The 244,532-nt window shown below is 37.6% G+C and overlaps 8 protein-coding genes across 16 annotated transcripts; 1 reads left to right on the top strand and 7 right to left on the bottom strand.

The window, feature by feature from the left end:
* Nucleotides 1–1,991: 1,991 nt before the first annotated feature.
* Nucleotides 1,992–10,370, bottom strand: tnfaip6 (tumor necrosis factor, alpha-induced protein 6). The gene is made up of 6 exons (XM_066641159.1): nucleotides 10,199–10,370; nucleotides 8,582–8,719; nucleotides 7,863–8,024; nucleotides 5,644–5,872; nucleotides 5,013–5,053; nucleotides 1,992–2,471 (listed from the first exon to the last, which is right to left on the bottom strand). The coding sequence occupies exons 1-6, from the start codon at nucleotides 10,305–10,307 to the stop codon at nucleotides 2,374–2,376; spliced, it is 777 nt and encodes a 258-aa protein (XP_066497256.1). The 5' UTR covers nucleotides 10,308–10,370; the 3' UTR covers nucleotides 1,992–2,373.
* Nucleotides 10,371–19,582: 9,212 nt separating this feature from the next.
* On the bottom strand, nucleotides 19,583–55,566 carry itgb5 (integrin, beta 5). The gene is made up of 15 exons (XM_066686496.1): nucleotides 55,067–55,566; nucleotides 54,507–54,592; nucleotides 54,056–54,263; nucleotides 53,705–53,954; nucleotides 52,447–52,615; nucleotides 51,468–51,629; nucleotides 50,291–50,386; nucleotides 49,918–50,007; nucleotides 47,900–48,034; nucleotides 43,420–43,849; nucleotides 25,505–25,727; nucleotides 24,715–24,815; nucleotides 22,633–22,752; nucleotides 22,008–22,174; nucleotides 19,583–21,742 (listed from the first exon to the last, which is right to left on the bottom strand). The coding sequence occupies exons 1-15, from the start codon at nucleotides 55,137–55,139 to the stop codon at nucleotides 21,647–21,649; spliced, it is 2,406 nt and encodes an 801-aa protein (XP_066542593.1). The 5' UTR covers nucleotides 55,140–55,566; the 3' UTR covers nucleotides 19,583–21,646.
* Nucleotides 55,567–61,279: 5,713 nt separating this feature from the next.
* rbm44 (RNA binding motif protein 44) lies at nucleotides 61,280–73,774 on the bottom strand. 6 transcript variants are annotated; one of them, XM_066641234.1, is made up of 18 exons: nucleotides 73,475–73,774; nucleotides 71,871–71,925; nucleotides 71,624–71,730; nucleotides 69,644–69,718; nucleotides 69,471–69,531; nucleotides 69,259–69,383; nucleotides 68,025–69,160; nucleotides 67,878–67,939; nucleotides 66,724–66,906; nucleotides 66,422–66,587; nucleotides 66,268–66,314; nucleotides 66,049–66,136; nucleotides 65,538–65,625; nucleotides 65,130–65,255; nucleotides 64,960–65,030; nucleotides 64,119–64,192; nucleotides 63,226–63,448; nucleotides 61,281–62,065 (listed from the first exon to the last, which is right to left on the bottom strand). In XM_066641234.1, the coding sequence occupies exons 1-18, from the start codon at nucleotides 73,611–73,613 to the stop codon at nucleotides 61,793–61,795; spliced, it is 3,099 nt and encodes a 1,032-aa protein (XP_066497331.1). In that variant the 5' UTR covers nucleotides 73,614–73,774; the 3' UTR covers nucleotides 61,281–61,792. The 6 variants fall into 6 exon arrangements, with proteins under 6 accessions (XP_066497332.1, XP_066497331.1, XP_066497333.1 ...); XM_066641236.1 differs by having other exon boundaries at nucleotides 61,282–62,065; nucleotides 71,624–71,683; nucleotides 71,811–71,925; nucleotides 73,475–73,568; XM_066641237.1 differs by lacking the exon at nucleotides 73,475–73,774 and adding an exon at nucleotides 72,829–72,920 and having other exon boundaries at nucleotides 61,282–62,065; nucleotides 71,624–71,683; nucleotides 71,811–71,925.
* Nucleotides 73,775–84,601: 10,827 nt separating this feature from the next.
* Nucleotides 84,602–94,173, bottom strand: etv5a (ETS variant transcription factor 5a). 2 transcript variants are annotated; one of them, XM_066641038.1, is made up of 13 exons: nucleotides 94,053–94,173; nucleotides 92,398–92,522; nucleotides 92,207–92,300; nucleotides 91,989–92,036; nucleotides 91,461–91,511; nucleotides 89,490–89,613; nucleotides 89,105–89,389; nucleotides 88,233–88,519; nucleotides 87,295–87,354; nucleotides 87,074–87,142; nucleotides 86,743–86,912; nucleotides 86,539–86,640; nucleotides 84,602–86,431 (listed from the first exon to the last, which is right to left on the bottom strand). In XM_066641038.1, the coding sequence occupies exons 2-13, from the start codon at nucleotides 92,443–92,445 to the stop codon at nucleotides 86,201–86,203; spliced, it is 1,569 nt and encodes a 522-aa protein (XP_066497135.1). In that variant the 5' UTR covers nucleotides 92,446–92,522; nucleotides 94,053–94,173; the 3' UTR covers nucleotides 84,602–86,200. The 2 variants fall into 2 exon arrangements, with proteins under 2 accessions (XP_066497135.1, XP_066497136.1); XM_066641039.1 differs by having other exon boundaries at nucleotides 92,207–92,297.
* A 3,271-nt stretch (nucleotides 94,174–97,444) lies between these two features.
* On the bottom strand, nucleotides 97,445–204,672 carry LOC136710617 (diacylglycerol kinase beta). Of its 3 annotated transcripts, XM_066686316.1 has the most exons (27): nucleotides 204,324–204,672; nucleotides 185,959–186,328; nucleotides 177,369–177,445; nucleotides 174,022–174,042; nucleotides 172,881–173,034; nucleotides 170,086–170,148; nucleotides 169,190–169,444; nucleotides 167,723–167,875; nucleotides 164,542–164,591; nucleotides 163,130–163,204; nucleotides 161,991–162,110; nucleotides 161,648–161,765; nucleotides 160,476–160,564; nucleotides 158,817–158,933; nucleotides 157,133–157,231; nucleotides 156,544–156,651; nucleotides 155,840–155,913; nucleotides 154,198–154,272; nucleotides 150,529–150,614; nucleotides 147,893–147,982; nucleotides 146,240–146,400; nucleotides 129,429–129,493; nucleotides 118,090–118,180; nucleotides 114,853–115,054; nucleotides 104,240–104,360; nucleotides 103,393–103,453; nucleotides 97,445–102,205 (listed from the first exon to the last, which is right to left on the bottom strand). In XM_066686316.1, the coding sequence occupies exons 2-27, from the start codon at nucleotides 186,023–186,025 to the stop codon at nucleotides 102,107–102,109; spliced, it is 2,691 nt and encodes an 896-aa protein (XP_066542413.1). In that variant the 5' UTR covers nucleotides 186,026–186,328; nucleotides 204,324–204,672; the 3' UTR covers nucleotides 97,445–102,106. The 3 variants fall into 3 exon arrangements, with proteins under 3 accessions (XP_066542413.1, XP_066542411.1, XP_066542412.1); XM_066686314.1 differs by lacking the exon at nucleotides 170,086–170,148; XM_066686315.1 differs by lacking the exons at nucleotides 170,086–170,148; nucleotides 174,022–174,042.
* Nucleotides 204,673–231,950: 27,278 nt separating this feature from the next.
* Nucleotides 231,951–233,128, bottom strand: crygs3 (crystallin, gamma S3). The gene is given in 5 exon segments (XM_066686735.1): nucleotides 231,951–232,169; nucleotides 232,171–232,224; nucleotides 232,777–232,919; nucleotides 232,922–233,018; nucleotides 233,111–233,128. Coding segments are annotated over 5 exon segments (531 nt in total).
* A 1,874-nt stretch (nucleotides 233,129–235,002) lies between these two features.
* crygs4 (crystallin, gamma S4) lies at nucleotides 235,003–236,184 on the bottom strand. The gene is made up of 3 exons (XM_066686847.1): nucleotides 236,170–236,184; nucleotides 235,827–236,069; nucleotides 235,003–235,278 (listed from the first exon to the last, which is right to left on the bottom strand). Exons 1-3 carry the CDS (start codon nucleotides 236,182–236,184, stop codon nucleotides 235,003–235,005), a joined length of 534 nt encoding a protein of 177 aa, XP_066542944.1.
* Nucleotides 236,185–241,623: 5,439 nt separating this feature from the next.
* Nucleotides 241,624–242,568, top strand: LOC136710531 (gamma-crystallin M3-like). The gene is made up of 3 exons (XM_066686117.1): nucleotides 241,624–241,632; nucleotides 241,860–242,099; nucleotides 242,293–242,568. The coding sequence occupies exons 1-3, from the start codon at nucleotides 241,624–241,626 to the stop codon at nucleotides 242,566–242,568; spliced, it is 525 nt and encodes a 174-aa protein (XP_066542214.1).
* Nucleotides 242,569–244,532: the final 1,964 nt, after the last annotated feature.

The raw sequence follows: 244,532 nt of genomic DNA, 5'->3' as shown, positions 1-244,532 counted from the left end.
ATATAAATCTGAGGTTATCTCATTTACAAAAAAAATTATAGTATTCTCCAGAAAAGCCATCTAAACCTGGGAATTTGTTATTTTTAAGTGTGTCAATGGCTTCTTTAGTTTCTTCTTCCGTAATAGGTACTGTAAACTTATTGGCTCCATCTATTGTTAATCTGGTAAGTTGAAATGATTTAAATTTTGTTAATTTTTTCCAGTTAAAACAGACAGATTTGTTAAGGAGGATAGCAACTCTTCTTTTCCTCCCATTTTTAACCCTCCTGTTGCGTTTCGGTCAAATCTGACAGATTTACAAATTTGCTAATTAAAAAGTGTAGTAAATTTCATGTTTGTCATGAGGTTTCATAACTTTGTTCACACATGGTATCTAAATTAAATCTGAAATATATTTGTAAAAGGCGGCACGGTGGTGTAGCAGGTAGTGTCGCAGTCACACAGCTCCAGGGACCTGGAGGTTGTGGGTTTGATTCCCGCTCCAGGTGACTGTCTGTGAGGAGTTGGTGTGTTCTCCCTGTGTCCGTGTGGGTTTCCTCCGGGTGCTCCGGTTTCCTCCCACAGTCCAAAAACACACGTTGGTAGGTGGATTGACGACTCAAAAGTGTCCGTGTGAGTGTGTGTGTGTGTCTGTCTGTGTTGCCCTGTGAAGGACTGGTGATTCCAGGTAGGCTCTGGACCCACCGCAACCCTGAACTGACTGAATGAATGAATGATATATTTATAAAAAAAAAAAATTGTGTTTTATGGAACGACCCACAGTGTTCCTGGTCAAAAATGATGGTTATTGGAAATTAATTGCCAAGACTTCAATCAGTGTAAAACATATCTACGCTCCTTTTTCACACACATGTGCGCGTGCAAACAGACACACGCATCACTCACTGGATCCATTTGTCTCTTTCACCTCCTCCTGTTTACTTGAACCCTTGCTTTGACCCAACGATGCCATTGTAGACTATGATGTTATACCCAGTTTTTTTGGTCATTTTGTTAGGAGATTGTTCGTTAACAGGATGGAGCTGTTTTAAGCTGTTGCCTTCAACATGCCATCACTGGAAGTCCCAGCACCATGCTTTGAGGGTTTTTTCTGTGGCTGCTACAAGGATCAGGGTCAGAGTTGAGGCAAAACAGAATGGAGCAAAGTCCAGAGATTTTTAATGAAAACTTTATCCAGAGCACTGGGCCAAAGCTTCTCTGTCCAACAAAACCATGATCCTAAGCAAACAACCAGGACAATCCAGGAGTGGCTTAGGCACAACTCTGTGAATGTCTATGAGTCTGTGAATGTCCGGCCTTGCCGGAACCCAATCAAACATCTCTGGAGAGACCTGAAACTATATGTCCACACATAACAAAATTGAAAGGGTTTGAAGACATTCTGAATGCTTTGTATATTTTACAATCACATCTTAGGGACGATCCTCTGGCATAAAATCCTATGTTTGAGAGATTTCAAACCCAGTTTAATAAATTACATAATGCATTCCTTCGAACTATTAAGTGCCCTGACACAATATTCAACATTCCATATTCTGCAAATACAGAGAGGCCAGATATAAAACAATGTCATGTTTTCTAGCCAAAAAATGTTTAATATTTTAAGAATTCAGGTAAAAATATAATCCAAGTAGTCCATATAATCCTGTTTACTTACTCTTTTGCCCTGAAAAAGAAAATTAGGTACCACAGTATATATCTACTCAATAAGGGAATGATTCATTAAATTAATAAACAAATTGCATTTTCTTACTTTACGTGAACTGAAAAGCAACACACAATATTATGAGCTAATTCTCTAACAAGATTTTTCTTCCCCTTTTAAAAAGGAATAAAACATAAACATATTTGAAACACCAACTTTGTAAAACAAAAATTACACAATTATGACAATGACTTAAAACAATAAATTAAAATGCAGGTCAACACAAATTTTTATAATAAACATTTATTGTAAATATTGTATAAAGCAATACATTTTTAGACTGGTAGACTGGACATTTTTAGAATTTCAAGTATTGCATTCCTTCTGCATTTTTCATTTTTGAAAGCTTGGTGAACATATAAATTCAGTTCAGTAAATTAGGTACAAGAAACAATTAACACATGGTTAAATAGCCTACATATATAATACAAGCATATAAGCAATGCAAACCTTTGACAAATTGTGAATAGGATATTTTCATCAAACAGATACATTTCATTCTAATGTGTCATTGTAGTTACATTTTACATAAAGCTGAATTGAAAGTCATATAGGTAACAAAGGTAAATGTGAAAATGAATATGCTGCACACAGGGTGGATTACAATAGTTAAAAAAGCACAAGTACATAAATAACCCATGTTTATTCTGTGTTTAATGACTAGTATACTAGGAGAGTTCTGATGAATTTACAGCAATGTACTGCAGCTGGAATCCTCCAGCAGATACAGAGGAGTCAGACAGAAACTTCAGTGTCATAACATTACCTGCAGAAATAACAAAATAAGTGGTTCAAAACAATTTCCTGAAGAGAATTAATAGATCTGGGCAAATGTCTGACATGCATTACATCATCTAAAGACTCCTAATCTGAGAGGAAGGTATAAAAAAAAACTCTCCACTTTTGAGTAGGGTGTCTTTGTCAGGACTGCAGTGGCACTGACATGATAGTTATGTGTGTTGCACTGATACACGTGGATCAGACACAGCGATTATTCTAGGTTTTTTTTTTTCTAAAAAATGGTGCCCTTTTGCTTGCCCATCTATTAGACACAACTACCTTGTTGGCCCAGCTTTTACATGTACATCTGTTGAGGCAGTAGCTCATCTGCTGCTGCACAGTTTGTGTTCATAATTCTCTAATACTTCATCACACAACATTATGCTGAGCAACAAACTGCTATGGGACATCATTCTGTTAATGTGGAACTACCAGTGGTGCAGTGTTTCTTTTGGTGTCTACTGGTAGCTGCCCACAATTATTGCAGATCCAGAAATCATGCAAAGAATATCTCCATTAATCTATCACAGCCTGGCCAACACCTGTTCCTGCACCTTCCCTTGGGCTGGCATTTAGCCAAATGAAGATCAGGACAACCAGTCTATAGAGAAATGTCTTCCTGCTTGCTATCACACTCCTGAACAGTTAGATATTACTAATGTACATAATACTCTATCTTGTGGATGTCTGTACTGCACTTCATATTTATATTGGTATATAGAACATGACAAAACAATCTGTACATAATATCTCAGATTAGTGCCTCTTCTAACACTTATCTTCATTATTTTGACCACGACATCCTTTAAAGCTTACATTAAAATAAAATACATAACCCTGCACAATGTAAGTTTTAAAGGTATATTTGTGTGTGTGTGTGTGTGTGTGAAAAATTGTCAGTTGCTGTGCACTTTCCTATGAAGCTTGATTCAAATTCTGAAACAAATAGCATCTACAGTCCCCTTCACAACTATCAGATGTGTACAAGATGAGTACAAAGGCTCATAACCCAATTAACTTTATGTACCTTAGCTTCATCTCACACTAAAAAAGTGGAACAATCCAAGATTTATTTGAAACACATGTATTCTAAGAAAAACTCAAAAAAAATTCTTTTTTTTATCAAAACATGTGCCACAATATTTGGCACCCTTCCATGCATTTAATATTTTGTACAACCTCCCTTAGCAGCCCTGAGTGTTTTCATATGACATCTTATTAGTTTAGAGACCACAGAGCAGAGAATTTGAGAGCATTCTTCTTTACGCAACCTCTCCAAATCATTCAGGAATCTAAGCTCTCTTTGTGGACCCTCATCTTAACTCACCCCTCATGTTTAGATTAGGGGACTGACTATAGAAGCTCAATTTTGGTTTCAGTAATATTTTTGTTGTTTCTGACCCACACATATGACTTGAATCAGTGTGCTGTTGGAAGATATAGTGATAAGCCACTTTTATTTTTATGGCAGAGGCAGACAGATTTTGATTTAACACATTTGATTAAAGGTGATACCATGTAGCCACATGAGGTTCACAATACCTTTAGAGGAACAAAGAGCTCCACAATTGTACAGACCATTGGCCATATTAAACAATGAGCATCAGGTTTTTTTCAGTGTAGTCATCCTTGTTAAGCCAAACCCACCCTGATCGCTTGCTGCCAAACTTTCAATTTTCATATCATCTGACTACAGAACCAGTCAAAATTCTAGTAGCCTCAAGTTTCTGGTTAGGTGGCACAGCTTTTTCCTCAGATTTCTTCAAAAAGATCTGTTTGTACCGAGGTGGAACTGGATGATAGTTTTAGAGATATTTTTGACACCAATATCCACCATGTCTCTTTAACAACATGACAGCGATTTTGGATCTTTTTGGATCATCATCCTCACTCTCGGTGGGGGCAATTAAAATTGGGTCCCTATCCAGAAAAGTCTGTCACAATTTGTTTTTTATGAGTACATATTCTATAGGCATTCACTGACATATGAATGTCAACACATTATACTCTTATACTGTTGAACTGTGTTCTAATGTCTTTCCCACCTCATATATAAATCCCACTGAAACAGAAAGACATGGATTAATGCTTGAATGTGCCTAGACATTCTGATCAACTTTTTTAATAGTTTTTTAAATAATTATTTCTTCATGTCCTTGTTTTTTTTTTTAATTCTTAATCATTCTTATAACCCTTTTTACTAATTTGTATCAGGAGTGGCATAAATTGTAAAAGGGACTGTATATGGTAAGTTCGGCTGATAAAGTTAACAATGAGTGCAAAATGTGGCTTTAAAGTTTTGGCTGATTGTGTTTACTATTTTGAAATGATTTTGATGGAAATTCAATGCAAGTGGAAAATTAATGCTTAATGCTTGCGCAATTAATGATGAATTAGCATTTTTACATTGTGGTTCCAGCACCCTGAAGTTTAAATTTACTACATATTTAAGTCAGAACAGAGGAAGGTTTATCAAATGACATGAGATCAAAATATAATTTTGCTGATTGTTATTAATAAATCTTACCTGTGCTAATAAAGTCATCAGGCAGTTCATCCCCACAGTACCTACAGAGAACAAAACAGAGAATACTTCAATAAGAAATTTGTGATATATAAACTATTTATCTAAATGTTTCCAAACATATCTTCTAATTAATTATTTCAGCTACTTTACTGTGATTCCATTGCAGACTCAACTGTGAGCATTCACCTTGTCTCCATAGAAACGCTATGGCAAAAGAAAGGTTGCTATGAACAATGCCAAGAGCAGGAGAGAAAGGTACAAAGCTCCTCTGCATTGTGCTGTTAAGTAAGTGAAGTCTTTTCTTAAAAATGGTTTCGCGTGGCATTTTTAATATAGAACTCATCAATCAAAAATAATACCTGACCTTACTGAAGTTCTTGTGGATTAATGCAGTCAAATCTTTACAGCATGTAATGTGAAGCCTTCTCAGAAGCAGTATTGGCTAGTATAAGCCATTAATGAAACAAATAGGGGGAACAAACTCATTATTATAACCACCATTGGATTCTACAAACCATTGCGGATATCATTTAGATTGTGAAAACAAGGAAGTTTATGAAAAGGTTCAATTCCTGTAAATGAAGCAAGAGTTAGAGTTATTGAGCTGTTGAGAGATTCATTGATTCCATACCTTCCAACAAAACCTGAGACATCATCATAGCTATCATAGATTTCCAGATAATCGCTGAGGCAATCTGTGTCATCCTCTACATCAAAGTCAAGGAAGTGCAATTGGACCTTCTGGCCGTAGCGCAGGCGGATGTGCCAATAGCAGATCTGTTCATCAGGATACTCTTCTGGATAACTAGGTGACTGCAAAACCTTCTCTTGGTCTGTATGCACACCCCCACACTCTTTTGCTGTATTGAAAGAGGTAATATGTAAGTAAAAAAAAAAATCATATTCCAGACTGACATAAAAACAGGGAAAAGTACATTTCATTCATGCTACATTTGAGGTACTGTGTATTACTGTGCACATCATTGATAAAACATATTTTATCAAATTGCAATGTAAGTGAATCATAATATTAGGAGCTATCATTTATGCATGTTAAGACACATCATGAAAAAGAGTGTCTATTTCCTGTTACTTTTTTTTCAGTAAGCTCATTATTATTGGCTCAGTGAGGGGGGAATACAGTAAAGATAAACTAAATCCTGAAGTAATTTCACTTTATAATGAAGTGGCACATTGCTGTTGGCTGATTTATTTAAACTAAGTTCATTCATTATCTGTAAGCACTTATCCAGTTCAGGGTGGCGGTCGGGGTCGGGGGCCCTTGCGTTCTGATCCTCGGTTACTGAAACTGGCTTTTGGAACATGGAACGTAACCTCTCTGGTGGGAAATGAGCCTGAGCTGGTGCGGGAGGTTGAGAGGTACCGGCTAGATATAGTTGGAACCAATCTCCTTGAGGGCTCGGGGAGGGCCCCGGGGGTGGATGAGGTTCACCCCGGGTTCCTCAAGGCACTGGATGTTGTGGGGCTGTCCTGGTTGACACGTCTTTGCAACATCGCGTGGACATCGGGAGCAGTGCCTCTGGACTGGCAGACTGGGGTGGTGGTTCCCCTTTTTAAAAAGGGGGATCGGAGGGTGTGTTCCAACTATAGGGGGATCACACTCCTCAGCCTCCCCGGTAAGGTCTATGCGGGGGGTACTGGAGAAGAGAGTCCGACTGATAGTTGAACCTCGGATCCAGGAGGAACAATGCGGATTCCGCCCCGGTCGTGGAACACAGGACCAGCTCTTTACCCTCGCTAGGATCCTGGAGGGTGCATGGGAGTTTGCTCAACCAGTCTACATGTGTTTTGTGGATCTGGAGAAGTCATTTGACCGTGTCCCTCGGGGTATTCTGTGGGGGGTGCTCAGGGAGTATGGGGTACTGGGCTCTTTGTTACGAGCTATCCAGTCCCTGTACAAACAGAGCAGGAGTCTGGTTCGTATGGCTGGCAGTAAGTCCGACTGGTTTCCAGTAGTGCACCGACACTTGAATGCAGTCCCACTAAGCCTTGAAAGAGCCATTCAATTTTTTTTGAATGCAGGATGTTTATTTTTTTATTGATTCCAAGACTCATAGTACAAATATACAAATAAGTGTAGAATTTTCCAAAAGATTGCATTGCATTGTATATTGTTGTGCTTATTGGGGTTTAACTGGTAAATCATCTGTTGCACTGAATTTCATTGTTCAGTCATGGTATGATTTAACGGTTATAGTTTTTTCATGTGTTCTTAGTCTCAGCTGTAGGAGTCTTAGTGTAAACTTCAAATTAACTTGCCCTCATTGTTGGCAAATGTATCAATTTTATGGCGCTGTGAAAACAGAGAATCATCTGTATGATTCAATATATCAAGCAAACTTCCCAGAGCCTACAATCTCTGCAAATGGAGAGTTTTGCTAATATTAAGTCCAATAACTCTATGGAAAAAGCATATTCTGGGGAATTTGAGTGCTGTGAGATTTCATTGGCAAACAGATTGTACTTTACCCCTAAACTATCCATGAACAAATGAAATTAAATGTGAAATGTGCAATTATTTGTCAATGAAATGTGTCTTCCACATTTAACTTGCAGTAGGGGCATTGATCAAACACCCAGAGCAGTGGGGAGCCATCCCCATTGTGGAGCAGTTGTGGGTTCAGTACCTAGTTCAAGGACCCCTCAGCCATGAATTGAGGGAGGAGGACAGTGCTGTTCCTTCACTCCTACCACCACCAATTTTCCTGCCAGTCATGGGAATCTAACCAACAACATTCCAGTCCTAAGCCCTCTTCTCTATTAGGCCCCATTAGGCCACGGCTGCCCGAACAATTAGCATTAGGAACTTCCTAATATAGTCTTACTCACAGTGAGGGTTGTAGCAGTACACGTCCCATCTCTCACTTTTATTTAGCCGATAGCCATAATCAACAATCCCAATCTTGCCAAAGCCGCAGTTGGTCCCAGGTTTGACAATGGGGTATCCCACACGGCCTTTGTCAAACCATCCAGCTGCACACACATGGAATCCTTTGGGAAATAGAGAAATGTTATTTTCTTGTGTCACAAAGAATTATTTTTTAAATAATATTAGAACAGTCCTGTAATTAATCCTTGTCCTTTAATTTGTAAATAACTTAATTACTGGATAAACCTAATTTTTCAACGTCATCTGTTCCTAATACACTTTGTAGTCTGCCAGAAAATAACTTGCTGCTTGAGGAAATTGGTAATTATGGGAAATCCGCAGTGTGATTGTTTCAGGGCTATGAGGAATAAAGACCTACAGTGTTCTAGAGCATGTTGGTACAATTTTAGGTTTAAAACAGGAAAGAAGGGAGGCAGACCTCCCTGGATGTGTATAAACCACTTCTAATCACAAACAATCAGCAGCCCAAAGGCTGAGCCTGTGTACAATCAAAGTAAACCAGAAAAGGGAAAAGATCAAATTTCCATGCTTTATCTTCATGCTACACCAACACAGAATCAAACGTTATTTTTATCAAGTATACAAAGCAAAAGTTTGTGTTGGAACATAATCTTATATCTGAACAATATCTGAGCAAAGCCAAATTGGCAACAGATACCTATTTGTCTGGCAGCCTCCAGCTGGTCATAAGTGGCCAGTGATCCCCCCTCAAACTTGCAAACGGCCTTGGCTTCCTTATATGTCAGCTGATATCTCCCTTTGCGAGATTCCCGATGGTAAACTCCAGCCGCCTGCTCTGTAAAACAGAAACATAGGACAATCAGCTTAAAGTACAAGTCACATAAGGTCCACAAGTGGACCTCTCAGGGTCTGATCAGAGTCTCCAATATTAGAAGCTTAATAATCTATATATAAAATCTATACTTCCATAAAAATCTATTAAAATTAACTAAACTAGATAGTGCAGCTATTTAGTCTATCTTAACCCAGATGGTTATTTAACTAACAAACGTAACTTCTTAGGAAGAGGAAATAATTTTATATTTAACATGTTATCTCCATTGTTGTTGCTGGCTGAAAGAACAACACCAAAACCAGAAAAATGAATCTACAGAGGTTTAACAAGCTCTGGTAGAATAGTTAATACCTGTCCAGTGGCATGCATGAAAAGCCAAAAACACTGCATGGGAGAGCTGTCCCGAATGCTTAATAAACAACAGCTTGTGAACCTGATAGATAAACCAACTGAGTGGAATGTTCCACATGTCCAAGTTGGCATCTGTCAAAGTAACTATGGCTTTTGGAACAGGGAGCTGATTTTTGACTTATTTTAACAGCACGCATGCATGAACTTCTAGAAGCTTATTGCTAATAAGCTTTAATTGCTGCTCTCATCAAGGTGCCTGAGGACAAAAAAAAACAACCTCAAGTGCTCCCACCTTAGTTACCACAAATCAGGTCCTGTGAAGAGGCGCTTATTTGTTTATGCGTTCTGAGTGTACTGTAGTGGGAAAGATTAAGACAACATCTTTTTTTTCAGCTCATTGTTAAAATACATATCCATTCCATCTTCAAATGACTTCAAATGACCATGGCTTTATACAAAGAAACAGCTGCATGAATTTAACAGGATAAGGATCACTAAAGATTTTGTATAGTGTTGCATCATCAGATTTCTTGCCAAAAGAAGCAAATAAAAAGATAGCATTCATTTATCATGTTTTTTCCCTTAGAACATACAGATTTACTCACATCATGACGTAGAACAGTAATGAATGATTCAGTTATTCTGTGGTAAAGAAAACACTGAATCTCTGTAATGTGAATAAAACATTGTGGTGTCTTGCGACATACTGAAGTAATTGCGACATACCAAAATGTACCAGGCAAGATGGACTGTCAAGCATTAAGAGAGTCATAAATGCCTATCCTCTAGAATGAGCAAGTGACCAATGTGCATACCTACACACACACACACATATACCACAAATGGTGTTTTTTTTTTTTTTTTACTTTTTTACTTTTTTGGATAATACATGTGAATATTTGGGTCTTATGAGGCAAGGCATGAAGCCCTATGGACTTAGTAACCTTAATAACATCCTTTTGAAGATTCAGATTCTCCTGTTTAGACATTATTTTAAAATATGGTTTATTACCAACTTTTCAACTCTAATCCATAATATTAATCTATAATCTTAGTTTGAATCATCAATACTCAAATCCTTCAACATTTCATGTGCTGTTTAAAAAGTTAAGAAAAGATTAACATTACCAAGCCAAATAGAGTTGTGAAGTATTCCATTCTTGTATCCCCAAGCTTGAGTCTGCTTCAGGACTACTCCTAATGCAAAGACAGTGGCTAGAATGTGCAATGCTATCATCCCCAGTCGAGTACAAGAGCATCAGTGACAGCAGATTCCTTCTAGGTCTTGCAAAGGACTACTCAGAACATGTGTAGGCTAGCTTTAAGTAGTAGCTACAGTGGTTACAGACGCCTACTCTGGCCAAGAAACTCTGGTGGGAGGAGACTTCTCTTTTCCTAAAATTCTCCAGGCCCCCTGCCCACTTCAAACTGACAAGTCCTTTAATCTTTCTGTCTTTGTAGAAATTTAAAACACTTCACCCAAACTCACTGTTCCTATGATTTTGGTAATGACACAAAGAACCCAGTTGGAAACAGGGCTTTTCTTGCTTAGGTTTCATTAATCCATTAATGTTCATATATACTTAATTACAAACTCAAAAAAAAAAAAAAAAAAAAAAAAAAAAAACACTTACTCAACCAACATTGTACATGTACCACTTTTAATTGTAGATTTTATTTTATTTGATTAACCCTATAAACACTGTTTTTACTCCAGGAGTATATTAGATATTTCTACTTTAAAAAGTTGTAATTACATTATTTACAGTGTGTAATTATGCATGTTCTACCAGAAAAAAATGGATAGAGTGCAACTTAAAATATGTAATTAGACCTTAAAATAGTACTAGATAACATTTTTTTACCTCCACCTATTGTAATTAATTTTTGAAGCACTATGTTCAAATCAATGGGGAGTGTGAGGTGTTTTCCTACACTCACACAAAAGTTGCATAGTACAGTTTCTGCAGTGCTGGGCCTGGAGTAGCAAAAAACAGAGGCTCTATTCTCCCTATTACAGGTCAGTGGAACATCACAATGATGTCAAAGCTTTAATTTTAAGGTAAAAATATTATGTACTGTTCCTTTAAGACCACAGTTGCTCCTGGTAGGGTGCATTTTCACTGGAATTTTAACTTTGGAAAACAAACAGATACTGTAGTGTCTGATCGATGTAAAAAGAGTATTTTACTGATCAATTAAAGGTCCTTTAAATAATTAAATTGTTCATTTGAACACGTTATATTTCACTCAATCACAATTTTAGTATAATTTATTTATTGTACTGATTTTTAACAAAATTTAAAAAATTTTTAATTCAATCTATCTACCAAAATTTTGCCTAAAACCTGATGTCACCATTTGTCAACTTTATTCAGTTTATCATAAATCCAAGATTTTTAAGTAGTTTTAACATATTCTTTGCATATATATTCATTTTATCAGAGAATTTTTTTTGATACTTTTGATACTATTTATTTATTTTTGGTCATTATATTGAATTGTGGCCATGTATTAAGGCCAGGAATGAAACAGCTGTACAGATATTAAACATGCTATTACCATTACAAAGTCCAGACACTCCAGGCTAATTGCTTGCAGCTTTCACCAAATGTTCTAAACATCTAATTGAACCTGAATAAATGTAATGCTGAGATGTTCCTTAAAAGCCCTTAAACCACATTACGTACAATTTACACTCTGTTTCCATTACAATTTCCTGAGGAAATTCATCACTGCATATTACAAACTGGTCTATGATTCATTAGGCGATGCATGTGTCATTTGTGGTTTTTATGTACCTCTTTTTATGTACCTCTTTGCTCATAGTGTCTGGACAGGACCATCCCTCTTCTAGAGAGAGGGAAAGACACTCTAGAGATGAGTCAGAATTTTAAAGCTAATATTTAAAAACAAATTATACTCTGAACAAGCATATATTTTGTAGATTTGACTTAAACTAAATCCCCCCTTTGATGTGCCCTATAAACAATTGATGATAGTTTAATAGCCTTGGAGAGGTACGAACTGGATGTTTATATTCATACAGTGTGTGACATAAATCTAAAAGTTAATTCTGTGCAAAAGCTATTATATAAATGTTATAGTCAGTTAAACTGAATTTGGACGAGAAGGTAGACTGTATTTTTTACACTGTGAGCATTCACAGAAGACAGCTGGAAAGTGACCAAAATTATGATCAAATAGAATGAGTCTACAAAAATCTGCTATAAATCTACTAAAAAATAAATAAATATATATCTGCCTGTTTAATCTCATCCATATGAGTCTTTGCATGGATGCATAAGGACCCCTTTGTTCTCTGTGGTTTTTATAGTGTTGTCACACTATGACTTAACATCCTGCTATACTGTGTGCCAAACTGATGGTGGTGCTCTGTAAACACTGATCAAGCACAACATTAATACCATTGGGGAACATTGTGTAGGTCCCCCTTCTACCTGCAAAATAGCTCTGATTGTTAAAACATTGACTCCACAAGACCTCTGAAGGTGTCCTTTGCCATCTGACACAAAGACATTAGCAGTACTACCTTTAATCCTGTAAACGGTAAGATGGGGCCTCCCTGTATTTCTGACTTTTTTTTCCAGCACATCCCACACATGATTAAATAGACTGAGATCTGGAGAATTTGGAGGCAAAGTCAACACCTTGAACCTTTCGTTTCTTTACTTACTAAAGCTTAGTCTGAGAATAGTGGTTATGAACGAGAATAAAGAAATGAGGATGTGATGAGGCTGTGTCAATTTTAAAAATCATTTCAAAAGTCAATGTCAAAAATTATTATTCATCCACTGAATGTGCAACAAGTCCTGCTCCGAGTGACAGTCTGTGAGGAGTTTGTTGTGTTCTACCCACGTCCGCATGGGTGTCCTCCCATGGTCCAAAAACACACGTGGGTAGGTGGATTGGCGACTAAAATGTGTCTGTAGGTGTGAGTGTGAGAGTAAATATGTGAGTGTGTGTCGCCCTGTGAAGGATTGGCACCCCCTCCAGGGTGTGATTCTGCGTAGGCTCTGGACCCACCGTGACCCTGAACTGGATAAGCGGTTACGGATAATGAATGGATGGAAGGTACAACAGAACATTTATTGAAAAATACAGGATTAAATATAGTACCACATCAATCCAAAGTAACTAGTGTTGCTAAGTTATTAGTTTAGATATTTTTTAATCTTTATTTATTTTAACTGACAATATTTTAGCTATTTAATTTGGTCATATGTAACAGATTACTTAAATAATATAGCACATAGTTCATAGGTAGTAAAATAATACAGAACTCATAAAGGACTATCTTTTTAATAAAGGAATTTTTAAAGGCAATTTTAAGCTATACATTCTCTTACAAGCATGTAACTTTGAATACAATGCTATTTATAAGCTAGGCTCAAATTAAAAAGTCAAACAATTAGCAATGCAAAATATATTATTAACCTGTGGTTGGGATTTTTTTTTCCATTTTATTGCCTATGACAGGGTCATAGTGGGTCTAGAGCCTACCCGGAAACGCTGCATGCAAGGCAGGAAGACGCCATGGAGTGGGCACCTGTCACACAAAAGAAACCCATGCAGACACAGGGAGAACACACACAACTCCTCACCAAACAGTGACCCTGAGCAGGGCTCGAACCCACAACCCCAGTATTTGCCTTAAGTGAAGCATGCTAATACAAATAATTGCTAGTAAAAAAAAAAAATACCTATCTTAACTTTAATGTATGTTTTGTTCGTAATTGTCTTTTCTGTCACATGCAGTTAACTTGTTAACAATTAGTTAAGAATGTTGTATAAACCATAATGCAAATGAATGAAAGCTGCTAATTTAACAAGTTTTAAAGCTTCTGTATTTAAGGGACGTGTGTACTGAGTTGCTAAGATGAAATAGTTGTCTTATTTATTTAACTGTTAAATATATTAGCATTTTGGATTTATTTTGGTGCGCGCATTCTTGTTTTCTAACCTAGAGAATCATGTGATGTGACACTCCAGCCCGATATCCACCTACCAACAGGGATGTGAACCATACAGTAGACTCTTTGGACTCCTCTCCTGGCTCCGGGATAAGTATAGCAAAATTGTTGTGTACTATGTTGAACACAGAGTTTTTGGGAATGTCTTGTCCTCTCTTTAAGAGATGGACTTGTCCCAAGCTGCCTAGGTCTCTCTGGGAACATAGAGTGTGTCCTGTTCAAGAACTGGTTGATTTTACCCAGTCAGGGAGGTAGAATAAACAGCAAACAGGTAAATATAAGGTTACTTTGAAGGACCCATTCTTTTTTTGCTTGTATTAAAGTGAAAGATATAACTTTTAAAAAAAGAAAATATATAAAATAAACAAAACAACAAATAAAATAAGACTTTTTACTCTGAAATTTAGGGCTGCTTGAGTCTTCTCTTGGAAAGAATAAAAAAAGCATAGGGAAGGCCAAATTTATCACAGGGCAGAACTAACATGTTTGTGTCTTGTGTAATTTATTTCCCCTTTCTTCTTTCTTCATGCATTGTGCACATTTAGATACTTTTTCCTAAATGTGCATTCATACAAATAAATATATGCATCTATGTATCTACCTACCTACATGGGGTTGCCCTATCTATGAAAACATGGGACTGAGTACAACACAACATAGCAGGTGTGTGGCTTAATTCACTGCTCCCAATTGTCCTACTAAGGCTGTAGATAGAAATAAGTGGTTTGTTATATTGTTTAAAATGTCTTGTGTTCCAGACAGGGAATCTGTGAATACACACACACACACCTTAGCCTATATAAGTTCTGCAATCACTTTTGGAATTTGCCTCTCGCATTTAGAGGGTTTAGATGTTTTTACTTTTATAAAAAAGAAAGTATTTGTGTCCAGCAGGGGGCGTCTTATAACCACGTTTCTTTTGGTGATAAAAATAAATATGGCTCCTAAAATATTTTCTGTTCTATAAAAATCTCCAAGTACAGCTCAGATTTTCCTAACCCCTTACAATCTAAGACTAAACGTAGCTGGTTGGTTCTACCTTTATATTTTTAAATATACATTTGTGATATAATCAGGACATAAGCATAGCATGATTAATTAATGATTAAATTTAGCAAACATTTCAGCTGTTGAATAATACCAATTAATAATTAATATGGCTTTGTTTAAGATGAAAATAATCAACCAAAATCTGAAACAGAAATTGTTTTATCCATATTTATACTTAAAACAGTAAAAAAAATGAATGAAAACAGCAAACAAGCTAAAATTAAATGATTAAGTTGGACATTTCTTTATAAGGCAGCAATTGTAGCATTAAGTCTGTTTTCTGCCCAATCACTGCTCATAACATTACTCTGCCCATGTTAAATGAAAAAGAAGAAGGCACTGCTGCAGATAATGGCACATAAACAATACACAGAGATTCCAACACTGAGGCCTAGTGCTGGGCACATATGCAAAAACTCCCATGTGTTTGCCCATCCAGGCAGAGAAACTAGGTCATAGTCTTTTTCACAAAGCATTTCCATGATAAAGAAGCCTATAATCTCCACACAGTCGCCAGGCTCTGCCCTTTTGTAAAAAAAAAACAAAAAGGGCCAGAGAATACAGCAAGGTGCTCAGCATTTCCAGCTGTAACCCTCAGTTTTATTTAAATAAAAAGAGTAAAATATATATATATAAAAAAAATCATATCAGAGATGTTAGGAGAGGGGAAGAGGGGAGAGAGAAAGTGAAGTGTGTCCAGGAGGGTTCACAAAAATACACCCCATTACAGCACAGAGGCAATGAAAGCTCTCTCTCTCACACACACACAGTATATTATATATATATATATATATATATATATATATATATATATATATATATAAACTAAGAAATATTTAATTTAGAAATTAAAAATGCAGAAATCTTAAAGATATAAAAATGCTAACAATCTTTAGGCGAATGTGGTCTGGCAAGTGATACATTTCATAAAAGACCCATTAGAGAATAGATCAAAAGCACAAGTACAACACATGACTGAAACGAGAGGATCTGGAAACAGCAAGAGATTCGCTCATGGGTTTAGTCAGGAGAGTAGGGGAATGCGCTTTAATGGCATGTAATGTTGAGGGGTGTAAACCGCACTGATTGTTGAAAGATTCTCAGCAACCTAGTCACTAATAGCTTTTATTACCTGAGCCTGTAAAACTAATTCAGTCTGTAGGCAAATCCAAGCATAGCCCTGTGGAACATGTGGAGAGTGAATTTATCTTACCTTCATGTAACTATCACTATATATTAACTAATTGTTTCCTCAAGGCTTGGAAATAAAATCTGGAGTTTACACTATTCTCTGGTTCTGTAAGTGAAAAACAAATTGGTTTGGATCGAGAAACACTAATATTCCAGCCGAACAGAAAGCATCTGTGCTTGTAACGGAGCTCTTGTCCGTTCCATGCCGAGAGCATTTGTAAGAGGTTAACCAGGAGCAAGTACGGACAATCGACATGGTTTTAAAGATTCTTTTTATTCAACTCCGTGACAGCGGCGGCGCGGGTCAATCACGCGATTCAGAACTCTGAAAAATAAACTGCCATAATTGTCTCGCACCACTCAGGGTGGCCAACAGATGTTATAGATGATTTCTACATTTTATAATCATTATTTATTTATATTTTACTGAAATAACTGTTTCAAAGTGTGTGAAATAAATTTTGACGCTATTCCTTCCAGCGTACCAGCCTGCTGTAAACCAAAGGGCCTGAACACAGCGGGTTGAAGGGTCATGTAGTCCAGAGTTCGCGCCAATGCTCGGATGGTACCATTTTCCACAATAAGGGGGGGGGGGGGGGTGTCTTGGTTTCCTGTTTGTATGTTCTAGCATGAATGTTTTAATAAGAGTTTATATGTTAAATTGTTAATGGATTAAATAATAGAAATGGTTCAAATTAATTAAAATGCAAGGTTATGTTTAGACCGCACAACTTTCAAACTTACCTGTATTTCTGCTAACAAACCCTCCTGATTTGCCCGGACTGACAGCACTTTGAGGCACAGAGTATCATTATCCTACATTTAAGCAAAACAAAATACTGAAAGTTTTGCAACACTTTTAATACACTTCAAAACTGAGTAGTATATTGCACATTTACTTCTTCCACAGTCATTTCTGGCATTGAGAGCAGGCAAACTACAAGGGTTTAGTGGTTTATGGCATGGTATTGGAAAATCTCCACCCAATCCGTTTTAACCAATCCCTTTCATCCCCACCTGTTGGCTGGAAACTAGTTATGTTCCTTCGGCCTCAATAGCAGCGCTGCCTCCAGAACCATTTTAGTGATAGTGCATATAGTGATCTTGGCCTGTGTTGTTCCTGTGTTTGCCTGGGTTTCCTCAGATTTTTTCTACTATACAAACATATGTTTGTAAGTGTATTGTCTGTGTGAAATTGTAAATGTATATGCGTGTGTGTGTGTAATGCCCGGTGATGGACTGGTGCCCTATTAAATGTGTTCCTACCTTCCATGCAGTGTATCTAAACAGGCTCTGGACACAATATGACCCTGATAGGGATGAAGAGGTTATGTAAGATAATGAAGATTCAAGATATTTAGAAATAAGTAATTAATTTAAAATAGCTTTTTATGCCCAAAGTCAAATAAAAACTGCAGATTAATTTTGGCCTTCATATGTTTTCTGAATTCAAAATACTTGTATGCAACATTATGAACCTTGGTAGTTATAAGTAGTACTATTAAGTTCTTAAAGTATCTTTCTGCGTGAGCTACTAATGCTTTAACCTGCTTTAAGATTCCCTGTCTGGAACACAAGCCTATTCCTAAGCCAACAACGTCACTCCTGTCTGAGTGATCTGGCTGTGGAAGCTAACTTTGGGCTCTCAAGCAGAAGACGTCCAACTACCCACTTCTGAGTTAACAGCAACAATGGAATACACCCAGGCTAACGAGAGCTTCATTAAGTGTTTCATTAATTTGATTCTTCCCATTGTCTATGACCATGTGCTGTGGTATAAAATAATAGAAAAAAATAGATTTTAGTGACTGCCCCGTGTGTGTTTTAGGGTCTAAAATCAATTTTTAAATAAATATATATACATACTTCCATTTTCCACATTATAAAATACCAAAGGGTGCTTATGATGTTAATATGCAAACATTCCTCTTCTTAATTTAAGGTAAAAGGACCCAAGTTGGGAAGTGGGGGATTAAAAAGAACACACCCAGTGTTTGTTAAGTTAGTCACTGAATAAGAACCTTGATGAAGTGGGCTAGCGGACGGCCTGTGGGTGGACAGAAGAAAGAATGTTTTTCTTACAATCTGTTACACAGCGGCCTGCCTCTCTGTGGAAACTGGACTAACTAGTCCAGCCAGCTCCAGCCAGATGTTAAATAAAACCCCAAAATCTGACCCCAACTCTAATGGGTTCAATGAACATTACAGAAATGTACTGTTCTCTGTAAATGTTCTACAGAGTAAACAAATATTTTCCCCATATCAAAATACATGCTTCACAGTTTTCACACTTGCATAACATTTAACCCACATGTTTTATATACATTATTTCTCTCTAAAATTATTCTTTCATTTTAGCATGGGTGAATGTACAATGCATTCACTCAGTAAATGAATAATTATAGATCACACTTTATTCCGAAACACACGTATAGATTTTCAGAAGATGCTAAAATGATCATGTGTTCTAGTGAAACTCTGATTCTAAGCTCTAGGATGGGCAGGGTTAGGATGAGTATAACCAATTGCGATTACAGTTATGATTAGGACCAGTGTAAGACTTAAGATAATAAGTGTAATATATTTTATGCATGTTTATGTAATAAAATGTAAGCATGCATGCACAGTGGGATAAACAGAGTGGTACCTAAATAAACAAAGGCTTTGTTTGAGAGGACTCCTCATCTCCTGATGACAGTTTGGTGGTTACTACTCTTAAGACTAGCCACTATGTAAGTTGATCCATTTTTTTTCCACAGTTGTTAGTCATATAATAATATGCTTATTTCCAGGCTTAAATTTTAAAACATGAGGTAAGGGAATGCAGAGAGTGGGGTGATCCAGCAAGTGCATATGAAGTGTAAAGGATCCAGAACTTACTGTTCTATAAAAATTCAAATTCAAAGTTTTTTTCATGAACATCTGACCTTAATGTTGTAGCAGTACAAAAAAACAAAAAATCTGTATCAGTTCTCACACTGGGAGAACAACCACTGCTTGGAGAAGTCCTGCCCCTACCTGAAAAGTAAAGACTCCCTGTTGTCCCACCCCTAGCTGAATTAGAGATTGTGATCAAGGGTCTGCTGCTGAGTTTGACTCTCCAGTTCACATGGTGTAGGGAAAGTGGATTAATTTTAAAAAGCGGCTCAACTCAATTATTCAGATGCCATTGAGAACAGTGCTGGATCCAGGTAAATAGGTTCAAATTAAGCATTGCTTAATTAAGAAACAGCATGAGATTTTGGTGAATCATCACTATTTTGAGGCCAATGCATGTAAATAGTAGAAAGCTCAAAACACATTTATTAATACACATCATGAATTTTATGTAACTATTTTTAAAATTTGCACAGAAGGCAGCAGTAAGTAATGTTTAAATTAATCTTTTAAAATCACAATGCTACCTGGCCTCACTACTGAAAGGAGTGGATATAAAATCATGCTGCTGACCTGAACGATGAAAATATTCACAAATGATGATGAATAAAATGTTAGCTAATTTATAAAAAAAAATCATATGAAAAACTGTATAAACACAATTTCACAAGCTCCCTTTGAAAGCATACCACCCTGCCCACAGACACTATTAAAGACACATCACACCATTAAAACTGTTACATCATTTTATATCTTGCTGTCACACACCCTGAATCATTTCCCGCTATTTATTTCCGACGCCTACACACAATAGGGTCCAAACATTTACTAACTCCACACGCTCTATAAACTTCCCAGTCACTGCAAGCCTAAAGCTCCTTACATTGCAGACATTAAGACAGCCTAAATAAGGTGGATGTGCTTTCACTGTGTAGGAATAAACCCAAAACAATCAGCTCGTTATTAATATGCCATTATATATATGCCCCACACAAACACACACACACACACACACACACACACACACACAACTGTGCAGAAGTCTTAGGCACCTAAGATAATTATATATATTTAAACTAATGCCTTCTCAGTAAGCCTGGTGCTTGTAAAAGTTACTTATATAATCACAGTAAACACAAAATATATATATATATATAGTTTGAGGAACAATGTTTTGTTCAGATTCTCCTTGATTTGCATGAATTTATTAAATCAACAGCACACATTATTTAAAATCATTATTTATTAACTGGTAAAACTAAGTACTAGATGATAACCTCAAATAATATTGACCACGAGGTGAGATTTGGAAAAAGTTAAACCAACACATTCACACACAGAGTATCACACTCACTGGAATAATGTTATTTGGTTTTATTCTAATGTTGGGTGTTATTTGTTGTTTGTTTTTAGAAAATAAACACTTGCTGCTCAGATAAATAGCTTTTTAAATCTCAATCTCTGGTGCTTAAAACTTTTGCACAGTACTGTATATGCGCGCACGCACACACGCACACTAAAAAACCTACAGTATAAACTCAGAATCAATTCTTTGCATATTTGGTCTTCAGTGGGATGGCTGTGGGAAATGGACCTACCGACCTAAAGTGGCTCTGATTTAAGCCTTCCCAATGTAATAAAATACTCTCTGGTGATAATCACGGTGATATTAAATCCACTTGGAAACATACACTTGGAGTCCTACAAATGTAAAAATATTCAAATGAGAGACAGGTAAAAGCTCAAAATATTGAACAGTCTTTTTTTTCCACTTTATGAATCTGTATCTAATATACATTGTGCAAAAAAATTGGTAAGATAATTATTGCTCTGTTAGTACCAAATATATCACCAAAATACAGAATATTCTTGTATAAATTTGTACACTTTGAGACTGACTGCTATACAGGTGGTAAAATGATTTCCTTCAGTTTAAGATGCAAATTTAGAACATTGTGAAAGGCACTCCTGTTTTAACAAAATACACATAATCAGTACCTCATTTGCTATACAGTGTAATATATGCTGCATTCATTTTAACATTGAAATTGTTAGTATTGTAAAAAAAATGTTGAATTGGCAAATTCAGTCAAGTTGTCCACTCAAGACAGGGTCAGGTCCATTACTTGTCATTTGCCACATAGACCGTTTTTAAAGGAACTATTTGACCTCATTAAGCAAGCCCTCCTTAACAAAAAAAATTAAATGAGCAGAGGTGGTCCAGCACAATATAAAACTATAGTTCATTCCTTAGTCCTCATGAAAGTTCTCAAAAGTTCATGTCCTAATTGTGAAACAGAGAGAGGAAAAAAAAAGGAACAGTCTCTAACGGCAATAAAACTGTATGTTGAAGTCTATCACCAAGTTATAAGAACAGGTTACGTCTGTTCTTCACCACAAAGTTGTAAACATTGCCTACTGGACCGGTCCTGCCGTGTCCCTGACCCCAAGCAGCAGGAAGGGATCAGTGGAATCCTCCATTGTATGACTTGCTGTGCATTTGGAAAACCGTCTCCACTGGGTGAGTGGAGATGGGCTGCTTGTAGAGAGGGTTGGAGGCCTGGGAGGAAGAGAGGAAAGGGCAGAGAAAAAAGAAAGAGGGGGGGAACTAGGTCAGATGGGTTCATTGAAATGCACATGGCTGTACAGACCAACCAGAGGCTTTGAACCAAAGCCTTGAAATGACTACCATAACCGATTTGTTCTCCCAGCTGACTGCAGTGATCCAAAGAAAGCCTATAGTTGCAGACTGTAGTGTTTTGCCCATTCTGGTCTTTAGTTTACAACTTCTGACAGATACAAATATTGGTAACATGTGCCCTTACCATCTCATAGCGTGCACGTGACCGTGCACTTTGGAAGCGGGCAAATTCCCGCCGGTCATGGATGGTGATGACTAGCTTCCAGATGGCCAGCAACACGATGCCCACCAGCAAGATACTGCCCACCACTGCCAGCAGCACTGTCATGGCATCAGGGGCAGTAGCACACTCTGAAAAAATGTGTTTATATGTAAGTTAAACATTAATTTATATATTCTTTTTAATATTTTTTTGACCCCTAAACTGTGTCTGCTTACAAATTCAGCTATGGTTTTCATGATGAAAAGCAGCTCTGTACTGTGTTGTTTTGTATTTTCCCGTATTTCTTAGTCATTTCATTGGCTAATTATCATTCCTGTCTTGATCTGAATCAGGTGTAGCCCTAGGGACTATGAAATGGGAATAGCTACAAGGGAAAACATAACACGGTGCAGTGCAAAGGATTCATGAGACTGGAGGGAAACAAAATGTTTTAAAGACTGCATAGTAAAAGCTCAAAATGTGTATAAACTAAAATGTTAAATCCAGATAGTTTTTGGATCATCTGTCCTTTTTTTCACAACACTTGCCATAATGGGATTATTACCATTGTTTATATATATATAAAGACTGCAAAGGGCACACTGACCTGGCTCCTGCAGGGCTGTAAGGACAGATTGACCACTGGCATGTTCTGAATAGGTGAACTTCATCACACAATCGTTCTCTGTCTTATAGAGGCATAACACAGTGCTGGGGTCATCTGTGTCTGAGAGAGAGAAGGAAGCAGGGGTGTTAGCGTACAAGAGGGAAAGAGAGAGGGCAGTCTTCTCCTATAAAAGAGCAGGCCAAACCTGCTTGAGCCACAAGAATAACTCACAGTCCAATCAAATCCTATTATATAAAAAACTAATTCAGTGAAATCATCTTTGGACAACAGCTTGCATTCCATTCTGAAGAGACTGATGTATCACAGTTAGAAGTAAACATGTTATTTTCCCTGAATATTGAATATTAAGAAAAGTCTTAAGGACTGAGAGGTCACTGTCACTACCATCCATTGTGCTTGAATTTTCTGGAAAGTGTAAACTGCATGTGGAGTCCATTAGAGAAGAAATGTCTGAAAGAGCACCAAAATGTTGTGAAACAGCGGCTCCCCAATGCATTCCTGTAAGACTACAGACCAAGAAGACACGAAGAGTTTAAAAACAGATTCAAGAGTGCCTTGAATCTTTAACTACAGGGTCACAATCCTGCATAAAAGCATCAGAGTGCCCCAGAGGAATGACTTATTCATGCATTCCTAGACTTGATGTAAAATATTTCCATCTAATAAAGCCTGGAGAAAAAAGAGGAAAAAAAACATCTGCTCAAACATCCTGTCCTCAATTATAATCAATAAATGATTCTAAAAGAAATGAATTAAAAGAATGAGAGAGAAAAAAAAATACACACACACACATACATTATTACATTATATATATATATATATATTTGTTTTTTAATTTTTTTTCCTACTCTTTAAATTTTGGGAAACGTCCAGTATAAGTAAAATAGACCAATAGAAATATATTTCTTCTTAGACGCTTCTTTCATTAAGATTAAAAGTTAAGAGGGTTGGAAAGTAAAAATGACCCCTTTGTAAATACATTTTCTGAAAAGCACAACATGGTAAGTTATGAATTGTTAAAAGTTACCATTTCAAGTCCTCACAGTAGCTGTACTTGCTTATTATGGGATTAAGAATAATATCAGGTGTCTGTGTAGATACAGCCAGAAAACTGTATTCAGATGGGCTGATCTGAGTGAAAAAGTGGTGGTTTTACAGGTTTAGTGTATTATTACAGGCTGCCAGAAAATAACAGACAGAGCCAATGAAGACGTTCTAAACATTACATTTCTCTCTGCTGTAATAGATATGTAGAACAAGTGAAGCTTTGCTACAAATACATTGTTTTGAAGAGTGAATTGGAAATGAATCTGAGGACCTTTGACTCCTTCCTGCCTCCTGAACTGGAAATCAGCTATATCCATAAAATAACACAACAGAACAAAAAAACTACACAGGCTCAAAGCTATAAAGATGTAAATTCTGAAGCTATTGAAACTTGATCAATGGCTACAATCAATCAGTGAAGCACAGTGGCAGCAGTGCATGAGAGTTCATTCTTGCCTTAGGAAATAGTAATAATAAGTGGTAAGATTAAAGATGAATGACACATTCATTTTATTCAATATAATAAGTACTTTGGGAAGAGCAAAATCTGATTTTATTAATAATTATCTGAAAAATATGTTGCTGTATTTTCCTAGTGAATGTATTTATTTTATTTTTTTGCTGTGGCCTAGCTTCAAATTTTAAACACGTCTGCTTGCTATGCCAGCAACATTTTATTAAAACTAAACAGAACATTTTCATAGCATCAGTATGATCATAGACTGCAAATATCCAGTAATAAACAAGCTTCATCCCTAAAGTTTGCTTGCTGGAAACACCAAAGTCAAGTAGATAACAGTAACCAAAATTTGCATCAGCTCACTAGGACTTGCCCTGGGACATGATCCCAAATGTTCATGTGTCTCTGTCAGCATTTTTCCATTCTTTGATTTCCAAGGACTCAAATTTGCAGGGTAGCAACTTGAGGTTAAAAGAAAGACTTGACATTTACTCATAATAATAACCTTCAGCAGAACAGTGTATACAAAGGCTCTATCCTCTGTATATACTCACTGAGTGTTTCCGTGACAATGATCTCATCCTTGCACATGCGTTGACAAGTGTGGTTATCTGCAAATTTCCCAGTGCTGAAGAGACGGCACTCGATACACTCCCTGCAAAAAGATGTTCATCATCATAATCATCTACATGGCCTGCATGAGGAGCAGAGATTAAAACCAAGCCCTTAAAAGAGACTGATGACTCCAGTCAGTGTCCCTGAACACTGAGAAGAAGCAAAATGGAGCCAGTGACGTTGCAAAATGCCGACTGTAAATTTAGGCTCAGTTTACTCATTGTATATTCACGTGTTGTTGTTGTTTTTTGGACTGAACACGACTCCAGCTTTCGCTGGAAATTTTTTCGCCTACCATCGGCCCAAGGAGCATTAAAACCTCTTCAAAACACCTCAGGGTAAAGTTACGAGCTGCTGTGAGTCTGATAAAAATAAATGTGAAAGCTGATGTTACAAGCTGCAGGTTTGTGCTGGATTTGTATGAGATCTGCATTTTGTAGTGAATAACATGACTCTCTGGCCAATCAGCCTTCTGTAGGGTTTACACGTCACCATTTAGTACCTACTCAGTATGGTTGGAACATAGCTGAGCAGAGTCATGTAAGTTCCATGCAGTGGAAAACCACCATAACTGTACTGAAAAGGGACATGGCTTTTCAGACAGGGTAAGAAAAGTGTTGTGGTGTTTGATCCTTGTGGTATTTTGACCAAAGCATGTCACATATTTCATTTACATGCAAGAGAACTGTATTAACTTGCATAAAAGTTATATTATAGAAAGCACTGTACCTCTTTGTACCACAGGCGTCAGGGCAGGTGGGGCACTTTTCACAAGTGTCCCCAAAAGCCCCAGGCTCAGTGCACTGACAATGGCCACACACACAGCTGCCACGTCCACTGCAAATCCGCCCGTCCTCTGACACACATGGAGCCGTCTCTGTGGAGCAGTTACAGTTATCTCCAATGTATCCAGCATGACATTTACACTCTCCACAGTGGCAATCACCATGACCTAGAGAGAGAGAGAGAGAGAGAGAGAGAGAGAGAGAGATTTCAAGTTAAATAGTCATACGGCACTTTTACGGAACTTTTACAATGCCGTTCATCATATGGTGGTGACTTAGAGGTAGTCCCTATATTATCTACATATTCTCAATTACTTGTACTCTAGTTCCGGACACTTCTTTTGAACTTCCTTTTCAAAGTGGATTATCTTTGCTCTAATACTCAGAAAAACCTCCAAAAATTGTTAACTTCATTTTGGTAATTGTAAATTGAAAAGAATAAAGGATGGTCTCTAATTTTACACAGTACTCTACATATGACTAAAAGTTACAGACAGTGAAGTCAGTGTATTTGCCACAACAAAAGCTTGTGTTTGTACATTTGAACACTGTCATAAAAGACACCATCTACTTGTTCTACAATCTTTAGGCAGAAAAAAGGCTCTGTTCAAAGAAAATCGACCTGTCCAGATTCCAGAAGTGGACAGAACTGGAGAAATTACACTTGGAAATCAGTTAATTCAGAAATGTTGTTCACTCTCTCTCTCTTTCTCCGAGTGTGTGTGTATAACTAAGCATGTCCACACGGAGCAGGGTGCTGATGAATGAAGCATATTGACACAAACTTGATGGATGCCCAAGGTCATTAAAAGCAGATGAGATGGCCAATAGTACAGCGTTGATAATCACTATTCAAACACACATTAGTCCTGAGGCTTCTACAGACAAATCCAATAGTGCTAAGCTGTTCTGAAACAAGAACTGCTTTCATGGTCCAGCTGACAGCTGCAATTCAAAAGAAAAAAAAAAAAAAAAAGCACAGGAGCATAGACCCATAAGCTCTACATAGCTGCAATGCAACAGCAAAAAGCAACTAAATACAAATCTCTACTCTAACACGTTTTTTTTCCTGTAGCTATCAATGGCCAAAAATATAGTCACTTGTTAAATGGAGATAAGCAGTTAAAGCACCCCACTCTAAACAATATCTAATGCAGATCACACATTAATAAAAATAAGCACCCTATGCTTGTTTCCCAATTACCACAATTAACCCCCTGCTGGACAAACCATCCCAATGTATATTCTATCAACAGTATTCAGAATACCTTTATACTGTATATGATATCTCCCTGTGGGAAAGCCAAATCAACAAATGGTTTTTGGACTTCAGATTGCTGGGTACACTTTGGATTATGTGGTTATAACAATGACAGTGGACTACAAACACTGGGCCTCATTCATGAAACATTCGTAAAAAAAACTTGTGCAAACTGTGTGCAATTGCGAGGAAATGGATATTCCCGAAAACTTTCCAGCAGATTCATGAATGATGTGTAAACACCAGATTTATTTAGAAGAACCTGTGTGTTAGTGAATGTTAGCACGTTTCTTTGCAATTAAGATATCATTACCATAATCACTACCCATGAATTTCAAATGACCGCCTTTTAAGGAAGTGCTCAGACTCAGAAACTGCAGCAAAAAACCTTAAAAATCTCAACAGAAAAGCAAAAGAAAACAGTGGAAATCAAAGTGCATTCAAATCGGAACTTTTTATATTTTCATTCTATGTATATTATTTGATCACTTATGTGAAAGTTTATTGAGGTATTAGATGGAAATTGCCATCAAAAAGCTGAGTTAAACAGTACTGTGCAAGAATTTTCAGCACCTGAGAAAATTAGATTTAAGAAGCTGTTATCTGAGCAGTACAAGATTATGTGCTCAAATAAAAATAAAAACAAATAACATTATTACAGTAAGTAGTCATATTCTATGTGTAAATGTATTGGTTTGACCTTCAACATCTCTCCTTGTGGCAGTGCAGTTTTATTAAGTTGTCATAATTCTTCAAGGTAAACAAGTGGACTGTTGATTTCCCAAATCCATACGACCAAGAATAACATCAAGAAACAAAATTTTTCCAGCACATTTGCCCATAACACATACTTTTAGAAAAGAATATCCTACTTTGTATATTTAATTATATATAACCGTATACAAGCACCACACTTATTTAGAAGGTACATTATTGTAAATAATGATATATTAGGGGCCTAAAACATTGCCAAAATTCTGCTAAAGTTGGGCGAAGCTACATGGAAGCTAAAAGCATTTATACTTGATAGAAGCTCCTATGACTCTCTCTGGTCTCTCACAGAAGGATAAATTGTGGATTTGTCCTTGATTTGTAAGAGATCCTTTAAAACGTGTTTGTATTTTATGAAGCAAGGAGGTGCCCGGCCACAAACAGAGACGGCGCAGAGAAAACACATGAGACTCAAATGAGACTCAGAGTGTATCATTTGGGTGAGCACATCTTCACACCAGTTATAGTGCTTCAAGTATAACATAGCTTAAAATTCCTGGGATGATTCTTGGATGATTGTGGGCTTAAAATTCACGTTTTAAACGCTCCAGTGTACAACGGGCCAAGCAGACAGCTCCTGCACAGGTTCGGGTAGAGCATGGGGTTCTAAACTACAAAAGCACAAATACAAAAAGTATGGATCTTGATAATCAACTAACAACCGAGACATCACTTGGCTAATAAACCATAAACACATATCATCTCCAAATACGTTAAAGTTCTCTGCAGCAAGGCATCATCAACTATTAACACAGATTACAGGCACTAAACTCTTTTATATTGCAATGATCATGTTTGATTATTAATTAATTTATCATTTATTTATTTAGTTGTGCATTTATATTTTTTAAAATAACTTTTATTTAAAGTCAGATCATACTTTTCAGAAGCAGGTGTAATTTTTGCATTTTGAGACTACAAAGATTTTCATGAATCTGGATATTTACCAAAAAATTATTCACAAATGATTTGCGTGCAAATTTGTTCTGCTTGTGTTTCATAAATGAGTCTTATATGGGTGGAGGAATGTGTCATGATGGGGCATGACAGGTTAACAGAACACTTTTCATTGCTCTGAATTACATGTGTTAGAAACCCACAGAAAAAACTAAATTGATAGATCATGTTGTGGCATGTACACTTTACACTTGTTTCCTTATATTTGTGTGTGTGTGTGTGTGTGTGTGTGTGTGTGTGTGTGTGTGTAAGAGAGAGAGAAATAAATAAAGGGTACCAAATCTGTTCTGCTTGTGGTTCTTGAACGAGTCTAATGTGGGTGGAGGAATGTGTCACAGGGCATGAGAGGTTAACAGAACACATCTCATTGCACTGAATTACACGTGGTGGAAACCCACCGAAAAATTTGATAGATCGTGTTGTGGCATGTACACTTCACACCTGTTTCCTTATTTTTGAGAGAGAGAGAGAGAGAGAGAGAGAGAGAGAGAGATGAAGAGCGCAATATATTCAGGGTACAAAAGGTTGCAGATTTTAAAATCCTTGTTACTGAGAGAATTTACTCTGACCTTTTGAACTTTAAGTCAAATGACAAAAACACATAACACTTAACCACTGTAGCTGGAACATAAAAATGATACTAATGTAACTCTGTCGAAAGGGAAAGTCACACCATTTCTCCCAGCATTCTGTACTGAACACTGCTCGATTTAGGTCACTGAGTAATTGTGCATCATTTGCTGCTGCTGTGCCAGAAAAAAATACCAATGCAGCCAAGCCTCTGGGAAAAAGACTTGTCTAGTTTCACCACATACACAGTCTGAGCCACTGCATTCACAGCACCACTGAGCTATGGAAATTACAGCTGAGTTTAAATAATGGCTTGATTTGAGGGTGTAAAATTTCACAGTAAAAAGATGGAGTGCTGATTGCTGGTTGATTTTTAGTGGTACCTTCTCTTAGATTTAAGACACAGCTCCCTATATGTAATGTAATACAAGCAAAGTAAAATATCACCACAGCTTGGAAATATGCCCATGTTCCTTGGCAACTTTAGAAGCCAGTTTACCTAAATTATAACAAACAGTAATTATGACATACCTTCTTATTGTGTTTTTTCTACAAAGTGAATTTCATACGATAAACAATTAAACTGCTTTCTAGTCCCTGTAAGAACCAATTTACGTTTTCAAAAACGAGTTCCTCTCATGGGGACAGCCATGTTTAAAATAAGTTTAGTGCAGAGTCTTCAGTCTGCTAGGTTTCAGTATAACAGCTGTTTCATAGCATGAAGGAACAGTACTTGTAACAGAATTTGCTCCTTTAACACTGGCCAGAAAAGCTTAAAATTACAAACAAAAAACCCAAAACATGCATTGTTTTTGCTTTGTTTTTTGACTATTAAAAAGACTATGTTTGAGTATTATAGTTATGATTAGTTTTAAAATCCCAAAATGCTGAGTTATTTATTCCAGAAAGTGCTGAGTAAAAACAGACTGCAAGAAAGCAGGGCCACATTCCTTAACATTTGGCAATAAATTTAACAACCATTCAGTTTAAAGACCATGCTCAGTGTGGGCTGAAGGAAGGAAGGGCAACCATGAAAAACGTATGTCCCTTTAGGCAGGAGCTCTGGGTACCTTCAGCTGATGTGACTTTAATCTGCATAACTGCCCCCAACCCTTGACTAGCCAAGTTCGAGCATGAATTGGAAGAGGAGGATGAGCTGGGTTGGTGGTGGGGTGAGAATTCCTTTCTTGAGAATATGAGGGGAGAGGGGTGGCTTTATATCCTACATAATGAAGGAAAGGATGTGTTTTTAAGTGTGGTCCTTCTCACAATGTTTGGTTATTTCATAACACTGCTTAGGACGCTCATTCATCCATGGGAAAGGTAAACAAAGGCAAACAGCATCTAAGAGGACTGCTGTGTCATAAAATAAACCCAAACTTTGCTCTGAGAGTTATTTCTGAGGTCTGGAATGCCTACAAGGCTTTCAGATGTTTCCAGTAAGAAGTCTAAGCCTATTCCAGTTTCTGCTTTCAGTAAGAGAGATACTCTTGAGTATGCAGTTTCAGACAAGTCTCTAAAAGACAAAAGCAGTGACTTCTTGAACACCAGTTCTGTGGAATTTCACAAGAGAAGGTAATAAACAGCAGGTGGGCTTGACTTAGACTTCCACACATGAGAATTTTTTAAAATAAATACCAGCTCTTAATGAAAATTTTCTTCAAAGCAAAAAAAAAAACAAAAAAAAAAACAATCAGTACGAGGAGTATCAATATGTCCTCTGGTGGTTTTGTCATTTCCACCACTTTAATCATGTCTTTTGCTGACACAGGTCTTTAATTGTGCATACAAATTTGTACAATCTTCATAGAAAAATATTTTTGTTATTCTGGTCTGGTAAGGGGATCTTAATTAGAATTAATTAAAACAGTAACAATTCAGATTCTTTAGATTGGCTGTAGTCAAATATATAAATACAATAATGTTTAGTAGAGGCTCTAAAGGATTAACTGCCTGACCTTTTGACCAGTATAATCATTTCTGCTACAGTGATCTTCTGGCCCCTCACAGGAAGTAGATAAAGATGAAGAATGGAGCAGGAAGGGTCTGTACGCACTGCAAAGAACCATGAGCTGTGCTTCTCTGTGCTCAGACATGCTGCCTCTGGGAACAGCCAGAATGCCTGAAATGAGAAGCTTGGGATATTTTACTGCAGCACCACAGTCTCGCTCATTTTCCCCAGCCCACACTTGATAAACTGAACCCTGAGTGGTTTGCCAAACCTAAAGGGGCTGCAATTACACTAAAGCAGTGATGAGAGGTATGTGGCTGAGAACCACAACAACCATGTACTGTGTCAGGGAGTTCACCACGCACTTTCTTCTTTCATTTGTAACTTCTGCTGATGAGCAGAGTAAAAGTGCAAAGAAACTAAATACAGATCACACTTCTTCAAATCACAATGCCTTTCTTGACACTGAACTTCCACATTTGGCCAGTTTTGTCCAGACAAACAGAAAATATGTAATGGAAGGAAAAAAAAACTGAATGATTAATATATGAATCACATGAAGATATGAGTGCACAATAAATAATTTTCTTACACCTCTAAAATGACTTCTTTGGACAGCAAGTACAGTTTTAATACATCAATACTATTTTCCACAATCAAATCAACTCATGTGTAGTTCCACATTCCCTTTTATTTTAACCATATCAAGTGATTAGTTGTTTTAGGTCTCTCTCTCTCTCTCTTTATTTTTGATGGTTCAGTGCATATTTCTTTTAAAATCACTGAAAAGCAATAAAAATATTAAATAAAATATCAAAGGTTGTGTAAAAGATTGTCTGAAATTGTCTGAAAAGATTTTAAAAAAAGCCTTCAGTGTTTGCCTTCCAGGCTGACTTCAGATCTGAGCTTTTACCCTGCTGAGGCTTTGTGGCTTATCTGTTGCCCTTCTGGGGACAACATCAAATAGACTCTGTCGTGGACACACCATCAATTTACTTGTGTACAAACCCTGTCATTTCAGAGTCAAGGAATCTTGGAAGCGAACTGTGGCTGTGAAATCTCTGCCATGTCCAATGTTCCACCCATTAAGAACTTCATGGTTAGTGTCTGTTCAAGGGGCATCTTCAGTCCCCCACCACAAACACTCTAGCCATAACAGACTAAGGGACAGACTTCTTGGTGAAGCATTGTGGTTTTTCATTTTGCAATTATAAAAGATCAGTCAGCAACTTCTAAATAGAATCCGGCATCAGACACATGGATGTGTTCTTCTTTCCATCAACTCCCTACCCCAATTATTTTCGTTTCTTCAAACAGCAGTTCCTTCCTTTCCTATTCTTCTTCTTTCCATCAAACAGCAGTTCCTTCAAAATGAAGAAATTCACACTCCACTTCGTCCTCTAACTATTTAATATACATAAACACTCAAAAATTCACAAACACATAAATGGTACTTATTATTCATAAGCACAGACTAAATAGATTCAAGCTTGCAACAAATTTCACCTACACCAAGACAACAACCAGTACAAAATGTAATGTTAGGTAACATATTGATCTTCATATTTGAAACAACAAAATTAAAAGCTTTGGTTTTTGTCAAATCAGATACAAGTGCTCTAAGTGACTGTTTAGTGTCTGAGTAAATTTTTACATCTTATTGCTGCTGTATCAACACCTCATATCTATTTACTGATTTACTGTCAGTAAATTTCCATTTCGTTTACAAACTGAAAATTATTTATTATAACTAGCCAACAAACAAACAAGCAAATACACACAGCCAAAAGCACATGTAAAGAGAACTAGGGGAAAACTGTTTTTTTCTGTTCCTATTCTCCAGCTGTGTAGGTGTAAATAAACATCAGCACAGAAACTCCTGACACCTCCTACATGCATTTTCTGGAGCAGAGGGCAGGTTACAGAGCTAACACCAAGCTCCTTTTTTGTTGCTTCCTAAATCTGCAAGGTCAAACACAGCCATATTTTGATGTGACTAGAGTGAGAAATATAATTTACAAAAATACTCACCCAAGCTCGGTTATTTAGAATTCTCACCCTGCATTGATCCTATGGGGAAAGGAACTCAGTTCCACGGCAAGTTTATATAAATGATTATTTTGTAGTTTAGATTTTATATGAAATTTACATGTTGTATTCACACATTTGGTAGATGATTTTATCTTGAGCTACCTACACTTCAGTCATGTTATAGAGGTAGGCAAATTAAAAGGAACATAATATTATGTAGTTTACTTGTAAGAGTGAGCATTTAAAAATCTGAGAGGGCTATTAAATCCTAGGCTGCCAAGGGGAAGGCAGTAATGTTACTGACCCTGCAATATCAACCTGATGATTTCACAGTGTTCATCAATATTCTTTCAAATTAAAAACATTAAACCATTTTTGAAATAAAGATTCAACCAATGTATTACATTTGCTGCCTCTCTACTCATCTGTATAAAGTTAACCCAGCTTGAGGAAACACAGCATATGCATAAGCAATGTTGAATATCAATTATATGTTTATATTTCTTTTTCTGTCCCAATGCCTGATGTACCCCCCCTCAAGCACTTCCAACTCAAAACAGGTTCCCACAACTAAGTATGGACATATACAAAACTACCATAAATCTGGATTTAGAGTTGTACATTTCATCTCATTTATATTTTTGGCAGGTTACCCAAATTACCCAAATGATTCTCACATGCTTTTGTATTGGTAGCTTACTGTTATCACAAAAGCTACAAGCTAAAAATCACATGAATTGAAATTACATTTAAGGTACAGTCAATGGCACTGTGTTTCCAAAATGACTGTGTCGGATGTTATTAGCTTCATATGTGAGAAGATCAGGCTGAGAGTTATGAAAAAAAGAAATTTAATTTCCAGCCACTTTAATGCAGTTAAAATTGTACAGTTTCTTTCACCAGTTTTTAATGACACAGTATTTTATATAACAGCATATAAAAGACAATGAGTTTGATGATTATAACTCAATTTAGCACACAGCAAAAAACAAAACTGTAGATTTAGAATGCACAGGCAATCATATGAAAGCTTCATGCAAGCCTACGTCTAAATGGGTCAGCTCACCCCACCACATCCAACGAATGTTGAGAGTTTCCTGTTTTTCCAAAGCCTGGTTGAGGAAGTGCTTATGATTTCAGAATTTAGGTGCATAGAGGTCATGTTTTTGTGTATATCTGCATTAGATGTATTAGATTAGTTTGTTGAATGTAGCTGTTTCTTTGTGAAACAACAGCACAAGGAAAATTTGAGTCTCCATTTTGACTAAATTAACACACAATGTAGATTTAAGCTTAAATCAACAAATAAAAAAAATATATATAAATAAATTAAATTAAATAATAGATTTTAAAAGAAATCTCTAATGGTCCACTGAAAAGCAAAGTGTTTTAAAATAAAAATCTGACACATAGACTGAACAGAGCTTCATTTTAGTGTTTTATTAACTTTGCCAGTTGCAACAACAACTGCTTTAGGTTCAGCGCTAAAACCATTACCTCACCACATCTGTTGACCAGAGCAACCACATAAATTAAAGTAATCTAAATATAACACTGGAGCAGTGTGGAGATATTTAAAAGGGTATAAAAACTACAATCCAACGATTTGTCATTTGATCACCATCACTTGAGCAGCAGAAAATATTTTTGGCTAAACGATGTAAAAACTCTGCAAACATGCAATACCCATCTCTGTCTCCCTTAGACGAGATGATGGATGAAACATCATCTCCAAATGTTTAGATGTGAAAAAGTTTTTTTTTTTCCAAAAAATTTATAGCATGTGTTTTCTGTGGACATACGCATTATACCTTAGTTATAATAACACTGTTGAAAAACTATCAGGTGAAGTGACTGCCTAAGGTCTTCACTGCTTTAGTCCTACTTCATTCACATATAAATGTACATATATTAACTTAAAATGTAACCATATTTGAACTGAACAAATCCATATTTCAACAGTATATTCTTTTTTTCCCTTTCTTAATGTAAACCTGGAGGTCTAGAATATTTTGAGGGTAATGAGTAGTGTACTGTCAGAGAAGGGATCATGGTGCAATGTACTATTTCCTCAGTAGCTCCTAAAATGCCTGGGGCTTCCTGTAGGTCTCCCTCCAACTGTGCTGGGTTTATACAGCTGGACTTTTTATTCTGATGGAGGCAAAGAACTTGCAGTTAAGAGTTCCAGGGATCATACCAGTAACTAGAAAGATGGAACAAGTAGAAGCATTCTTGTGACAATTTAAACCTTACAAATATTACAAAGACGTAAGATGTTGATCACTAGTCAGAACACAAAAGAAAGATAGTAGACAATTAAGAACTGATTGTGTGCCAAATTCAACATGTTTTCTTAGTGTGCAACCATGGAAGGATAATTTGCTAAAATAACCCAAAATATGTGTGGGGGTGGGAATTATGTTCAGTACATTATTCAGTTAAAATCACTTCTAATTAAAAGAGGGAAAATATCCCCTTGGACATACACAGGAGAAGCATAAAACAATAAAGATTGTTAAACATAAAACATCTTTTTTCAAAAGTGTATAACAGTCAAGTCCTTAAACAGTCATTTCTGAAATGTGTGTTTAATTGTATCTAATGTAATAATACAAAAATTTCATCCAAGGAAGAACTATTAAATGCCATGGTGTCTGCAGCTGCTTGGCTTTTTACAGTTTAGCTTAACTGATTTTGTTTGGTATAAAACCACAAATAAGAGCCAAGACAGAGCAGTGTTTTTCCAAAATGTCCAAGGGGACTTTTCAGAAGTTGGGAAAATGATCCTGTGTGTAACATTTTACACCACACAGTGCACAGGCCTGCACTGCAGCTCTAAGCACATGCATAGAAGTAAACTGTCCAGTTCAATAGCCACTTTTCAACAGCAATCTATATTAAATATAGGGAAAGGGATATTAATGTAAGGCTTCCCATCTCGTTTGTCTAGTTTATCACTTGCTACTGTGAGAAATCACAGGTTTAAAAGGGAAAAATTTAATATATTTAAATGTCCTAAATTCATTACAGATGGGAACTTGCAAGCTTATTTTCACTGTAGCCTAGGAGACCAATGATCCAGTACACAGTTCACCACTACAGGCCTTGTCTGTGTTTTCTTTATCCCTAAAAGCAATGGATTACCAGCTGCTGAGGTCATGCCCAGGCTGAGGTGGATGTGGAGATGAATATAAATACCCAAAACATCACTGAAGGGCACATGGTCATTGTGTAATTTCAGAAATCGTTTAAACGCATTTCAGGCCCATTGCCAAACAATAAACGGAAACAGATTCTGGACTAATTACAGGACACACTAGGCATTCTACATACATGCTTCTCTGCCTAGTGCACCCTAGCCAGTGAGCCACCTCTTGGAGTCAACTTTGACTCCAAAAATAACTTGCCAAAGAAAACAGCTTTGAAGAGCCACCAGTCTACTGCAGGTTGTCTACAGCAGGGGACAAACTATTGAACACAACTCAAATTTCATTTTACATATGTGACTGTAATAAACACCAGTAAACAGTGCACAGAAAAATATAAGAATAAAAAAATATAAAAGTCGCTTTCTTAAGACTAGGTTAGACAGAGGAAAAACTTTTCCAGGTGCCCAAATGCCTGTGTCTTAAACCAAGCTAATATGTCTGGCAGATAAGTTTAGTATCTGATCTAAACTGATGCCTGCACAAAATTACTGAGATGTCAAAACAAAGGCACACTGAAGATTTACATGAAGATTTTGAATTTATGAGTTTGGAAAGAAAGTCACACTGATTTGTTTTCCCTGTATTATTGAGCAGTTGGGGCATTAAACTGAAAGTTGGCTATGTAAGAAGTACAGTTCAGGATTTACAGGAAGCCTCATAAAAACGCATTTGTTTAGCATACTCAAACACTAGCGCATGTAAACATATGCAGGATTACTGAATAAAGACGGGGTATCTAAAGCACGCAGGCACATGCTTGTAGGTGTTTTTTTTTCCCCAGGTGTGCATGAAATTACAACCTTCTGATGTTAGGCTGCAATTATGGTTTAAGACAAAAATTTTGCTAGTTCTGTGCACTTCACACTTGCCTACCAAACAAGCAGCCCTGCACATAATGTACAGAGAAGTATTTAAAAGTTTTATTCTGCTTATTCAAAACAGACAATCCATAATGAAATTAAAGAAGTGGTCCTTTAAAAAAAACAAAAAAAAAAAAACCCTGTCCATTTAAGTATAGATATATTTTCTGTTTCAGGTTGGGAAACAATTACCTTGAATACATTTTACAACCCCACTTCCAAAAAAAGGTGGGACGTTGGACAAAAACAAAGGCTATATTTAATTTATTTGCTGGGGTTTTTGGCTCACCCTGTATTTTGGATGAGGTGGGGGCCTATCTTTTACGCTATGCCTGGAACATGGCCGCCATATTGGATCATGGGCAAGTTTGTCCAAATGGGAATGTGGTCATGTAGCATATCAAAGAAATAAAAAGGTGTCCTGCAACTTTTGACTCACCCTGTAGTATAATGGGGAAATTAAGAAAGTTTGTTTTTAGAAATGTATCTGCCCATTTTGAATCTAATACTAGCAATATGTTGGACAAAAAAAAAAAAGTCGGGACTGGGAGTTGACTACTGTGTTGCACCACCTCTTATACAACACCTCCCGGTAAATTTTTGGGAACTGAGGGGGCCAATTGCCATAGTTCTCAAAGCAAAGTGTTTTCCCGTCCTTGCTATACGATTTAAGCTGCTCAACAGCTTGAAGTCTCTGTTATACTGTTTTTAGTTCCATAAAACACCAGTTGTGTTCAGTGGATGGCAGGTCTGGACTAGTTTAGCTCCTGGTGCTTTTTTACTAAAGGAGCCATGCTGTTGTAATCCATGCAATATGTGGATTATCCTTGTCTTATTTTGAAATAAACAAAATATTTCCCAAAACAATACATGCTCTGGGTAGCAGCATGGATGCTTCAAAACTAAACCAACTAATCTTTCAGAATTAACTATGCCTTCACAGATGTGTAAGTCACAAATGCTATGTGCATTAATGCCCCTCATGCTATCATAGATGTTGACTTTTGAACTGTCCCAGTGTAACAAGTCCCTTAGCCAGGGGGACGCAGAATCCATGATTTCCAAAATTTTCAACTGTGAATTGTCAGACCCCAGGACACTTTGTCACTTCATCTCAGTACATATTAAATGTGCTTGGGCTCAGAGAAGACTGCATTCCTGAATCCTGTTTATACATGGTTTCTTCTTTGCATTTCTGGGTTTTACCTTGGAAAGTGGTTTTGGGAAGTGTTTCTGAGCCCATGTAGTAAGTTCCACAACTGAAATGTGTCTGTTTTTAATTTAGTGCTGTCTGAGGGCCTGAAGAGCATTGCTAACTTATATTGAATTTGGGCCTTGTTACTTGTATATAGAGATTTTTCTGGAATCTCTTTAACTTTTAAATGGTATAAAATGTGCCATACATTAAAAAATCTTGTTTTTTCTACAAAGTTGAGAAATGTTAACCTTGAATTAGTGTGCATTCATCCGCATCTATATTTCTGGAAGACACAGCCTCTGTGAGATGATCTTTTTAAAACCAATCCTGTCACTGACCTATTGCCAATTACATTCTTTTCTAGAATTATGTGCTCTTTTGTTCCCTGTCCCAACTTTTTTGAATGTGTTACTGGCATCAAATTCAAAATGTATTTTTCACAAAACAATAATATTTCTCATTTTCAACACTTGAAATAGTGTCTTTGTTTTATTTTCAACTAAATAGAGTTTATATGACATGCACATTGCATTCTGTTTTTATTTACATTTTACTTAGCATCTCTACTTTTCTGGACCTGGGTTTGTATAAACAACCATTAAATCTCTCTTTCCTGTTGTTTGTTTTTCTTGTATCATTTTATAGACTTGTAGTAATCAGGTAAGAAAACAGAAGTATTTATTCAGGACACACAGTGTTAGGTTGAGGATAGATATATCACAGTGTGAGGTGGGTATGTAGATTCAGGGTCAGAAAATGATTGTCTGAATATCAGCATTGGGCAACAAATATGATTAACTAGTAAATTTAAATTAACTAGAACACAAACACAGCAGGCCTTATACTCTTATTCTCTTAGTATACAAAATGACACACTGAAGTGAGTTAAGTCCACCTGGAAAACATCAAGCCAGCTGATCCTGCTGATTCTCCAGACCATTCCTGCTGTGGCCCCTTTAAGAGCACACTGACACCCAACTTCTATCTGTGCTGCCAAACAGCCTTGGAAATGTCTGCCAGTTTGACCTCCTGACTGCTATCAACTCCTGCAGTGCAAGGCCATGCTGTTAAACAAAAACAGATCTGTTTCTGCTCAGAGGAAGTGCACAGTCTGCAGGACCCATTACAACACTAACTAAGAGAGGGAAGCAGTTCTACCAAATATTCCAAAATCCATTCATTTATATTCTATTATTACTTTATCATATTCTGGGTGACAGTGAGTCCTAAGCTACACACAGTCACTCACTCACACACAATTCTGAATAGCCAATTGATTTACCAATATGTGTTTTTGGACTATGGGGGGAAACCCACAGAGATGCAGGCAGAACACATTAACCACTGCACAGACAGTGACCAGAGGTTGAGACTGAACCAACACACCCCCGAACCCTGGAGCTATGTGATGGTGACACTACTTGTTGCACCATGGGTTCTACCTTATTATATAACAGCCAAAAACAAAACAAACATTCATCATTCAAATATGAAGCAATGTGTTCTGAACAGATGGTAAGGTAAACATTTACTGGTGCTTTGGAGTGGTTCTGGAGGCTCTGGTGAATTGGTAACAGCCAGTGGTATCATGACTAGTATAAATGGGTACAAACGTCCACCAAAAGCTCACTCTTTGCAAGATTGGCCACACTTTGTGAAATTATTGTCAAACAGTTTAAAAAATGTGAATTGTTCAACACAAGATTTCACCATCTACTGTATGCATGCATTTTACATAAAAAAGACAACTCCCATTTAAAAAGAAAGAGGCACTGATAAAATCAAATACGCAAAAAAGGGCAAAAAGCAAAAACACAAATTACAAATAATTACGGGTGTTCGCTTGGAAAGCGACAAACAAACATGGCTGCCATTATGGAATTTATGCTGCATTCTGGTGCTCATGGGATAGTTGTATACACCAGGTGGTAAACTTCACTGGTTTCGGGTGCTTGGTTAAAAATCCACTCACTGCATACAACATGTCCCCAAAAAGTGACTTATCATTAAATAACAACTAAACGCTTTTTGGGTAAAAAAAAATATGATCATAATATTTGACTTCTACCTACAGAAAACATACATAATGAGACAATTCAAATGCACATTTGACATTTGCTCCAGGAGAACAGGTAAAAGGTTGCAATATACATCACATTCCTTAAAATCGTATATTATCTAGAATCACAAGTTTACCAGTGAAAAATAAACATTTTCCTTTCCCTTACTAGTCATCTTTAATACTTTTTTAATTCCACATAAATCCTGTACAGGATGTTGCCACATTATTTAAACTGCAATTTTAAATAAATAAATAAATAAATAACAATGGGGATTTCTGGCATTATATAATGTAGCATAGATAGAATTCCTCAGGTGTGTGAAAATAGTATATGTGTCATGGTGGTCATGATTGTTGTGGCTTTCCATACCCTATCTCCCAAAATTCCAAAAAGGCCAAAATCTTGCAGAGAGTATGGCCATGTCTGATTGACAAACACTGATTGGTGAAACACCACAGAATGATTAACTTGTACAGGAGTGAACATTAGCCTGCAGCTCAGAGGCTTGGCTTTGCTTTTTATTTTGCTGCCACAAACCCAACCCTGACATGAGCAATGGTAGGGTGTGGAGTATGCTGTAACTAAAGCAAGCAAACTAGGACACAGCTGTGAAAGTCAATTAAAATCCAACCACTAACGCTAAAGATTAAAATGTACTTTGTATGTATACATAAATGTACATGGAGATATACAATGTCTAAAATCTTTTCTGTATTTTCTATAAAAAATGTTATTAGGTAAGAGTAAACAAAGCAATAAGGAAAACAGTAATTTGTTTAAAAGGCACATTCATTTAAAAGATTGTGCAAAGGAAATAAAAGTAACATTTACTCTAGAAGTTCAGCAACTTTATACTTTGGAATGCCATAAAGAATTTCTCACAGGATTACTATAAAGTCTACTAAAAACAGCCCACTGCGACACAGCTGTGTTTTACAGAGCAAACACTAGCCAATCATTTTGCAGAGAATCAGGCTTACTTGTTCTGGCCTATTGACCCACTAAGCAAATCACACAGACATATGCAGAGGAGATCCATCCACAAGAAGCAACTTTTGCAAGGAATGTCCACAGCATTCACAAAACTCCTAAAAATCCTTAAATAAAACATCAGTTCTTTTGATGGATATACTTTCAACAACTTCTCCAGTAAACACCATCCCCCCTCCACAGCTTATAAAAAAAACTTCATACACTTGCAAACAACATATTCATAATCATATTCATTCGCTAATTCATATTCTCTAACCCGTTCATCATCTTCAGGGTCACAGTGGGTCTGGAGTCTACATGGAATCATGGGGCACAAGGCAGGAAAACACAGAGTGTCAGTCCATCACATGGCATCACCATCATTTTTGCACAGCCAAATCAGATACCAACATTTGTAATAGAATCGTGGGCGGAAGCCGGATTGCCTGGAGGAACCCACACAGACACTCCTCAGACAGTGTCCCATGGTCGGGTTTGAACACACAATCCCAGAACCCTGGAGCTGTGTGACAATGACACTACTTTTGGCTCCACCACAATTTACCAAATGATTGAAATAATTCTATTTTCACTCTAAGAATTCTAAAGTTACCTCACATTGTGTAAACACTAAAATAACCCACATTAACCAGCCTCAATGGTATTAAAATGGTTGTAAAATGACTTCCAGTAATTACAACTGGAAAGCACCATAAAACTGGTTTTGCTCCTTTGTTAAAACCATGGACCATTTCATGGGTATCGTAAAGGAGGAGGATTTGTCCCTAAACTGTTTATGCCTTTCACACCACTAAGCTGGATTCACCAGAGAAAACCAAACAACAAAGCCAAAATGCACATTTAACAAGAGAGCATGGAGAACTTTCCCAGCAACAGTAGCTTTTTTTTATTTTTATTAAGTAGTTTACAGCATTTATCCTAATTAATTCCCTTTGGCAAAGAGGTGAGAATGAGCTCATTACTGTAGGAAAGTAGAATATTGCCATGGGTGAGCTGTCAGAAAAGGGATTACTTATACTGGACCTTTACTGCTTAATTAATGTTCTCTCAGTGATCAGCACTCAAAGGCCTGCCGGTAGCCCACTCACAAACAAATGCCCAGTTTGTGCTGGCCTGGCAATCCTCCTCTCTAAAGGAAAACAGAGGGCTTTATTGGTTATAGAGCAGCGATTGTGTGCGGCGCTAAACAGAATGCAACTCATTACAAAGCTCCCACTGTGGCACGGCAGGGACGGATGCTTTGGACTGGAAGGTCACACCATGCCCGCGTTTGGCATTATGGAATTCTAATAGCCAAGTTTTGTTTGCTATGGATAGAACAGCTGCCATTTGCAAAGACATAGATGAACCTTATGTCCATGTTTTCAGTCAGAAATTTAATATATTAATACACCTTTTCCCCCCAGCACTTTTTCGATGGATGGTGTAGTGGACAGCTGAAATGAGAAGAAACCAACATTTCTTCTTGTGCTAACAGGAAGTAATAATTTGGAAACTCCTTGATTTTGGCTTTAGTCTGGCTACTCAGATTACTGTGCACATTTATCTTTTGCTCCAACTGTGTGTTTTAGACATAAGCCAAGTCTGAGCATTTAAGAGAGTGCAGGCACACCTTGCTGAAACACTCAGGCTATTTGTGGTAATACAAAAGCAGCACAAGATCAATCACACGCAATAAAACTTAGTGAGTCAACTTTCATCACATTTCCCATTAAACTAATCTGAATGAATGTTTGTACTTCACAGATTTAAATACACAGAGCCTTTTTAAAATGTACGAATTCTATAAAATGCAAGTCAAATAGGCCTTGTTCAGACAGGCAGTTCAAACTGAATTTTTCAGCATAACTAATTTAATCACAACAATGTTTTTCAGATTTCTAGGTGGCTTCAACCTTAATTCAAATCAAACTAATGTCAGTTTATGTGTGTACAAAGAAAAACATTATATTTGGGTTGAATGTGCACACATTTTTGATGCATTGTTCCACTCACCTGAACACAGAATACCCTTGTGTCTGGCGCAGGAGAAGTCATCACATTCACAGAACGTGCCATAAATCTTGCCAAACTCAGACTCATAGCACCAACACTGGTTACAGCTGCACTCTCCTCGTCCACTGCACACCTGCTTTCCATCTGCCTCCCTGCAGGTACTGAGGTTCAGGCTTCCCGAATCTCCCTCCTCACACTCGCAGTGAGCTCCATGGTATCCCGCCTCACACTGACATGTTCCACAGCTGTATGTACCGCTGGAGCTGCATCTGCTACTGTTAGGCTGAGTAAAGCGAGTGCAGTTGCAGCCACAGCTGTACTTCACAGACACCTCCAGGCGGTCCTTAAAGCCCACCGGTTTTATGGAGAAACTCTTCTGCGTCCCTAAGGGAGGACAGCTACGAGCATCCACACTTATGTTGAAAGAGACCTGAAAGAGAGAGCAGTTTTATGTTTTAAATTGGAGTTGGGATGTGTCTGCAATGTTTACATATTAGTTGTTTATTTATTTATTTATTTTTATTAATTAATACACACATGCACATCTACAAGAGGCTCATGCTTCAGGGGAAATATGCAAAGCTTTTATGAGGCAAGATATAATAAATACAAACAGACACTTTTGAGACATTGAGAGTAGTGACTTACGTGAGCTGATAAAAATCCAGAAAAGCTGACTTGAAATACACTGATTACGGTACTAGATACAGGGAAGTTACTATATAGGTGCTTTTCGGAGGAAAGCTGACTGTAGCTCGTCTTATAGAAGTGGTTCTGATACCACTTCTTACCACATGCACCTAGAAGGTAGCTATACAGTACCTGATAAATGTTTGTTGAGTGTAGCTACAAAAATGTAGGCCTTAAAAATTAGTATACAGCAACATCCTTAGGCCAAGCTAAATGTTAAATTGTAAGGAGATGAACTGTGTGTAACTCAAGTTGTGTTTGTATGCATGTCCTGATCTGCCCTCACTGAGAGACATCAAGGGCAACTCACTAATTTAGAACATGCTCCAAATATAAATCACACATAAATACAGCAGGTGACAGAAACTCCACCCCGCCCTCCTGATTGGTCTGAGGATGTTTGAAAAAGAGAGCTAAGAATACTTTTGCATGTTTGGACATGACCTGCACAAAGGTCAGTACTTTAACAAAGCACATTTGAGAAGATACATTTTCAGCTTTTTAACATGATAACTGAAACTTTGTACAGAATTATGTTCAAAGAAACAAGTATAATGCAGGGGCAGTTTTGATGTCAAGCAACACTGGTGGTCTGTGCTAGAGGCTTGACAGAAATATGGTTGGTTCCACAGATTCCATTATACTACTACAGAACCTCACCTTATGAGTGAGTCAATATGGCTACTTTGAGAACAAACCACATGGGGTAAAAACCCAGAACATTAGGTCTAGCTGCCCTTTCACAGCCAGGGTCATAGGAAGAAAGAACAAGCTAAATATGCTGGTTTTTGAAGCTTTGATGCACACTTGTGATTTCTAAATCCAAAAACTTTACACAGTGGCCCAAGCAAAACACTCGGCCACGGTGGTTGTATTGGTGTTGGCTGACTTTATACCAGTCATTAAGAGTTTAAACTCTATGAACCACAGAGAACTTTCTTTGAGAATAGTCTGGTAGAGACCATACAGAGTACATAGCGATTAGCTTTAGTGAACAGACTGATATAACACAGTGTGGGACATACCATGCTAGCCCTTTAAGTTTCACTTGCATTTTCAGATGCAATGTGAAGTAAGAACAGGTATGAAATAGACTAGTTATTCTGCTAAATCTGCATAAGGGCATCCAGAATGTGTCACATTTCTCTCTTGGCATTTTGCATTAGCTGCATAATACCCATGTGCACTAAGGCCATAGCCAACATTTTATTTTTGGGAGTGGCAACTAGGAAGTATTACATCCCAGAGACATAGCTGGAGTCAGACTGACAAACACAGTCAAGTCTACTTCACTGTATATAACAAGAGAAAACCCAAATAATTTTTTTAAACAACATATTGCACTCTCATTTTATTGCCTAGTTAAGCACAGAGCTCAACTAATCATTTTCATATCTGCAGAATAATACAATACTGCTTCCAAGAGTGGGGTCTGGTCTCTCCCAGATCCCACTGGTAGCAATGCACTGGCACAGTCACACACAAACTCAACACAAGGCAGGGCTGAGTTTGTAAAATTCTGCTTACAACCTATACTAAAAATAATAACCATTCACCAAGACTTGCAATAAGCTTACAGAAGAGCGGGAAAGGAAAAGTGACTCAAGATGCAAACTAGACAGAAGGGAAGTCAGCAATGTTCCCTTAACAACTAAATGAGCTGCAGAATTGGATTAACAAGGCATGTGAATCACGAGGACACAACATGGGTAAATTGGCAACACTGTTTTGATGATCAGGGAGGGAAAAAAATGGATGGTTAGGACGAAAGTGGGTTAGGCAGAAAGTTTAGAAAGGAGTGGACAATCAATTACATGTCGTCAGAGCTAGGATCTGTGGTATTTTGTTGTAGTGTGTACTGGGACTACATCCTTCATACTCAAAGAAATCAGAATGGTCAAAATTTAATTCCAGCCTTTCCAGTCAAGTAAAAGTTCTTTATTTCAATAAGCCTTGCACTCTGAGACAAGGTATTTGATAAGGCAATAAACTGGACATCACCGGGCGAGTTTAGAACGAGAGGAACAACCACCTCTTAATCACACCAGCTAAAAATCACATAAAAGTCATTATCTAACAAATTATTCAGCCATTAACATAATTCGAGAATAAGCAAATGCATCTTGAGAGACATTCCAGACCAATACAGAATTTGTTCAATGGGTTGTGTGTGGGACACTTTAGTATTCTCAGAGGGCTTTAATCGTGCTGTGGTGAAAAGGGCTAGTGAATATAGGCTAGTGCTTCTGTTACCAAGGCTATTGCTTTTTTCCACAGCTTCTCTGCCCAGAAAGAAATCTCCACTATTGTGCAAGGCCATTGAGATGCAGCGTCAGGCTCCTCAGAAAGTCGGCTGGAGGCCTGCAAGTGACACACAGGCTTCTGCCTATGTTGTATTCCTCTTTACAGAAAAGAGATTGGCAGAAGGGTGCAATGTGGCAAATTCCTCCAAGGAAAAGACAACAAGAGCCAAGCTTATTACACTGGCTAGACTAAATTAGGCTGCAGCATTCACTGGGCCCATTCATTCTTCTAGTTGCCTAGCCAAGCTATCTATATATTCATTCAGGTTAAATAATCCAGGGAGGGACACAGAGAACTTCACGAATTAAAGCTTTAGAATTCAGCTCCCTGCAAGGTGGCATGTACCAAGTGTTAGCTTTATTAAAGGTCCAGAAGAAGAAATGTATGTCAGATGTTTAGTTTGTAGAGGTGACTACTCAAGTCTATTTGTGGAGCTTTAGAATATTTTTTGCAAAAAATATTCCAATGTTCCACACCTAAACTCCTATGGTATTACTTGGCAGACACATGACAAAAATATAGCTCAACACTTTACAGTTTTTAACATGTTCCATTTACAGGGTGAGACAAAAAAAACATCACAGGACACATTTCTTTGATATGCTACATGACCACGTTCCCATTGGAAAATCTTGCCCTTGATGCAAAATAGCAGCTTTCAAGATGGAGACCACGTTCCAGACAAAGCCTAAAGGATAGGCCCCTCACCCATTGCTTGCTGGGATATTCAAATAAAAGGGTGTCTGTTTAATCTTTTGCTATTGTTTTCAATTCAAACTAATGGAATTCCTGGACAGAATTATACAGCACTGGCTGAGAATACAGAAAGGATGGCTCCAGCCCCAGACAGTTGATCAGGGTCATATATGTTATCTTAACTGAAAGCACAGTTCCAGAACAGATAGTACTGCTCAAAATGACCACATGGTGTGAGCCTATGGGCTAAAGGGAAAGAATATTCCTCTGCCTGAGCTGTGTGGAAAACCACAACATTGCTGGCTTCTGCTTTTTTTTTTGTACATTCTCAGGTTTTGTGTAGACATCCTGTTTGGGCTTTGTTTGGTCCTCATGGTGTATAGTTTCAAGGAAAGCAACATGTGCTTTATAACTTGAAAAGATTTTTTTTTCATATTCTGTTTTATTGAGTTCACAAATGCAGCCATATTGAAAGCTTAAATGCATCCTAAAACAACCCAAGTTTAACAAAGTGCTCCTAAGTTAACTCTTTCTCAGCAACTCAATTCCTAGCACTGTATCAGGTGTTTTCAAATGCTTATTTGGACTGATATAATCTGAGAGTAACTGCATTCTCTTTCATTTGTGATACTCTTCCACTACTGTGGCTTCTGTGTTCCACCCTACTGGTGAAACAACTTGGTTCAGAAATAAATTATAATGCTATCCTTATTACAGTGGTTCACTCGTCCTCAAAAAAGGCAAATTATAAGCCAATACTTGACAAGCATACGATATATACAAAACTCACTGTGTCTCCTATCTTTAGGTCAGCACACTTGCGGAGGCCTGAAAGGGAGTGTCCATCTTGACAAGTGGCGGTAAAAGCCAGATTTAGGTCTTCAGGGTGATCCCACACACTCAGCTCCACCTTAGACCGAATGTTCTACACACAACAACAAAACAATACAAAGATTTTAAATGGGTGCTATAAAAACATGACAGAGTTCTCATTACCATTGTATTAGCTCATGAACTAAGCTCAAATAAACTATTAGGCTGCATGATTTGGACAAAACACAATACTGCTGTATGATTTATATATTCTGGGCATGCAACACCGTCCTAATTAACTTGTGATACCAACATAATGACAGAAAATTATCAATGAGAAAACAAAAAATATAATTAAAGAAATACTGTAATATGGTTTAAAATTGACCAGGGTTCTAATTCATTCATTCGTCTGCAACCGCTTAACAAGTTCAAGGTCACAGTGGGTCTGGAGCCTACCTGAAATCACTGGCCATAAGTTAGGAACACACCCTGGATGGGACCTAGGGCTTTAATCATTTATACAATGTTCCCTCCAGATGCTCTGATTTTCTCCCACAGCCCTAAAAATATACTGTGGTTGTCCTGAGGAACAACATGTATCTCCAAAATAGTAACTTCATAGGACAAGGGAAAAACGTTCAATGGAAGTCATTGTTAAAAGTATTCTAAGCATTTCTGGAGCATTTCTATTGGTCCATTCAGCATGACAATTTAATACAATGTGCTGCTGCTGTGTTGAAATGTAGCCAACAAAAATTTTTTTAACAAAAATGGAGATACATGTTTTTGTTTAGACAGCAACAATATGTCAGTAGGTGGATCGGCTATGTGGAATTGCACACAAGTGTGAGTGATTATATGGTCATTTAATTTTCTCTGGATAAAATCAGGAGGATTTTCTATGGTGATTCAATGCAGTTTCTCACAGCTCTAAAAGCATTCCAATTACCTTCCAGTAGTAAGGATAATTCCTTACTTTCTAAATAACACATAATGGAATGTTGCACTGACCATCATAAAAACGGGATCATCGTGTCATAGCCTGACAGACTAAAGTATGATGCAGAAACACATGTAAATACACAATCCAAACTGTGAAATATTCTCTACTCAAAGTGTTAAAAATAAAATGGTAAGCCCACACCATCATATGTAATTAGACCAGCACAATCTAGCATTTTTCCAAGTTACTCTCCATTAAGCTCAGAACTTCAGTATCTCTAACCTCAGATATTCATATATTAAGCATGAAGTTTCTAGTTCACAAGGTAGCAAAAAACAAACAAACAAACAAACAAACAAACAGCTGACACATCTGGAGAGTATGAAGAGGATTCCGGATTCCACAACACTGTGATGTTCTCACCAATAAGTTTTTAAGTAACAGTGAAGTGTGACAGTGTAAAAGCACACAAATACCCCTGCCCACTTCTGTGTTCAGTAAAAAGGGCCTCATATATTGTTTATACCAAGACTTGTGTTGTCTACAAGTTAGAGCTGGATGATATGGCTGAAATGTATATCACAATATATTTCTTCATTTTGATCAATATGATATAATTCCGATATCGATATGAACCCCATAACAAGCCACATAAAATATCTGCCAAGAGCATGACATCACCATCAAACAACAACCTAATATTTTTAGAATTATGTAAAATAAACTGATGGCAGCAACCTGTAATGACCATCAGTCAGTGATAGATGCTGTAAATAATGTATATTGTATTGAAAATGTGTATATAAAAATCACATCATTGTTATTGAAACATTTATATTGCAATATACATTGATATTAAATTATTGTCCAGGCCCAATACAACATGAAAGATCACAACAGCACATGCAACCATTTTGCCCCTGTGCATCTCTCAGTAAAAAAGATGAGTTGGGGAGAGGAGGGGGGAGAGAAAAAAAAACCACCCTGAATCATGAGGTGTATTTAAAAGTTAAAAACATATTTGCAAACACTGATTCATTAACACTTACATTGTAGGCAGTGACAATCAGCTGGATAATATTTTTGGAGCTTTGATCCAATATCTCCACTGTAGTACCTGGGATCAATGCAGTGAAGTTCTAGCCAAAAAAGAAGACATTCAGAGTATTACTACTAATAATAACTAAGACTTGGATACCATGCCAAGAAAAAAAATTGCTATTTTTTAAACTGACTGTGTATCCACATGGACAGAGTCTATCTGAGGGAAAAAAAATAAGTAAATAAAAATAGAAACCACTAACAAATCTACCTTTATGCTGTTTAAAATCTTTTCTGCAATAAACTGACATGCCAGAACCTTCTGCAAAACTCAACTAATCTGTTATTTCTAGCCTCTGTGAGCTAATTAATTTAAGATACCTTGTAAAGGACATAGTGTCTTTTGGTCACGGCAAAGATCAGGAAGATGTTGTTTTCAGCCAGCTTCTCTCCCAGGAGGGCCAGTGAAGGGTAGTCCTATGCAGAGAGATATATACAAAGCCATATGTGAGTGTGTTAAAACAATTCCCTCCTCCACTTCCAAGCTCTCCACACTTCCTGTGCACTCTTCATGTCCTCCGAAATGTCTTCCTTGTTTATATTACCCATCGTAATCACTTACATTCCAAATAGTTTGAGGGACTGATTATAACAAGAGATATGATGCTGAGTTTGTTTGTAGCTGTTAGGAAGTTGAAATTGTCACAAATATAAAACATTTCTATTTTTACATTAACCTACTTAAACAAAATCAGTCATATCCAATTTTTTCCCACCCTGAAAATTATAATAAATCATTTACCATAATATTGAAATGTTTATTGCTATAAAAATCAAGCAGTGAAATCTTGTCACCAAGTTTTCTTTTACCAGTTCTTGACCAATCATATTGTAACACACTGTAACAGCGTTCCAACTGCATAAGACTGGCATCTAAAGTAATTTTAATTCAGCATTTACCATAAAGGGTTTTGATCCATTCTCTGTAGTAAGTAGCACAATGACTGCCCACTATTTATTGATGCTCATCACCAATAAATGACTTCAAACCTTCTGTAGGACCCAACAAAATAATCCAAAATAGCAGCAAGGGTAAATTAACTTCAGAACAAAACAGCTCCATGTCCTGTAGCCTAATTTTCTTTTAATTGCTGAACAAAAGATACTAATTAATTTTTACTGACTCAACACCACACCCTTTTGTGTTGTGTAGACCATCAATAGTTACAGTCTTTTAAAGTGGAGGCCTCTGGCCTTTGAAATTTCTTATGTTGTTCTTTTGCACTCTTTGTTAGGAAATAGACCTCATATTCATTTAAGGGAACTTTTCACACAAACTAATAATGATAATTTATAGCTGACGTTAACACATTAACTCCACCAAATGAAGTCACTTAGCTGAGGAATGAGTAAGAGCCAATCTAAGTCAAAAGAATCAATAAATAAATGTCATCTTGTGGGCTTCGTTTTGCTCTTATAAACTTGTATAGAACATGACGTATTAGCTTCAACAGGTCTGAATGTTTAACTGGGTATTCCAAAATGAGTCTTGTCTTACCATTTTGGTTGAGGCACTGTACTCATTATTGTTATTCAGGTGGCACTGGCCATCATGAGGCTGAACAAGTCCTGCAAGTTTTCCATCCAAAGCCAAGTGAGGCACATCATCTGTAGCAAATACCAGCAGGTGATACGCCTCCTTCCTCCAACCAATTCTGTCCTGCCAAGAGTGAGAGGAAATATTTTACTAAAAACATTTATAGAAGAAAAAATTTTCTCCAATAATTAATCTTCATGTTTTGACACAGTAACTTATACTGGCACCTAGGATATATATCAGATTCTACGCTAAACATATTTTAAAGATAACTATACCCAGTATTATAGAACATAAATGGTTCACTCAGAGACAAAAAAGCAATTTAAAAAATGTGTCTTTATAAAAAGGTATGCACAGTAGTATAAAACAATCCTTTGCTGCAGGAGATGCAAAGAAAAAGAGATAATACTCATTTATTTGCCCATCTAATTTCCACACAAAACATTTTTAAAAGTCGTCAAGACACAGACTCATGACAGAAACAAACAAGCAAATGAAATGTACTTTAGACAAAAGTGAACAAGCAAAAGAAATTAAATAAAAAAAGGCAAATGTTTCAATGTTGTTCAATTGTTCAAATGCCTATTAAAATGTAAAATAGGCAAGTGTAAAAAAAAAATATAATTTTGAAAAATTATAAAATAAAAATAAAAAAAAAAACATGCAAGTAACTAGAGAATTATCTGTGCACTAAAGAATGTATCGAAAAAGCTTTGCGCTGTTTAAATAAGACATTTCACCGATTTGAGATAAAAATGCATATTTTTAGACCACGTTTTGTCTACATACAATTGATGAACTGCCGTGTTAGAGGACAGTTTGTTTGTTCAGCTGGAGACACAAAGACTTACATTTTGGTGTTTGACTAATCCAAACATTAAAGGGAAGGACATCAAAGGCAAATCAAACAGAATGTACATTACAACTCTCAGCTGACCTTGCAAACAGCAGCCTGGAGTATAGCATCAAACCCGCCCTCAGGTGCATCCCTGTTGCGAGAGACCTGCTGCTTTTGCACTTCTTCATTAAATCTGTCAACTTTGTCAGTCAGAGACAAGACGTTACGGAACCCAAAGGAGGGGACACAGTTGGAGAAAAGCTTGTACCTGTAAAGATATTAAGAAAAAAGTTTTTAAAAAAATAGTGCGAAAACACATTTCTACCAAGAATACTAAGAGTCAATTTAGTTTTCAATTTCTCAAATTTAAAAAGACCAATCAGGTTTGTCCTCAAAAAGTTATTCTGTGTTATAAAGCAGCCATTATTACTGACACATTTTAATCCTTGCTACCCCCCAATTTAATGGCCTTCTCTACTGAGCATAAACTTGTTCATTCAGGTATAACAAAAAAATCGGTTTTATACTATTAAATGACTAATAGATTTAAAATTAAATGTGTTGTCAACACAAAACAAAATTAAAATGCATCACTGTGCTTCTAATTTCAGTGCCCACCACAACCACCTCCAAGGTGCCAAGGTTTAGCTAAACACTCAGCTTTACATTTTGAGTCAGTCCTGTGGTGGCTATATCCAGCAAGAGGCTTATTTTTGTTTACTTTTAGAAACTACCAGGGAAGGGACAGCAGAGGTGTGTTTTGGGTAAAAACACAAAGGGCAGCCCCTGTCAGCTGTCCACAATGTGCTGCTGCAAATGCATGATCCACAACACAGAAGGACAGGGGCATAACCTACATGGGCAATGACGCAGCCTGTCAGGTCTCCTGCTCTCATCTCATATGTGAAATGCTTCAAAACCCATCCATCAACATCCACTGACATAATAAATGGACAGAAGATTACAGTCAGAAGCCCCTTTTGGGTCAAGGTTAGACCAGCATAACTATGATTTAGTGCCAGATGCCAAGGTCAACATTAAAACTAAGAATAGACAGAAGTGAATTTTCAATGTTAACCACAGGCACTGTTAACTAGTCCAGAACTAGTCTCAAACAACATTTTTAAATTTGGTCTTCATTAAATGTCAGAAGCTATGCTTGGTTTTACTGGTCATTTGGGAGGTCTAACAGCTGTTGGTACATTAGAGACACTGCAAGACAATCTTTTTTTCACAGTATAACAAAACCTTAACTAGACCTGCTGTATGAATGTAAATTAAATATCACTGCAAAAACAGCCTAAATTCATAGAAAATATGTTTATTGCACTTGTCCATCTGAGTGTCCTTCCCTTACCCATTACAAGGATTCTGCTGATACTTGGGAGCTGTATAGGAAAACGGGGACATGTTCTTATCCACGAATGTGCCAAATCCAAGACGGAAGTTACTGGTTAACTTCTTCATTTCTTCTGCCAGCTTTGTGCCCAAGTTGCGAATAGTGTCCAAGTCATCCTTCATGGACAGTGAGAGGTCCATCAGATAGTAAAGGTCAACAGGGTAGTCTTCAACTGGGCGCACTTGCACCTCAAACGAGGTTTGATCACCTGAGAAAAATTAAAGGAAATGATTGTTTTTACATTACAGACAAATCCCTATTGAATTATAGCAATACAGAGAAGACAGTACTTCCATAGTCAGTCCATACCAGGTCGTAGGCTAAGAGAGATCTTCTGTGGCTGTATCTGGATTACATCATACTGCAAAGGTACAGAACCTTTGGAGCTTAAGGGTTTGTTCTTTAGGACAGAGCTGACACTCCTTGGATTTTCAATAAAACGAGCTCCACAGCCCCTCTTCAGCAAATTCTGGCTCAAATCACATCTTGAAGTGAGAGTGCTTGCCCTTCCAAAGTCCTAAAAAAGAACATAGATTATTTGATTTTTGAATAAAGGAAAAAGTGGCAGAACAGTTTGCTATTAATTACTGTATGCTGTAAAATAAAGCATTTTTGCTTTGTGTAGAGCCAGCAGAAACTCATGAGATGAGTTAATTTAGTCCTGTTAGTTCAGCATGCATTTCTGCTTCCTACCAAGGCTCTTAAACACATGGTTTGGCAGTAAAACATTATAAACTGCACTTGAGAAACAGGTGCCTACCTCCTGGGCACACCAGGCACAACTTGGGTGGATGAGAAGACATTCTTCACAAGATGTGACACTTCCACTCATGCAGATATTAAGACCTGATTGCAAGAAACAGTGTCATAATCGTGTCATAATCACACAAATTCATGGATGCAAATATATCCATGAATATCCTTCAGTCACTGGTATGCTGAGATTCATACCATTCATAGTTTTTCATAGCATTCATATGCAAAACATTAAACAATGGTAATTTTTAAAACACTTTGTAAATCATTACGTTCCACTGTCGTGTAGCCTTCCCTCACTGGAATGAAAATGTTCTCCTGCTCTAGCACAGATTGATATTAAATATGACTTTTATCTTTTGCTACAAGGAATCTATTCAGTGCAAATAAGGGGAAAGTCACCGGAAATGCTGCTTTATACATTTAAAAGGTTATTCATTAAAATAGATTACAGCTTAATCTCAAGCCCTTAATTCTAAGGAATTGTTACATGCATGAAAGTCAGAGTCACAAGAAGGGTTAAGAAACAGCTCTCTGTCGGTGAAAAGGAATTCTATCACTTACCTCTGACGCTGGAAGTAAAGGAGTAAATTATAAAATGAACGAGGAGTGTACAACTCCACAGACTCCTCATCATGTAGGGAAAGGAGAAATACGATGGGTTTTTAAAGCAAATGGCTGCGGAATTTAATTACGGAGTGTAAACACAGAGCTGAAGAAATCTCCATCCATCCCAATGTCAGAGAAGTAAGTAAAATCCGTAAACAGGACTGATAAACAGTCCGCGGCATTGCATTAAACGAAGTCCTCGGTGGAAGATAAACACTGCTACTCTTTGTTGTGAAGCGGCGGTTTTAATCCAAAGTATTTCAGGATCATCACCAGTCTGTACGCCACATTCCCGCAGTAAACTCCTATTGAATTTGAACTGGGATCCAGAAACGCAAACTCATGGTTAAACAGAAATGGAGTCTGTGTTGAATGTGGAAAGTTCCTCAGGTTTTGGTTCACAGTCCTCCAGGGTCTGTGGTTGTTTTCCCTGTGTAAATTTGGCCGCTCGACTCTCGTCTTTCTTTAAACTCCGCCCAGCAGAGATGGCGCTGAGGTGGACTCATTCTGTCCTCTGTAAACCACCTCTTCATAGGCTTAGCGCATACTTAAATAAGGTTTAATGCCTTTCACCCCTCGCTGCACAGCTGTAAAAAAAAAAAAAAAAAAAAAAAAAAATTATATATATATATATAATGTATTTAACCACAAAAAATGGTCAAACTAAAATGTAAACAATAACGTCTAAATACATACATACATAAATAAATTTTCTTTTCCGCTTTTCCATTTCAGGGTCGCGGTAAAGTCTAAATAAATACATGAAATAAAAATAACGCAGTAACAAATTGTTCTCTTTCTCACATGATGAAAATCATTTTTCCACTTGATTTACTCAAATGACTGTAGAAGTAATTGATTTTACCCTCGGACTATGTAAACATATAAAATATATTACCTAAAATGTAGGATGACCAGACCTCCTCTTTTACCCGGACATCTCCTCTTCTTTAGACTGTCCGGGCGGAATTTCACAAACGTCCGGATTTTGTTTTTCTAGAGTTTACATAGAATTTCGAGAAGCGTTTCGTTCACAAACTAGTCCCGCCCTCCCCTACTCCGATTGGTTCGCTTGAGTGAGAAGGGGCGTGGTTAATGAGCCTAAAATGTTCGGATTGGACGGTCTGGCTCTAGAGCTACTGTTATTGGTCGTTGTCATGCATGATACCGTTATTACCGTTATCATGCAACAATTGTCAAAATGATAATTAAATTATTAGCCTAATATGCATTTACACACTAACAGTTCGTTTGAAATGTAACGTTCCAACTCAACACAGGGCAACAGCGCCTCTTTTGCAATGACATCTCTACTGCGCTCAGCTCGTGTCAAAACGCTTGTGAAAATGTAAACCAAGCTCATTGTCTTCCCTACTTGTAAATAATATCTTCAGTGCAGGGTGATTAGCACCACTGGTGAAGGAGGCTTTAACTTAAAACATGGTGGCAACTATTAGCGACTCTTACTTTACCAGACTGATTGTCTTTATAAAAGACTCCATGAGAGAGCTTGGACTACGGTGCCATATTTTTACTAGTTAATCAATCTGCTTGATGCGTTTCAATGCCACCTTAAACAAGCCGCGCATTTTAAGGTGGAACAGGCAAAACTGTCTTTTTCACATTTTTTTGTTATACCTTAAACCAGTGGCGGATGCTGGTCTTTCAAGGAGGGGAAGCTCGGTTTCAGCCTACATCATAAAATGTGTCGGTTTATTTATACGTAAATTCTACAAGAAAATGATCTGTGACCCTGTCGTACCAACAAGGCGTCTTTTCCAGGGACTTGACTAGTGTCCTCTCAATGTCCAGCAGAGCTAGGCTGCTTAAACGGCCTTGGCCCATGTGAAGTGTGTCCGCCTGTGAGTGCTTTGTGACGGTGGAGGGGCTCAGCAGCACCCGCTGGACAGAAACTGCGATAGAAGTCAGAAAGAGTGATAGAAGTCAGTCTCCAAACACAAGCAGCTACAAAAAACCCACCAGAAATAGAAGCTCGATTTGTCGCTAGTCGTTTTTAACAAAGAAAATGCCGCTAAGAGGTTTAAGAAAGTCTGGTTCAACTCAAAACAGAATGAAAATGTAATGCTCCCACGGATCTTTACACCAAAGGATCGCTGATTCGCTCATTTCGCTGTCAATCAAAAAGGGATTCAGCCTCAGACAGATTCTCCAATCATCATGCAGAAGCTGAGCGTCCGGGCCAGCCGAGGCCAGCCCACTGCCCCATAGACCCCCAGAGACGCTGAGCGTCCGATGGGCGGGACAAAGCCCAGCATTTATCCAACGACTCGTCTCGCTTCGCTATTGAACTCTGTGGACGCTCAGCGTCCTCACTGTTTAAAGCACTGTGAGAATGATTGAGAGGAAAGCCGCATCTTTACCAGTGATAAGAAGCTGATTCTGAACAAAAGTTGAGCGCGTTGTAGTGCATGTTTATTCAATGACATGTACACACAACAGAATATATTTGATCACTTATTTTTTGACATTTTAGGGGAAGCTGAGCTTCCCTTGCAGTCTTAGAGCAATCGCCTCTGCCTTAAACATTCCTGCTGTAACACTCTGGCGCAGCTGGTAGCGTCGCAGTCTCACAGCTACAGAGACCTGAAGGTTGTGGGTTCAATTCCTGCTCTGGGTGACTATCTGCATGATGTCCGCGTGGGTTTCCTCCCACGGTCCAAATACACACACTGGTAGGTGGATTGGTGAAACATTAAATTCAACCCTCTTGGTGTACAGCACACTGTGTTTTAACATTCCAAGACCAAGCATGCTTATGCCATTAGACAGTGGCTGTATTAGGGGGAGGGGGTATGTGCTTTTGCACAATGTGGTACCAGTGGTAAAAGAACTGACTCAATTTTTCACTTTTATAATTTAAATTTTTACTAGTAAATATGAAAATCACAGATACAGTAATACCTTGACTTAGGAGTTTAATTCGTTCTGCGACCAAGCTCGTAACTCAGTTTGCTCGTAAATAAAATAAAATAAATATTCACCATTAATTAATGATGGACAGATAACTCTGGCTGCTGATTGGCTAAATAAAGGTGACAACCAATGAAAATCGTGTTCTGTTTAGGAGCCGTGCATAAATGTGAAACAACACCAGCAGATGACATGGCTCCCCAAAACATCACTGACTGTGGAAACTTCACACTTAACTCAAGCAGCTTGCATTGCGTCTCTCTCCACTCTTCCGCCAAACTCTGGAACCTTGATTTACAAATGAAATGCAAAATTTACTTTAATCTGAAAACAAGACTTTGGACACTGAGCAACAGTCCAGTGCTTTTTCTCCTTGGCCCAGGTAAGACTCTTCTGGTGTTGTCTCTGGGTCATGGGTGGCTTGACACAAGGAGTGCGACAGTTGTGGCCCATGTCCTGGATATGTCATTATCTCAGACATTATCTGTCTGTTTGTCGTGACTCTTGAAGCACTGACATCAGCAGCAGTCCACTCCTTGTGAATCTCCCCCAAATTTGTTGAATGGCCACAATTCTTTCAAGACTGGTTTTCCCTGTTGCTTGTGCACCTTCTTTTTCCTTTCACTCAACTACCCATTAATCTGCTTATATACAGCAGGAGTGTGTCAATTACTGCCTTCTGGACATCTGTCAAGTCAGCAGTCTTCCCCATGATTGTGTAGCCTACTGGAGCAGACTAAGGGACCATTTTAGAGGCTTAGGAAAACATTTCAGGTGTTTTGTGTCGATTATTCTAATTTGATGATAATGACTTTTGGGTTTTCATTGGCTGTAAGCCATAATCACCTAATTGAAACCATGCAAACCCACGTCATAGCTGCATTGAACAAACTTGCTCCCACCTCCACCCTGCTCATGTATTTATCTATCCAACAGGGGGTACGCCTTCTTAAGCCACCCTGAACTCCTCTACGAAAGTTGACCTCCCTGTTTCAGCTTATATTTTGCTAGTACAGGTCACGCTCATTACACTTGAAATAGATCACTCTGTTTGTAATGCATCTATGAGTTTCAGTTTTTGAATTTAATTATTGAAATAAACTTTGATATTCTAATTTACTTAGATACACATGTAGTAAAGGAAAGCCATTTGCACATTATATTCAACATGTAAAATCCGAGTGAAAAACCAGAGAGAATGGCTTGTTTGTATTATTAGGTGTAAAAATCAGTTATAAATTGTAATAAAATTACAAACGTACAACTGTAATTGGTGGTTGGGAGTTTTTGGGGGTTGGGAGCCTGGCGCAAAACACGGTGCCTAACCCTAAACAGGTGCTACGTTCAGTGAATGTAATCCCTGCTTTTATATCCAAATATCCCTCCAACACATGCATGCTTAGAACTCTTCATCCCACAAGTTGGCCAGATTTATTACATCAATTTTTTAAATATATAAACACTGCATTTTTGATACAAAAATGCTCAGCCATTGTGATGACGGATTTTCACTAATTTTTCAAGAATATTAAAAACCCACATCGGCAAGCTAACTTAATTTTAAATGTTTATTTATTTTTTAAATGGCTAAATTTTCATGCACACCACAGCACAATTTATCCTTGATATAGAGCCTGCATTTTCATTTTATACCATTTCATGCATAAATTCCAGACATACAGGGAAAAAACCCGAAACACCCTACGTGAACCCAAAAAAAAAAAAAAAAAAAAAAAAAAAAAAGTGAATATAGTTAAGTCACAATGAAAATGACTACCCTCAACTCAGTTACAAACTGGAGAATATTCCTCCCATGCACAGTCAGCAGTCATGTGATCCACTTTAACAACACTGCCACGCGTTCAGAACCAAAACACAGCATTAGTGCATATCACTGGAAACACAAAGTTGATGTTCGCTATAGGCTGTGTGTAAATGTTTCTAGACACCTGCTGGTCCTACTGCGTGTTGGTCTTCCTTTAATGCAGAGACAGCATCTACTAACCTGAGGATTCCTACTCAGCTCTGGAACTTTGCTGTTAAGATTTGACTGAATTTGGCTGAGTGTGCATTAGTAAAACTGGGTTCTTAACACAAAGCTTTGCACCACCTCACTCTGTAAATATTGGAGAGATATGAGCACCATCCAGAGAATGAAATTGCTCAGCTCTGTATTGCCATACTCGCCTCACATTCTTCAGTTCTCCTTTGTAATCAATCAGTCTTCATCTGTTGTGCTTTTAGTGCCCCCTACTGAATTTAACAGGTGGTACCACATTAGAACATAAACCTAGGAGGGGCTGTGAAATTGTTTGGTTAGTAATAAGCAGCTCATCAGGACATGAACATCATTTTGTTCAAAATCTTGCTTAAAAAAAAAAAAAAAAAAAAAAAAAAAAAAAAAAAAAAGCCTGACCCCTTTTCTGTACATAGTAACAGCAAAATAAATAACTAAGGGGAGCTGCCCCTATAAAACAAATGGACGTACAAGAGCTCTACAATGTGCAATGCACAATCCATGATCTAGGACCATTTATTTACAAACACGGGTAAAGTGGAATATAAAAAATTTCCCCCTCAATTTTGTCACTTTTAAAATGCTTTAGGCCCTGTGGACTTCCATATGTGATCTAATCAACTGTGAACACAAATTAACATCAGTGAAGTCAAGACTAGTGTCCAAGTGACACATGTACAAAATCTTAGTTGTTCAACAGTGCACTTAAAGCACATCAAAACTACATGAACTAAGCATGTGAACATTTTGGCTGTGCCACGCTTTAAAAGAATTAGCATAAAATCAACCAGACTTGGCAATAAACTGACTTTATATTAATATAAATAGCATATTTCAAAATGCACACTATGCCTTGACACTCAAACTGGCCATGCCAATAAAACATAATAAGGTGTCTCAATTCTGTAAAATTACACATGCCATCTTAAAAGGTGCTACAAAAAATTGAGTGAGGCTACAGAAGGTCACTTTTGGCTCTTATAAAGAACCATTTTTGCCAATATGTTTAAATGGATTAAGATCGAGTGATTTTTTTCAGCCTTTCACATTCACACATCTCAATCATGGTCCTTTATGGAACAAAAATGGATTCTTTCTTTGGCATTGCTCAAAGAAACCTTCAGTAGCACCTATTTTATTTATTTTCATTATCATTTATTTTTAATTTACATCATTTTAAATATTTTTCAAACATTGAAAGGTATCATTTAAGACAAAACAGTAAAGTTCACAAACACAAAACCTTAGCAAAAAACTCGACATGTAACTGCACCTCCTTATGGTCAAATGGTAGCATAACCACTCCTTCCACCAGTCTTTGAATTAAATTCTCTCACATTTCACCATTACAACAAAATGGTTTTATTGATAATTCTCAGAAATGTAAATATTAAATATTTAACCACAAAAATCATGACATCAGTTTTACTTCAACACAAACTTGTTACAATCTTCAGATTCTTGTGGCTGTTCAACTTTATACAGTAATGGAGACTGAAACATCAAATACAGCTGAAAGTTAACTTTCTAACTTTAAATGGCATTTTAAACAAAAAGATTTCACCACTGAATTAAACTTAATTATACAAAAGGGACTTTTAATAAAATAGCATCAAACAAAATGCTTAGACTGCACAAACAAATAAGGTTAATAATAAGGCTATTGGCCATAAGAACAAAAACAACCAAAAAAAAAGAATTTTAAGGCAAAGTGTACATGACCTTTGCTCCAATCACTTTATGGACTGTTGTGCAAGAATGTCAGAAGTCATGTCTGCTATAGCTCTAAGGGGCAGGCCACTGAGGAAGCCCTGGTGTTTATCTCGCAGCTCCAGCAAAGCCTTAACAATTCTCATTCTGTTTACCTCTGGGTGACGTGCAGACAACTGAGCCATTAACGTGTCAAAACTGCCCATAGTGGCATAGTGCTGTGGCACACAGGTACCTGATGCAGTGGGCTTGTCATATATGTTGATCAGCCTGTCCAAACTACTTTGAAGTGGCTCCTAAAGAAAAAAAAAAGTAAATTTCTTTATCACCATTAAGATGATAATAACAATGCAAACAAATATGAAATGACACTATTGCAGATTTGGTTTAATCACACTGTAGTTTGTAGAGAATTCAAAATTGGGGTTAAATGCTTAAGGGTAGCTGGTGGAATGTGCCTTTAAAAAAGCCCCAGTGTGGCAAAAAGTGGCTTAAATGAGCTAGGGTAGCTCCCAAAGCAGGTGCTGCAAAGCTTAATGACATGAAGTTCATTAGCAAAATGTTGGTAATACTCGCTGATGTTTTGAGTATATTAACAACAATTTCACGCAAGGCAGAGTGAAGTATTTAGACTAGTGCTATCACAATTGATTTTAAAAACCTTACTAATTGCACAATTTAAAAAAATTAATCAAGATTAATATCACATTGTCCCTTAAGAATGAAGCTTATATATGTATGCCGAGTAAAATTTTAGACAGAGCTAATTTAGCATTGGACACAGAAGCTTTAATGGAAAATTAACCAAACAGTGCATCTTGTGACTCAAGGTAAGGGACAGAGTGAGAGTTTATCAATTCATTCATTGTCTGTAACGGCTTATCCAGTTCAGGGTCGTGGTGGGACCAGAGCCTGGACCACTAGGCGCAAGGACGTCACACATTCACTCACACCTATGGACACGAGTCGCCAATGCAGGAAACTCCCGCGGACACAGGAAGAGCACACCAAACTCAGACAAAAAGAGTCACCTGGATTGGGACTTGAACCCACAACCTCCAGGTCCCTGGAGCTGTGACACCACCTGCTGCATCACCGTGATGCCCCAGAGTGAGAGTTATGATATTTAATACACATTTCAGTATACATAAAGTGTAACATGCATTCTAAACTCAACAGTATAAACGCTGTGTTTACATTGCTAGATAGAAATTGCTAAACTTCACTAGACCATAAAAAGCATGAATTATGGGGGGATGTTGTGACCAAATTTGGTAAAATGATTAGTGTTTTAAAAACAACTCTGAGAACACATTCATTTGGACATCTGTAAAAAGAATGTTTTTTTTTGACATTGAGGCATACACAAAATTAATTTGTGTCCTCTAGCTATTGTAACACCAGGCAAACAAACTTTACACAAAAAATGATCAAACCTGGCCTGAATAATACTTACTCTAGAAGACTTGATGGTGCTTGAGACTCTTTCCCCTGCAGGCCCTGCTTTACAGGCAGCTTGGAAGAGCTCAGCAGAAGATGCTTTGAAGGGGTGCTGATCACCTGTTGGAGGCCTGTGGATGTGTTCCACATGGAGAACATGGTCCTGAATGGACTGTCCATTCACGTCCCTAACTGCAGCTTCTGCATCACTGGGACTTTTAACAATCACTATCGCAGCTCTAAAGCAAGAAATACAGAGATTTAAAATTACATCTACAGCAAATGCACCCCACCCCCACTTTGATTTCATATCAGTCGGGTTGGGACAACATATTGACAGATGATATATTGTATTACATTCACATATCACACTATTTTTGATACATTCATTCATTGTCTGTAACCACTTGTACAGGTGGGAACACACACACTGGAGTTGGTGATAGTCCTTTGCAGGGCAACACACTCACAGCTATGGACACTTTTGAGTATCCAATCCACCTACCAATGTGTGTTTTTGGACGCATGGGAGGAAACCTAAGCATCTGGAGTATCCCCACATGGACACTGGGAGAACACACCTAACTCCTCACAGAACCCTGGAGCTTTGTCAGTGACACTACCTGCTGCGCCACCATACAGCCTTTTTTTGATAAACACTGTCACCAAACAATTATTTTTTACTGGTGCTAATTCTATGAATATAGTAAACCTGTGTTGAGGGGAAAAATAATGTTGGTTGTCAGATTCAGTGATCTGCAATATATAAATACAACAGAATCACAGTATCATATCGTCATTATTTTGGGCATTTTATTGAGATCCCCTCCCCTAGAGAACAGTTTGGAAACGGGCTACTTGCTGTGTTTGAATGCGTCTCCAAAATTAAAATGGAAATTCAACTTTTACCTGTTGCCTTTGCCGAAAGTGGTGATGCTTACTTGACTGGCGTGATAGCGCTCAAACCAAAGCAGCAAATCACACTACAAAGAGAGAAAGAATCTGAGGATTGCTGCCCTCTGGAGGCCATGATGATCAACTACACTGAATTGCATAACTTCCAAACTGATATTAAGTTGATAACCTTTTCAAATGTATCCAGACAGGCATGCTTATTTCTCACTCAATTGTCCAGTTGTGCAGATAATGCTTGAAAAAAATCACTGCCAAAATATAGAACCTCTTCAGTAGAAACACAAGCCTAAGGTCAACAGGCTCCATTCAAAGTGTCTCTTAGAATGTTATAAAGCTCCTAGCACAAGACCATCAAGCAGTAGAACTGTGTCACTCTCTTAAGTGAGAGCACCATCAAATACCTATGAAGAGAGGTATTTTGGGTACCTTAACTGAATCACAGTGGTTCATCAGCATTACATTAGCAAGCTTCAAGTGATAAGCAAGCCCCCCCCCCCCATTGCTGAGTTTTCTCTTCTTAGTACAGATCAATTTTGAAGACAGAAGAATTGACAGAATTGTGATGACAAAGGTGACATAAATTGTTTTGCAAACTCTGGGATTGGATTGTAATAAACAAAATGGAAATTATTTAAAAGTCAGACAAACTACAAAGAGAATTTAGTTGCTGGTTGATTGAGTACCAAGTTATAATTATATTTTGTATTAAAGGCTTTTACTAAACTTCATCCAGTGTTGGTACCCGACTTGGGTAATACAAACTTGGAAACATTGTGTATTTCTGAAAAATGAAAAAAAATTTTTTTAAAAATGTTTACTATTAACAATTCCACACCTCAGTAACATTACTTGGTAGGTCAGTTACATACAACAAGGAACTCTGATCTGGGTTTCCATTTCTGTCCCCTAGAACAAAAAAAAATGTTTTTATTAATGTGTATATATATATAAAAAATACTTTTAAACAAATGTAAAGCATAAACTCCAGTTGTTTAAAAACCAAACCTTTATGTTCCATTTCTGAAACCCCTCTTTCTGTTTGTTTCTCCTCTTTACCACCTGGGCTATCTGATCCAAGTTCCTCCTCTGCATCAAACCAGGCCTCACTGCAGTTGATGTCCTTAAGGGCACCTTTAGAAATGTATACACAAATTTAATAAAGCAATAAAGTTTCCTATATTCATCAAAACACATTTGTAGGCATTAAAATTATTGCAATAACATTAGCTTTTGTTTGAATTCTTTTAAAGGTAATTGATTCAAGGGGCAGTATATTTTCCCTCAAATTTAAAAACCAGTATGTGAATCTGGGAACCTGAACAATGTGAGCAGTTACAGTCATCAATACTGTACATCTATTATGTAAAAAGGAAAGTGTACATTTTCAAACACAAATTATAAAATGTCTCTTACCAGAGACAACTGTCTGCTTGTTAAATGCAAAAACCGCTCTGGATCTCTTACTGCAAACTCCTTTAGATTCAGCTAAATCAGCCTTATACTGTTGTCCAAGAATGGAAAATAGATGGGATAAAACGTTAGACAAGCACAGTAAGTAATAAAAACCTAATATTAATCTATTTGGCTAAGTTTAAAACTCAACTGAATTAGAAAACCCATGTTGTAATGCTGACACTAATTTTAGTAATATGTGGTTCTGAAGTAATCCATGTGATAATCTTTGTAGTTATTTAATATATATATATATATATATATAATTAATATTTTAAAATAATTTAATAAGGTAAGACACTCAGTGTCAAATATAATTAAATATAAGTCTGACAGGGCTAGTTGTGCTATACAACTCAATGTCCCACATGGTGAGCAAAAACATCCAGAATGTAATCAGATTTTTTATTTATTTTTACTTACTTGTACTTATTTGTACATATACTTGTGTGCGTGTTTATATAAGTGAAACCTGGGATTTAGGCTGGCTGAGAAATCCATCTATGGTTTCCATCTTCATAACTGGACTAGCTTGGTCAAGCAGGGCCTCATCAAGATTACTGGAGACAAGTGTATGAAATATTAAATTTTGTAATTTTAAGTATAAACTTCGTACATAAATCTAAACTAAACCAATAGGAACCCGGAAAGCATAATAGTTTTTCCAAACACACAGCAGTTACAAACTTACCTGAACGTCTCCTCAAGTAGAACTCCTTTCAAACAGGACTCATATACCTGAAACATCAAAATTAGACAAGTGTAGGTCATGCTTTTCCCTGTATAATTTTCTCAAATGTAAAATTTTTTTAATAAAAAAAAACGGCATATTTTGAACTACACACCAAAGCAGGAGTGTATTGTGTTTCTGTGGATATCCCAGAGGTGTCCACAGACAAGGGCCTGAGGTCATCTAGATGAATTCCTGACAAGATTTTGCTCTTCATCTTTAGGTAATCATCCTTCAAGGTCTTTAGAGTCTGCAATAATATATCTGGCAGAGCTTCACTCCTGGGGAAAGTTAGGCACATTTATTTTATAATAACAAATTATAAAAACTTGACAGCTCATTTGTGATTCCGAGTACTACATTATATCTAAATCTGCTAAGCATCTCGAGATATTTCTTTAAACATTATTGGTTTACCTCTGAAATGCAGTCTCCCCTAGTGGTGAAGTATAAAAGCATCTCCAGCAGTACTGCTGGCACATGGAAAACTGCAGAGCCAGCAGACGCAGTTCAGCCCTTATTGCACGATGGACAGCATCACAACCACAGTTGCCATTTTGCTCCTTGCTGCCAGGCCCTTGAGCACAGCCTGAACTGGATCTGGATTACACCATGAGTTAACTGTCATTGTCCATTTAAGGAAGACTGGATTGTTAGATTGAGTTCTGTCACATTTTTGATCCATGTATTTTAAAATGTGTTTTGGCAAAATAAAAAATTTTCATATTTATAGCATGTCATTGAGTTCCACACCCCTGCACATTTTCTTGCTTTTCCTGCTTTAAACACACTCACTTTTGCTCAAAAAAGGACTTGTAACAAGGTGATTAATTGGATCAGGTGTGTTGGAAACAGGGAAAACACAAAGTGAAGGGCAGTGGCTCTCCACTGCCCTTATATAAATATTTATGTAAATCACAATCTATATTAAATTAGTGATACATAAATATACACGTTATTGCCAATACTGCCAAAACTCGTCTGCCTTTGCACGCATATGGACTTGTGTGACATCCCATAAATTTTTAATATGTTGTCAGTCCGCTCTAACTCATCCCAAAAGTGTTTAATCAGGTTGAGGCACTCTTGTGCAGGATAGTCATGTCCTTCCACACCAAACTCCCTCATCCATGCCTTTATGGACCTTGCTTTGTGCACAATCATGTTGTAACAGGGAGGGGGCATCCCCAAACCTCGCTTGGTAATGCAAGGCTTGGATGCAGCTGCTCTGCCATGGAAACCCATTCCATGAAGCTCTCTTTACACACTGTTCCTGAGCTAATCTGAAGGCCACAAAGTTTGGAGTTCTGTAGCAATTGACTCTGCAGAAAGTTTGCAACCTCTGCGCATTCGCTGACCCTGCTGTGTCATTTATACGTGGCCTATCACAGCTGACTGCGATTCATGATTGGACTTATTGCACAGGTGGCATCCTATCATGGTACCACAGTGGAATTCACTGAGCTCCTAAAAGCAACCTATTCTTTCACAAGTGTTTGTAGAAGCAGTCTTCTTTCCAATGGAAATTACAGTTCTACAACGCTAATGTCAAAAACAATTGAAAACATCACCTTGCCATTTTATCTTTTATGCATTTAAGTTCCTCTTCAGTTCTTTTCAGGTATTCAAATTCCTACAAAGAATTAGATTTTAGTTAGTTAAGAACTATATTTCTCAGTTGAAAATTCCATAAGTGTTATGTAATTAATTCATACTACCTCAGAAAGTACATCCAGGTCAGACATGCGGACTTCAGTAACAATGCTTGTCTCTGTAGTGGATATTTGAAGTGTCTGTATGTTCTGCTCACAGTTAATAGTAAATGAATCAGTACCAACAGCGATGTCTCGGCACAGCTTCTCAAAGGTGTTCTGGCTTATTTCTGTTGCTTGAGTAGAAGTAAAACAAGCTCTAAAGTCGCTAGTAGCATCAACTCCCTGGCTCACACCAAGTTGGGCAGGAGTTGCCTCACTTCTCTTGCATGATACATTAGGCTTGAAGTTAGGCTCATTCTGGCTTACAGACAAAGACATCTTAGAAGCAGACACCCTGTCTGGAGTAGACCGTTTAGAACAAGAATCTGAACAACTGGGATTGCTTGCAAGTCTTTCTAAACTTGAAACGCCTTCATTTACCACACTATGATATTCATCTGATTTGGGCTCACATCCCAAGTCATCATCACTGCTGAGGTCTTGGTACTCTTCTGTGTAATCAGTCCACTCAGAAGAGTTACAAGATAGAGAATCAGAACAAACACAATTCTCTGTGCCAGAAGCAACAAGATTCTCTACAAGCTCTTCAACACTGGACATCTCAGTGCTCCCTTTAGTGGCCATTTGGGAATTATTGCACCCCAATTCATGAGACTCTGGGGCATCGCTCCATTGTGCAGATGTGTGTTCCAGCCCAGTGGTATTTAAACTGTAGTACTCTGGTGATGTCTCCTGGTTTAAATTAGATAATTCTCCACTAGTGTCTACAAGTTCCTGTACTTGAACTTGGGGACTCCTTCTGGTGTAGCCCTGCATGTCAAGCTCCTCGTCCAATGACAAGTTTGCTTGTGGTGTCCCATCATGCCAAATTCCTTCCTTCCACAGCTGAGACAGATACTGGGCCTCAGTTAAGTGCATTTGCTTCTGTTCTTGACAGATCTGTGCTGGGTGAGTGCCATCAAAATTTTGCTGGCAACTGTTTAAAGTAACTTGAGGAATAGGCAAATTATGAGAAGTGCTTTTTATGCAGGATAATTGGTCAAGGTTCCTTCGCATAGATGGTTCATGTCTTTTAGGTTTCATGAGATTCAACTCCTCTTTTACACTGTTCGGTAGCAAGCAAAGTGATTTTTCTTCTTCTAAATGAGGAAATGTATTTGTTAGAAATATTTAGCAGCCAATTTGACTAAAGGGGACACTATAAATGATTGTGGTATTACCATCTACCAATTCTTACCTGTTACATGAACATTATCTTCTAGGTTTAAGATGTTACAACGGTTGCATTTCTTTGCTCCAGGTGGACAACTTGTACCACAGTTTAGACAATGTGATGTACCATAGATTGCGGGGTGTCTTGACCTAAAGAAATATAATGTGTATCTCATACATTGGCATAGCAATTACAGTAAATGTCCAATATTTTAAGCAAGAGAAAACAAAACATACTTGTTGAGTTTTGATGACATATCTGTCACTGGAAGTGTAAATAAGTCTCTTAAAACCTGCTCTAAAAGAATTTAAAAGAACACAATGCTTGTCACCTTGTTATTTTTTATATGACATTTTTGATAATCTATCAACTCTGGAACAGACCTGTGCACTTGGCCAGATTAACTTACGTTTCAAGCAAACAAAATCTGTAGTTACTTCAAGAGCAGGATGTCTTTGCAGAAAATGAAAGAATCCTCCTTCTTCTGCAAGCAATAGAGAGCCATACAACTGAGTATATATTACATGACAAAACAGAGATTATAAACTATACTAACAGTTTATTAGATTCCAGCTGAAAGGTATTGTATTTGTAAACTGTGATTGGAAACTTATGCAAGTGTAAAGTGCAACTAAAAAACGTGAATTACATACATAATTTAGTGATCTTGGTTAATTCAGTTCTATTTTTAGATCTGCAAATTGACACTGTGCATACATTTTGTACTTTATTGAATCAGATCAGATTATGCAAATTTGTGGTTTAGTTTATTATCTGCGCAAACATTTGGTAGTTTTGTTGCACTGCTCCCAGAAACACAATCATACAGCATACCATGAAATCTGTATCTTCCTCGTAAACTGTTACCCTGAAAATAAACAAGGCAGGTTTAAATTTTACCCATAATTATGTGAGAATTGCATTCATATTAACTAGAATTTTTGAAACATTTCCTTAAATATGGAGTTCTGACAACATTGCTGTCCCTCTTCCTGGATCATAAACCTTGTTTGACATTAACTGTGCCTTTCCTCTGTGGTCAGCGAGAGTAGACGGTTGCAGTTGAGAGGGTAGAAAAGAGCCGTTAAGACAGAGTAGTCACCTGCACCCAACGTGAGATTTCACAGCATTTCATGACAAGAAATGCATCATAATAAAGATACTACTACTATTACTACTATACATACAGGATGTTTAAGAAAGGCGACAGAGATTTACATTTTAAAAGGGGGGAAAAAAATAAATAAAAAAATAAAAGTTAAAGTTGTCAGCAGAACTTCTAACCAATAAGGATTAAGCTCTGTCGCCATTACGAAGTCTCTGGCCCTGCACAGCCTCCTCAAACTCGTGAGATTATAACGCTGTATGTCACTGTAACGTGCCAATAGCACCAACACAAGTCGAACAATACTCGCAATTGTACTCTTGCTCCCCTTATTTGTGCATGTATGCAAGGTTTAGGGTGTCCCAATTCTTTTATTTTCCCCAACAAGTGTGCTCACTTTTACCCCTTGTAATCAGCATTAAAACTTGAGTCATGTTTCAAAAATGCTGAAGGGAAAAGTCTTGTTTAGCTGTAGTTATGTAAATGTATATAAACAGCAGGCAGTTCAGGTAGGTGCATGATTAAAGAAAGCCTTTTTGTTACACAAGAAAACTGATCTGAATGAGCACAGACATTTATTCATTATCTGTAACCGCTTATCCAGCTCAAGGTCGCGGTGGGTCTGGAGCCTACCTGTAATCACTGGGCGCAAGGTGGGAACACACAATAGAGGGGGTGCCAGTCCTTCCCAGGGCAAGACACACACACACTTTTGGACCATGGGAGGAAACCCATGCGCACACACAGGGAGAACACACCAAACTGCTCACAGACAGTCACCCGGAGCGGGACTTGAACCCACAGCCTCAAAGTCCCTGGAGCTGTGTGACTGCTACACTACCTGCTTTTAAAAAATTTTTTTTTATAAATGCCCAGTTTGGCATTAAGCTGTGGTGTTTCGTGTTTAATCTGTAGTTATGTAAACACCTGAAGGGCATGAGTGCTTTTCTATTCTGCTTTACAAATAACATACACATTTCGAGGCACACTGTGCAATTGTGTTTCTGAGAGTAAGGCAACAAAACTGCCTTAAGTCTGGATGTAGCAAACTGCTCCACAAATAAGCTGATCTGAATGAGTGGAAAATACAAAATGTATGTAAAATGCACATTTGAAAACGGAACTGACTTTATATTTGCTTGTTAATAAAATTAAATAAAAAAAAAATAATCACAATTTACAAATATTATACCTTTTGGCTTAACTCTATGGTTGCAATTTTGTTATGGAGTTAAACAGTCATGCCAAAAAAGCCTAGCTGAAAGCTGAATTATTCAGGCCTACCTTGTATCAGTTTACGATCTCCTGCTGGAAGGGACAAATACCAGCCAAGCAACCTTGGATCTGTTAACACCAGAAAATGATTGATCTTTACAAGATCAAACACAGACCTACAAGAAGCACAATAAGTCATATTAGAACAGTCAAGCTTACTCCCTATATTGCCCAAATATTCTGCCATCAGGTTCACCTGGTCCAAAACAAGATGACATCTGTTTACATCTGAGTTTTGAAATTGTGGAAGACCTACTGGTTCAAAAGGAATATTCTTCCATCTTCAACAGAGCGGGGAACATCATGACAACCTTGGAATAAATGCAAAACACCAGTTGGGTTTGTATTCAGCATTTTAGTCTGGTCATGTTTTAAATATACATTTAATCAATGTCTGCATAAATTGTTGACTTTAACTTAGAAATACAGAGAGGCTTCATATTTCCATTTAAAAAGAACCCAGCAATCCAAATCTTTCACAAGTATTAGCCAGAAACCAAAAGAGTTTAATTCCTCCAAAAGCTCAACCTGAGGAACATGCCAGAGGCACTGTTTTGCAATGCTTTTAAAACAAGACATATAAGAAACACATTATTCTTAATCTATTCTGGACAATAACAAAATGGCTCTGTTTACATAAATGTTTATCATACAAAATGAAAAATACTGAATAAACAGAAATGCAGATTTTTATTTCTGAATTAATCTCCAAACTGACTTCATTTAGAGTGTGTTTAATTCTGTAATTCAGAAAATATAACAATCATACAGAGCAAATATTTATTAATTTAATAAAGTGGATTCAACAATACTAGATTTGGAATTTCTTTTTGGGAACAATCTAGAATTGGTCTCTAATGCAACTTGAAACACAGCCTTCAAGAAACTAACACACTTTATGCACGCATATTGCGGGAGAAATTATCCAATTTTACGTAGAAGAAAATTGAAACACTGCACAAAAACAGAACAACGTTAACGATCTTATCGGCTGTGTACATATCCAATAACACTGAACTATATTTAAGCAAAGAGCTCAATGCTAAAAGCCGTTACAAAACGAACGCTATGGAAAGGGCGCCATTTTATGTCGCCCTCTCTGTCACGTAGTGAAAGCAAACGAACCAAAAGATAAAATGTGTTCAAGTGAAGAAAGATAGCACATGCTGTTACAGAAATGATCAAATGATGAAATCAGCAGGATATACAGTTACATTTAGTAAACGCCTAAAGAGCAATGATATTTCACAGATTCCTTTAGAAGCGTGAGCTTCTTTTAGAAGGTTTAACGCTGGCGGGTCCTGTTACTGTGACAACAACAGAGCTCACCCTCTATGGAGAGAGATTAGTCTCAAAATACTTTACAAACGCGTAAATGTTAATCCACAAATAAAAAACAAGTCACAAATATGTTTCACTATTCACAAATGAACACATCACACTCTGTCTCACGGTCTGCAATTTGTATAAATACAATTGGTACAGACCTACCGTTATTGGTCGATAACATTCTCTGTAAACATTTAATTGGTCAGTCTGCACGTCAGCAGTAGTGCTAGTTTACTCAAAATTTGTTAGGGTGTTTCTCAAATTTAACGTACAAAAATTATGAAAATAATTTTAAAGAAAATCTTGATATTGATATCTCTTTAAGATAAACGTTATACCATTTACCAACCAGGACTGTTCGAAAAACAAGCTAGTTTTGAATCAAGATGACAGTAACCGTTGATATCTGTTTATTTTGGATAAGAGTTCAAACTCGTTTACTGACAGCTGAATAATTGCAGTGATATTTAATCTATAAAGGCATTGACATACAGCAGGCGGATCCAACGACACGCTTAGAGTCACACTCACCGATCCTCTCGTTCACTGCGAAGAGCAAATGTTGGTCAAACGGAATCATGTGCCACATTATCGTGTTAACGCTAGACGGGTTTCTGAGAGAGTCGGGCTCCATATAACATGGCACCATGACCGGAGGAGGGAACCACATGTTTGGAACGTACTAGAGACAACACAATTTTATATCAGTAACCACTAAACCAGCTCTCTGCAATCCGGGAATGTCGTTAGCCGAATCAAGAAAATACACAAAAGTGTGAACTAAAAAAAAAATCCGTTAATACCCTCCTCGCGCTCTGAAACACTGAACACGTGCACATGGCATGGGCCTCACTGACCAATGAGAAGCCCTTAAATTATTAGGCAGGTAATCCACGTGGTAAAAAACGTATCAGGTGTTTCCCAGGCTAATGCTTTGTTCGTGAATACCGGGAGTTCGGAATATTCCAGAAAATGTTACTCCCCATTTAAAAGCATTCGTGAAAGTCTATCTTTTGACAATGGAAATGGAGTCTCTGTAATTTAGTGCTGGTATAGCACCTTACAAAATTACCTTAAGTTGTCTTAAAAGCAACTGAACAAAGCATTGTTTTCAATGCTTTTATAATGCAAAACTCTACAACGTTTTCAGGTAAATAGCCTTAGGCCTAGAATTAGATTTCCCTTGTGTAGCAGACATTGTTATATTCATTATCATTACCAAGCCTTTACATCCTGATAACAATTTGTAAATCAAATAATATAATAACTAACAAGATTACATTTCTATGTAGGTCACAGGACTATTAAAACCTAGTTCAATCACTACATGTAGACCACTCAAGATAATTGGAAGTCTTACTTACTTGTCTATATAACTGACCCATTCATACACAGCACTGAAGGCCAAAGGTGGAGAGGATTGCAACATTGATAACATAAGTCGGTAAAAAAGGCTTTCAGCGGAAAAGAAGCTTGGTGAAACAAGGGCAAACCAGACTGAACGCTTCTGCAGCCATCAGGGGTTTCTTACATGTGAACAAGAGGTAGAAGGATGGTGTTTAATGTGAGGTGTTGCACACCCCTCTTTCTGCACACTAAAATCGCTGTGTTTTTTGCACATAGCTTTGGAAAGAGAACTGAATGTAGGGGTAAAAACCTTTGCAGTAAGTTTTTTTTCCAGAAACTGGCTTAACTGGTCAGTTAGTTTTTAAATTGGTTTCTGAAAAATCAATTACTCCAGCTTTAACAGGGAACCATTGAGTGACACTGCATATATAATTCAGACAGTACTTACACCAGAAATATATAGCGCTGTGAGATTGTCACATAAAAAAATCTGAAACATCAGATATTAAAGGCAACATACACAATTTTTAATGTTAAAAATACAACACAATTTTCACATCATTTGCTATCTTTCATGTCACTCTGCATGTTGGAAACTGTCCTAATGTGTTTATGAAGACCCAGTGTCGGTAAAATGCTGAAAAAAAAACAAAACAAAAAAACCAAAGGGTCTCAGTGCAGAATGCTAGGGCTTCTCTCTCTATTTCTGCTCATAGCAGAGCAAAGGCATCTGGATTTGTTTGGACAACAAAGACGTTGAACAGCATGAACCAAGACGAGGATATTGCTCTATTCCTGCTCCAGAGACATGGGTGATATTGACTTATTTTTGCATCTTCTAATTACTTAAGGTGGAAATTACACCAAATTTTGAAAACAGCTAACTTTATGAAAGTAAACAAAGAGCAAAAGAGCTACAAAATGAAACAACTCAAGAAACAAATGAGTTTATGTGGTAATTCAAAAAGTAAATACTTAAAATTAAACCTCAGACATGTCCTCAAAAATAGTTCTTAAAGAAGTGGAGCTTCTGAATGTGAACAAACCAGAGAGAACTGCAGTTGCCCAGAATCTTTGATTTTGCCCTAAAATTAGTTATTTATGCCCCCAAATTGTGATTTTTTTTCCCACTTTATCTTAAAACCTAATAATAAATGGCAACAGAACTCTTGTGCACAAAAAGGTACAGTAGAGGTACGTTATTGTCACTAAAGTTACAAACAGTGTAAATGTATCTTTAAAAGTGCATCAGTGGGTTCATAGTCCAGTTGTGTTCCCTAAACGTACATTACATTCTCTTTTTCAGAAAGAGAGGTGAATGTTTGTAAGATTTCATTATAGAATGGTGTAAAATTAAACAACATAATTTAAGTCCTGGAGATAAAATGGGAAATATGAAATATTTATTAACAATACTTTGTTTTGTTTTGTAGGATGCCCTGTATACTGGCAGTCCTTAGTTTGGAGATTTTTGAACCGAGACAGTGATTGTGGTATGTTCTGTCAAGGAACCTGGGGCCAGATTGTATGAGTTGAATCAGATATCCAGTTCACTTAAACAGCTAAAAAGAATTTATTCAGAAATATGTTGCAAACAAATGAATCTTCTCTATTATTATTATAATCATTCACAGGATAAGATGTAAAATATAATCCATTAGAGCTTCACATAGGGCCCACCACATTCTCTTGCTACCTGCAGCCACAAAATTTCTGTTGTTGAATCCTACACCTCAACACTAACTTTGCTTTGGTCGTTTATGATCTGATCAGCAACCTGCTACATCTAGCAACATTTAATATCCTATACCTATCCACTAGGGTTTCTGTGGGCGTTTATGATCCAATCAGCAACCAGCTATCCTTAACAACTAAGGTTACTCATTGAGCCCAGCACATGAGTACCCAAACCACACAGTGCATCACTATCTCTGCACGGGGTAATTAGGTAGGCACCTCCCCTCATCTGTGTTTCACTGAATTAAGCCCACGAAACCTCCAGAAGGCTCAACGGTGAATTCTGCATCCCATGTATCCATTTTTTCCGACATACTTTACTACTTACTATACTACAGTTAATTCCAACCCCACAATGTGATTGGCTGAGAGACCTTCTAGGAGTGCCAATATTTCACAATAAAGACCCTCTGACTGAAATTTTTATAGTATTTCTCCATCACATGCACACATAACCAAGCAATGACACCAGTACTTACAAGACTGCAGGGGGATTGCCAAGCCTTTTTCCACCAGTGTGGAAATGGTTCAGTTCCCATTTGCGCATGTAATTTTGAAAGCATTTCAACCAAATTGAAAAAAGGTTAGAAAACGTGAAAGGTTTGTTCCCAGCTGGAACAAAAATAGTTGATTCTTCCACACAGTCTGTGACAACATCAGTGACTAGTCAATTAACACACTGCCCACTGAGCAGCCAATCAGGGAGCAAAATGTTCCAGCACCTTCTGTTTACCTGAGCTGCAGGATCCAGCGTTGGGTTCTTTATTTAAGCCAGTAAAGGGAGACCTTCCTTTCCTGTTTATGTCCGGAAACACCTATAAAGATCTGTCTTACGTTCCTTGACATTACAAAGTTTTTTACCTGTGCTTTTTTTTTGTTCAATTGTTTTCTTTTACATTATATGGTGCCAGATTGTTACTGCTGCAGTGTAAGGTGTAACAGAAAATTTTAATAAGAAGCTGACAAGGTCTTCCCACCTTTTGGGCTTTCTTTATTCAATAACCTTAAGAGAGTTCTTCCCATTTTAAGTCATATTAAATTCTGCCAGGAACCCTTTTTGTTTTGTGCATGCTTGCCCTATGGTTCTGTTTTGGTTTTCTATCCTTCATGTGTCCTTTAGGCATGCCCTGCTTCCGTGAGCCCTAAGTTTGCCATGTGACAGGGTTCACAGGTGGTTGTAATGTGTTTCCCATTTATAAGTTCTCTTTCTGCATTCCCTTATGGTTATTTGTTTTGTGTGTTCACTTCTTTTTGAGTGTGCATTCCTTGTTTTGCTATATGCATATTAAATCCCCACCCCCATTGCTTTCATCTCCTCATCTAGTGCCATCATTCATTGATTCATTATCTGTAAGCGCTTATCCAGTTCAGGGTCGCTGTGGGTCCAGAGTCTACCTGGTGCCTGGAGCTGTGTGACTACGACACTGCCACCCCATCTAGTGTCATATGTGACAAAAACTTGTTTGCTTTTCACTATTCCACTTTAAATGATGCTACGTTTGTGAGCCTGTATCATGTAAGATGGATGGGACAATTTAAAGAAAACCTGACCTGGTCTTACTCGGTCCTCTTAAATTTAGGCTTTCTTTAAATATCTTAAATGAGACCTTTTCCATTATTACCCAGCTTCTTATTCAGAAATGTTCAAATTCCTTAAAGGATGCAGCCATTACTTCATGGTGCCTGCACTATTTATGGTGGAAAGGTAGAATTCAAACATATTACAGTGGAATAAGAAGCTGAGAAGCTTTGTAATGTTAAGGATCATAAGGCAGACCTTTAGAGATGCTTTTCTTACATAATACTGCTGGGACTTAATAACCCAAAGATAAAACCATGTTTTTATTGACCCAGAGAAACTGAAGACGATAGAATATTTTGCTCCCTGATTAAAAAATTAAATCCTAAACCTTGATCAATATTACTGGACTGGTTTTCATATAACAATGTCTAGATTTATCTTTATGATTATTGTTATATTTAATTAGCTCATAATAATAATAGTAGTAATAATCATTTAAAAAGTTAATCCCATGACTTAGTGAAAAAGAGGAGAGGATCAGATTTTCTCTCTCATGGGCTCACCCCTTGTCGAAGAAGGTAGTCATCAGGATCCAGCGCAGTGTAGATCGGGTAGCAGCTGAGGCTTGGCCTGCTGCCACTGCAACCCGGACCCAGATAAGCGGTAGAAAATGGATGGATCAGTTTTGTTTTGATTACATTTGATTTGAGTTGTGTTCTCCCCGTGTCCGCGTGGGTTTCCTCCAGGTGCTCCGGTTTCCTACCACGGTCCAAAAACACACGTTGGTAGGTGGATTGGTGACTCAAAAGTGTGAGTGTGTGTGTGTGTTGCCCTGTGAAGGTCTGGCGCCCCCTCCAGGGTGTATTCCCGCCTTGCAGCCAATGATCCCAGGTAGGCTCTGGACCTACTGCAACCCTGAACTGGAAAAGCAGTTGTGGTGTAATGGTTTTGTTGTACATCTAGAAGAAATAGCCTTCACCTTTTAAAATGGACTATAAAGGGAGTATGGGCTTCAACAATGTGCCCTTTGTAGACAATTGTATCAAAAATTTGGGTGCCCCGTCAAATGACATTTGTTGACAGAAAAAAGTAGGCTCTACACATTTTCTGCAGAGTAAACACTTATTCTGTGGCTTGGATACATGTGCATAATGCTGTAAAGCTCTTTTGTCAGCAGGGATACTCATACACAATGCAAATGTACTGCAATTACTCTAAATATCAAATAAATTAGAGACGAGTACATTAATTTGTCTTTTAATAAGTGCTGATTAGTACCCTTAAAAGAAAGAGGTCTTCAGTTGGCTTTTGAATATAGCAATCTGCTGTTTAGTCACTGAGGGTAAGTTATTTCTGCCACTTAGGGGCCAAGACACACAAAATCTGAATGCTTCCATGCATCTTGTTGGTCAAGCTAATCTGTACTTGAATATCACCAGTGGTGGACAAAGTACACAAACCATGTACTTGAGTAAAAGTACAGATACCCATGGTTAAATATTACTTCAGTAAAAGTAGAAGTCTTCCTTGTAGATCTCTGTCTGAGTAAAAGTACAAAATTATTTACCTTAAAATGTACTTAAGTATCGAAAGTAAAAGTACTACGACATATTATGGCACTAATGTCCTATTATAATTTTTGTAACAAGACTCATGCTTAACACATTGTAGGTGAAAAGACTCTAGTGTCACTCTTCCCCAGTGTTTGTGGTGCCCCTCCAAACCAACAGAGGTTGCTCTCTCCACAGTATTTAAACTCAATTTATGCTTCTGTGTTGGGCCCATGCCACAGGAAATGCGGCCTGATGCACACCTCTCCAGAACTTATCGCGTCTACGCAGAGCACAACATCTGTGACTGGTCTGTAGTCGAATTAACATGGTTCAAAAGTCCAGAAATATTAACTCTTAATATTAAGGCTAAATATCATCAAAGAAGTAGTTTGAAATTCAGCCCTAGTGGTGTTGCTGTGTAATTGCAGAACAACGAGGTGTCAACTCACAAGTATAAAGAGATTTGGGGGACTTTTTCTGCTCCTGGGGCTCCCCCTAGTGCAATTAACTTTTACAGCACTTTTACAGTACTTGGTAGTGAGGGGGAGGGAGGGGGTGGTTTCCTAACCTCCTCCAAAAGTTTCATAGTGCAGTTTCTGGAGTGCTGAGCTGAGAGCAACAACGGATGCTCTTTTCTCCCTGTTATTTTAAGGTAAAAATATTACACAGTGTTCCTTTAAGCTCTCTGTTTTGAATACATAGTTGCAGAGTATAGTTTGAGCTATTTCTGCAGTTCTGAGACACGTGTTTCTTAAACAGGCTATGGTTTTGTTTTTCTGATTTTTGCCTGACACTCGTTTTTGTCTTTTGGACTTATTTCTCTGTACTGGTTTTTGGGTTTTGGAATATTTCTTCTGGTTTTGACCTCGCTTCACGTTTTGTGTTTAATAAATCTCCAACTGACTCTCACCCCCAGCGAGTGATTTGTGACATCTACAGGTCTGTAAACCATGAATGAATAGTACTTACTGATGACTCAAATACTAAATGGTATAAAATAATTTTGTTTATTCATAAGGGTTCTAAGAACCGAAAGTGATTACTTACAATCTTAAATTCACACAACATTTGATAAAAATAAAGTCTGCCTTTGATATTATTGGTTTTAGGCAGAGAAACATTTTTACTTGTTTTAACATGGAGACTTTTTGTTTGTCTCCTAGCAATGGACGATTTGTTCAGACACGTTACGGTGTTATTCACACATAAACCAAAAAGAACGGCAGATTTTCATAATGTAATGGAGTCAAAAGTCAGAAATCTGACTTTGAAATGTAGGGAGTAAAAGTAAAAATTAGCCCAACATGGAAACACTTCAGTAAAGTACAAATACACAAAAAAGTACTTAAGTACAGTAGTCCACCATTGAAGATTACAGAGAAGATCCGTTTTTTTCTATTGTCAGACATGTTTACAGTTTTTTCGGCAACTATTTCCATCTGCAGGTGGCTGAAATGGCTTTATGGTGATTTGTTGTTTTGTTTTTTTAATTCTTTATTTTGAGAGACGATCACATCATCACTTGTAAGTCTTCAGGATCCAGTTTGTCTCTTAATACAATGTTTACATATATAAAATGAACAAACAACTACAATGAGGACAGTCAACTGTGTACATTCTGGTAGGGAGCAATTTACAAAACATATCAGAAGAGGGGAAAATACATAAACATATATATATACAAAAGTCTGAAGTAGATACCTAGGCATAAAATTGTATATCAACTTTCAAAATATATCTGTCAATTTGATATGAAAATATAATATCACACACAATGATTCTTATTCATTGGATATTTCCGTGAAATGTGGTCATAAGGGTTTTACATAAGTAACCCATTTTGACCAAGACTTAACAAATTTATTTATTTGTAAACGGATTAACAAAGTAATTTTTCCCATCACTAGATCTATCCAGCTCTCTATTAAAGGAGGCTCGGGGGTACACCAACACCTTGTTATTTTTTTTTTTACTAGCAGATATCAAAATATCAAAAAATCCCAAAACAAGTATTTATCTGGCCCTTCCTATTGCCAATTACCTAGGTACAAAACTTTAAATTGAAGGGGTAGTTTTACACAGAATATTTCCATTAATGCATTATGAACCTCCAACCAGAAACTATATAACTGGACACTCCCAGAATATATGCCAATGATTGGCTGTTTGATTCCCGCATAGCCTCCAACATTCTGCTACATTACCTGTCAAGTGTACTTTTTGTATCAGGCACGTTTGATTGCTTTTTAATGGTAAAACAAATGAATTGTTTAGTTCTTAGATGTGCTTAAATTAGATACTTTTGAGACTATGTCTGGCTGCTAAAATATGATATTTGCACATTTACTGGTAGGAACATTCCAATGCTCTTTATTTTGCTGCCCTTTACACTGTATTTGTATCAGTTGCACAGAATGCAAGATAAAAATGGGAGTGAATTCAATGCTTTCTGTTGGCCCTGAACATTATTGTCTGGGGACAGGGAGGATTTAAAGTCTAAGTGGCTTTTATGAGCAGTTGGAGCATTAAAGATAGAGGGCTGTCACAGCCTGTCTATATTCTCATTTTACTTAGGGGTGGGCAATATATTTAATATATTTAATGTATAGTGCTTTGTTCTATGCAGGATGTAGTAATTCACACTATTATGAACACTGAGTACAGATTGTCACTTTAAATGTTTTTAATCTGTTGGAATGAGACTTGTTTTGGCATTTAATATCTCTCACTCTGTCTTATGGTTTCCTCCCTCTCACAGACAAAATAAAGAGAAAAAAAACTCATACACATGTCACAAACACTCTCTTGCTCATCCAGAACACACTTATGTGAGTGTGCAAGACGAGGGAAATATTGCCAACTTTGAGACTTTGTTGCTAGATTTTATTTTTGCTTTTGTGAAACTGTAAGTGACTTTAAAAAAAAATCTAGTCACATTTTTGGCAATTTCCATAAAATAGAGATGCCAGTACTGCCCAGTGAGATGACAATCCAAATGTGTAACAGACAACCTGACATTCTGAGTAAAAAGGAGAAATGACTAAATACATTTGCTTTTTGGTACCTGGTTTGTTTTCTAGTACTACTTCTCCCTCACAAAATATAGATGGTAACTTCACAAACAGTCTTTAACAGGTACAGCAGGCTATGGAAACCACAACAACAGCAGTAACCTTAAACAGTGCTTACTCACTGTATGTTGTTGTGATGTTTTTCTGTTTTGGGCCTGAACGCAGCTTTGCCAGGCATCAGTTCAGACAGATCAGTGTAGTTTTTTTCATTCCTTATTGCATTATACAGCTCTCATAGGATTCAGCAATCCAAGGTACGTTTGTACCTTTTCCAAAGAGCATAGTGTAATTTTATGTGTTGCCATTTGTTGTCAGCTGTCAGATGTCTGCATTGCATTGTGTAGAGGTTCAATTCTCTCTGGTCAATCAACATTCTGAAAGGTTTACATGTCATGGGTTAGGAGTGAGAAAAGTGAAGCACCAACATGAGTTTAAACGGGTTCTACTGTGTATACACTGGTCAACCATAACATTATGGCCACCTCCTTATTTCTATACTCACTGTCCATTCTCTCAGCTCCACTGACCATAGAGGAGCACTTTGTGGTTTTACCGTTACAAAGTGTAGTCCATTTGTTTCTTTGTATACCTTGTTTGCATCCTTTTACCCTGTTCTTCAATGGTCAGGACCCACACAAAACTGCCACAAGCAAGGTATATTTTTGGCTGGTGGATCGTTCTCAGCGCAGCAGTGACACTGACTTGATGATGGTTCGTTAGTGTGTATTGTGCTGGTACGACTGAATCAGACACCACAGTGCTGCTGGAATTTTTAAATGCCTCAGTGTCACTGCTAAACGGAGAATAATCAACCAAGCAGAAATTTCCAGAAAACAGCGTCCTATGGGCAGCGTCCTGTGACGACTGATGAAGCAAACTGTGCAAAAGTCACAAAAAATCAGACCTACCGTCTGTCTTTACGTCTACAAGGTGGACCAATAAGGCAGGTGTGAGTGGACAGACAGTGAGTGGGCATAGGGTTTAAAACCGCAGCAGCACTGCTGTGTCTGAACTATTTGCACTAAAGCAGCACACACTAACACACCAGTAACAACAAATCAGTGTCACTGCAGTACTGATAATAGCCCACCACTCAAATTATACCATCTCTGTGGTTGTTCTGATCATTGAAAATCAGGGCAAGGAACAGGAACTCGTAGACAGTGAAAGTAGAAATAAGGAGGTGGTCAGTATGTTATGGTTGAATTTTGTAAATGTGTCGACATGGTTTTAAGTCGGTATTTATCAATTTTTGTAAGTCAAGCTAAAAAGATTGACAGCTGGAGCAGACTTTATTAATCACCTGCTCCTTTTTAAATTCTTCATTCCACATTAAATTTGAAACAGTATCATTTTCACCTATAAACCCTGTTAGCAAATTGTGCCAGCCTTGTGTTGTCTGCCTGAACCAGAAGTTGCTGGCAACAGAGAAAAAATATATATTTTCTTTAATACTCCCACCCATTGGGACGTTGATAGCCTTGGGAAGAGTGGCAGAGAGGTCCATCCAGTTCCACATTGCTGGAAAGGGGTCTCAGGTACCCACTAACTATCTAGTAAACACTGGTGTCTTTACTAGGTTACTTTTTTTTTTTTTGCAGAGTAATAGTTGAGGAGTTTCGGTCAGCAATTATCATGCAATATTGGCACTCCTGCAATGTCTTATTGCAAGGTCAGAACTAACTGTGTTATAACTAAAGATAAGATAGAATTTCTGTTATTAGACTGTTAGTAATTAGACATCTACTGTTTCAACAGCAAACACATTCACAATTAACTGTTTCCATTACAATAATGGTACATTTTCTTACATCTGAATGAGACGTGAATAAGATTTGTTCCTCACCGTTTGCTCGGGCTGACAGACTAATCAAGCAATGCCCTTTGTTTTAGGGAACTGGCTTTAGAAAGAGGGCTGAAAGTAGGGTTTCATTAAGTTTTTAAAATATATGATTAACATATCACCTTGGTCAATGTAAATTTAAGCTCATAGCGTGCATATGAAAACATGGAGGGTTGTACTCTTACCCCAAGGGCAGACATGCATTAGCCACCATGGATGTAAAGATGAAAAAAGAATTTCTGGGAGAGGGAGAACCTGCTGAAGTTGAGCATTTTCTGATACAGTGATCGAAACATTACAAATGCAGAGAAGAAATTTCAGGTCTTTTTCTCAGCAATATACCTGAAATTCATTGGCCTTTTAGCTGACTTATTACCACGTTGTAATAAAAGCTAGTTTCTGACACAGCCATGGCTTTAACAGAAAACATTTTCCTTTCATGGGAAAAGGTAACCTTTAGCTGAACAAGTATGAACTTTACCAAGCTAGTCAGTAATTTGCAGAATTTAGTGTGGTAGGCCAACATGTGCCCTGAGGTTTCAGGGTGTGAGATAAATGGAGGAAACCAGTGAATGTGAAGCAGAAAGGACAGTTTATTGTACCCAGTACAGATTATAAATGCAGCAGTGTAAAAGGTACACATTGTGAAGGAAGAAAGTGAAGCCTATACAAGTGCAGACTACCCTTTCAATGAGAAAACTTAATATATAAGGGCAGTTCTCATTACAAGGTGCTGCCCTCTAAACCCAGTTGAAAAGAGATCCAGTAAGAACTCACTGGTTCTGCAAGGACTGCACCACAGCCATATTTTAAAACATACATGTTTTAGCCAGTACTATACAGCTGATACAGTAAAATCAAACCAATGCAGACTTTGCAAAAATATATATTTATATAAGTTCATCTTTTCAAATAAAAATGCAGAGAACATAATTTCTTTCTTGTCCAGCATTAAGCGATATGTTAGTGGACAGTTGCCAGTTGTGTACACCATGCAAAGGAAGCAGTGGTCTTTTGTCAACTTTAAATTGGCAGTGAAGTGATGTCCAGGAAAAGGTGTTTTCACCTTATTGCATGCAAGGCCCTGGCTATCCTGCCATCTTGGTGCATTTTAAAACTTGTACAGTGCTTAAGAAATGTAAGCCAAAAATAATACAAAAATCAGACTAAACTTTGACCCTTAAATACATTTTTTAATGCAGTCAGAGGATAACCCTCTTGAAATGTTTATTTTTATTTTCTAGTGCATCCCTTTTGAATACTGTTTGTGAGAAGTAGCTTAACACCTCACTGTACCAATTTCAGCTTCTCAGGGAGTGACAAGGCAAATAGAATTAGCAATGGATTAACAGTCCCTGTTATCTTATAGTGTCCTTAAGAGTGTCGCTGGTTTAGCTTCATTACAGATGGAACAAATTGAGTTTTTTGAGAGAGAGAGAGAGAGAGAGAGAGAGAAAGAAAATGATACAAAAAAACCCACATCACTTAAAGTTTTAATGACTGTTGTTATATTTAAAAAAAAAAAAAAAAAAAAAAAAAAAAAAAAAGTAGGAATTCGGCATGTTTGAAGCAGTCCTGGTTTCAGCTGAACAAAAGTGTTGTATAAAAGCCAGGTTTCTAAATAAATAAGTAACCAACCCTAAAGAAAGAATTGGGTCTTATTTTCCTTTTAAAACAAAGCCCTTTCAAATACTTAGATGTTGAACATGATCTAGAGGTAACACAATACTATAAGGGCCAAAAGGCAGCTATTGAAATAGTGCTGTGTTGGGAACTCCCCGCCCCTCCCCCGGACACCTCTTTGTCACTTAAAAAAAATAAAATAAAAAAAATCCAGATTGTCAATAACAGAATTGCTACAATTCTTTCATACTGCACAGAAAGACCAGTAGGGTCTTCGGCACTATTTCACTCCTGACTCCACATTCTGTAACGGATAGCCATCTACCACAGGTCAAGCCACAGGAGTTCAGGCACCCCTCACTTCCCCAACACCTTCTCATGGGTTAAAACCAGAGAACAGGTGAATTGCAGATTTCTCCTCATTATCTGTAATTTTATCAAGTGTTATTTTTGTGGGAGGGATAATCTGTAAATGGACAGCAGGGCAGGAGAACTCGAGGCAGTGGGGACAGACATGTTCCAGTCTGCTCAGCAGTTCAGGTTCTGTATTGGGGATGACAGTCAGTACACATAGCCATCAGGAAAAGGCATTCCAGTTACACTTTGCTCTCCTGAATCGACCAAGTAAGGGGCTCCTTCATCATAGTGAGTCAGGGGTAGTGTTTCATCGTCCACCACAGGCAGGCCATCAGGATCAGTCTTCAGGTTTGGCCTCTGGTTGTCTGGGAAAGCCATGGAGAAGAGGGCCTCAGGATCGCATACAAACTTGTAAACATACCTTTCTCCTGCAACCTAGAAAACAAATCAGAAGTAAGAAAATGATTTGGAACATTAAAAATAATTAAAACGTATGACTTGAACCGAGGATGAAGGAAATGTAAACATGAACATGCCTTTACCTTCTGCATGATTCCCTTCTCATAGTAGTAACGCAGGGAACGACTCAGCTTGTCGTAATTCATGGCTGGTCTGTTTTTCTGAATGCCCCAACGTCTTGCAACCTGAAATACATTTTAAAGTTGCACGTAATTATAACGAAACACCAAATTAATGAGATGCTGAAATGGAACATGTACTTTAGCTTATGCATTATTGAGACAGACCTCTTCTGGTTCAATAAGTTTGAACTCCATTCCCCGTCCTGTCCAAGCAATGAAATGACCATTGGCAGGATCATCAAGCAGTGTAACCAAAAACTGCCAGAGCTGGAGAGAGCCACGGCGTTGGTAAGGTGGGCCGTCCCGATAAACAGAAGGCTCCTGCTTTACTTTCCCTGTTTGAATAAACATAATAAACGAGAAAGGACACATGAGAAATCCTAGCTGCTTTAATGTCCTGAGAGACAAATAATTCACCAGCTAACCACACCGAGCAATATTAAACAGCAAAAATTGTCTGAGGTATTTGCATAAACAACCCATTAGGGAGTCTTACCTTCAAGTCGCTCTGGTACCACGCATGTGTCATCATAATATAGGTGCTGATCTCTCTCAAATGTAAAATCTGCAAGAAAAAGAAAAATGCAAAATGAATACTGGGTTTAGCATAAAATGCAGTCATGGACTGAAAACAAAAAGGGAAAGGACTAATGCCAAAAGAAACAGAAATAAATCATTGCTTTGAAACAAATCAATTAAAAGGAAATGCAAACTTACTTTCATGGTTTTGGTAAAAGCTAGCTGCCCTGCCATATGAAGTCTGACAGTTAGGCACTTCTGAAAAGTAAATACACCATTATTAATAATAATAATAATAATAAAACAACAGGCTAAAGTTGTATAAATCAATACAACAGCTCTGTGTAACTGAAAATGTGTCAAACAAATAAACAAATATCCTATTTACTTTAACTATGCTTATCAAAACAGATCCAATCATAGATAAATGCATCAAAACATCACATTTAAAAACTGGCTTCACATCTACTGAGACACCAAAACACGTTTACTGACCATGCCCCTGAAACTTGAGTTTTATTTTGTTTAAAGTGCTGCTTAGTCTCATCTATGAAACATGGCATTATGCTGCAAGTGTGCACAGGTGTTACTGCACCCACTTCTGTCTGATTCTGAAAATGAGATGCAAGTGCCTTTCGTGTTAATGACTTAGATCTTCATCTGGAAAGCTGCTGCCAGACATGAAAAAGCAGTGCCTGTGTTCCAACTAACCACAAGCGATGGTTGTGCATGAATATTTGTAGGTAATACGAGGATTTTGAATTACATAGCTATACTGCAAATATACAGGGCTAAAGTAACAGTAGGACTTCACGAAAAAAGTTCAAATGATTAAACGAGTGGATGACAATGAGGACAGCTGTGTGTGGGTGTTCAAATGAGAAGTCCAAAAAGTCTCAGATTAACTGAAATAATTTTCAATTCAGTGCTTGTTAAAAAAGATTAATTGGTTTTCAGTCTAACATCTAGGTTTTGGCCTTAAAATTATTAGGGGAAAATGTTCTAAAGGCCAATTTATATCCATGCCCTCAGCCTTGTCACTTAGTACAAATGCTATAAAATTACATATCTAGACCAAGTCTGGACATGGTCACTCTTCCGCACTTTTTACAAAGAAGTTATTTATAATTGCTCACCAGAGTCAAAGCAGAAGTCTCGTGGCTCTTGTTTGATGGCCATGGGGTGGAAGGCTGCCTGGGGCAGGCCTATGTTGGGGACCCCTTGCTCAACATAGCGAGGATCCAAAAGCTCCTGTTTAAAGCCCTGAGGGTGGACAGGAACCAGTGGCTCTGACATCTGCCGGTGATAAGGTGGCCGTCCGTCTCTGGGTGAAGTGCCTGGTGCCTGGGGAATGAAGTTTTGTCTTCCCTGGGTCTCAGAGGGCGGGAATGGCAAACAAGGTTCTGAAAGCTGTCGCTGAAACCTTTATAAACAAACCAAAAATAAATAAATAAATAAAAAAATAAATAATAATTTTTATTATTGTGTGTATATATATACACACACACACACACACACACACACAATTAAAACTTTAGTAACCAACAATTCAGAATAACATGCAAGAAAGCTCAAAAATCAAATCACCTCTGGCCAAGTTCAAAGTATCAATTTACCACTGTACAAGTTCATGAAAATATATTCAAGCTGTACATTGAGAGGTCAGTGTCAAGTGTCAAAAGGCATGTTAAAGGACAGCTCAGCAGACATTCTAGAGTAGCTTTAGCAGAGGCTGGAGTTGCTGGCTCCATGTTACTAACTGCCAGTTACATGCCACGCATTCTCTGGCATTCTCCCAAAAATCTTACTGCAGGTGGAAGGGTGGGCTGCCAATTACTCTGTTCCCACAAGGGTCAGATTAATGAACTAAAGCTACAACTGCACATACATGAGATCAGTTTAAAAAATAAATAAGTTTAAAAAAAAAAAAAAAAAAAAAAAAGCCTGAACATTTATAACAGAGCTCAATTACAGATTGCATACTGTAATTTCTTTAATAAACACTCACCTATGCTCACTGTTAAAGGGGGCATCATGGTTTAGAGGTGGACATGGCACTGCAAATGGTGGGGTCTGACTGTGTAGAGGAATTGCCCTCTGATTGTGGGGTGAGTTGCTCACAGCAGATTGTCCATGGAGGGGCCTCTGTCCTAATGAAGGGTTAGGGACAGGAGAAGAAGTCTGTTCATGCATTGGGTGTATCCTGGAAGTGCTGGTAGAGCTGCATGGTGAGACAGGCGTTGAAGGAGGGGTCAATGGCTTGAACCCAGCTGAGGGTTTCCTTTCATAGGCACTTCAAGGACAGAAATGTGAGGGAAACAATATGTCACAAAACTGAGCTTTAATAACACAGAACACAGTGCAAAGAGAAATTGAATTTACTAGGGACTTACCTGTAGTTATAAAGGCACTTCTCTCCATATGGCATGGGACTTCGTTCCTGGCTACAGGGGGATAGCTCTTTGGAAGGACTCAGTTCCCGTTTTATCTTGGCTGGTGGGGAGCCATGAAACATCACTAGAGGAAAAAAAAGACAATGGAAGCATATAATCAACCAGAGCATCTAATCGAACACATCAACAGAAGTGTACTCAAGTGGAGTGTCTTACTCTACATCATTAATCGGCTTACTCTGAAGTATAAAAGCTACATCCTTCGCCCATCACTACCATGGCGCAGCACAACACATGCAATCAAAGCACTCCCTTTTGATTTCCATCAAGGCCAAGTCAATACTCATGAATCAGAGCTGATGTAATTCAATGATTGTGAATGATTTTCCTCCCCATACTGTAACCATTAGACGTTGGATCTCTTCACCAGCTCCCATATCTGGCGCCACATAATGGCCAACGAAACTGGATCCCCGGGCACTATGCAACACTGGCCAAATAAATCAACTTCAGCGTGCTGTGCTTAGGAAAGCACCTAAAAAAGGGCACGTGAAAGCTCAATGTGTTTGCTGAAAGCCAAGGCAAGTGCACAACTATTAACATTAGAAAAGCCTCCTCAAATCAAATCCAAGTGTAGATGGATGTACCACCCCAGATGATGCTCGCCATGTGACATACAGACAGCCAGAGGCACTAACAGCTCAGCTGAATAGAGGACTGTAGAAAGAGCCAGGCTTTTGTTAAGAGCCCACAGCTAGGATATCCACCAGAAACAAAAAAAATCTCACACTGCTTCAAACTACCACAGCAGGATGCATGTGCACAGTTCAGACACACAAGTGTCTCACTGAATAAACAATGTGAATATGAAACATTGCAACATTTTTTTTTTTTAGGAGGCACTACACTGATAAGCAAAGCATGACCAAAATGAAGCCTAATACACAGTTCATCAAAACAAATGAATCTAATATAAATCTAAAGAAGGGAATTCATAATAAGCACCACTGAATATTACTACTAACTATTCCCCTTGGCTTCTGTACAACAGTAGCATGGCCAAGCCCTAACAAATACCTCAACTAGAGTACTGCTAAGAGTCTGCGGTTTGAGCAGTTGTGGTTACTGCAGGTTTAGGTAGCACAGTGCTGAAATCTCCACCCACTGGAATCCTGTTCATTCTAGAGGAAGCTGAGTGCATGAAAGTGTGAAATCAGATTATGTGCTTGCCTCATGTGATGGCCAATGGGTGTTTTTTATATATATATATATTTAAGTGGTGAGCATTCTCAGAGTTCAGGTCAGAATTTGACCAATGTGAAAATGTTGTGATTTATACTGATACCAATTTTATATTTAATAACCATTACAGGTTGATAAGAAATCTTAAATTAACTTTTCCTATTATACTCCACAAAATTGGTCACAGTCTGTTACTGACTTATACAAACATTGGTTAAACAAAACTCTCAGATATGCCAGTTCAACACATTAGTAGTATTAGGCATTTTCCATCACATAGAGCTACCAAACTGGCTAACACAGGCTAACCCAGATTCACATAAAGCGACACCACATTTTTTCAAATTGCTGCTGGCACATCACTGGAAGACTCAATACAACTGAAGAATGCCTACTGCAAATGAATCATGCTGTCTGAACTTTGGTGTTGGCGATCCGATATGTAGGCAAAGTTGTGTCTTAGAACGAAAGGGAGTGTTACCAGCAGCGTCCATCACTGAAAATTGCAACAGCAACCAAACCAAATCAGCAAGATTGTCTGTGCACTTGACACCCTTCTTGGTTTATGGTGTCCTTTGTCCTCTCGAAAGAATTGACTAGAAATGGAACAAGACTTGAATAATGAATGGCTGCCTGAGTTTAGGCTAAGCTGTTTTTCCCCGTGCCCTTCCTGGACACAATCCAAAGTACATCACCAAGGAGAATAAATAATAAATTTCAGGTACTCACAGCTATCCGACTGGAAATCTGGGACAAACTGTTCATCATCGGGCACCTGGGCTGTAAACAAAGACCAGAGAATATGACATATAATATGAATACATTGGCGGAATAGTGAATTAACAATTAACAAAACAAAAAACACACACATTGCTGTCAGGAGACAAATGTTGGCCTAGCTTTGGACTCCACTGTGAGTCTGGCATAATGGACAAATATAATGACTGGCCTGTCAATTAAACTAAAACCAAATGACAAGATGGAATAAATATGCATTATGCTCTCATGGAATGCAGAGAGCAAATCTGAAAGTGAAATGTATCCGCTGCACACTGGGATACGAAAAAAAACCGGAAATATGAAAAATCTTTGATACAGAAATATTTTGTGACTTTGAGAAATACTGCAGATGAAGTTATGATCGCATACACATGTTATAATTAAGTAATGTTTTGTATATTTATACACAATTTCAACAAAACAATTAGTAGTTTTCCCTGTTAAAAAAGATCTGCGATATAAGAAAGAAACCCTCACCCTCTGCAATCCAGATTTCTTGCAGCTGACTGAGGTCCTGGAAGAGTTCTGCAGTAGACAAGAGATAGACAAATTTAGCACAAGAAAATGCTGGAATCCAACTTCTCTTAAAAAAAAAAGCATTGTAAAGGGAAAATAAGGCAATCTTCTTAATGAAAACTAAAATGAATGTAGGTACAACTTTATTCTAAAAGACAACAGCTGAATACGTGCATTACCCTCTGTGTCCTGAGCAAGTTCGGAGTCTACAAGTTTTCTTTTCCTGTCATTGACTGCTCTGTTGCATGGTTCTTCCACTCGAGGCGATTTCTGCTGTGGAGGAACAGACCAATTATTCCACCTCAAAAGTTCCGTCTCAGTCCTGTTTAACTAGCGTTCGACTAGTCGTGAAATATTAAAGCACACTTACGTTAGGTGGGACCATGAATGGTACTTGCTGGTCATAAAATCCGTCCATGTTACCTGGGTCTTCAAAAGTTCCCAGAACAGGATCTTCACTTAAAAGTAATAACTGCTCTCTAGAATCTCTTTTCTCTGAAAGAGATAAAAAAATATATATATATATACACATATCTACATAAGGAAGACCTGTTTGGTAGATACTCTCAGTACACTGTGCTGCACAGGCAGACAATCTTCAGATGTATCGCCTCAGGCTTCAGTCACCCCTCCTTCTTCTGTTGTTCATAACAGCCCTGGAGACTGGACGTATGGGACTGTGCTCTAATGTGCAAACAGCCTTAGAACCAGTGACAAACGTAAACCTCACATAAGCAAAGCTAACCATCTGTGCCTGTGATCATGAAGAAGAAAGCAGTGGCATGCAGCTAAGCTTGGGTTTAAAGAATGGATCTTGTGGATTATTAAATGAAAGCGTATAGGTTACATTTAAACATGTGCGTGGGGAGAAGAGTCGTATCCTTTGAAACGTTAAGTTCAGTCATATCACTGAGTTACAGACACAGAGCAAAACAGAAACCTGCGTGGAGACATCTGATCTGGGCAGTGTGTTTCTACAGCGACAAGAAACCAACAAAATAATAGGGAGCATATTTTGGATGATCGGAGAGGTCAAACTACATACAGAGAACTAAGCAGCAGATAAGTGTAACTGATGGACTTTGTGCACTACAAACGTGTGTAGTACTTTTATACTTGCAGAGAGTGTCTGTGTGCGTGTGTGTGTGTGTGAGTGTGTGAGTGAGAGAGTGTGTGCAAGTTTTCAGTCTGCATAAATGGAGAAATTTAATAACGAAAGAGCACGTATTAAGTATAAGGCAGCTAGCAGATAATCACCAACTCATGCCTTAGATACAAAAGACCTGATTTATGTACTCATTCTTAACCATGACCAAGTTCAAGGCGACACGACTTCCACTTAACAGCTCATGCCTTACCAAACTCTGTTCACTGTGTTGTTATACATAATACAAAAACGCAGGTCAGTAAAATCAGAAGATAAATATATTTTTAATATTGTTTTAGGAGTTACAATTCACATTTGGTTAATAGGAACTATTATTCCTGTACACTAATAATTTACCTGGGTTTAATATAAATAACAGGACAAACTAGGCTAATAAAAATAACTAATAATGATAATAAAAACAGCAGCAGCAGCAACAACTGGGGTAATACTGAAAGTGCCCCCCTCCTTCACCCCCTTGTTCCTTGTTTTTCTCAATGAAGTGAAACCTGATCCTCCAGGAGAAAAAAGCCCGAGTCCTCCATTCACAAAACCACAAACACCCACCATCTCTCCTCTCCTCGCTTCTTCTATCCTCTTACAAACACCGAGCTAAACACCAGCCTCTACGTTATTAATTCTTGTTTTCATAGAACTATAACAATAACAACACCACAGAAACTTATCGCAGTAAAATGGTCGCCGAAGTGCGCTCGGGCTGAGATAAAATGGCGTTCGCGTTCTCCTAAAGCCACATAGCGGGCTTTACAGTTTCCACACGGAGATAAACTTAAACCCCGCAGAGAATCGACTTCTCCAAACACAAGGTCCTTCCAGTTAATTCGATGAAAAGGCGAGTGAAAAGACCGCGGTCTCACCTGCAGGACAGCCGTGCACTCAGACCGAGAAACGGTGAAGAGTGTATATCCACAAGAAAAACAGCTCCGCGTCTCCGCTCCTCACTGAGCCACAGATGTGCTCCGCTCCACTCACTAAAGTTGAATGAGATTTAGTAAATGGACTGCTTGGGTTTTCCCTTGGGCTCCACTGACAACGGTCTCTCTACTCCCATTGGCTACGGGCTCCTGTCACTCACATCCAACATCCAATAGTCAGAGAAAATCTTATGAATTATGCATAAGCACTGATTTGACCAATCGGAGTGTGCTTCTGTCCTATTTTTATGAATGACTGGGTTTCATTCACATTCGCGTTCAGCATATCCACCCCACCCCCTTTCCCCCAGGCTCTTAAAGGGGCAGGCTCAGATAATTACACATTACAAATGGTGTTCTCGATTTTATCAACAGTCACGATTATGTGAACGGTGATCGATATTCAGAAAAGTTCGATAGAAAATGTCAGTCGTAATTTCCTACAGTGGGGACAAAAACAGAGAATATGTAAAGAAAATATGTAGGTTGCAAATAATGTTTAAAATAAATTAGCTGTTTTTGCTTTTTTGCTAGGCTTAATCTGCGGACCATAGACAACACTTTAGGAAACCCACTACTAATGTGTAGCACTATAAATTCATTCATTTTCTTTTCCGCTTCTCCATTTCAGGTTCGCGGTAGCACTATAAATAACAGACTAAATTACACAACATTCCATTCAGCATCACTATATATTTGGGGGTGGGGGGTGGGGGGTGGGGTTATGATCACCATACCCAAATGCCAAGAGAAGGCTAGAGGTATATAACACTGACCAGTGTTGGGTTATCAGAAGAGCAGAAGAGGGACTGTGTTCTCCTGAGTGGTGGAGCACCATCCACGCTAATTTTAGGATGAGATTTTATAAAAATAACAATAATTGTTATTATTGTAATAATATATGAAAATTTGGAAATGTAAAAATCAATTATGTCTTTTTTGTTGTATAATCCCCCACAGATGTTATAAATGGACCTCAGGGCAACAAATATAACATGAAAAATATAAGATACAAGCTTTCCAAATGCATTACTGCATAAAAAGAAGAGTTATCTGTTAACGTGTGATGTTTGAAAGAATTTGATACGCAAGATGGGGGATTAAATAAATAGAAACCCGTGTAATTCTTTCAGACGTCCTATGGTCTATATTTAACAAGGCAACTTCTCTGAACAGGAGTGAGAGGAATCCTTCATCCAGCAGGATGAGAATAATCTGCAGAATGCAGCAAGCTTTGGAGCAGAGCTTATATTGTTTGGGGAGGACAATGATAGCACAAAAGAGATAGGTGTACAGTTACTCCTGCCTTTGTTGCTGTCGGATACCCATGAAGAACGCTCTGTCAATTACAATTACTGTGGAGGTCTCCTTTTTATAGTCCACTTCACTTAGTCTGTGCGGATGTGGTGGGACGTGAGAGGGGGCGGGCGAGAGCATATTGTGTTTCCATTCTGATTCTTTCCTTAAATAAATTCAAAGAGGTGACATCGCTTGTGGAATGAAGGTTGCCTCTTTTACAGTCACAATTCAATAGGGGCTCCATGAAAGACCACTCAGAAACTGGCCCAAGAATATTGTTCTGCTTTCTTAGCACAGACATTTGTGTAATAGGTCAGAGTCACAGCTATGAACATTGAGAATTTCAGATATTGCCTAACACCTTGATACTGGACCTAATGAAATGATTGAGAATAGCCATAAACCTGAATCTAGCCTTTTAGGGGACATGAGCAGGACTTTTTAGGTGTCCTGCCTTCAAGCCCCAGTGTAGTGTATACAATTTAAAATGGGCAGGCCAAAACAAGGTAGCTAAAATCAAAAACACAAAACAAATTTCATTTTGCAGGCTTTGTCAAACTATTTTATCCAAAGCACATTGTTATGTTACAGATATAGATAACTGTAGCATTAGGAGTATCAATCAAGGACTGGTATAATAAAATGGGAAGGGAACTGAATCCTAAACTGCTGAAAAGTCATTTGTGTGGTCCACTACAGTACAAAACCCAACCCCAATTTTTAACCCCCAAGTTATTAAGTATTATCTTGCTAGCTGATACAGTAGTAAACTAGTCAAAATGTTTACATTGTGCTAACCTCAGCTAAAAGGCTAATTTTCATAGTAGTGATGATGGAAGCTATTTGAGGTAACAACATATTTACTGATAGTTGACTCAGTGTGAATGGGAATTGTCTCACAAAGCAGGGTGGTTATAACAACATAACTGCACAAAATAAAAAAGAAATAAGCTAAGTTCCTATATTTTAAGCCTTTTCTCCCTACCATTTATTTCTGTTATTTATTTGTTTGTTTGTTTTCTGGCTGCAAACTTTAAACCTTAGTATTTTTCACTCAGACTGAGGTCCTAGATAACATGATTTAGATAACAGAAGATGCTAGGAGGTTATGGGGCACTAAAGCAGCTGCTTATGCCGCTTGTGAGGTAGAGTCTGTACCGAATAGTCATAACATGTTATAAAGCCCAAAAGCCATTACAGTTCATACTTTAATATGCTAGCCTCCTCCACAGACCAGATTGATCTTATATAAGAAGCATAACTGACAGACATCTCTGAAAACCTCTAAGAAATGTATGTCATCTGCAGCCAGGGGATGAATGTGAAATAAGGGAAGTCACAGCTTCAGGCCACTGGTCGTCTCCCAAGGAGAGACGAGATGTGACTTGCAGACTATTAATAGAAGCATAGAAAGATAATTCCTCCCTCATTATCTCTGCATGCCCAAGATGCCCAGCCTTCACCCTGTGTGCACCCTCAGTGCTTAAAGGGCTGTTTTGGCAAGAACATGGAACAAAAGGCACTGTGACAAAAAACAATAGCAAGGTAGAAGGACATCTGCCTCAGAAATGCTGGTTGTAGTAAAATGCTTTGTATTTTGGAAAGTTCTAGAAGTGATACTCTATAATCATGTTATGAAGACAGATTTATGCTTGCGAGCATTCATTTTAATATGTGAGGTCTCTCTGTAACATCAGTATGTTGCCTAGGTCATGTCACATTACACAAAAAATAAAGCTGTAGGTCATAAATTCTGGGGTCAGATGAGACAAAAAATGAGTTTTGTAAAAGAAAGGAAAACATTTAACCCAAGGAACACCCCCATAGGACCCATAGGATTTTTATGGCAAAAATCACCTACCTATTGTTCTATTATTTATCAATGGGATATACACAATTTAGTAAAAAAAAGAAAGAAAGAAAGAAAGAAAGAAAGAAAGAAAGAAAGAAAGTCCAACAGTAAAGGTTTCTGTAAACACATTCCATATAATATATATTTAAACAAACAAACAAAAAGACTACAGATGATTTGGCAGAGTTGTATTTATAGAGTTCAAAGTTTCCACAAGAATCTGGGAGTTTGAGTATAATATTATGACAATCTTTATTAAAATGAACATTATGCCTAGTGGTTACAATCAGAAAGAGAAAATCAGTTACTAGTATTTCCAAAATAATTTCTTAAGAAAGACCAACTTCTTGTTTTTAGTATGAGACATGAATTAAAAATACCCAGTTCAAGTTGGTGGATTGAACCATGTCATTTAAAAAGAACATTGTGGTCATTGGGTCATTTGTTTTATTATGGCTTTAATGTCGCCCTTTTTTTTTTCATCGGGTTAATGAATATTCTAAATGTAGCTTCCAACTGTTTACTTCATAATTATCCGACCACATAAAAAAGAGTGGATTACACTCTGTAAGTGTTTTTGAGATTCTAGGAAGTAACTGCAGTGTACTGTAGCTGTAGATGTAATACATAAGGGACATTTTGTTGATGAAGGGCCTCGTTTGAAAGTATACTATACTTTATTCTCTCTATATATCACTTGCTCACACATACAGACACACAGGCTATCTCTTTTTATCTTGTTAAAATGGCTGACAATTGCCATTATGCCCATATGCTCAGTATGTCTTATTTCATATTTTAAATAACAGTAAATCTGCATGAATTAAAACGTTACATGCAAGGTACATACCTTTACCTGAATGGGGTGTCTGTATCAACACAATTACAGGTCTGTGTGACCTGTTAGTTCAACACTAGCCAACACTGAAACTAAAAAGTATTCCCTCACTGTGGCACACATAATCTGCATTAAAACACCGACCTGTGTGATTAAACAGAAATTCAATCAGGTTAAATACAGGATGGGATTTATAGTGGGATGGTGCCATTATAGGATAAATGCATTTCAGCTGACCCCCTCTTAATCAACACCAGTCAGTTCCCAGCCTCTCCTTTTATTCAATGAATCTTTTCCCCATCGACTTGTATTTCTACAACTAACGCTAGTGATGGGGAGGACAGAGGATAAGAGGGTCATGAAAAGGGGCAATCAATCCTTCCTTTTTAGTCAGAGCTCAGTCCACTGGGTTTTACACTGTGCCCTTGACACTTGCTGACACACAGATGGAACGCTACAAAGCACACTTTCTCAACATGGGCTCATACATATATGGGGAATATCACACGGAGGGATGATACAGGCTCTGCTGCGTCTGTGTCATTTAATACTGTTTATCTGGTCCTGCTAAGAATAGGGCTAAACCATGCCACCTCTGTCAGATTCTCAGGCAAGGTCAAAACTAGAGCAATGCAGAAAAGAAGCTATTTATTGGAATGGATATGTCACTGTCCCTGTTAAACACTACATGTTGTTCAGAGATTCTGTTTCCTCAGTGTCTTAAGATATGAGCAAGGTCTTATGACAGGATGTAGCATATGTCGTTTAGATCATATCACATCATTTTCATATAAGGAGAGACAGCAGTATTTAACACTGATAGTCAATAATTAGGAAGAGAAATATTTGCACATTTAAAACTGATAGTCAATTTCTGATGATGTATATCATTGCTGTCACAAAAAATGCATAACTTAATTTTATAGATTTTTAGTTTACTACATCATTTGAACACAGCAGCTTCCCTTCACATTGTGTGAAAATGTTGTGATGAATGAACCAACAGAAATGCTCCAGAATTAAATGTAGCTTTTTATATTCATTTCCATTGAAAGAAAAGAAGCTTTTTTCTCCTCCTGTAAAGTTCCTATTTTTGAGATACATGTTTTTCTCTGGACAGCAAAGATATAATAATTATCATCCCCAGCACAGTGGGTGATAATGGGATCCCAGTTCTTTCTAGGCAGAGAAGACCAGAACCATAAGCTTAATGGCAACAAGGAGCTCTAAATCTAGAATTCTACAAGAATTCTAAGATTTCCATTCATTTTCATTTCTTTTTTTTTTCTCAGTTTGTATTGCATGTGTCCTGCTCCAGGCAAAATGCTGTTCTGTATTTGTTTTTCTAAGGCCAATAGTTGTTTCATTTACACTGACAGAAGCAATAGAGAATTTGACATTTTTATGTACTAAGAGTGATATTTCCTGTGGGTAGCTTGTCAGAGACATACTTCAGCTTCCTGTTGATAAATTATCCTTTGTGCCAAATATTTCTCTACAGAAAACTAAACAAAGAACAGCCACAGAGATACTTTTACTATGAACATGCTACAAACCTATATTATGGGAAAAATACAGTGAATAAATACAGCGGTCTATGACCATTAAGCAAAAGTTCGATAAGATCCAGGAATATGATGAAGAGGAACTGGTAGAGGAATTTGCAACAATCAGCATGGTCTCTCTTCAAGCAGACATCTTTGTCTTCAATGCTTCAGCAGGCATGCGGTGGTGTAACTTTAGATAAAATATAAACAAATATGTATATATACACAACTGTTTTGAAATCATTCTAAACTGTAAAATGAAAAGAAATTGTAAACATGCACTCTTTCAACCAAACCGCCTGTCATGGAGTACCTCAACGGGGCCTCAAAAGGTAACTGTCCGATGACCACAGAAGTAAATGGATTGTTCCTAGTGAAATTCAATAATAATGTTAATGAATGATTGACAGGAAGTGACTAATGGACAAAATGTCTGGTCCTGTGGTCATCTAGACAGATTTGCATTTTGCAGGACCCTAATACAGCATTCACGGTTCAGTGTTCTTTAAAGGGAACCAGAGGCAGAGTACATAGTCCTGCCCCTTTAAGAAAATTGTGTGTCCCAGGTGCTATAAGGAAAGTGAGCCTCCACTTTCGTTGCTGATCTATATTCACCTTAAAAATGTCAAATCTGAAGATAAATTATCTCAAGCTGAAAAATAAATCCTGGTCCCAGATCTTCGAAGTGGTGACCCCGTTGTCTTTTCAAGCCAGGGAGCCGTGGTTTTACCATCTCCAGTCTGTACGCAGCACTCTGTAGTGAATCTGACGATTAGCGTGCTGATGAATAGAGTGCTACAGGTGACAGATTCACTTTTGTCTGTCATTTATAAATCCAATTCTAGTCTCTGGTGCTATATTACAACACTCTACAAGTTATATCATAAAACACATTCATAGTATGCACACAAGGCTCTCAGGATATACAACTACTGTGTAGTCATACGCCTCATGGTAGGCATCTTAAGTCTAACAATGTCTTCTCCAAGGGCTACATTTCAATGTATAAAAATGTTTACTTCACAACTCATGTGGCATCCAGCCCTCAGAAAATATACACACAGGAATGTGGACCTGATCCTCACCAGTTAAGTGTTTGCAAAACTCTTTGCCTTTGGATTTGAAATTAAGATCTGATGTTTTCATGCCGTAAGCAGGAATAGTGTTTCATAGGAAAGATACTGCCTGAAATAGGAAGTTAAAATTAGGTTTGGTACACGCTGTGGTAATTCATATCCCTCTGCACTAGGTGCTCTGAGAACAGGACCAAGGGGCTCATTTTATTAATGGGACAGGATCCAGTTTTGTCCACTCAGACATGCCCTGAGACGAGGTAGCATAAACTATAATGCATGTGCAGGCTGGACACAGATTGAGCCAATCTTCTCACTTCTAATAAACAAAATTAAAGATGATCTTGAATTTTCATAGTTTAGCTTTTTCAAGGTCTGTCTTTTACAAATGTATTACCTCAGTCAGCACCAAACCTTCTAAAGTGTCCTCTTGATCTTAACTCTTGGTAATGTTACTGGCAGTCTAATACTAAAAGCAATTGTCATTCTACAGAACTCACACTAGCATGGACATCAGTGACCTGAGAGCGGACACCAGATAAGCTAGAAGCAAACAGCAGGGCTGGAAGTGTACATCTCTCTGCTTGTTAGCCCAAGTCTACCTAACCCCCCGCCAGCACACCAGCCATAAACAACACTTTATAATAGATGAGCTTTCTGTTTGGTCTCTTTAAGTGGTGGCATGTTGTGAGGCCTTGGAGAGGCACTGGAGTGACTGCTCTGCATGCACTGATGTTTTATTCAGCAGACTCATTCAGACTCCTTCAGGAGGAGAGTTTGTACCATGGTCCTGCTTGGGCCCAATGACATTTCAGTGTGCACCCCAACTCCCACCGTGAGAACAATCTCATGAGAAGACATCTCTCGTTCTTCAGCTGTCTGGCCATTTTCACTCCATGTTTGTAGCATTTTTTGAAGATGTTCCTGAGCACTGTAGTTTAGTCTTCTTCTGCTTCTTCCAATATCAACCCAGGCTCTCTCGGCTTATGTATCTCAGTTAGTAATCATCTGATGAACCCACTCACAAGAAGTGATGTGAAGGCAGTGGCCTACTGGTAGCGTCCTGGTAGAAATAGGTCATAGCTACAGACTCAAAAGCCTGTGACAGGGATATCAGGGATATTTAAATACACAGGAACTGGTCAAGAAACTGAGTTGGCTTATTCAGTCACTGCAGTCGTAAAGTCTTAGGCTGCTTTGGAAGTTGGATTCCTTTGTCCATGAAAGATAAAGCTAGAAGTCTGTAACTTAACATCTGTAAGTCACCAAAGAACTGGATTTTGTAATATATCCTCAGCCAGACATCCATCTCCACCACCCCGAGCAGAAAGAGGGGCTGAGGATGGAGAAGATATGTTTGTGTGTTTGTGGAAGGGAGACTAAGTATTCTAGTCCCGACATCTGTTGCGCTTTTTGAGGAAAAAGAAGGGTGTTTTCTGTGGAGCACCCATCAGCATGGGCACCTGATTCTTGTGTGTAATTCGTATCTGTGGGCAGCAGAAAGAAGGAAAATTAGAACATCAGCCCATGGTTAGACCTGCACATGTCTACTTTATAGCATTTTCTAAAGTAAGAGCCGTAGTTGATTCCATTTGCTAGACAGGGCCTCTAACTATATTAGCTCACCACTCTGTCAACACCATCCCACATTACATTCAAGTGTTAATAATATATATAATAACCTAAAAATAGTTTGAAAATGGCAAGCAAGAAGAATTTAATTGTCACTGCATTCATTATGAGTTCCTTTAAAAATAAAAGTGCTGCAAAATCATTTTTCATCGATTTGTTTTGTGATTTTAAAGTTAGCAACTGTGAAGGTAGCTTATTAATATTTCATTAATACTTAATTTTTAGGGTTTTTTTTAAATAAAATGAGCTGTAATTTTTAATACTGACAGTTTAAATGACTACAGTGAGAAAATGTTTGAATTACAATTATTAATTAGACAAGAACACTTTAAAATTTATTTGAACACCTAATATAAACAAATAAAATTCCTGTCTGATGATGTGACAACATTAGCTTGTATGTGAGCCACTTGGCAAATGTCTAAGAAACTTTTGTAATCATATATATTTGGCGGATGGATTCTGTGCTATAGCTATGCGCAATTGGGCTACTCTGTGCACGTTCTCCTCTGTTCAATGACGTACCCTCTCAGTGATCAGGTGTTACATGACAGTATTTTAATTAACAGGGAGCTCATGAGGCTGAGAGGCAACACAGGACTGGGCTTATACCATAGACATAAACCCACCAATTGAATTTTGGATTTTGCATCTTACACTACTGGGAAAATCAATTAATTATTTAATTTCTATTAAAAACAAACATTAGCCACTATTTATTCTCAGGAAACAAAAAATAAAACCTACATTTAACAAATAAAATAAATAAAATATCAAACTATTAAACATTTAATGTCTCCACTCTTTGCACCCTTTATTATTGTTCCTGCATTTGTGGGAGATTTAGAACATGGTTGTATTTTCAACTCATACTATGAGATCTATAGTCATACGATGAAGACTTAAAATTGTTTTTGTAGCTTTAAGGACCACAGAAACATAGGACACAGTGGCTTGTAAAAGGAGCCCTGTGCTAATGTTTTGTCACGCATAAACCTGTAAATGAGTGAGAAACGGTGAATGGAACTTAAAGTGACCTCACCGTGCATGGAGGCTGCATCCACGGCTCCCCATCAATCTGCATAGGCAGCGGTCTGGACGTCCTGAGAGAGACAGAGCGATAGATAGATAGATAGATAGAAAGAGAGAGAGAGAGAGAGAGAGAGAGAGAGAGAGAGAGAGATGCAGGGTGTCAGGGGTCAAATTGCAGGCAGCACATGGGCATGAGGCTCCTCTGTAACACTGTTGCTGCATGATTCTACACACTGCTTTCTTTGTTCCCATGAGCTCTTTCCCACACTGGGCCCCACTCTCTCTAAACTCAACACACACACTCGATTCAACACCCTGTGCTCTCATATATACACACTCTTCCACAAAGTTAGTTTAGTCTTTTCAATTGCGCCACTCCAAATTAAAACAACACTGTATGGGAGAATGCAAATGATGAATAGCCCCTTAATTCAGCTTTTAGAAAGTATTAGGTGAAAGGCAGGTGAGGGAGAAAATCTCTGGGGCAGACTGGGAGCCACCCTCGGCTCTCAGTGCTACAGTAGCTGTTCAGGTCATTATGAATGCTTAATGTAGCAAGAGAGGCAAAAGCTACCTGAACTTGTGAACTCTTGCCTCAGATGCAATGACTGTGAGGAGAATTTCTCCACTGGCAAATAAGCATTTGGCTTTGGGTGGTTTGAGGCTGGCTGGACTGGATGTTTAACTGAAGTGGAGAAAGGTTAAAGGTCTGTGTTACTGGCTAAAGTATTAGAAGGAGGCCTGCTTTTGTGTCATCACGGATGTGAAAGAGGGCAAGGGGACACGAGAGCCCACAGACAGGATTACGGTGACAGTAGAAGAGCCCAATGTTGGGTTTGTAAACATTGCACACTGACCTGATTGTGACACTGGCACACTGGGCAAGACGACGCCCAGCACTCTTCAGGCCTGTGTAGATCTGGCCCATCTCTATGGCCCCTTCTAAGCCCACCACCTCAAGGAGCTGGTCACTCAGATCTGGCCAGAAAATATGAGAGAGATAGCAAGTCAATTCTGTCTAAGACTTAAAACAAACACACACACACACACACACACACACACACACACACATTTGGTGAGCTGGATAGAGGCAAGTGAGGTCTTAAGGTCAGCAGCTAAGCATAAGACATGGCTAAGCTCTAGTACATGCTTGTAAAGCACTGTTTAATCACTTTACACACACTCATTAACTCTCTCTCTCACACACATAGGCACGCACACACTGACGCAAGCAAGCATGGGATATAAAATCTCCCTGAGCTCCAGGAAAACCATACTCGCACTGTGGAAACGATCTAACAGTCAATACATGTAGGCCTACATGGCTAGCAGTGTTAATGTATAATGTTAAAAGCACTAAAACTGCTATTACAGTAAGCAAGACTGGTATTGCAGAGACTAACTGTGTCTAACAGAAATAGGCCTCCAGTTCTGACCATAAATATCAAATCCTGTTATAAATGGTAAAACATAGCAACTGTGTGAGAATGCTTATTTTTGCCAGTGCCCTGGGATTGCATTCATTTTTTTATTTGGTACAAAGTTTTTTAATGGTTTTGATTTAACATGGATATGCAAGTGTGAGTTAATCTCTATTTTTCATTAAACTTGATGATGAAACAGGAATATAATTGCAATACTAATTATAAAATGTGCATACCTGCAGTAATGACTATATACTTTATGTGTAGAAGGCCCTGATGTTTCCACTCTGAACAACTTTAAGTACATTAAATCAAACATACTGTATTATTGACTATAAATGAGCTTGACATACAATGTAGAGTAAAAATGGTCTCTGCTGGATGAGCAGAATCCATAGACCAACCAGCCAGCAAGTTAAACTACTTCCCCCTCATTCCTTTTCTCGTGTCTCTTTTTAAAAGCTGACCTACATTCCCTGCTAATCAGTGTATACTCTGTCACTCTGAGGTTGCTCAGCTGATTAGTCCAAACCTCACTCACATAGTGTTACATGTTCCTCACTTTTCTTAACCACACATAGAATTATTGGCCAATGTTTATTCAAGATAAGTTTAAAAATGTCAAGAATATTTTATTTTAATGCATACTAATACGGGACCATTTTCTTCCTGTATATTCACAGAAAAGCAAGCAAGCACACACACACACACACACACGCACACACACACACATTTTTCCCTTAACCCCCCCAGAGTCTGAGGTGATCTGACATGCCTTGATATTTTAACAAATATTACCTACCTAAACATGTGTCTTCACAAAAAGCTACACATGCTAATATTCAGCACAAACCCAGCAACAATTATGTGAAAGAAGTCTGTGTCATTCATTTGTATCTTTTTTAAATTAATTCTAAACGTGGACTTCCCAAAATTCTATTTTCAAAGGTGCTGATATATAATGAAAAAACACATTGTCAACATTTAAGAAGTTTTCTTTAGAGCTCTGACCTTCGGAGTCATGGGTGTTGGTTACACACTGGTGTTTACAGCTTTCTGATATTTTAATTTTGCTATGAATCTGATGTCACCCCTGTATGTTTCTATACATGTGGCACACACATTGTGGCTCACACATTGACACACATGCCGACTCCAGAGGGTTAACCCTGACATGGCTCAGATGTCTGAATGAAGCTCTAGGCTATGTGCCACAGTGTAAACAGAGTGTGTAAAAATAATAATCGCACACTGTCACCTGACACAAGACAGATATGTTGTTGTGAGCAAACAGGAAACTATTGCCTGGATTATTCTGGACCCTGTGGAGAGATGACAGCTCATGCAAAACTAGTGATGCAAGTCTGGACCATGCAGAAGGGTCAGAATGCCCCCAAGATGTTTCAAGCTGACGAGGCAGAATTTGGACCATGGCAATTTGGTTTTGCTTACAGTAGGCAGCTTAAAAACAAAATCCAGCTGAAAATATAGATAGATTGCATTACAAATATACATGACAGTGAAGTATCAGTATATATTGCCTTCATTTTATATCTGTTTATACTGATTTCCATGTAATATACAGAGCATTCATTTTCAATAGGGTTGGTATGGTGTAGTGGTTAACAGATGCATCTTGAAAAAGGGGTTTGATTGGCTTGGACAAAGGAACAATGCAGCACTAGTATGACTGGTATGGTCCTTGTTCAATATGCTACATTTGTTTAAATCTGTAACAAGGTTAAGAATTGCAAGTCACTCTTGATAATAGCATCTGCTAAATTCCATCAGTGTAAATGACACTGTATCCATGACTTCAGATATCAGCTTGTTTAAAGTCAACATGAACTAGAATTGCATTTTAGCATTGTCATTTATATATGTGTGAATGGAGGTTCTCAGAACAGTGAAGTGAGGTCAAGCATAATGATGCTATTTAATATTATTTTTCCTCTCTTGCTGGTTAACAGTGATACAGACAAAACTCAGAATTATTAAGGCAGAGTAAAGTTATATTATTTTAATAGAAAATTATTAGAAATCTGTTACAGTGTCTTTTGTTATAGCATGGTAATGAGAATTGCGCTAAATATGAAAAGGTATATTAATTGCCAAAGTTTAAAAAGGCTGATCAGTTTATCAGGATAAAGTAAGAGTAAACCCATGGCTGACCAATTTTCAGTGATCTTATTAAAAACCAATATACTGCATTTCAACAGAAACTTTAACAAAAGATATGGATAATTTATGCCAGCCTTTCAGAGTGTCCTGAACTGGTGAATGCAGCCTTGAATATTGCAGTGATGGGTTAAGTAAGTTAGTGAGTCATTGTTGAGTCATTAAATATTTCAAAAAGCAAATTTCATGGCACATATAACACAGCAAGTCTTTTGGGTGAACATTACCAACAGTTAAACTGTGCCAAGCACAAGCTGAATCCACCTACTCCTGCTTTCATTTATATAATAAGCAGAGCAGCTCAGATCATATAACCATAACAGACAGGTATGTTTGAGCATCCACGCATGTGCTCTTAAGCTTTTAACAACTTACAGTAGATATAAGACAGAATCATAAAAATTGCAATGGTTCATTTGGGGGGGGGGTGTGCATGCACATATATTCATTCATTATCTGTAAGCACTTATCCAGTTCAGGGTCGCGGTGGGTCCAGAGCCTACCTGGAATCATTGGGTGCAAAGGCGGGAATACACCCTGGAGGGGGTGCCAGTCCTTCACAGGGCAACACACACTCACACACTTTTGAGTCGTCAATCCACTTACCAATGTGTGTTTTTGGGCTGTGGGAGGAAACTGGAGCACCTGGAGGAAACCCACGCGGACACAGGGAGAACACACCAAACTCCTCACAGGCAGTCACCCGGAGTGGGAATCGAACCCACAACCTACCTGCTGCGCCACCGTGCCGCCCATGCACATATATTTTAAAATTTTAAATTTCCTAGAGGAAATCTTTTTTGCCTAAATGTTGCTCATTGATGACTGAGGAAACTTAAAATATTAAGTTAAATAAGATAAGCTAGATAAATATTAGAAAACAAGGCGACAAAAGAACAGACAACTGTTTAGTTCATTTTAACATATTTGAGATAAATGTGTGACTTAAATTTCTACTAAAACTCAAAAGGAGACTTCTTTTTCTCAGGATAAATTTTAGAGCAACAAGAGACTTCAGGAAATTTGTCTTTCCAAATGATTTCATTGCATTTGAGAAACCATGTATCTATTTTATTACTGTTGCCTATAAAAATAACTGCAGCAGAACTAATACAGATTTGACCGTATTGTGAAAAGAAAGCATTCTGAAAGAGCTGGAGTAGGCTGCCCTTGCCTGGGGTGACATGCCCTTGGGACCCTCCCCCCAACAGATAGATAAAGCTAATCTAAAATGAAAACACACCCCTACACTTCAGTGGAAAAGGACAATAAGCCTAATGGAGCACCTTGTTTCTTCAGCCTTCCATCAGATCTTCAGATGAGAGCGGTGTGAACCTGCATGTCAGAGGTTTAGTTCTGAAACTGACACACTGCTAGCACTCTGCATCTTTGGGATTTTCCCAGAAGCAGTAATAGGATTGAGAGCCATTAGCACAAAAGTGTGCCATTAAAGAGGCCAGACTAGAATCTGTGCAGTGTGTGTGTGTGTGTGTGTGTGTGTGTGTGTTAGTGAGTGATAGATAGATAGATAGATAGATAGAGAGAGAGAGAGAGAGAGAGAGAGAGAGAGAGAGAGAGAGAGAGAGAGAGAGAGAGTGAAAGAGCTCCCTGCAACCATCACCAATGAGAATTCTTATTACAGCTCAATAAGCATGCGATGATACACTTAGGGCAAAACATGATTCATATCCTCATAACAGCTTAATAATATGGTGATCCCATGACAAATTATTACTTTCACATAATGCTGAAGTACATTTCCTGGTCTAGTTATTTCTTTCTTTTTTTTTAACTTAAAATAAAACCCAGAATATTTATGCCTTGGTCTGTGGGATATACCTTGTCAAATAAAAGATGCAAAAATATTTCAACTATGTTGTAGTCAGAGTCTAAATCACAGTCATGCTGTAATTTAATTTACTTAAATTTAATAAGATATGTTACGATATGGATGCAAAAAATGATATGATTACAAAACCTATTACATATATTACATTCTACTCACTAGCTGAGAGGATGAGGCACAATCAAACTTGTGCTTCTATTTCTTCTTATTTTTTCACATTACTCAAGCATCCAGCTTCATCAGATCTGCACTTTTTATTCCAGGCCGAGCATCACAGAAAGGCTGCGCTAAGAATAGCTCACAAACGTCGTCTTACATAACCTCAACAGAATATATTCGAGAGAGAATGGCAAATCCTGCACATACTGAATTGGCCTTTTTGCACTGATCTCAGACCAGCTTAAGCAAACATTAAACTAAATAATAAGAAGAAGTCTGAAACAGCTCAGGATCAGCTTTACCAACTTCAGAGCACTGGCTTTACAGACAAGTCAAACAGTTACATGCAGGCTCCAGAAAGAGAGCACAGAGAAAAGCAAGAGACATCAGCTGACATTGCCTACTCCAAGGCCCATAACTGTTGGCCAATTTAGTTCAGCTTTACCAGGCTTTCTTTTTGTGAATGTAGTCCTTCCAAAACATGAAAGATAATAAGTCCCGCTAACTGCAAAGTAAATGTCCGCTACATTAAAATCCATTACAGAGATTCAAAGAAAGAAAAACTTAAAAAAACACCCATACCTGCAAAAAAATATTGAAATATTGTAATTGCCCCTTCCCATGTCCATATTAATAGCACCTTTCCAAATAACACTTTTTACTAGCACTTATTTTTATGATAATATTCTGTAGTAGTTATTGGGACATACAAATTCTAGAATTTAGCCTAATAGCTCATAAATATTATCTTTCTACTTAAGAGTGTAAAAGAAAGCCTTTATAAAGCAATGCACATTCCTGTACTTGTCTAATGCAGTCATAATCTCATCTTTCAAGCTGTAGGGAGGCTGGGTGACATGCGGGAAAGGTGAGCAGGTATTTATTGTGCTTCCGACTCCCTCCTATCTCAGCTCTGCTCTCTGTGTCTCAGGCTGCTCACAGCAATGGCAGATGGTCAGGAGGAACTGGCCGTTGTGCAGGAGCCATGGTGGAGGTGCGGGGGCGGCCCATAACTTGGCATGAGGACAGAACCCAGAGCCGGCTCTCTTCCACAATCTTAAATGTTTACAGAATCCAGTCAGAAGAGGAGAGTGGTTCAGGCAGAGTGAAAAAAATAAACAACCAGTCATAGGTTAAATGTGCCAAAGTTCATTTCTCTGAATTAAGAAGTCAATTTCCACCTTGCAGAACACTAGCATTGCATGATGTGGCCAAAATCGTAATGCAATGTTACATTCCATAAAGCACACAAAATTACATTGTGTAACCTGTGCATTATTATTATGAATGTTACTCTCATCAGTTACAGACATATGCATCTGCCAGCATTACTTGTATTATATATATAATGTATCAGTAACTGAGAATTACTCACAAAGTGAAAAAGCTCCGCCCTTGGGAGGGTTTATTTAAGAGAATCAACCTGATCTATGGTGCCGGATCCAATTAAAAATTTGTGAGCAGAGAAAATAATTTTGTGTGAGGAACAATTCTCTCGCAAATTGGAAAACCTGTGCCGGGAGGAAAATAACGACTGAAAGGTTCTGCGCTTGTGTTCAGACAGGGGGTCGGCGTACCACACAAACTACACCCAAAACACTGAGTGAACAGAAAACTATAATATATTTACTATATATGTATTTAATACATACACACAAGCACTTGAATTAAACCTATTTGTCTTGTTTACGTTCTCGCATTCATGTGGTCGCCTATGTTCATTTACTGTAATAGGATGAGTATACGCGTCTGATAGCGTGCATAACTGGCTGCGCTAACCGAGAATAAAAATGAGTTTACTGAGTGCTATTACATAAAGCTTATCATCGCTTTCAAGCTAAAATTTATCACGAAACAAATCGATATTGTTTTATCGCCCAGCACTAATATAGATCCACACTAGACAGAATTTCTGTCTACTTCATCTAAATGACCACAACCCCACATCTTGCAAAATTTCAAAAGTGAAAAACATGTATTGAGTGGCACCACAGGAAAAGCCTTTTGGGGTATTTTGTGCAAGAGCATGAATGTGCATTGTGTAATATATAAACTCAGCAATTAATTTTCAAGGCACAGTTTTTCTAGAGCTTTGCTACAAAATGAACAACTATATAAGAAGTTAAATTTTATGAGTGTAACTTAAGCATTCAGAATTTCCTTCACACTATCTCTCCTTATTCACACTGTTCACGTGCTCCTCCATGCCCAACCACCCGCTGCTTTCCCAAACTCTGTTTCCCATGCCATTCACAAACAAAGTTCCTCTCACAAAGCAGACCCGCAAACACAAGTCTGATGTCACAGATCATGGGAAAAACACCTTTCATGTCAAATGCATCTTCAATTATACTGATTCTTGTGGGATGAGAGACACTCTTGGAGCTGCCACCCTCTTGTTATAGTAAAGTAAGGCTGCTCAGACCACTGTTAGTAGAGCCACTCTTCAGTGACTCACTATGTTCTCACAATACTCCTTGGTTTGGGCGGTTTGCTTCTATTTGTGTCATGTGTAACCGTTAGGAAATAGAAGACAAAATGTTCCTTCTATGTTTGTGTGTGTTTATGCAAAACAATGAGTCTCACTGGGCCCCGAAATATTCCTTTAGTATAAAAGTGTGTGTGGTAGGCCTCTTGTGGGAAGGGTGGGGTGACAACTTTTTGCGTGTGTGTGTGCGTGCTATTAGTGTGTATGTGTGAGTGAGGGAGAGAGAGAGAGAGAGAGAGAGAGAGAGAAAGAGAGAGAGATGAAAATGCATGGGAGCTGCACAAAGACACTGCCCCTTTTTGACCCCTTCACAAAGAGAAATGCAACATAATAGGAGTGGAATGCCTGCCATATAAGCATTTCCATCATTTTACCACTGGTGTATTGTCAACATTATTTGTTTGATTCAGTATCAGAATCTAGCTTTGATTTAGGGTACTTCAGAAAAATCAGTAATTAATTCACATTAAGAAAACCCAATGGTAGGCAAAAACTCACATAACTCTGACCTCAAAAAAATTACAAAAAAGAAATTATTAATATTAACTTAGTCTCTTTTGCACTGTTGTGAACCTGTCAAAATGAGCAAAGAGCAAATCCAATTTTGTTGTACTTGTCTTACTGGTGGCTTTACTTGAATGTCTTTAAGGATAATTAATACTACCCGAGAAGCTCGGGTAAGGTAAGGTCTTACCTTACTGATTGCATTAAGGTGAAAAGGAGACTTGAAGGCATGATCTCATCCCCAGACAAGTAACAAGTGCAGTAAACAGTAAAAGCCAATTAAGAGCTATTCTGTGGGTCACAGTGCCCTCTCTCTCTCTCTCTCTCTCTCTCTCTCTCTCTCACACACACACACACACACACACACACACACACATACAGTAATGTGTACAATGTAAGAGAGAGGCTCATCAAGAAATCTGTTTAAACTATTTATCTTGACGGCAACAAGATATTTACATTTATTTACCCCACAGACAATAACATTCGTATTCAGACAGCTCTTGTAATTAGTAAACCTGGCTGCTTTTTGATGCAACCATTGCTGGAGTTCAACTGCATGCACACAGTTGGACCAGAAGTCATATGCAAACTTTGTTGACTATACTGCATCATGTCAGTGATTTCTGACATGACAATTCAGTATTTCTGTTTCTTAAGTATTGTGGTAGGCCTACAGCTTTCTGCTAGCACAGCATTAATCAGAGGCTGGACGTGTCAGACTCTTATGGAAGCATGAGCCAAGGGAAATGAAGGCAGCGCTACAGTGTGTCCTTGTACGTGCTGCATTATGTGTTGGATTGAGTATTGCTGCCTGTAGGGCAGTTAAAGATTACTGATATGAGTCACACCACTGGCAACAACACCCCCGCCACCCCCAACCCCTCCTCTGTACATTAGTGACTGAACTCACATGAATACTGTTACCATGGAGACCCCATGGCCCTACTGAGCAGAAGAAAAACAGGACTGGATTCAGAGAGAGAGATCGAGAGAGAGAGAGAGAGAGAGAGAGAGAGAGAGAGGGAGAGACAGACAGACAGATAAACAGACAGGAATAAAAAGGCAGAGCAAGACAGAAAAGAAAAGAGACGTGAAAACAAAACAGTTAGGGACTGAGATAAGGATATCGTCTGTAAGTGAGGAAGTCCAGAGGGAGTCAATAAGAAAAGAGGACGAGGTGTCAGTTCACCCTCAGAGACAAGAACGTGTTGGAGGAGGAATGTGAGTTTAAGATGTCATTCTTATACAAGTCACAGCTGTCATCTACTGTGTCATCACCTCAATAACAAAGCCTCCTTAAAAGAAAATCTGAATGTGCCATGGCCCTTCCGAGAGCACTCAGATGAAAGACAATCTAAAGAGACATAGCTGGAAGGAGAGTGTTAGGATAAAGTGGAGATGAAGGATGAAAAGAGAAATGATTGTATTTGGAGGAGATAAACAAATTAGAAAAAATGCACCAGGGGCCTGTCTCGCAAAAGCATGGTCAGCTTACAGTGTTCTTAACCAGGTATCAGCTTCACAAAACAACTAAAAGTATGTTTAAGTCATGTCATGAAAGTAGTCAAGAACTTTTTCGAATAAGCTTTCGACAGTCAAGCTTTAATTCATTACGGTAAACATACACATGGAAGCTTAATGTTTAGATGGACTCAGATTTCAAGACACATGAAAAGGTGCTGAGCTGATGGAAGCTGAAACTATACTGTGTAAATATGTACAAAGTATATCACTACTGCCATTGTCTTTGTACATTTTGGACTAAAAAATGCTATAAGAGCAGCATTGTAGTGCCTCTGGTTTTGTTGATGTCCCACAGCTCCTGGGCTCTGGAGATATGGGTTTGAACCCCACCTCAGGTCACTGTCAGTGAGGTTTGGTGTGTTTTATTTGTTCTCCACATCAACCATAAGCAGCCATAGTGATGTAAAACGTGATTCAATGTTGTGAGACAGAAAATCCTAATTTAGAATTAGTTACATCTTTTGTCTAAATACAACTGGGAAAAATGAAAAACAACATGATGACAACATCAGTGAGTTGCCTGGACTGGGCAGCCTCCTGAGACTAGTGTGAAACCTCATGCTTATACAGAGCATTTCCTTGCCACTGCCACTGTTGCCGAAGGGTTACTTTTTAGTGCCTTGGACACGGATTTCAGCTGAATAGAAATTAAGTTCAATCTCACCAAAGAGCTGTAGTTCCTCAGAGCAGTCTCACCTGAAACAGCTGTTTTTGCTCTGTCCTTGAGTAAAGCTAATCCTCCATAGAACATCCTCATTAACTACAAGTCATGGATAGTGCCACTGGGCCCAGAGGCAGGCATTGTAAGTCTTGTGCAGTCATAGTGTCTCTGGAGGATCCTCAATGTTCTGGGGACAACAGCATCTGTGACGCTGAGAGAAGCTGTGTCTTGCAACTGTCAGCCAGCCTCTGGCACAGATCCCTAAATGACGATTAACACTGCTAATAGCCCTGCATGCCCTCATTAAGCCTGAAACACTAATGAAGGAAAGTCTCAAAACACAAGTGAGACTGAAGCCTGATGAAGACTTGCATGCAAGCTAGCCTCACCCATTAAAGCTACCGAAGAGATATCTTCTCCTCACAATCAGTGAGTTAGAGCAGTGGATAGTAATGGCTCACATTAAGCAGCTCCAAACTGCAAAATTCACTCTGCTCTACAGAGATAAACAACAGCTGCATACTGTAGAATTGAGTAGAAGTGACTGCAAATCTGTTTTCATGTGAACAATGCATGACCTCAAATGTATTCCTGTGGAATTGGAAATTCTCTTACACAAACTGCCAAATATGCTGTCATGTAATAATGTGGATTTATGGAGATGTTCCCAGACCCTAACTTACCCTGCACACAGAATTTCAGTTCCTTGGCGTCAGTGACAGTGCTGGCAGGCATCCTCTCTGGTACTTTTTTGCTCATGCGGTTGTAGTTGCGTCTCTTTTTGGTCTCGCCCCACAGGTTGGAGCCGCCGTGCATGCTAGGGATATTGAGCACAGCAATGCCCTCCAGAGATGTACTGGTCAGGTCCAGAATGATGCCGTCACACTGAGAGAAAAAGCCAAGTTAGTCTTTCCACTATTTCACTCAGAGACATGAAGCTGTTTAGGTAACATTTAAACTAATTCTCTCCTCCACTTTAAATTCAATTTGACTGTTACAACATGGGCCAGGGTGAGATTAACATTAGCTTCCGATATTGAATAAAAATGAACCACAATTGCTCTTGTCATATCATGATTAATGTAGCTAGGGAGACCAGAGTTCAATTCCTTGCTTGGGTAGGAACAAATGCTGTATTCATAAGTGTTCCTGGGCAAGACTCCTTACTTACATTTGTCTACATGTGTAACATAAATAAAATATAACAGCACCTGCTCGATGTCTAAAAGCAAATATACTTTTTGAAAGTTTTTCAAATAAAACTGACATCCATGACCTAATAATGGATATTTGATAGCGGATAATGTATGGAAATGTATTCTTTCTGTAATAAGTGTAATGCCATAAGGGTGTCACTGTGTCACTGTCAAACAGATCCAGGATCCTGGGGTTGTGGATTCAGTCTCTGCCTCAGGTGATTGTCTATGAGGTGTGTTCTCCCTGTGTTTGCATGTGTTTCCTTACACAATCCAAAAACACATGTTGGTGTGTAGACTGTTTTGTGATATCACAAAAATCATCATACGTCCATCTCCACAGTCTACAGCAGTGTAGTTCTACATATTCAGAATGAATTTATAAAGAGTGTTTTAGCTGCGCTGCCCTTTGGATGAGACACAACACAGCGAAGCTAGCCAGAACAGAGCTAATGACATAGATGTATGTGTGTGTGTGAGCAAATATGTGAGTGTGTCGTGCTCTGTCATGGACTGGTTCCCTGTCCAGGGTGCGTTCCTGTGATTCTGGGTAGGCTCCGTGCCCATCATAGCACTTAACAGAATAAAGTGGTTAGAGAAAATGAATGAATGAACGAATGTAATGCCATTTTTAAATTTTCTGTCTGAAACAAAGAGATGACAAATTGTATCAGCGCTGTTCTTAATAAGCATCACTCAGCGTGGCATATCAACAAGAAAAAATGAAATAAACATGAAATATACCAATAACAAAGCCCATCTAGTAAATGCATGAGGAAAAACTCTCCTGGTCAATCCAAAATTAACTCAACTAAAAATGCTTCAGCAGAAAAACCTAAAAATAAATATACTTGACAGTGCTGTATGATGTCAATGACCACCCTGATTCAAACTCTGAGTGTCAGTAGTGGAAAAGTACACAAAGTTAAAAAGGCTGGAAGCTGACACATTTATGACATAATGAGATGCTTCAGTGTGCATGAGAACCCACATAGAGCAGCAAAAAGAACAGAAGCTTTGTCTGAAGACTGCTCTCCTTCCCACAGTTTCACTGTTTAGGTTTTCATACAACTTTCCCACTTTTTTTCACCCACACAAACCAAATATTTAAAACCTTTTTGCTCTTTGAATGTTCCAGTAGGATCCTTTATACTATGAAGAATCACTGTAATGTCACAAGCTTAACAAAACATTCACTGAGCTGTAGCAGCATTACATCTCATCACATTTATAACCACAGAAGAGGATTAAATGCCATAAGAGTGCAGCTTGTAACGTCTCCGTCCTTCCAATCTAATTAGTTTCTGTCATTTTTAAATCAGTTCACGTCTATGAGTTGTTATGAAGAGATTATATGCATTATGTTTTTAGAGATTTTGCTAGAGATGTTTTTTGTTTTTTTCTTACAAGACTCTCAGTACTGAATGCATTAAATGGAATCTTTATTAATGGAGAATATTAAAAGATAACTGACAATAGACACTTTCAAATTCAAACTAAAATGTTATTTGAACAGGTTACAGCTCAGTTAAAACACTGTATTGTGTACTGTGTTCTATTGCTCTTTTTATTATATACCAATCAACCATAACATTATGATCACTTCCTTGTTTCTACATTCATTGTTCCTTCTCGTATTCTGCTGAACATACAAAAGCACTCTGTAGTTCTACAATTACAGCATATAGTCCATTTGTTGTTCTGCATACTTTGTTTACCCTCTTTCATTCTGTTCTTCAAGCTCCACAGGGCCACCACAGAGCTGGTATGATTTAAGTGGTTGTAATTCATAGCACTTCAATGCCACTGATGTGCAGGGGGCATGTGTTAGTGTTTTTTGTGCTAGTAGAGGTGGATCAGACACAGCAGTGCTGCTGGAAAACTGTAAGAGAGACCCTAAGCTGTTTAGTAGCTAAAACCCAATAATAAGCAAGAATCTGAAAACATTTTTCTTTCAAACATCCATCAGTTGGTCTCCTCTGTTCCCGGCTGTTTAAAGAGTGTTGATAAATGATGAAGTGGAGTAACACAGTGGTAAACATCACCCTTTCCCAAGTTTTTTTAAATGTGTTGCTGGCATCAATGTTCAAACATTTAGACAAAAAACCTTCTCAGTTCCAACAATTAATATGCACAGTGTCACAAATGTTTTAGAAACATGGTTTATAGTACATTGAATTTCTACAAAAACATACAGACGAATTTCTACAACATAATGTAGATATATGTAATTACACACTCCATAATCCCACTGATTATGGATATGACAACAAACATCACAAACACCTAAAGGGATACAAGAATGTCCCAAGCTCACCAGAATACCCAGCATCATTTATCACTGCCTGTTTTTCCTTCCAAGAGTGGAGAGTCTGGCCTAGAACAGCAGAACTTTGCTGTGTATCATGCACAGTAGCATGTTGTCGCTACAGAGCTAGCACCTTAAACAGTAGAAGCAACCAGCTATATTCATGAATCACACTTCATTTCTTTAGAATTATTTCAGAGCAGACAGAAAGCCCAGGGGATGGCATTTAGTGAGTATCTGGCATCATAATCCTTGAATTAATGAAATCACATATTTACCATTCACAATTTCTAAAGCTACTGCCTTAGAAAATTTCAGATGTTCGATCACTGCCAAAATACAATTAATGTGGTGGTGGGATTCCATATTACTGTTAGATATAAATGTTTTTAATAAGATTTACAAACTGAACTCACCTCGACTTCTATACTCTCATTTAGCTTCTTACAAGTGGCTGAGATGGTCTCTGTGGTGCCAAATTCAAAATACCAGAGCTTGTTTTTCATCCTGAGAGGGAGGAAAAAAAACACTATGAGAGGCATATAAAAATGGCAACTCCTCCACACAAACATAACTCCTTCACACAAAGATATTTTAATACTACATAAAACTTCATTTAATTCTTATTTAATGAGCAACATTTAAAGCAATATTGTAAAGTTAAATTTTTAACAATGGCACAGCTCCGAGCTGCATCTTGTGTGCGATTTCTGTTATATGTCAATGACTTATAACCCATTTCAAGAGTGACTTTGCCTCTAAAAACATTTTTTTAACACTAAAATATTTACAGACTTGTTCACTGTTTTATTTATTTATTTTTGACACATTTTGAGCACCCTTTGTCTTAAACATTTTTGGAAAAAGTAATACATTCTTTTAAGTTTCTAGATTAATGCCTCAGCCAAATGTCTAAATATCACAGCAAATTAAAGCAAATCTAGTCTCTGTGAAAATGCAGCTGCTCTGTCATTGGAACAACAAACGAGTTTGTGTTGACACACCCGTATGCTAATGCTGGTATGACAACAAACATTGTGGAACGAATACTGCCTTGGGTTGTCAACAGATCAAACAGGTTACTCCGAATGACTGCCCTGCAGCACACAACACACAGCACAAAAACCCCTGAGACCACAGAAGTTCATGCTCATTCCCAGCCTGTAGGCCATATCTCCACCAAAGTGCCAAAATGAATGTTCTTCACTTGCTTCTGGTAAGTAATAAATAAAATGCTCAGTCAAATCATATTTAATTTTAAAGGGTTACATCATTATACGAAAGGCACATGCAAAGCGTTTTAATAAATCACTTTTGAATCCCTCTCTCAAGTTTCCAATTCAATTCTCTCCCATTTCATAAGATCTCTGCAAAAGTAGTTTAGAGCCAAATCAGCCCTGTGGCCTTCTTCTGGCCTGCTGAAAATATTGATGTGCTGCACATAAAGTTTGGTGGACAGGTATGGCAATGAACACGGCTTCAGCTCCTTCAGAGAATCTAGAGCCATGGACAGTAAACTGAGCATGATATTAAACATGGCCACTGAATGTCCTTGAAGAGGAGGGCTAAAAAGGACACAGTGAAGAAACAGATGTAGAAAAGACAGTGCCATTTTGGTGCAATATGTGTGGGTGAATTGGAAGGAGTAGCAGAGCGAGGAGTAATTTTAGAAACTAACATAAAGTTAAAAGAACACAGTGCCATAAGGTCCTTTTGAATCCCCAGCCTCTTCAGAAGTGTTGCATTTTCACTTCACTTACAAAACGAACAATTTACACCTATGCCTCCCCAAGAGAATGTCCAGTCACAGTCGAGCACCGCTGATAATGACAACATGTTTGTTTAATCAACAAGCTCTCAGGTGTCTAGGGAGGGATGGTATAAATGCTAGCTGTGAGACCGTCACCACACAGGTAGGTGATAAATGACCACAATTATTTAATATTATGTAATATGTAATATCCAGCCTTGTGATTTTTTGTCAAGCAATGTGAAAAAAAAGACACTGTCATAAAAAATAAATAAGCCTTATTTCTATGTTAACTCATACCCATGTACTATATTATTTGAAGACCTTGTTCTGTCTTCCTCTTTTGCCATCACACTTCAGCAGCCTGCTACCTTTGCTCTGTCAAATGAAAGGATTATGAGCATATTTGAGATCACAATTAGACACACTTTGGGTTCTCAGTGGGGCAAGCTGTCTAACCTCATTAGCTAGCTTCCACTTGAGAATCCTTGTACAAAACCAATTAGCATGTTTTTTTTTCCCTAAGATTTAGTGCAGAAATGCAAGAAAACGAAAGAGTATATTAGCACTCTATAACAATTTTTTTCCGCAAAGAAATTAGCATCCTAAAATTCCTAATAAGGCTCCAGGGAATTAAGTTTGGTGTTTTATTTCTTTTACATTTTTTAAAACTGACTCTATACCACACTTTTGGGAATGAAAGAGAAAGGCACATTAAAAAAAGTTTCTCAATCTTATTTTCAGTCCCTAATTAATGAAGCCTATATATGGAAATAGAGCTGAATACGAGCTTCTTTTAAATTCACGGTATTGTGATGTCACAAAAATCATCATAGGTCCAACTCAGTTTATAGCAGTTTACTCCTACATATTCAGAATAAAGTTATAAAGAGTGTTTCAGCAAGGACTGCTCATTGGATGAGACACAACACATGGAAGGGAGTCAGAACAGAGCTTATTTATTTATAATAGTTTATAATAGTTCGTTTTAAAAGCACAAAACCATAATCAGTTTAATTCTACAGGATACAGAATGTTGGATATGGTCTTTTTGCTCTAATAATGCTGGTCACCATGTGGACCTTCAGGCTCTGCTCAGTGGAATGTATGAATAAATGAAGAGACAAAACAGATCTGGATGTGACCTTATCACAGCGTTGGTCAGCATGTGAAGGTTAAAGAGGTCATAGGTCAGCTAACTTTTAGGACTGCACAATGGAATAACATACACACACACACTCAGTGTAACCATCTGAAGATAGCAATCTCTCAAAATCCCCTCAGAGAGTTACAACCTCTTTAACCATGCACTCTCTCACCCCGGATCACCTGGAGATCAGCCACAATGCAGCTTTTCCATCTTACCCTAATCTAGTTAGCAGATCTAGGTAGCCTTTGGATGACACAAGAAGGGAGCAGGAGCCTCACAGGAGGGCTGGAGGGGTTTGGCTATTTGGGCTGGATTTAAGGTTAGCTTAAACATGTGAATGTTTCTATTGACCACCACAGCTTCATCCACATGACTGACTTCATCCAATTTCCATTTAGCAGATGTGATGAAAAACATCAGAAACTGAACACATCCTTCAATCAGATTTTACTGACGTATCTAATGATTATATTGACTGCTTGTTTTCAATGTTTTATTCGTAATATTTAAACTTACCCAAACTATTGGTGCCAGCTTGCTACATTTCACACTTACTGCACACCATAAATTAACCATGCACTTCCAATCATTTTTGCCCTCTCTACTGTATCTTCCCCTTGTCTTAACTCTTGTCAGAATGTATATTTTTAGAAACTTCTTTTTAATACTTAATAAAAACAACCAACACACAAATAAAAAACTAAATGTAAAATGTTAATAGATAAAAATAGCCTGGTTATAGATACTGAAACCTGTCTCATATTCTGTTACCCTATGCTAGCCCTATAAACCTAGAGCTATCATCCTGAGGTAGATCCTTGCTTTAGGCTGTAACTTGAGCTTCTCACTCAGCATCTGAACCTGTGACCTTGCAGTTTGCAGATTCCATGGCAATGTGCCACTGGTTCACTTTGCTTTAGATCAACAAACCTGTCCATGATAAACACTGCATCGAGACCAGAGTCTGTGATAACAACATGGCAGATCTGTTTAGTCTGAAGACCTCAACGAAATAAGTACTCCACTGAGTACATTCAGAAGTATATCTAATTTTTCAATATGTAATAAAAGCATTGTTTTGCAGTTACTCTTTTGTTGCAGGTAGATGTAAACAAAAAAAGTTTATAGTACTGCAAAAGTCATATGTTTCAAGCTGTCAAATGAGAAGAAATCTTATGGAATCTTATGGCTTATGGAATTTTCATCTATATGGTTTAAGTTCTCATTATATTATTAATTGTAATTATGTGTGTTTGGCAGTTATATATTATATATATCTTACAATGTAGAAATTATGTAACTTTCAATGGAAGTCAGTATAAAAAAGATTTTATTTCAAGCAATTTTGGAGCATTTCTATTGGTCCATTCATCATAACCATTTCACGCAAATTAAAGGACAGCTGCTCAGTGTTCAAATCACGTAAACTAAGAATTGACAAAAATGGAGATACGTTTTTTAATTGGACAGCAATGATACATTTGAAAATGTGAACTCATTTCCCAGCAACTCCATAGAATATTACAGAGGTAAAGCACATGGATGACTCAGGTCTGGTTCAGGTGCCTGCAGTGCGTAACAGACCCTCGCAGTGAGCGGATGACCCGTTCGGCAGCAGGAGATAGGAGGGAGGATCTGCCGGGCTGTTCTTTTGGCAGCAACCAGTGACAATGAATAGGAGAGGAGTATATTTATCCCTCCACACCATAGGCCTGGAGCAGCAGGGAACGGCAGGTTCCAGAACACAGCCACGCTGGGCCTCTTCTGGACCCAGCACACACACATATGTGCAAGCTGTGGGATACACACACACACACCGGCTCACATGCCCACACATATAAGCAATCGTCACATGCATGAACCATACACAAACAGTGTACCCACAGACAGCACAAACACAGACATATGGGTTATGAAACCCAACTTGGCTGACTCATAGAGACTGGGGTTATGACCATATTTGGCCTTTTCCTGTCTCATGTCACATGATCACTCAGCAGTGGATCTTTATCACAACAACCCTCAATCAATCTCATGCTATTTATTACCATAATGAACCTGAGAAGGGGGTCATGGAGACAGAGGATGGCAAAGACAGAAGGATTTTCAGGCTGTTAATTATATTTAAGAAGTTTATTATTTTATAACGCAACAACTGTACATTGTGATTTCTAAAAAAACAAACCAAATAAGAATCCTCAGATTTACATTGTAAATGGATAAATAATTGTTAAGTTAATAAAAAATTAATCAACAAATGGCATTTTAAAAAATTCTATAAAATAAACAACAAACACATCAACAACACTATTTCTATTAAACAGCTTTTCCTATCTGTTATTTACGTTTGTCCTCTAAGGTGGGTTTTCAAATGTATGCAAAAGAGCATGTTATGTAATTGGTCCCGCTGTATAGGCCAACAAAAAAAGAAGCACAGCCATAAAAAGCCATATCACTTTTTGACAGAATGAGAACAAAATCCTGAGCCAAATTTTGTTCTGTGTTTTCCAGTTATTGCTTCAAATTTTCAGATATATAATTATGAATTGTCGTTTTCAGCTTCATTATAAACAAGTTATTATCCTTACAAATTAGATGCTTAATACTATATACATACACACATGAACACACACACACACACACACACACACACACAAGACTAGCCTCACCTATCATTTTGTCCCATTGTCAATAAGTAATCATAGACCATGAGTGTTTTGCTTTGGCTCTGCAAGTGACTCAATCAGAATTTCATATTTGAAATTTGGTAGACTGCATCTTTGATTTTAAGCTTGATGGTTTACAATTAATAACTTACCAGTAAATGTTGTTACTGATGTTGCCCAAATTTGCATTCTTAATTTAAGCATATGTATTTTTCCTTAGTAAAAAAAACCCTGAAGAACATTACTGTGCTTAGAGTATATCTGCTACTCATTAATAGAGCTACAAATGATTAACAGCCAAACTCTAAGCAGCAAAGACATATTTGTTTGTTACTTTGCCAGGGACACCTGTGCCTCTGTGAATAAACCACTGTCCTCATTTCCTCCAAAAATGACAGCCTGTACTTGTCCAATCAATGGTGCAAATCTGTAAGGAACTGCCTTACTGAACACACAAATTAATGTACTAATAATTCATAGCTCCCCACAAGGTCAACACTCAGAATTTCTATACAAACCTTAATCCACCTCCACACACTTTGTTATGCAAAGGAGTTATATCTAGCAACAGTACACTACGGTACACTGGGCAATAAGTGGTGAATTATTACACTTATGCAATATTAATAAAAATGTAATGGTTTCCATGTTGACTACGCACTTGCTTGCACTCCTCAGCTTCATAAATTAAAAAGTTGGCATTTGCAAGTGTTTGTGTGACAGAATAAATGTCATTGACTCACTTCAAACAGACCTGTAAAGCATTAATATAAGGTGAGGAAATAATATTGGAGAATGTAATATAAAATAAGATTAGGTGGGAAAAACACTCCTGCTGCTGTGAAAACTCAGTAGCAGTCCTCTCCTTTCTCGCCATTGTTTGACCAGGAAACTGAATGTCAACAGAGTCACTGTTGTCATTGTAATTGAATAGACAAAGAGCTTTTTCTGCTTTTCCATGGGGCAATTTGACACCTCTGAATCCAAAACTTCCTTTTCTTCCCCACAGGGAGGGAAGGGGGTGGGACTGGACACACAGCTTTAGTCCATTGTGATGTGTGATCATTAGTGCTTGGACTACAGGCTCCCCGTGAAGTCCACTGGTCCTTTACATTTATATTTATGGCATTAAGCAGACGCTCTTTTAGAGAGTGACTTACACACGTGCTATGTGTTCAGTCAGAGTTTGTAACCTAGTGAGTACAAATAAGTCTAAAATACCCTTGAGCTTACATTGCCAGAGCCTGGCCTGTGCCAAAACCTAGAAAGGAAATTAGTGAATTAAACACAGCTTAATTTGAAGCAAGCTTTCACTAGCAGCTAACCAAACACTGAGGACCGCAAAAATGCACAGGCACTCATAAATGCAGACATATACACAACGAGTATACAGAGTATATTAATGTCAGAAGAATAAATAAGAATTATCCTGTGCACCTTTAAAAAGTAATCTAAACTACACATAATGGCAATTAAAGTGCCAATAGTTCCAGTATGTGTCCTTCCACCAAACTAAAACAACTCAAAGAGGTCTAAATATCAAAAAGGTTCTAGATGACATGCAGAAATAATGACCAGTCTGTCAACAGCTGAACTCCATAGCAACGAGCACTCATGTACCATCTGGCGACACACTGATTTTCAGAGTGCTTTTTCTCTCTAATTCCAAACCACTATGCTTGGCCCTTATTATAGCCCAATGGAGTGACAGATGCAATGCTCTGCTAAATCTAAAGACCAAAGCCGATGCAGTGCAATATATATATATTTTGTTTTGGCAGTGAATTCAGTTATGTTTTTAGGTGAAATTTTCTGGGGTTAGGCATTGCATACTACAATGTTCATTGCACATTTTTTTCTTCACCTCTCATCTCCAGCTTTCTGTCCTACAGGCATTTGGAAAAGATGCTCAAAATTGCTCTTCTAAAACCAGGGGCAGCAATAAAGGAGACACCATAGATGGAGAGCTGCAAACAGACTTACTCTGGAAAGACAAGACACATTACAGCATACTCACAACAGTTTGGGAATCTGGGCTCATAAATTATAAATGATGAGGATCTGGACTAAAGCAGATAATTCCACTAGCTCACTTCCATCACACTGCCTCTCTGTGAGTCATTAGTGGCTGATTAAACGGCTGCATCATCACTGCCACTGCCACCACTCCACTGTAAACAACACAGGTCTTTTTGTATAGATGCTGCTTGTCTTTATGTAATCTGAATATTCAGCGTTTTACAATAGGGCAGTGTTTACAAGGCCTTCTCTCTGTCATATGAACATGACCTACACACAGAAAAATGATAGTTCTACAAGGCTTCTTTATTAAAGGAAATGGTTCTATATAGAACCCTGAACACTTGAAGAACATCTGCATGATTAAAAGGTTCTTCACATCATGAAAGGGTTCTTCAGATAGATGGAGAATGTGCTATAGATGGTTGTAAAAAGCACCTTTTACAAAGGGTTCTGTATGGCACCACACATGGTTCCACAATTGTAACAAGCTCACTTAGGTTGGAGGAGGATGTGGTACTTCAGAGTACAGACTAGCTACAGATGAAATTGAGCCAATGAAAGGTTGGAATCTGTACATTATTGCCCTCTTTCAGAATGTTGAAAATGACTAGAATTATCACTTATCCTAGGTAATCAACACCCTTAAATGTTAAATGTCCTGTGAAGTGGTGATCTACATACATTTAGGGCCACTGTAAATAAACTTGTCCTTCCTAGCATGTTTTATTTTGTTACTGGATGCTGGCACTGAAAGAGTAGCCTGACTGCTGTTGAGCCGAGGCCTTGGGGAAAGAACTTGCAAGAAGGACCAGCCATAAACAAAGCCAGTCCTTTTCTGGAGCACTTCTTTTAAGTTCACCTGCCAAGGGCTACATAGGTTTTTATGGCATGCCTGAATAGATGCATCATCTGATGAGAGGAGAGGACAATACCAGAACTCAACTTCAAAGCAAGATACAAACAGCTACTGTAAAGAGCACTGCAGGCACACAGAGGCTCTTTCTTTGGTGATGTATTTTTGGTGATGACAGCGATCACCCCCAAGAGCTGTTTTAGGATTAGCCTGAGCTATTACAGTCTGAGTGCTGAAAGACCCTTCTCCATGGTGGGACACTGATGTTAAATCAAAGTTAAAGTGATGGTTTTCTCTTAAGAAAATCCGGCACATTCTGAAGAGCAACTGGTATTTTCAAATAAAGTGAAAAGCAATGATAACATAACTTTACATGTTTTATTTTCGTTGGAAGTATTATTTAGTGATGCTCTTCGTCCTTGTAATTGCTGCAGTTTAATCTTTTTCAGTTTAAGTCTTTTGGAGTGTTAATGTTAGCACTGTTATTCAAAGTATTGATTCGGTCATGGTTTGAGTATGACATTACTGTACAGCCTACTTCTGACTGACTTTTTAAGTGAAATGTAATTACTTGTGATTATAGTAATTAGAACTCTTAAAGGATAGGTTCTAAAACTTTAACCTGATGGGTTTAATTATTTCTGGTTATCTTAACTTCATTATTATGATAAACAATGAATGGCAGATTGTGTTAAAATTAGTTGTTTTTTTTCTTTTGTATGACATACTGTATACAATATAGTAGATCCGAATTATAAGTCTATTTTTAAAGGGATAGCCTCTCAGTATGCATATACTGGTGGCCCATTCACATGCCACAAAACTTTTATGTGAAGCTTCCTTAAACCTACTGCACTTACTCATAAAACAAATTGGTTCTGCCTCTACCCTTCACATTAAAAGCTACTATTAAAGGCAAATAATAGACAAGCAATTCAAATTAGATGCTATCTTTTTTTTTACTTTCCCTCTCAAAACATCCATTTCCTAAAGACGGATGACCAGTTTGCCTTCCTTCACTTTACTAACTGTGGATACTGAACTGTGAGAGGAGAGTCATTGCATAACATTTAATTAAAAAGTGACATTCACTAGCTGAGGAAGAGACTGAGGCAGTGAGCCATTATTGTTCTCCACCTGACATTGACACAGACAGCTTTCAGAAAGGAATAGAGCATAAAAGCTTCAGTTCATCAGGTTGTCCTGTGTTCAAGTTTCTTTTCAAGGTTGGAAGGGAAAACACCCAGCTAGAACCACACTGTTTGACAACGCTATATTAGTATATAGGCCAAGACTTTATGTTCCATATCATATTTAAACTGTAGAAAGACAAAAACTAGAAAGATACTTTTGCACACAAATAAACATTCTTCTCAAAAAAGGTCTCCTCAAAAACATGTATAACACGAGTAAAGGTTTATGTAGGCTTTAATGAATTTCTTAGCTGTTTGCACTTAACTACTCCACATCAAAATTTTTGTCATTATTGAATTATTGAAAGTATCCCAGCAATGCCTATTAACTGATTTTGTGTATGTATTCCATGATTTCTGGGAATTGCACAATATTTACAACTATTAAACATAACTATTCAACAGAAGCACAACACAACGTCATTAATACATGAAGTAGACAAACATTAAATATGCAATAAAGTTGCAATAAAATGCAATAAAATCCAAGAATCTAAGATATGTTAATGTGATGTGTTAATGCCTCTTGAAGCTTTATTTAATTATAAAAAGAACAAAGAAACATATCGAGTGTTTTCACTGAACCAATTCATTGAATTTAGTAAAATTTAATGCCTGTAATATACACCAAAACAGTTGGGAAAGGGGCAAATTAATCATTGCATTACATCACCTTTCTTTTTAATTAAACTGTTTAATGATTTGGGAACTGATAATTCAGATAAATGTTTTGCAAGTGGAATTTTGGCACATTCATTCATTTTGCCCCATCGCTGATAACACTGTGGATGCACATTTTTTTGTCATTAGCATTGAAAACACACATTATTCATAAAAACAAACTGAAATATGAATTCCTCTGACCACATTAGTGTTTTCTCATAGAATTGATATGCGGCTTTCTCCTTGTTTAATATAGTTTCAGGTTCAAAAGATTCTTGACGTACTGGTGGAGTTTTCCAAAGTGCTCCTAAGCCCTAATTTAACATGGTAGCATAACAGTTTCTCAGGTCATGCCATCTGAGTGCTCAAAGTTCATATACAATATTGCCCTATACCGAAATACTCTCCAGATTATGTCAATTTGTTTTCCAATAATATGTACAGTAGATTGTGAAAATATTGTGCAATGTTTAAGGCTCACGTATCTTAAATATTCTATAAACGTTTTAGTCTTATTTGGCCTCTGTCCCAACTTTTCAGAATGTGTTGCAGAAATCAAATATGAATTTACATTTATATTTACAAAATATAATCTAGCTGGTAAATGAAAATATTTGAAATGCTTTACAAATTTTTCAGGAGATTTAACACATCAGATTCTGGACACAGAGATTTTGGATCTCAAGTTATTTTAAAAATGCTCCACCTTTTTCTGAATATGTGGTTTGTAAATATCAGAAGTAATTGTGAGTTATTCTAGTATTTAGAGTTATTCTAAATTATAAAATAACAAATGTGTAAAATTGTTATAATACTTTCTATTAAGGATGATTGCTTCGCTTTAGGTAACGGCCTCTTATGTCAGTACAGTTTTATTCATTTTATGAAAGAGCTAACATGTTACTACTCAGAAAGATTGTTTAATGTATACATTATTCAATGTATTCAAAGCATGTGTATTATTTCTATGTAAGCAGCTTGTCAAATTTCAAACTTCCTTTTTATGTTTTGGTCTTGTAAATATCCTCAGATTAATATAAAAAGGCTGTGGTCTGTAAGTGGGACCTAGTATGGGAGTTATATTCATCTGTGGCCTAGATCACAGTGGGCCCCGCTGCTCACATTTGCTGGGAGGTTTGGTTCTGGACAGATATTAATAGATTCACAGAGAAGTTAGCCAATCAAGGGCAATTGTTTAGTCACATGGACATCAAAAGTCAATCAGCATCACCCTTAGATGCATTAAACTATCCTCTGACATCAAAAATGGCTAAGAGGCAGTTCAAACATTGACTACAGGCTACCTATGAAGCAAAATACCATTTGCCCTCATCCTCCTTGACTGGGTGCAATGTGCTATAATGGGGCATTAGATATGGGACATGGACTGGCTGTTACAAACTCTGCAGACATAACTTGGAAACAAAAATAAATAAGAGAAACTTGACAGTGTCTTACCTGCTGTTAAACTTTTCAGGGTGTTTCTCTCTCATCAAGTGGAATCGATGAGCTATTGATGCATCCTACAGGGGGATACAACACAGATTATCAAACATTCTCCTTATATGACCAGAGCATTTTAAGCATTTTCTGCTAATACTGCTCCTGGCATTGTGTGCTACTGCATGGTTACTGGACAAAAGATGTGACCGTAAATCAAATATGGGGAGAGAGTAGATTTTGCTCTAGGGCCTGAGAGCACCAAATATAAGCCTGTCCAGACATGACCCAGACATGTCTGCCTAGACCTCCTATCAAAGATCAATCAGTAGTGGAAAGCTAACCGGTAGTTTTATCCAGCAACAGTTTTTACTTCTTCCTTTTATTTGTTTAAATTTACTGTAATTGGAAAACCTGTTCTATCTGTGCTCAATATAAACAACAAAGAAAATGAAGCATAGAGGCATCATGTATTAACAGGCATGTATTTTAGACCCAGAGCCAGTGGCCTGGGGCAGGGAGGATAAGGGGATGGATGAGAGCACTGTTGCTGTGGCATGGAGGGAAGATGTTTAAACAGATAGGCTGGCCGGACTGGACAAAGTACACAATCCTGTCAAAGGGGCCAGAGAGCGAATGAGCTTGATGAATAAGTGATCATATCAGCAAGGGTGAAGCTTTCCAGGAACGTGGGAGGAGGGGAAGTATAGAGGGGCTAGAGCAGAGGACTCCGGGTATTGATTAGATGAACAACATGGCAACAACAGAGAAAAGCTTTGGACTTGAACAGTCAGTATATATTAAAATATTTGTGGGCACACAAACGACACTACACCAGTTGGAATCTGTTCACTGGTGCCCTGTGCACTAAATGGGACTCATCAAAATAAGGAAGCATTACGATTCTTGTGAATATGTAAATCTTTGCAGTAACAACCCTGTGTGAACCAAACCACGGCTTTGGATTTTGGTAGTTTTAGGGTATGCTTATCCTTGCAAATCATTTCCCTTCGCGCAGACCAAACAAGAACATGATAAAATGTTACATTTTAGTCCTGGCTTGCTTAATGTTTACGCTGAAATAAAAAGATGGATGAAGTGCATATGAACTATATTCACCACATTGGGCTTAATGCATTTATCGTGGTTGTGATTACCTAGTGGCATTTTTACCAACTGGAAACACAGCATAAGATGGTAAAATGGACAAAGGTGTTAAAAATCATGCCAGAAATTCCTGATTGCTCCAGGTTTGTCCTCTTCTCATTGTTTGTTTTCAACACAGTGTAAGTGTTGCATATTCTGACATCATGTACTGTGTTTGATTTGTTTAGAGGCCTAAGGTTCTTATTTCTTTATAGAAATGTACTGAAACTAACCTGTTTATGTAGTTTTGGTCTGCGTGTTTGGTGCACAACAGAGTTTGAAAAGAAGCATTCAGATGTACTCTAATAAACCACACTAACAGAGCAATCGCATCAGGGTTCATTTTAATTGAACCAAAGCTGACTAAAATAAACACACCTGTATACGCAAAACACAACATGCACAGTTCTTAGAGTTCATTATAGAGTACTATAATGTGGAATAACTTTGTATGATTTGGACTGCTGTGCTGTAATATGCAAGACAGACAGGCAAGGTAGATAGATTGTTTTGTGCTTCTTTTCTAAATGGTGCCTGGTTTCCGTTCCTGGTAAAACAAGCAAAAAACACTTTGTTCTGTTGTTGTTCTTGCTATTTGAGCCCTTGCAATGAAGAACATATATCAGCCATTTTGTTTTTAGTAGCACTGCTTTCTTGTCTAGTTTTAGCGGAGAAGATCATTATTTTTTTTTTATTTCTTTTAAAAATAAATTGAAAAATGTAGCGTACAAAACAGAATGATGCTTTAGTGAAGATTTTATGGCATAATGTCATTTTAAAGATATGGGTATATAAACATTTTTCCATATGGTTCTTTATTGCAAGGGCTCATTTGACCCCTCAAACCTTATCTAAACCATTTCCAAGACGTGACATTGCTCTTAGTGCAGCCTTCTATTCCTCTTTCAGCCCACCCTTTACACAGTGCATGTGTGCGCCTGGACAGAAATATAATGGCCTTCTGGGCATGCTTTCCTTGCTTTGTTCCACATAGCAAGGACGCATTGCTTCAGGACAGGAAAGACGTGTAAACCTTCCTAAACTTCATAGGCTTGGCAACACAACAACCATAATTAAATAATGAAAAAATGATGGCAACTCTGCAGCCTTGCCTACATTATTTAAATAAATCAAAAAAGCAGTACTGTGATTTATGAATACATTGCATATCTGGCTCAAAAGTGCTCAATCAGTAACAATGAATGTCAGAATGTAATAAAGGCATGTTTTGCGTTGAAAGCAAAATTCGACTTTCCAATCTTAAGAGCAAATGTGCCAATAATTGTTCTGTGAGTTTTAAAATGGCACTACATTATTCAAGCTTGAATGATTTGATAATGAGATAATGATGGCCAGTATTCCTGTTATAAAAATACACTCTTACAATATAGTCATGATGTCAAATACTGGTTAAATGAGATGAACTCAGGAGTTCATCTGTCTACATTAAGAGTAGGGAGGAACGTTTATCAGTTTAAAATTTCAATTTATCTTTATCCTCCAGCTTGTTTTTGTGCATTAATATCTTGCACACATTTACTTTAATAAAGAGCCCTTCAGACATCTTCAACAAAGGTTAAAGATGACATGGTTGACACCATATGTGAAATATAAAAATCCTATTTCCAGAAAAGCTAGTGCACATAATAACAATAAAAGATACACAGTATTTGGAGTAATCTCTAAATGCAACGAAAAAGTCCTAAAGCCAATACTGACTGGCTGTGGTCTTCGGGCCCTCGGGTGGCATTGAACTAAAAACACATGTTTCTATATGGGAAATCACCGCATGGGCTCTGAAACACTTTCAATCACTTTCACAAAATACCATTTGCAAGTTCAAACTCTATCATGCAACAAAGAAACCTTATATAAACATGATCTATAAGTTCCTTGGCCTTCTCTGGGCCAGAGCTCATTTAAGATTAAGTGACTTGTGGTCCAACAAATCAAAATTTGAAATTATTTTTGAAAATATGACACATTCTTCGGTTACAGAGGAGAGGGACAGACCGGATGGTTATAAACACACAGTTCAAAAGCCAGCATTTGTGATGGTATGGGGTGCATTTGTGCACATGGCATCTTTGAAGGCACTGCTAATGTTGAATGATACACAGGTTTTAGAACATCTGCTTCCTTCCATTCATGGAAGGCCTACATTCCACATGTCTCCTTAGCAAAAGAGTCAAGGTGCTAAACTAGTCCAGACCTGTCACCCACGGAAAACAATTGGTGCGCAATAAAACAAAACACACTATAACAGAGACCCTTGAGTAGGTGAAATCCTAAAACAAGCAAAAATGAAAAACTACACTTACAAAAATGAAAATTTCACTTACAAAACTACGGCAATTGGTTGCCTCTGATTCCAAATATTCAGAGACTTAGAGACTTAACACCATGGTAAACATGCTCTTGTCCCAAATTGTGAAAGTTTTGCTGGTTTCAATTTCAATAAAGTTTTGTACCCTCAGCCATATTAGCCCTTAACAAGGAAGCTTGCTGAAATATATGCTCTATAAGCCTGTTCTCAAAGGAATAACCAATATGTTAGCCTCTGCACTTTTCATGTCTGTTTGTGCTTGTGTCTATTTACAATGTATGTATGTATGTATGTAATTTTCTAATGTTCTGTATGTCCTATTCAAGTGTATGAACAGCACAGGGTGTGAAAACAAACTTCCTCTTTAATGGCAATAAGTATCTATCTATCTATATAAAATGCAAAATCTTTTTCAAAAAAATTTTCTCAATTTCATAATCTAAAATGTTGTCTTTGTTATATTTAAATTTAAAGGTAGAGTTTTTTGATTGGCACATTGTTGCAATTAGTTTTTTTTTTTTTTTACATTTTTGCACAATTACATTTTGTTTCCAAATATTTTTTTTTGAAAATGGAATTTGTACATCTACTCTACTGCTAAAATCCTGAATATGGTTTATCTGAAGAACAGATCTGCAGCAGGGCATTGTCTGTACAGTAGATAGAAAAACCGACTATGGTGACTCATCATAAGTCCAGCCCCTCTCAGGCTCCAGTAGAACTTGCCCACAAAAACAAGGTATTAGTGAACTCCCAGGGGGCTGGAGAATAAGACAAGGCCAGAACTGGAGAAGGCAATGTCACTACTAGCTGTACTATGTGCCCAATGAGCAACACAGAGCTTATATTTAAATGTTATCAGTTGTACTCTGGGAGTCATTAGAGTGGACTAAAGGAATATGAGGTATATTCTTAATCAGTGATTAAGTGCAATCCAGTCAACAACATATGTGTTTGAGGGACTAGCCAACATATTTGTAGATATTTGGAGTTTGATACAATGACCATTTTCTCGTTCAACCAAAGAAGAGAGGAAGAATTAAACACTCTGAGTATTACTGGGGAAAAGCTCATAGCAAGGTATTTTCACAAATATACTTACATTAATTTATTTAACTGTACCTTTTAAAATATCATGCTGTCTTAGCTTCATAAAAACATTTCTACTAAGAACTACTAATTCTACTAGGAGTGGTATGTCAAAAGAAAATACATGTCTAAAATCATCCAAATTAAATAAAGAATGAATAAAGTTTCCTCTATTAATCATCATTACAGGGATGTATATGTACAAAATATTATAATATTTCATATTACATTTCATAGTATAGAAATGCATGGACAGGGTTTCATAGTAACAAATGTACAAATAAGTCCTGAGACAAGGCTGATCAGGCACCAAAAATTAAAACTGTTGTCCCCAGATGCAGTTTTTCATTATCAGACCATGTCTAGCTCTGCAAGTGTTGGTGACACACAATATGCCACTGAACTATCAAATGTTTCTTCATCTAACAACCAGCTGCTTGTCACATCTGGTACAAATAAAATACATCAATTAAGACTGATCTTTAAGATAATTTTTTTTGCTGCTGAGAGCTGTTACACAGAGTTGCTTGCCGTTCCCTTGTCTACCAACATGCTGTTGTCACAGCGATGGTGCCTTGAGTGTATGTTCTGCAGTAAAGCACCTTGATTAAAATCAAAGCAACAGAGTGAAAGAAGAGAAGCCAATTGATAAGTCAGGTTTCAAACTGTAACTGATCCATCCCTCTATATTTAGGTGTGCACACGTGCAGAGATGAGGAGTTCAAAGCCACCACATCCTTCAGTGGGACCAGGCTCCAAAGTGCCATGCACTCTCACACACACACACACACACACAGTGACTGTCTATGCAAGTGACATGCATACGCCTCACTCTGTTCTGTTTCATTCTCTCAGACAGATAGGAAGTGAGCGAGAGTAAGGTTCTTCATAGTCTGATATCTGGTGGTGCAATGATGAAGCTGCGAGAGGACCGTGCTAGGTTAAGCACCTGCTCTGGCTTCCTGCCCAGGTCTGCAGGTGCAGCAGCGGTCAGAGGAAGCTCACAGGGTGGAGGGCTTTGGTAGTGAGGGATGGGGTTGGAGGAGGTTGCCTCGTACCCAGCACCTATCCAAGCCCAGCACAGCACATCTTTAAATAGAGCAGGAGCAGTGCTGATGCCTGTTCAACTGAGTGCCTGACTGACTGCTACACCAGGGCAATTTATCTCAACTTAAAAAGTTGACCCTGAAGCAACCACCAAGAACATTATACCTACGGTTTTACCTACAGCACACAGAATGTTGAATATTTTTTTCAGAATTATTTATATTCCCAAAAGTATTGTTATAGAACTTCCAGTGTAAATTAATAGAACAAGATTTAATTCCAATTTTTTTTAGATCCCCTTTATTACGATAGAGAACAAATGGCACTGGACATATTCAAATGATGTAATAAAATGGAAATAAGAGGATAATAGTGTGTTTATATTGCATTTATGGGACAAATTATTTTAATAATCTAAAGAAGATAATTAGGGAAATTATTTCAATGTCTTTCTACTCCTACCATGGTATATACATGCCTTTAAACACCGGTTACATTTCAACCACTCACTCATAGCTCATTAAACAAGTTTAGAAATTAGGAATCCTGAAAATTCAACAGTGAACCAGTGTGACTGATGTAATCTTACAGTGATTGGATGCACAGACTCTTATTTATTCATTCTCTTGAAGATTTATTTAACTGACAAAAGTAGAAATAACATTTATCCAATGTTATGACAGAACAACCTGATTATACTTATTAAATATAAACATTTTTAAAATTTGACGCTGAATGACAGAGGCATGTCTACATCTGGGTTACATCACAATTATAATTTCATGTTAATTAACTATTTAATAATTTCTCCATATGTAACAGAGTTTCAAAATGCATTTCTTGATGCAGAGGTGTTGTGTTACATGGGTTTTTCAAAGAGCTTCTAAGCCCATATTTAATAAGGTCGCATGACTGTTTCTCATGACATGCCATCTGAGGTCTCAAAGGTGTTGGAAAGTGATTGATTTCATATTAATTCTATATTTTATTCAGATTCTGTTATACTTTGTTTTAGGTTACTGTGAACTCTTTCAGAGTTGTTTGTCTCTAATCTGCCTGTGTATCATCGGTTTATAACCTTGATGCTTGACGGGGGAAGATTGTTTATGGAACAATTGAGGGTGATAACATTTTCTATATGTGTTTGCTCCCACTGACGGTGGGAGAGAGTAACCAAGTCGAGACCAAGAAACATCTCTGTAAACTTTTCTACTTTAAAATAAAACATCCTTACTCTCTTCACACGCGCACGACTCTGTCTAATTCATTCTCAATAACCTCAACCAACACCTCAATCCAACAAAGGTCATGCACTTCAACAGTGTTAACCTACACAGACATTTTCCTAGATTGTCTATTTTTTCAGATGATCTTTTTATAATACTATGAGCTGTACAGGGTGAAATATATAAGTCTTGCATTAAACTGTTAAAATGTTTTTGAACTGTTTGACAATTCTGTAACAAAGTGGTGAGCAATAACCCATCAAACCATCAGTTTTTTCGATAAAAACACTGTAAATATTTTTTTGTGCTTTTTCAGTAGAGGTTTTAAGGTCTGGAAAAATTCAAAACAGGGATATTTTTGGATGATGTGTGCTGTATCTAGGTCAATAAATGATATGTATGATAGGAGATGGGCATGGGCACCCACATTGTGAGTGTAAAGCTACATGACACTTTGCACTGAAGCACAGCATAGTTGAAGTTTACTGAAAAGCTGTCCATGTTTACAGAAGTGACTGTTACAGTGAAAAATGGCAATTCCAAATAAGCAACAAGGCTGTTTAGATTTTGCCTTTTGGGTATTCTCAGAGGACCCAGGGCAAAGATCACCGATAACAAACAAACATGCTACGTGCCAAAAAACCTCACACCGAACAAGAGAGGGGGGAGAGAGAGGGAGTGGAAAAGGGGTAAGAGAGATAGAAAGAGAGTGAGTGAGAAAGAGAGAGAGAGAGAGAGAGAGAGAGAGAGAGCTTGAATTTTCTGCTCTCATTCCTGTAACAGATGCTATCGGGCACAGCACTGCTATGAAATGTTTTGGTGTGATGTCATTGGCCAGTCTATTAAGCTGACACCAATGCCTTTGGGTGCATATCCTTTTGCCTAAGCAGTCCCATACATGGACATGCACAGACGACACGATGTAATGTCCCTTAGATGACCTTATCCTCTCCTGTAACATACAACATACACAGTATCTGACTTGCTATTGAAACTCAGAATACAGACTAAAACCTTCCTCCGTGTCATTCCCTTCACCCATCTTAAAAATAAATGTTCCTAAATGCTTTGGGCTTGAATGAACAGTTTTGGTCTTTGGGAGTCATCATGTACAATGTACTGGCACAACTCTACAAACAAGAACCATAAACTGGAATGTTTTTGGGGAAAACCCAGAACTGTTCCAAAAGAAACTTTTGTCATATAAATATCACAAAGTTGTAAAATGAAAAAGCATAATATTATTACATCTAGTATTACTAATAGTAATAATAATAATAATGACGATAAACAAAAAAAATACATGCGCTTTCTAAACCATTTTTAAAATCATTAACCATTAAAAAAAGTTCATAAGGTCCACCCCATGTCTCTGAGAGTATCTGCTGAAAGGCTAAGGGGTTGTGAAGTATAAGGAGAGGTGATATTCAGGTCACTGTGATTGGGTTATTGTAGGGCTGCTCTGTGTCAGTGTCCATCTGTGGCTCTGTCAACTCTGTGGGAAGCAGGTGCATATGGGACAAGTCAGCAGCCTGAGAACACGCGTATGCAAGTGAGTGTCTGTGTGCATCAGTGACTGTGTGTTTGTGTGTTTGTGTCCACTCTGGTTTGCTTATATGTATGAGGGCAGAAAAGATGGAGAGGCGCTGTCTTCCTTCTATCTTTAAGACTGGCCAGGTGTCACTCAGCACGGCCATTCATTACAGTCGTAACCTGCCCCCAACCTGGCAGCCCAACACTTCCTGTCACTGATACTTCCCCTGACCTTCAGCCTGTGCCAGTATGATACCCCCTACTGCCCCCTACCCCCCTGACTGCCACGAAATACACAAACACACACACACACACAGAGGAGGACTCTAGAGCCTACACTCTTATAGCGCTATCTAATTTTTCCCAAAATTAAAATTACACATAAAATACACATGTGTATAATCTCATTTGTATAAAAGATGAATTTCTGATTTATTTCTGCCAGAATATGAAATTGAACTGGGGTATTATCCACCATGCTATCCATCATAAAAAATGAGGAAGAAGAAAAAATGTCCAGCAGATTTGAGAAAATGAAACAAGTGTAAATTAAATTACAGACTTTTTTTCATTCATTTATTGTCTGTAACCGCTTATCCAGTTCAGGGTCCTGGTGCGTCCAGAGCCTACCCAGAATCACTGGGCGCAAGGCGGGATCACACCCTGGAGGAGGCGCCAGTCCTTCACAGGGTGATACATTAACTCACACCTACAGACACTTTTGAGTCACCAGTCCACCGACCAACATGTGTTTCTGGACCATGGGAGGAAACACATTAAAACATTAAAATCACATTAAAATCCTCACAGACAGTCACCAGGAGCGGGACTTGAACCCACAACCTCCAGGTCCCTGGAGCTGTGTGACCGTGACATTACCTGCTGAGCCACCATGCCACACTAAACTACAGACTGATCATAGTAGTAACAACAATACATTCAAATTTGCCGACGAATAATACAGTACTAGGTACTAAAATTAAAAACCCTAAGTTTAATTTCTTTGTAGTCAACATGGTGATTAAAACCAATTAATGATTTTTTGCATCAAAAAAGTTGAAAAAAACAGAAAACGACTAAGCCTCAACAACTAAACACAATAACATTTTCTATGCTACAGTCCAACATTTCACTTTAATACAACTCATTTTTTAAAGAATTAATTTCAGGTTTCAAGGTAATTGGCATGGATCAGTCCGTTAGTGATGCTTTCTGTTTCTCCAAACTATTTCTTTTTCACAGTAACAACTTCGTGACAACTACGCATCCTTTCAGATCCATAGCATTGATGTGTCACAGTGGAATAAATAACACATACTTTCAAATAAAAAAAAATTCTACAATATTTTTTATGCGAATATGCTATACTATTCTGATAGCTTTACTGATGTGTTGGAACCTTCATGGTAATAAAGAGCAATTTTCTTTTTAACTTTTTAAGAATTTCTTAAACTCCAGTTTTAGAAAATCAGTTTTTAAAAAAAAAGTGACAGATAAACCAAGAACAAGAACTAAATCGCCAGGTGCATTTTAACAAAAGATCAATGACATTTTATTAGTTTGAAGCCACATAAATGAATGGAACAAGTCTGCGTGACACTGGGGATGGGGGAGACATCATATCAGGCCAGCGAAAACATGATGCCAGGAGCCTTCTTTTCCCAGTGCCACTGCAGTGAGAGCAGAACATGGTCACAGATAGCTTGTTGATGTGTGGTGGAGACTGGGGGGGTTAGATTTCATCTCCCAGGTCAGCGTATGTGGAAATGTGTTTAATGGCTGCTGAGGCTGTGTGTTTGCCCTCTGTCTAATTCGTTCAGACACATTCTTTCCAAGTGGGGGGGTGGGTGGTGGGGGTGTGTGGATCAAGCAGCAAACACTTTCCAGCAGGATCACCATGGCGTGTTAAGTCTGCATAGAAATGTCTCGGAAATCCGATTCACATGTGCACCAGACTGCGCCTTCGCTTATGACCCAGACTAGTTTATTCACTGCTGGGGGACACTAGAGATGAAACCATAAAAAAGAACCTCATTTATTCTGATATGAAACATATACTGCTCAAAAAATGAATGCCATGTTACTGCTAATTGATAAAAATGTCTCTAGTCTGCATTTAAATTCATAATGATGCTTATCAACAATTACAGTTTTGTGTAAATGTTTGGATACCAGGTCAGCTAACATGCGTTTACACATCTTCATAGTGAACACAAATAAGAACATTTCCAAAATGTCTATTTATTTGTTTTTAGTTTAATATAATATTGCAATTTGGGTTTTCCTTCCATGTGTTACCCTTAGTGAATAAACAGTAGATCTGCATTAAAACATGATGAAGTTCCTGCTCCCTAGACAATGTATCCTTTCTTTTTAATAAGACAATCAACAAAACACTTTTTGATCAGCAGTGGTTTGCATGAAATCAACAGTCTAATTGTCAAAATTAATGTCATGATGTTAAAATGAGCAAAGCAGCAAAAAAGGTACACAAGGACCAGACCTTCAAATGCACTTCGTGTTCTTTTTTCTTCTGGACACTCAGGACATGGCCCTGTTGCTGTTTTTGCCCCAGCAGTTCTTTTATTTCCACAAATTGGTTATTAGATTAGGTCATTCAAAATTTAATCTCTGGACTGAAGTGAACATGAAACAGACGACCCTGTAGCTGGCGATAGTGGCCTAGTAACCACTAATACCATGGCAACCCCAGTGGAGGGCGGCAGGAAAATGTTCCCTTTTGGGACGATGAGACTGTACAACACTGCTAATGATTACATCAGCGCGTGAGTCACCACACTGGTTTGCTCAGGTGTCACTAGCTCCCAATGTGGAGCCATCTGTCCTCTCCTCACACACTCCTAGCACCCTGTCCATTTGCTCCAACACCACACCACGACGCAGTGCCTATACTGCAGGCCTAGTTGAGGCCTTCTGGCGCCCCCTGGGATCTGCCTCAGATCTCAGACTAATCAACAATGCACACAGTCAAAATCAAAACCTCTTGGTCTGCTTACATTCGCCTTCCATTGGCCCAAATCCTCATATTAGATGAAGAAAAAATAGTGGCTAAACAATACATCCTAGCGTCTAGGAGTCCTAGTGGTAGCGTCAAGTGACCAAGCCAAGGTGACAATGGCAAGGAAACAAACAGATCCCACAAAACAAACAGAAATCTTGAAAAGAACCAAGACAAGGAGAACTCATGCTCTTCTGGTAAACACTGGGCCAGAACCATAAAAGAAAAATAAGAAAATGTACATTTTAAATATTTTAATAATATTATGCTGTGGATGCTTGATACAGCTGAAATGGATGATTGATTTTGTCCACTTATGAAAACAAACTGTGAAAATGTTAAATATAACAACTTGTTTCCAACAATATATAAAAAAAATTCCTAAATGTGTTTGGAATATTTAAATTTTATTTTAGTGCTACTGTTAGCTGTATTTGGTAGGGTAAAAGTGTTTGCTGTACAAGCTGCCTGTATTTAATTTATTTAATAATAATTCCATATTTTTGTTTTAGTATATTGTATTGTTTTAGTCAATCAAATTAATATATGTTTTATAATGACAGAATCAAAAATTGTTTGTGATTATATTTCAGGTCGAGATAATTCATTCATTCATTCATTGTCTGTCCCAGTGCGTCTGGAGCCTACCCGGAATCACTGGGTGCAAGGGGGGAACACACCTTGGAGGGGGCACCAGCCCTTCACAGGGGTAGAGATTATAAATTTAGATATTAGCACAATGGATATATTCTCCAACAAAACAAATTATTTTTTTATCAAAATGAATAGAAAATATGTGCAATACAAATACCTTTAAATGTACTTCTTGTGTTGTTAAATGCTGATAGGCTTGAATATTGGCCATAAAACTCAGCAAAACTGAGGCAAACTATGCCTTGAAATTATAAAATATTTTTAAATACATTGAGGGCAGTCTCTGACTTCAGTGTAGAATTGAATACAATGCTTATATCCTCCTTTCAAATCAGCAGTACATTTATTGCATATAGTCAATTGCTGAACATGCTGAATACCTCCTCACACAATTATTTCAAGCTGTGATATTCAACATAATTCTGAATATTCTGGATTCAGAGGGGCTGTTTTAAATTTGATGTGTTTTTTTCTGTTATGCATCATGTGAACTAACTCTGGTGCCAATCCATGCATGGACCCTCCTGGCACAGACCGTCTGCTCCCATCGTAAGTGTTCACAGACCAGCCATTGTCCACCCACAGTCAGCAGCCTCACTGCCTTTGAGCTCTCATAGCAACTCACACCATCACCTGCAGATGGCCTGATGTAAGCCTCAATACACTGCTTTGTTTATTAGCTCTGCAATAAAGCTCCTCTTTGCAATTAAAAAAAATTAAACTGCATTTTATTTGTTCAAGGAAGAAATTGACAATTACATTTTCCTGGTGTCAATTTACTGTAAATCACTGTTCATAAGGCTACATGTCACCTGCATAAGCCTCATGGACAAGCGACACAAAATATCTATAAATATTTGGTACTATTTCAGACTAAGATTACACTTTTAAAGGTTTATAAATGGTTTTCAATTTGTTTATTTATGGATATTGATTATGTTGTAATGCCATTAAAATGAATTAATAATCATTTATAACACATAGATAGAAAGGGCAACAGTGACCTGTTGCGAGAGAGTGAACCCACATCCATCTACACTGTTTAAACAGCCAAATACTAATCTTAGTCTTCTCCATCAGTTAATAGAATAGAAATAGAATGTTTTTCAGACACTGATTATAATGTGGTGTCTACCTGAAATGGATGAATGAAATGGATAAATTTACATTTTCAGGTCTTAGCATATTCTTTTGATTGACATTTTCATTAAGTTCAGCATTAGACCATTAGCCATTTCTATCTCTATGTTAAAAATTATTTTAATTGAATTATATGGGGGCGGCACGTGGTGCAGCAGGTAGTGTCGCAGTCACACAGCTCCAGGGACCTGGAGGTTGTAGGTTAGATTCCCGCTCCGGGTGACTGTCTGTGAGGAGTTGGTGTGTTCTCCCCGTGTCCGCGTGGGTTTCCTCCGGGTGCTCCAGTTTCCTCCCACAGTCCAAAAACACATGTTGCAGGTGGATTGGTGACTCAAAAAGTGTCCGTAGGTGTGAGTGTGTGAGTGAATGTGTGTGTGTGTCTGTGTTGCCCTGTGAAGGACTGGCGCCCCCTCCAGGGTGTATTCCCGCCTTGCACCCAATGATTCCAGGTAGGCTCTGGACCCACCGCGACCCTGAATTGGATAAGCGGTTACAGATGATAATGATGATGATGAATTATATGGTTTTTACAATATAATAACTATGTAATAAGCAGATTTTTGCAATGTTATCATTTTTTTACACAACACTTAAAACAGTTTTTGGCACCAAGAAGAACAAGCAATAAAGTGTTTTATATTTTATTATGTCCCATTATTTCTGCAAGCGCATCTTAAGGTGTGCAACATTTTTATTGTTTTCACATTTTTCATTTCTAATCTCTCCACACATTCTCTATTGGGGACAGGTCAGGACTGCAGGCAGGCCAGTCCATTACTCAGACACTCACATCCATAGCTATGCCTTTGTAATGTAGTTTTGTCTTGATGAAAAATGTCTTGTGAAAAAGATGTCATCTTGAAGGCAGCATATATTGCATTAAAACCTCAATGCACTTAACTGGCATTAATATGCCATATCACTGCAGTAAAATCACCTTTGCCAAAGGCCATGACACAATCTTGTACCTTGACGGACCTTGGTTTTTGGTATTGTTGCTGACAACACTCTGGATGGTCCTTTCGTCTTTGGTCCAGTGCATGTTGTGCCCATACTTTCCAATAAAACAAAAATGGATCTAGAATACTGATTCGTCTGACCACAGTACACATTTCCACTCTGTGATGACATTTAGGGATGTATATAGAGGATTATGTTAGCTGTAAGAAAAGGCAGATATCATGATGCCTTATGAATGATGGCCAACAGTAAAGTGTTATGATTTTCTTTAAGTACTTCCAAATAGGACCAAAAATATGATCAATATGACAGCCACTAATATCCACTAGTGCATTAGTGCATTTTTGCCAGTGCTCTGTTGAGGGTTGTGGATGCTGCTGGCTATTGGCCTATAATAAGCGAGAGGTTACATAATGGCACTGCAGTGTACTGAATTCCTGTGATTTTCTTTTGGTTTTCTTCACGTTGACTAATCATTCCCATGTCCCATGTCAGATGGCTATTTTTGTCTGCACTAAATGTGGCCTGGGCTACCTGGCACACTTCAGAAAGATGAAATGTCATGTAACCAACACACCTGGAATGAGAAAGATTATAATAGATTTTTTCCAAAATGAAAGAAATGCTATTTATAGAGAGCTGGTCTATAAACAGCACAAAATTAATCATTGTCTAAAAATGATTAATTGTGGTATATGGGCAGAAACCTGATAACTTGAGATAGAAATATTAGCTTTTGTCTATTAAAAATGGTCCCATGTTCAGCAAACTTGTTTTGCTTTAATGTGATCTTTGTCAAAATAAAAGTCTCTGGGATCACATTTTGATACATTGAATTATTTTTATGTATGGTACTAAACCGGGCTGTTATTTGAAGCATTCAGCAAAGTTAGCACAGGTTTTACTCACTGTGAGCCTCAAAACTAACATAGGTTTTACTCAGTGTGAGTCTCAGCTGAGGGTCAGAATTACTGCCAAGTCAAGCACTAGATTGCTTAGACTCAAAGATAGGACAGAGCCATGTTAGCTTTGTGAGGGTATAGCTTACACGAGATTTGGCCATTTTTGGTCTGCCCGTTCAATATCAAGAGGACATCAATACTGGTGAAATACAGTAGAAATTTCTTAGGCTTTCAATTGCCATAATAAATAATTGGTATAATATATTATGGGTCCTATGGAGATTAACTTAATTGAAAGAAAACTCAGATATAGGTTTCAAGGAGCCTTAAGCTGTGTTCCCATAAATGGTTCTAGTGCACCACAACATTGCAAAATTTTAGCCAATTATAAACTTTAAAGCTTCTAACACTTCAGTGTTTTAAAAGCAGCTTTTAACATGTGCAGTCAAATAACATTGTCATACCTCATGGAAACCATAGCATTATATTTCCCTAGAGCAAAACATCAAAGGGTAAAAAACTCAGGTTAAACACTGTTCTCAGATTTGGCCTCTTTTTAAAAAAAAAACATTGTAAATTTGGATTTAATTGAGCCAATTAAAACATTTTAGTCCACTGTTTGACATTACAATGCATTCAAAACAAATATAAAATATGCTGTTAGTCACAGGTTTCCTTTAAGGATTTTGATTATGATATGTTTGATTAAATACATGCTTATAATCATTGCTGAAATCTTTAACTTTGTTCAGAAGAAACTGTTTGTCACTGATGTGAAAAACTGCAAATCACAATGAATAGGTTAGCATGAATTTGATCTCTTCCCACAAAACTTGTGAACAAATGGTACTCATAACATTACAATGAGGAGTGTGGTTGCTAAGCAACTGAGTGCAGGCCAGTTATTTATTTTCTCCATGAGCTGGGAAAGACATACATAAAATCAGGATGCTCAAGTTTTCTGGAGTAATAATTTTTTTAACGTAATGATGCTTACCTTAATGTTACATATGATCAGTATGCCATTAAATGTCCATTAGGTTTAATGAACCTCTAATGACATCTTGTGAACATACTGAAACCATTTGCAGTTAGATGAACTAACTACAGCCTTTGGGTACTACACACAAATAATGCAAGAATCTTTGTGAAAAGCAAACAGGAATTTGTTCTAGATAAAATAAAAACAGTGTTACATAAAGTGCAATCTAAATGCTGTGGAGTAAATCGATGTTCTAGATCACACAGATTTACCCTTTGTTAAATGTTAGCAAATTGTGCTGTATTTAGGCTAACATGGTTAATTATTAGAACACAGAACATCCAGCCATAAAAGTAGAAAATTGGGCTTCTTTAACATAGCAATAGAAAACACAGTAGCACCAGCTGTATACACAGATCCATTTTGATATTGCAGCACATATTGCTGGAGAGGATGTTAGGTTTAATACCCACACTGAAAGACAATGAAACTTTGAATTTATTACATTTTATTATGTCAAATAGGTGCATTGAATAACATGTATCACTACTCATATCATATATCTAGATGTAGATGATTTAATTTCATGCAACATTTTGACATAAAAAATTAAGAAATCACAAAGTTCATTTCAGTTCACATTTTTCTAACAGGACCCACTGTGTTAATACTAATGGAGTTTATTCTGGTTTAATCTTTATTTCCAGTTCTGTGAAATACAAGTTTAAATACATGCTATCCAGACTCAAATATGGTTGCATTTGTATTATATTTCTAAGAAACAATAGTACATAGCCATGCTTACCACTCCAATGGAAAAGTAGTTGTTGACTATGCTGTAGGGCACAGGGTCTCCCTTTTCCTCCTTGTCATCAGGAATGATATCAATGTTCCAGCGGTCCAAAACCACCTCAGTGCTGTGCTCTATGTCCCTGAGGAACTTAAGGAGACTTCCTCCCTCATACCCTGCGGAATAAAGTAAAGGCATATTGCACTACATATTGAGTAAGGAAAACACATAATTATACTTTTTCCTCAGACATGTAAATAAATCTAATATATATATAACTACTTTCTAATGATTATGTCATTTATTCATATTGAAAAAACACAAAAAAATTGGAAAAGCAGAAAATTCTACTAAATGCTGGCCACAGACACAGTCTGCGATTTTGTCACATTCTGATCTTTTTGCCAGTGAAAACAATGTAGCAGATTTAAACTGCTTGTCTGGATGTTTTTTTTATCTAGGCAATAAATGTGTTCATGTACAACCATGTATAATTACATTTTTTTAAACAAATAAACAGATAAACAGCTAAAAATATTATTTTCTCAAATGATTTTATGAGAGTGTGTATACAAAATGACAAAATATTTCATCACATTTAAGACAATTATTTTTTGGTCAATTGTCAGATTTTGAACCATTTCTAATGGTCCATTAATCCTGAATTCTGTAAAGAGTATTGAATGAACACAGTAAAGACTTCACATTTGATCACATTTGAGTTATATCACATTATCATTCTTAATCTGGGGACATGCAGTCAGCACTGCATATAAGATATAATAAAGAGGTTTGTGCCAAAGCCTCCTGACTTAATAAACAAATTACTCTTAAATAGAATATGTATTTAAGCAGAGATGTGATATTGACACTTTCCTGGCAGCTCTGGGTGTCTGTGCTTGTGTGTGATGAAGAACAACGCTAACTCGCAGCAAACCACAAACACACAAAGGAGGAAAGCAGCTGATAAAACATACAATAATCTCACTGACAAATCTGTACTTAACCATGATAAACTTCAAGTGAAAATTAGTACATATCCTCTAATCAAACATTTGTACATGGCAGCATCTCATGTTCATTTTTGACATTTTAGCACTCCTCTCTGCTGTGTTCCAGAAAAAAAACCCTCACATTAACATAAGCAGTTGATCAATAATCATGCACACTCACACAGGAAGCACAGATATGATGTAACAGGTTAATTAATCCACAACCTCGACAAGGGCACAGCTGACTAACAAGCAGATGTAAATTCACAGATGCATGACAATCCTGTAACCTAATGGAACCAGAAATCTGTAAAACGTACATTTTAACATTACAATATATATATAGCCCTTTAAACATACTATAGTTTATGCCTCCCTTAATCTAAATTTATAAATATATACATGTATAATTTTTTATTTTACTTAAATTTATTTTGTACAGTGCTCTAGATCAACAGAGGCCTTATTACAGAGACAGCTGAGATTGTTCTAATCATTTTGAAACATATGGGTATCAAAACATGAAACATATGGGTATTGAGTGTATTTGTTCAAGGAAAATGTAAGAACATATGCAAAGTACTATATTTAAAACTGCTTCCTGTATCTCATGCATTAAACATTTTTTTTCTTAGAAAATCAACAAAATGTGCATACAACTGCGGAACTTTCTCACCTCCACCCCATCGAAGGCAACGTGCCAGGTCATTCCCAGTGCCCAGTGGCAGGATAGCAACAGGGGGGTGGCGGGCAAAATTAGCTTTATCTGAAGAGAAATCAGAAATGGCAGAATATAGAAATTAAAGCAGTTCCACTACTGGATATCAAAAGACAACCATGTGTTAAGATCAGAAATAATCAGTGTTCACATTGTATATAATAATAACATTTGATTAAGGTGTTAAAGGTAGTGTTAAATACCAAATGACTGTTTATGGTCCCATGCTCTTGAACATAATAAAAAGTTAATAATATAAGTTTTTTTATATAAATATATTGTGAATGTATATTGTTATCGCAAAAATATTGCTGTATATTGCGATATTATTTGAAGGCCATATCGCCCACACCTAGTCTCTAGCACCTATTAAGGTGAGCTTTGCACCAACCATTGTTGAATTAAATCTTTCCTAAATAATACCCTATTCCATTAGCATGTTCCTTAAACTTCATAAATGTAGGTGCCTAGTTATTAATTCATTCATATATTCATTCATTTCTGTCACTGGTTCATCCATGCATACTATCCTAAAACGTTTCAGAGAATCCGAAGAAGGCTCTATATACAAGAACAAATATTGGCTGGCTGTGATCTTTGGGCCCTCAGGTGGTACATAATTAAAACAGACACAATTCTGAAATGAAAATCACTGCATGGGCTCAAAAACTCTACCCAAAATCACTCTTTGCAAACATAGTTCATAGTCACCTTCTCTGGGTCAGAGATCATTTAAATTGACTGAGGCAAATTAGAAAAAAAAGGAAAATTTGAATTTTTTTGGAAATCATGGATGTTGGCAAAATAGACGAAAGATCATTTGGCTTGCTATAAGTGCATAATTTATAAGCCAACATCTGTGGCATGGGGGTACCTTAGCATTATTTTTAATAAAAAGTGATGCAAAGCTTTTTGAACATGTTGCAGGCATGACATTAAAAATGGGAAAATATTTTCCAAAACACAATTAACTTTACCAGTTTTAAGATCTAAAAAGCTGTCTCTGTAATTTTTCAATTAAAAAAGGTTTTAATTGAAAAATTATGAACTATGATTTGCCCATCATGGCATTCTTTTTTATGTACATTTGCACATCATCCCAACTTTTTTTTAGAAATAAGTTAGGAGGGCAAGGCTAGCACCTGTTTCTTCATTTGAGATAAGTAAAGACCACCAACTCATTTTTTTCAAACTAATAAAACATCATTGAACAGCTCAACATCATTGGAAGAGAACATAAATGGTTAAATTACCTCACAAAAATCTGCTTTTGGCAGCTTTGTGCTAAATGATGGGAGAGATTGAGATTCATCCTACTTGCTGTCAGTGTATTCCATGTTATTCTGTGAAATTTTTATTTCTGTTTTCTTTGATATTCTTGTTCATTTACATATTCTAAGATGTATTGCAACTATCTCTACTTTGGCAGCTGTTTGTATGTGCTTCAAAATTAATTTGGACTTTGCCTGGATTTAAAAAGGTAGCATGAAAATGGTGCTGATTCAGCATTTTTCATCACCATAAACTCTGCATATATAGTATAAGTAATATGAATCATATAATATTGGACAGTAATAGCTTGGAAATCCCTCAAGTACATATTGCTGGCAAAAGAAAGCATGCGTGTTATTCATTAGTCCAGTAACAGAATGTCTCATCTGCTGAAGAGAGAGAAGAGGGATTCATAGTGTATTCTGTCCCTTTGCTGACAGTCCCTCTTTGGCTCACTGTAGCAGGGTCTGTTGGGAGTTTGCTCTTGGGACTTTGCCCTGTTCCAAATTTACTGACTAACTAGAGTCACTAGTCATCCTTAGCCAGCAGCAGCCATTTTCTAATGCATGTCACATTCAGGTGGAGTAAAGCTGATCTGGAAATAGACTGATTTAACTCACTCCAGTTTTACATTAAACTCTAAGCAGAGAAACTGCTCCAAAATAAGTTTCCATTTAAGCTGTTTTTCTCTCTGAATTTCCACTAATGGACTCCCATGGGGTAAGAGTTCAAAAACACTGATCTAGGATCAGGTGTCTTTTCCATTTACCACACTTATTTCCAGCTATGAGGTTAGAAATATGAACTGATTCAAAATCAGCACTTAAAGGCACTATATACCACCACCCATGCAGCCTCCTCTCCAGTGCTTATCCATTAACATCAGCACGGCTGTCAGCCAAGAAAGAGGCAGCCCATTATCTCACTGCTGTTATCTTCCATCACTCATATGAAAGAGGTCACAGATGAGTGTACACGCTTCCTAGACATGATAATTTATAAACAATAACCTTTCAGAGGTCCATTAAACGTTATCATAATTATATGTGCATTGTTTGAGAAAGGAGCAAAGTTGTTCATGGCCATGTCCTACAATAATGAATATTTTTTGATATTTCATCAGACCTTCTGTATTCATCCAATTAGTCATGATGAAATCAGCCACGGTAGAATGTATGCTGAACATTGTTCTTTATAGTCAAATGTTCAAATGTCTTGTTTTCGTAATGTAATTTAAAATGTCTATCTAGCTGACACCAAAGTAACTATAATACAAGATAAGGTCAATTTCAAATCCATTCAAATAATTTATCTAAAGTTACCAATGCAATCCAAAATCCAGCCCACTGTTCCATCCCCTCCACAGGCCAAAACTCGGAAGTCAGGCACATCGCGAAAGAAGTTGAGTCTGCAGGGCAGAAAGAAGATGGAAAATCAGACAAGTAATGGGGTTAGAGGTTTTGCATTACAGCCTGGGAAAAATAAAAAAATTAAAACCTGTGCTATTTCTGATGTCTCTTATGTAACTTCAAACAACACTAAAAATAACTGGGGACCTGTGGAAAAGTAAAACTACAAAGTCATATTTAAGAATTTGTGATAAAACAGTGCAAGGCTGGCATTTAGATGTCAGGACCTTTCCTGGACGTGAACAGAGCAGGTGAACAGGAGAAATCATCAAGCATAATGTTACAATCTTAATAATAAAGATCCTTGTATTGGATGAGTGGTACAGAACATTTTTGAAAGTTCCCTAAACTTTCAAAAGGATATTTATTAAGCATTGGCCCATCCATCCATCTATATTAATGCCACAGTCATCTATGTTCAGAAGTCCTTGGAAAAAAAAGAAAGATACACACTACCATTGGGAGTGAAAAGCTACACCCACAAAGTATATATCAGTAAATAAATAAACACACATACACAAAAGGTCCAATCTTGAAAAGATTCTTCATTGAACCAAACACATTTTTTTCATATCATTTATTTTATCCCCTTTCCATTTAAGAATATTGAGGTAAAGGGCTCTATGGTCAGTGTTTGGATACACACAATGCAGTTTCAGAAGAGTTTTGTGTAAACACAGCAGGCAGCCCTAATATTCTGTAAAATATTAAAACTGGGTTATGGCAGGCTCTTACAAATCAGCTTTGTTGTATGTGGGATTTGGGAGGAAGCAAGAGTCAACAATGTAGCCCCACATAAGAGACAACAGTACAAATAACCAGTGCTTTTAATCAGTTCCATTCCCCTAATTGCTCATCGACTGCTCTCTGTGCTTTGCAGACTTGCTGGTGTAGTGCCGATAAAGATCAAAGTGCAAATTCGCTCTAATTTTAACACTAGGTTACAGGTTGATGATGATGAAGATGATGAAACCTTTATTGTCATTGTACATTTTACTTATATAACGAAATTGGGTTACAACCCCCCTCCCCTTGGTGCAATTAAGAGAAAAAAATTGTTAAAACAAGAAAGAATTAAATGAACATTATTTAAGGCCCAAAATGTTCTGCATCAACTCAACAAAACATGACAAAATCAATCCTACTAATAAAACACAGGGTTAGTGCCATGGCAGGAATTCACATCTAGTAACATGTTGCCATTCTGTAGTCTGTGTAATGCTAATATTAGGAACTGAATGTTCAAGATGATTTTCTTTATAAGAAAAATTAACTGTGTTTTCACAAGTCACTACTATCATTCATTGTCTGTAGCCACTTATCCAGTTCAGGGTCGCAGTGAGTCTGGAGCTGAGATGTGTTCTCACCAGTCCTTCACAGGGTGACACACACTCACACATTCACTCACACCTACGGACACTTTTGAGTAGCCAATCCACCTACCAACATGTGTTTTTGGACCATGGGAGGAAACAAGAGCACCTGGAGGAAACCCACGCGTACACGGTGAGAACACACCAAACTCCTCACTGACAGACACCCGGAGCAGGACTTGAACTCACAACCTCAGGACACCCTCAGGCTTCTATTACAGAACTATGATCAGCTTCTGTGGTTAAATATAATAAATTAAGGATGGAAATCATTAATGATAAAACTATAACACATGTATAATTTGCAAATGCTGTTTTGTGCTGCCCATATAAGGTGAATTGCATTATGTCACCCAGCCTGCTCAGCATCTCTTCAAACCTCTCTCTCTGAATGGGCTCTTTAAAATGAGCACAGCTCTGGTCGTGACTGGGGATGTGTGTGGAGGGACTCCAGGAATGAATAGGCTGTCCTAGGTAACAAATATATTTTTTTCTTCTTTTTTCCTGAATGGAATGCTCAGTTGCACAACTCAGCCTGAGGTACAAATTGTACTCATGTGAAATTTGTATGTGTCACTGAGTATGTGTGTGATAGCACATGAGAGACTGTGTACACATAGGCTTAGCCTAAGTGGAATTGATAGAGTGTATTCATTATGAATTAATCTGAAATGAACTATATGCTCATTTGAGTGACAGATACAAAACTATAATTTACATGCCATCTCAATAACACCTCTAGTTAGGCTTTAGAGTAAAGGATTGGTAGGGCTGTAAAACTGGCTTGGAGGGATGTGGGTATGGGACACCAGACTTCACTGTTCGTGACTTCCAGGGGTGTCGTGTTTTGTGGCTGTAGGTAGAAAGAGACTGGGGTGGGCCCTGTGTGAAGCTCTTATATCTTAGACTGTGAAGGATAAGTGTGTAATAGTTTTAATATAACGTTAAAAACTTTAAACACATAAAGCAAAACAATGTATAAAAATATATCACAGATTTGTCCTATTTTGTGTCTCTGCCTTCTCATTGGTCATCTAAGTACTTAGGTGCTTCTTATCAAGATTTTATTTAGTGAGAATTGCAAGAGTGGCTTATGTAATGCATTCATACTCAGGTTATTTGGGTAATAAATTCTACCTGTTGAGGCACCTGGTGTTTTTAAGACATTGCAGTGTCAGTTGAAGCAAATCCAGATTAATCAAGCCCCTCATCATTGAGAAGCATATTGTGTAGAGAGAGCTGATGCAAATTTCACTTTAGTAATGAGAGCATATTTAATTCAGTTGGATCAGATGGGAAACTTCATGTTTGCTGTCGAACTTAGAAAAGACAGAGCCTGATCTGTGTGAAGGCATCAGTTAAGTTTGGAGAAGGAAGCATCATGGTTTTGAAAATGTTTTCCTCAACAGGAGTTGGGCCTCAGCTACATGGCCAGGTGAATGGTAATATTTATCAGAACCTACTTCTGCAACATGCAACCTGCAAACAACTCCCAGTCTGCCAGCAATTCTTATGAAAAGCAGTGCCTCTTGTCACTTGGCAAAGCATTTAAATGAAGATGTTAATATTCAGATAAAGTGTCCAACCCATTATCTTGATCTGAACCTGATCAAGAATCTTTTTAGGATTATTGTTTACAAGGTTATGGCTAAGAAACCCATTACACTTACCAAAATTTGGAAAAGACTGAAAGAAATATGGAACAAAATCAGTCTAGAGTAGAATTTGAGAAATTGGTAAAAGTAATGACCTGCGAGTGCAGACGTTCTGATGTTATTCAAAGCAAAATCCTCTGCATTTCCTGCAAATTCTTATAGCTGTTACCCACAAAGATTTAATTTTTAAGATTTTTTTCTGCTACAGTGCTTATTGTTCTCTTATCTTATTTTTTCTTTGGTGACATGATTTCAAAAAAATTTAAATACGCTTCACTTGCATTCCTTCTATTCATTATAATTTTAGATTGGAATGATAAACTGGGCAATTTAGGTAAATGTAAGTTCTCCTTAAATTTTTATATCTACTGTAAAAAAGATATGCAGTGTATAGTATATATTTATGGATTAAAGTAAACTGTAAATTATATTTGACTCATTAATTACTGTGACCTTAAACTGACAGAGAAAAAATGTAATGCCAAAGGTCAAAGTGTTTTCAGCAAGGGTGTCAACCCCAGTCAAACTGGTCATAATTGAACAGGTGAACTTACCCCACCGTGGGTCCTCCACGGTCCAGACTGTACACCTGCCTGGGGTTAAGCAGGTATTGGAACTTCCGCAACACTCTGAAGAAGAAAACAGAAAAACTGATACTGAAAGTATCTGATATTGATACTGATTGTGACATATCACAGAAATATTCAAATGCATTGTTTTTTGTTGTATATTGTTTCCAATAACCTTGACTAGTAGGTACTGTATGAAATAAAAACGGAATGCTCCACAATGTCCTTCACTTCTAATTTTGTTAGCTTTCATTGGCTCATGCAGCAAAACATTAGTTGAAAAAAAAATGGGGGGGGGGGGATGCAAGAGAGAGAGAGAGAGAGCGAGAGAGAGAGAGAGAGAGAGAGAGAGAGAGAGAGAGAAAGAGGTAGAGATAGGGAGAGTCTCGAATTCAGAAAACAGAGAAAGCTTTTAGTCTGGGGCACTATACATTATGTGTGTGTGTGTGTGGGGGGGGGGGGTAATTTGAGCACTTATAAGCACTGAAAACACCATTCATTCCTTATGTAAAGAATATAAGGGCAGAGTCAAGGGTCTAAAAATACTAAGTGGGTCTTTATGTACTGAACAGGGTGAAGTGGAAAAATACAATTGCAGTGAAATCAGTGATGACCACTTAATTTCCTTATTTGCATTAAAGGAACGGTCCAAACTGTTCTTTTTTGGATCTAGAGGAGTTAACACGTCTTTGTGAGAGCTCAAGTCTAATAATAGGGAATAATCGGGCCATTATTGGTATTTAAAAGCGGGTTGCTATGGTAACGCTACTGCTGGATCCCAAACTGGTCCCCTGGCGCAGTGAGGATGTGTGGTGGGTGGTGAAAGCTGCAACAACACCTACATTCTTCCTTGTTAAAGAGCAGTGCTGCCTCCTGTATACTTTGATGGTATTTAGGACAGTGCTGACAAGCAAGAATAACAAGATGCTGCAAGACATTTTGTTTCAGAGAAGTAGAAATGATGACCACAAGTGGATGGTTTTAAGGACAAGAACGAAAACATTCCAGAAATAATGTGATAGCTTTATAATCACACTATGACCAACATGAATTTTCCAACAAAACACTACACCCAATGCTTTAAAGAACTCTGATTAACTGTATTCTTCAAATATTGTGTGTATGACATTGGCAGATTGGACAAACCTTTCCATGGTTGACATATCCAGGAATAAATATGTTGTAATACTGAATATATGCAATATTGTTACTGCTTCCACACAGTCCCACTATGATGTCATCTCTTGATCTCATTTTATTTGTTGTTAGTTGAGTTTTTAGTTGTTGTACTTAACCCCTACACAATTCACATTAAAGGCTGCGATATTATAATTTCAAACACAGTATGCTGTCTACAGTAATAAAGGTTTATCTCCTGGACCAAATAAAACCAGCAAACCACAAGCTGACTGTTAGATACTGAACCTCCTCTCACTTACTGACAATATCATGGGTTTTAATGGGCTTATAGCTTGAATAGTTTAAAATGGCACAAAAAAAGGTGAACCATGAGAAAGGATATTGTGATATTAGAATTTTACATTGGTCCATGCCTAGATGAGACAAATAATATTGTCTTGTAGACTACAGCATATGTGGATGAGAGTGAAATAAAAACGATACCCACCTTTCACCCTGCCGACCACCACTTTTCGGATTAACCAGTACCAGCAGTGGATGTGTCCCAGGGAGAGGGGTGATCTGAAAATACAAAAAAACTATATTACAAGAATATTACAAAATAAATGTATAATAACCATGAGACAACATTGCTGTCAGGTTAAATGTTTGTATCTCGAACATGGTAAATTTACACGAAAAGGACAAAAATGGTCAAGATTATATATTTTTAATGGAACAATAATTTTTCCAAGAAGGTGCTTTTCTGAGAATTTCTGTGGACTCATTGTAAGATGAATGATAAAATCCAGGAGAGAATTTGGAAGGAGATTGGGGTTCACCATGCCAAGAGTAAAAGCACACTTTTAGTTAAATTAATGCAATTTTATGAGTACAAATTGGGGAAAAAAAGCAGTTCCCTCTAAAATGATTTTTTAATGGATGAGACATGTAATTATTGAGCAGTCTGACACAATAGTACAGTCAGTACTTTAACAAAATGGCAACCGACTCCACAACAGACAGTCTAGTAGTCCCTTACCTACCATTTCACTCTGTTATATACTGGAACCCCCGCCGTGAACTGAACCAATGCCACAGGGCCTCTGGCATTTTTAAATTTAGTCAAAAACTGACATATAATATTTACAATGGACATAAATTGACTATATGTGGATTATTGACCTTTGGGTCTGGGCTTTACTGGTTTACCTGCAATGCTTGTCCATCTCCAGTGAACTTAAAGCACTGGTTGGAGTCATCAGGACTGGTGCTGGGGGATGACTCACCTTCACCTCTTTTTACAGCAGAGTGACGATCCTGATTGAAAGAATATGCAGCATATAACATATCCAGAAGAACAGGCTGGGGAATAAAGTGTAGCATCCCAACACAGCCTATAGACCACAAAGTGTAAAGTGGTAACTGCAGTGCTATGGACCTACAGGTTTGTTTTCAAAGTTTAAGTATATCCTTGATTTAACTTTTCTAATTCAGCTAAACAGGTCCTTTAGAACTTTATGAACAAACAAAAAATTGCAATGACTTAAACACTGATGACAACCACTGGCTCATGAGTATCTGAATGCTCACTTTTGAACTATTGGGTCACTACCTGTTTTTATGTGATTCCAGATAAATATTCACTCTCGCTATACAGTTTTGATCCTGAAACTGTTTACTAGTCATCCACTAATTTAAACACTTAACTTAACTTAAGCCCTCCATGATCACAGACCTTTGGCACCTCAGTAGTGAACAATAGAAACAGCTGAACTGAAAGAAAGACTGCTGAACTGACCAGTACAACAGGACAGATGTAAGAAGGCAGGAGGGTGTGGTCCCTCAGTGCTCCACCATCACACTCAGGCTTTACATTAGATGCACATTTGTTATGGAGCTGTGGATGAGAAAAGATTATAATAGATAAGAGTGAAGGGGCCTGGACAACAGTTTGCATGCCCTTCCTCTGAATCATACAGTAATTAAGTACCAGTAAAAAGGAACTCTATCTGAATACATGAGTGTCAGTTTGAATTCATTCTCTGTGTGTATGTGTGTGTGTGTGTGCCTGTGTGAGAGAGAGAGTGACTGCGAGAATGAGAGTGAGAGCGAGAGTAGAGGGAGAACTGATGGGATAATATTTCAGCTTTGACACAGACATCCCAGAGCAGCCATTAGTCACTAACCATTAGGCGAGGAATTGCTGTAAAAATAAAATGTGAGGTCCTATCTCCTAAAAGTTTACATTACAAAGTCAAAGAAATACTGCCACCAAGAGGAGAATGTAGATACTACAGTAACGTGAATATAATTTTAATACAGCGGCCCCCTACCTTCTAACCAACATGGACCATATGTATGATACCTCCTGGCATATTTAATGAACAGAGCAGTGGGGGGTTGGGGGTCTGAGGTGTGTCCTTGTACTCTGCTGTTGTTGCACAGTTTGCATATTAACTCAGCATTAATGTGATCCCTGGGCCTGCTTCCCAGAGACAAGGTGATCATGTTGTGGCGTTATATCTGAGAGTGGCAAGCACAGTATGTTTTTCGCATCAAGTCAGTTGCAAAGCCTTATTTTGATGGCTGTCAACGCTGAAAACACTATGGTATTATTTTAATGTAAAAAACTGAGAACATGTTTTTAAAATGAGGGCACTATTAATGGAGTACTTGTTATGCTAGTCTTATGCTCAATCTTTCAATGCTTGCTCTTAGATTTTCACTACTCATGTTGAAATTTTCAGGGCTTACGCACAATTAACTGCTCCAAAGTTTGAGCAAGAGCAGCACAAATACACGAATTGTACTCCTGCATTTTATGTTATACTTTTGTGACCACACACAAATAAGTGGACAGAAATAAACAGCATGTTCAAGACCTCTGTGGAAAGTTCAGGGTATTTGGTCTTCAACTTAATCCATACTTATGGAGATGTTACATAGTAAACTGATTTAATAATAAACCTAAAATACCTTTCAGTGTTTTAATTGCAAATCACTATAAAAATGATCGCAAACATAGTTTATGTTGCTAAGTCCCCATGCAGTATTTGGTGGCTGTTGAGGCCTGGTACCAAATGACTCTTCACCGGGTACTGATCTATGGCCCAGTGCTTGGAAATATTTGAATTAACAAATATAATTTGTGAAAATTTATTTTTGTTCCTCAGAGATGAGAAAGTATTATTTAGTACTTGATCTTAGATGTAGTAAATATACATATTAGTATATATAGATATTAGTATAGACTAATATCTCTTACACATTGCTTTAAAAACAAATCAAAAATATAAGTAAACAGATGTTCATAAACTGAGTTCACATAATCACTGATTGTGATGGTCAATCATTTACCAGTGCAGAAATATTTTTCTATGAGGCCTGTTATGAAATGTTAATTTTCCCAAACAGAAATAAAGTAGGCAGGAAAATGTTGTCTGTGAGTTCTAGATGCCCACTAGAGGGAGATATTTACTTACACTAATTTGACACCAAACACAATGAAGTCCAGTAAGGCCCTGGTAACACTTGATACTGCGGTGACACCGATCACACTTTGTTGGTGAATTGCCCTCCATCCACACATGCTGCATTGCCTGCAAATGCAAAGATGTCAAAAAGGATATATAAATATATATAGTCTGAAAACCCCAGCAAGTAATGGGTGACGGAGCCTATCTTTTAGGTTATGTCCGGAACATAGCCGCCATCTTGAAAACTTGGCCCCTTCGGAACATGCCCATATTACCCATGGGATAATCCGGGCTTGTATACATATAATTTTGTTACATGTTAAAATGTTATTCATCCTGGGGTTTCCAGACTTTTGTATATGACTGTATGTTCCTGCTCAAAACAATAATAAATAATTAATATAGGGTGACCAGACGTCCTCCTTTACCCGGACATGTCCTCTTTTTTAGACTTATAAAATGTCCGGGCGGAATTTCACAAACATCCGGGATTTTGTTTTTCTAAAGCTTACATAGAACTTCGAGAAGCGTTTCGTTCAACAAACTAGTCCCGCCTTCCCCTACTCCGATTGGTTCACGTAGGGGGCGTGGTGAAGTAGCCTAAAATCTTCAGATTGGACAGTCTGACTGTAGAGCTACAGTGATTGGTTGATAAACTTCTCTGTAAACATTTAATTGGTCAGTCTGCAATTCAGTAGTTGTCCACCCCCCCCCCCACGCCACATCCCCCCCCCACCTCTTGTCACCAACGCAGATCTGGTCACCATAATTAATATTACACAGTTCTATTGTTCAGTTTCTATAAAGACAACATCACCACTGGTCTCCACATATCCACAAGATGTTTATATATTGCATTCTCACTTTGTTAGAATATTTAAATTAAGTTAAATATCTAAATCAAATCCTGTTGACAAATGTGATATGGGGTTTATGGAGATAAACTATAAAACAAGCTCAAAAGAGAAAACAATTTCACACTACATACTGCTCCTGTAGTACAAAGTGATTTCACATCATATTCAGAGAGGTGCATATTTGTGTAGACTCAAGGAAGCCAAGCCTGAAAGATGATTCCAGAGAGCTTTAACTGAAAGCCTAGATCAAATTTAGAGTCCAACTATGTAAGAAATGCTGAATGATCTTCCCCTATCCTTCTACGTCTGTAGATGGCTACTACTCACTGCACACAGGATGTTCTCATAACCTCTCTGACACATTTATGGAACATTGTTTTGGGGGTGAGCTGCAAAATTTGAACCTCAGACGTCAACTAGTGTAAAAATGAAGCTATAACATAAGGAAAAGTGTAATCCTCACAAATCTGCTTTCACAAAACCCTTGAAGCATTATGTACATTTTTATATATATCCAGGTCAGGAAGGATGAACTAGTGATCCTGGTTCATGCATTTGAAGTCCAGAATTTTCTTTACATTTTGAGTTTTGGTAGAAGTGACTTTAAATTTGACTCCATGTTTACTGTTTTTGGTCAGCTGTGCAATCTGTTTATAGTGTGTAAAGCATACACATAGTATGTGCTTAGCAATGTCTTCAACAAATACAAAAAAAACCATCTAGAACAATTAACAGTATAATATTAGCTTTTTGTGACCTAAAACAATCACAGGTGTGTGTAAGCCTTCTGCAGAACTAATGTACTCACGTTGGTGTGTCTGCGGGACTTGGCATAGGTGCTGATGCAGGCAGCAATGTCTTTGGACACACAGCGCTCATGGACTGTGTACTTGCATACTGTCAAAGATAAAAAGGAAAAAACAGTGAAATGTGACAGTGGATTCTCATTTACACCTGGGTGACAAAAGAAGATACTAACCTACAAGTATTTAGCTGTCACAAGCTTCCAAATCAGCTTTAGTCACTAGAAGGCCTAACATCATTCATCCAACATATATTCCAAAAATGGATGTTTTGATGATGGTGTTTAGAGAACTAGAGTGTATCAGTATTCTGTTTAGATTTAGGAACTGTTAACGTCACAGCTTTTACATTTTATAATACTGATTAAACCTTTCAGTGGCCGACATGCCCTGTAATCCTGAAAAGGCCATCTACATTTTGATAGAAATGGATTGCAGGGGTCAAGCATTTACGATGTTTCATCTAACGTTACTTTTTCTCAATTCTCTGTAGATCAACGCTAATGTAGTTCTAAACTATCCATTCATGTTTGTTACAAGGTGTTCATACTGCAACCCTACTAAAATAATTTTCCTTACATACAGCACTATTACAAAAGCATCAGTCACTGAATGTGTGCATTTGTTCACAACTGTCAGTAGTTGCTGTTTCATGGCTCTACATGCTGATATCCCATTTAATTTGTCTAAGAGATGTTTGCATTGAGATAAGTTCATTATTAACTGGGAAATAATAATTGATTATTAAAAGATAAGGTACATTTTAATATTTTAACTGAGTTATTGAAATAATTGTGACTATCCACTTTTCATAGTGACTCAGACAAAGGCATATTTTTCTAAACCAGAATGTGAAGTCTATTAACATAATGTGTACATGTGCAACTTATACATAAAAAGTCAATAAAATTCTCTATACTCCGTATACGCAACCCAAGTTTGTGATTCCTGTTCTTTGTTTCATGTGCCGTTAACTCTGATCCTGGAGATCTCCTTGTCTTGCACATTTTAATGCTGTATAAGGAAGGGCTTGTTGAGTAGTTGATTAGCTAAAGTAGATGATTTTTGAGCATGGGAAAAACACACTAAAATGCTGAACACAGGGTCTTGGATTGATTTTAGAACAACTGCCTAATAACATCACTAGAGTATCTTGCTCTTTAGATCAGACACTTACGTGAACAGCAAAGGCCTTGTTTTCGCACTCCTAACAACATTGTGTGGCAGTAGTTACAGTACGCTGGCTTGTTGAAGTGCTTCAGTCTCCACACATGCTGCCCATCTTCTTGTACATTCTGAGGATAGATGTTTAAGAAAGCAAGAATAATTAGTTTCATGCACTACTGCACAGACCCCAGTAATCTAGTGTTCTGAACTCAGACATCTGCTGGACTCAGACAGCGACTAAGACTCAGAAATATCTTGATTCGATTTCCACAGCAGCAGACACAAAGAGATATCACCCAGAACATAGAGGCTCACTCACACACATGCAGACAAACAGACACACTCTGACTCACCGTCTCCATGCCCAGCAGTACCAACAGAGGTATAGTGGTCATCCCTCCTCGAATCCACTCCTCTAGAGTAACTGTTCCATCTCGGTCATAGTCGATCTCCTCCATCATCTCTTTCAGGATCTACAACATACATAACAATAATAACAATGATAATAATAATGCTGATGATGATTCTACTTCTTCTTCTTATTATTATTATTATCATAATATAGCTTCCACATATGGCATGAAGCTTTAAGTTCTTTTAAAAAATGAAACATAATATAAAGGAAGATGAAAAGGGACCGAATACATTAATAGACAAGAACAGAAGTGGTTTAACTAAAAAAAAGAAAATACCAATAAGATTAAAATAAAGAAATAGAAAGGCCTTCAGCATATAGAGTTATATAGAGTAAAAAGATTTTGCAGCAGATTGTAGCTAATCAGGCAGTGTGTTCCACAGAGCTGGTCTGTTATAGCTAAGAGCAATTGCAACAGATTTGAATCTGACTCTGCATATGACTAAAACACCAGTGTCTGATGACCAGGGTGTTCTGCTTGGTTTATACACAGTGAGACACAACCACATTTATGTGCATCAAGAGATGGATGACAAATTAGAATATATATCAAAATGTTTCCCAGAAGGCCATTTCCTTCTGCACCATCTGCAGTGTTCAAAGGTGACTGCAGCAAACACTTGAGATCCATATGCTCACCTCAGTAGTAATATTTTGCTCTGTCTGCTTCCACTGAAGCAGCAGGGTCTGATAATTTGTCAGAGGCCATCTTGCCCAAACACTGGTAATTACACTCCACAAGCTCTAGACATTTTTAACATTTGTAAATACAGATTTAAATGACCTCTACCAGTATCTACAAAAATGATTTCAATAATCTTTGTTTGGTTTATATTATAAGGAATAATCTAAAGCCCTGTTTCTCTTGCGGGTCCTGATCACTAATTTTGGGCAAGATGCATAAATGTTTACACCTGCCGTTTCCATCTCAGAGGCATCTTAGGAGACCACTGAATTAACAAATTTTAAGGGGTGTTTACAGACATTTGTATATAGTATATGAGTTCCTGACAACCTCTGAAATTTGTCCTCTAGACCCTGCATGCACAACATGGTCCACAGGCACTGTCATCTTACCGGCCGCAACTCTGTGGAATCCCATTCCAGGTATTCTGCTACATGGACCATCTGATTGACGATGCGGTCCAGTTCCTGAGTGGGCATTATTTACAGTTAGAAACCACAGTAAATTAATGCTGGTAATAAAGAAGAATAAAAAGTGTGCCTAAGACTTCTGCACAATACTGTATGTGTATTTGTATGTGTATATATAAAGCATGCTAAATGTAAACACATCATCAACATGTTTTTCTTCCTGCTAAAAAAGGTCTAACCATGAAAGAAGTGTAAGGATTTATTCCTGAAGCTTCTGTCAGAGCATAATCCTGCAGTGGATTGAATGCAGTGACCATAGAATAACAGTGACAGGGACACCACATGAGACAAACGTGTCTACATTTTACAAGACAATCTTGTAAAAAACATATTTTACAAGATAATTTACATTAGCATCAGGCTTTAAATCTAAATTGTATGCCAACTGTTTTTACAAGTTGCACATTAGGTTAATAGTGATGCACCACTGAACCCAAGTGTCAAAGTGTAGAAGTTGTAAAAATATTAAGCCCTGTTATTGCCAGTGTATTTCTACATGTTATTTAATCATTATCTTATAGGTTAATAATGAACGTTAATTACAAAACTGTCTCAAAATTAAGGAAAATATAATCACCCATGTAAAAGACAGTGATACAATTTTAGACATAGACTTTGGAAGAAGGAGGAATTATGGCCTAAACGGTTTCACCCCCCCCCCCCCCCCACACACACACACAGACAGAGCTTGTGTCTAAAATTGGATCACTGTGTTTTTTATGGGTGTTTGTTTCTTTAATTTTGTTTCCTTACCTTTGAGACACCTTGTATAACACATATATTATTTATTTAATAATGTATTGTACTATTTGAAATATAAACTATTTGTGTCTTAACAAACTACTAATGAACAGATTTTCACTAATGAACAGAACTGTAGAAGCTTAATCATTCGTGACAGTTCCTCAAACTGATTGTTTGATACATAAATAATAGCCATTTACTTAGTAGCATGAAAAGCAATTCAAAACTGTTATGAAGAACTTGACGAATGGCTAAACTTTCACTTCATTTTAATTAATTAGTACAAAGAGTTTAAGTGATAAGCTTTTACAGTACTTTGATTATTTTAATGTCAGTAATTAAATGCTTAGATTCATAATAAAATTAGCACAATCATCTATCAAATATAAGTTTAATTCAGTTTATTGGGAGCTTTTATTATGAAGCACATATATTTTAAAAGAATAATGTGTAGTTTTACAAATATAAATTGTATATGTTATTCAATTTCTAAGCAGGAATGCAAAGAAAATGTAGAAATGAACGGGGTGTCCCTTTGGGTTGCTAATAAAATGTATCTCATGTGTGCTGAAGAATTGGAATTGACTTACTGAGCTGTCCAGCAGGCCATTGCCATCTGTATCATAGAGCCGGAACATGACTGAGGAGCGAGAGATGAAAGAGAGGCGAGAGAGAACAGAACCCATATTTTAAACTGTAACATCTCATTAGCCCATAAACCCACTACAGAGAAAGTCAAGCACTGTCCCTGTCTTACTGCACTGCTGTCCTGAACAGTGACTTTTAAGAGAGATTAGCTCCAGGGTGATATAACTGATCATGCTAAGGGAGTCAGCTGAGTGACTTAAAGTTGTTGGTACTTTGTGATGTCAGCAGTTGCCCTAAGCCTTGAGGTAATCGAGTTCTGGAAACTTGTGCATGTCACTCTCACTGGCTCAGGCCCTGGATACACAGCAACAAATCTTACAAAAAACTGTTCAGGTTTAAGCATCAGTTCAGAGAAAAATCTAATATACCTGAGATTGGCTGCTCCTTTAGTGTTTCTGGTTGGGAATCTAAGGAACTAGTATGTCATCCATAGGTTGTCAAAATCATTATAGGAAAGCCTGCCCACATGTTACATTGATAATGCTGCAGGTAGTTATTTTATTATGATGTCACAATGGTGCTGTACAATTCAATGTACAAGGTCTAATCCCAGAAAAGCGGGGTCTTTTTTAAATGTAAAACAAAATAAACAAGAATCTGTGTTTTGTTCATTCTCGTGAAGCTTTACACATTTTCACACAGAATTGATGTGTGGTTTTCCTTTTGTTTAATCCAAGGCCGGCTCTAGGGGGAGCCCATGTCATGGGTCAAAAAATCAAAAAATGTTTTGGGTACAGGGCTCAAGGGCCAGTTTTTCCTCTTATTCTGCCTCTGTACCAACTTTCTAGAGTGTGTTGCAGGCATCAAATTCAAAATATATTTATATATCAAATTCAGATAAAACATGGGAGATCTTCTCTTTATTCTTTTTCATTAAAAAAACAAAACAAAACAAAAAACAAGAGCAATGAGAAATTAGGCAAGGCTAGTTTAGCCAGACCACCATTAGCCATATAGCCATTGTTACAGAGGTTTTTCTTGCATTTCAAAATCAGGAAAGTCCAAAATACATGCCCTTGTTATTGGATGGTCTGGAGAAATTTTGGTGCTTCATATCAATTCTATAAAATTAGTTTATTACTCGTTTTTGAACATTTCTAAAACCAAGCACCTGAACTTTTTTTAAGTAATCTATATTTGATAAAGGAACAGGTCCTCGCTGGGAACTGGGTATTTATTACTGACTTACATTTCTATAAGGGTCTGACTTATAAAACGGTGTTGTAACAAATTCACAGCCCGGTTTATAAGTTAAACAAAAAGATGTGCAGATGTAGATAATTTATTCGTCAGAAAGTCAGTAACGGTGAAATGTGTCCATGTATTCATGTCATTACAGGGACACACAAGATGACTTTCTGTTTGTAAAATATATAGAACAAACCAAAATGCTGGGACACACAAACATTCTCCAAACACATGAAGAGACTATGACAAATGTTACCTCAACAACGTTCAACATATTTCTGTTGGAGGCTCCAGTAAAACACTGAGCTGCACCGCAGCTGAACCTACAGCACTGAAGCGGCGCGACCGTGTCCCAATTCAGCTCTCAACACTCTGACCCCTTGAACACTTGAACACGGATTATTTAGGTACGAAAAAAGTACTTGTCCAAGGAAAAGAGGATATCTGGTCACCACCGAATGGTTCACCGCCTAATTTAGTTCACGAACTGGAATGTGAAATATGGCTCAACTAACAACAGACGTTAGACGGTGTAGTGGCGCCAGCTTAAATATCTCTCTGAAATATGTTTGAATTAACAGTTTCTACTGCATCTGGAAAATGGGGGAAACTGTAATTTTTATCTATTATTTTAACAATAAAAGGAATACATCGATGAACATAATACATCCACAAAATGCTGTGTGATTGCAAATACTTCGAAACAATTTTCAACATATTTTCCTATCCAAAGCTACACTCAACAGGTTAAAAATTATTGCTAATTTAATAAATACTTCTAATACAGTTGAGATGCAAAATGTTAACAATGCAACAGGATAGAGGTAGGGTATATTTAAGGGTACGTTCACAATTTGAGCCCAGTGAATCCTGGCATTGTCATCTTGGAATTGCCCATGCCATCAGGGAAGAAAAAAATCCATTGTTGGAATAACCTGGTCGTTCAGTATATTCAGGAAGTCAGCGGACCTCCTTCTTTGTGCACAACGTTGCTAAACCTAGACCTGACCAACTGCAGCAACCCCAGATCATAGCACTTCCCCCACAGGATTATACGGTAGGCACTAGGCATGATGGGTGCATCACTTCAGCTGCCTCCCTTTTTACCCTGATGCGCCCATCACTCTGGAACAGGGTAAATCTGGACTCATCAGACAACATGACCATCTTTCATTGCTCCAGAGTCCAATCTTTATGCTCCCTAGCAAACTGAAGCTTTTTTTTTGCTGGTTTGCCTCATTGATAAATGGTTTTCTTAAGGCTACACAGCTGTTTAGTCCCTTGAGTTCCCTTCACACTGTGAGTTTGGAAATACTTTTACTTTTATTATTAAACATAACCCTGAGATTTACTGTTGTTTTTCTACGATTTGAATACACCAAACGTTTAAGTGGATACCAATCATTCAAGGAATATTCAAGTCATAGGATGTGTCTGTCGACATGGTTGTTTAACAAATGAGAAGCTATTCACTGCATTAGTTAGGGTTAAATAACGTGTTGCCAGCGGAAACATAATCACCCATGCAGTAATTATCCAATGGGAGGCTCTCATCTATTTACTTAGTTAAATCCATGTGGTGACCTTTTAATTTTTGGCCAGGTTGTGTATCATAAAATGGCACCACTCTCCACACACTGACATACCAGTGTAAAGTCACTGGCAGGCACTTATATATTTTAGTTATTTCTTTATAAGAACAGGAATGTAAAAAACAAAAAAATGTCTAAACTTAAAACACCAAAGATTCTTCTCTGTCCTTTCAACAGATTTCATTTTGTGTATTCTATTCCCATAATTCCAGCCACTTGTATTACAAGACAAAAAAACTGGACTTCCAATAAGTTCTTGGTGTGAATGTTTCACTGTCAAATACAGAGGGTTAATATCCCATAGCCAGGGAATGCATGACCAAACACGAACCAGCCCACTCACATTCTAGCTTATCCTCTGGGGTTCCTCGCTCCAGTAGAGACAGGTAGCACACAATGTCCTTCAGGAAGACCACCTGTGGGGATGAAAGCATAGACCCCTTCTGAGGGGACGGGCTCCTCCTTAGAGACAGTACTTTCTCTGACCGACTTTGTTCTGAGGGTAACAAAAAAATGTGTTTCTGTTAGTTTCCTCCAGAGACTATAGCAAAATGAAATGAAATCTCCTAAGTTCATAAGAACACTTCAGCATTTTAAACCTAGTGTCTACCTGCTGTATCCATAGTGAACGACTGATTAACTTAAAAAGCTTATAATTCCCATGTTAATAAAAATATGCACTTTAAAATATATTGAATAAAGCTGACCATATGTAAACTAATTCAGAATGCATTAAAGCAAAACACAAATTTCTGTAGAAGACTTTCCTTGAAGAATTTTGGTTAATAATTTATGGAATGGTAAGATATGGAATATAGTCAGACACGGTATTCATGAACATTTTTAAACATTTCTAAAAAATACTTACTGTGCTGCTCCAGGGTTTGAGTTTGGATAAAAGTTTTAAAGCTTCCATAACACTCTCTTTCATATCTATTTCTTTCTAAAAACCTGTGTTATCTGATTATTGCTGATGGTGATGCTGTGTAGAGGGTAATATCATGCTCTATTGTGCAAAAAGGTTAGGGCTGGAGTAATCATACCACACTACACTCATGAATTTCCTTAAACAAAACTCCTAAAACCACATTTGCCAACTATTTTTCTTAGATGTGGATAAGAGCTTCAGCTAAGTGTTGTATAAGAAAGATGCAGCAGAAAGCGGTCATGTTCACAAACTTCACTTAAATTAAATTCAGAATTAAATTAAGAATTATTCACTTAAAACAACACTAGGTAAGATTTGGTATTTTTGCTCCTGAGCGACACCTACCATTGCACAACGTAATTCACTTTTACAGCAGTGTCCTGAAATTAAGGAGGAGGAGGAGGAGGAGGAGGAGGCTGGGCTGTGTTTTCCTATCCTCCTCTTAAAGTTACACAGCGCAGTTTCTGCAGTACTGAGCCCGGAGTAGCACCAGCAGAGGCTCTATTCTCCCTATTACAGATCAGTGGATCATCACAAACTACTGTGTGATGTACTGTGTGAACTAGTGTTGCTTTAAATGAATAAGCTCTACATATCTGTTTAGGCACCTGCACTTCAGCTTCTCGTTCTCAGAACTAAATAACTCAAATATTCCTTTCATTATTACCAAACAATTTAAAGCAGTATATTGCAAATCTGTCAACTCTCAACAGAACAACGATGAGCTGTAATCAGTTTAAAAGGTTCAAATCCTGACTAGAGCAGCAGCTAAATATATTACAGAATTTTCCACTATAATAGGATGGTAATGAAAAATCTAACAAATAAAAATGAAAAGAAGAGTATGTAATGTCTGATATATCCTCCTATCAGAGTTCACACCTGGGGACAGCCTTGGTGAGTTGGTGGTTTTGGATGGAGCCAGGGCACTGCTGCTGTTGCTGGCTGTTGGAGCAGTGGGCTGAGTGCCAGGTGAGCGCTGAGGACCTCCTGGAGTTTGTCCCCCTGTGCCTGAGCGCTGAGACGAGGAGCGGGAAGAGCAGGGGGATGTGGTGGCACCTGAGCCTGGAGTTATTCCAGCAGAATGCTCCGGAGTGTGTCTTCCCATAGCACTGAGAATACTTTTGCCATTCATCCCTATTATAACAGGAGCAAGGCAAGAAAGAAAGAAAAAAAGATAAGAAAGATAAGTTACACTACAAACTAATGATATCTTATTAAATGTAATCATCTTAAATCTAGCCAATTAATAAAAAAGAAATATTATAAGATTAGGTTAATAACATTATACTATTATTACATATAACATTATTACGACTAGATTTCAGATGTTTTTATTTAATAAGATTTTTTTTGCTGTGTGCGAAGTTACTAGAGGCTAGAGGAATATGTACAGTGTTAACGCTGGACGAATCATTCAGACAGAGAGACTGAGAGGCAATATCTGCAAAGTCTTAGCTCCACACAACTGAAAGGGAGAACACAGATGCTCTCAATACACCACAGCAATAGCTGCACACTGATGAAAAGAGCATTCGTACTGTAACAGGCAAATATGGAACAGGGAAAAATGAACTATAAGCACATCCACAATACTGCCATGAATATTTTATAGTCAAAAATACAAGAATTTGCTCCAACAAATATTCACATATAAACACATAGTTCAAACACAAAAGGCAATAAAGCAACAGCAGGTGGAGGGATGTGGTGTCTTTGGAGCGAGGAGCAGCTGCCGAGCAATGTCTCTCAGTGCTGGAATCACAATTTATTAGTACCTGTTATAGGTGCACAAGCCACTTCTGTCTGTATAGAGATGCCTGCATCAATGGACTTGGGCTCTAAAGGCACAGTTGATTTAGAGAGAAGGAAAGCGTGACACAGGAAAAGACAAAGGCAATGCGGGCATGAGAGTTAGAGAAAAAAAAAAGAAATACTGGAAATATCAGAAGCGTAGATATGTTTGTTAAATACTACGGAAACAATTTCCCAAGCACAGTTGCCAATGCACTGCAGCTGGGCTGTATTCATAAGGCTATATGACACCTCTACGATAACATTTTAACTATGACCACAAACAAAATAGACAATTATTCCAATAGGTGTTACATGATGTAAAAGCTACTGTTGTCCTCTTTTAATTTAAATTTGTGAATCATGTGAATTTAATTTTTTCTGATGCCGTGTTGTGTCATGAGGTTTTTTTTTGTGGGGGGGGATACATAGTACATTGTAACAAATGACTTTCACATTTACAGTATATCATACATATGCAAAAAAGAATATAAATTATAAAATGAAAGTGCCAAATGCTCACTTTTGTTCACAGAACCTGTTTTGTGTAACATAAAATGTAGATGTAACGTCAGCTTGACATCATTGTTGTCAAGTCAAGCTATATGAAAAATTATATCACTTGAAATACATGTTTGTAAATGTTTCTATAGATCTATACATGTCTTATTTAGGTATCATGTAGCTATATGAATATTCATTCATTCATTTTTCTGTAACTGTTTGTCCTGTTCACTGTTGTGGGTCCAGAGCCTGCTCGGCATCACTGGGCGCAAGGCAGGAACACACCCTAGACGGGGTGCCAATCCATCACAGGACACCACACACTCACTTACACACAGAGTACCCAGAGAAAACCCACGCAGACACACCAAACTCCTCACAGACAGTAACCCAACATGGGGTTTCAACACTTAACTCAGGATCCTGGACCTGTGTGAGAGCGACACTATCTGTTGGGCCAAAATGTTGCCCATTTTAGGAGAATTGCCTACAGTAAAGTATTACTGAATAATTTCACTTGATGTAAAGTACCCTAAGCAATAATAATTATGAGGCATGCCGGTAATGTTTTAACTAAGGGGCATTGTTGTGTGCTACACATAATATTCACCAATCAACAGCTTTTCAGTAGCTAGAGAACTACAGTGTTAGTGTTAGTCAGAACCCAGTCACTAGATGGCACCATTTACCATCTCTGTGTAGCAGAATAATAAGATTTCTGCAAAACAGCTAAAAGTGTGTGGGGTGGGTTCTTAGTCTAAGCCCACCACCTTCCTAAACACAGGTGGTGGACTTCAGACTGAAACCCAGGAATATTTTTTGGCATGGAAAGGGGCACAATCCTTCCATATGGTCTTTTAAATCCAGCCACTCAGAGAAACTCAGTCACTCTAATGGGGATCCTTAACAAGCAGTAACAGTGCAGCAACTGGCAAAACCTCCCCACTGCTTAGCTCCCAGTGTCTAGACACATCTAGTTTAATAATGTTAATCATGTGTCGGAGTGTGAGAGTGTCTATGTCCTTGCCCAACCTGTGGATATACAAACTTTCAAACAAAAGTAGGCTATTAGCTAAAACATGGCTTCCACTTCATTTAAATCATCATACTCAAGGACTTTGTAAAGACATTCTAACAAGTAAGATTTAGACAATATTTGCACAGGTTATGTGAAGAATAAATGTACAAGGTTAATTCTGTTATGCATGCATCTGTTATTTTGTTCTCTAAAAATAATTTAAAACTCTGCACTCTGCTAGATTTGTAGACTACAATTCATTAACATTTTCAATAAAAATTGCCATTAAGTAAAGAATATTCTTTTTTTTTTTAGAATTCTGGTTACCTCTGGATTACATTCATTCATTCATTATCTGTAAGCACTTATCCAGTTCAGGGTCGTGGTGGGTCCAGAGCCTACCTGGATCCACCTACCAATGTGTGTTTTTTGGACTGTGGGATGAAACCGGAGCACCCGGAGGAAACCCACTCGGACACAGGGAGAACACACCAAACTCCTCACAGACAGTCACCCGGAGCGGGAATCGAACCCACAACCTCCAGGTCCCTGGAGCTGTGTGACTGCGACACTACCTGCTGGGCCACCATGCCGCCCTCCTCTGGATTACAGCGTCCATTTTTTTTTCTTTGAGGGCCTTTGCTTTCAGGTTTTCACAAATATTTGCAGGGAGATTTTTACACCCCAAAATGTTCTGTAATGTTAATGTCTAAAGTCTGGTGTGGCCTGTCCATTATTCTATTATTCAACTTCATCAGCTCTGCATGCTTTCAGGCCTAAAGTGTTCAGTTTGTTGAGTTGCTACAATGAAGTGGTATATATATTTTTTATTATTATTATTATTTTACCTTTTTTTGTAACCCTTCTTAGATGATCTTACATCTAATACATTACAAATAATAATAATATATAAATTAAACAAAGAAATAAAAATAGAATTGTATGTTAATATAGACAGGAAATTATATAAATGTCTGTCTCTGAATTACATTAAATTGCATTCAATTCCACATTCAAACAATCCTGAAGAGTTTGGCAATACATATATTATCTCATATTTTTCAGATTCATAATCTGTAATGGAGTTTCAATGATGACTCAACTCCAGTAACAAATACGTATTTATTGATTATCAAATCAAATATGTTGATTTTGCAGATTCTTATACATCAAGACACTAAACAGTGAAAATAAACCCAGGGATATTTTTGGAGATGTTACATCTTATTCTCACAAAGATTTATGTAGCATATTTACCCAGCAGAGCAGCTCCGGTGCGTGGAGTGTCATGGGAGCTGTTTCCACCGGTTTTGCTCTTGAAGGAGGTGAAAAGGTGCTGGCACAGTTCCTCAGGGATGTCATTCTCCAGGTAAGTGGCCATGAAGAGCTGGAAGCCCTCATAATCGATTGGCTGTAAAGGACAGCAGAGCTATAATGAAGGCAAGATAAAGCTTGTTTGTGCATTTGTAATATTTACTATTCCACATATTCACTTATCTGATCTGACCGTAGTAAATAATGACACAGAAGATTAGAGACTATATAATCTTTAGCATTGTTTAGCTGGGACCGGGACTATGCCCTTTTCTACCAGCCCTTTTCATTTGTTTGACAAAAACACCTTCCATACAGTATATTTTAGACATTACAAATAAAACAGGTGATCCTTTGAGAAATGTAAGAAATGAAACTAATATAAAAGAGCACATTGCAAAAAAAATGTCTGTTGATATTAAGTAAAAGCATCTTAAATAAAGTCAATCCATATCATCTTATGACGAGATTATGAGTAAGAATACTATGAATAAGAATACTAAGAATACAACTTGTTTCTAGCCTATTTTGCTTGTTTTAAGTTATTTCTTCTAGAGAAAATATCTTACAGCACTGGCAGATATTTTTGTTTGTGGCTTTCTGGAAACCTTGGCCTTAATTATTTAATCATTAAATATTTCTGCTAATGGAACAAGACATTTTAACTGGGTCAAACTATTTAAATCAAGCCAAAACATCCAGAAATAGGTTGTAGTCTTATATATAATTAATTGAATAAGGAGAAAATTTTGATATTTTGTCTGGATTTGAGACAATTTCACTTAAAATCTCCAATTTTATGCAGTGCAAACAAATACATCCTTGAAAACAAAACACCACATAAGGTTATTAAAAGATATGACAAAGTAAGCAGTTAGGCTATATCTGACAAATTTAAAAAAGGACACAAACGCATAGCAGACACAGAAAAAAGCACTGGCTGTGACTTTTGCAATTTAGTAGACACATGACCTGTGCATGACTCTTGGATTGGACAGAAATGAGAGTGTGGCACCGGTGTGTTATGTTTGGGCATGTAGACACACTGAAACACAGCATGCAAACCCACAGGGCATTGTCTTACTTGGTTGAGAACATCTTGCTTCTGTTTGGCATTCAGAGGGATGGGGAGAAGGTAGAAAGGGAATTAAGTTCTAGTGAAATGTGGTGCTCTGGGAGCATATGGGTTTCTTTCACTGCTGTTGATATGGTTCTTCTGTTCTTCATGTCAACATCCACAAAATTTTGCTTCAAATTCCTCATTTGTACACATTACTCTTGTACAACACAAAAACAAGAGTAGGTTATCTTTTAATTCTTAACATCAAAATTGTGGAAGCACTGTATTTTGGTTTCTGACCATTTTGGTGGGTCAACCTGGTCTTGATTTTGATTTTATGTGCCTTTTCCTATATATCTTTTAATAGCCTTTGGATTTACTTTTGGAAACTCCCGTTTTCTTCATAGTGGAATCCCTCTGAGGTTCTTCTTTTAGTGTTATTGGATTTTCATATAGCTTATATTTTCAGAAACACATCGTAGTTCTCAGTGAAGATCTTTTATACAATACTGACCCATTCTCCCATTTGCTATGCACTTGGCTGTTTTAAAGACCAGTATATTGTTTGCACTTCGCTGACTTGCTATTCTTTGCCTTTTTCGGGGCTGATTTGCTCAGCTCACATGAGAGGTTAGGGGAAAGAAAGAGAAACAAAAACATAGCGATAAGAAAAGCGGCAGGTTGAGTCATGCCAGGGACTCTGGAATGGCAGAACCTGTGCTGAAACGACTCTGGAACATGAGCATCCCTGTGGTTATAATTAAAACCTCTTTGTAAAAGCCAAAAAGTCAATTAGGAATGCATGAATACCGTGGTCAGAAAGCTAGGAGCCGAGTAACTGTAGAAGTAAGACAAGATCCTACTTGATAAGGTCTCCCCTTGGGAAAGACAATTAAAATGAGCATTGCTGGCAAATTTTAAATGAACAGCACTTGATGAAAGGCGTCAAAACATGTGCCAAGGTGTACAGTGAAGATCGTGAATGAGTTTACCTGCTCATTTATTTAATTTTCAGTCAACATGGCCACTAAGTACAATTAGGAAAACACACACACACACACACAAGCCTAAAATACTAATCATAGCATCAGATGTAAATATTTAGTATCCACACCTCTCCATTATGATATTTTTCATTGGTTCATTAGTTATTGTTCTTTTTCAAATATACATGCTGGGATATATTTCCATGCTTTTACACATCGGAATTAATGGTACCTTCAATTAGAATGATATCACTAAATCCAGATGCTGTTATACATTCCCAAACTTGCAGTATCAAGCCTGACTGGATGTTGTGGACATGGCGTAATAGAACCTATAACAATATAACCTATTGTTAAAAAATGTTATATACAATTTAGACTCATCAGTGCATAAAACCACTTTAACCGCATTAATCCACATCCCAATCCATGTTTTATATTTTAACATTTCTTTTATCTTTTAGATGTAATTATTTTCTTTGCAAATTCTTTTAATAAAGGCGTCTTTTACAGCTACACATTCTTTCAGACCCATCACAATGTGTTGTTTTCTCACAGTTGAATGGTGCAAAGAAACACCTTTTAATAGTAACAAAGTTACCATAGAAATGATTCAAATTAAGTAAGTAAGGCTTAGCAATAAGCACAAAAGAGTAAGAAATTAAATACAGATAGATTTGATAACATGGTCACTCATAGAGGCTTTGTGCAGTTTTCTCTACAAGGTGTTTCCTGGTTTTCTGATGCTGAAAAATTATTAACTTGCATATTTAATGCCATCACTTTTGCACTGTATTGTATGTAAGACTGTACAGTAATATGAGCAAGGGTACTAAGAGTGTTGCATTATATCTGACCATATCAATTTCTACAAAGTAACTGCATAGAAAGACTGGGCATCATGTTCACATGGTCACAGCCTCAATCCCTAGCAAGTTTTTAGTTCACTCTTTTTTTTTTTAATAGTCATTGTGGGAATAAAGTCATGTAATGTGTGGCCACAATGCTGAGTCACATCTCGCTTTCACTATGAGTATCTTCATTTGGTAGAGTGAAAGGCAGTAAAATGATGGCAGGAACAAGAGTAACTTCCTGTTTGATGTTCATGAGTGCAAAAGCCTTTCAGTGGGTCTAATTTTACCATAAAAATAACAATGAGCTGATAAAAGTATCACATAACCATTTGCTGAACCATTTACATAACCCTAACCAGAGGAAAGCTTATGTGATTACAACTGGACAATAGTTACAGATCTTTAACTAGAAACAGTCACATTAATGACACTGACCGAAACATGACACTCAGAATCCATCTATCCATCTGTCTACAAAAGGAAAATGACCTAAATCATGTACGTAGTTTCTCAAAACCTAACCCTATATTGAACAGTATGATTTATTAATCTGCTTTGACTTAACATTTAACCTTAATTAATGATACACTATTTTTTAAAAGGATGCTTGTAACTCATTCCCAAAAAAATGGGAGAACACATTCTAGACCACAAATGTTGTGAAAGGTTCATAAAACACCTTAAATTGGTAATGTAATTGTACTTGTGCATAACAGCAGCTAGCATGGAAGTCTTCCACAATTATGACAAGGATTGGTCGTTTTTTTTACAATTAAACAGAATTGATTATTTGTTCCTTTCTGTTTTTCTAGCTTTTCAAATACTGTCCTGCCTTTGTTGGAACAGGGTATCCTATAAATGCAGTGCCAGGTCTGGTTCATTTTTATGGGAGCAGCTGTACTGAGATCCTTATATTTACAACCCAGCAGCATTAAGTCAGTCACGGCTCATCCATCACTGAGATATAGAGCTCTCAGGGAGTTACGGGTAGAAGAGAAGAGGTCTGGCACTGATGGCATGTCACCAACATTTGGAGCCATTTCTAGGTTCTGGGTGATTTACAGGTTCTCACATGCGCACAATTTGACAGTGATGAGTAGTCAGTGGCCACACTGGTCATGTCAGTGCTGGCTGCAGACCCACTGACTGCACTAATGCTGAATCTGTATCGATCTGGACAAGACTGCTGTTCACAACCAATGGCGCCTCACCCAGACTAGCCTGTTATTTATGTCAAGGTGGAAAAAAGCAAATAAATATAATGGTGACACTCCATAAGGGAAATAATAAATGTCTCTGCCTACCAGAGGTAACATAATGCATGTTTTTTGGTGATGTGTCAATGCCAGGCTTCCTGAAAGGAAAGATGGGTATCTCTGTCACATGGTGGTGGATGACTAAGCATGTCTGATAATGAATAGAGGTTTGAGCTGTACTTGTGTTCCGCCATGTCCCCGCCAAAGGCTACAGTCTTTTTACAATGCATTTAATCAAGTGAGCTCATAACGCTTCCCTTGCTGATAGAATGTACCTGCTCAGGGTTGTACTTGGAAAGAACTCCATTTCCATGAAACTCCTCCAAAACATCTTTCAGCTTCTTAGAGGAATCTGTGTAGGACAGAAAGATGAAGATCAATCAAATATGTTATGAAATAAAAATGCTAACACACTTGCCTATTCTGCAAATCACAAAATATTTACTGCATCTGACTGATATTTTGGTGTATTTGGTGTATAAACATCAGATATTTTTATTACTTATTTACTGTGCTATAAAAGAATAAACTTTCAGGGTATGTGTGCTACTGGACAAAATAGCTATGATTTATAAATTTTACTAGATCTGCAACAGTATAGAAATAATATATTGCTTCTTGAGCCCTGCTCTCCATGTATTTCCAATTTCCAGTTTCCTCCGTGTATTCCAATTTCCTCCCACAGTACCCTGCGAAGGACTGGCATCCTCTCCAGGGTGTGTTCCTGCCTTGCAATTTGTGATTCTGGGTGGGATAAGTGGTTACAGACAATGCATGAATGCATATAGCTCTTTTAAAGTTTATGTTAACATCAAAGTCTGTGCCTACTAATACGGAAATAAATTAATATCAACATAAAATATAAATATTCATTCATTCATTCATTCATTCATTCATTCATTATCTGTAACCGCTTATCCAATTCAGGGTCGCGGTTGGTCCAGAGCCTACCTGGAATCATTGAGCACAAGGCGGGAATACACCCTGGAGGGGGCGCCAGTCCTTCACAGGGCAATGTTGCGGGACATAAGCATGTGCAGCATCATACTGTGCTGTTCTCCAAGCAATATATATATATATATATATATATATATATATATATATTGCTGGTGTGTTCTCCTCGTGTCCGCGTGGGTTTCCTTCGGGGGCTCCGGTTTCCTCCCACAGTCCAAAAAACACACGTTAGTAGGTGAATTGGTGACTCAAAAGTGTCCGTAGGTGTGAGTGAATGTGTGTGTGTCTGTGTTGCCCTGTGAAGGACTGGCGCCCCCTCCAGGTTGTATTCCCGCCTTGCGCCCAATGATTCCAGGTAGGCTCTGGACCCACCGTGACCCTGAATTGGATAAGGGTTACAGATAATGAATGAATGAATGAATATATATTGCTTGGAGAACAGCACAGTATGATGCTGCACATACTTATGTCCATCAACATTGCTGAGGCCTCATGTTATAAACCACGGCATGTTACAGACTAGTTGCTAAACTAAAGATTAACATCTTAAGACCTAGAACCTTCTGTGTGTTCCTGCTACAGAGAGCTGTCAGAATACACAATGCTACTAAGTGAATGACAAACTGTGTTAGTATGAGAACAGAACCAAGCTCCTCGTTTGTTTCTGATTATCAGGCTATGACACTGAGTCTTGTATTTTGTCTGTTGAAGCAGTGAACGTTGTTTTTTCTTCTTTTGCACATGTATAAGCTCTTTTACTAAGGTTAGCAGAGGATGATCCCACTCAATATAATTTGTGTTTACACACGTACTCTCACATTTTACAAGCATCACTTCATACCTCAGGGAAAAAAGAAAAGAAGTATCTCTCAAAATATCCGTACAAATTTTCATATGAATATAAAACAGAAATCTGAACTGAAAATATGAAAACAATTTGCCTTGGATTTAGAAATGGTTAATGTTTATGATGTAAGTTATAAAGCATATAATATAGAGTTTGTTCCCCCTTAGCTGCAGTAACAGACTAGTCAGGGAACATAACATGGAATATTGCAATGAAGATTAGATTATATTCACCACAGAAGCTTTAGAGGGTTCCATACTGATGTTAGATGAATATTTCTGGACCACAAACAACACTTCAACTCATCCCAAAAATATTCAATTACTCCAGAGAACAGCACAGTGCTGCACAATTTTATTCCCTTCTAGTCAATGTTTGTCACTAGCCATGGTGACATTAGGCGTATGCTCGGCTGCTTCCACTCTATCAAAACTGGCTTTAGACCTTTTTAGAGGCACATGAAAATGACATTTTCTGTGAACTAATACTGATTACTAATACTGATTACCAGATCAAAACTGATTTAAAAGCTATCTGACTTTGAGATATTAATTAAAAATCCGTTATTAATGAAGCAAAAGGTTTTTAGATCAATTACACCTCTAAAGTATAGGATGCAGGTTAATCAAAAAGAGACACTATCCACTAAAAATAAACTCATGAGCAAAAGCCAAAGCCCACCCTCCTCCTTAATCTAAGCAGAAATGAGTCATCCTTCATCATATAAACTCCTGGACAAAGCACACTTGTGGTTAATGTGAGAGGAAAGAGTGACCTCACACTTGCATGGACTTGACGCTGAGATTTATGAGCTGTTTGTTTAGTTTCAGGTCACAGTTCCATGTAAATGACAGTCTTTGCTGTGAAATGTCAGAGGTCAGATAGAACTATGGAACAAATATAAGCTGAGGACTAACACATTGCTCAGTGCCATAACAGAGATGCACATACATTTCTGAACAGATTCAACTTGGGGTTACCGTAAAAATAAAAAAATACAGAATTACTACAAAATGCAAACACACCTGTCTCTGCAGTTTGCTTCTGTGTGTGGGAAACAGTTTCCCAAAGCCACAGCCCTGTGTGTGTTTTTGTATTTTTGCATAATAGTGAATGTCAGATCCCATTAGCAGCTCATTAGAGAGACCTGACAAATATATTTCAGTGTTTATCTACACCACTGCATCAAAACTCAGTCTTTTACACCTAGCTGAGAACACGCATGCACACACACACAGACACACACACACACACACACACACACACACACACACACACACACACACCTACTTCTCAAAGCTCACAGACACAATATGGATTACAAGTAATGTAGTAGAACAGTGCTGAATTCAAATGTAATTGTTTTCTATATTTTATATAATGTGATATAATGATACCAAATCTAACTGTATTTCATTTTAAAGAACTCCATGCAGACCAAGGCAGAATTCATCACAGACAATGAACAGAATTCACAACCCTGGGACCCTGAAGCTTAGTAACAGCCATGCTACCTGTTGTACCACCACACCACCCTAATTATTATTTTTTAAACAAATTTTTAGCCTTGATAATTACTTGATAATTGCTCTGCTACAAATCTCATTAAAGATATAGCCAAATCTATATTAATAGAATATATTCTTAAAATGCAGTCAAAAATGTAAGACATTTTAAAATATGAAATTTATGTTATAGTTTTAATTATATGTAATAGTGTCATTTTTTAATATATACACGTGTCAAAACATACATGTTAATTATAATAAATTGAATACTTACTTGCTTTACCATGAATGAATGAATTTTGGTGTACATTTCAATATCCATTCATTCATATATTTATTTTTTTCTTTACAAAAAATTAATGAATGTTGACACATTAACACTCATTCATTCATTTATTCATTGTAAAAGGAAACACCTTTTCTTGGTTTGAGATTACAACTAACTTCACCAAAGGCCCATTCATTTATCTCCTCGCTAGTTCACACAAACACAAAATGTAGAAGTCTTACTATTAACAACATTTCCTTTTTAAATAAGGCACAATCCAAATAACCCGTAAAAGTGCAGTGCATCAAATAAACACTGACTTCCTGATTAAGACTGATTCAAAAACTTGATTTATTACTAAAGAAATGTGAGTGTCTTCCTTTGTAAAGAACACAGAAAAATTGAACTATATTCTAAGAATAATAACAACCATAATCCTGGTTTTAAAGAGATATAAATAACACAAAAAATAGGTGAGAGCTGATGCTAAGGACTAGGAGTAAACTCAGTAAATCAAGAGGGCAGTTGCCTCCTCTCCTGATAGAAAAAGTCATGACATCATCTCTGTTCCATCTGCTCAGAGTCAACAATCATTTCTAATCATTTCTCTTTTCTGGGTCAAATATTTTTGGTCTGACAAACAGTATTCTACATTCTCTCCACTGAGTAAGAAAATAAAATGCAAACTTGGAAAAGCAACAAATAGTTGTGTGGAAAGTTGTTGTCACTATGATGAGATGAGGGGGGATTCTGAATGGTGTTTCTAGACAACATTCAAAAACAACATTTCCTCTCTATTTGAATATGCATGCATATGAGTTTGAGGGATGAAAACATACATAACACATACACTGTACTGGCAATGGCATTACATAACAGACGAATCAGATGTACGAGAAATATAGGATTCAACATAATACCTGAACTGTGTATAAAACTGACTGGAAATGTCCCCACAACAATATATTATTCTTCCTTCTACAACTCCATCAACTTAGTCATTTTAATTACTATTACGACAGGCACAGTGGTCTTGCATCTAGCATCACCCTGAAAAGGATAGGGTTCTCCTAACGAGGAGTGCTTTGGACTGGTTTAGGTCCTATCTGACGGACAGAACTTTGTGTGTGAGTTTTTCTGGCTCAGAATCCTCCTCAGCTCCCCTATCATATGGAGTTCCACAGGGCTCAATCTTAGGACCCCTCCTTTTCTCACTTTATCTGCTCCCATTGGGCTCTATCTTGAGAAAACAGGGCATTGCATTTCACTGTTACGCTGACGACAGCCAGATATATGTCCCTTTAAAGAAGAAAGATGCTTTCTCAATTAAACCACTGTTGTTATGTCTCAATGACATTAAAGACTGGATGGCTTTAAATTTTTTACATTTTAACTAAAAATAAAAACAGAAGTGATGGTGTTTGGTCCCAGTGGTCCCTGTGAAGCCCCTCCAGTTGATCTGGGCCCCTTGACTTTGTATGTGAAGCCAACTATCTTAAATTTGGGTTTTAAGATGGACAGTGATTTTAAATTGGACCGCCAAATAGGCACAGTAGTTAGGTCCAGCTTTTTCCACCTGAGGCAGCTGGCAAAGGTGAAGCCAATTCTCTCTTACGAGCACTTTCAAACAGTAATCCATGCCTTCATCACATCCCGATTGGATTACTACAATGCACTGTATTTTGGAGTCAGCCAGTCCTCCCTCAGACGTCTCCAATTGGTGCAAAATGCTGCTGCCCGACTCTTAACGGGATCACGTAAGAGGGAACATATCACTCCCATTCTGGCCTCTCTCCACAGGTTGCCTGTGCATTTTAGAGTACATTTTAAGATTCTTTTATTTGTTTTCAAATCTTTAAATGGACTCGCCCCACCTTAACTCTCTGAGCTGCTACACCCCCGCGTCTCTGCTCGGTGCCTCAGGTCAGCTGATCAGCTGCTCCTGGAGGTGCCGAGGTCAAAACGTAAGCTCAGAGGAGATAGAGCTTTTTCAATTGCTGCGCCGAAACTGTGGAATAGCCTACCATTACAGATTAGGCAGGCTTCTTCACTTTCGGTTTTTAAAACTTATCTTAAAACCCATTTTTATTCCTTGGCTTTCAACTCAGCATGAGACGTTTGTTTTCTTTTATTAATTTTATTAGTGTTGTTTTTATTTAAGTTATTTATTTTTCATTATTGGTTATTTTATTTTGTTTTAGTTTGTTTTATAAACATCTTTTGTACAGCACTTTGTTTTAACTGTTGGTGTTTTTTAAAGTGCTCTATAAATAAAGTTGAGTTGAGTTGAGTTGAGAGCCTGGGTTCTCTCAAGGTTTCTCTTTATTAACCTCTATGAAGATTTCTCTAGTTGCCTTTGGCTTGCTCCAATCAGGACGTGGATTTCAGATTTCTTTTTTATGTTGTCTATGCCATGATGTTCATTTGTTAAGGCCATGGAGATGTTTCTGTAGGTCGGTGTTATTCAGGGGAGAAAGATATTATGCTGAATGCAGTTATCGGGACGTTTTGTTTCTGTGTTGGGGAGGATTTCTGGTGGGTTATGCCCGCAGTTGTTTGGACTACAGAACAACAAGCTATCTGACCGCAGTGCTATTAACCTGTCCTCAGTATTACCAATGCATGTGTAAGGCTGCACACAGGTCACAACACATCCATTAATACATACATTCTCCTCTTTCAGAGGTTTAAAAATTCTTTGACATATAGAGGCTTATTGTTTCTATAGAAGGACAGCTGTTGGAGCCGCAATAACTGAGACCTTCATGGTCATCGGCCTTGAACCACAAGACCTTAGACATTGCTTACGTAGTCATGTTAGTTTTCATGGAGTCATTAAAATTACATTTTGAAATGCTTTAAATACCCATCATAAATATGGATTTCTTTGTTTTTAATATAAAAATTAAGAATGCATGCATTTGATAATATAATCAGTTTATAGCCAAGAGAAAGGATGGAAAAAGTCAGTAGCTGTTATGGGATTTTAATGGTCTGCTCCTATTATTTGTTCTTTTTTCCTCTTTTTTTTCTCCCCGTGTCCGCATGGGTTTCCACTGGGTGCTCTGGTTTCTTCCCACGATTCAAAAACACATGTTGGCGACTCAAAAGAAAAGTATCCAAAGGGGTAAATGTGTGAGTGTGTGTCACCCCTGTGAAGGACTGGCGCCCCCTCCAGGGTGTGTCCCTGCCCTGCACCCAGTGATTCTGGGTAGGCTCTGGACCCTCCGCAACCCTGAACTGGATAAGGACAGACAATGAATGAATAGGTCTATTAAATAGCATCTGTCCTTAATTGTCTGGTAAGTGTGTCTATGATGCTTATAACATATCATTGTTGCTGAAATAAAACAATGTATTGCTTAAATGGTACTTTCACAGGACAATAAAAAGCTGTCTGCATAAAAAATGGAGAAACAAGATTTTATAATGGCAGCAAAAGCACACAAAAATATTAATATTAATATTAATATTATAATAATTATTTAAAAATACTCAGGACAGATGTCCTAAATGAAGAAAATATAGAATATGTAAAATACAGGTACAAAAACCTAGAAAAATATAATTGCAAGTTATTAAATGTTTCACATCAATAAGAGCATTAAATGCCACTGATGAATTACGGCACACAGGGCTCTAGCACAGCATCAATACGTTCTGTCAATAAGGACTGTGTTCCCAGCGGTGCCTTCTAAAAGCCTCCAAGGCCATGTTTCAGGGACATTTACACGTAGTGAAATATCCTCAAATTACATATTGACCGGTGCATTACCTTAAACAGGTGCTCTGCATGCACACTTACTCAAACAGCTAAGAGCTTAATGACCACATAAAAAAACACAGAAAACTATTCATCTACTCAACACAACAAGCTGCACATTAACATCTATCCTGACTGAAATCAAACCAAATCCACTTCAACAACAACAACAACAACAACAACAACAGCAATAATAATATGCATCAATTAAAAGTAAGTGTATATATATATGGAATATGGAGCCTACATGGAATAACTGGGCACAGGTTGGGAACACACCCTGGAGCGGGACCAGTCCATCACAGGGTAACACACACTCACACCTATGGACACTTTTGAGTAGCCAATCCACTTTCCAAACATGTGGTTTTGGACTGTGGGAGGAAACCGGAGCACCTGGGGAAACTTATGCAGACACAGGGAGAATGCTCCTCACAAACAGTCACCTGAGCAGAGCTCAAACCCACAACCCCAGGTCCCTGGAGCTGTGTGACAGCCTGCTGTGCCACCGTGCTGCCCTATATTTATGTTAACATTTTATATGTAATTATATTTTTATATCCACTATTTTCTACTTAGCAAACAAACGTGTTCAGATAAAATTCAAATTCTAAATTAATATTATGTTGATGGCACTCAAGCAGTCAATCCTTAGCAAGAAGCCCCGCCTCTGAGTAGTTCATCAAAAAAAAAACTTCAGAGAATGCAGTAACCTTATTAACCTTATTCTGAGTGACTGTTGTTCAATCAATTTATTCACTGAGAATGTACATGTCAGATAAGTGACAGTAGAATAAAGACATTCATAGAGAACTGTTGATGAGTTATTGACCTATTGAACTGATTTTTTTATGCTCTGGCCTAATTGACAAAAAAGAACACAATGAGATTAATTAACTTAAAGGAGTTTGACACCCCTGCTGTAGAGAATGTGTTAACTTACTTTCACTTAAAAAAAGAATCAAAACATGTAATTTGACCAGATGTATTCAGACAAATAGGCCTGTATGTACGCAATGAGAAATTAAGCAAAAATGACCATACTTTAAAATATTTCTGGTAAAACACACATTAACTTACTGGCAGCTAAGCAACCACTGCTAATTTACAATATCGTACATACTGCATTTTACCACCAGTGCATTTGTTAGGGCTGAGACACAGATGACACCCAACAACACCTCAACTTGTAAAAACCACAGTTTAAACTGATTTACTAACCCCACCTCTTAAATAAAACTAATCATGTTTACAGCATTACTTTTCTGTTATTTCTTATGTGTTTCAAATTTAACTTTAAGAATAACATTTGCTTTTTATGAAAGCCAATGTCCAAATTATGTAATGTAAATGTAAATGTAATTTTGTAGGAATTACATTTACAGAAATGTACGGAAACCTGTTTGGAATAGCTGTCAGCTAAAATACTGTAATCTAAAAACAGAATGTCCTGAGCATAATAGAGCAACATACAGTCTAAAGGCTGGAGACGTTCAAATGTGAATGACTCATGTTTTGTACTCACATTCGCTGTACTGCTGCAGTTGGGAGAACTCTGCTGGGCTCAGACACACCCAGCTTGCTTCGCCCATCTCGCCGGCTGTGTGTGTGTGTGTGTGTGTGTGTGTGTGTGTCAGCGCTGATGATTAGCCGCGGTTGAAGTAGGATATGGAGGTGAGCAGGTTTGACTTCATGGTGGTTCCTCCTGTGAGCAGATGGTGAACGTGGTAGCACCGGAAAGGAGGAGTGGAGGGATGGGGTGGATGAGAGAATGAGTGCAGAGTCAAGGTGAAATGGACGTGGTGTGACAGGTCAGGGCTGGGATTTGCACATCAGGGGCATTCACACGAAATATCTCAGCAAGGCTGCATGGATGACCTCTGACCTGCAATGACCTACAGAGACAAAGAGAAAATTAATTCACCCTGGTCATTTAAATATTGACTGCATCAAATTATACAAACATTATAACAGATTATAACAAAAAATAAAAAACAGTATTTATGAGCCATTGAATACAACATCTAACTTCACGGACAAAGGCCCACTCAGCAACTGGATCACATGTGCCACACTGGCCTCTGTACTTAGTGTGCAATTCCAATCAATCCAATCTCTCTCTCTCTGTTTCTATTCTATCTTTATTTATCTGTGTGTGTGTGTGTGTTTGTCTCTCTCTCTCTCTCTCTCTCTCTCTCTCTCTCTCGTAAGAGAGTGAAGCTTAGCAGAGTGAAAAATCAACAGCAGTTTAGCAGCAGTGCCATGGGGAAGCAGACTATCAGAGGGGATCAAATCTCTGTACAGAGACAAAGCAAGAGGAGCATCAGTGATAAAGTTGATATATGTTAGAGGCATTACAGAATGCTGGAGAAGGCCATTTCCTGTAGTTTTATGTGCTATGAAATGGCATGATGTATTTGTTGTATAGGTAGCACGGTTTCAAAGCAGACAGGATAAGGACACTCATTTTTATTTATTTATTTATTTATTTTACCAATGTGGCAACTGTAAGACATGAACTGTAATATAATGCATGTAGTCAGGATGTTATTCACATCTGCTCAAAGTGACAATGGAAATGATCAGCACTAGCTGAAACATCTTTAATTTCTAATTAGTTTTGTTGGTGCTTCCTATCATTTCATTAAACTAAAAACTTCATTACTGAAACACTGGGTCATTGATAATTGTTTCCCTGTTTCTCAATGTAAGAGCATCAATAACTGATTAAAGTCACATAATTCATTATTAGCATGTCTATCCAATACTAACAGGGCTGCTTTGATAAACGTGTTGCCTTAAGCGAGTCAGGATAATGATGAATGGCCTGTGAGATAAACACAAGAGGAAACTGAACAATTGGGCAGATGAAAAGAAGCAAACAATGAAACATAAATAATGAAAATCCTACCTATTGTAATACAGCAAAAATAAATACAACTACCAGAGCAACTAATGCTTGTTCTCTGTCGGAATGAAATTATGTAACTGTTATTAAAGATATTAATGAATATTTAGATAATGTTAATTATTAAAAATGATAAATAATGGTTTCTGTGTGAATAAGTATTTCAAATTTTCAAAAGGTTTCCTAATAGTTTTTTTTAGCAGATAACCTTTCTTTTTTAAAACTACTTTTCTTTATTTCTCACAGAAATGCAGTGCCCTTCATCCTTCATTATTGGATTAGAAACACCTTCCTTCTCCTATAATCTCCGCTGACAACACAGGAGCACCTTGTAGTTCTACAATTACAGACTGTAGTCCACCTGCATACTTTCTTTCCCCCATTTCACCCTGTTCTTCAATGGTCAAGACCCCCACAGGACAACCACAGAGCAGGTATAATTTGGGTGGCGTATCATTCACAACGCTGCAGTGACACTGACGTGGTGGTGGTGTGTTAGTGTGTGTAGCACTGTTACAAGTGGACACAACAGTGTTGCTCAGGGTTTGTCACACTGTCTCCACTTACTGTCCACTCTGTTAGAAACACCTTAGACCTCGATGGCCCACCTTGCAGATGTAAGGTCAGTAACAGTAACTGAACGATTACTGTACAGTTTGTGACGATCATCCTGTAATCCATCAATGTACACAGTGCGCAGAGAAACAGGCGAACCACAATCTGTAACTAAAACTAAAAAGTGCTTCTGCATTTTTAGGAGCTGATAAAATGTAATGTTCAGTGTATATTGTTTTTAATCAGCTCCATTGTGCAGTGTAAATGAGGAGACTCCAAATGTTCAGTTAAATAAAGTTATTTTTGTCCTCTTTAATAAGGTTGAATGAAGCAACAGAATGCATAATATGATCTTCATCCAGATCCTTGGTATTTAATTGTGGACTCCTCTCTACAGCTCTTTTCTAGGGTCAGTGAATTATTTTTATGTAGATATATGGTATGGTACATTTGGTAATATGTCTTGGAATCACTGATCACTACCTGATACAGAAAGACAGATTCACAGTGGATATCTTAAAAAAGAATTCCCACTAGTCTTCTTGTTTACTAATTTTTACAGTTTTTTACGATTGCTAACAAGCGCTTACCAATACCTACGATACTTTTTCTAACTCTTAACATAGCAATACATCTACATCACACAAGTAGCCAAACAGTTCATTTTCTGCTCAAAACCACATTTTGTTCATTAAATACCAATTCTGCATTTCAATATTCAAACAAAACATTCTCTACATATCTACATAGTCATTCTTTCAAAACACTGGCACTTCTTTTCTATCCAAGAGGAAAATAGTCAATCACTGCAAATCAACTCTCAAAATTCTAACAGTTGATGGCATTACAGAAACAGTGTTTCTTTCCATGCTTTAGTTCTACCAGCAAACAACAGATGTTATGACATCCACTTTTTCCTGGAAACCACTACATGTTTTGCTTTAGTGTCAAATGTGTGCATTTGATGAATGACTAATATTTACTGTACGGTAGAGAACAAAGTGTTCATGTCCAGTAAAAGTGTTTATAGCAGTACACTCTCAGAAAAAAGATACTGTACGGGTACATCATTGTCACTAAAGGTACAAACAGTGTAATTGTATCTTTAAAGGTGGTTTAGAGTTCAGTTCCCTATAGCTACATTACATTCTCTTCTCCAGAAGGAGAGGTGAATATTTGTAAAATTTCATTAAATAACTGTGTCAAATAAAAGAAAGTTCCTGGAGATGAAATGGGGCAATTCAACACAACTTTAAAATCTGCAATTACAACAGACTGTGATACAATTATGTTCCCTTACTAAACATATGGGATATATACCATTGAGGGAACCACCACAGAGAGAGCAAAAGGTTCCACCACAGTGACAGTTTTCTGGGAGTGTAGGGTCATGAAATTTCTACCAGGAATCAACAAAATATACAACATGCATGGCCTTTGGTCCCAAATGTGTAAAAATGAATACACAAATACAGTAAAAAAGGCACAGAAGGTGTGGGAAAAAAACACAAAATTGCACAGTCCAGATTTTTTTCTCACACTCTTTTGTATGCTTCTGTATGGTGTTGTAGACCCACACTGACCACTAAATCCAGAAAGCCCCTTTGAATGAGTCCATGTCATTGGCAGCACTTCAACAGCAGTGTATGTCTCAGAATGAGTTTAGAATCAGGTTTGATTCATCTACATCAGATATTTCTCAATGTGGCATTGATCTGTTTATTCAGAAATGCAGCTTTTCCCTTGCTGATGTTCTAGAAGTAGATGTTTGTACTGTATTTAAGGTGAACATAAGGTGATTGAACATTAGGTTTTCATTTCTGGTGTGCAGTGTGCAAGCATTTGTAAATGAGTCAAAAAAAAGATTTATAGTTTTGGGAAAGCAGTGTTTGCAGAAAATTTAAGCATTTTAGAAACATGTTAATTTACTGCATATTTTGTGAAAACAACGTGAATTGTGCTAATGGTATAGTTCACAACTGATGGATGCTTTGCTAATTGTGTTTAGAGTTTTGAAAATGTGACTACAGATTACATAAAGAAACATAAGGAAATAAATGGTGAAATAAATGATCACTAATAAGTTTATTTTGCTTGTGAATATTTTGCTCTGGAAAAATAAGTACTGTCTATTTATATGACTCTACAAAGGAGTAACCTTTTTTTCCTTAACCTTAACATATCTGTATTTGTCCATAAATCAGAGGGGTGCTATTTTTGTAACCATCTCATGACTTTAACAGTTATGGATTTTCCTCTCTCCACAAAGCTCCAGCCTCGAGAGCTAAAAATAGATTACTGTGTTATTCTTATGAGATAACCATGGCACTGAACAGATGCAGTTCTTGAGCACCTTAAAGCTGTGCAGATCTTATATCAGATTTATTACAAATTCTAGTCTGGAACAAGTAGGTTCTAATGGATAAAATATTACCATGGTGCAAGTTACTAAAGCCATGAAAGTACTAGGACTGTATTTGGTGGCAAGTAGTATATTTACACCAGATGGTAACAAGCAGTATTTTATACAGGTTCTTTAATAACACTGATCAAACAGGCATGTTTTTAGAAATGTCCATTCTTCCAGTAAACCATAAAGTAAAATAGTCAGCAACATCACCTGCAGTTATGTATAATGTAAGCTTAAATCAAGCTGTCTCTGTGCTCTCATGCACAATATGAACAGTCGCCTTATTGTGCACAGCACAGCACAATAACCAAGGAAATATCTAGCAGGTTTTTTTTATTAGTATTGCTCTATGAAATTAGTTTCTCTGAATGTGACTATGAAATGGCTATTTCTGACTGTATTTGTATTTAATCTTAATAATCATTAGAGAATTATTGGCAGATCACTGCAACTCTGAAGTGAATAAAGCGGAAAAGATGATGATGATGATGCCGATGATTATTGGCAGAACTTGCTTTGCTGCTTTAGTCTTTAGATTTTTTTTTTTACCAGAATACTCCATACAACCTAAAACACAAAAGAATGTACAACAGCATTTGCCTCCACACTCACAAACTCAAACACCCCACAAAACAAATTTAACAGCTGATCAAAAGGGGAAACTAAATGTGCAAGATGCAGTGAATTGCAGAACCTCCATGACTAGCCCCGTTCTGCTTAACTTTAGCTGATACATAATTCAATTCACAGACCAATTCACAACAGACAGTTTTCTAAGTGTAATGTTCCCAGCCTCCACTTGCTCTGTTCTCACACTTTGGAAACAAAAAATATATAATTTTTCTGCTTATTTTTCTAATTTCAACCTATACATTTCCCATTATGAGCTAAAATAATAGTGGTGGCCTGCTATCAGATCAGTATCATTCCCTGTTAGATGTAGTGTTTGTGTTTGAATACAGTCTCCCTGCCCCCAGCAGCTATAACACGCGCACACACATATACACACACACACGCACACACACACACATGGCTCTCTGATTAGCAGATAACAACTAGGCCAAAACCACACTCTGGCCTTTCTAAGTCATCAATACACAGATACACACATTCAAGAAATGTTTGTATACTGATCATTTTTAGAACCTGTGTCTGTTTCATATCTTGTGTTGTGACATGAAACAATAAATATTAATAAATTAATTTTAAATATTATTTTTTATTAGTTTCTATTTATTAGTTTTTATTTCAGTTAACAATCATCATCATCATCATCATGAATTCCCCAATATCGGATTATTCAATGGCAACAACTGTCAGTACTGCAATGGACATAAACATATGTTTAATTATGCTCTTAATCAAAAATTATTATTTTAAAATATTCTAAACCTGACAGTATACACTAAAGGGAAATTCTAGATAAGTTTTAAAATGTCTGCATAATTTAATTGTTGAAGTACAAACACACTTATGCAGTGTGAAATGGTGCACAGCAGAGAAAATAATCAACTTAGATATCTTTAGGGAAGAACAAGAAGTTGCGAAGTCAACGACACAAATTTAGCCAGTTAATTTACAAATCAAAACAACCAATTAATCTGCACAAGCTTTTATATATTTACAATGGTACATTTACGATACATCCCTCCATGTATGTCTAACCATCAATATGTTCTTTTACAAACATGTTCATGCTTATCAAAATCTCAGTCTCAAGCATCAGATAACATATTCGTAACCATTTCATGTGGTATGTTTCTGTACTGTAGCCTTTACAGCCGTTAAACCCTTCATGTGCCTGGTTAGAATCAGAATCAGGTCTTATTGGCCAAGTATGATTGCACAAGGAATTTGTCTTACATTTAACTATTTACCATTTACATTCAGCTGTGTTATACAAAAGACATTAAACGGTAGGGCAGGATGCAATAATAGATAAGCTAATCCAGTGTAGACATCTTAAGAGATAGACGCTGAATAGACTTTGCTAACGGGAGTGTGTGTGTGTGTGTGTGTGTGTTAGGTTAATGGGCTGCTAGAGACACGTGCAGATCAACAGGATGGGGCCACCCCTCTGTGCAGAGAGGGATTCTGTTTGCTCAGGCAGTTGCCTAGCAACTTGACGTCATAAGTTTGCAGCAAGGAGAACTGAAGGGGGGATTTGTGCATGTGTGTGTGTGTGTGTGTGTGTGTGTGTGTGTGTGTACGTTACAGTGTCTGTTAGTAGCTCAGCAGCATAAAGGTGGAACAATAAAAGCAATCAGGAGCTCAGTAAATCTGTAGATATTTTAAGAATATATCTTAAAATGTGGGCAAAGCAGTAAAAAGGCAGCTGGATCACCTTATATTAAAATGCAAACTGTAAGAACACGAAGGTCAAGGAAGCTGTCGAGTGTCACTATTGGATCTGGATCTATTTGAGCATGTGAGGCTCAAATAGAAACAATCAGTCTTTTCATATGTATCGATCTGCCTTATGTCACTGAAAAGCACAGCTGCATCATTTATATATACATATATATATATATATGAAATTGCCAATTATTATTTTTCAAAGGGCAAACACAAATTTCCCCAATTGAACATGAATACTAAGCTTGCTTCCAGTTAAACATATCAATGATTTTCTCCACAAAAAAAATCCTAAGAGGTATGAGGTTTTGTTTGGACATAAATAATATACAGTTTTGGACTGTAGTTGACACATTGGTATCACCAATAGGGAGATTTATTTGGTGTCAGTTCTTCTGAATAGGTTATGCATGATCTCCATTAATGTTTCAGTGGGTTACATAAAGACCTGTGTTAAAATTGAACACACTAAGACAAAAAATGAAGCATGACCATAGATAAAACATCATGGGATGAGAAGACTTTAAAGAAAAGACCCTTGAGAGTCAACTCCACTGTCCTCCTCTGTAGCTCTGGCCTATTCACAGGGATAATGAGGCTGAGTGAGTCATTCAGGTATTCAGGCTACACTGAAAGAAAGAGGAATGAACATCTCCCCATGTAATAGTCTCAATCCTTCAAATACACTCTGTACTCTACACTGGACCTTGAGCGGGATAGTGTTTGAAATTTTTTCGATAGTGAAACCGATCACAGTACAATGATATCCATTACTCAACAACACATTTTACAGATACTTTTAGAATACAATACATTTTAAAAGATATTAGTGCTTTAAACCGTTTTTAACCCTTTAAATGAGAGGCTTATAACATATTTATTATTTAGCAACCACCAGGACTACAAAACAAACTAGCTTATTATTGGATGTTTGGGCACTCTGAGTAAAGCTGTGTTGTAATATACATAGCACCGTGCAAAGGCCAGAGTTTTCAAACACAGGATATTTCTGAAGGGATTAAATACTAGACAGTTTACTTGAATAAACCAAAGGGAATTCAAACAAAAATATGTGAAAAAACAGGATTTCCAAAAAATGTTTAACAGTGAAAATGACCTGGTAGACCAATCAAAATTGTCAAGATCAACATTTCATGTTTAATTTAGTTAGTGAGACTTCTGAATAAGTTTTCTGTTATTTTCCTAATCCTCAGTAAAGATAAGCTAGCATTTAATGGCTGTTTTGACTGGGAATAAACTTTTACAAAATTAAATATATAATATTTTTCTTGTTTTTAAATATTTTAACTAAAATAATATTCTTTATTATACAGTAAAGAAATTCCAGATGTTTGAGTCACAGTGTTGTACCCAGCAGTGTAGTGTGGTGAACAAAGTTGAGCTGTTGAAGCAACTGTTGAGGTTGCTTTAAGCAGTCCCATACAGTAAAAATACAACATACCTTGTATATTTCTACTGAAATATTTCAGTCTGTACCACATTAGTGTTATGGTACTATGCAAATGGCATAGTACTACTACTTCTCTCGGCGTGCAATGTAAAAACTCATTTGTGCACGTCTTTCACACAGTCCTACACATTACTGAGAGCTAGTAAGCTAGTTGCACATCAATGACAAAGCTACACCAATACCTACAACAGCTTGCATCACTATGAAAGACAGAATTTGAAAATGATGCTTCACTTTCCAGCACACTATCTTGTGGTCTCCTCCAGCTGTATTCAGTAAATGTGCCTTAATGAGATCTGGGGAGTGGTTCGGAAAGAGTGCTAAAGGTAAAAGTTTGAATATTTTCACTTGCATATTTCCAAAATCTAGCATATATTCATTGGTTTTTACAAAATGACTAGCTTTATGTGGCAATGAAGTCACACTTTTTTCATTCTTTGTTCGTTGCTTGTAGATTCACATGAAGCTTTTTGCTATGAAAGTCAAGTGGAGGCTTATATCTCCATTCACCACATTAAACAGTATGGTTCTTATTCCTCGCTTTCTTCCTCCATTCTCTCTTTGTCTAACAGTGGAATACTCCATGTATCTTACTAGATTTACCACTCTCTCCTCCACTGACACTCCATTACATTCTAGCCATGCAGTATTTATATCTCTCCCTCACATCTATATTACATGTCTTACCCACTCGTTCTCTTGTTCTCTCTATCTCTCTGTCCATCCTTCTTTCTCTCTTTATTCACTTTTTCTCCTTGAACAACCAGACAGGTCTTTAATTACCCTTCTGCTCATGTAGAATTTATTTGACTATGACGACACCTCAGCTCGGCACACCAGCCACACCCAGTTCCTTTCCACACGACACGGGTGACAAAGAGGTAGCCAGTGACACTCTGCTTCTATTAGAGAGCTTTGAGAAACAGTATCAGAAGAATTCTCATTAAAAACATGACAGAATTTTCATTCTTTTTAAACTTAAACAAAAGTCATGATTATTCTCATTTTCCTATGAAGCTTTTAGGAAAAGTAAGTGCAAGTACTGAAAATCTCCATGATATGCACAGAAAATGGTTATGATAATAATATAACATCTCACAATATTCATATTGTCCACCTCTACCTCAAAACACTTTCTTTTAATTTTCCATCACAGTATAGGGTTAGAGTTAGAGTTAAAAGCAGGTCTGTCGAAATATTGTATTGGCTCTTACCTATTCAGTTTAAATTGTAAAGTTATGTGATACCTCAGTTTGACATAATCCAGATAATTCAAACCAACATGTTTTAAATAACTCTCCATAAACCTCGGGTAAAAACTTTCTTTACTTGCAGTGTAATTTATTTTATTATTATAACAAGCAATTTTGGAGCTTTTACATTGGTTTATCTTTGTTAAAAATGCTAAGAATCTTGTGTTCAAATGACTTAAAAATACAAATAATGAGAGTACACTTTGGATGGGACAATATTTTCCATGTATAACTCAGTAAAAAAATGTTTCTATTTTTTCAGCTGAAGATGTTAAAATTTTTAAATGGCTATAATTAATGTATGTGCATTTTTACATCATCTGACAAGTTCTGCTGCTCAAGTGGAATGTATTTCTCTGCTGGGATTTTGAGCAGTCTCCCTTGTCCTCGTCCTCCTCGCCTTGCTGAAGAAGCAGCAGCGCCAAATTAGGACACTGATCTTGAGTGGGATAAAAGAGCGGGAGAGGTATAGCACTGTCCAGTGCAGTGACATCATCCACAACCCTCAGGGATAGTTAGCAGGCACAAACACAGAGTTTATACAGAATAAAGTGAGGGATCAGCGGTGATAAATGAAAGCACCGAGTGTAAGATGCTGCCAGGCTGAGGGCTTGGGAATAAGGGGGTTTAGTAAGGGGTGCAGCGCCACTAGAGAACAGTGCGTCCATAAACACAGGCTGTTACAGTAATAAACATCCTCAGGCCTGGTGGAGTTGTAGGGACTCTATTCCACCTCATCTAAAAGCTACTATTGCTTCATCAGCCATCACACCCCTCCTCCAACCTCACTCAGCCCCATAACAAATATGATAATGCATTACATTAAAAATTGGCTTCACTTCTCTACCACAACTGTCCACTTGATAAGCTGTGTGCATTTAAGAGCTTGTGGTAAAGTGCTTGGGCCTGTAGTGTAATATTAGAGCTGCTAAATATGTCCGATTATCAAACTGCAAGGAAGAGGCTGGAAGAGAACTGATAAAGCCCCACTGTATTGTATTACATGGGAGAGCTGTCAGTCAAAAAAAGAGGAACAATATGTTATAGGCTATAATATGCTCAAAACTCAAAACAGCCATTAAGTACAAACGGCTCAGTTTTCAGCATCAAGGAAAAAGTAGGAAACTCCTTTAGTTTCTGAGGCCTTGATTTAACTTTTTGTTAAATAAAAAAGATTTGCCCCAAACATTGCCTATTTACAGCTTCCATTGTTTTAAATAGACCCTCTTTCATCTTGAAAAAGATATCACACATTTATCTGCCACTTAACACAATAAAGTCATATAGAGTACATTCTAAACTGTGTTTTTATTTATTTACTGTACAGCTGCTGTGATTAAAGAAATGTAAGCATACTCTGAGCTTTGCAAGAACTAAAAAATTAATAAACAGCTATTAAATTTGAGATGATACTATGATATGAGCTTTTTGAGTTCAAGCAGCTGAATGCAGCGTACCAAGATTAAGAGAACAAGACCAAAGGGAAACTAGGAAAGCCTTGTTTTGCCAGACCACCATTAGCCATATAGCCATTGTTTGGGTCCTTGGAAGGTCTGGAGAAGCATTGGTGCTTCATATCAATGTCTTTGTTTACATGTGTTTTTTTTTTATTATGTGATTGTGTTGTACAGAATATATGGCAGGTCTAATAAATGCAGAAATGAAAAAAGGAGCACAAAGTTATGTTCATAATATATAACACCGGCATCAGTGTTTTTCTTATTTTAAACATAAATACTAGATGATCTACCACCAAAGAACAAAGAGGACCAAGAGCATTTTGTTGATTTTAAGAATTATAATTACTTATTTATTCAATGTAACTGGTTAAAGCATGTGAAGTTTAATGTGGCTGTGAGATATATTATGTGTGTAAATGTTGCCAAGTTCCGAGACGTCCTGCTAAGCTTGTGAACTAACCAACACAGAGCCGAGGCTGTGGCTAACCAATGTTGCCAACTCTTTTTAGAGGAAAGTAGCTAAAGCTTGCTTGAAAAGACACTAAATGTCACTAGATGATGCAATCCACTAATTTACATATTTATTTATATATAAATGTCATATTTATATATTCCACCTAGCAGCAGATCATTTATTTGGCTGAGATGGCTCTGGTTGAGACCATTGGCTGAAACCAGTGACTACAGAAATATTTCCCTGCAGTCATTAGCTGAGACCAACTGATAAAAAAAAGTGAAATCAGGTATGTTCTAGCTTAACTAGTTAGAGAAACCAGCAGCTACAACAGTACTTTACTAATACGATAGGATACCCCAGCTCTACAGGATAAATCATACACCTTAAGTTGTGTCTGTGAAATATGGCTGAACTATCAATTCCTGCTCAGTCAGTCAGTAAGTGAAAAAGCCTTTTCTAGGCCGGCCCAGTAGGCAGTCCGGCAATAAATTTTCTTGAACAAAGAATACTGCTGTAATTCAGTTTTTCCATAGGACATGTCAAACACAGTGACTACTTTAAGCTTCATGACTAAATATTTAAAATAATAAAAAAAACTTTAGTTATATATCAAAACTTTATTTATTATTTCCAAAAACATATTTATTAGAAACTACACACATATATATATATATATATATATATACATATATATATTACAACACATAATATACCGTGCTAAGCAATGGCATTTCATTATATAGAGTGCAATGAAAAGGATATGACCACTTGTTTGCTCATTTGTGTCTTAGCCTACCCTGCTTTGTGTAGGCAAAATAAAAAAATGCAAAATTTTGCCATCACTCTGTTAATGGAACATCACTCATCCTGGGCACATGGAGCCCAATATACATGTTTCATACTATGGAACTGAAGCAATTTTCTTTTTTCATAGACCATTGATAAGGGTTCATTTCAAAATGAACTGAAGGGAATAACTTTATAATTCAAATGCTCCAATACAAATAAGAACATTTAGATTTGTGTTAAAAAACTTTAGGTAAAAAAAAATCAAAACTCATAATCCTAATTCAGAGAACATAGCTCTTCACAAATCCATGAAAATAGACAAATAACATATACATTTTACAGCAAACATATATATGACACGTGTTAGGAACCTAAATCCATGTGCTGTTTACTGCTCCAATGGCTGAAAACAATCAAAACCTCACAGAAATTTGACTAGTGTAAGGTTTTCTACTGTAAAGTCTTCTAAAAGATTTGAAGCTGTTCTTGCTGCAATAGGTGAGAAATCCCTTATTCAAAAACTATAGCAGGTGATTTGTATTAAAAAGAATTTTATATTAGTTATATATTTTAATATATTCCTTATGTCCTGATAGCAATCAGTGAATCAAGTTTGACTCTTTTTCTGTATAAGACACATGACAGTAAACACCCAGTCCAATCATTTAATTCAGGCTGAACGAAACAATTAAACGGCTTACCTGCCAGTCTACTATATCACCCTCCCCCACCAACCCCAAACAGACGCACTGCACGCATGCACAGAGACTTGCGCCTGAAGGCAGAGAGGTGTGCAGATGCTATGTCTAACAAGAAATAGAAGGATGGAATTAGAGAAAGCTTCCAACAAAAAGAGGTTGAAAGAGGCTGGAAAAGCCAGAAGGCAATTTGGTGAACATTGGTGTAGATGCTGGGTGTTGTCTTATATGTGAATGAGACACGAGGTAGAAGGATGGTGTCTAAAGCCGAGGCGATGTACACATCTCTCTGTGCGACTTTTCAAGCCGTGGCATTTCTGTGTTTTAGAGGAATAGCTTTGGAAGAAGGGCTGAATGCAGGGAATGAGACTAATTTGGTTGGATTTATAAAAAAGAAATTGACTTACACTTATTGGTTTCTACAAAATCACCTACTCCAGATTTAAAACAACACTATAATATACAACAATATAATATACTACAATATAATTCAGCCTAATTTAAACATCTTCAATCAAATCAATTCATTGTAATTGTTAGCTTGATTAAATCAGTACATTAGTCTGCAAAGAAGAAAGAGTGATCAAATCTAATGAGAACACCGCCAGTCAGGTGAAGACACAGTTCCATAAGTCTTAACACTCCAGAGCATTTTATTAACTCATCAAATCACAACAAGCTTAATGCAGTAATGCAGGTGATCAACACATTTTAAATTTCTCTTAATATTTCTCTCTCTACCTCTATACTCCAGGGCATGTAAGATCAAACTCCTAGGACTATTTACAGAGGGAAGGTATGTAATGTCAGTAGAAGGGTTTGTTTCGAAATTTAAATGCTATGATGAAGAAAACCTCTGAAGTGTCCAGTCAGAAGGACTACAAATGGAAAAATGCCCGATAAGGAGTGCTAACTGAAGTGGGGAATAGTATAACGTACTGACAGATGACTTTATGCAATATAGGATGCTAATGGAACAAAACTGTATAAACAAATTAACCAACAGAATCAACACATTTGAAAATCTGCTTGAGATTTAGTGCAAGTCTACAAATATAAGACCAATTATTACATTCTAAAAAAGGATTATGTTACAGAAGAGCACTACTTATCAAGGCAAGGCAAGGCAAGTTTTATTTATAGAGCACCTTTCATACACAAGGACAATTCAAAGTGATTTACATAATCAAAAGGAACAGTAAAAATCATTTAAGTAAGAACAAAAATTAAAAACATGAGAGGCATTTATACATTTGGGGAAAATAAACAGTAATATCAATAAACTATGGGAAGATAAATATTAAACCGGCTACAGACAGCTACTGCTGAAGACATTGAAACTGATTAGACAATTGCAAAAATGATACAATATTAGTGTTAAACATTATGTCTGCAATACTTTCAATATCCTCTCATTTTATACAGATAAAATCCCCCAGTTTATGTATCTCTTTTAATAAAGACTAAAGTTGTAAAAGGTTTTAAGGTTTCTAAAAGGTCTAAGGAAGCTGAAATACAGATGGTGAGATAGTGGTGTTAACGTTTACTCATCAGTGTTTGTAGGATTATTTTTATTGTTACATTATGACTTGGTTACGTAAAAAAAAAAAATTGCCTTTAGACATAAATATCTTGCCTTAAAAAGCACACACTTAAAATATCATTACAGAAATTTTCATCCTAATAAGGCAAATTTTGTTTTTTCAAAACAAAAAAGAGAAACCTGCATTGCTTAAATTCTCCAACGGCCATCACTTACCCCTAAAAACACAGCTCTAGTTATCAGAATTCCATATTTATCATTTATATGGCATAGTTTCTTTAAGAGGAATTAGGCAATTTAAATGGGGAACTGCAATTCTCTCTGGTTTGTTTAAGTTCAGAAGTTCAGCATCATTTTAGGTGGAATTGAATGTTTTAGGAGAAAAACAGCTGTTATTTGTACATGGCTGAAATTTATATTTTCTTGTCATTTTGACTTGACTTGACTCTTTCTGTAAGGTTTTTATTCACCATTTGAATTACCACAGAAACTCACTTGTAACTCAAGTCGTTGAGTTTTGTAGGTCTTTTAGTCTGTTTACTTTCATGCAGTTAGTGCTTTCCTGACTTTAGAGTGAGTTCCTACTTAAAAACAATCAGCAAAAGTAAGTCAATATTCCATCTGTGGAGCAGGAATAAAGCAATATCCCCTCCTCAATATCTTTTTTCATGATTTTCAATGTATGTTAGGCTTTTGTAAATATCTTAGACCGGTTTCCAGCTTCTTCTTCTGAGTTTTATACAAAGTTTTATTTTTTAATTACAATCATGAACATAACCTTTAAATTTAGCTTAGATGTAAATCTATATGTTGAGTTTAGTTAATACAGATGTATGATTATGCAAATAGGCCCCATTTCTATGTCCAACCACCCCTCCGCCGTTCACCTGCAGATTGACAGACTGGACCTGTAAGTTGACAGGACTGGTTCCCTTGGTTTATTCTGGTTGTCTGAATTTACCCATTTGAGATTGTCTTTAAAAAATAAAAGATCATCCATGGTATTTATGTATTACTATCTTCTAGTTTATAAAAAACACCACGTGCATGACATATATGGGTTCCCAGAAATTCCCTTTTCTTACCATCTGGTTAAAAAATCTATTAAGGTAATTTCTTTATCTGTTAATTGTCATTTCTTTACAGCGTCGTTTTTTTTTTTTTAAATGTGGATGTTCAGTGGAAACCTTTTAAACTTGTCTTAGTTATAAAATACAAATGTCTTACAAATGTTTATGATCATGGAAAGCTTGTCTGTCAGTCAACAACTCATGTAACTTGTTTACACAGAACAGAAAAAGGCTTTATCATGCCAGAGCTGAGAATGTTAAATTTTAATGTTTAAATGCAAGCACCTTTACATATAATTAACCAGAAGTAATATATACTTGAGAAAGGAACAAGAAGTTTATTTTTTGGAATATTAATTAATATTAATATTAATATTAGTGGAATATTTTTTTGTTTATTAATGGAATATATGATTAAACTGAGTTTCAGTCAAATTAACAAATCAAACCACATAGTCTCTAAAGTTATGGCTTTAATAGTTTAGAGATCTTGACGGTTTTAGTGTAAAGTTAAAAAGAAAAGCTGCAATGAACTTGTCCAAAAGGCAGTAACAGTCTGTGTCCTGTGTGTTTGTATGGGTTCTGGACAGGAGCTGACTTTTAGTCAGAAACACCTCTACATATGAAGAGGTTATAGTAAATTCTCAACAACTTTAAACCCATTTCTGTCTCAGCGTCCAATAAAACACTGTAATGTTGAGCAGAGCTTGGCCAATCATGGTATGAACCTTGTTAGAACTGTAGTGATGGACAAAGGTGAAGTGGGTTATTAATTGAACATTTGCGCACCTTTTGCTCATGCTTAAAACGTCATTTCAGCGCTCACTTCAAGGAAGGCCTAAGTGCTCAGGGCAGGAATTGGGACGATGTGAAACTGTTCTGTGATTGGTGGCTGTGAGAAGAGGGTGCTGTGATTGGTTAATGCTGTGTTCGATCTCTCTGTGGAATTTAGCTTTTAATGAGAAGCCCGCTGATTGACCACTGGCTTAGATTCACATTTTTTGCAATCTGAATTTTTAAGACTTGAACTTATGGGTTTCAATCATTTAAATCTGATATTTTTAACACTGAATTTTCATATTCTGGATCTGAAAATTTCACCACCTCAAAAAATGTAATATTTTTATAAAATGCCATACAAATATATTTCAAATATAAAATATTCAGATAAATATAATACAAATACACACAATTAAGATATATTTCAAATATTCAAAATTTCAACAAACATAATTCAAATATTCAAATTCAAACTCCTAAGTTGTTGACTTAGCTCCATAAGTTTTCAGCACTGACTTCTGAATGATTTGGGGAAACAGAAAATGACTGAACTGACATTTTTGTCCAGTATTGTCCTGTGCTTTAAACTGTCATCATTTAGTCATCATTTAGACCCACAGTTAGTCATGGTTGTTATACATGGCACACAATTGTTTGTTTGCTTCTGACTGTTATAACTTATATACAGGCTACTAACAATCCCCATGTTATAGAGTTTAATTTGCCTGCAGAAAATTTAAGACAGTGCTGCTTATAAAATCTGTGTAACTGAAACTATATTGCATATTTCCAGATTGCTATTTCAACATAAACCCATTAACATTTCATCCTTATTTAGCAGTAAGAGTTGACCTGATCTGTCACTGTTTCCTTCATGCTGGATGTCATGAGCACTTTTTTTTTTGGTGATTTTTTGTTATTTAAGATGAGGACAGCCGCATACCACCCTATGCTCTCTTAATGGCTACGGCACAAAGGAGTTGGACCAGTTATTTTGGAACCTTTAAGACTGAACATCCTGCCGTGTGCATCATGTACTCAGCAAAAGCAGACCTAGCTACCAAGGAATATGCACGTACACGTTCCCTCACTCAGGACCATAATTGCGAACTGCATCCACAAATGCATTTCCCACTGTCTCTGCATCTCACATCTTATCAAGACCCAAAGAACCAGCGCCGCTGGTGTTTGCATGATGAGCAGTAATTAAGTGTGGCGATTTGAGATTTATCAAAGTCAGCCTGTGAGCACACACAGCGGCATGGGTCTCTGTGGAGCGCCATCACAGCCTTACAGCCGATTACAACCTCCACACGTTGCAAATAAACATAGAAGTGTTTGATTATAAACAAGATGGACTGGTAGCCGAAACTGGAGAGGGGGGGGGGGGGTGCGGCGTGCAGGAAGTGCAAAACAAACAGCAAAATGGTTGAGTGGATCCTCCTCCATGGAACCAGGACCCATCACCTTTGGACTCTCTGACCTGATCTCTATTGATCTCTTTGGGGAGAGGATGTGTAGCATGCTAAACATGAAGCACTGACATTTACCAGGCAGAAGACTACTGAAGCCTTATGAAAATAACAAGGGAGTAACCATGTCACTCAACCTATGATCCTACTATGCACATCAACCATGCTGCCAACATCAGAAACATCAAGTAGCATTTGATATCCGGTTAGTCCTATCCACAGCTAATGTTTTTGTAATGCCTAAATAGAGCTTACAGGGTACGTTAAAGAAAACTACAGGCAATATGCATGATACATAATTGCAATGAAGAGGCTTTTATATGGGAATCAGTATTAAGCACATGGAAATTACAGCCCCCATTTGTCTGCTTGACTGCAGCATTGCAATAGACAGTGCAGAATGACAGGTAGAAAAAAAAAAGTGAGAAAGCCATATGGTGACAGCTTTGTCTGTTAACAGTTACATGCACAGACTGAGGACAGAGAGAATGCAATCATGAGAGAGGGAGATGCCCTTAATATTGGATCTTCTAAGGTTCTGCTTACAGAAAATGTGAATGTGTATCCAATGCTCTGTTTCCAGCCTCCTGTAACACGCATGTGTCGTTTAAATGAAATAGTAAAAGGAGAAAAGAGAGAATTGTGAAAAATAAAAATATTTCACCGTACCTCCATTTATCCAGATGATGATGATGATGACCATGAAGATGATGGTACCATGAGATTCTCCAATGGCCAAAGCACTGGCAGACCCACGTCGCTGGCAGACAAACACGAGTACAAAGCTACAGGCAGCGGTGCACACACAGCACTGAAGCTTCTCACTCAGCAGAGGCAGCACAACATCACTCCCCTCCAGCATGAATTAATTACACTCCTCTTCTCTCTTCTCCTCTCGTCATTATCCTCATGTAGATTTGTGTGCGGTGCTCTCAGTCAGAGGCAGCAGCATGTACACACGTCCCTGCACTTTCTTCCCTGACAGCCTGTTTACACAGAGCTGATCTCTCGCTCTCGCTCTCTCCTCTTTCTCTCGCTCTCTCACACATGCACATGCACACACACACACACACACACACACACACACACACACACACACGCAGACAAACTCCCCCCTCCACCACCACCACCATCGACAGTGCAATATCAGAGCTCTTCTAATAGGGCCAGCCCTCCCCTCATGAACCAGCCCATGCCTCACTGCGCCCCCCCCACCACCACCATTTCTCTCTCTCTCTTTCTCTCTCTCTCACTCTCTCTCTCTCTCTCTCTCCTATTCTAACCCTTTTGTCTGAAAATCTGCAATACCACGCTCGTGAGACAAACTGAACAATTTAAAATGGAGGGCAATCCTGAGGATGCGTCATATTCCCATTTATGAGATCCTGGAAAAATGTATACATATTATTGACTCATCTTCGCAGATAGAATTTTCCCTCTTTAACACCATGCAAAGTCAGGGACCCCTATTCGCCCATGAGACAACAATGTATAAACTATTCACTGTTAAGGAGCTGGACAAAATAGTGTAGGAAAAAATCGTAAAGAAACGTAAACAATTAAATGTAATATCAATATCAGGATTTGAGTCTCTACTCTTTGTTTTTCTACAGCTTCCTATCTGTTCTGGCAAAGTGAACCACAGGTCACAAGAAATGTAAAGTCACGCAGAAGCCTGAAGTATGTGCTGAAGTGAACATGGAAACACTAGCATACACAAAATCAAGGAAACCTAGGAACCTAAAACACTAACAAACCTAAGACAATGAATGAGAAACTAAGTTACTGTAGACTAGGAACACTGAGCTTAAATAACTAGACACAATAGAATGTACCTATGAGGTCAGTGCCTACATGACTGCCTACAAACTCACAGGTGCAGGGCATGGCTACCCTTACAGATGGCAAAACAGAACACATGGAAACACAAGATCAATGTAAAAACCAAAGCAGCAATACATCCTTACACCTTGAAATCCATATAGTATTGGATACACATTTAGACTCAAATGGAGAAGTTCATAAAATAGCACTCCACTAGACTTCGGTGTTCTATTCTAAATTTTTATCTTTTTTTTTTGTCTGTTTCAATTTCCCAGTAATGATGTATAGCCAGATATATGTACATTTGCATTTTTCCAATTCATATTTTGGGTTATCTTCTCACAATGGAAAAAAAATGAATGTGCCTTTTTTTCCTTTCTGAAACTTTTTTCATACGTCATGACTCTGTTTTCAATAACAGTCCACTGCACCAAAAACTCAGCTTCAAAACAACAAGTTTCTAAATAATGCTGCACTTTGCAAAAGCTGTTAATAGAGTAAACACAAAAACTAGCACATGACACTCTGTTTTTCTCACAGCACCAGCTCAATAGCTGACGTAATAGTTATTGTATATACAGCTGGTGTCAATCAACAGGGATCATCCTTCTGTAAAGGAAAAAAAAAGCACTGTAGGTTGATGTAATAATATAGGATAGACTGAAACGGAAATGCCTTGTTTATGGTATATACAGAGGAAAGTTTATGGTGGCAGTGGAAAATTCATAACATGTAATAACAACAGATACCTCACAATGGAATAAATATTACATGAAGTTATACTGAGTTATACTGAGAACTGAGTTAAATAAAACTGCTCTGAGTTAAATAAAACTTTCAGATGACTGCTCTCCAAAAATGTTAAAAGTCATGATGTAATTTTCACGGAAAGGTCAGAGAGTGAAGGCCTGAGCTTATTCACAAAGTTTGACTCCGTTACAGACGTAAGTCTCAATGCCAGTGCTCCATTGCTTAATTCGGGAAGCAGACAAAGGGACAAAAATAGCCTAGAATTGCTCCTCCCCTACTTCTACGATCAAAAGCAGACTGTTTTTGCATAGCCTGACTTACACTTGAGCTCCCCCTCCACCTCTTTTTTTCACTTACACATACATATACATCTTTCTCTATTTTTATCCTTCCATTTTTTCAAAAAGGGAGGTTACAAATCTGCTCAATAAGTTTTCATTAAATGTGAGAGCTACAGTTCTGGAGATGAACTGAGCTGGTTAGGGAGCATTTCTACAGCGAAAATATGTCACAACACATATGGTGTCAAGAAGTGTTTCGTTTGCACCAGTTATTAGTATTCACCCAGATGTACCGCATTCAGTGTAAGCTATACAGATTAGCCCTGACAACCAACTAATTAACTAGTTTTATTCACACCAAACATTGTTTTAATGCCACAAGTTATTTTCTCTAGTTATCCTTTGACAATTTAATTTCACACATAAAAAGTAGCATGAGTAAGAGTGCATGTACACTGTGCAACCACAGTTGCTGTCAGTTTGTGCTCTTTGTTCACCTAAATCCTATTGTGTTGGCTTTTATGAGGAAGGTGTGGGTGTATGATATCTAGTGTATCAGATGCAGGAAATCAAGAAACAAGATTATTAAAATAGGCAACATCATAAACTAAAAGCCAGCCTACAACACAATCTGAAGTGAACGACAGCTACCAATGAGGTGAAGATGAAAGAATGATGTATTGGAATGTCATTATGAAGTACAAAGGTGAAGTCATGTTGATTGTTAAGATAGGTAAACACCGTGTGGTAAAAATGGTCCACTATTTTAGAACTCTCATCAGTGCTGATTAAGATACAAACTCGAGTACACGAGCCCACATTGTGTTTTGCCTCCCCTTCTTTTGCTGTCTGCATCTGTCAGGGACTTTCCCCTCTGCTGCGAGAGTCGAGGCAATGCCTCTTGCCAAAAAAGCACATGCTTTCACATCCTGTCCTTGCCTAATTTTCATTTCTCTCCTCTCTGACTAAAGCGTCAGTACTCATGAGACAACATCATGAATTATGAATGAAAGACCAAACAGCAACTCCACCTCTTTTACTATTTACTACTGTTTATTACTGTGTTTAACACAGAACTTTTCAGAACTGAGACGTCCTCATTCCCACCCTGTATATCAATTTGATGCAATAACAGGGATAATAACAAAAATAATCACCTTATATCAGAATAAATCTTGTTCTACTAACACTAGTGTTACTAATAGAGTAACACTATTATGCAACTCCTCTACTGACTAATTGGCCTGTATAGCACTCACAGTGTGCATGGACAGGCCTGTATACACTCAAGAAAAAGGACATCAAAACTTTTTCTATGATTTATACCAGTAGCAGTCTGGCTGTAAGCAGTCCTTAAAAAACTACATACAGAATGTTCTAGGCTCAAAAAGCCTTTTGACTCTTCATTATAGCCACTATTAAAATATATGCTAATTTTAAAGATATGCCATGGAACCAACCATGTTGTATTCAACATATCATCGCAGTCAATTAGAAAGATGTTTCCATTTTTGTGGATGTTTAGTTTATTACATCACTGGAAAGCAGCAACTGTTCACATTGTGTGAACATTTCATGATAAATGGACCAATAGAAATGCTGCAAAATTACTTTGAATAAAATCTATTTACACTGACCTCCACTAAAAGCTAAAAATCATCACTTGTAAAATTAAAATTTTGGGAGATACATGTTTTTAAATGGACAGCAATGATATATCTATAGAGTAAAACAGTTTAACAATAGATTAAAGCGCAAAAACGCCCTAACTTCTGCACTGAAACAGGAACTCCTAACGTAACACTCATCGTCCATTTTATCAGCTCCACTGACCATAGAAGGGGAAGTTACTTCTCTGCATTTGACCCATCCGTGGTAGTGAACACATCAACACACACTAGTGAGCAATTCTTCACAAACACTAGGGGCAGTGAACACACACAACCGGAGCAGGGGGCTGTCAACCACCTTGGCGCCCAGGGAGCAGTTTGGGGGTTAGGTGCCTTGCTCAAGGGCACTTCAGCTGTGAATGATTTTTTCTTTGACTGTCCCTGGAATTGAACCAGAGACCCTCTGCCCTCAAGCTTGCCTCTCTAAATTCAAGGCCACAGCTGCATCTTGCAGTTCTACAGTTACAGAGTTTAGTCCACCTGTTTCTCTTCATACTTTCTTATCCCCATTTCACCCTGCTCTTCAATGGTCCACACACACACAGAACCAACATAGAGCAGGTATGATCTAGGTGGTGGATCGTTCTCAGGGCTGCAGTGACACTGATGTGGTGGTGCTACTGGTAGGAGTAGCACTGCAGTGTCTGATCCACTCATACCAGCACAACACACACTAACACACCACCACAACAATCAGTGTCACTGCAGCGATGAGGAAGATCCACAACCCAAATCATACCTGCCTATGTGGGTGTCCTGACCATTGAAGAACAGGGAGATAGGGGGCTAACAATGTATGCAGAGAAACAGGTGGAATACACTCTGTAATTTTAGAACTACAAACTGCTCCTGCATAGTCAGTGGAGCTGATAAAATGAAGAATACGTATAGATACAAGGAAGATGGTTCTAAACCATTGAGTGATCAGTGTAGTGGAGCAGTAGCACCAATGAGAAACTCAGGGAAAAACCCTGGGGCTACCCTGGGTGGGGATGTCCCTGCAGTGGGTGAGAGCTGAAAGGCAGTCTACATCAAAACTGTAACCCATAATATGTAAAACACACTATGGCCCTGTGACATTATAATGAGGGCCCATCTTCTGCACTGCTCCAGCACACCAAATGTTGGCCAGCCAAAAGTAACCCATCAGCAGTAGGCAGAAGCTCGCCTCAGAGGCACCCTAGGGCTACTTCTACAAGCTTGAATCCCAGCCAGGAGCTGTTATTAAGGTCAAGGATGGGTTGCAGTGGACATTGGCTTTAAAAAAAAACATACACAGGCTATCCAACCTAAAGATAAACCTATTAACCACGTTAACCATACCTTGAAAGCCAATAAATGTATGTAACGAATATATTTTATATTTGTAAAATGTTTTTTAAGGGACTATGTAGAAACCAAAGAACCATGATAACCACAACATTTACAGTTTTTTCTCAATTGCCTGAAACCATGAATCCATTTCTCCAAACTATAAACACAACACCCAATTCACACACTAAATTGACAAAACCTCTGACTCTTCCTGCAAAACCAAACTATTGCCTCAAAACAGTCCAAGCTGTGCTCAAAACCAAACAATGTTGTCAAATCAGGCCTTGAGTCAATCAAAGTGAAAAACAGCACTGAACAGTCATTACACACAACACCGAAAAAAGGAAAACACAGTGATCAGATCATGAAGCTTTAGAAATAGTCTTTATTGTCCACAAAGGAAAATGCAGTTTCAAAACATAACTTTTGTTTTACAAAAATGAGTAATTATGTACTGTTTAAAAAAAAAAAAAAAAAAAAAATATATATATATATATATATATATATATATATATATATATATTTATATATATATATATATTTATATACAAAGAAATACAAAGTGCATACAGTATCTACTCTAATGCAGCATTATGTCGACATGCTGGGTCAGGCCACAGGACTTCATCTACATCACAGGCCACATTCTCCCTGGCCAGACAGCTTGGGAAATAACTACTAGTATGCCGGATCCAGGCTTGGCATGCATCCACCCCTATGTCATTACAGGCCAGTTCCAAGCCCTGCAAGAGATTTTCCCTGGTTTAGGGTTGCTGGTCACAATCTTTCCACCACCATGAAGAGAAGAACTCCTCTGTTGGGTTGAGGAAAGGGGAGTATGGTGGAAGAAAAACATTTAGGAAATCTTGGTTGATATTGAACCACTGTCTGACCTGGACGAGACAGTGAAAACTCAGTGTCCCACACAATGAAATAGGCAGGATGTCCAGACTGTTCATGATCCTGCTGCTCACGCCCTAACACAATAACTCAAAGATCACTCATAAAAGCCAAGAGATGTTGAGTGTTGTATGGCCCCAAAGTGGCATGATGGTAGAGAACCCCATGATTGCTGAAGGAAGCACATAACATGACATTTCCACCACGCTGGCCAGGGACTGCAACAATGGCACATTGGCCAATCACGTTCCTGTCCCTCCTCCTCCTTTTGGTGAGACTGAACCCAGCTCAATTATGGTTGCCCGTATTTCATCTGAAATTATCATTCTTCGTCTCGTCCCTCATCTTCTTCCACCTCTACCACTTCTTACCCTTACTCTGCCTCTCTGTTTCTATCCATAGTAAAACTTCTATGACCGGGACTCTTGTACTGGCTTATATTGGTTTCTTCACATCATTTGTCACGTGTGATCAATTTAGAGTTGCTGTGTTTAAGTTGTGACACCGGTGCTTTATTTGAGTTTCACTTTTGCTAGCTGTGCTTACCATTATGCAACCCATGTGCATCACAGTGCAAAATGTGTTTCAGTGGGTGAAAATACGTTTGCAAATTGTGTCTTAATAAGTGAAAAGTGCTTAAGGTTCTGCCAAAAGGGTGAACCTGTTGTGACTAACTCGTTGAAATGTGCTGATGGTTCTGCCAAATGGGTGACAATTTCAATACAATTTCTCAGGACACTGAGAATTTGATTCAGAAGTCTGCTTTTGTGTTTTAGCAATTGAGAAAAACTGTAAAATGATCTACTTATTGAGCCTATAGCTGTTCAGCTCCTGCTTAAGTTAAAGTGTTTCAGCCCCAACTTACAGTTATTTGCTTCATGTTACCACATAGTTTGTGACAGGTAAGAACAGCAAAAAAACATTTTCTACAGGTTTTCCATCTAAGAAAATGTCAATTTAATCATGCAAGGGATCATTATAAAATGACTGAAGAACGGTAGATGTTGTCTGTTGTCGGATAAGCACCTGAATATGTCTACGTGCGTGTGGGCACGGGCATGGGGGCCGCATGATTGAGAGGTAGAAAGACAGGCTTTGACAAAGACGAAGGAGACTGTGGGAGGTATGTACTTTCTATTTTTATACCTCTGGTGGTTCCCTTTCCCCAGAGTGCAAAGGCACCACTACATCCTTCCACCCTAATATTTCCAACCACTGGGAAATGTGTGAGTCCACTTGGATCTCCTCATACTCCCCATGATGGCTCACACACAGATGGAAAAAATCATACAGTCTGCTCCACCTCACTTTGTACTTATTAGTCCCAGTAATCTACAAAATGAATCAGACCATATCTTCATCGTCCTTCGCAGTCTGAATGACACACTCACCCCACAAAGAACAGCACACCAACAAAGCATTTTCTTACTGCACATTCTTTATAGCAGCATATGCATTTGTAATATGTGTGTGTGAGAAAGCGTGGGAAGGGTGTTAATAATAACACATCACATGCATCTTCCAATCCCTCAGCCGCATGGTGGGTCGGCACAGTTCCCCAAATACTAAGTCTTGAGGAGCGAGAAAGATAAAAGGTACAGAGAGAGAGAGAATGAGAGAGAGAGAGAGAGAGAGAGAGAGAGAGAGAGAGAGAGAGAGAACATTTTAAAAATTATGGCAAGATATTCTGCACTATGTATATAGCTGTGTACAAAATGGCCCCCACCTTAATATTCCCTACATTACACACTCTATAATACACTATTGAACTATTTGAGACATTCATCACATGCAGGTATGCTCATTACAGTGCAACAGCAGATTCTATCACATAAACACTATAAACCTCATGTCACAAGTAATCACTGAGTCTAACCACACACATAAGAAGAGTTTCCATCTCTTGTTTCACAAAGTGCCTAATAATTTTATTGCATTAATATATCCTTCTGGGGATAGCTGTGCGTTATTCTGTGTTTGCAAAGCTATTTGCCTGCACAAGCTCTTATTTTACTCCCAATGTTGCCATCAAGTAAAACAAATTTACTTCAGAACATGATATTTTAATTAACTCATTGCATAATGCTTAGAGTAAGGGTTTAAAAACCTTAAAGTATTTATTCAAATGTACCATTACTAACATTTGTAAGAGGTCATTGGAGAGGTAGCCATTTCCAGCCATGTCTTCAGACTAAACAACACAGTGTATTATGAGTATCTGCTATCAGCTAGGGTGTATCGGTCATACACTACTTATTAGGGAACATTGTGGGATTGTTTAAGTGCACTGAAAATTCTGTCCTATATTTTCTGAAGCCGCTACAAAATGGTACAACCCCACACACCCCATGTCATTATTCTAATCTGAATTAAAATAAATAAGACATGCTCAAACTGTCAATTCCTTGATTTTACTTTTCAATAGAAGCTAATGTTCAGTGACTCTCGACAGATCTCAGGTGGATCTGATGGGCTTATTAGAGGACTTTCTGCAAACTTTGCAATTTCATGCATATTGTAATTAAAGCAAGAGGGACATGTCAATAAAAACTCTACAATTCATGTAAATAATTTTTTAAGTGTGAGGATTTGACTGCAGTGAAAAAAGGAACCAAAAAGCATTCCTAAAGGCAGGTGCTGGGACTATGCAGAAAAAGGTAGGTCATTTTAGAACGTTTGTGATTTACTTCTTTCACCAACCAACAATTTGTCTGAAGGGAGGTGTTTTGTTAATGCACTGTGTAGGCCACTAAATGCATGGCAAAAGTGCTGCAAATTCTATATAATTTTTTAAAAACACACACATTAATGTTGCTCTCTGACATTTGAATGACTGTATATTTTTAAATGTAGAAAAAAACGCATGAACACATCAGCTTCTGTCTTTTAAAATAAAATAACCACCCTCAAGACTTTTTCAGGTTCTGTGAGATGACAATAATATGTACATTTTAGTGATAACACTGCAGTCTATGATGTTGATGCTCTATCACATCCTACACTGTACGACCTTAAATGTTATCGCATTCAGCTCTAACAGACTGTTCAGCTCTTTCCATTTCAATTCTAAACTCAAGAATATACACCCATCCTGTAAATGAACATACACCCACACACACATACATACATGCGCACACACACACACACACATACACAGAGGTTATAATCTTGCTGTAGAACCTGCTGAATCTCCCTCATTGCCTTTCCTCTTTAAATAACAAACAACGAACAATGTGTGAGGAAATACACCAATGTACAAAAGTTCTAATTCAATGCAGTGTCACTCTAGCTAGCAGGCTATCACATTTATAAACATTAGTTGAACCATTTAGAGTCAGTCATATAAGGAAGATCATAATGTTTGCAATCGGCAGTTAGTGAATGTCTCGTGTAAGCAAAATCCATTGTTCTAAGCTACAAAGGCAAGATAAAAAAAACTGTTATTTCTACGAAGAAGAAAAAAAAGTCTAATCTCTGGTTCCTTCTTTTCACCACCGCACTTGCACACACGTTTACGGAGAAACAGTGCTTTTGTTTCCTCTGCAGACCTCCTCTCACTCCAGCATTTCCTCTGATGTCAGCTTTCACACTTGATTTGCCTGTGTAAAACACACTCTCATTTAAACTCACCATTGACTGCGAACAACCCCTTGCATCAGACTTGCTCTTGCACTTACCTCATCACCATATTTTTTGCATGTCAAAAACAATAAAACCACATGCTCAAAAAAACAGCACAATAATCTGTCTGCCTGTCTACGCATGAACTAGCCAATGTATTCTTCGCTTCACTAAACACTACAGTATTTGCTGAAAAACTAAATTAATATGTACAACTTTTAGAAGATTCTCTCATAATGGTGACCATCACTCCACACACCAGGAACACTAGGAAATTCTATTTTAAAACAACATGTAACACTACTGACATTGACTCTGATTATCAGTAAAATGTGAGAAAATCATATGGTAGGGCCTATATGCAAATGTGGAATTCCTTGCAAATTAGTTAAATTAATCAGGAAGCAAAAAAAGTACAGGACTTGTGATAAAAAGGGTGGATTTTAATATTAATTCATACTGTTTCCTTATTAAAATGTGGTGAATATATTCCTTGCTTTGTATGCATGGGATTTTTAAATAATTCAGCTTCTAAAGTTTTAATAATTAAGTTTCAGATTTAAAATGTAGATATTGAGTTTGAAAATTTAAAGCCATGAGATATTAGGTCAGCAGTGACTGTGCGTGGCTGAATTGATGGGGCCTGAATGGGTGCCTCTCAGAGAAACTATGTTCTAATTACTATATAATAATGATATATTTGTATTTGTTTATTATTATCATTTTCAATTTTGTCTTAAACATAAAATGCATAGCTACTGTAACACACACATGCAGGAATGTATCATTGCCATCCCACTCTTGAATAATGTCAACTGATGAGCAATTTCTGCAATAAAACAGCTGACATCTTAGCATTGCTCATCTATTAGTTATATCGGTATCAGTATTCTGAATCTGATATACCAGGTGATGTTTTTTATGTTTTGGAAAACAGAAGGCAGACTGGCATTACTGCTCAGCAGGAACAAGTATCAACCTTGAAGGGGTAGCCAGAGAGTAAAAGGTCCTGTGACACGCCTTGAGCTGAAACCTGTGGGCAATAATAACAGATCAGTGGTGGCAGGGGGGAGCAATGCAGTGACTCAGTCTCTGGGGGAGACTTTAAGGAACAGGGGATTTTTAGTGGGCATAGTGTCTGAGGAGTGTATAGGGCCATAATCACTGACAACTAGTCATTACACCCACCGCGGACAGATATGTTATCAGCGAGGGAGGAAATAATTAGCTGGCAAAAAAGAGAATTCAATTCAGGAATAGCTTTAAAATTACAGCTTCCCGTGTGAAGTGTGGTGAAGCTTACTTTCATTTTTTTATTTGCTTCCATTAAAACATGAACTGTAAATGACTAAATTAGGGCAAGAGTTGCAGTTCCACCCAATAGCTAGGCATCCCTCAATCACATGATGCTACCAACCTGAGTGGGTGGAGACTAGCACACGTGATGTCAGCTGCAGCATCTTTTCAAGTGCTGCTAACAAATTGTCACTCTCAAATGTCACATTCAAGCTCAACACGCCTCAAGGAGAACGCTAATGTCCAACTCTGTTTTGTTAGCTAAAAACATGCTCAGGTTGGCTAGAATCATTCTAAATGGAACATGCACAAAACGCAGTGGAGCATTCTATCCACCTAGAGAGTGAGACCAGCTCAGTCGCAGAGGCATCACCAGGGACTGAACTTAAACTCTCCCAGTGATAGGGCCAACAAGGATTTGATGGCCTTTGGAATGAGCTGAATTATTCAATCAGCACTTGGCAATTCAGTTTTCACTTCTCAGGACTGCTTCCTGTGAGGGAGAATATTTTTGCCATTTCAGGATGCTACACAGATCAGTTCTGGATGGGTAATTATTCTTATTTATTTATTATACTGATCTATGTTAATACATTTACATCTATGAAAGGTAATTCTAGGCTATATTAACCTTACAGGTTTTTTTTTACATTTGCTTACATCACTTTGTCCAGTCTGTAGCCACATTTTCAAACCTCAATAAATTTTTCACAAAATATGCAGTCAATTAACATGCTTCTAAAAGGCTTACATTTTCTGTACATACAAGCTTTTCCAAAACCATAATTATGGATCTTTCTTGTCTTATTTACAAATGCTTGCACACAGCATGCCAGAAATAAAACCTTACAAAACCAAACGAAACTTTAAATACAGTATAAAACATCTATTTCTGGTACATCAGCTGCTGAAAAGCTGTATTGAAACAACTGATAAACATTTCTAATGGACAGATCACTGGCATATTGATGTAAGTAGATCCACAACTGATTCCAATCTCAATCATAAGTGCTGTCATTTACATGGACTCATCAAAGTGGCTACTATTCATTAAATATTACTCATTCACTTGTAGATAGTATTCTCCAAAAATGCACACATTTTACACTGTAGCAAAAAAAAAAAAAAAAAAAAAGTGGTGGCTTCCAAAAAACAAGACTGTGAATGTCATAATGCCTATTACTTGCCGGTAGAACTGACACATGGAAAGTAATGGTGCTTCTGTAATGCCATCAACGATTCTCTATATATAACTCTTGGATAGAAAACATGTGCTAGTGTTTTGAACAAATTACTTTGCTGGGTTTGCATTTGCATTTTGAAACACATAGTGAGTATTTAATGAACTAAACTGGGTTTTGAGCTGGGTTGTCGTTGTGTTGCTGTGTTAAGAGTACCTTATGTACTGGTAAGCACTTGTTTGCAACTGTAAAAAGTAGTGAAAATGAGAGCTGTTCTTGCTAAGAACATTAAATTTTAATTTCCTCTTTTGTTATTGATATTTTCCAGTCACAGTCATGTAAATATACATCCTGGACCTCTCTTCCATTCCTGCAGCAATGCTTCTAATGTGATTAGAATGCTTCCAGGGCTCATTATGGATGACCTAATTAGCAACTGGAGGAATAAGGGAAAATCAGTCAGAATAATTCACTTATTTTTCAAACCCACACATTTATTTAAAATAAATGTAACAGATCAGAGGCAAAATTCCACAGCAAGCTTCCTTAAATTGTGTTGCAACTGTCTGAGTCTCCATTCTTTCTCATTTCTGCTCTAGAAGATGAGGGGAAAAGGGGAAATGTTCAGCCCACCTTTGTTCAACCCCAGCAACCTGGTCTGGATGACATCAGCAGCTTGCTGTCACCATGGCAATAGAAATCTCCCAGGAAATTGTCAGCAGGGAGATGGAGAAGACTGGAATGCTGGCAAACATCTTTATAGACACAGATACCTTCTGCTTATTATGTGTAATATACTTACTAGAATAGAAATTTGCATGAAAATTCATTTCATGGTTTGACGGGAAACAGTCATTACACAGCACTGTTTAAGATAAAGCCCACATAAAAGTGACATTCACAACTGTAATAAAAAAAATAAGTGCAATAAAAAACACTTTTTATAAATTTCTGAAGATATTTCTTCAGCATTCGCCAGTCTGTTTGCTGTCCGGAAACCGGTCTAATGTTCACAAACTCAAGTGTCAAATGGGTTTCAGTGGTAGTTCGAATGGTGAATTAAAAACTAAAATATCAGCCACGTACAAACAACAGTAATTTTTTTCTTCAAACATACCATTCCACCTTAAAAGACACAGAGCTTCTGAATGTAAACAAACCAGAGAGAAATGCAGTTCCCCACAATCGTAGACTTGCCTTTAACTTACAACATTTTAGCCCAAATTGTAGCTATACAATTTCATTTTGAGGACAACACAATTAAACTAGATTATATTTGTTTATATGTCATAATGCATTATTATTGTTATTATTATTGTTTTGATTATGCAGAACTTTCAACTACAAATGTATGATTTTTGATGTATCAATTGCTAAATAAATCCATTATTTCTTGCTGTAAGAGGGTTATAGGCATACAAGGATTAAAACTAAGGAATTGGTTTAGTTGAGAATTAGCCGTAGTTTCAAACACGGAAATGATATTACATGTGAAGTTAGCTATTTTAAAATAATTCCTGTCATTGCCTGACTAATCTGGCTTACTTTATGTGTTTTCCTTTGAGGAATCATGGGTAGTGAATTTGTGTGGGGAAACCTTGGTGCGCTGGCATCCTCGCTTCCCTTTGGATCTCTGTGTCTCAGCAGTTTTTAATTAAAATGCTCCATTTGTGCCACCTACCCTGGCTGGCAGAGAGTACAGGAGAATAAATTACTGCTCTCATCCCCAGGCTGCTGGCTAGAGCCCTGCGTTTCACTGCAGCACATTAAAGCTGACAATCCCCTTTAAAAGGAATGGATGGGTTTTGTTCATCATCACGTTTAAAGGAGCAAAGAGGAGGGAAAATAGAGGAGCAAATCACAGAACTCCATATATGATTGGCTGAATTTAAAATTGACAGACTTCATTTGAAATGAAGATTTGTGGTCTCAATATGACATCTATTTAGACATCTGTGCAAACAAGCAGGGCTAGGGGTGGGAATGTTTATCATTATTATGATACATTATTTAAAAATTTTTACTTGAAGTATAAGATGTACAATGACCGTTGCCTAAACTAGTGTAATGTAATCACGTAATGTTTTTGCCTTGAAATACATAGTAAAAATGGAAATTAACCTTAGCCAAATTTAAAATTGATCTAATAGTGTCATTATTTCCTCATAATTTATGTACAGTGTCATTGCCATTTTGCTATAGATTCCCTACATATATTGTAGTATTCCTTTCTTACCTACAACAGCATAAACTCACTATTTAAAGCCACAGATACCTAAGGGCAAAGCACATTTGAAATAAATAAAAGCTTGACTTCTAAGCTTTAAAATAGTTTCTTGCCATTCAGAAAAATTGTCTTACCATGACACAAACTGAGGTAATTTGGGAAGCCCCTACATGTATAAGAATACAACCCAATATATAAATATTGATTATTTAAAATATAACTTACATATTATTATAGAATAAATTTTATAAATATTATCACATTAATAACAGATTTATGCATTATCCTATACATGCTAACCTAACGCACAGGTAGGGTTTAGTCACATGAAAAAAAAAATTCTTAAGGATAGTATTTTGCCCATTTTCCCTTTAAAGATGTGCACACTTTTACATGATGTCCGTTTTAACAGTTCATCTTAACGTCTTGCAATTACTAAGAAAACAACCATTTCATATTAAAAATACAAAGTCATATTCTACAAATACTGGCAAAACAGCACTGAAAATATTCTACATGAGAGTCACTGAGATATTCTTCCTTCTTCACCTAAGTTATGATCTGACATTATCTTCCTGCTCTCAGCACAGTTGCAACTCATTAAGATTTCTCCTACCTAGCGCAAGCCAGCATTGACTCCTAATCTTCATACCATAGAATAAAGGCAACAAGGTTATAGATTCACAGCATGCTCTTGTCCATATGCATGGGTTTTTGTGCTCATCCACAAGCCACTTAAATGTGTATTGCTCCAGAGGTGCTTCAAAACACAGCAGCCTTGACCGATTGCTCAATGATCCTATGACACCATCAAGCGTGTGATCTCTCAGAGCGCTCCATATAAACAATATCACTCACAAGGTACCACTTAGTCAAAAGGATCTGGTTAGGGAAATACAGTGTGTAGATTATTTGACTGGTTATATATGCAAAAACTTTGTTGTAAATAAGATTTGCATTTAATTGCCAATAGATAAAAACCGGGCATTTTTCCTGTATGTCATTATATTAAGATGGAAATTATTTTCTGACAGTGACAGTGATTTTCAGTTTGGCTGGTAAAATGTTTGGCAAGAATTAATCAAAAGTGTGAATCAGCTAATATATTTTCTACCAATTCCTCACAGAGATTAAGCATTCCTCATAAACAAGTTATGGAGCAGTGCAGTGAATAAATTATTCCTCCTCCCTTTTAGAGAGTGTCAGTAAAGATATCTCAGTCTATAGAAAAAATCAATTATTTATCCTGTTAACTAGAGAAACTGGGGAAAATATCAACTTTCCATTTTCAGACAAATTCTGTAAATTAAACTGTAATTATTTCCTATATATTAATGTCCAGACTTGTATTTTATGGCTATGAAAACCAGCTCATCACACTTTTTCTGCACTTATCAAAGCATGCCATACTTATGATTTACGCTTGCCTCACGCTTGCATCTTCTGTGTGTTTAGTTGATTGTGATTGGTCTAAATCATCTACAGGCTGTGGACAAGCTCTATGTTATAATGTAAAAACCTCCCTTAAAATTGTACCTCCTGTGATATGAAAATCACGTTCTTTCAAATGTTTAATAGCAGCCCAAAATTGTCAATTTCTGCTGTTATCTTTCAACATTTCTCTGTTAACAATGTGATGTGTCACTGATATTGTGCAATAATTTTATGTGTAATGAATGCTGTCTAACAAAGATTTTTATTTGGTTGCTGTCAGGATCAGTCATTTTGAGCAATAAAACTCATGGATATGAATATAATTAACAAATTGATTGTGTTGTTTATTACACTAATTTACAAAAGAAAAAAAGAAAGAAAGAAAGAAAGAAAAACACGTAATTTCTCACTGAACCAAACTATGCTCTGAATAACATCTCATGCTCACAAAGGACAAAAAACATAGTGCCTCCAACAATAAAGAAAACCCTGTGAATCCGTTATGAGCACAGTGACACATTGTAGCACACAGAAAGCTCTGATTCTACTCACAGCCCTTCTTCATGACGTATTCAAATGATGTGTATGCACATGTGTGTTGGCATACATCTCTATGAAAGACAGAAATAAACCAGCACTTTTACAGCTAGGACTTGGCAGGCATGCTGACTTCTCAAATATGTTTAGAAAGGTACTAAATATGTGTACATTTCATAGGGTGAAAGTGGGGTATTGCTCATTCTGTTTCACGTGGGGTTTTGAACAAAAAACACAATTACAGCATAACAACATTGCACAATCTGGAATGGAGGAAACACCTTCTACAAAAACACTTCTGAAGGCCTGCACACCACACCACAGCTCCACAAATAGCTTTGTTGTTAAACATTGCTGAAAATATGCAGCGGTAATAGTAACAATAAACAAATAAATAAAAAATCAGCTAAAATACACAATATATAAAATAAACAATAACAAAGTCAAGAGCAAATCATAGAAAAATTCAATCCTCAGGGAATGTAATACTGAAGACATATTTAGAATTGTTAATACACCCTCTGAAAAAATAGCCTGGAACAAGCATTAAAGTTTTAGCAGTGCAGAGGTGCCCCCTACAGCTGGGATTAAAACATTAGTCTCCACTATGTCAATAGCTCTTCGTGTCTCCAAGAATGCCTCCCACTAATTGTGAAGGAATGGCTACAACCAACCTATGGACATCTGTGTCAGACCCTACTGTAGGATATTTGCTGTAGTAACAGCCTCTACTCTTCTGGGAAGGCTTAACATTTTGTTGGAGGAGCTCTGTTAGGATTTCACTGTGTTTCACAAGAGCATTTATGAAGTAAGGTATAGATGTAGGATGACTAGTTCTGGATCTCTTCAGTTCATGATCCAAGACCTACTGTATCAGAAATTAGTATACTTTAAATAATTTGAATGCATTAATAAATACTTCTGAACATATAGGGTCAGCTTTCAAGGCAGGAAATAAGAACAGGCCTCAGTTGAAGAATCTGCCACAGTAGTTAAAACTGTAATGTTAATTCTTGATTGATGTTCTATATTTGGTTCACATCTTTAAACAGGCTGGTCAACATCTCACAACATTCCCTGAACTTCCTATAACAAACGGAACACCAATTAGATGGTCAGTTGACAGATCAGGATCTAGCATACAAGAACCATGTCTCATTATTGGAAGTCATACTTTGCATTTACAGTTCAAGTTTGTATGTTACACACACACAACGCAACATTTTTCTTACTGTAATATCAATCAATAAAGGAATAAAAGTAATTAATACCTGCAGTTTGCTAGGCCCTAGCCCTGAAAGTCATAGAGGTTTGGGAAGCATTGCCTTCCAATTATGCAACGTGGAGTAAGGTTTAATACGAGTTCATCATTTGCCTCCAGAGAACAATACGTCACAATGAATGATACCGGATACAATATATGGTATGGAAAATTTAAAGAGAGACGTCAAAGGCTCAAAGTGTTTGATAATGATCTTACTCTATCTGTTATGACAACCTTTGTAGAAACACTGCTACAAACTTAGTGGCTGTATGCATGGTGCTTAGCATCAAGGGACATTTCACTGTCAAACAGTTCAGCAGCTATGAATATCTTTGTGCTGCATGCAAGAGTGTTTTATGCACTCAGCATGAGCATTTTCCTAAACTGGAGGTGTAGACCTCCGTGTATCATTTGTTTAGAATTATACAATATATATTTATATATAAAGAAGGAAACCTGACTGCCCAAAATGGAGTAAGACAGGTTGAAGAAGTGCACCTTTTTTTTTACCCCCCTCTAGGTTATAAAGATGTTGAAGCCACCTCTTTGAAGGTAATAAAGAAAGGGGCTTTCTTTCAGAATAAGCAGTGCACTCTCCATCCTTTATAATGCAGTCTGCAGCTCACAGCCCTGCGCAGAGGAATGATGAAATAAGAGCTAAAAATAGCACCCTCCCAGGATCCCCCTTTGCACAACACTGTAAACACTTCATACCAAAGGCAGTGCTGAGCAAAGTGCTGCCTTATCTCAGATTTTGCAAAGCAGCTGGCTGTTCTCACCTATGCAGGAATTAACAATAAATCTTTAAAACAGGACCGAGGCCATACTCCACAAATACGCTTGGTGAGAATGATCTTTAGCATGTTTCCTCTTTCCACCGCTTAATGAGCACTGTAGCACAGCTAGAATAGGATGCAGCCGTTAAAGCAGAGTGATTCTGCACCCGGCAAGCCATTTAGCATTTCTAACTTTACAAAAATGTAACTCATTCATTCATTCATTCATTAATGCATTCATGCATTGTCTGTAACCGCTCATCCAGTCAGGATGGCAGGATGAAACCTGGAGGAAACCCATGCAGACACTGGGAAAACACCAAACTCCTCATAAGGAGGCAGCCGAGGCGGGGCTAGAGCCCACAACCCCAGGACACTGCAGCTGTGTGACATAATACTACCTGTTGCACCAACATGCTGCCCAAATCCATCCATCCATTATCTGTAACCGCTTATCCAATTTAGGGTCGCGGGGGGTCCAGAGCCTACCTGGAATCATCGGGCGCAAGGCGGGAATACACCCTGAAGGGGACGCCAGTCCTTCACAGGGCAACACAGACACACACACATTCATTCACACCTACGGACACTTTCGAGTCGCCAATCCACCTGCAACGTGTGTTTTTGGACTGTGGGAGGAAACCGGAGCACCCGGAGGAAACCCACGCGGACACGGGGAGAACACACCAACTCCTCACAGACAGTCACCTGGAGCGGGAATCGAACACAACCTGTTCACAAGAGTGTGCACAAGAGTGTCCACAACCTCCAGGCCCCTGGAGCTGTGTGACTGCGACACTACCTGCTGCGCCACCGTGCCGCCCGATGCTGCCCAAATATAATTTAATATTTCAAATAATTTTTCAACACTGTATCACAAAACATTGCCTGTAACCATACCAAATTTTGTAAACCCATCTGAATGGGCATTACCGTTGCTGAAAATAATTTAAATGATAAACAAATTAGCAAATAGGCTTAATGATTTTTAGCTGGTTATCATGTCCATACGCCAGATCTATCAGGCACAAAATATATAGTCACACCTATATATTCTGCTGTGTTTCAAAAGACAATCTCAAATGGGCGGACTGACACAGTCAGGGTTTCTTACATCATAAACCTAAGAAAACAATCTTGTCAACTTATACAGCAGAGCTTTTAAGCTGGAGGAAAACAGTGTATGTGTATTTGGAGACAGAAGCAGAGTCTTGTATGGAATAAAGACAAAGAAGTGGAAATGTATCTAACCAGTTTCAATTAGGGGATTTCTTTTGAAAATAGCTTCTTCTAACTTCTAAGCATGTCATTTTAGTCAACAGAAATTTATTGGTTTAAGTTCTTTAATCAGTGACTGAAGGGGGAATTTAAATCTCATTCATCTATAATGATTTATTAAAATTAAATTTTGGGCATGAGGGTTGAACTATCACAGTGAACTAAAATAAATAAAGAAAAAACTCCACTGATCTATCCATGTCAAATTTGTGACGTTCAGTCACTGCAGATGTTTCATATGTGAATGTATTGTGCCATGGTTGAGTTAACTTTTAAGGACACAACAAAATGTACATTCTTCATAATCTGATGGATGACTGTTGGAAATTTTTTTTGCAAGTTTTGAGATAAATGGGCTTACACACTGAGGAAAAAAATAATATGAAACATATATATGTATCTAATTTAGATTAAGTTTAGTGTCTTATAAATATAGACTTACTATTTACTTATTATATTATTATTATTATTATTATTATTATTATTATTATTATTATTATTACTACTACTTCACGCGTTATACGTGAAACGACTGTTGCGAAGAACAATTTGCCCATGTTTTTAACGCCTTTTTCTTTGCTTTACATGAAATATGCCAATGTTCATGACTTAAATGCTACATAAATAAAATAAACAGCTTTTCTTTTATTTATTCAAAATAACATTTCTGAAGAAAAAGTCCTTTATATTCCTCGGAATAACATCCTTCTGAATCTGCCACCTTGGTCTAACCTGAGCAAAAATCCAGAATTATACATCGAATAATTTGTGGAATGATTGAAGAACTGAAATGTGTATTTAAACCAAATAACCTTACCCAGGCAGTGACCACGGCCCCAGAACAAGCCCAAACAAGCCCCAAACCCACAAACACCAGGTAAGGATAAGGAAAAGAAAGAAAGAACCTACCTACAGTATCCTGGTCTTTATTCCTCTCTCCATCCTGGAGCACGACGAACAGGCAGCTGAAAAGACCCACAGCCCAGCACAGGAAGAGGGACATTAACCGTGACTTTAGATTCCTCTCTTGTTTGCGTCATACAATAACAACCACAATGTTGTTTTAAAGCTAAAACATGTCTTGTGACGTGGCTAGTGACATATGGCATTGCAAACGAGCTTCTAGGGTCGTGACTGTTTAAAGTCAGGACTAGCTGACAGGACTGAACTTAGTATAAAAGACTGTGGACTTTTAAGTTTGCGCTTCTGTGAAATCGCAGATGAGGTAAGCTTAGCCTATATCGATAGTAACTTACGTTTCGATTCTGTGAAAAAAATACTATAACCTATTTATGAGTTTGGGTTCATTTGTAACTTTATGTGAATTATTTTATCTCTTTATTTCTCCTCTGTTCCTTCTTTACACACTGTTGTGACAACACACCCGTCAGGTCTCATTTCTTTAGTAAGAAATGTCCCTTCATTAACAGGTGTCTGAGGGGTTAGCTTTAGCGCTGCCTGGATGGGGACGACGAGGAGATCGGTTGCCATGGCAATAATTTTTTTTTCGCGCTGACGTCACGCGGCCACTCTGGTGAATCCCTTATTCCAGGATTGTAATAAAGTGAGCAGGAAGTATTCATGGGGAATAATATCTGAACATGTACGTGCTGTCTGGATCCATCAACAGAGCAAGAATGAACAAGTCAGAATTCACTTTAAGAGTGAATCAAAAGAATCGTCCAACTCTAATCTTCATTGATAATATCGCCCCCCTTCCATTATTTATAAACAATGCCTTGAAAAGACAGAAACGTTTTAATTAAAACCCTGGTTATTTGGCTTCCTAGTGGGAATTAAACCATTAGAGACTACGTGACAGCGTTTTAATGGGTATTAAATGTGTCCTTTAGCTTTTAAAATGTAGCTCGAATCTGTCCCATTACACCTGTTTAGTCGATATCTGTTTTAAAAATAAAACCTTTACAAATATTTGGTTTCTCTCTTTTTCTTCATCATAGCTGAGGTTTTAATTTTTTTTTAGTCAAATATCATCAACAACCTTGACTAAAATACATCCATTAGCATTTTTAAACTGTATACTAACATATTGTTTATGAAGACAACAGTGATAAATCCAATAATCACATTTTCAACACTTCATTTCCTAATATTCAATTTAGTGCTGCCACCTTATGGTGAATATTAGTTCTCTCAAAAATGATATTTTACTCTTGTTACGGTTATAATGCCATTTCACATACAATAGTCCCTACTAATTAAGTTTTCTCAGTGGGTAGTGTACACACTGCTGAGTGTAAAAAGGGCGTGAGTGATCAGTGCCAGTCTTTGTGTGTGTGTGTGTGTGTGTGTGTGTGTGTGTGTGTATTTAGAAGTTCCGTAGGAAGGTCACCCATACCAAGCCATAATTAAGGTCTCAGCAAGCCATCGTAAGCCAGGTTTATGATGCAGCATCTGTCATCACTCAATGGGAGTGTAATTTGATTCCTGGCTGCAGTATTCTGCTTCAATCAACCACATTCTGTCAATACAATAAAGTCTTAAGGCTTAAGTGATAGGACTGAAAATAATTATGGTCTCATAAAATCTGTGTACGTTACATTCTGACCACCCAAAGATTTCAGAATGTTAGTACAGAAAATGGTAAGCTGAGGCTTGGAATACAAGAGAGTACAATTAACTTCAGTCTCTCTGGATGAGTACAGTGGTGCCAACACTGGAGTCTCTTTACTGATGTAGCAGAATTGGACACTTAGTGTTCTGCTACAGACATCTTGAGCTTTGTAGAGGGTGGGGGTGGGGGGGTTGTTTTCACCTTCTCAGCATGGTAACACTGTGTGAAGTGAGTGTCCTAGCTAATAGGTAGTACTTGCAATGACTAAAATGGGGAGAGAATTGGGTAATATAAAATAAATAAATAATATGCTATAATTAGGAGTGGCATGGTGGCACAGCAGGCAGTGTCACAGTCATACAGCTCCAGGGACCTGGAGATTGTGGGTTCAAGTCCCACTCTGGGTGACTGTGAGGAGTTTGGTGTGTTCTCCACGTGTCCGCGTGGGTTTCCTCTGGGTGCTCCGGTTTCCTCCCCTGATCCAAAAACACACGTTGGTAGGTGGATTGGCGACTCAAAAAGTGTACATAGATGTGAGTGAATGTTTGTGTGTGTGTGTGTATGTGTCACCCTGTGAAGGACTGCCCCCCACTTCCAGAGTGTGTTCCTGCCTTGCGCCCAGTGACTCTGGGTACTCTCAGGCAACCCTGAACTGGATAAGCAATTACAGACAGTGAATGAATGAATGGTGAGATTAGTTAATGGATTAAGCAGCAAAGATAATGATGATGATGAAATTAGTAACTGAAAAAAGAACTGAGAAGAAAAAAACAGAAACAGAAAATGGCCCACATGCTCACTGCACTGTACTGTCTGGACTAACACTGTGTGAATTGTCTTTGTTCAGTGACCTGGGATGATGTGATGTGGGGATATACTTGCCTGTGATTATATGATAATTCATATACCCCAGGGCTCCTCCTGTACCTAAGTAAATGGTGTTGTTTGGCACACTACGGGAGTATTATAAATGTATAATTTAAAAAGTAATGTCATTTAATTATCATTAATTAAATTAATTTAATTAATAATTAAGTACATTAAGTAGACCTGTACATTAGCTGAAAATGTTAAAACAGTCACACAGAATCAGTAAAGAAAACTTTATTTGGGTTCACTTGGTACTAACCACTAGAGTTTGGTCTCTTGGAGTTTGGTTTGTAAAATAAAGACTTCTTTTTACATTAAGGCTGCATGGCTTCCAAATTCAAATGGATGTTTATTTGTTGAGGCCTACTTCTGAGATGGCATCCTGAAGAGTTCTGAGACGTTTTTTATTTTGAATTGACAGTGCACCTTCTCACAAAGGGCAGATAATGTTTAAAAAATACACAGGGAAATTAATAATATGAACTTAAGTTCATCTACATATAACAACATAGAAATAATACTATCTGCAGCTTTGGTATGTTAGGTATAAGATGTATTAGGTTAAAAGTTGATTTTATCCTACATGGGTGAAATCTTGTTTTCTCTCTGCTGCCTAACAGTAAAGAATAACAGTGGTTGGCTTAGATGACATTACTGGGCACATTCGGGTGTTTTGTTAACATGAAAAACATCCATTCTGCCTCAAAGCATTTTAAAAGGTGAACACCAGGTTCAGTGAACTGGGGTTAAGCTCACCTTAAGCTCACCTGCTACAGTGAGATTCAACTGGTGAGATTTTGTTTCAAAAAATGAAGGTAAGTATATTTACTTAATAAAGTAGCCTATATCTGATTAAATGGTGAAACGCTCGTCATTAATGTTAGGATGTGTAAGAGTGCGTAATGTATTTTATTGTGCATACACCAGCATTATTATGAAATTGCTTAATATACAGTATTTCTGTTTACCAAGGGCAGGCAGTATGATTTATATGTATCCCCATTCTCCTGTTCCTTTGTTATTTCTCTCTTCAGTGTGAGAAAATATTTCATATATTAGCCTTACCTATGAAAATTGGTCTTTTCTTCCATGTGCATGAGACTCAGACTTTTCTCCCCCTATTCTCTCTTGCCTTACAAGGCAACCATCCTGTGTGGAATGTTTACTTTTGCATTCTTTTCATGGGATTAAAGTAATTCCTCTCAGCTGTGGAACACTAACAGTGACCCAGTAGCATAAAAATAACCCATGGCTTGGGAATGGAGCATTAGGCTGATTAAAGCAAATGCAAACAGAGCTGGACATCCGTGTGGCGAGGGTCAGCTACTTTCTACAGGTCAAGTCAATGAGACTTTTTAAAATGTTTGTTGTTATTTTCATGACAAGTACAAAATAGTTAAAAATACTTATAATGGATATTTTTTTACCTAAAGTAAAATGACTTCCCGAAGACATAAACATTAGCTTAATAGTATACAAAGATTTAACTACTGAAGTCTGAATAGATTCCTGGATGCCTTTCTCATAGTGAGTGCTGCTGCTGTTATAGACGTCTCTACTTGCTTGGCTTTACACTACAGCAGGGGTTTCTGGGATGACCTTGCAGGTCCCAGTCTCAGCTGCCAGCTAATTAACTCATGGGATAGGCTGTTAATTTGTGGTCATGCCTGTTTTGATGGTGCGTTTCCAACTGCAAGATGAAGAAGACATTTTTAGAGATGACAAATTTAGTTGTAATATGTCTATAGTTTTTTTTTTAAAAAATCATTCATTCATCTTCTGTAACCTCTTCATCCTGATCAGGGTCACAGTGGGTCTGGAGCCTATATGGAATTGTTTAGTGCAAGGCAGGACACATCCTGGACAAGGTACCTGTCCATCGCAGGGCTTCACACATACTCATTTACATACTGAAACTGTCGACTATTTCACACAACCAATCCACCTAACAATGTGTTTATGGACCATGGGATGAAACCAGAGCCTCCAGAGGAACCCTCCACAGACACAAGAAGAACACACCTCACAGACAGTGACCTGAGGCGGGGTTTGAACTCCTGGAATGCTGATTATCCACCCTGAATATTTCTCCATTCTTATTAAACTGAATGTTTGTCCTTGAAGCCATTCCATTCCATCCATTTTCTGTAACCGCTTATCCAATTTAGGGTCGCGGGGGGTCCAGAGCCTACCTGGAATCATCGGGTGCAAGGCGGGAATACACCCTGGAGGGGACGCCAGTCCTTCACAGGGCAACACAGACACATTCACTCACACACTCACACCTACGAGTCGCCAATCCACCTGCAACGTGTGTTTTTGGACGTGGGAGGAAACCCACGCGGACACGGGGAGAACACACCAACTCCTCACAGACAGTCATCCGGAGCTGGAATCGAACCCACAACCTCCAGGCCCCTGGAGCTGTGTGACTGCGACACTACCTGCTGCGCCACCGTGCCGCCTTCCTCAAAGCCAATAAGTTAAAAATATATTTGTTGTAATTAAATGTATGGGATAAGTTCTCTCTCTCTCTCTCTCTCTCTCTCACACACACACACACACACACACACATACACTAATGGGAGATGATGTGGAGTTGTTTAATGCCTAAATGTCCAATGATAAAAAAAATTCAAATATAAATTTTCATCCTCATTTGCTGTTTCTCATGAATCCTCTTTTTATGTGCACAATGGTAGTTTTAAATATATGTGTATTGCTAAGGGTTTTAGCACCAGTATCATTACTTGCTATTGGAGCAAAGAAAAAATGAGTCTCATTGTCTTTCCCTGTTTGCTAGAAGAGGGCACTCCTGGGCTCATAAAGATTATCTGTTCACCTGCAAAGCATGAACTTCCCGAACTGGTCTCTCATGCTGAAGTGGATGCCTATAGAGGGGTTCTGGATAAAATGGGGTTGGAAAATGCTCGCTGTAGGCCTTTGTGCAGAAAAGGTTGTTGTTTCAGCAGACCTCTCCCCTCTCTAGGCCACATCAGCAGTGTAGCCTTCGGGCATGTGTCGGACCCTCATTGGCAAATCTCCTGAGTCATCAACATGCCCTGATTCATTGTTTAGGGAGATTTGGAGACCTACTGACCTCCAGCCATCCACTGCTGCTAAATTTCTCCCTCTCTGTGTTCTAATTACACACACTGGAACACTAAAGTTTCTATTGTGTGTAAGGAATATCACAGTATATAAGCTCTTATATTGCTTTACACATAAGGTTAACAGTAATAACAAGGTTGACCATATCTTTCACAAATATCCAGAAATGTTTTTTGTTTTAATATTTTCACCTTAAACCTTATTCACTTTCACTTGTCACACGGACATTTGTCCACTAGAGGGAGGTGCTGAGTAATTAAAAGAAATGTATAACGTACAATTTATGAAATTCTAGGCTCCAAGTCACTTTTTCTGTGAAGAATCATTAGATAATTTAGCTACAGAAATTAAAACTTTCACACCAGATTTTCACATTGCCTTATTTTAAATCCTAAAGTCTAGTAGAAATTTGCATGACAATTTTATTGGAACCAAATTTATATTAGTTACACTGTTTCTCATTATGGTTAAGCTGGGCAGTGCAGGATAGTCCAGACCTGAATCCAGAAGTGGATTAGTTGAGTAATCCAAACCTACAATGATCATGAACAGAGGGAAGTGATTACAGAAAATTAATGAATTAACAATTAATACAAGCTAAAGGAAATATACTGCATAGAGTGGTCAATAAACAATCACTAAGTGCCTTAGCCCTGCCTCTGAGAATCCAGTGTATTGTACATTTTACTTCAAAATATGTCATCTGTACAGAACAATCAATATTTTACTGGCACATTAACCAGATGAATAAAATCTAACTTTCTTCATTCAATAAAGTTTACGTTTACTCATCATGTATTCGCATGTTGTTTTCGTTTTTGGGACTGAACACGACCCCGCGCCCCAGTTCTCACAGATCAGTTTAACTTGTTGCACGTTCGGCTTTCACTGGAAATTTTCATCCGCCATCTGCTCAAGGAGCATATGAACCTCTTCAATAGACTTCAATAGAGTTTACATGTCACCATTTACCATAGACCAGGTATCCAATTTGTCCAGTGGAAAGCAAAAGGACCATTCAGAGTCGAGTGGAGTCATGTAGGTTCCATGCAGTGGAAAAGCGCCATTAATGTTTTTAGCCCCCCCCCTGCAGTGTTTTCCCTGCTCTAACATACCTGACTAAATTCAGAGGGCCCTTAACAATCCATTCATGAGTCAGATTATGGATTGAAAATATTTCATGACTCTTGTCTGAATTTGTTTCTTATTTACTTCCCACATACTGCACTACAACTGCCGTATTAGCTGAACCCCCCATAGCAATGCTACTAAAACCTCCAGATTAGTTTGTGAGGACACTAAGGGAGGACTGCACTGCGAAAGTTCATGAGATTTCTTTATTAAATGATTAAATGCCATAGTGACAATCACAGATACACTGAACATTTTAAAACTCCTGAACACGGCGGATGGAGCCAACTGCAGCGTGAACAGCGTTCCAGTTAGTGTATCGGCGGTACTCTCCCCTCTCCAGCAGGTACTGCCGACCTCTGTAACTGGGATGCTCATAGAAGACCCAGGCTCCTTCCAGCACATTGCAGGACTGGACCTCACGGTGACGGAAGCGGTCAGACAGAGAAGGCCAGTCTTCAGTAAACTCTATCAATCTGGCCCTGGAAGTCAGGACACTCATACAGGCGAATACGGGACATTCTAGACTTCTGTGGGACACAGAAAAAATGACTAGTTTTCTTGGCTGAGCGATTAATATACACATGTAGTTGATGTAAGGTCTAGTAGGCTCTGGTTTAGGCCTCTGCAAAACATGCCATTTTGAAGTTGTACAGTCCAGTGGCATGTATTAGCACAATTGTCTCCCTATCAATACTGGAATCACTATGACTGGGAATCATCTGATGTTGTATGTGTATCTTACAGTGAGTGATCTAAATTATAAAGTGAATTTTTTTTTTACATTTTTATTTGGGGAAGTTGACAAACTGGGCATGTGGGATACATAGTGTGAAACCTATAGTGAATGTATTTAATGTTTTATTTTTTCCAATTAAAAAATTGGAACACAAAAAAAAAAAAAAAATAACAAGATCAAGAAACATGTAATTTGACCACTCTTATCCGTATTTTTATCATCTGTATTGTTGTGTGAATATATTTGCAGACGGGATGAATGAATACCATGTTGTCACACATCTTGCTTTGAGAAAACAGCCGAATTAAGGCAGAGTATGGCCACTTCTGGCAGCTAGACTCACATTTCGGATTATACGGCATGACCTGACACTATCGTTGTAACCCATCCAACGCTGGTAGTTGGGGTATTCACCTCTTGTCAGGACATACTGGTATCCCATGTAGTTTGGATGCTCATAAAGAACCCAGGCACCACTCTCAACACAATGGAGTTATAGCGGCTGAAGTAGGAGGAGAGATCTGGACAGTCACTGTTGCATTCATAGTAGTGACCTTGGAAATTTCTATCCTCGTAGAAGATGATCTGTGTATGAGGAAGTGTGGGAGAGATAAACACAAGATACGTATGTAATATGGGGAAAGTTGGGATATAAATACATATATTTTTATTTTTACTTTGCCCATGGTGTCCATGTTTGTTTTTAATAACACTAAAAGTCCCCCCCCCCAAACCCCCTTTTGATTTATGCCATGCATTGACCAGGGCATGGGGCAGATTTATATATGTGGCACATTAAATTGCACTGCAAGGGGAATCATTGTCATCTGAATAGCCTCCACATTTCCATCTTCACAATAGCTGATGCTGCAATTGTTTCTAAATGTGCAGCTTAATTCTTTAGTCTTGTCAGCCTTTGTGTAGGACACTGACCTTTTGATCCCACAATGCCCGATTCCAGAAACGATTTATTGGGCCAATTAATTTGTTTTCCAGCAGCTGGTACTGTCATGGTTACAGTGGCATTGGCTTCTGACCACCCACTCATGCCGTTCAATGGTTTACACCTAGTTTCTCACAGACAGGTGGATTTCATGAGCTCCTCCCTAAACTCTCAGGAGTCTTAGAGATGCAGTTCATATTTACACCCTTAAGTGTATAAGATGACTCAGGCCTTACATGTGAGCAAAATAATGTGAGAAACTTAGCATAGACTGTGCATATGGTTGTAATAACATATAGAAAACATCAGAAACAGAAAAGAGAATTTTTAATACCACATAACACAATTTCTGATCTTTACATCACATATTTTAAGAACACTATTCAATTTATTAATTGCAGCATACAGAACTACACTCAGTAGACTCAATTTTAGAACACAGAATTGCGCTATAAAAATCATCAGGCATATCTGTTCTGTTTTATTCCACAAACCTTCTATGGGACTTAACTGAGGGGAGTTAATATCAGGGTTTGTTTAAGTTATGGTTGAGTAAAAGCAAATGCAAATTTAATTCTCATGGAAATGCTTTCTGTCATTAAATGTGCACACTCTATGTTCTTCTATTCAGACCCATGTCTTGCTTTTCTAAGCTTATATTGTTTATTTATTAATTCAGTTTTTGTACATTTCATTACATTATAACATTTTTGTGTCATTATAACAATTTGGGCTCTTAATTATTTTGATTAATTACTTAATTAATTTAAGCAGTTAATTTTAGCAGTCATTATGGGATTATTATTTTTTAACTGAGGGTAATTTTATATTTGGGAATGTTAATCATCTGCTTTTGTTCCCTATATTTACAGAAAGTAGTTTATATTTTAGACCTTTAGCTTATTTCATGTTCAGATTCAGGTAAAAATGTCAGAATGTTCAAAATGCCATTTTCTTTTTTAAGACACAAGAAATATAGAATCCTGCTGTTTAGAAAAAAAAACGTGTTTCATTTCCATATCACTGGAAAGACAATATTTGATTTCACCTAGTTTTAATATTATATTATTATATTAAGTGGCACAGTGGCACAACAGTCACTGTAGTAGTGTCACTGTCACACAGGTCGTGGGATTGTGGGTTCCAGCCCCACTCCTGGGGACTGTCTGTGAGGAATCTGTGGTTGTGTTCTCCCCAAGTCTGCGTGGGTTTTCTCCCACGGTCCAAAAACATGTTGGTAGGTGGACTGACTACTTAAAATGTGTCCATAGGTGTGTGTGTGTGAGTGAGTGAATATGTGAGTGTTTGTCACCCTGTGAAGGACTGGCGCCAGGGTGTGTTCCAATGATTTAATGAATCAATTATTGATTTAAGTAGCAAGATCAAAATGTACGTATATTTTACATTGTACTGCGGTACTGATTTTTGTCTGCATGTGTACCACATAAAATGCTGCTCTTTGTGCTTTAATTACTGCAATCTTGAAACAATGTCTATAATGTTTTTCTTTCAGCAATTGTGTAGTGCTATGACTATAAGCACAACTGACAAAACAATGCTTCAAGGAACATGTTCTTTATTTTTATCTTATGTATTTTAGTGTTTATAGCAAATGGTGAATGGGGTTCAGTACTCCCACTTCACACGGCGAATGGAGCCCACTGTAGGATGCATGGCGCCCCATTCGGTGTAGCGCCTGTACTCTCCCTTCTCCAGCAGGTACTGTCTCCCACGGTAGTTTGGATGTTCAAAGATCACCCAGGTTCCTTCAGTGACCTTACAGGAGTGGAATTCTCTGCCGTGGAAGCGCTCCTGGACAGAGGCAGTGTTCTCGGTGATCTCCCAGGACTGACCCTCGAAGTTAGGCCTTTCAAACAGTTTAAGTTTGTATGGTCCATTGACCTGTTGATATATAAGAATGAATGAATGGTTGTATTTCCATCATTATTTATACTAGCAGTTCACAAACTTTTAGTGTAGAGTTCCCCATGTATAGAGTAAGTACCTCCTCTGTTATTGGGATACATCACAGCATGCAAGATATATATGATATATTGCGATTTTAATAATGTAAAAGATTTAACATTTACATTTTTTAATAAATAGCATTATTTTTATATAATATGACAAAAGGACAGGCGGGTTACTACTAAGCAGACCCATAAATATCCCCAGTATGGAGGTCTACTCATCTATATTACTTTAGGATGAATGTAGATGTGAAAAAGCAATATGGTACAACCCTGGTAAATTTATGAAAAGTCATATTTCTGCGTAAATATGCCATAATATACCTATTTACCTCAACCACAACTTTAATACGCAGAAGTTAAAGATTTTATCAAATCTGAAAGATCCAAGTTAAATGGGTTATATAAATAAACTGACAAGGAAATATAAAATATGCTGTTTTTAAAATATTTTTTAAATAATTTTGAAATCAGACTAACATTTCTTATTAGACGACAGGACCGGACACAGTCATTAAAGCCCATCCAGCGCTGGTACTCAGGATACTCTCCAGGTGCCAGAATATATTGATAACCCATATAGTTTGGCCGCTCATAAAGGACCCACCATCCACCTTCAACTCTTACAGAGTTGCAACGGCTAAAGTATGAATGCAGATCACTGGAGTCACCCTTGCATTCATAGGACCTGCCCTGGAAGTTCCTGTCTTCATAAAACACAATCTGTCAATGAAAACAAAGGAAAGTTTTAAGTTTGTTTTTTGATTTAAAAATCTTATCATTTTTATTTAATCATTTAGTAACCAGGAAAAAAAGCTTTTACCTTTTCCATCGTCATTGTCAGGACACCTAATACTACACACTGTGGAACGTTTCAGGCCCAGCTTTGCTATTACACTTTATATGCATCCAGAACAAAGGATCCAGGCACATGGTGTTACAAAATGAATCAATCCAAATTATTTATCTAAGCTTAATGTATTGTTCTAAAGCAACCCAATCACTGATCCCCAAACAATAGAAAATAGAGAGAGCCAAGCATCCTATCCAAAAACAATACGTGATACTGGCCAAATCAAAGCCAGTGTAACAACAGCACTTTTTACTAAAGCAAGCGCATTTGTTGTGGGGTAAAATTATCAGAGAATTATTCTCAAATTGAAAACAGTGCCAACAGAACTGGGGGAAACTTTTTTACTTGTTTAAGAAAGGATGAATATAATTGTATATGATTTTAATTGAGCTTTAATTTTCAACAGTTATATCTACACTAACAAAATTGTCACATTGGCAATAACCTCAAAGTTATATATACAGTACCTTACATTAGGGAACATAACTGGACCTTATTCTGTAATATTTATATATTTTAAAATAATGTTCATGGGGCGGCACGGTGGCGCAGCAGGTAGTGTCGCAGTCACACAGCTCCAGGGACCTGGAGGTTGTGGGTTTGATTCCCGCCCCGGGTGACTGTCTGTGAGGAGTTGGTGTGTTCTCCCCGTATCCGCGTGGGTTTCCTCCGGGTGCTCCGGTTTCCTCCCACAGTCCAAAAACACACGTTGGTAGGTGGATTGGCTTTCTGTGGCAGGGCTTGGAGGAGACGTTACAAAATGTTAACGGTCAGTGCTTGATGGGTGGTGACTAGAAGGACTCAAAAGTGTCCGTAGGTGTGAGTGTGTGAGTGAATGTGTGTGTGTGTCTGTGAAGGACTGGTGCCCCCTCCAGGGTGTATTCCCGCCTTGCACCCAATGATTCTAGGTAGGCTCTGGACCCCCCGCCACCCTGAATTGGATAAGCGGTTACAGATAATGAATGAATGAATGAATAATGTTCATTTCATATGCCCCATTTAATCTCCAGGGCTTATATTTGTTCAATCACTGGGCAGAAGGCAGGAACACACCCTGGAGGGGGAGCCAGTCCTTCACAGGGCAGCACACACACACATACATTAACACACACACACATATATGGTCACTTTTGAGTCACCAATACACTTACCAACGTGTGTTTTCGGAAATGTGGGGGGAAACCGAAGCCCCCAGAGGAGCGAGACTTGAATCCACAACCCACAAGTCCCTGGAGCTGCAGAACAGCAACACTACCTACTGGCACGGTGCCGCCCAGGGCTTATATTATGTTGTTTAATTTTATACAATTTTGTAATCAAAGATTCCACAAATATACCCTCCTCCTTCTGAAGAAGAGAATGTAATGCACCTTTGCATTACATTCCACTGTTGTACTTTAGTGACCAATAATGAACCTCTACTGTACCTTTATCTGAAAGTGTAAGTGTAGTTTGTGCCAGCATAAATGTTATATGCCATATATATATATATAAATTTATTGTCTGTGACTGCTTGTCCAGTGCAAGATGGCGGCAGGTCTGGAGCCTACTCGGCATCACTGGACACAGTAAAAGTGTGTTTATTTTAGATGATTTCATGAGTATATACTGAAAATCATTGTATGTAATATGAACTGAGGTAATTTTGGGGCATTTCTTTGAAAAGTGTTGGGTGTATGCTGCACATTTGTGGTGGTTGAGCTGACTCACTAATGTTCCTAATGTCTAGAAAAGTGCTATGTTAGTGTAACTATGTGTAACTATTATATTATTAACGCAAAAAGAGCACTGATGTGGATTTGTTGAGGTGTGGGGTTCTAAATTAAGGTGAAATGATTCAACACAGTGGGAGGTGTCAGCCCAGTGAATGCAGCTGTGGTACTCAGGGATGTACTGGCAACCTCAGTAGTTTTGCTGATCAAAAAAAGCCCCATGCACCATACAGCACCAGGAGTAGTAGTTCATAGCACCATACACAGAGGGATAGCAAACAGTGCAATCTGCCATCTGGCCTCCAATGCCTGGCCTGTCATAATACAAATTGTTCATGTATTTCACAGAGCTTCAAAATACTCTGTGAAAAAAAAAAAAACAACTTAATTTAAGTTGGCACTTGTGCATGTTAGTTTGTATTTGTAAATCCAGAACTACATTATAAACAACTGATGTGGCACTTGGCATTTTCTCTGGGTCTCTTGGCAATCTCCCTGCAACATGTGATGTGTACAGACAGGGACTGCCAAAAAATTAGCCTTTCATCTCATTTTTGTGTGTTAGTCTTTCACAGAATTATGACAACTTGGAGCAGCCTGTTTAATTCATTTCAAACTCTACATCAGCCAGAATCAAAACCAAGTCTGACACTCTGATAATCTTACATGTTTGACTCAGCAACAGGACCACCCGCTGCTGATGGCCAACTTTCCTGGGCTCTTGAACTACTCTCCACGTAGTTCATATAGGATTCAGCAGCCACTCTCTACCCAGATGCCATTACATTGGCTGCTAAAGGAGGGAGGGAAGATCTTTGTTACTGCTGCTGCATTTATCACAGCTACATGTTGTATGTATCTGCTCAGTTGTTAAGCATCTATTGTAAATTATTATATATGATAAAATCGTGAACAGTGGGTAGGTGAAGACCCTAGGTGTAGATTATGTACAGGGGATGACATGCTGAAGCATATTCTATCAGCTTGTAATGTTAGTTTGTCGCAGGGGAAGTATACATGGAGACATAATCAGGTGCTAAGGGTTTTAGCATGTTTTGTTGGACAAAGAGCAAAAAAGTGATTAGGTTTGTGTGTGAGGGGGGACGTATTTAAGAGTGCACTGAGTTAACTACATTAAGATATGGTGCTGTACTCTGAAAGTAAACAGTTTATTTCATAAAGTTAACAGTTTCATTTGAGGATGCAGAAGATGAAGCATTCGAAAGGAAGAATGACCCCTGTGAAAAGCTAGAGATGCAGTGGGTGGTTTGGATACTCATGTGCTGGGCTCAATGAGTAACCGTAGATGTTAAGGGTTGCTGGATGCTGATTGGATCATAAATGGCCACAGCAAACCTAGGGTGTAGCTGTAGGATTGGAACAATAGAAATTGTGTGGCTGCTGGTAGTAAAAGTATGGGGTGGGCTTAATGGCCTAACTGTGGGGTGTGAAGCTCTAATGGATTGGCATAGGCTGTTTTATATCTTATTTTGTGGATGATTATAATGTATTAAAGATATTTTTGTATCATTAAATTTAAATTCTGACTAGTTTTAATTACCAGTAAACAACTATCAATGTCTTGTAGGAAAGGCACTGCAAAAACATTTGACTCATTGGAAAATTCAGAACACTTACATTAAAAAATATAATACATATGCCTTCAAGGAAGTTCAAGTAAAAGTAGAAATGTACTGATGTATACATTTTAAATACCTTAAATACCATTTAAAATCAGCAAAATTTGAAAAAAAAATTTGAGTTGCGTTAGGAAAGGCATCCGGTGTAAAAAACATGCCAGATCAATGTTGCAGATCGCGGTCGATAAGCTGTGGCGACCCCTGATGGGAGGGAGCAGCTGAAAGAAGAAGAAGAAGAAGAAGAAGTAAATGGTTTGTCTGGCTTCATTATGAGCTTGTGATGAAAAAGTGCTCTTCACAATCTGTACCAATGCTTACATGAATTAATATATTATTTAAATACAACTGTATAAATGAATTATAAAATTAATTAATGTAAAAATAATGAGAAAATCACATATGCCTTTCTTATCATCTCTATTATTGAGTTATACATTGCAGCACAGTTTACATAATTAACATTATTTATTTTGTATTTAGTGGAAAATAATAAATAGCAATGAAAAGCATATTAGAAGCATGGATAGACTTATCTAGATTATTCTTTCTAAAATATCTAGAATAAGGACTTCATTCCTTTATATAGCTCTGAGAAAAAATAGTCTAGGGTTAATTCATCATTAATAATCACTATACAAATCACATTCCTGGATGTCACTCAAGAGCCAAGACAAACAGCACAACAGAAATGACATTTTATAGTTAAATAACTATGCAACATAACTTCCAGCTGAACAATTCAATCAACCAAACAAGCCTTATTAGAGCTTAGTTGTAACAAATTCAAGGTTAACCCTAACAGCATTTTATCTAAGTGGCAACTACACCAGAAGTGCTCAAGTCCGTGGGTGAATTTTAAATATAACAACAAATACAAGGGTCATAAAAATGATTAAACATATTCAGAACCTAGTACCTATATTTTGGTTTTTATGTTTATAAACAGATTGAATAGAAGCAGGTGAATTAGTGGGAGTTAGAACCAAACTCTGCAGAATGACATTACCAGGACTAGAGTATCTGCACTAGATATTCATATTTACAGTATGGTTTTGCTATTTTCTCTTTAATCCTAAAATTTTCAAAAACTTTACAGTAGAAAAATTTACAGTGGCATATATTTTTAGACATCCCTATATATTGTTCACTGTAATCACCCATATGCCTAATATGACAAAATCTTCAAGAACTTGTCACATGTCATGTCAGTTTATTGTTTTGTACTAATATATTATCCACTAAAATTAAAATATATAATTAAATAAATCTTCAGGGTATTGAATAAATGTTCACAACAATGTCTAAATAAATTTTCCTTTGTTTCCACATTGCATTTTCTAACTTGTGAAATTGTGGATTCATTTAAAGACCACTTTCACTTCAGTGCGATGTACACTGATGTTTTGGTTCTGTGCCAGGGTCTGATCATGTGATTAGTCGTGTTTTCCCTGCCATGTGTCTTTTTCACATGTTTGTTGTTCATGTCTGCGAGTGTATTTCCATACATGGTCCCTGTTTGTGGTCTTTATTCCTATATGTGTTTATTAAATGTCCATTTCTGAATTTGCTTCTCTCCCCATGTTTCATGCTTTACCTGATCATCTCAAGAAGTGTGGTGTTATAAAATTATATAACATCAAAAACATAAATCCAGTAAAATAATTTTGTTTTCTAAAAAGGATAGATATAAGGTGAGTTAGTGTGGAAAAAATTGTTTCCAGATATTCTCCTTGATTGTATGAATCAACATAAGTAGTATGAAATATTAGAATAACATGAAAATTAGAACAAATATAATGAGTCAAATGCTATCTAATGTTATCTGAATGGAGTGTAGGAGTAAAGTACTGTTGCCTTATAACATACAGATCGGTAACATTTTTCTGGCTCTCTTGTTGAAAGCCCAGAGCTTGTTGAGTGCTGTGAAATTAACAGAAATCACAGATGTGCTTGTTCATCAGGTTCCAGGATATTTGAATGACAAAACCCCTTTGCCAGCCTATAAAGTATAAAAGCCATTTAACTCTTCATTCAGAGTGGCATTGGCTGGATTCCCACAAAGACCATCAAACATGGGCAAGGTAAGTTTTGGATGGACTGGATGACATGGAGAGGTAATGCTGGATTTCTCTCTAGTTTTCACATATTAAACAATAATAGTAAATAAAATATGTTGTTGCTCCAATATTCTACATTGTTTAAAAAAAGAACTTTCTTATGGTATGTGAATAATTTATTCTGATTGGACAGACATTGTGATTGGCCATTAGGTTTTTGGAAAAAATCAAATCTCAGTATATTTTTGTAGATCATCTTCTACGAGGAAAGAAACTTCCAGGGCCGCTCATATGAGTGCAGCAGTGACTGTTCTGACACGTCTACCTACCTCAGCCGCTGCAATTCATGTAGGGTAGAGAGCGGTTGCTTCATGGTCTATGATCGGCCAAACTTCATGGGAAACCAGTTCTTTATCAGAAGAGGGGAGTATTCTGACTACATGTCCATGGGCATGAGTGATTCCATTCGTTCCTGTCGCCTGATTCCACAGGTAAATGTGACTAAATACCTTTACCAGTTAATGTTAAACAATTACAATGCAAATGTGAAAAATATTCATCTCAAAGCTATAAATTGAAATATGCTATGGGTTTTTTGTTTACGTTTACAGTGTTGACTGTGCTGTCGTCTTGAATTTGTAATTGTTGATTAACTATACCTTTAAATGCCATTCTGTCTTGTAGCATAGGGGAGCTTTTAGAATGAGGGTCTATGAGAGGGAGAACTTTGGGGGACAGATGCAGGAGCTGATGGACGACTGTGATTCCTTCCGTGAGCGCCTCCGCATGTCTGACTGCCAGTCCTGCCAGGTCATGGATGGCCACTGGCTCATGTATGAGCAGCCCCACTACAGAGGCAGGATGATTTACATGAGGCCTGGAGAATACAGGAGCTTCAGGAACCTGGGAACAAGTCATACAAGATTCAGCTCTGTCCGAAGAATCACTGAATCCTGTTAGATAAATAAGCATGTAAAAAAACAATTGTGAGATTCATCAGATGTAAACAATAAATAATGGATCAGTACACCTGGGATAATAACTAACTTATTTATGCACATGGACATAAAAAACACAAAACTCACATGTACAATGAATTCCAAATAGCTGCTGCAATCTAATCGATGGTTAATTTAAATACTAAGTTCATCCATCAGAATGAAGGTTATAACCTGATATGTTCTGTGATAAAAATCTAACCCTAGTGCTGTTATGAGGACTTGCAGAAAAAAAAAAAATGCTTTACAGCATAATAGATGTTAAGCTTCTATAACAATGTGACCCATATGCCTGTCATGGCTTTTCCTGAATTTGTTCCATGCATCAAATCTGGAACACTTAAACTTAACTCATAATCCACAGAACTAACTAGTTAACCAAAGAATGCATGTACACTGGGAATCAACCGGCGCAAAAGATTATAGACAGCAAGTAAAACAGGTTCCCCATTCACCATGTTGCATTGACGTAGTTGCAGTCATACATCTATGACAGAGACATAGCAAAGTGATCAGCAAAGACATCAGCAAAGTGATTTCAGAGTGAAGAGGGCAAAAGGAATATAACACATGCACAAACAAACACTAGAAAATGAAATGTTATGTAGTAAGCTGCTTATATCTAATTTATGTTCTAGAGTCACCAGTACACTGCAACGTTGAACAAGGCAGACTCTTATAATTAGCAGAATGTAAAAGGGCAGAAGTCATCATTTGAATTTTTGTGATATTCAGATACAAATTTCAAACTTTTATAATAGATTTACAGTTTGTAAAATATTCAAATTATACAGCAATACACACCAAAATGGGTCAAGGCTCACTAGTTTGTGGCAGGCTTCAGGACAGAATTATCAAACATAGACAGTTAAGGTACCAAATTAAAGTCTGAGCATTCACTGATTATATACTCTATAAATAACACGTATGGCATTTAAAGGGACACTGTACTGGGTTAGAAACAAGTGTAAACATCAGATTTAAACTAGGTAAATCAGAATAAAATACACAAGAACAATAGGTTTTTCCTGTTTGGTGAGCGTAAAAGGCCACTTGGAGAGGTGCATGAGATTAGTTTCTCATGGAAAGCAAAGAAAATCCTTGTAAGATGCTGGCATAAGGTGTAGACAAGATATCATTGCTGCCCAATCAAAAACATGTACTCATCATAAAGAACACAAAAAGAGCTACTAGACTGTGTTCTTGCTAAATTCTTCAGTAATTTAATACGCATTGCTCTTTAAACTCATGCTGTACAGTACAACCTTATCACAAGTAAGTAATTTAATCACGAATAAGAAGGGATAAGAAGCCACAGGCACCGGCACCCCTGACTACATGTAAGTCAAAAAGCTTTGCGTTTCAACTGCCCCAAATGGCTTGGGTAGACTGGAACAATGCTATATATAAACTGATAAATACAAAGAAATACTTAATAAACCTGTTTGTGTACTTTGCATGTGGAGTATACAGAGAACCTCAACAGGTTTGGCTTTTTGACTTCATTTAAATGTTTGAGCCCTCTTAAGGGGGATTAACATAACTATATACTGAGAAAAATTGGGATATTAAAAGGACCATCATTTGAAAAAAATCTCAACTTTTGACGCTGCACTGCTGTGCACACAAGTTGCAAAAAAAAAAAAAAAAATCACAAAATAAATGCTCCACTGCAATGCACAAAAGATGTTCTAGCATATACATTCTACTAACTTGCAATGAGTGAATAAGAAATAACAATAAAACTGAAACTAAACCTTCAAAGAACACTAAATTGTCAGTGTAAATAATGTTGAGGTAACTTTCAGGGGAAAGATTTAAGAAGAAGTTAAGTTAAGAAGTTCACTTTTAAAGTATTTACTTTTTTCACTTTCAGGGACTATTTCCAAAGCAGACTTAATAATAACGTTCTGAGAATGTAAAAAA

Source organism: Hoplias malabaricus, chromosome 12, assembly GCF_029633855.1.
Source record: "Hoplias malabaricus isolate fHopMal1 chromosome 12, fHopMal1.hap1, whole genome shotgun sequence".
Taxonomy (NCBI): domain Eukaryota; kingdom Metazoa; phylum Chordata; class Actinopteri; order Characiformes; family Erythrinidae; genus Hoplias; species Hoplias malabaricus.
The sequence above is the reverse complement of the archived record's forward strand: the minus strand, read 5'-3'. Positions and strand labels throughout refer to the sequence as shown.

Bases quoted from the DNA above. Each gene is read 5' to 3' on its own strand.
- tnfaip6 (XM_066641159.1), bottom strand. From the start codon at position 10,307: ATGATAGCATTGCACATTCTAGCCACTGTCTTTGCATTAGGAGTAGTC. The intron at 8,720-10,198 runs GTAATGTTAATC...TCTGTTTTACAG, and splicing joins TCACAACTCTATTTGGCTTG to AGCAGGCGGCTGGAGTTTAC. The intron at 2,472-5,012 runs GTAAGATTTATT...TTATTTCTGCAG, and splicing joins TGATGACTTTATTAGCACAG to GTAATGTTATGACACTGAAG.
- itgb5 (XM_066686496.1), bottom strand. From the start codon at position 55,139: ATGATGAGGAGTCTGTGGAGTTGTACACTCCTCGTTCATTTTATAATT. The intron at 51,630-52,446 runs GTCAGCTGAGAG...CACTCTTGGCAG, and splicing joins TCCAGGCTGCTGTTTGCAAG to GACAGAATTGGTTGGAGGAA. The intron at 21,743-22,007 runs GTAAGGGCACAT...TCTTCCTCCCAG, and splicing joins CACGTGCACGCTATGAGATG to GCCTCCAACCCTCTCTACAA.
- rbm44 (XM_066641234.1), bottom strand. From the start codon at position 73,613: ATGTGGTTCCCTCCTCCGGTCATGGTGCCATGTTATATGGAGCCCGAC. The intron at 69,161-69,258 runs GTAAGAATTGGT...TTCCTCATTTAG, and splicing joins AGATAATGTTCATGTAACAG to AAGAAGAAAAATCACTTTGC. The intron at 65,031-65,129 runs GTTTGGTTTTTA...TTTTTGTTCTAG, and splicing joins TTCAGAAATGGAACATAAAG to GGGACAGAAATGGAAACCCA.
- etv5a (XM_066641038.1), bottom strand. From the start codon at position 92,445: ATGGACGGATTTTATGACCAGCAAGTACCATTCATGGTCCCACCTAAC. The intron at 91,512-91,988 runs GTGAGGGTTTCT...CTTTGTTTACAG, and splicing joins AGAAATCTGGATTGCAGAGG to CCCAGGTGCCCGATGATGAA. The intron at 88,520-89,104 runs GTGAGTGTTTAT...TTGTTTATAAAG, and splicing joins CCCTTTAACAGTGAGCATAG to GTTTCAGCGACAGCTTTCAG.
- LOC136710617 (XM_066686316.1), bottom strand. From the start codon at position 186,025: ATGGGCGAAGCAAGCTGGGTGTGTCTGAGCCCAGCAGAGTTCTCCCAA. The intron at 170,149-172,880 runs GTAAATATGCTA...CTGTGCCTTTAG, and splicing joins CACCGGAGCTGCTCTGCTGG to AGCCCAAGTCCATTGATGCA. The intron at 115,055-118,089 runs GTGAGTTCAGTT...TTTTTCTCTCAG, and splicing joins ATGAGAGTATAGAAGTCGAG to TGTGACGGCATCATTCTGGA.
- crygs4 (XM_066686847.1), bottom strand. The intron at 235,279-235,826 runs GTTAGTCTGATT...ATATATCAACAG, and splicing joins CCTGTCGTCTAATAAGAAAT to GTCAATGGACCATACAAACT.
- LOC136710531 (XM_066686117.1), top strand. The intron at 242,100-242,292 runs GTAAATGTGACT...TCTGTCTTGTAG, and splicing joins CCTGTCGCCTGATTCCACAG to CATAGGGGAGCTTTTAGAAT.